Genomic DNA, 227100 nt, shown 5'->3' with positions numbered 1-227100 from the left:
CAACCAAAGTTCTGGAGAGCTGGACGCTTCTCTGCAGGAAAAGGAAGACATGACCTCAAGGCCTCAAATAGAAAATGGCAATTCACATCTAATTCTGCAAGCAGATTGAAAGTGCTGTGTGGAAGAAGAGTGAAATATCAATGATAAGGATTTGACACTCATTGGTTATCAATTATTGTTGATTAATAATAAAAATAATTTATGTTTTATAATTAATAAATGTGCAAGAATTAATCATGGCACTTAATAATATTAGGCATTATGTTAAATTTCATTGTTACTAGTTGCTAGCAATAATAGTAATACAGTATTATTAACTTTTTTTATTAGTTTGCTCTATATTATAATTATTTCTTAAGGTGAAAGGAGGAATACAGGGAGATGTTTTCTAAAGAGCAGTGAGAGGAATCATTTCTCTCTTATCTTAAGCACCAATCCACAACACTACGACAGGAGATTAAGACCCACTGCTTGCTCCTTCAGAGCAAAAGGAGTCAGTGGAAAGTTGATATTGGCATCTATCTATCTTGAGTGACAATGAAAGGGTGCACCTTCAGGGGTAAAGTCAGATCATAGCAGAGACACACTGGCGTTAGTGGCTGTAGAGACCAGCACAGGAGAGACATGTTTTATTGCAGCTGGGACACATGAAGGCATCCGTTTTCGCTGTTACAGATACATCACGGCATTTCTTCTCTCTGCACTTCTCCCAGTGGTCATTTCTCCCCTGGTCACTGCTGTGGATACACAACCAGGCTCTGCAGTCGTCTGCAAGCGATTCCCATATAGCACGGTTGAAGTTGCCAGCCTTCATGTCACATTTGCAGACATCTTTGTAACACAGAGTTGGTCTGCCAACAGGCCTAGTGCCTGAAGCCAGCTCTCTGTAGAGTCCTGCCATGTTCCATTCTGTGGACATGACTGAGCTAGGGTTGCTGAGGCAGAAGTGCAAGCACGCTGGGAATGTTTGCTTGGGAGAGCCTTTCTTTGTTTTAGGCTGTCCTGCCATGTGATGCCCACATGTGGGCACAGCTCATAGGGAAGGCATTGAGGCATCCCACCTGGGGGATGTAAGTTGCCCACGACTCACATCCACAAAGCAGGGTGCTCAACACACAAGCCTGGTAGACCTTCATCTTAGTATTGGTTGTTAAGCTCACATTCTCCCATACCCTTTTGGAGAGCTGAGCCATTGCTGCAGCTAAGGCATCATTCCCAGCACTGGTGTGGGGAGGGCTCAAGTGTGTGTGTGCAAATACATGTAGGTTTGACTGCATGTATGCGAAGCCCCTTCATGGATCACTGCCTTGCCGTGGCGAAGGGGCTTGAAGAACTCAGAGAAGCTATGAACTATGCCAAGCAGGGCACCCAAGATGGACAGGTCATAGTGGCGAGTTTTGACCAAACATGATCCACCTGGAGGAGGAACCGGCAAGCCACTCCAGTATCCCTGCCAAGAAAACTCCATGGACAAAGACAACAGGCATATAAAAGTTATGACGCTGGAAGATGAGCCCCTCAGGTCGGAAGGCGTCCAACATGCTACTGGGGAAGAGCAGAGGGCAAGTACAAGTAGATCCAGAGCTGATGAAGCGGCTGGGCTAAAGCCGAAGGGACATTCAGTTGCGGATATGCCTGGAAGCGAAAGGAAAGTCCAATGCTGTAAAGAAAAATATTGCATAGGAACCTGGAATGTAAGAACCATGAACCTGGGTAAGTTGGAGGTGGTCAAAAATGAGATGGCAAGAATAAACATTGACATCCTGGGCATCAGTGAACTAAAATGGACGGGAATGGGTGAATTCAGTTCGGATGACCATCATATCTACTACTGTGGGCAAGAAACCCGTAAAAGAAATGGAGTGGCCCTCATAGTCAACAAAAGAGTGGCGAAAGCTGTACTGGGATGCAATCTCAAAAATGATAGAATGATCTCGATACGAATCCAAGGCAGACCTTTTAACATCACAGTAATCCAAGTTTATTCACCAACCACTGGTGCTGGAGAAACTGAAATTGACCAATTCTATGAAGACTTACAACATCTTATAGAAGTGACACCAAAGAAGGATGTTCTTCTCATTATAGGGGATTGGAATGCTAAAGTAGGGAGTCAAGAGATAAAAGGAACAACTGGCAAGTTTGGCCTTGGAGATCAAAACGAAGCAGGGCAAAGGCTAATAGAGTTCTGTCAAGAGAACAAGCTGGTCATCACAAACACACTTTTCCAACAACACAAGAGACGACTCTACACATGGACATCACCAGATGGGCAGCATCGAAATCAGATTGATTATATTCTCTGCAGCCAAAGATGGAGAAGCTCTATACAGTCAGCAAAAACAAGACCTGGAGCTGACTGTGGCTCAGATCATCAGCTTCTTATAGCAAAATTCAAGCTTAAACTGAAGAAAGTAGGAAAAACCACTGGGCTGGTAAGATATAATCTAAATCAAATCCCTTATGAATACACAGTGGAAGTGAGGAACAGGTTTAAGGATTTAGATTTGGTGGACACAACATTATACAGGAGGCAGCAATGAAAACCATCCCAATGAAAAGGAAATGCAAGAAAGCAAAGTGGCTGTCCAATGAGGCCCTACAAATAGTGGGGGGGAGAAGGCAAGCAAAATGCGAGGGAGATAGTGAAAGATACAGGAAATTGAATGCAGATTTCCAAAGAATAGCAAGGAGAGACAAGAAGACCTTCTTAAACGAGCAATGCAAAGAAATAGAGGAAAGCAATAGAATGGGAAGAACCAGAGATCTGTTCAAGAAAATTGGAGATATGAAAGGAACATTTCGTTCAAAGATTACCATAATAAAGGACAAAAGTGGAAAGGACCTAACAGAAGCAGAAGACATCAAGAAGAGGTGGCAAGAATACACAGAGGAATTATACCAGAAAGAAATGGATGTCCCGTATACCCCAGGTAGTGTGGTTGCTGACCTTGAGCCAGACATCCTGGAAAGTGAAGTCAAATGGGCCTTAGAAAGCACTGCAAATAACAAGGCCAGTGGAAGTGATGGTATTCCAGCTGAACTATTTAAAATTTTAAAAGATGATGCTGTTAAGGTGCTACACTCAATATGCCAGCAAGTTTGGAAAACTCAGCAGTGGCCAGAAGATTGGAGAAGATCAGTCTACATCCCAATCCCAAAGAAGGGCAGTGCCAAAGAATGTGCCAACTACCACACAATTGCACTCATTTCACACGCTAGCAAGGTTATGCTTAAAATTCTACAAGGCAGGCTTAAGCAGTATGTGGACTGAGAACTCCCAGAAGTGCAAGCTGGATTTCAAAGGGGCAGAGGAACCAGAGACCAAATTGCAAACATGCGCTGGATTATGGAAAAAGCTAGAGAGTTCCAGAAAGACATCTACTTCTGCTTCATTGACTATGCAAAAGCCTTTGACTGTGTCGACCACGGCAAACTATGGCAAGTTCTTAAAGAAATGGAAGTGCCTGATCACCTCATCTGTCTCCTGAGAAATCTCTATGTGGGACAAGAAGCTACAGTTAGAACTGGATATGGAACAACTGATTGGTTCAAAATTGGGAAAGGAGTACGACAAGGCTGTATTTTGTCTCCCTGCTTATTTAACTTATATGCAGAATTCATCATGCGAAAGGCTGGGCTGGATGAATCCCTAGCCGGAATTAAGATTGCTGGAAGAAATATCAACAACCTCAGATATGCAGATGACACAACCTTGATGGCAGAAAGTGAGGAGGAATTAAAGAACCTTTTAATGAGGGTGAAAGAGGAGAGCGCAAAATATGGTCTGAAGCTCAACATCAAAAAAACGAAGATCATGGCCACTGGTCCCATCACCTCCTGGCAAATAGAAGGGGAAGAAATGGAGGCAGTGAGAGATTTTACTTTCTTGGGCTCCATGATCACTGCAGATGGTGACAGCAGCCACGAAATTAAAAGACGCCTGCTTCTTGGGAGAAGGGCAATGACAGGCCTAGCCAGCATCTTAAAAAGCAGAGACATCACCTTGCCAACAAAGGTTCGTATAGTTAAAGCTATGGTTTTCCCAGTAGTGATGTATGGAAGTGAGAGCTGGACCATAAAGAAGGCTGATCGCCGAAGAATTGATGCTTTTGAATTATGGTGCTGGAGGAGACTCTTGAGAGTCCCATGGACTGCAAGAAGATCAAACCTCTCCAACCTTAAGGAAATCAGCCCTGAGTGCTCACTGGAAGGACAGATTGTGAATCTGAGGCTCCAATACTTTGGTCGCCTCATGAGAAGAGAAGACTCCCTGGAAAAGACCCTGGTGTTGGGAAAGATGGAGGGCGCAAGGAGAAGGGGGCGACAGAGGACGAGATGGTTGGATAGTGTTTTCGAGGTTACCAGCATGAGTTTGACCAAACTGCGGGAGGCAGTGGAGGACAGATGTGCCGTGGGGACACGAAGAGTCGGACACGACTAAACAACTAAACAACAGCAACAAATGCGAAGCTGGGTGTCTGGTGGTTGTGTGCTGTATATCTGGCGAGTGTGTGGTTAACGTGCATGTGTCATGAGTATATTTCTGTGTGTGGTGTTTATGTCTAGTTTATGCATCTGTGAATACACTGGCACATGGCTCTCAGAGGGGTAGCTGACTGCTAGCTATGCCTGCTTTAGACCAAGTTCCCCAATAGCATTCCAAAACCTGTATAAAGCTCTAAGCAACGTGAGACCACCTTCACCAATGCTTCCCAGCAGAGCCCTACAGTTAGCAGGGGATGTTCTGCCTATGATCCTTTCAGCCAGCATTGAGGGCAGGGCAGTGAGGTGAGTCAGATTTATGGAACTCCTTCCTGAATATTATTCTGCTGTCCTCCACACTAACTTTATTCAGTCCAAAGTTACAGATATTATTTGGCCAGGATTTCAGGACTTGAGTTGATGTTGATTCTGGAGCACATATTTATTTGCAGACTGAGGTGGGAATAACGAGGCAAAATACAAGTAGCTTGATAGGAATAGGGCCACATTTTATTAATTGAGCAGGGCAGTGACATTCCAGGAAAAACTCTGTGAATTATCCCTGCCCTGCCCCTTAAGTTCCATCCATTCAAGTGAGTAGAGAGTCTTCAACATCCTGCTGCAAGACTCAGGAAGCGTCGGCCATCCTCAAAGGCAGTGGTGTCCAAACTTTTTTCAGAGAGGGCCAGATTTGATGAAGTGAAGGGCCATGGGGGCCAACCAAAGGGCCAACCAAAGTTGTTGACCTTTTTTTAGGATTCAAGTTGTTGAGCTTCTTTTAGGATTGAAGCTGTGAGTTTTTTTAGGATTTTACCCCAGGAAATAAACTGCCACAGGGGCCAGATTAAACTGACCAGTGGGCCAGATTAGGCCCCCCAAACAGACTTGGACATGCCTGCTCAAAGGTGTTTAAGGGTACTGAAATTATTCCTTACCTCTTAACCTTAACCTTCCATGTGAGCAATCAGCAGGGCTGGCCCACCCATGAGACAAGATCAGGCAACGGTCTCAGGCGGCAGGATCAACAGGGGCAGAAGAACTGTCCTCTAATAAATGCACTGCCTGTTGCTGCTGCAGTGGCAGCAGTGCTGAGATGTGCTCCTTGGAGGCCGAATGTGCTGCCTGGGTAGCAGCCCCTCTACCATAGCCTGTTCTTAGTGAACAGGAGGTGTTGCTGGTCTCCTCCTCCCTCTAGGAAGGAAATGGCCAATGCAGCCCTCCAAGGTCTCCTGGGCTCAGCTCCCATCTGATATGATTCAGAGCAAGCCCCTTTCCCCCTAATGATGGCCTCTGATTCCCACTTCAACTGTCAGATAAGGCTGATTGGATTCCAAATATAAATATTCACTCGCCCCTTCTTCCCCGATATGGACAACATTTTGTGGTTCATCTCAGCTGCCACTGGCGGAGCAAGAGGAGTGCAGGGGGAGCGCATAGCCCTGGCAGAGTGATCCTGGTGGGGTGCCTGCCCCCCCTGCACTGGGTGCCACGCCCCTGCAACGCACTCCAGCCACGCCCCCGCCTGCTCTCCACACACACACCCCGGTGCCGGAGCATACATGAAGCTCCGCCACTGTCAGCTGCCCAAATGTCTTGGGCCAGCCCTGCATATCCTCACAACTAAAAGATTTTTGAGGAAGTATTTGTGCTGCTTGCTTAAAACATTAAAGGTAAAGGTAAAGGGACCCCTGACCATTAGGTCCAGTCGTGACCGACTCTGGGATTGTGGTGCTCATCTCGCTTTACTGGCCGAGGGAGCCAGCGTACAGCTTCTGAGTCATGTGGCCAGCATGACTAAGCCGTTTCTGGCGACCCAGAGCAGCACATGGAAATGCCGTTTACCTTCCTGCTGAAGCGGTCCCTATTGATCTACTTGCACTTTTGACATGCTTTCGAACTGCTAGTTTGGCAGGAACAGGGACCGAGCAACGGGAGCTCACTCCATCGCAGGGATTCGAACCACTGACCTTCTGATCGGCAAGTCCTAGGTTCTGTGGTTTAACCCACAGTGCCACCCGCATCCCTGCTTAAAACATTACTTTTAACTAAAAAATCAAGATGGAACGGCATTCAGCACATTCTCCTATAGGGTTTCTTTTAGAGCAGGGGTGGCTAACTCAGGCCTTCCAGCTCTTATCAGCCTCAACCTGCCCTGCCAGTGGTCCAGGAGTAGTGCTCTAGCATGCCTGGAGTGCCGCAAATCCCCACCACAACTGTTATAAAGTGTTCAAAATGGTTCACATTCATTATTTTGCAATCCTTCACAGTATCTTTATAAGATAGTAAGTGTTGTTGTTTAGTCGTTTAGTCGTGTCCGACTCTTCGTGACCCCCTGGACCAGAGCACGCCAGGCCCTCCTGTCTCCCACTGCCTCCCGCAGTTTGGTCAAACTCATGCTGGTAGCTTCGAGAACACTGTCCCACCATCTCGTCCTCTGTCTTCCCCTTCTCCTTGTGCCCTCAATCAAAGCATCAATTCTTCAGCGATCAGCCTTCTTTATGGTCCAGCTCTCACTTCCATACATCACTACTGGGAAAACCATGGTTTTAACTATACGGACCTTTGTTGGCAAGGTGATGTCTCTGCTTTTTAAGATGCTGTCTAGGTTTGCTTCTAGATAGTAAGTATTAGCCCCATATTGCAGACTGGGAGCATCTGAGTCTGAAAAATAGTGCTTGCAGGGATTTTTTCAGCTGGAACTCAGTTCCAGCACCTCTCATGTGAGCACCATTGCCATTCTAAGAAAACGAGGGAGGCGTTCATAGTGAGTTCTGGCACCTCTTTCTATAGAAAAATAGCACTGGTGGCTTGCTTGTGGAAGGCTGGTCCTATTATTGGACAGAGTTATGCTTAAAAGGAGAGCAGGTTGGTAGTAGTCTGGGTATGCCAGCACCCAGGACCACGCGAAGGGTGGAGAGGGAGGGAAATGGATGGAGTACACATGCACATTCAACTGCCAAATGGCGCCTGCATCACCCAGAAGATCGCAGGCTCAGAAATAAGAAGAGTTGTTCCATTGTCTGGAGAGGTCACTTCGTGGTTTGCATGGAGGACAGTGATGGAAGCACTCAGCTGTATTGAACCAGCACTGGGGGTTTACATTTTGCACCCCTGGCAACCAGTCCTGTATGCCCCCCCCGTATGTTATTGCTGTCTTTTGCCTACGGGGGGGGGTCTGCTTCAGGTGCCAAAAGAACTTAACTAACCTTGGACTTTGGAGATAGGCACCATTTCCTGCTCTACCTCAGGCAGCAAAATATATTTGGCTCTGTGCCTGTGGTCCTAGTGAGTTCATGAGACTTCCTGACTTGTAGCACATTGCAAGGCTGCACCAGCTCTCCTTATTCAAAGTGGCTTTAAGAAAGGGCAAATGAACTCTACTTGAACTCTACACTGTTGCCCCAGTAAGGTCTAAAGCACTTGTGCATCAATCTAAAATCAACACAGAGCTTGCTTTTTATAGTCTGGTATAAACCTGAATGGGAAATACACAGAGTCAGACTCAACAGCTTGGAGAAATCTAAACAGAAGAAATTGATGCCTGTGACCATGTACATGAATACAAGACAAACAACAAGGACCTCTCAAAATGCTTAACAACTTCTCTGCCCCGCAGTTCTGCAGTTACAGAAAATCAGCACCAAAATAGTTGTAGTTACAGATAGGTAGCCGTGTTGGTCTGCCATAGTCAAAACAAAACAAAATTCCTTCCAGTAGCACCTTAAAGACCAACTAAGTTAGTTCTTGGTATGAGCTTTCGTGTGCATGCACACTTCTTCAGATACACTGAAACAGAAGTTTCCAGACCCTTCTATATAGTGAGAAGGTGGGGAGGGGTATTACTCAGAAGGGTAGTGGGAATGGGTGATTGGCAAATAGTTGTGTCATGCTAACCACGGAATGTGATCATTTCATATTCCATTTTTAAAAGGCCTCTGGTTACTGATGGCCTTAATATTTTGAAGTGGCATATCGCCTTTGACCTGGCCATTATACTTCAGCAAATTACTACTTTATTGCAGGACCTTTATTTCCTGCACGAATAAACCAGTGTTTGAATTCCTGCAGAAATTCATCAAGATTTTCAAAGTGAAATATGGGCTTTGAGTCTCTTCTGTGGGAGATTTTTGCTGTCAAAACTATGGATCTGTTTCGTAGATGGGACAGCGATAGTGAAAAGTAATCACACAAGGTAGACCAAAAGGTTGGATTCTTTTTTTTTTTTTAATTTTTAAATTTATTTATTAATACAACAAGGAAAAAAACACACAAAAAACACAAATACCAAATTACACACAAATTACAAAAATAACCATAGACACATAATTTTCTTGGCAAACAATAAACCATCTATTGGTCTTAACACTAAAGACCCAACTTCCCGTCTGTTCCATATTTCAAATTCATATTACTTATTGCCAATACACGTTTTTTTTCATAATTAAACTTATTTTCAATAAATCTAATTTCTTCTATCTACCTAGCAACTTTTACTGAAGTTCCTCGAATGCTGCAACAGAATTTAAACTACTATATTTATTTTTCAGATATTCTTTGAAAACCTCCCATTTAGAAACAAATTCCTGTTTTGATTTATTCTTTATTTTTTCTGATAAACCATCTAATTCGGCATATTCTGTCAGCTTTTGGATCCAATCTTGTATAGAGGGGATTTCATTACTCTTCCATTTTGCTGCGATCAAAACTCTTGCTGCCACCGTCGCATATAAAAAGATACCCTTCCTCTTTTGTGGAATATCCAAATCTGTTATTCCCAGGAGGTAGGCCTCTGGTTTTTTATTGAAAGAGATCTTTAGCATTTTTTGCAGTTCTGCATGTATACTCTCCCAGAATACCTGTATTTTCCTACATGTCCACCACATATGATAGAATGTTCCTAAGTCTCCGCATCTCCAACAATTACTTGACACATTTTTATACATTTTCGAAAATTTCCATGGTGTTAGATACCATCGATGTTGCATTTTTTGAAAGTTCTCTCTAATCGTGTAACAGTTTGTGAATTTCCAATTGATCTTCCATAAATTTTCCCATTGGGCCATGGTTATTGAATGGCCAAAATCCTGGGACCACCTCACCATTGCCACTGTTACCTCCTCTTCCTTGACTCGGGAAATATCTACTGAGAACCCCTTTTGTTTGTCAGATTTAAATTTTTCAAATAACTGTTGGTATTGGAACCAGTCTGAAATGTGTTCTCTTATTTCCTCAATTTTTTTTAATTTTATTTGGTTATCTTCATTTTTTAGAAGTATTTTATATGTTGGCCAGCTTTCCTGAGTATTTTTCCGTTTTACTGCTATGGCTTCTACTGGAGAAGTCCACCACGGGACTTTAGGCTCCATCAGGTCTTTATATTTTTCCCATACAGCAAAGAGTGACTTTCTTATTATATGGTTGGTAAAATTTTTATGAATTTTCGCTTTTCCATATATTAGGTAGGCGTGCCATCCCCAACGGTTGTCAAAACCTTCCAGGTCCAGGAGGTCCGGATCCTGCAACGTGCACCAATCTTTTAACCAGGTGAAACAGGCTGCCTCGTAGTAAAGTTTTAGATCGGGTACCCGATCAAAAGGTTGGATTCAAAGTCCCTACAGCTTAGTTCCTAAGCACATGTAGGTAATTTTAACTAGACTTCACAACTTCCTAGGATATCTCCCCACCACCCAAAACAGACACACCCTCCTTCAGTTGAGAGGCAATTTGGAGAAGAGGCAGGGTAAGGAAGAGGATGCTTCACCAGCCCATTGGCTGTCCACAGAATCAGTGCTTGGTTACTGTGCTGCCCCAAATCCTCCCGGTTGAGCTTCATGAGGTTCCAAGCACATGTTTGTGAGGATAAGCACACACTTTGTACCCAGTGCAGAGGAAGCAGTTAGACCTGAATTTATTTTTCTCCCATGAATTCTTCTCTGCAAATGTTGGAATTCAAATACTAAATATTGACTAGATGAATATTTGATATTTTTATTTTACATGCAGCAGCATTTCATTTCATTACCGTATTTTTCACCCCATAGGACGCACTTTTTCCCCTCCAAAAATGAAGGTGAAATGTGTGTGCGTCCTATGGGGCGAATGCAGGCTTTCGCTGAAGCCTGGAGAGCGAGAGGAATCGGTGCGCACCAACCCCTCTCGCTCTCCAGGCTTCAGGAAGCTATCTGCAAGCCTTGCAAGCCCGGCGGGAGTTCCCGTGGGCTCACAAGGCTTGCGGGCAGCAGCCTGCAGCCCCGGTGAGTGTCCGCAAGCCTTGCGCGCCCGACGGGAGGTCCCGCTGGGCGCGCGAGGCTTGGGGAGGCAGCCTGCAGCCCGAAGCACGCGGAGCCCTCCGGAGGGTGCCCCGTGCTTTGGGCAGGTGTGCGCAAGGCTTGGGGCGGCAGCCGCGGCTGGGGGTAGGGAAAATTTTTTTTTTTATTCATTTCCACCCCAAAAAACCGAGGTGCGTCCTATGGGCCGGTGCGCCCTATAGGACGAAAAATACGGACTTCCGGGTTGGCGCCATCGCCGAATGGCGGGCTCCCTCCGTGCTCCGGAGGGAGCCGGCTCGGCAGGGGTTGGGTCCTACCGCGCCGGCGACGCGGGGACCCTCAAAAACCATGGGCACGGGGCCCATGGACATGGTGACTCGGCTGGCACCTTTGCGCCCCTCCCCGGCCCGCGAAAGAGCCTTTTTAAAGGCTAAAGAACGGGCGCCAGGAGGAGGGGTGGTGCTTTGAGTCCTCCGCTCCCCCTGCCGAGCGAAGCCGCATGCCATTCGGTGGAGAGCGCTAGCTTCTTCTATTGAGAATTCGGACCCAAAAGAAGAACCCGTGAGTAATTGGAGTATGGACTAAAAAGAGGGATACATTTTTAAAATCTGGAGCGAACGGGGGAGGTGGAAAAAAGAAGTCAGCCCCCCCTTAATTGTAGAAGAGCCAAAACAAAGGACTTGACAACTAAGATCGAGAGTAACCTTATCTTGATGAATCTGCAACTTCGTGAGGGGAAAATATAAGATTGAGCTGGAGGAGAAAGGTGGAATTTGTATTAAAAAGTAACCCCCCCCCCCGGAATCCCTGGAGCGATTCGTGAAAATGCCTGGAGAAGAGCAACGGAGGTTTTGACAGCTGTCAAAGAGCTGTCAAAACGGAAGAACAAATTGGAGTCTTTGTTATGAGGACTTTGCCGGTTACATTTGTTATAAATTGGACATAAATTGTTTCAAATAAGGATCAACAAGCTATTTGGACTGGTGGATGTGATCTGGAGGGGAGCTCAGCTGCTGTGGTCCATCTAGAGGAGCTGAGGGATATTGCATGTGTTTTCGACAGGAAATTTGAATAGTTGAACAGAGTTTTTAATCTCCTGGGAAACTGCAGAAATCGAACATTATTTTGTCTACAGAGGCCTACACACCATAGGATACAATGGATTTATCTGTTGGAAAATGAAAGGGACATGACGCAACGTTTGGTTCCTGAATAACAAGCCTCTGCAGAGAAACTAGAAGCTTTTGGAAAAAGAACATTCCTGCGGGAGAACAGGGAAATAAACAAAGAAACAAGAACGAACTGGAGGTGGGAACATTTGGGATATCCAGATTTGACAAGCTTATGGAAATAAAATTGGAGTTTTTACTCCTGGATATAAAAATCTGGATAGAAGAAATGGGCCCCTTTTGGAGATAGACTCCTTCTATGATCGGACACTCGCAATTAAAAATGACTGGCAAAGAATCAGAGGGGTATGGGTTTAGTGAAATGTGGGAACTCCAGAAAGATACTAGAAATGGAGGGATATGGGGAAAGCAACAGGGAAAGGGGGGAGGGAAATTTGGAATCCAAAAGTTGTAAAATTATTATTTTTTCTATCTTTATTTTATATTTATCTGCATTATATTTGAAAAGGGGGACCTCGTGGAAGGGATTAGATCGATCTTAGGGGATGGGAACTTGGAAAAAAAAATTGGGTTATTGATGATGAGTGTAATTTGGGGATAAGAATTTGTTGAACTTAATTGTTTATTTGGAAGATTTGGAATACAAGAGGGGGTGGGGAGGGGAAGTCCTGATTATTGGAAAAAGTTTATAAATTGGATTTAATTTGTTTTAATTTGGAAAACCTTAATAAATATTATTTAAAATATATATATATATATAGGACGAAAAATACGGTATTTTATCTTTCTCTTAGAATCTTGGTCTTAATATTTAAAAGGTGATACTTGAGGGAATTTGATAGTTGTCATGCAACAGCATTTAATATTTGACAGCATGTGCTACTCAGCATGCAATAGTACTTAGTATCGATAGTATTTGTGACACCTCGTGGGGTTTCATTTTTTATATCTCAATATTAAAACAAGAAAAATATGTTAATAATTCTAAAGCACTGAAATTCCATATTTGAAGGGGAAATCACTTTCAAAATTCTACTTTGCAAATTCAAAATTATGCATTCAGAATTCAAGTGATGAAGTACAGCATTATGGTGATTTTAAAAATACAGTGGTACCTCTGTTTACGAACTTAATTCGTTCCAGAAGTCCATTCTTACCCTGAAACCGTTCAAAACCTGAGGTACCACTTTAGCCAATGGGGCCTCCCGCTGCCGCCCCGCTGCCACCACATGATTTCTGTTCTCATCCTGAAGCAAAGTTCTTAACCTGAGGTACTACTTCCGGGTTAGTGGAGTCTGTAACCCGAAGTGTTTGTAACCTGAGGTAGAACTGTAGTTAGAAACATTTGTTTCTGTGCTAATTATAATTAAGTCAAAACCCACAAGCTGAAGGCAGGGAAAGTTCTGTATTTCTGGAAAGAGTCATATTGTAAATATCTTTTAAAAGTAGGTAAGTTGGAGACTGTGACTAAACCTGATTTTTCTGATGATACATTTGCTGACTGTTAGTAGGATAATATTTTCATTTCATTGTGCTGAAAAGATAATTACTTTTTCAGGGTTTAAGAACTGAATGTGTTGATCCAAAGTTAATCTCTTTGTTTTACCATTTGAGTATTATATTAGAAATATAAATGTCAATGGGCTGATGTATCATAAGATGAAAAATATGTTATCTAAATTAAAGGAAATACTAAGAATCAGAAAATTTACTCCAGCTGTTGCGTACTCTTTCTTCATCATCGAATCAGCCACTGCCACTATAGCAGAACAGAAGACTTAAGAAATTTGCTAATAGGGACAGGCACCTAGAGCATCTCCCCCTCTGCCTATTGCTTGTTTCTTATAATGACCTGAAGTGAATGTTTTGTTTGTTGCACTGAAAAGGTTTATGATTATATACATGATGTTGCAGTAATGGGGTTGACACACCAGTAATAGAGTTGACATTTTACTGAAAGAAAGAAAAAAATGTAAGAGGGTTTTTCCTTAATATATCCCCAGCATCCCCATCATGCTGCCGACACAATAAACACTCATATAACAGTAAATGCTTCAGGAATGTGGTAGGAATAAAGAAATCAGTTGTATACTTGAACTCAGAAATCAAGGCAACAACTTCTTCACTATTAAATCACAGTAAATCTAATCCATGTCCCCTGGTCACACATGCTTAAAATGGAGAACTGCTGGGAGAAGCCAGGTGTCTCATCCTGTCTAGATGCTCCTAGATGCTATGCAAGGGCAACCTTATCATGAGGTGAAGCAGTCACCTTAAGTAGTGGGTTTTAGGAGGACATATTCATTTTAAAACAAATTAATAACTGGAACAAATGTGGTTCATTCACATATTTCATTTCTTGCAAAGGAATGAATGCCACAGTCATGAATGGATATGTTAATTGAACTGGATATGTTAATTTATTTCATTCAGAATTTGTTAGTTTTCAAAAAATGTTCCAGGCAGTCAGAGTAGGTCAGATAAAGGCTGCTGGGTAGATCCTGATTCCATGGGTCTCAACTATGAGAAGCATGGTGAATATGTATCTCAACTAGGGTTCTCTGTATAACAGGAGTGTCATTATTGCAGGTGGAGAGTCTGAGGAACTGAGAAAAATAGTAGTGTTTAGAGACAAAGTTCTAAGCCTAATAGACAAAATAAAAACTGACAAATCGCCAGGTTTGGATAGCACCCACCTAAGAGTTCTCAAAGAACTCAAATGTGAAATTCCTGATCTTCTAATAAAAATATGTAACATTCCTAAAATCAGGTTCTATACCTGAGGATTAGAAAATGGCCAATGAAACAACAATTTTTAAAAAGGGATCCTGTTTAGCTTAATGTCTGTCCCAGGAAAATTGGTGGAAAGTATGGTTAAAGATAAAATAACCAAGCATATTGAACAGGAGTCAGCAACCTTTTTAAGCCGTGGGCTGCTCCACCGTCCCTCAGACCATGTGGTGGGCCGGACTATATATATTTGGGGGGGGGGGTGAATGGATTCCTATGCCCCACAAATAACCCAAAGATGCATTTTAAATAAAAGCACACATTCTACTCATGTAAAAACACGCTGATTCCCGGACCATCCCCGGGCTGGATTTAGAAGGCGATTGGGCCGCATCCGGCCCCCGGGCCTTAGGTTGCCTACCCCTGATATTGAAGATTAAGCCTTGCTGAAGCAGAGCCAGCATGGCTTCTGCAAGGACAAGTCCTGTCTCATGAATCTAACAGAGCTGAGTGCGTTAACAAGCATATAGATAGAAGTGAGTTTGTTGGCATAGTGTACGTGGACATTCCAAAAGCTTTTAACAAAGTACCTCACCAAAGACTCCTGAGGAAGTTTAGTGGTCAAGGAATAAAGGGATGTCACCCTGTGGATCATGAACTGGTTATGTAACAGGAAGCAGAGAGTGATCATGTCTCTGAATAGAAGATAGAAAGTAGAGTCCTGGAAGAATTGGTATTGGGACCTGTGCATTTTAACTTGTTCATAGATTATCATTGAATAAGGGAATTCTACAGCTGGAAGGGATCCCCAGGGTTATCTAGTCCACCAATCTGCAATGAGGGAATCACAACTAAATAATTCCATCCTGACACCCAACCTCTATTTAAAAATCTCCAATGAAGGATAATCAACCACCACCTTCCAATGTAGTCCATTCCACTGTCAATCAGCTCTTTAAATTATTTAAATTATTTCAGTTATAAAGAAATAAAGTGCCACAAAGGGGGGAAGGGGGGAGTGGTGTTTTTAAGAAAGAAAATATATATATACAAAAATGCAGTGTAATATACTCCCATACATTCTTATATAAATTGATATGTTATTGTCCTAATACATATATAGATGTTAATAGCCTAGTACATTCTGTATAAACTCATTCTAAATGTTGTCATATTTATCCATACAAAGTCTACGTCTGTAAGTGGTATTCTCTAGAGCAGCAGAAAACAAGCTTGTGACAACCCTTCAGTTACTTGAAGATTGCTATCATATCATCTCTCAGTCTTGTTGGGATGTGATTAGCTGCTAAGAGGGGATATATTTAGGGTTGCCATACATCTGGAATTTCCTAGACATACCTGGAATACTGCTGTCTCTAGCAGTATCTGGGTGGAAATCGGCAAAAAATGTCAGGGAAAATATGAACATATGGCAGCCCATATCGGCAGTCCCGTTTTTGCCGATTTCCCCTAAAAATTGCCTTTTTGCGATTTTGCCCCCTTAAAGGAGCTCAACAACTTTGCCCCCTTAAAATAGCAAAGTGTTATCCCTTCGCAGCTTAAAGGGAAGCTTAGATAGCCTAGTTTTAGCCTTTTAGTATTAGTAATCCAGGATGTTTTAAGGCATGTATTTTCCTGGTATTTCCTCCTTTTCTCCACCTTAAAATAATAATCACATATAAATAGTCTTGTAAAAGGTAAAAAATAACATTTACGCACTCAGAATATGTCTTGAAGAATAACGGGTACAGTAGCTTGATGCAGGCAGGCTTATTTTTATTATTTTTATAATAATTTTTCTTACGTTTTCCATTTAACAATCCAATCATATAACATTAATTATTCCAAATTATACCAATACATATCATAAAGTCCAAATATTTTGCCAAATTATAATTTTTTGTTGGGGGTTCCCATGCTTCGAGTTCAGTAGGGTCCAATCATCTCATATTTCTGCTGCTTTTAGTGTTCACCAGTCCCATCTTTCAATCTTCTTGTTGTTATCCTTTTTCTTCTTAATAGCCTCTGAGTTGTTTCCACAGCGAGTTAAAGTAAGCAATATTATGCTTACTATATTATGGTGAACTTTGTAAGGCTCTCCCTTTTTTAAAAAAGCTGGTAAGTCTTTTGTTTGCAATAAATCCTCACACGCTGTTATTTATGCCGAATCCATCCAAAAGTCCTCCTCGGGTGGCAGACGCCATCTTTCTCAGTTCCGATGAAATAAAATCTAGGCGTTTGCTCATTAATTTCCCCAGACAAGTTGCACCATAAATTAGCCTTTCCAGAGAAGATTTGCCAAGAATACAAACATGATAACAAAGTAATGGCTCGCCTCCCCCATGACTATTAATCTCTGCAACATAGTCCGTCTCATAATGGCGGATCCTGATTAAAAACTGCGTCACAGGAGAGCCTTTTATTTTCTTTCCAGATATTTCAAAAAACAAAGGCTTTAGTTGATATTTTTATTTCCACACAGTTTATTTTACTTGCTATAGGTTGTATTGACGGTTCTTCTGGGGGGGCGGGTTGTTAGGTAATATCGTAATAAGAAAAGAAGAAGTTTTATCCCCCCCCCTTCTGTTCCATTTCAACATACCGTCTTAGATGTTGTTCTTTAATGTTATCTTCTTTCCAGTCCAATCCATCACTCTTAACTTCTCAGTGGCAGGCTTAATTAGCAGCTAATGTACCCTTTCCTTCGCTTGAAGCATATGCAATAACTCTTATATCCAATTTTTTTATCTTAAGAAATGCAACTTGGGTCGCTCTCAGAGACAGTGTCCAGGAGATCCGAGCTCACTCGAGGGCTTTCCGTCCACTGCCCTCACCCCCTCCTTCTTTCGAACTCGGGGGTGATTTATGGGCAACCGTGGACGAGGCTGCATCTTCCCTTCCCCGGGAAGAATTAGGGAGGCTGATTTACTCCCATCTCAGCCCCTTAATTACCTCTTGTGAGCTGGAGAGATGGTATTGTCAGCCATCTTCCAAGGTGCCCCTAGTGGAGCCCCGATGCAGGCAGACTTATAATGGTAATTAAGTTACTAAAATATACTAAGTAGCTTTAAACTGGATGTTCTTACATTGTAGGCATGGTAAAGAAGAGCAAAAAAAGAGGAAACCCAGGCAGGGGGGAGCAGATATAGACACACCCTCTTCCTGTCAGGGCACAAAAAGGAAGTGACGTCACAGACTTCTCTCTAGCAGGAAAGCTCTGTGAGCCTCAGCCCTTCCTGTGCCTCTCTGGCAAAACATGAATTGTTGGTTTGACTGCAATTTAAACAGTGTTTTTTTCTGGGGGGACGCAGGGGGACACATTTCCCTGAACATTTTGTGAATCTAAGTTTGGCCACATTGAGGGGCAGTATTTCAATATGAGTAGGACAATTTAAGAAAAGAAGCCCACTGAATTTAAATATCCCACAAGCCTCCTCTTCTTCAGATTAAACATAGCAGCCTCCTCAGTCATTTCCTCAGTAGAATATATTGATTTATTTATTTCTTTATTTGCCACCTTTTTCCTTCCAAGGAGCTCAAGGTGGTGTGCTGGCTCTCCCCCTCCCCATTTCATCCTCATGGCAACTCTGTGAGGTGGGTTAGGCTAAGAGATGGTGACTGGCCCAAAGTCACCCAGTGAACTTACTGCTTGAGTGGGGATTTGGAGCAACACAGAGCCATGCTTACGACCAGGACTGGAGGGGGAGGACTGAAAGAATGGTTTTAACAAGAGATTGTAATTGCCAATTTTAAAACATAAATATTTAAAGACCATCTTCTACCACAGGAGCCTGCAACCTATTAAGCTCTTCTGTGCAGCAAATGGAAACCACTATCCACAGGCCTAACTAAACCCATCAGACCTGCCCATTTGGCCAGCAAGGTCATCTCAGCCAAGCCATGCCCACCTGCCTCTCATGGACTGGTTGGATGCAGAGGACTGCTGGGAGAAACCAGCTGGAGAATCCCCAAGGAAAGAAGGTTCAGAGCCAGGAGACTAGTGGTGGGACAATGCTGAGTGGTCAGAGGGAGCAGACTGGCAAGCTTAAGAGGTAACAGGGCTTAGTGAGCGGGGGGAGTATGTGGCAGAGAGAAGACCAGAAACAGACACAGAAGCTGAAGCAGGGGAGGAGGGAGGCCAAGAGGCAGAGATGACTCAGGCTGGTGAAGAGTCATGGGTGTCTCCCACTTCTGCAGTGACAAGTTCCCCTCTCCCCTGGTCTCACAGAACCAAAAGAGGCATGAAAAGAGCAAAGGAGAGGTTGGCTTCAGGCAGGTACAGTTTCTGATTGGGGAAAACCCTGGAGCAGAGGGGACTTAGATGGCTGTAGGGAGGCAGATACTTTCAGTCTTGACAACTGATCCATGGGACAAGACATACTGGGGGTGAGCTGCTGTGCTCATTAGACCTGACACTTTGTCAAGTCTGTGCAGATTGTGTTCTTGCTAATAAAAATTAACTCCAACTTGCATGGTGTGATTTACTGCTGGCTTGCTTCTGACACGGCCCCACTTCTGATGCCATGCATAATGTCAGGTTTGCGGCAGATAAAGATGCAACTTTGCTGAAAAAAAGGTTTGCAAGCAACACCATACAGCTGATTTTCAAAGGTTTGGAAAGGACCGTTCCTTTGTGGTTTCTTTTCAAACTGTGTGGGCAAAGGATGATGGGTCACCTGGGGTCATTGTGACATCAGGTGACTGATGTTTGGATGGTGCTACCAAGCTGTCAAACTTAGCCATTTGGAGAGGTAAGGATCCAGTCCATTGGCTGGATGTAGCGCCACACTCCTGTTCTATGGAGATTTACTAAGGCATTTCAGCAACATCTAGTTGCATATGCTTGATACATTAGAGAGGACTTTCTCTGAGGCCATGCTCAGACTTATGACTTCCTGTCAATGGAAGCTGTTTCTTTGCTGATTATGTCCTTCCAGCATTGTACAATGACATTTTCTTTTCAGCAGACACTTGGCCTATCAAACCTTTAATTTTGTAGGATGTAACATAAGCAGTCAAATACAACATTTCCTGTTTACCTAGAGTGGACATGTAGGGGAATGTTGGTCCAGTCAATTGAACTTCCTTTTACACCTGGCATCCTTCCTTTGCATGTGACCAGGTGGTGGGCGTGACCCTTCCAGACCCCACAAAAGGTCCAGTCATGCAGCCACCTTCCTCTCTTTTGATGCCTTTTCTTCTCTTGGACTGCACTGCTGGCTCTCAGCCAGCAGCATGTGGGATGAACTCAAACCCTCTTCTAAGCTAAAGCCTGCCTTCAGGGATCCAACTGTGAACTGAATGTGAGTAAATTTCTTATTGTTACTTATGAACAAGACTGTTGTGTCTTTATTCTTTTAGGAGGGAATCAAAGGGGTCTTACCAGGAATAATAGAACTTAAGAGATTCTAATGAATCTGCAACTAGCTTTCTGCTGTGTAAAGAGGGGGATGTACTCTGCCGTATGAATAAACTCACTAGCATGAGTTAGGAAGGATAATATTCAGTCAATATATCCTCTCCTGCTACCCACAACATTCCCACAAATTTTAACCTAGAGTTTAGAGTGAGCAAATTATTGGCTATATTCACAAATGATTCTGAATTGTTAAAACAAAAAGAGATTGCAATGAGCTCCAAAGGGACCTCTCCAAACTGAGTGAATGAGCAGTAAAATGGAAAATGCAATTCAGTGTAAACAAGTACAAAGTGATGCATGTACAGGCAAGGGGGAAAAACTAAGTTAACATATAGGTCAGACTCATGGGGTCAAACTGGCAGTGGCTGACAAGGAATGACGGTGTTGTAGTGGATAGTTTGATGAAGATTAAGGTTAAGAACAGTTTCAGGTTAAGAACGGACCTCCGGAACAAATTAAGTACTTAACCCAAGGTACCACTGTATTGAAGACAGAAGTGCCTGGCGTGCTCTGGTCCATGGAGTCACGAAGAGTCGGACACGACTAAACAACGAAACAACAACAGCAACCGCTGTATCAATGTATTTTTTATGTTTTTTATTTATGAAATGCTTTCCCACTTTAAATGATTCCTAAAGCAGCCAGTATAAATTAGAAGTACTTGGGGCTACAGCTGAGTGGCAGGTGGCAGCCCTCCTGAGAAAGGCTGTCGTCACGTTTCTTTCCAATCCATGGCATCTGAACATACAAGGAACTAAAGTGAGAATCCTGGATGAACAGGGAACATAATGTATGGAAAACCCTATTCTACCCCAAATGTAATGATAAGTGTATATGAGTGGCTTCATTCAGTTTATAAATCTAGCCATGGAGTCAGACTCTCAGCTGCAGCTCATGTCTCTGATTATGCTCTCCAGATTATCACAGACGCAAAAAGAACAAAATGCGTTATCACAGTATTCATTAGCATGCTTTTATGTGTAAACTTTCAGTGGAAAGGTATTTATGAGGATTCCTGCCTCTGTATTTTGGGCAAGAAAAGAAAAGAAACCCTGAAATAATTAGGTCACAAGCATTGTTTTTTGATGTACTGTGAAACTGAATGGTTAAATATAATTGCTCTCCAACTGTAGGACATTTGTTTGTAGCTTGGCTTTTTACAGTTCCAACAATAGACAGAGTACTGTACATTTATCTTGTGAACATAATCAAAGCTATGAGCAACATATGAGAAAGATCATGCTACAGAGGTTTATGAATTAAATCATTTCAGAGGGTGAATTCATCCATCAATGCAAAATACAATATATGAAGATGGCCTAATAAGGTATTTTCTTTTGCGTTCAAGTTTGTTTGTTTGTTTGTTTGTTTTTATTTCAACAATTTCAACAATTTGTATACTGCTTTATCACAGTTGTCTGTAAGCAGTGTATAGGAGACCCAATGCAATAAGACTAAAAATGTGTTAAAACTAACAAACCAAAATTCAATTAAAAAGCTATTGGAACAGCCTCAGAGAAAATGCCAGTTCAAAGGAGCTCAAGACATCTGACAGGAAAGACCTTTTTGAAATGGCAAGATGGCGATTTCTCAAGATTCTGTTTTTCTATCCTTTGCATAGAGAGAGCTAATTAACTTTCTTTCAGGTTCCCAAATTTAAAGCAAAATGTGAACCGTAGAAATGTCATAATTAATTAGAAGTTTAACACTAGAATGAGCACCACACAATTGTTATATGAGTTGAAACAATGCAGAGAACAAACATGGCAGTTGTGCTAGCAGACGTTGTGCAACTGTCCTGGGTACTTTTTTAGGACAAGGGTGTTGTCTTTCAAACATCTGTATGCAGCTGTACATTGCTGAATACTGCAATTGTCACTCCTCCTCCTTCCCCTTGTTTATGAAAATGCAGAGATCAGGTTTTGAATTCACAAACACAGTTCATACAAAAAAGCTGATATTTTTTGTCCACAGAACATTTTTTCCTTGAAATTAGCTATGCTATTTGTCAAAATATCAGAAACTTGGCAGAATTCTTAAACTAACCTTTTTCGTTAGCTGCATTAACGAGCCAGTCTGTTGCTCCCCAGCTAGATAATAGTGAAAGAAAGCAGCTAATGATTAGTGAAACCGGTTTGTCATCTTGTCTATATGAGAATGAAAGAAATATTAATCCTGCACTGCAGGGGGTTGGACTAGATGACCCTTGGGATCCCTTCCAACTTTACTTTTCTATGATTCAGATGGGAGAGGTATAAATAATAAAATTAATATGATTATGATTATAGTTGGCCCCTAGCTGGCTATGCCCCACTGCTGCCAACCACCAACCACCATGCCTCTTCACCAAGGACTGGACTTTCCGCGGCAAGTCAAGGGAAGATAAAGGACCCTGGATGGTCAATTCCAGTGAAAGGCGACTATGGGATTGCAACGCTCATCTTGCTTTCAGGCTCAGGGAGCAGACAGCTTTCCAGGCCATGTGGCCAGCATGATTTAACCGCTTCTGGTGCAGCAGAACACTGTGTCGGAAACCAGAGTGCATGGAAACGCCGTTTCGAACTGCTAGGTTGGCAGGAGCTGGGACAGAGCGACGGGAGCTCACTCTGTTGCAGGAATTCAAACCACCAACCTTCTGATCAGCAAGCCCAAGAGGATCAGTGGTTTAGACCACAGCGCCACCCGCGTCCCTTTTTACTTTCCATGGTATCCTAGCCTCACCCATAGCAGCCAAGCCATCCCACAGTTTAAGCAAAATGCAGACCACAGCTGCCAAAATGAGGGCAGGGCAGCAAAAAGAGCCAGGCAGGTGTCTGGGGGCATGTCCAGAAGAACACGTATCATGAGGCATTAAGAATGATGCTTATCGATTCCCCTTTTTATGGCCATATAAGAAGACATGGAATTAGAATGCTTTGCAGGAATAATTTTGAAAGCTTGTACACATGAGTTCTGAAAGAGTTGAAGCTGTTTCTGTCCAGCCAGAACTATTGTAGAAATGCAGACTCAGTAGAATGGAAAGTGTATGCCCTGTGCATGACAGGTGTTACCCCTTAGAGATGTGTGGCCTTGAGAGGTGAGATCATGAGGCAGCTGCCGTCTCCTGACTCATCCCTTTGATCCTGATGGGAGGCTCTTAGGCAGGGGTCAGCAAAGTTCTTCAGCAGGGGGCCGGTCCACCGTCCCTCAGACCATGTGGTGGGCCGGACTATATTGGGGGGGGGGGGGATGAACGAATTCCTATGCCCCACAAATAACCCAAAGATGCATTTTAAATAAAAGCACACATTCTACTCATGTAAAAACATGCTGATTCCCAGACCGTCCGTGGGCTGTATTGAGAAGGTGATTGGGCCGGGTCCGGCCCCTGGGCCTTAGTTTGCCTACCCATGCTCTTAGGACTCAGGTGGGCATGAGCAATGCACCAGTTCGCTTGCTCAGCAGGATGCAGGCTATTAATGTGAGAGCTGGAAGCACTGAGCAGGAGACCCAGAGGAGAGATCCAGATTGGTGCTATGTGACAAAAGTTCCAGCTATCTGTGGGTCCAGACCCCGAGGGATAGCTCAGTCAGTAGAGCAAGAGGCTCTTAATCTCAAGGTCACGGGTTTGAGCCCCACAGAGGGCAAAAGATTCCTGTGTTGCAAAAGATTCCAGCATTGGAGGGGGTGGACTAGATGATCCTCATGGTCCCTTGCAACTCTGCAATTCTATGATCCAGCTGTTGTCATTCCTAGGAAGGAATTATTAGCAACTGGAGGGGCATAAGAATTACTATCTTGATAGTAGCCTTATGCTTTATTCTTGTTGTGCATTAATATGATCTAGCCTGGTAGCTTTATACTTGCTGCGCAACCAATAAAGCCCATAATCTTTGTCCATAAGAGTGTTAATTGCCTCCAAATCCAAAAGAGCCACTGTCTTTGGCAGAGCAGGTGAGAGGAGGAGGAGGAGGCAGGATTTCTGCACAAGTGCTGCTAAAGAAAGACCTATATTGGCTCCCAGTACATTTCCGAGCACAATTCAAAATGTTGGTGCTGACCTTTAAAGCCCTAAATGGCCTCGGCCCAATATACCTGAAGGAGCATCTCCACCTCCATCTTTCAGCCCAGACACTCAGGTCAACAATAATTGATAACCAATGAGTGTCAAATCCTTATCATTGATATTTCACTCTTCTTCCACACAGCACTTTCAATCTGCTTGCAGAATTAGATGTGAATTGCCATTTTCTATTTGAGGCCTTGAGGTCATGTCTTCCTTTTCCTGCAGAGAAGCGTCCAGCTCTCCAGAACTTTGGTTGTGTGGTTTTCGGCTTGAGTCATTGAGAAAGTTATGTGAGCCTGAGGCCCACCAAGTGTACTTCAGGCAGCTCCTGATACAGGGAAATTGAAAAAGCTGATAAAAGCATTGAGGACATCTGAAAAGGAATGTTAACTTGCTGAATAACTTTGAAAAGTGCTGTCAGAATTAAACCACTTCATCAAGGAAGAGCCCAGACACTGAGATCCAGTTCCAAGGGCCTTCTGGCAGTTCCCTCGCTGCGAGAAGCCAAGTCACAGGGAACCAGGCAGAGGGCCTTCTCGGTGGTGGCACCGTGTAGAACGCTCTCCCAGAAGATATCAAAGAGAAAAACAACTACCAGACTTTTAGAAGACATCTGAAGGCAGCCCTGTTTAGGGAAGCTTTTAATGTTTGACAGACTATTGTAATTTTAATATTTTGTTGGAAGCCACCCAGAGTGGCTGGGGAATAATAAATTGTTGTTGTTGTTATTGGCTTGAAGTACTACTGTATTTTTTGCTCTATAAGACTCACTTTCCCCCTCCTAAAAAGTAAGGGGAAATTTGTGTGCGTCTTATGAAGCGAATGCAGGCTGCGCAGCTATCCCAGAAGTCAGAACAGCAAGAGGGATTGCTGCTTTCACTGCACAGCGATCCCTCTTGCTGTTCTGGCTTCTGAGATTCAGAATATTTTTTTTCTTGTTTTCCTCCTCCAAAAACTAGGTGCGTCTTGTGGTCTGGTGCGTCTTATAGAGCGAAAAATACGGTAAATTAAGAAGTACAGATTCAGGAATATGCAAGGGGAAATATCTGTGACAATTAAGACCCATTCTATTCAGGAACTCATTTCACTCCTTTTGTTTTGCTATATACTGGATTAACCAGTATATAAACCCCAGCAAAAATAATAATGCAAAGTCCTACTTCTTACTGAGTGCCAATTAACCAGACAGGAAAATTTGCTATGGGAGGTGGAGTGGGGTAGTGTAACTGGTAGTGGTGGCAAAGCTGCTTCCTTCATAGACCACGTAGAAGAGTTGGAGGAAGGGATTGAGTCAGGATCATGTCCTGGAAGGAAAGCCCTTCTCTCTCTGCACTGTGGTCCCAGTCCTGATCATTGCTCTTCTCTTCAGCTGGTTTAGTGATACTTGGTTTGGAAATAAAGTATAAGGAAGTAGTTGCTACGTACACTGAACTATAGAAGTTTGTAAATTTGAAGAATTTGAATCCCTAAATTGTCAAAAAGCTTTCAGAATGCTGATGGCAGCTGAGCTGAACGGGGTGGGGAGGAGTAGAGGTATAAAGAAACTAAAATGAAGAAGGCTGAACAAAGGCCAAACTTCATGTGATGTTAACACAGAGGTTTGCCCTTGATTTTTCTTGCAGAAATAGCCAGTGCACGCGAGTATGAATTGGGACCCTGTTGCTATTGAGCAGCATCAAACTGGTGGTTGTGAAACCAACTCATAACATTTATTTGACACTTCAGAATACTCAAAGCAGTTCACACACATTACCTTAGTAAACCTTACTGAAACACAATAGGTTGCTGGGGTGTCACACAGTGTCTGTGTGTGTGTGTGTGTGTGTGTGCGCGCGCGCATTTGTGTGTGTGTGTGTGTGAGAGAGAGAGAGAGGGGGGGGGGTTCATGGTAGGTTGTTATCTGGCTCAATCTCAGCCGCTGTAGAGCCTCTACTCACAACAGACCCAGGCATTGGCTAGACACCTTCATTTACTCTCCCAGTAATTGACAGAAGGCTCTCCTGTGGGAGAATCTGCAGCCAAAACCACAGATGCATGATTTCTAGAGAACCATAAACGAGACTGTATGATGTCACAACCTCTAAACCTTTGTGGTAGGAAGGAGAACAATAGAAAACTTCATCTTCCTGTCACTGCACACTCTTCTTACCTGTGATGGGATAAAGTTGTCTGTGGTCTCCTCAAAGAAGCACACATCATTTTGAATTGAACTATAGACTGTGGAAGTGAAAAGGTAAGCCTGTCTCACATTCTGCCCCTCCCCAAGCTGCTTCTTTGTTTGTAGGTTTATATCGGCCTTGATCAGCTCTGACCTGTGCTGGCTTCCACCTAGTGATCACAATGAGAAAGAAATTCCTCTCCCATTAGTCCTTAGTTGGCTGGGTTCCTTTGTGGGTTGTTGTGGTGTTTTGTGTTGCTGTTTGGGGTTAAAGGCCGTTATTTATTTCAATGCAGAGATTATTCTGTAGAAAATACATCCATGGTGATGACCACATCAGTGCCATTTTTAGACCTACAGCTAAGGACCCGGTGAATTTTATTTGTTGTGCTCTGGTGCATCTGTAGAGCAGAGAAGAAAGAATCCAATTACTTTGTGACAATAGGTATCAAACTCCTTCTGAAAGAGTGAAGCCTTGAACATGTGAAACAAGTACCATGGAAGCCAAGTTATTTAACTTTTATTTTTTTATATAAAAGCATTGACTTTTTCATGGAGGCTTTTATTAAGGCCAACCTGTGGAGTCTGGACACTTTTGCTGTGTTCACAGCCATGGCTGTTGAAATAGCAGCCATCCTGTGTTTTGTTTTCTAATGTGTAATTACTGCATCAGGCCGAATAAAGGCATGTTTCAAGAAAACGACCTTCATCGTTGCTGCCAGGCTTTGTGTTGTATGTGTTGAGTTATACACTGCTCCATTCATCAACAACAATAATTCTGCCGCCTTGGGCTTGTTAGAGCGATATTTGTTAAGCTCAATAGCGTTGCCCAAAGAGCGTAGCATTTTTCTTTCAGCTTGTTATCATATTCAAGGTAGGGTAGTTTTCTGTGCATTAGGCCAAAGAAGAGCAGGTGCCTTAAATGTGGCAAAGACTTTGGGCACGATCCAGTGTGAAGTTCTCTGGTGCAAGCCATACTGAAATGAGTGGAATCTGTGCAAGTGGATTTGTGCAGCACTTCTGACATTGTCCCATTGTCATTCTTCTCAGCCACAGAGACTTGTGGAATGAGTGGAGGCAAGGAACAAGCCCAGGAGGGGAAGCTACTGGTACTGGTAACCTCAAGACTTGATTACTGTAATACGCTTTGTGTGGGGCTGCCCTTGAATATGACCCAGAAGCTGGAATAAGCTAATGGCAACGTGCTACTCCTCAATGCAGCCGAGGGAAGTGGTGGAACAGGAGGCAGCAGTGATCAAACAGGAGGGTGTAGGATTGTTGCCCGGAATTATTATTATTTGTCAGGGGCTCAGGAGCAGAGGCACAGGAAAGGGAGGAAACGGAGAGCGAGGGGGAGGAATCCGAAGGAAACGTAAGCGATGACAGTGGTCCGAGGTCTCTGAGTCTTTCCAGCGAATCGGAAGACTCACAGAAAGGGGCTCCCAGGGTCAGAGCAAGGGGGACACCCCAGGAAGAAGGGGCCAGAAGGGACTGAGAGAGCAGCAGCTGGAAATCGGGACCAGCTTCCCCACCAAAGAGCAGTAGGGGGGAGGAGTCCCAGGTATCGGGATCAGGCTGCTCACCGCCAGCGGGAGGAGATGAGTCAGGATTGGCCACGCCTCCATCGGAGAGCGAGGAAACGGTCAAGAGGAAGGTTGGAAGCTGGGCGCGCGCGCCAAGTTCAAATGTACAGGCGAGCGGCACAGTGGGTAGCCCGGATAGGGAGCCAGGTCCTAAAGCCCGCCGAAAGGAGGGACAGGAGTCAGGGGGGTCAGCGTCAGAAGAGTCCAGGAAGGAGGAGACACCGGGGGACAGAAGGACCCAGAGGAGAAAGGAGCAACGGAAAAGGTGGAGTAAGGCTAGAGTCTTAAACTGGTGTACAGGGGGTGGAGACTCAGACAGGGCTTCGCCGATCTAGCGTCTAGACGTAGGGCTGCACACTGCGGCTTGTAAATGGAAACTGAACCTCAATAAAGACTTTTGTACATTACTACCGGCTAGCGTTGGTCCTCTGTGAGCTGGGACCTGGAGGCAGCTCTGACATTATTATTATTATTATTATTATTATTATTATTATTATTAGTATTAGTATTATTATTATTAACATGTTCAAAATCACCTTTTTTCCTGAAGGTACTCAAGTCAGCTTATATATAAAAATGAGAACTGCTAAAAACATAGAAAAGGCGCATCATTAAAAAGCAATTAAATATTTTTAAAAGTAACATTATATGCATATGTAAAATCTATTAAAACCATAGCAATAATTGTAATAAATACTGTGCAGCACCAGCCCTTTTATTAAAAGCTGTCTGTTCCCAAAAGCCTGTTGGAGCAAGACGGTCTTCACCTGCCAGGAGAAAGACAAAAAGGATGGAGCCAGTCTAACTTCTCGAGGGAGAGAGTTCCCAAGTCTGGCAGCAGCCACTGAGAAGGACTCACCTCTGGCCCCACCTTTGCAGATGGGAGCGAACCTATCAGCTTCAATGGAGCACAGTCCTGAAAATCCAAGTTTTTGGAAAAAACACAAAGGTTTTATTGAAAGATTTTCATGAATAACAAAGCTACATATAGTGACTCTGTTTTCAGTTCACGGAGTCTTTTTTAGAGATCAGTTACATCTGGTGTGAGACATTGCTGCCATAGGCATTGTGAGTTTGGGGAGGAGAGAAAGAGGCAGGGGAGAGAAGGGAGTAGTGCCCTTTCCTTCTTTTGCATTGTGTACATGTGGAGTTTTGTGTCAGCATCACGCGAATAGGTTCATAATCTCTTCATGTATTGGTTTTCATTGGCAGTGTGGGAGGTTGGTGAGCAGACATGCCAAGTTGAGTGAGTTTCGTGAATGAACTTGCCACACCTTGTCTTTAAATTTTTTTAAAGAATATTTATTAAAGTTTTCAATAGTAATACAGAAAAAAGAAAGAAGAAGAAGAAGAAAATAACAAAAATACAAAAATAAAAATATTTAAAAACACATAAAGTTTCCATTACTTATTTTTCATTAACTTATTTCCCAGACCTCCTCATACCTCCCTTTTTTGTATTCCAATTCAAATTGTTAGTTCAGCAAATCCTTATCAATAAATTTTAACCTATTTCTAAACCTTTTTTTTTCTCCATATTCTCTTAAAGCATTACAGCTGGAAACCACTTAATTTGCCACACCTTGTCTTTAAAGCTTGGCAGGCAGGAAAACCCATTGGCTTCCGCCCAGTCCTGACCTTCTTGCCCTGCTCCTCAGTGCCTGAACTGTGACTCCTCAGCCCTGTATCTGCTGCTGAGTCTGTATCATTATCTGCTTAAAAAACAATCTTTTTCTTACTTCCTGGCTAAGAGCCTTTGTCTACTTGGGTTAGGCAAGAGCCAGGCAGGCAGGGCACATTCTCAGGTCAACAGCAACTGAAACTGATTCCATGCAACAGGACCAGATTTTATTTAAATTTTCATAAAATTACAGTAACATAAATAAAAGCATAATTTAAAAACTGATTATGGAAAAGAAATTAATCATTCAAAGGTCTGTCTAAATAATCAGTTTTAGGGAAACAGCTACAAGTAGGCAAGGATAATTCCCACAGAGCCTCTACTGGAGCCAGTGTGGTGTAGAGAGCGGTGGACTCATAATCTGGGGAACTGGGTTTGCATCTCCGCTCCTCCACATGCAGCTGCTGGATGACCTTGGGCTCGTCACACTTCTCTGAAGTCTCTCAGCCCCACTCACCTCACAGAGTGTTTGTTGTGGGGGAGGAAGGGAAAGGAGAATGTTAGCCGCTTTGAGACTCCAGAAGGGTAGTGAAACATGGGATATCAAGTCCAAACTCCTCCCCCCCTTCTTCTTCTTCTTCTTCTTCTTCTTCTTCTTCTTCTTCCTCTTCCTCTTCCTCTTCCTCTTCTTCTTCTGGCAGGGCCTGCTACACTGAAGTCTCATATCCTAAATCTCAGAGGCATGGGGAACCACCAGAAGTATAGTGGGATGTAATCCACTGAGAACAGTCAAATACAACATTCCTTGTTTTCCTAGAGTGGACACGCAAGGGGATGTTTGGATCAGCTAGTCAGAACTTCCTGTTCCTCCTGGCCTGGGGCATCCTTACTTGCATTAACTAATAGGTGGGTGTGACCTTTCCAGACCTGGTAAAAGGACAAGGCATGCTGCCACTCTCTCTCTTTTCCATCTTCTTTTTGTCCTGCGGACTTCGTGGAATGAAGCAGTCCCCAGGTCATCTCCCTTATGGGATAAACCTATTAGTATAAGTTTGTAACTTTAAGCCTTAAGCCTGCCTTCAGGGATAACACTGTGCCCTGTCTGATCATTAGTAAACTTCCTTTTTATTGCTTATGAACAAGACTGTGGTGTCTTTATTCTTTTAGGAGGGATTCAAGGGCTCTTACCAGGAAAATATTAGAACACATCTAAATCTGGACAAGCCAGATTGAATTGCGTATTGTCTTAAGAAACTCACACGAGTTTGCAACTAGTTTTCTGCTGTGTAAATGCACTCTGCTAAGTAAAGGAACTTGCTAGTGTTAGTTAGGAAGGATATTAATAAACAATATATCCTCTCCTGCCACCCTGAACATTCCCACAAGTATGCCATCAGATGATCTCAGTGGTCAAGGTAGAACATAAGGGATCAGACAGTCATAGAATCATAGAACGGTAGAGTTGGAAGGGACCCTGAGGGTCATCTAGTCCAACCCCCTACAATGCAGGAATCTTTTGTCTGTTGTGGACCTCAGGGTTTTGTGAATTAGCACAAGAACACAATTTGGCAAGCAGTACATCTCTTCAGGAACGTCTTCCAAAGTGGTTGGCGTCAGGGCAGAAAGGAGCAACCCTCTCTAATCCAACCCAATCAGCTCCGCCACCCCCATTTCTTCTTCCTCCTCCTCCTCCTGTTCCAGAGCCTGCCAATCCAACCCCAATAATGCTGTGCTGCATGGCTCACGGCCCTGCCCTAGAGTTCCAGGTGCCCTTATCTGAATTGTCTGTATTAGTTGGCTTTGATTTTAAATTTCACTTGTTTGCATAATCTCTATTATTTTTATTGTTTGGAAACCCACTCTGGGGTCTTTAGTGAAAAGCAGTCTCAAAATCCTGTAAACAACTAAATAAAAATCAGGAGCAATGAGAAGGGTTATAGTTTAGTGCAAAGCATCTCCTTTCCGCACTGAAGGTTCAGTCCCTGACATATCTACATGTGGTTGGGAGAGATTCTTTCTGAAAGCCTGGAGAGCCACAACCAGTCATTGTAGACATCACTGAGTAACACAGATCAATATTCTGATTGGTTAGAAGGCAGCTGGGATGGAAGGTGTGGAGAGGGGCAGCTCTCTTTACCTGTGTCCTCAGCTTGGAGGCCTTCATCCATGATGCTTCCTTGTTTAGACAGGGGTGGACGGGAGCAGTACTTTTACATTTAATTTAAGGATTGTGAAGGAGCAGGAACATACAAGAAGGGGGATTTCTTCAAGTTCCTCTGAAAAGTGAGCAAATTAGGGAACGGCCAGGAGGTTGCAGCATAATTGGTTACAGCTGCACCAAACCATTCACTTTTTAATAACAAAAATCAATAGAATGGCTATGCAAAATGCTTAGCTCATTTGAAAACTTGATTTTGTAAATTTCCCTGTATGAAGTATTTGCACAATGTATTACATTTGTTAAAGGAGATGGCAGGTGTCTTAGAGGGACATCATATTGTCACACTCCATCCCAATCTCCACAGCAGTGTGAGATTCCAGGGGTGGAGGCACTTAGCAGGCTCTGTTTTTCCTTTGGAAATGGGACTGTGGTTGGGGTTGCCATGTTTCAAACAGGGAATGTTGTTGTTTAGTCATTTAGTCGTGTCCGACTCTTCGTGACCCCCTGGACCAGAGCACGCCAGGCACTCCTGTCTTCCACTGCCTCCCGCAGTTTGGTCAGACTCATGTTTGTAGCTTTGAGAACACTGTCCAACCATCTCGTCCTCTGTCGTCCCCTTCTTCTTGTGCCCTCCATCTTTCCCAACATCAGGGTCTTTTCCAGGGAGTCTTCTCTTCTCATGAGGTGGCCAAAGTATTGGAGCCTCAGCTTGAGGATCTGTCCTTCCAGTGAGCACTCAGGGCTGATTTCCTTCAGAATGGAGAGGTTTGATCTTCTTGCAGTCCATGGGACTCTCAAGAGTCTCCTCCAGCACCAGAATTCAAAAGCATCAATTCTTCAGCGATCAGCCTTTATGGTCCCGCTCTCACTTCCATACAGTACATCACCATGGCTTTAACTATACGGACCTTTGTTGGCAAGGTGATGTCTCTGCTTTTTAAGATGCTGTCTAGGTTTGTCATGGTTTCTACATATATAGGACCTGAGCCTAGGATGGAGGGGTTCCCAGGATTACACTCCAGCCCCCATTCTGCTCTGCCCCCCTTTTCTCTAGCTTGTAAACTGCTTGCAGAACACAACTAATTTTCCTCTTGCTTACCCACTGTGATTCTGAAACTCCCCCCTCCCAAGACTGACATTGTATTTTGCTAACTACCCACAAGTCTTTGCCTCGCTGATGGCTTTCTTGATGGATCATAACCCTGTCCTTGTTTGCTTAACATCTCTGTCATTCTCAGACTGGCTTGGCAATTTTGACACTGCTAAATTCAGCCAAGCATTGATTAAATTCTAGCACTTACTAAATCTAAGCACAAACTCTGGTACCCAAAAACCTATAACAATATAGTGTGGGGAAATGACCTAGAAACCGCTATGGAGCAGAATGGCTGACAAAGCCTCTGCAGAAATAAATGCCTTGAAAGTTGTACAAAGGTGATACCTGCCTCCTTAGATCCTATGTAAAGTTCACAACAAAGGTAGCAGTCCTAACTGCACTTACCTGGGAGTAAACATAATTGAATTTAATAGGGCTTACTTCTAAGTAGACATTGTTGTCATTTTGTGTTGGGCAAAAGATTCCTGCATTGCAGGAGGATGGTCTAGATGACCCTCATAGTCCCTTCCAACTCTACAGTTCTATGGTTCTACATCCCACCTTTCTTCCAAAGAGCGCAAGGTGGTGTGCATACTTCTCCTCCTCCCCATTTTATCCTCACAACAACCCTGTGAGGTCGGTCAGGCTAAGGGACGGCAAGAGGCCCAAGGTCACCCAGTGAGCTTCATGGCTGAGTGGGGATTTGAACCACTACCCCATCCAGGCTGGCTGCAATTAGGATAGCACAGTTAGTCCAAGAGACAGGCAGCTGTATGAGGTGTCTGTGACATTTGGTAAAGATGAAATTGTGGCAAAATTATCCCATATAAACCCTAGTTTCTCTTACTATCTTTTTGTATGGGGTATACAAAAGATCTGATGCATAAGGAATCACTGACAATTTTATTTGTGGCCACTAGACCTCCAGTTGCTAGAACTGGAAAATATTTGTTTTTGAGAACTGATTCCACCAAGTGTGGGGAAATTAACTAAACAAGTGTGGCTGCACAGAGGATAAATGGCAGAATATAAAGGTAAAGGTATGGGCCAGTCATGCCCAACTCTAGGGTTGCGCACTCATCTCGCTCTAGAGGCTGTGAGCCGGCGCCATCCAAAGACACTTCTGGGTCACGTGGCCAGCGTGACGAAGCTGCTCTGGCGAGCCAGCACCAGCGCAGCACACGGAAACGCCGTTTACCTTCCCGCTATAAAGCGGTACCTATTTATCTACTTGCACTTTGACATGCTTTCGAACTGCTAGGTGGGCAGGACCTGGGACCGAACGACGGGAGCTCACCCCGCCGCGGGGATTCGAACCGCCGACCATACGATCAGCAAGTCCTAGGCACTGAGGTTTTATCCACAGCACCACCCGCGTCCCGCGGCAGAATATAATTTGTATGTTATCTGGTTTTGCTTTATTACATAAGTTAATAAAAGACTATGGCTGTCATGCTCTGAATATACATGGACAATTGTGGAAAGGTTTCCTAAAAACAAACAAACAAATATGCTTTTACAACACTAGCAATTACGCACTCCTGTGTTGTTTATATCATTGTGACAAAAATGGATGATGTTAACTGCCTCGACTTGTAACATTCAGCTTATTCTGTTTACCTGGGGGGGGGGGTGCAACATAGAAAATGAATGTTTTGTTTTGTTTCTTTTTTTAAAACAAAATTTATATATCACTCGATGGTAGTAAAGCCGCTAAGTGGTTTACAAGAAGTATTAAAATTATCAACAAAAAGGGTTAAAAACAATTTAAAACATAAAATAACAGTAAGAAAGATTAAAGCATGTCATCTAACAAGAGGGATCTGAATGATTTGGAACATGTATTTCTGCTACTGGCAGCCTCTGGCCAGATGACCCTTAACTCAAGCCACCCTTAACTGCTGATAAATTGGGTCATCTTTTGATTCCTGTCTTGTTTTGAGAGTGTGTGTTCTCAAGAGCCAATTATTTATCTTGTTTATGCACTGCAAATCTTGAACCCTCAAAGTTTGCTGTGCATAAATTGGATAAACAATTGGCTGCTTCCTTTCTTTTCCAATAGGACAAGGTGGGGAACACAAGGCCCGAGATTGCATCCCCCCCGGGGTCTCCCCAGGCCATGTACCCTCTCACCAGCCCTGCTCTGCATTCCCTCTTCTTTTGCTGGGCTGAAATGTCAACTAGATGACCCTTGAGGTTCCCTTCCAACTCTACAATTCCATGGTTCTATGATAATGTGCTCATCCATCCTGTTACTTAATGTAGATAGTACATTTCTTGTACATCCATTGATTCTCCAACTTCGATGTGACATTCTCCTCTAAATCATTTCCTTACCACATTTTATCCTTCGTCAATTCAGATTTCCCCATACCTTCTCCTTTTCAGAGTATCTCTTCAATGAGATGAGAAAGGCTTCCTAGGCTATAAGAATTCTCTCTCTCTCTCTCTCTCTCTCTCTCTCCTTCCTTCCTTCCTTCTGATTTAACTACCCTATATGTCTTCTTTTTCTTTGAAGAACCTATACACGCACTTTTCTTTCTGCATTAGCAGTATTCCCAAGGTACTCTTATTCCAGAGGACATCAAGTGGTTTGACTACTAGTGAAATTCTCCCTCTCCTGAATATTTTTACACGTGGGTGTGTCTGCCACTATTTTTGCATGCATCTGCATGCTCTTTATGCAACGGGGCTTTCAGTGTCATAGTGGAAGGTGCAGTTGGTTACTCTCTGTTTGTATGATAAAGTTTGTGAGATGTAACATAAGCAGTCAAATACGCTTCCAGTTTGCCCAGAGTGAACACGCAGGGGGGTGTTACTCCAGCCAGGATGACTTCCTGTCACACCTGGTCTGGAGCTTCCTCCTCCTGTGTGTGACCAGGTAGGTGGGTGTGACCCTGGAAGACCCCATAAAAGGGGCTGGTCACACAGCCACCTCCATCTTCTTCCTCCTGGTGCCATGCTCTCTTGATACTGATATATTTTGCTCTCAGCCAGCAGCACATGGGCTCATTCCCATATGGGATTAACTCAAAACCCTCTTCTGCAACTCTAAGCTAAAGCCTGCCTTCAGGGATCCAACTATGAACTGAATGTGAGTAAACGTCTTATTACTTTTCAAAGAAGATGGTTGTGTTTTTATTCTTTTTAGGAGGGATAAAAGGGGACTTGCCAGGAACAAAACCCAATCTGGACAAAGCCAGATTGGATTGCTTAAGTAAAGAGATTCAAACGAATCTACCAACTAGCTTCCTGCTATATCCTGGGGAATGTCGTTCTGCTGCTGACTCACAAGTGTGAGTGAGGAAGGATACTATTAAATCATTATATCCTCTCCTAGTATCTACAACATTCCCACAAAGTTCACCTACACTTTCCAGTAAGGAGGGGAAGAAACCCCCGGGGGAACTTGCCTTCCTATGAAAGCAATTGAATGCTGAAAGGATGGAGGAATGTGGCCCTGGAGGAGGAGGAGGAGGAGGAGGAGGAGGAGGAGGAGGAGGATGTAGGGTTTCCTATCATCATTTTCACTTGGAGTCCCCCATGGGCTATTTATGTTAGGATTATTCGTGCATATTTCCCATTTGCATCGCCACCCAAACAGGAGGCAACCTTTTGCCCGCTGGCTTCTACAGACTTCTGAGTGAAACAGCAGGCCAGCCTATACAAGAAGAAAAATAGAAAAACGAGCCTACAAATGTGAATTTCATGCATCCGGAGGCCTGAGCTTAGAGCCCTGGTTAGAGCCGCTCGGCGAGTCCTACCCCACGTCCCTGCCCCCAACCTCAGTAGCTCCCCCTGCCTGACGCCCCTGATTTCTCTGTGGATTTTCCGCCGCCGCCGCCGCGACAGGCCACGAAATCGGAACCTTCATCTCTTCTGCTTCCTTCACATCTCCGCGCCCGCCCGCCCGCCCAGACACCCACCCGCAACCGCTTCAGGTTGGGAGGATGGAGCCTCGGAACCCAAACACGTCTAGGCTAATAGTAGGTGCCTTTTCCCCTTTCAGAAACGTTTGCAACAGGAAGAATGGTGACTCAGGGACACCAGACGGGGCTCCCCAGAGCCAAGAGGGCAATTCCCTGGCGTAGATCAATGGCGCCCCATCCATCCCCGACTCAGGTCCCCACTTGTGGGCTTCCCGTAGGCAATGCTTGGTCTCTTCGGAAAGAAGTGGCCTGATCCTGCAGGACTCTTCTTCTCAGGCTCTTACTTTCTCCTAGACGTGTGGAGTTTTTGATCTTGAACCTGCGGGTGGGTATCGAGGTATCGCACTCCTTGTAGGAATGGACATGGCAGTCGCAGTTTCGTGCGCCTCTTCCAAACGGTGCCCTGGCGAACGAGGAGGCGACGTTTCACCGAGGTTTCCTCCTTCCCTCACACTCCAGTAACGTGGAAAGGCCAGCGATCTACAAACTCCTTTCTGGGTTACTTATGCTGAGAGTTACAACAGCGAGGTGTAAAGAGGTGACCCCAGTTTTCTTAAAACCCAGTAACCTATTGAGAGAGAGGCGGCTTACCGGCGTCCCATTCGAAAAAGCCAGTCCTAAACATTCCCAGCCAACAGTTCCAAATGTACCAGCAAGAGAAGCTACGTTGCTTCGGTCGGAATCGCAAAAAAACCAAAAGTCAACAGTTTTAACACCCATTAGTTTACATGCGAAAAACGCTTCGGGTTTATGGTGTTTGGCCAGGTTTCGATTAGGAAAGGCGACTGTTTGCAACAGCCGAAAATACTATAGGCCTTGAAATCATCTTCAAATTTTGAGCTCTATAAAGTAGCAGTAGAATGGACAGAAAACTGGCAAGATTAATCAGAAAGTTATATTGAGCGTTTGCTCCGGATAACTCTCTGGTGTGTTGCAATAAGCGTCCCAAAGCAGCGTGAACTTGTTTAAAGGGTTTTAGTGGATCTGAACAGTTTTAGAAACGCGACTGATAATTTTTATAACTATAGTGCGCTCTTGCTGGGACGGAAGTTCCATGGAACCTTTTGAGGTCTTCACGTATTTAAGACTGAGACTAACTCCTGCGAGGAGCAAGTCGTGAAAGATCCCCGTCTTTGTTGCCGATATCTTTATAAAGGCACCCAGAACAAGATTCACCCCTGAACAGCAGATCACGTAGAGTATAAACCTTTAATCTGAGTAGGGATTTCCTTGCGGGGTTCCCCCGATGTTTAAGGCACTCAAAATGCTTCCAAGGTGGATCTCATTTTCATTGCTGAAAGTACCGTAATTCATTGTTCCTCCATTCATTACCACATATACACCGCCCCACATATGTATAAAACATAAGCCCACCCCTAAACCTCTCGACCGAAATACAGGTTTTGTTAAAAGCACCACAAGTAACAAAACAAAACAACAAAAAAGCCACCACCCCACCACAACCCTTACATAAAATAAGATCATGCTGTAAAGGTCCGATACAGTCAACACCCAGCACTTTAAGAGCACGGCCCTGTGCGCGCCTGCTCTGAAGTTCCGTGGGACTTACACCCATGTACGTAGGACTAGGATTTGCAGCCTAAATTAAGTATTGATTTCAGTGGGAGAGGTTTAAGCAAGAGCTGAAGTCTCCCACTGAAATCGATGGGCCTCCAAAGTGCTGAACCTTGACTAGATTCCTGTGCCCCTTTGTTCCACAGGGGTCTCTGAAAGAGATGCCCGTGCTTTCAAGCAGCAGACAGGGACCCTCGCCTGAGCTGGCAGTGCCACTTCAGACTGCAGAAGATGACACGTGTGATGGCATGCTTCCCCCAAAAAGGACCCTTACTCCCAGGAAACAAGCGCGTCATCAAGGAAGTCAAGAGAGCATGATTTTCTATTGGTGTGGAGCCTGCCATCTGAAGTGACATCAGCCAGACATAGGTTGACATCTCCTGGCGCCCTTCTCCGAAGTAAGCTCAACAGCAAGCCTCTTCCAAGAGCGGGCAAAGAAAATTGGAGGAGGAGACTTGGCATCGGAGCCAAGAAAGCCATAGGCTAGTGACCTACTTGCCTGCTCCGGCTGCTGTTTGCTGCCCACTCGCCACTGCCCCCTTTGCACCAGCACTTGTCCAAAGTACCTCGATATCGCAGGTATTGTTAGCGTTGTGGCAGGCACAACTCCTTTGGGGATGCCCGCTCAGCACCACCCTTTGGTGTTATTGGGCCAAGACGCATGGAGAGTCACATAATAACGTATGCTATTGTGTTACACAGGTAAGTACTTCTGGGCGCGTGCAGAGTGTCAGTTCTTCACCCTGATGCCCACAGTGCCCACAACCTTATAGACGTCCAACTGCCAGCGGGCAGTCCACAGGGAGCAGAATTCCCCCTTCCCCTCTCCTTTCCCGAATGAAGCGCGCTCCGCATCGCCCTGACAAGAGTCGGTAGGCGTTTCATTTTCCTTCTTCAGCAAGCAACTTTGTAGCTCGTAGAGCTTCTGCCGTAGAGCCAGGACTAGACCTGATCGTCGCTCACTTTTTCTTACCGCCGCTAGACCTCGTCTCCACACACGTTTTCTCCCAGGCCAAAGAGTCGGTAGGCGTTTCATTTTCCTTCTTCAGCAAGCAACTTTGTAGCTCGTAGAGCTTCTGCCGTAGAGCCAGGACTAGACCTGATCGTCGCTCACTTTTTCTTACCGCCGCTAGACCTCGTCTCCACACACGTTTCTCCCAGGCCAAAGGCGATCGCTTTCAGGGCTGCTCCTAGAAAACGGGAGCACTGGCGGCTCTTCATCCTCACAGGGGTCGCTCCATCTTGATCAACGAGAAGTCGGCACCGTCTAGTCTCACCTCCCCAGCCAGCGTTCAGTCCTACTCAGAGGGGACGCGGAACTCTTCGAGGGCCACAGAGGTAGAGCGCCGGTCCTTCTCAAGCAAAAGAGTGAAGCCACACAGAGAGGGAGGAGGGGGTCGGTCTCTAGCGGGTTGTAAATGGAGGGCGCTTGTTTTTTACCTCTGCCTTTCTTCTAAAGATAAGAGCCGTCACCAAAACACTTGAAGGAGACCCAGCGCTAGAATCAGGCTCAGCCCTAGTTAGGAATCCGACGGTAGGGGACCCGACGGGTTCAGGTCTGGCACACGTTTAATATTCTGTCAACCCAGATTCTCCTCTCCGTGGTTACACCCCCCCACCCCCACCTGCTTTAGTAAATCCAGCTGCCAGGCGGATCTGGCTTCTAGCTTCCAGAGGAGAACGTGGTCTCTGCCCGAGAAGTCACGCTAAGGAGAAGCTGCTGTTCTTCATCATCCGGCTCCGACGTGACTCGGAACAAAAACACTCTCTCCCGAGGTATGCGTTTAGAATCGGATTCTTAGACGGACAGAGAACCGGGAAAGCTCCAATCCTCATCCTTAAACACAAGGCCGAAGCAAATCCGCTTTCGTTTCCACGGGGCACGCTTCCCAAACGGTGCCACTCTCTGGAGTCCGTGCTCCGACGGCACGCTCATTTTCACTCCATATCTTAGGCTGGACCGGAAAATTCAAGCAATGTTGTAGCAGAGAGCCGAAATCTATCCTTTCCTGGGTACCGGGGGGGGGGGGAGGGGAGTGCTGTTTTCTTTCTTTAGCCCAGTGAAGTAAGCGCTTGTGGCATGCAGTCCCCACACTGCAGTGTCCGCAGATTTCGTAGGCGCAATTTGTCCTGTACAGTACTTGGACATCCCTTTTCCTTGGACAAGACTTTCGATTTCTCGCTTTCTTTTCCCACTGCCCAATATTGAAGGAAGAGAACTGGAGGACGTCGAAGCTTGCTTCCAGTTAGGTGTTTCAAACAAGCCTCAATTCAAATCATATCCTACTTAGCAATTATAACGCGCTTTTCCATGCTCAAAGCGCTCCTCTTCTATTATCTCAGTCATCTTTACAACAACCCTGTAAGGCAGGAGAAACGTTCTCATCCACGCGCGCACGCTCAAGGTGTTGCTTTCAAGGGGGGGGGGGCATTTCCTCTTTCGCCAACTTTGCTGCCACAGTTTTGCTGGAGGGCGCAAAAGGGACCCAGTCCAAGAGCGGCTGGCGCTCTCAGGCGCCAGGCGGGTGTGCGCTGACTCCGCGGGCCGTGCCGAACGGGCCTGGAGCGCACCCCTCGAGCAGTCGGTACAGCAGCCTGAAGAGGCGTCCAGGGCAGAGGCGTGCCTGCCCACCCATCCATTTGGATGTCCTTTAGGATGGTGTCCAAGGCAGGCCTTGCTTGGCCCGGGCCTCGCAGGACTCGGCCTCCCCCAGCTTTTGGAGCAAGAAGTCGAGACGGCGTCGAGGGTTCTCCGCCTGGCTCTCTCGGGGGTTCCCAGTGAGCGGGGTCGGGGCCCCGAATAGTTGCTGGGGGAACCCTCCGAGTTGGGGTCCCTCTCCCTCTGAGGGCCTCGGGGAGGCGGGGTCCCCTGTGCCTAGCAGGGGCTCCCTTTGAGGAGCGTGGGGTGGGGGCTCCTTGTACGCGGGGAGTGGTTTCCTACCTTGGAGCAGCTGGAGGTGCCTCTCTAATTGGCGGGGGACCCCCCTCTCCACTGGTGGGGGCTCCAGCCGCAGAGGCAGCGAGTGGCTGCTGGGGGGGCAGCCTTCCTTGTGGCTCCGCCCCCGCCGGTGTCTGTCGTAAAGCGGGTGCCGCCGGACTAAAAGAAACCCCAGCTAGGAGGCGAGAGCTGCGGGAGGGCTGGCGCGCCGCCGCCGCCTCCTCCTGCTGCCGCCCCCTCCTCTCCTTGGCCGGGCTCCCGCGGCGGCGGGCGGCGGCGGCGGCGCTCAGCCCCCTTTTCGTCCGGACTGGGCAGCCGCGTCGGCCGGGCGAGCGCGCAGGGAGCCCAGGAGATTCGCCCGGCGAGCCATGTCGCTCAGCCCCAAGCACACGACGCCCTTCTCCGTCTCCGACATCCTCAGCCCCATGGACGAGACCTACAAGAAGTTCGGCGCCATGGACGGCAGCCTGGGCGCCCCCCTGGGCGTGGGCGCCGCCGCCTACCGGCAGCCCCAGAACGCAGCCCTGCCTCCGCCACCGCAGCAGCACCCCATGGGCGCCCACAACGCCGCCGCCGCCGCCTACCACTCCATGGCGCACGCCGGCGTCTCGCAGTTCGCCCACGGCCCCGTGGCCGGCTACTGCAACGGCGGGCTGGGCAACGTGGGCGACCTGGCACCTTATCCAGACAGCGTGCGCGGAAGCGCAGCCGCCTCGGGCTGGTACGGAGCCAACGCGGATCCCCGCTACCCCACGAGTAAGCGGGGAGGGGCTAGAAGGGAATAGGGCTGGTGGGGCTGGTGGGGCTGGGTACTCAGACTGCATTTTCTCTTCCAGCGCCCTTACCCCTAAATTTGGGGAGCTAATTGGAATTCCGCAGTGGGGAGGGAAAAAATACTTTGGACGTGCTCAGGGACACTCTTGACATCTCAGGGCGCATAAGAGTCCCAGCTCTTTGGGACTCAGTCGCCTTAAGCGCTTAATAAAGCTGAGCTCTCCATACTTGACGCTTTCGGCCCGGGGTCCCTTTCCCCGAGATTGCCCTCTGCTCTAACTGCCTCCTAACTCTCCCGTGTGTGTGTGTGCTCAGTTTCCAGGCTAATGGGCCCGTCGGGGGGCATGAACATGGCCGGCATGGGGGCTCTGTCGGGCATCGCAGAGGCTGCCAAGTCCCTGGCGCCCGGGCTGCACGCTGCGCCGCGGAGGAAGCGCCGGGTGCTCTTCTCGCAGGCGCAGGTGTACGAGCTGGAGCGGCGCTTCAAGCAGCAGAAGTACCTGTCGGCGCCCGAGCGGGAGCACCTGGCCAGCCTGATCCACCTCACGCCCACGCAGGTCAAGATCTGGTTCCAGAACCACCGCTACAAGATGAAGAGGCAAGCCAAGGACAAGGCCGCGCAGCAGCTCCAGCACCAGCCGCAGACGCAGACGCCTCCCGAGGGGCCCGGCCTGTGCCAGCAGCAGCCGCCGCAGCAGCAGCAGCAAGCCCAGGCGGCGTCTCCCAGGCGCGTGGCCGTGCCGGTTCTGGTCAAGGACGGCAAGCCCTGCCCGCACAGCGCCGCCGCCGCCGCCGCCGGTCAGTCTGCCGGACAAGCTCCCAGCGCCAGCGGGGCCGGGGGCAGCGCTGCCCAGCACCCCCAGCAGCAGCAGCAAGTGACCTCCCTGGGCCAGGCGCCGGACCTAGAAGAGATGTCCCCCAGCCCGCCTTCGCTGCACAGCCAAGTGGGCGCCCTGGCGCAGATGGACGCGGCGGCCGTCGAATATAACGGCGGCCTGGTCAACGCCAGCTTGCTCTATGGCCGGACATGGTAACAACCCCACAAACACCTACCCACCCCCGCACACACACCCCAAAATAAACCGAACCGCCCTGTTGCTCTTCCTCCCCCGACCCCCGCAAGAGATGCCGGCTCCCGGGACGCAGCGACCTTCTCCTGCGCTGGCGGGCTCCGACGGCAACCAAGTGGACTCGGTTGGCTTAGGGAGACAGGGGCAAGCTCTCTCTGCCGTCTAAGTTCTCCTCGGTTCCAGATCATCCTCAGGCCACTAGCCCAGGTATCTGCCTCCTTGCTGAAGACTACAGGGGGATTAAGGAACGATTTGTTAACGCGGAGTTGGGGATTATCCGCTGGGAGCAGGTTGTTCTCTGGCGTAATTTTGTCATCCGCTCCAGTGGTGGGCGGGAAAGCGGGGCAGAGAAGCCCCCCACCCCCAGCAAAGCTTGAGCTGAATATGTTCATCAAGACAGCTCCTGGGTGGTTCCAGAACTGGGCTGGATCGGTGTTTTGTACATATCCGATCAAGGCAACCGAGCAAGATCAACAATGAAGTGCAGCTTATCTCTGGAAAAAAGGGAAGAGATCCTGTTACTAACACTAATAATAATTTTATATGGGAGTCCCTTAAGTGCAATCTCGTTATTATTGATTGAGAGCTGATTGAATTGGAACTCGAGGTCGCCTATCAGCATGATCCGCCATTTTTACAAAAGGGAAGGCGCAAGTGTCGCCTGGACGGTGGCGGGGGAAGGGAGAGAGAGGAACCCTGACATTGGGGATACCCCGTCATAGGGGTAATTTCCAGTCCAACTTTTTGGACGCGGACGCGCAGGTTTAAACAGAAAGAAAAGTTTTTAATTATTGTTATTTACTATGTGTTCGAATGTATTATTGGCAAAACCTCATACAAACCCAGCCAGTGTAGAAAGAGCAGGCAAAACAAACGGCCGCCTCGTTTCATTGGAAGGTACATGAACAGATGAGAGAGATGCGCACCGCTCCCTGCCTAGTTCCCATAAAGGTCCAATTCCGTGAGAAGTTCTCCTGCGCAAACCCCACTGAAATCAATGCGAGCTGAGGAGGAGCACGAATAAACTTCCTTGAGGAACAACGTGCGCCTCACTGAATTGGAATCTCTACGTTGGCAAAATAGGGTTAGGACTGTATTAAGAGCTGAGCTCTTAAGAGGACCAAAAGTAGCAGTAAACATGGACGGGGCGGATAGAAACAGCAGAATTCCTCTGTCCATTAGACTGGGAGCAAAGGATGGAAATAAATCCACAGGCAGGAGAAGGTGGCCCTGAAACTGGAAACAAATTATGTTTGAAGGCTGAAACCCTCAGAAAAGTTTAAATTGCAGTGGGCTTTAAACAGTCTCGACCCAGTGTAGGATTGCGTCCAAAGTCATTTGTAGTCTCTGGCGTGGGCAGGAAAATCGCTTTTACATAATTTTGTAAGTCTGTTCTTTGGGCGGCGGGGGAGGGGGTTTATTCTGTTGTTTTAGTTGGCTGGCTGCTGTTTGCTGTTGTTTGCTGTTCTTAAAGAATGGGATTATTATTCCTTCCAACACGCTGGGTCTGAAATAGATCTGCCGTTCTCAAAACTAGCACGAGGTTTGTTCGTAACCATTTTTCCTCAAATGGTCATCAGAAGCAAAGAGATAATGTCCCACAAAGTCCTGCTTGGCGGAGGCCGTGTGTGTGACTTTTAAATAACTGGGTACAGTTTGAAAACCTCAGATTGAAAATAACACGAATAAAGTGAAGGCTGGATCGAAATCTGATCACAACCATGTCAGTGAGCCGATTCTGCCTACTTTACGCAAAGCAAGGGCATATCAGAAATTCATAAAACAGGATCCCCAAGAAGAGAGACGCTTGTGGTGCCGCGGTTGTTATAGGCCTATTGAAGGGAAGTTCCCGGTTTGCTGCTGCTTTTTAAAAAATTGATAACATAGGAGTTAATTTATATAATTTATGCCATTAGTTGGCTTTAAAGCGGGCACAAGTTCGCCTGCCAAAACCCCACTGGCAGGACCAGGAGCCACGCGAAACCAGGGAGTTCCCGGTTCACATTCGTGGAGATGGCGCGGGAGAACTTCCAGGAGGCTTTAAGGTCCCGCTTTACCGAGCTGAATGGGGCTTTGCTACCACCCAGCTCTAAGTGCTTCTGGCCGGTGCTGAATTGAAGTTTCTTCCGCGCAAAGAGTTATGTTTAGGATCTCAGAGCACAACCCAAGTCCTCTTGCCCAGCGCACAGAATTCCCCTCCCGCCCTGGAATGGCGCGATCCTATGCACGTCTACTCAGAAAGAAAAAAGACATTTCCTTGGGAGGAAGTCCGGTAGGACTTACTTCCCAGTAGACACGCGAAAGACCACGCTTTCAGTGCATTTTAGGTAATTATTTTGTAAACACGTTATTGGGCATGATGGATTTCCGTGTCTCCACAATTAAGATAAATTTGGGCATTTTCCATTGCTCTATTTTCTCCGTATTCCTCAAAGAGACATTTACTGCTAAGTTTAGGTGGGAAGTCAGTTCCATTAAAACAAATGGATAGTTCTTTTTGAAGTTAACCCTGGATCTTTGGAAATACAGTATGTGTCATTTAAAATAAAATCGGAACCAAGAGGACGCGATCTAACCAAAGCTAGGCTCTTGTTTAAGTCTTTTAAACGAGAAAGTTCAGGTTTAAATCTCTGTCTCTCCTTTCACACCAGTATGAAGTACCAGACTTGGGCTGGATCCTGTCCATTCGGAGCAAGTTAGACTGCGATGGAAAGCCCATTTGAATTTAGAGGGATTTAGGCTGCACTCGCCACTTACCTAAGCCACATTTAATTCAATGGCACTTTCTTTTATGTAAGCGCATGTTCTGCCGCACGTGGCATTTAAGGTGATTGCAGTCAATGGGACTTAAAAGTTAGTGGCTCTGAAATTACTTTAGCTGTATCAGGTTAGTCTTAGAGGGACTAAGACACCGTGTTGTGTTTAGAAGTCGGGTTAAAAGAAAAGCAAAGCAAAACCACGTTGTGAACGAACGTCTTAAGGCTGCAATCCTAAATACTAGGAAGTCAGTCCCATTGAACTCAGTGGGTCTTACTTGGGAACGCCAGTTAGAAAATGCATGGGGAAGAAAGAGAGAGGCTCAGACTGCAGAGAGACGAAATAGGCTTAGCATATTCTGTGGTGTTTGGTTGATGCGGGATTTTCGTCTTCTTCGCTGCTCCGGTCCCAGGCCCGGATTGCTACCTATAACAAATAGCACACCTCTTTCCGATTCAACTATAATAATTATGAGATGGCACAAATACCTGGGAGTAAGTCTGAACTTACTGGGACTTGCTTCCCAGGAAAAATGCACAGGATCGGACTGTAAGTACTTAAATCCAAGTATTTGGACTTAAAGGTAAAAGGATCGGGTTGCATGAAATGTTACAATCCCGCTGCACCGTCACTTCCCTCCCACCTCTTATTGTATTTACTATCCTAAATAAACGTTTGGACAAAACATACTTTAGCCATTTGCAGGCACCAGTTTTATTTTCCCTGTTATCTTGATTAGGATCACTTTATTTGGACCAATAAATATTCATTTTTAAGTTACTGTTCTTTGGGACTTAAAATACAATGACATCCAATTGTCTTAAAGTAAGAGAGGATAAGGCGGGAGCTGGGAAATATCAGCGACAAAGAACTTTTTGGAAAAGGAAAGTGTGCGAGATGGAGGCAGAAAAATAATTCCATAATTATTAGGGAACTGGTGAGTTATTCGCCTGTTTTTAAGATGTGCGCTTACTTACCTGTAAAACTAAATGCATTGCCTCGAAAGTCCATTGGACGTGGCAATACTCTCGAGTAAATGTGCATACTGTGACCCGACAATCCTATATGCACGTCCACTCAAAGGTAACATCCATTGAGTTAAGTGCGGCTTACTCCAAGCAAGTGGATATAGGATCGCAGCCAAAACCTGATTAAAATTACTAGCACGTACTCTCCCACCCACCAGAAATGTTCCTAGGATAGAAGCGGAAATGGGTAAAGCAATAAGTTTATGAGCAGCACTGGGGCTGTAAATACCTGGAAATCGTTCCCGCTGAAGCCAATGGGAGTTTATTCTAAGTGAACATCTGTCGGATTGGGCTGCACAAAACTCTAAAGCGAATATAGAAACCGAGACCGCGGGGAAATGATGTGTTTGGGCCCACGCGAGAGTTTTGTCTTTCGTGGTTTGATCTGGCACGGTTCATTTAGACACGCGAGCTAGGAATGTGCACTTCTGAACCGGACCACACGCGGTGATCGGGAAAAAGCTGTTGCTTGGGCAGGCCCTTCTTGCGGGAGGAAAGTGCGTGTGGACCAGGACATCGCCAGGCGCAAATATCTGTCTACCAAGGTGGAGAGCCTCAGGTGGTCTAACTTGTTCTGGGCTCTGAACTAGCGGGGCTGAGCCCAAAGAGTGAGAGTGACGGAGCAAGTGAAGAAGCGACATTGGCTTGGGCCACCCCGGAATGGTAAAGGATTCTCTTGGTATTTACAGCAATTCAGTTTAGAGACGAAGGGACTTCCCCCAAACTGCAAAGGCCTTTCCCGTGCGCCCAGGAGCTCCCCAGCTCGCCTAAACTTGAGGGTGACGACGCAGATACACGCGCTCCAACTCCCCTGGGACTTCTCCGGACTTGAAAGGAACAGGCGCTCGGCTCGGGCTCTCCTGGTCACTCCAGCGGAGCTGGCGCTGCAAAACTGCCCGGTGATTTGTGCCAAATTATTCGTAGGGTTATTATTCATTTCTTAACTCTTGTGTGGGATTAAAATCCAATCAGACCATTTTTGCAAGCCCTGTTCCACACCATAATAAAGTGGAGGAAAGGAGATGGCATTAATGGGCAGTTCTTTTTTAATGTGAATAAAGAGCCAGAGATAAATGGAAGGAAGGGGCCTGAATATCGGGTGTTTGCTCTCAACTTTTATCTCTAGAAAAAAATGTTTAATTTAATAATCTAAATAAATGAGTTTCTTAATTTGTCCTTCCACAAAGGCAGCAACAGTTTTCTTAGTCCCTGCACAAAGGCTGTGAAGGTTTTCCAGCGTGCGCAAGTCTGGGAAAGTTTCATTTTAAACCTAGAAATTCTGTGTGTGAATGCACACATATATTATTTAAAAATGTGTATCTCACCTGCAGTGGGTCAAGGAGAGCTCTTGGCTTGAAGCTGTAATGGGAAGCCTGAGAGATGTCTTTTGAATGCCTGACACCCTTGGCAAGGAAGGCACCAAGCAAGGAAACATCACTATTTAACTGCATGTCTAAAGCATACTAAGTTTAGCTTGGCAAGATTTGCTTAGGAATTGTGATGACTAAGCAACACTACTAAACTGAAAAGGGCATGTTGCTCTCTTCACCATAATGCATCAGAACATTTCTACTTGTTCCCTGTGCAGCTCCTAACAGCAGAATAAAACTATTTTTTAAAATAACAAATATTATAACCATTGCAAGTCTTTACTACTCTGCCCATCCATAGCTAAAGTATATATGCTAGCTACTGAAAGCAGTCTTTGCATGTGCCTGTATAAATATATTGTAAAAGGTTCCTGGTGCTAATTTGCCCTCCAACTTAAAACCCCTTTATGATTGAAAAGCCAAACTGGTTCTTTTGGGGGAGCAGCGAGGGTTTCTCCGTCTTCCTCGGCCCAGAGCAACCTTCCTTTCCATTCAGCTGCAACATTTTTCGGGCTGCTTGAAAGAAGGCTTCTCCTGCAATTAGTGCTGCCGAGATCCTTAAGGCGAAGAGAAACCAGGCAGACTTGGGTGAAGCTCATTATCTGAAGAGGTGGATAAGTGTCTTTGGTGCAGCCCGGCCAGGAAGGGGTCTTAAGTGGGAACAAAGAACCTCCCAAAGTTTCTCTGGTGCAGTGGAGGGCAAAGTCAGCTGGAGGAGCACTCTCCCTCTCCAGCCCCTGGAGTTGGGGGCCCTCGAGAGGCTCCCTCCTGCAGGCCTTTAATTGGCGGCCAAGACTGTCCAGGAGAGAGACCTGCATTTAACTCTGCAAAGAGGCACCTGCATGGGGGAGAAGGGGCTGGACGAACCGGCTCCTCCTGCTGCGACTCTGAAGGCAAAGAGGGATTATTTCATGGTCTCTTAGGGGAATTTCAACCTAGGGGTGTATGAGAACCACCATCCAGAACCATCCCTGCAAAAAACCCCTCTTTCCGGTGTACCAGGCTCTGTACAGAGGCAGAAATGACAGGGCCTTTCCCCACAATAACTGACACAAATTGATAGCAAAGATTCTTATGGCACCCTAAAGACAGACATGTTTGTTATAGCGCAAGTTCTTTTGCTGTGACAGGCTGACAGGCCTACCTTGCTGGGAGCGCAAAACAATCTATCAGATTGATAATAATTTTGAATTGGTATAGTCATTGGCTAGGGGCAAAGAAGCCAAAGAGAATAAATCAATCCTTTCCTGGATCATTCCTCTCTGTCCTGTTATTCAGAGCTCTAGAAATTTGGGGCTCTGTTCAACTACAAAGAACAGGTGTATCTTTGCTAGGGTCCTTCCGAAGGGAAAGGTGCTGGGAAAGAGTCGCAGGAAAGTGTCTATAAAGGCAGCAGCTTTTCTGAATGGCTGGCAAGGACATTTTCTAAGCAGGGAAAATTATAACTGCTTCACATGATTTGTTGAGCATAAACCTAAAATGTGAAGTGTGAACACAACCAACAAGCATTTGCAAACAGTTCCTCACACAGAAACACTCCTCAGAAAGCTACAATAAAAAATAATAATAAAATAATAATAATAATAATTTTACTATTTATACCCCGCCCATCTGGCTGGGTTTCCTCAGCCACTCTGGGCAGCTCCCAACATAGAATCAAACATTTAAAACTTCCCTAAACAGGGATGCCCTCAGCTGTCTTCTAAAAGTCAGATAGTTGTTTATTTCCTTGACATCTGATGGGAGGGCATTCCACAGGGCAGGCGCCACCATTGAGAAGGCCCTCTGCCTGGTTCTCTGTAACCTCACTTCTTGCAGCGAAGGAACTGCCAGAAGGCCCTCGGCGCTGGACCTGTGTCTGGGCAGAATTATGGAGGTGGAGGTATACTTCAGGTATACTGGGCCGAGGCCATTTAGGGCTTTAAAGGTCAGACCAACACTTTGAATTGTGCTTGGAAACGTATTGGGAGCCAATGAAGGTCTTTCATGACAGGTGTTATATGGTCTCAGCAGCCGCTCACAGTCATCAGTCTAGCTGCCACATTCTGGATTAGTTGTAGTTTCTGGGTCATTTTCAAAGGTAGCCCCATGTAGAGCGCATTGCAGTAGTCCAAGCGAGAGATAACCAGAGCATGCACCACTCTGGCAAGACAGTCCACGGGCAGGTAGGGTCTCAGCCTGCGTACCAGATGGAGCTGATAACAGCTGCCCTGGACACAGAATTGACCTGTGCCTCCATGGACAGCTGTGAGTCCAAAAATGACTCCCAGGCTTTGCACCTGGTCCTTCAGGGGCACAGTTGCTCCATTCAGGACCAGAGAGTCCTCCACACCTGCCTGCCCCACCCCCCCAAAACAGGACTTCTGTATTGTCAGGATGAGCTGCAGCTTTCAGTCAAATGTACACTTGTATCAAGCTCAGGTTTACTGCTGCAGGATGTGTCTGCGTATGTGAGATGGCTAATTTACACACACAAAAAAGGTTAAAAAAACCCACACAGGTGGCGCTGTGGTCTAAACCACTGAGCTTCTTTGGCTTGCTGATCGGAAGGTCAGCAGTTTGATTTGCGGCACTCCAGGCATGCTAGAGCACTACTCCTGGACCACTGGCAGGGCAGGTTGAGGCTGATAAGAGTTGGAAGGCCTGAGTTAGCCACCCCTGCTCTAAAAGAAACCCTAGAGGAGAATGTGCTGAATGCCGTTCCATCTTGATTTTTTAGTTAAAAGTAATGTTTTAAGCAGGGATGCGGGCGGCACTGTGGGTTAAACCACAGAACCTAGGACTTAGAATCATAGAATCATAGAGTTGGAAGAGACCACAAGGGCCATCGAGTCCAACCCCCTGCCAAGCAGGAAACACCACCAGAGCACTCCTGACATATGGTTGTCAAGCCTCTGCTTAAAGACCTCCAAAGAAGGAGACTCCACCACACTCCTTGGCAGCAAATTCCACTGTCGAACAGCTCTTACTGTCAGGAAGTTCTTCCTAATGTTTAGGTGGAATCCTCTTTCTTGTAGTTTGGATCCATTGCTCCGTGTCCGCTTCTCTGGAGCAGCAGAGAAGAAGATCTTGCTGATCAGAAGGTCGGTGGTTCGAATCCCCGCGATGGAGTGAGCTCCCATTGCTGTCCTAGCTCCTGCCAACCTAGCAGTTTGAAAGCATGCCAGTGCAAGTAAATAAACAGGTACCACTGCAGCAGGAAGGTAAACGACATTTCCGTGCGCTCTGGTTTCCATCACGGTGTCCCATTGCGCCAGAAGCGATTTATTTCTGCTGGCCACATGACCCAGAAAGCTGTCTGTGGGCAAATGCCAGCTCCTTCAGCCTGAAAGTGAAATGAGCGCTGAACCCCATAGTCGCATTTGACTGGACATAACTGTCCAGGGGTCCTTTACCTTTACCTACCTACACACACAGGCTTTCACTTTACTGTGGCACTCAGTGAACAATGAAGAAGCCCCCATGAATGCTCTGGTCTACCCCTCCATTCATGGGCAAACAATACGGCAACTCTCTCCCTGGCATGTCTAGCTGTCTCGGAGATCTGCCTGTTTCACAACTTGGTCCCTCACTTCCCACACCAGCTTTAATTTTTGTCCACTGCACTTTTTGGTCCTATCCTGCAAAAGGGAACAGGGCTCCTCCATGATCCATGACAAACAAAAATGCTGAAATTCTCTTCCACACAAGAATGCAGGCGGCTTGTTCTCTTTTCTAGCGGGGCCACCCTTCCTTCAAAAGAGGCCATGGGCTTGTTTCAAGCATTCCATCCCACATTCTGATCTACTGGAGGAGGAGGAGGAGGAGGAGGAGTGATACTGATATGATAGAGCAGACTATACTACTTCAGACTACAGATTGCTGGTACTCCCCTAAACAAATTCCATGCAAGTAAAAATACAAGGAAGACGGGAGCAAGCAATGGTAGTCCAGTTTGCGCCGTCATTCTGCTGCATGTCTGTTTATACCAAGTCTAACTTGAATTAGCTCATAGTAAACATATTGGATCCAGGTACGAGCATAAGCTAAAGATTAGCTAAAGTTTAGGCACAAAAAAACATGGGGTTATACCCAGTGTTATTCATACTCAAAGTAAACTCACTGAAATCAACTGACCTCAATCCATTGTTTTCAGTGTTTCTACTAAAGAGTACGACTAACATTAGATAATAAAACCATAGTTGAAAATGAAGTGAATTTCTTAACATTCCTGCTGAGGAACCAGAACCAATCCTCAAATCAATAGTGAAAAATACGCCTAATTTTAAAAGTAATAATTAATGGGGTGAGTGCCACGTCCATTACATTAGAGTGCAATCCTAAACTGAATTCTGAGTTGAAATGCCTAAATTCAATGCAGTTCACTCCCAAGTAAGCATATGCAAGATTGTAGCTTCAGTTTTTCAACAATAGATTATTAGTAGGTGAATATCTGAACACAATGTTGAAATGCATGGTGGCTCTCGCTGGTGGAAGCATTAGCATTAAAACCTCTTAGAAAGAGAGGAAATTGGCCGACGTACAGAGAATTATTAATAGAGGTGGGAAAAGGCTTAAAGCTGAAAGAATATGAGCAACTAAAGTTTTTTTTCAAAGTTGCTTACATCATAGACAATTAAATGAACAGTTTAAGGGAGACAATAAGAAAGGTTTCAGCTACACAGTGTCAAACTTTCAAAAAGAGATAATTGAGAGTGATACAAAATTACTCAAAAAATGTATCATCTCCTGTTATATGGGGAAACGCTGGAGGAAATGGTAAAGTCAGCACAAATAAAGTGGGCTCAGGATTTAGGTCACAATATACAACTTGAAAATTGGGGAAAGATGTGGAAGGTGAATTTAAAATTTACAGATTGTATTTTGTTGAAAGAGAATTATATGAAAATGATGTATAGATGGTATATTACACCAGAGAAAGTGGTAATAATGTATAAAAGGGATCTAAAATCTGTTGGAAATGTAAAGTAAAAGATGGTACATTTTAACATATGTGGTGGGAATACAAAAGGGTTAGAAATTATTGGGAAATGGTATATAATGAATTGAAAAAAAATGTTTAAAAAGACTTTTGTTAAGAAACCAGAAGCATTCCTTCTAGGAATTTTAGATCAAGATTAAAAAAAGAAAATTGGAAATCATTTATGTATGCAACAACAGCGGCAAGAATTGAATTAGCACAAGCTTGGAAGACAGAAGAAATACCAACGAAAGAACAATGGCATGGGAAACTTATGGAATATGCAGAACTGGCAAAATTAACAGATAAACTACATGAAAAGGATAACAAAGACTTTAAAAGAGAATGGGAACCATTTACAACAGGGGTAGGCAACCTAAGGCCCAGGGGCCGGATGTGGCCCAATCCCCTTCTAAATCCGGCCTGTGGACGGTCCGGGAAGCAGTGTGTTTTTACATGAGTAGAATGTATCCTTTTATTTAAAATGCATCTCTGGATTATTTGTGTGGCCTGCCTGGTGTTACATGAGTAGAATGTGCCCTTTTATTTAAAATGCATCTTTGGGTTATTTGTAGGGCATATCAATTTGTTCATTCCCCCCCCCCCCAAAATATAGACTGGCCCCCCACAAGGTCTGAGGGACAGTGGACCGGCCCCCTGCTGAAAAAGTTTCCTGACCCCTGATTTACAACATATATGAAGAGGCAGCATAAAAAATTGGACTCATTGGCAGGGTTTGAACAAACAAAACACAATTGTATATAACAAAAAGTAAGACTATATGTATTGGGAAAATTTTGGGAAACAACATGCAGGGTGGGTAATATGGACATAAAACAAAATGGGAATGTGATGGAAGTCCAGAGGAGGAGGGGGGAAATATGGAAAATTGTTAGAGAAATATTGTTAGAGGATGTATTCATGGAAAAACCAATAAATATTTTTTTTTAAAAAGAAAGAAATCCATTGCATTTTAGAGTGACATCTAGTGCACATTAAAGCTCTTATTTGTAGCATTAGTCCTCCAATGCCTCATTCACACATGCAATTCATCTGTAGATGTAGCAGCCATCAAGCGATGAACATACATGTGAACTAGTCCTGTCTTATCCTAGCTCTGGACATTTTATTATTATAAACTGTGACCTGTTCTGAATGCCTTGCCCAAAAGGAGGCATATAAACACAGAAAACAAATGAACAAGTTCCTAGAAAAAGAAAATCCCTGCATATAGGAAGATGACAATTCTATTAACGTTTTCTAAATTAAATGTTTTGGGACCCAATTCAGCTCCCCTTCCTGCCACGGCTGATGTGGGAGTTTCCTGCTGCAAACCTCCTGAGAGCAGAAAGCTGGGATTGCGCGAAAGTAGTATACACCTAGTGATGTGGTAAGGGGTGAACTATAGATTTTCCCTTTAGTGTACTGTATTTGTAGAAGAAGTGGGGAAAGCATTGCTAATTTATTTAATTTAATGGTTGGGTAAGTGCTTCAGGAGGAAGAGGCATTTATTTTAGACCATTCATTTTTAATATCTCAAAGTCAAGCTTTAAGAAGTTACTGAAGGAAAGAAGAGTGTTTTTCCCCCTCTTTCTCTGTCTCTCTCTCACACACTTTGCTTTAGTAGGCAGGCAGCATAAATGGGTCCTGTGGATGAAGTAGCATAGGAATGACTCAGCCAAACTTGAGAACTTCTAATTCTTCTCTAATAATATGAAACAAACTGCATAATAAAGATACATTGATGTTGTAAAAGATGAAACTTTTACTTCAAAACTTCACCAACTTTTTTAAAGGGACAAATACATCAACAATGAAGCACTTTAGAAGGAATGCTGACCAAAAGTCTTTAAAACATTGTACTTGTAGATAGCCTCTAAGCTAACTTCCACAATTAAAACACAATTTCTCTGTGTGTTTTCAATGCTATTCTTCATAGGACAAACCTTTTCCTAGCTGGGAACCAAAGGGATATTCTTATGTGAATACGAAAGGCATCAACAATGTAGTAATGCAATAAAAACCACACAGTAAAGACAGAACAGGACTCCTGCTTCATTAGACTTTTCACACAAGCAAAATAAGTGCTAATTTCACTTGTATTCTGCAGTACAGTTCGTAAAGTAACATATGTATCATATCAAATCTTATCAGTAAAAATGTACACAGTTTAAAAAGAAAGTTTATCACCTAGAAATTACTCAGATGATAAAGATGGGATTTAAAAAATGATTATTTTAAATGGTGGAAATGCCGAAAGCCTAATTCCAGTTGTATCTTCCAGAAGATGGTGGCAATGGGTAAGGCCTTCCATAACCCTGCAAAAGAGAAAGATAGTATTACTCTACTTTTCTCAGTCATAAGGTAGTACAAAACAGAAAGAAGAGATTACAAGAAAAGTGGTACAAGAAGAATAAAATGACATGCAAATGGAGGCACAATCCAGCCCAAAGTGAAGCAATTTTATGCCTCATCAAACCCAGAGAGAATTAAGGATGTGCTTATCTTTCTCTCTAAATCAGTAGGTCTTAACTTTGGCTTGGATCATAACCCTCAATTGCCACCAATCCTTGAACTCCATTATAGCTATTTTTATTACTATTAAAGTTGCCATTTTTTTTCTTTGAGTAAAACTGGACTTTAAAAGTATAAGGGGAACCTAAAACGGAAACTTGGTAAATTAACATTACAAAACATATTATGAAACATATTTACATGGAAGTTTAAGTTTAACATTAACCCTATTAAATTAACTGCTTGAGACTTGAACTGACCAGCTACTCTTGACCAGTAACATGAAATTATTGTTCACATTCTTTTATTTGCACTACATTATGCAGCCTGCAAAAGGGTCATTCAGCTATTTGAACAACAGAATACTAAGAGTTAATTCAAAAGTTGGCAATTGTAAAAGAGGACTGTTTTGCAAATATGTACAATATTTCAATAAAATACATTTTGACATAGGGTACAAAGTAGTAAATAACCTTATAGTTTCTCTGAAAGGGAACTTAGGGTACCTATTTCATGCTATGCTTAATAAACAGTACTTGCATCTATGCAAAGGGTTAGCAAAGAGGCCTGTGGCGAAAATCCGATCTCCAGACTTCTATCTGATGCCCCAACAACTGCTATTCCATAGGCAACCTAGTGCGTCTGTGGCAATCCTGTGACAGGTGAACAAAGCATTTGATGGGCTGCCCACAGATCTATTGGGAAGTGTTAGAGACAAAAAGGAATCCAATGCTGTCCTTGAGTATGGCAGGTATATTTTGGGGAAATTTTTACAAATGAAACCCAAACCTGAATCCAATTCTGGGGTCCTATTTAGGCTATCTTTTGAAAGTAATAATCAGCAACCAATCCTAAGATTTGCAACTTGCAAAGTGCCTTACAGAAAACTCTGCATTCTTCACTCCATCCCCATAGTTTGCAGCAGCTGCTAATGCCAACCAGAAACACATTTTCAGCTGTTCTGGTAACTAGAAGTGGCTGGCATGATGCTGTGAGACATGTCCAGATGTGGAGAACTTCAGTTTTTCATTTTCAATAGCCTTCCCCGATGAATGGCTTTTGAACAAGACCAGGATGTACATCCAAGTGATGGTTGTGTGAGTGTTTGGACAGCTCCACCCCCCTCGCAACTGTGGTAAGAAGCATCCACCAAATGCTCAGGACAGCTTATCAACAGTTTGATGCAATTTCAATAGAGCTTTCAGTATCAGGTGTTTAAGGTAAGAATTGCGAAAACACTTATACTCTCATGCAATCATCCCAGTAAAGGCACAAGTGCAGACCTGAGATATCAATGGATTACTGTGTTTTGGTGCCAGCAGTGAAATGTCAATGCATCAAGGGAACTTGAGGGGGTGGGCTGGGGAGAGAATCAAGATCTGGAATGCAAGATCTCTCTTTCAGATTGTGTGCAGTCTTATAAGAGGGATATCAGATTATCCAAAATTATGCCAGGTAAGAATTTATTTTTGAAAAAGGGACTATGCAGACCTACCACAGGGGAAAATTACACAGGAAACAAGTTTTTAAAGCAGAATGATAGCTGATCCTGGCATTAGAGAGAAGTGGACCCTCTTCAGAATGCTACCTGTTTCTGGCTGGCTGCCAGTTTAAAACTATTCAGTTGCTCTTGAAAGAGAACGTAAGGCTAAAATTTGATTCTTATATTATTTCAAAAGCTAAGATCAGTCCCAGAAGGTGGCTCAATAATTTCCACATTGTTTAGTTTAATGTTTTTACTTATCGTTTGCCTATATACACAGTTTTCAACTGGTTAGTATGCTGTATGCCTACTTATATTGACTGGATTCTTTATTGCATGTTAAAAAAGAAAAATTAGTAGCAAGATTTAATTCAGGCCTTGAGATAAAAATATCATTTTGATTTTAGGCAAAATACGTATGGCTAATAAAAGAAGTCAGAGATTCTTCAAAGGAAGGAGGAACCTGTGGCCCTCTTGTTGGACTTTAACTTCCACCAGACCCAGCCAACATGGCCAATAGTCAAGGAAGATGGGAGATAGTCCAGCAAGACATGGAGAGCAGGTCCTCCACCCAGGCCCAGACAAAAGCAGGGCCCTCATCACAGAAAGAGCATACGCACATCCACAACAAACTGCCCTACATGACCAAAGGAAGCAAGCTAAGTCCCACAAAGGCAAAAAAGGTCTGGAAAACAAGACAGAGCTCGTATCTAGCTGGCAAGGGCAGGAGCTGCTCCAGTTCCTCCTCACCATGGAGTGGCCACTTCTGAAAGAGCATGGAGGCAGCAAAAGGACCCTATCATCAAACATATTCTTCTGGTAATGACAATCCTTTGACATTTTGTGGTGGCACATATTTTCAGCATAGGATGTGTGAAAATTGTTACAAGTCTAGATATCAGCCACAGTCCAGATAAAATTATTCATCCTTATATCCCATTAAAATTAACAGGACAACATTAATTATAATGAGTCTTAACCAGTTAGATCCACAGAAAAACTCACTGGGTGTTCAAGTACCTTACTGTGAAACTGTACTCTTTGCTAAATGATTAATTTACAGGAAGCCACTGTTTTAGGCATGTCTGATATGTGCACATTGCGCAGAACCTGCAAGTGACCCAAAAACGTCACAAAAAGGGGCGGGGCAAAACGGAGGTGTGTGTTGTAGGGTTTTTCAATGATGTTTCAAATATACACAATTTCACTTAAACACCTAGTGCCTTGGAACACTCCTTGGGAGTTGCTTGTATTTACTATATCCCATACATTCAATGACTATACATATGATTTTTTCTTTAGCCAAAAAACATCCTGTTAGCTTTCAGGATTGAGATTACATTATACCCCACTTTCTTCTAGCTTGCTAGAGGATCACAAAGAACAACCACACAGCACTTTGTTACCTGTCTTCCCCTTTCCCTCCGATCATTGGGCCTTTGTGGGTAATTCATTGGTCCACCTGGGCGTTGGTACTGATTTTGTTGGTACGGTTGTCCTTGCGAATGAGGCATGCGGTTCCATGCAAGAAGCGGAGTGGCCCCTGAATTTCTGAAGAAAAAACATGTATATCATATGTACAAGTTTTCTTACCATCTGTCTAAAAGCTATAGTAAGTGGCGTTGGATATGGCACACCTCAGCTTATTTACAGAAATATTAAGCACCTCTTAAGAACCAAGCTTACTGTTATATTACAACAATGTTGCTTCTTTCCTGGTAGTGGAACATTAAACAAAAACTAAACTAAAAACAAAACTTTCTGTTTGTCTTTTCACTTCCGTATGCTCACTGGGAACAAACCTAAGGATTTAAAAATCTTTGTCAAATTCAGATTCAGGTTTTAAAGATGTCCTGAAAGAATATGGTCCTTTTGGTATTGCTGCCTCCCCAACCTGCCTCTTGCAGGGATTTGAAGGATAAAGGGGGAAAAAATCACGTCAGCAAAATGTAACATTATCTCAAGAGTAAACAAATGCCAGAGTGAGGCTTTATTTTGTGGACATCCAGGCTAATCTGGGAGTCCATTCTTTCTAGTTAATTGCAGGTTGCAAATGAATTCTTACTGCAGAGTAGTTTGAATCCAGGCTAAGGGCTTTAAGCGTTATCTCCCCCCATCCATTATTCTACTCAATATGTCAGAAGGTCTGATCAGGAGGAAACCTTTTCAAGTTCTATTGATGCCGTTTTCAATTGACCACAGTGACCTAGCAACGTAAGCACTAATTGGCATGGACCAACCAACATTTGGCATACTGTTTATATGGGAACACAAATGCAATGTCTTATTATCACCAAGAATGCCATCCCAGATTACCAACAAGTACTGTTTTAACTGTACCAGTATATAGCAAGAGGTCATATACACATGAATATATACAGGAAAATGTAGTTTGTTTTAGTTATAGTTAAGACCTAAGCTCTGTCACCCACAGGATTTCCTCTGTCTTAACAAAAATTTAAAATCCATTTGAAAACAGACACATTTGAGCAAAATGATGTATCATTAGCAGGACCAAATAAAATAAAATAGCTAAAAGGTATCATCTGGCTAGTTACAGGATCAATATCTTGGGGAAAGTACTGGAAATACCATTTCATGTACTTTGAGCAACAGTCATCAAGTGCCTAGTGTTGTTGTATAAGCCAGAGTTAACATTTCTCAAGAGTTCCTAGTGAAACTCTACCAAAGCTAGTAGGCTAGGATTCAAAGATGCACTTTTCTTGTTCTGCAAATCCAACAGAATTTTAGACTTGCTTCGCTTAAGCACCAGCAAACATCTATTGAAACTGCTGCTTTCATGGCTGCTACCTCCTATGAAGGTAGGAAGTCTATGTGAATGGAAGGCTATTCAGTAACTCCAGCCTCCCACCAATACATAGAAGTCAATTCCTAGGGGTTGTGGGAGCTTTGGCCCCCACAATAAAATATTTGAGGTGGCCAGGTCCCTGCAAAGTTCCCATTCCCATTCAAATAGTGTGTGAGCACTGTGTCATGTGATCAATTTTGTGGGGTGGGGCTTTCCTGGGCCCCCACAATATTTTATTCAAGTTGACACCCCTGCACCAATAAAGGTAAAGGTAAAGGGACCCCTGACCATTAGGTCCAGTCATGACCGACTCTGGGGTTGCGGCACTTGATCTCGCTTTATTGGCTGAGGGAGCCGGTGTACAGCTTCCGGGTCATGTGGCCAACATGACTAAGCCGCTTCTGGCGAACCAGAGCAGTGCACAGAAACGCTGTTTACCTTCCCGCCGGAGCGGTACCTATTTATCTACTTGCACTTTGACGTGCATTCGAACTGCTAGGTTGGCAGAAGCTGGGACCGAGCAACGGGAGCTCACCGCATTACGGGGATTCGAACCACCGACCTTCTGATTGGCAAGTCCTAGGCTCTGTGGTTTAACCCACAGCACCACCTACATCCCTCCTGCACCAATATCCACAGTAAAATAATAGGGCCCTTCTTCCCCTTGGGTTGCCACTTAGCAGAGGATAGCAGAGCACTACTTTTGACAACCAGCACTCTTCATAAGTCACTAATGTGGTGAGAAGTCAGGGATTCCTGGTTGTCCACTATGAAATGGCTTATACTCTGAGATGAACCTGGCTATATGTGTGGTTTTTCTGGTGCGTGAAAGATAAAAAAATGTTTTTCTGCAACATTCTATAAGAATGGAACAACTGCCCTACTGGATTAAAAAAAGATCCACCTAGCCTCAAATTCTGCTTCCAGCAGCAGCCAAGTAGATATTTTCAAGCACTTGAAGACAAAGCAAAATGGCGCTTGACCCCAATACCTAATTCTCACAGATGCAAGATTAAGCCATGAAAAGCTTCAACTTTCAAAATTAACCTAGCAAGTAAATCAGAAGTTGAAAAGCTGAAATCCTATCTTACAGACAGGGATCCGTTCATGCAAATTACTTTGCCTGAAACAAAGAACCACCAATGTCTATTTATACCCCAACTTTTATTCCATCATGGAACTCAAGGCAGAATATATGAGATTCTCAGGCAGCCTCCCCCCCCCCCCGTGATTGACCAGACTCAGACCTTCTGAACATGCCGTCCGAGTCACCTGATACCAACACAGCATTGTGTGAAATTGATAATACAAAGAAAAATCAAGCTTTTGCTTTCTTAGTCTCAGACAGCATCTCAGCGGTGGGGGGTAGAAATGTATTTCATCATACAACCTCACAGGTAGTCAGGTCCTATAATGAAATGAAATATCTGAAATGGGCCCAGCTGTTGTGACATTTGAGAATTATTTCCTCCTTGTAACAAGTGAAACAGTGGATGTATCTTCTAGCCCATCTTGATTAAACTTTGATAGGTCTGCCACAGTGAGATAAAATTGTTTCAGGGAGCCGATCAAGTTCATGATATAGCAAGCAGGTGGTCCTTTGAGAATACCACATTTACATAAATGGTTCTTAAAGGCGGGGTGGAGGCTTCTCCAAAATGAATGATATAGTCCTCCTTGACCTCGCCATTGTGGTGAGCCCATCTTAACTGAAAAGCAGACCAGAATACCGACACAGGTTGCAGACATTAACTGCCCACCGAGATTAACTGGGCAAGTGCCAGGGGTGGGAGAGAAGGCAGCACTCCAGCCTTTTTGTAAAATATTGCAGGAATCTTAAATGTGTAATCTCCTTTTAAAAAATCTGACCTGCCTTCCCATTTAACTTGGAACAAGAACGACTACAGCTAAGCAAACTGCTTGCTTTTGGTCTGAGTTAAATGCAGGGGGGCTCAGAAAGGTTTATTTACTCTTGACAGGGGGAGGGGTGTCATAATGAAAGCATAGCATATTATGCTGTACTTATGATTTAACTGATTTAATTTAATAGCAGTACAAAAATCGATGAAAGCACATTAATGAGTATTCTTGATTATGACTATAAAGAGACAAGTCACAATGTTCTTGAACTCTTTTTTTTAAAAAATGGCCTACAAATATAAGGAAAGTACTCTTGGAACTGTGATAGCAAAATTAGAAGGCGATTTACTCAATTTTTTGTTATTAGGTGTTCTCTTATAGCAAGGAACAATACATACAAAGAGAACATGTGTTCAATTTAGCAACTATTTTATTTGTATTATCTTATTTTGCTCTACAGATATAACAGAATTATTCACAGATACACTTTCCAAACCCCAGGATATCTGGTTTTAAGGGCATACAATCAGCTTCTCAATGAAGGGAAACACATATAAAACATCCCTTATTATCAAACCATGTCACATTCTCTCTGTTCCATGGTACTTATTGGACTGCAGATTCCTTAATCCTCCTCAGAGTCCCTCCTGCATTTAATTCAGTTCAGTCTTAAGTAGTTAAAGAAACTGTTTTCAGTGGCAACTAATAACTACTGACCTACAGTGACACTGGCCTACAATAGACTTGTCAGGCCTGAAAAAGCTGCACCAAAGAAACTGATTAGGACTTCAAGAGGTTTGTAGCAAGAATCAATGGCTGGTCTGTACTAATGCTGTGGTTCCTGCACAGTGATGATAAAAGTGGACCACCATTAGTTATGCCTCATTAAGCTCCACGACTCTCCTAAAAAGAAATTTGTTTAGCCTGTCCAAAACCTAATGCAATTTTAAGCTGTCTGTGTTGAAATTCATAGTGCTTCAAAGAGAGAGAGGCCAAAGAACCAAGAATGCTACAGCAGAAGCATCAACAGCAAAGTTAATTTTGAAGTTTCTGATTATTAAAGGAAAGGTCTTACAGAAACCATCCAAAGATGGCTTTAGAGAGATATTTAGAGAGATCTTTATAACAAAAATAACAGTTATAGAAATTCTAGGAGTTGGTTTCCATTGAGACACTAACGTATATAATTAAAAGGAATTTTTTAACAAATACCTGTCAAATCTTTGTGGTGGGTGCTGAAAGAGAGGTGTAGGACCTTGCCATGAGTCTTGGGGACCAATATCTGTGAAATTAAAGCAAAATAAAATATAAACACAGATGTAACATATCACAGTGAACCACAAACAGGTGTATTTTAAGACTTACTACAAAACAAGTAGTTTTAAATCCTTACACAGATAAGAATTCTAGAACGTTTAATTTTAAGAATTACAAAGAACACAGTGACAAAAAGTTAGTATTTAGCAAAAATTTTGGTAAAGGGAGAAAGCAAGCTGCCCCTCATATGATGTGTAAGAATGGCTTAATTTCAAAAATTCTATTGAAACACGCTTTGGCATGGCAGCTGTGAGGGGAGAATTAACCTCTTTATTGTTGTCACTGATCAGTTAAAAGGCATATTGCAAGTTAAATTTAACTCCAGTAATATTATTAAAATCTCAGGTGGCCTTCTGTGACATAGAGAAATGTGAGATAACTTTCAACTGCAAAACAAAAAAAGACCACTTTAATATATTATCTTTTTAAACCCTTCCCTCCCAAAGCCCAACAACTGCAGCCCCATCAATTAAAATTTGCCCCCATGAAAATAAACCAAATCATTAATTGATTGGCAATCTCATTCTTTTTACTCAGAAGATAGCAAGAAAGGCCAACCTCCAGGCATGTTTGTTACCCATCACCAAGCTTTCTAGATGAGGTGGCTATAAATCTGAGAAACTAAGTGCTTTTAGTATAATCTGTATTAGAACGCTACACACTAGGCTAAGGACACCAGGAACTGCAACCATCTGATGCTACTAAAAGACCACCCACTTACGTCTTTTCTTAGCTCAAAAGTACAACATACTACAAAGATGTACCAGCAACAACATCATTTAACAAGCCATGCAATTAAATGGCTTCTGTTCTTTTAAATAAATGGGCCAGTAAACAGAATGAAAGAAATATCTAATCAATAGATCCCTGGTGAGTTCAAAACACTTACATCATTTATCAATCAAAAGCTTCAGTTTCAGTGACATCTTTGATTATCCTCAATGATGTTTAAGTGCCACCTAATTATAACAGCTGGATTCAGAAGTTGTCCAGTGGATTTACTATGACAGGACAGTAATGTCCCTGATAATGGGTTAATATTCAAGAACACCAGGGGCTGGCAATAATTTACTGGGATGCCACACTGCCTTTGTGAATCCGAGCATTACAAAAGGCATGGCTGGAAGGAAACCTGAGCCCCTCTCCAGGCACATTCAGACTGGATGGCTTATACTTTAATGGTCTGACCTGAACAAAAACCTTTTATGGTAGCAGCTGAATGAACCGTGTACAGTGCAGGCATGTCTGATTGACACCAATGTAACTTTGCTGGTGGAAATCCAGCCTAATTTTCAACACTGGCAACTCCTGCTTTGGCTGCTGTTGGAGCAGAGTAATTCATAGAGGCCAGTGAACAAAGCTTTTTGCACTATGTTCCTAACTGGTCAGGCTAAATTAGGGACATCCCTATACCAACCTCAACATATAAATACATTTGTGGCCAGGATTTGAAGTCCTTACGGTTTGAGGTTCCTTATGCACTAACAATGTAAGATAGCACCATCATAAATTAATGAAACTAAGACAGTACAAATCTTGGATCTACTTTAGGAAGCAACTGCTATTGGCAGTTTAATCTAATTAACTAATGGTAGTTTAATCTTAAAAAACTCAAATATTCATGTGAGATGTACATATTAAATTCAAGTCTGTATCAAGTCTTATTAAATTATCTTAATATTGAACAGTCAGCCGGTTCTGAGAAATATAAAACTTTAATGGTTTATAAAGGATCTGGCAACCTTTCCTATACAAAACCATTTCACATATCTTTATTACATTTCTGGAAAACTAGCAAAAAGCATACTACATGGGCAGGGACCCAGCTCACTTCATCTCCTATTCCAATGGGCAGTGCTGGGATGGTATTTTTGAAGGGTCAAGGGAGAAGAAGCATTCTAGCCCCTCTCCATTCCATTATCCCCCACCACTTCTGCGTCACTCACAAAAAGAGGATAAAACTCAGGATTTCAAAAAGAATAACATAGAAGTGAAGTGCTAAATGAGAGTAAATAATAATCTGGATGCATTCTGATATCTGCTTTCATAATTGCTAAGAGCAGTTAGCTCAAAAACTACTGGTTTGGACACTTCTCTAACAGCGCTGACACTGTTACCCAAATATCTGTATAAACAGCAGAATTCCACACAAAGAGACAACACTGAAAATAGTTCTTCTTACTCAAGGTACACAGCACACACCTAAATACCGTAACAGAAAGAGTTGCAATGCCAAGTTTCTACCTTTCATCATGGCAATGTAAGAAAATAGGTAAGTGAGGAAACATAAAAACAAGAGGTTGACATTTCAAAAAGGTACAGAAAACGAGAGAAATGACAGTTCATATTTCATTGGTCTTGAAAATGCAAGCAATTCTTAGAACCAATGCAACGATTTAAGTTGCCCTCTCCAGTAGCAACTGAAGTGATAACTTATGTAATCAGCATGGCAATCAAAGCCAAGACTTCATGTTTACTGATTGAAAAATGCTCCCCGCTTTTTTCTTTTTGATTAGTGGAAAGTCAGCTAATTGACAAGTTTACTGACTGAAATGAAAATAATAAAATCAGACACTCTGACAGCAAAATCCAAGCCTGTATTCACATAGTACTAGCAGACTCCACTTGACTCCTGCAAGCTATCAGCATACAATTATTCATCAGCTGAAAATTGGCACATCAATGTGAAATCAGGGAACACCACTAACCCCCACAGCTAGCTCTGAGAGAGCTTAGATTGGATTGACTGTATTACCCTGCTATACTCTAATTTTCATTCACTTACAAAAAGATGTCCTGGAAAATAAAAAGCTTAGTATGCTAAGTTCACAAGTTAATGTTCTTAGAATATGATGAGATTTAAGGAAACAAAAGTGAAGTGGATTTGAATAATTTTATCACACAGATGGAGTAAGATCTTGACAAACCAATATATTGACAAATATCTTCACCCTTGTTTCTCAGACCAACACTCCTACCAAACGCAATAATACATGAACACATAATGATACTTATACAAGTGCTAACCAACCACATTGCTAGAAATCCTGGAGTCCTGGCAGACCTAGTATGTAAAACTATGGTTGAGTGGTCAGGAGCAGGCCACAAAATTGAATGATTTCTCCTCATCTCCCTTTAGCAGGGTCTTTCTCTTGCTGACCATGGTTGTGGAAGACCAGAAGCTCAAATTCAGAAATCATCTTCAAAACTGGGTATAAATGCAAGACCATAAACACTGGACAAAATCTCCCCTTTCTTTTTTCTCTACTACCAGTCAGCTGGTTTTAGTCGTTTTTGTACAGTGGTGCCTCGCAAGACGAAATTAATCCGTTCCACGAGTCTCTTGCGGTTTTTTCGACTTGCGAAGCACGGCTATTAGCGGCTTAGCGGCTATTAACGGCTTAGCGGCTTTAAGAAAAAGGAAACAAACTCGCAAGAACTCGCAAGACATTTCGTCTTGCAAAGCAAGCCCATAGGGAAAATCGTCTAGTGAAGCGACGCAAAAAACGAAAAACCCTTTCGTCTTGTGCGTTTTCCGTTTTGCGAGGCATTCATCTTGCGGGGCGGCACTGTATTTATTACTGAGGTTTGATATCATTGTAATATCATTCAAAAACATTTTTCCTGCAATGCAGAAGTGAATTTATATTTATTAAATTTCCTACATAAATTAAGGCACCTGTCTTGTTATTTATAAAAACTACCTAAATAGAGCAACCAAACTCAAACTCCTAGACATTTTTTGTATTTTCCCAAGTTTTCATGAGTAAGAAAAGGCATTTACAGTGGTACCTCTGGTTACGAACTTAATTCGTTCTAGAGGTCCATTCTTAACCTGAAACTGTTCTTAACCTGAGGTACCACTTTAGCTAATGGGGCTTCCCGCTGCTGTGCGATTTCTGTTCTCATCCTGGGGCAAAGTTTTTAACCCGAGGTACTACTTCCAGGTTAGCGGAGTCTGTAACCCGAAGTGTCTGTAACCCAAGGTGTTTGTAACCCGAGGTACCACTGTATAATGCTTTAGACACCCCATAACAGCACTCTAAAGTAGGCTTGTATGATTACCATCCTTGCTTTACAGAGGGGAGGGCCTGAGAAAGGGAGAGAGAGTCATTCCTAAGGCCACAAGTGGGTGTGTTCTTCTTATAAAATCTGTACTGAGGAATTCCTGAATCATCCTCTTAGCCACTCACTACACCAGTTCTCAACTTGTACTGTGAGGACATGTTCAAACAATGATAAAAAGATGTACGATTGTGAAGGCCCAGCAACAATGATGTAGGACTGTGAAGTTTCAGTAACAGGAAGGTTAACTTAAACATAAGTACTAGATGGCAATAGCAAACCAAGTATCATATGCTTCCAACTGGCCAAATGATTAAATAGAACCTTGAGTTCCATTTTTAAAAATTAAAATAGAAAGGGGGGGGGGAACTTACTTGAAAGCAATTTTGGAATCTGTTGTGGTCTTCCCAGCAGTGGTCTGTAAGTATTTCCCTGATTGTAAGCTCCAGGGGGAGCAATATTGCTGTAAACTCCACTTCCAGAATGTCCTCTGTTTCTTGACATTGCATGACTGTAATACGGAAGGGAAGAGAAATGAAGGTATCCAGGGAAAAAGGCATTACACACATGGCAACAGTGTTACATTTCACACCTGAACAATGGTAAATTCCTTCAACTCTAGGCAAGGCGAGACATTAATAGGTCGGCAAATCTTCTATGAATGATGGGATACACAGCCGACGTTAGGCACATCCACTGCTGTACAAAGCAAGAGTTGTGTGCCCAGGGCATCTGTACATACACTGACTGATTTCTTCAATTCTTTCTTCTCCAGAAACAGTCAGAAAGAACATTTAAGTTAGGTAAATGTAAGAAAAGGTAAAGGTAAAGGATCCCTGGATAGTTAAGTTCAGTCAAAGATGGCTATGGGGTGTGGCACTCATCTCACTTTCAGACCAAGGGAGCCGGCCTTTGTCCATAGATAGCTTTCTAGGTCATGTGGCCAGCAGGATTAAACCGCTTCTGGCGCAATGGGACACTGTGATGGAAGCCAGAGCACATGGAAACAGAATTTATCTTCCTACTGCAGTGGGACCAATTTTCTACTTGCACTGGTGTGCTTTCGAACTGCTAGGTTGGCAGAAGCTGGGACAGAGCAACGGGAGCTCACCACTGTCAAGCAGAACGCACATAACAACAACCCAGTAGCATTAACATCTGAAACAGTTCTCACTCTCTCTTCCATTGGCCCAACTTATAGAAAAACAGAATTGTAACATTTTAAAAAGTGGTGTCTCTTAGGTAATTTTTCAATTATGATCACAACTGGACAACTGAACCAGATTCCTCAGAAAGCTGGGTTTTTTTTCTCCCCTTGGCTTCTCCTAACAGTGCAGATCAGGGATTGCTTTGGGATGCTCAGACATCAGCCACTGTGGTTCTAAAGTTTGGTAGGCATTAAAAAGTCCCCTAGTCACTTGACATGGAAGGACACAATTTGTTCCAAGATAATACAAATATCAACAGTCTTTCGGAAGTTCACAGAACTTCCCCATCTGGAAACAAGACATTTAATTGCTGTCATTAGCAATTCCCTTAATCTAATTAAAATAAGAAGAATGTTGCATTTAACCTTAATCTACTCAACACTTAATATATGCCTGGTTCAGTTTATTATTGTTGTTGTTTATGAAATTTGTATGTTGCCCTTCATCTATAGATCTCAGAGGGGTTCACAACACAAAAATTCAAAATACATAATGAAAACAAAAAAAATAACAAACCAATAACCCCCTTCTCTCCACCACAAACATGTTTAAAAGGGTATCAGATGTTAATCAGCCAAAGGCCTGATTGAAAAGGAATGTTTTCACCTGGTGCCTAAAGGTGTATAATGAAGGCGTCAGGCAAACTTCCCTGGGGAGAGCATTCCACAAAACAGGGAGCCACTGCAGAGAAGGCCTGTTGCCACCCTCCAGACCTCTCATGGAGGCACACAAAGAAAGGCCTCAGATGATGATTTCAGAATAATGTTAAATTACTTCATATGGAGAAAGGTGGTCCTTGAGGTACTGTGGTCCTGAGCCGTTTAAGGCTTTATAGGACAAAACTAGCACTTGGAATTGGGCCTGGAAACTAATTGATAGCCAGTGCAGACAGGCCAAGGGTCAGTGTAATATGTACAAACCATCTTGCCCTGGTGAGCAGCTTGGTTTACAAACTGTCTTCAGAGGCAGCCCTCTGCAGTAATCTAACCTAGAGCTTACCAGAGTACAGACAACAGTAGCTGGCCCATCCCTGTCCAGATAGGGGCCAAACTGGGCCACCAGCCCAAGCTGATGGAAGGCATACTTCAGCAGATGCCAATGAGCCTCAAGCAACAGCCAAACATCCAGAGGAGTGTAACCCCATCAGGAGCAGGCCACCTCCCAGCCATCTGGTCTGAGGAACTGCCCACTCACAGGACCCTGAGCTTCAGCTTGTTGGCTCTCAGCCAGTTCATAACTGATGCAAGACAGCAGTCCAGCCCATCCACTGCCCCACTTTCAGAAGTAGAGCTGTGTGTCATCAGCATAATGCTGAAAGCGTATTCCAAACCTCTGGATAACCCCACTCAGCAATTTCAAGTAATGTTAAATAGCATAGTGGGTAGAGATGTTAAATTCTCAAGAATAATCATTTGGAGAATATTCTCCATTAATGAGAATATTAGAGAATTTTCATTTAAAATAGGAGAATATTCATTTTAATGCATTGGAAATGATATAATTAGTTGATATACATGTTTATTCATGAGTAGGCTTGTTCAGATGGCAACCAAAAACCGTACAGATACTTTTATTCAATGGGGCAATGCAGTGAATTCACATTCTTTGATTTGGTAAAGGGGAACTGACAATCAGAGGACTGCAGAAAACTAGTTACTGGCACTAAGTAAAAATGTAGAAACGCCAGCTGTTTAAATCAAGGCCACCTCACATGCTGTTTCATATAATTGTATAGGCCTAGGTACTTTAAGTGTATAAAGCATTAAAGCTACTTTCTGTAAAAAAATCACAATGTATGGCCAAGGGTATAGAACTGCTAAGAATAAGGTCACACCAAAATAGGGGAAAAGGCTATTACATATAGTTTGAAACACATATGAATTCAAATGTTCATCAAATTAGATGAATAGCATTTTTAAAACAAAAAACCCCCCAAACCCCAAAAATGTTTTCTGTAGCTCACATTTCAGAACTGCCAATGGTGAATAACACAATCCCCAGTAATGTAACTGGATCAAAAACAATCATTATTCATTACTTACACTGGCAATATCACAGCATGACTTATTATTTACTAGATTTTTTAAAAAAATTGGGTTGTAAAACTGGTTCTTACATTAGAATTTACAGTTTGTGGAGAATATTTTCCAGAGAATTTTCTAGCAGAGAATATTCTCACCTCACATCACTAATAGGGGATAAAATTGAACCCTGTGGAACCCCACACTGAAGGCTCCACAGGGCCAAAGAATCACCCTCTGGAAACTACCATCCAAGTAGGATCGGAACCACCGCAAAGTGGTGCCACCCACCCTTAACTCAGACAGCCACTCCAGAAGAATACCATGGTTGATGGTATTGAAAGCTGTTGAGAGGTTGAGGAGAATTAACAGGGACACATTTTCCCTGACTCTCTTCTGACAGATGTCATCATGCAGAACAACCAAATCAGTTTCTGTGCCAAAACCAAGGATGGTTTATTGAGTGGTTTCAGTTCCAGTTCCATGTCTTCCTCACTTAAAATTGAGTGCATAAAACTATATGAACAAAGGACATTAGATGAACAGTAGTTAAATCAGTTGCCTACCCCAAAGTTCTGAATGATGACTGGTCCAGGTGAACTTGCCTCCTGTCGCGGTTGAAGCCAAGCTGTGGCCTCCAAGGTCTGCCATCATTGTTAGTTTTCTCCCAGTCACCTGGCTTCAGAACTGGTGGAGGCTTTCTAAATAATAAGACAAGGAAGTTTAATCTAAGAGGCACTAGAGACACAGAGTTGCAAGACCTGAAGGCCATCAAGTACAATTCTCTGAAGCAAGACATAGGACCACCCACAAAATCAATCTCACCCATTCTACAGCGCTGCAAGTGGTTCAGAAGAACTGGTAAGGGTAAACAGAAGGGTTACTTACTTTGCTCCAGATAACACCTCTGCCTTAAAAATAAAGTCTTCTTGGAATTGTGGGTCTTTAAAGTTGATACTAAGAATGAAAATATTTGAAACAATTATGAAGAATTAACACATTGCCTGTTATGTGACATCAAAGTTGGTAACTTATTTTCTCTCTTCAGAATACAGCAAGGATCAGTAGAGAGCAACTCAGGCCCAAAGATGAAATAAGAGCTCACCAGGCCTCTCGATTAGATCTGTTTTGAAATGGCCACAGCCACTTGTCACTCACCTAATATCACAGGGTGTTATGGGAAGGACAGGAAAAGCCACTTACAGAGCGCTCTGAATTGTTCCTTTGCAACCCAGAGTTGCATTCAGTCATTTACGCCTGGCACTGAATACAAGAGCCACTGCTTTAAGGCAGGATGGGTTCCTCTTGAGAGCTCGGATTCTGCCCATATGACTTGCATTCAGTTCCAATTGTAAACTGGGGCTGTACAGGAGCAATTATGTGTACACTCTAAGCCAGGCTCCCCCAACCTGATTCCCACCCTTCCTGATGCTTTGGATTAAAATTCTCATCATCCCTGACCAATAGTCATACTGACTGGGGCTGATGAGAGTTGGAGTCCAACAACATCTGGTTGAGGAAGGCTTAAATTTGGTGCCAAGTGCAACCAGCACATCTTGGGGGCAGGATCATTTCCACCTGACATCATAATGGCCTGTCAAATGTGGTCTGTGAAAGGCTGGTCACTATTTGATAAGGCCAATCATGTGGTCCCCCAACACTTGTGTAGGCAAAATTTTCTCTTTTTCAGCCCTAGTCAGATGCATTTATTCATGCACTATGTGGATGACTTAGAAAAAGGAGTTAATTAAGACAGAGACCATCACTACTGCTAAAATAACAGCTGGGAGGGAAAGGGAAACCAGCAGTTATATTCATAATCTGAATAAAGTTTAGAATAAAAAATATTTGATCCATCATTCTAAGGAAGGGCTCGTATTTTCCAAGATTTAGCAGCTTAGTTGCCTTCAAGCCCACATAAGCAAGAGCCTGAGAAATGAGGAAACGTCTAACTTCATTAATTTGGTTCCCTCTCCCTTTCATATATCCCACTAGTCTCAAGAGGAGAAGCCAACCAGGAACTGGTGAACACCTCAACTATTGGGGACTTCACATCATGACCTAGAGGAAGTAATTTTGGGTGACTTCATTCATACACATTTTACCTTATTGCAGAATTCTGTGTCAGGTCACGCAGCATGGGCACAGGAGAGTGCAATGTCCTAATGGATATGGAAAAATGGAACAACTATTCATTTAGAAGAAAAACTCTCTTGGCTGTAGACAAAAATGGAAAATGTATCTGATGTAAGCAGGCAATGGTCACTTACCATATTTTTCGCCCTATAGGACGCACCGGCCCATAGGACGCACCTAGTTTTCAGGGGAGGGAAATCAAGGAAAAAAATATGACCCCCCCCCAAGCTCTGGGAGCAGAAGCCGTGCAGCCCCTTTAAAGAGCGCAGGGCTTCTGCGGGAGGTGGGGGAATTCCCCGACGCGCAACGCCTTCCCGCTGCCCCCCTAATCCTCTGGGGCTGGCGATGGGGGAAGCGCTGCTTTCCTCCACCGCCAGCCTCAAAGCCGGGTTAGAGAGTAGCGGGAAGGCATCGCAGGCCTTCCCACTGCCCCCCATCCTCTGGGGCTGGCAATGGGGGAAGTGCTACTTTCCCCCACCGCCAGCCTCAAAGAGCAGACTCCTGGCTTCAGCGGAAGCAACACGAAGCCTCCGGAGCACAGGCTTCGGAGGCTTCGCGTTGCTATCGCTGAAGCCAAGGAGCCTGCAATCGCCCCATAGGACACACACACATTTCCCCTTCATTTTTGGAGGGGGGAAAGTGTGTCTTATATGGCGAAAAATACAGTAATACCAAATGACATTTAGCTGACTGAAGGGATCAAATTCTTGACAAGAGAGCTGCACAAGTATTTTGCATGCTAAATATTTCTAAGACAAAAACCTCAAATAACAAGGCTTGAAATGGAAGACTAAAAGAAGCTAAGGCAATATGCTTTAATCCAAGCTAAATGGTAAAGAAATGGGAAGGGCAGCATATTAACATTTCAAAATGACCACACGTAATATGTCATCAAACAGTACAGAAAGTTGAATAATCAATACTGCACTAATAGAATACAATATAGCAAAATTTAATCAAAATTGATTGTCCATTTTCAAAACCAAAAACATTTTAAATTTTGCCATGCTTACATCAGCTCATGTTAACCATCCCTTTGGTGTCCATAGCACTTTTCAGTGTTTTCAGACTCACCTTTAATCCCATCCCTCCTACTTTCTGTTAGCCTTTTATTCTCTTATTCTTCACTCTAGCCAATTTCCTCTACCAGATCTCCCTCCTCCTTTTTAAAACTTTAGCAAACCATCTTCAATTGGGGCATGACCCATCTATGCGTGTCTGTTCAATAACTGAAAACTAGTGGCATGCATTAAGCAGCTTTTGATCTTCATTGTGAAGGAGGAAAATAAACTACAAACTAATTTTATTTTGTCTGAAGAACATTGAACAAGGAGGGATTCTTAATCAGCAAATAAACCCTGCTGTAAGTTATACTTACTCATCAGGAAGAACTGGATTGTCATTCCTGGCTAATTTTCCTTGAATACCATGACACAGTTCAGGGGGAAGGCCTACTGCCTATTGGGGAATAATAAAATCCTGATCAGATGAGCCAGACAAGAATGAATTAAATGTAATATCCATTAGAACAAATTTGACGCACCTCTTTTTCACCAGACTTGTACTGTTCGAGAATGAAGTCATGAAGTTGATGCTGTTTCCCAACAAAAAGAACATCACCACCAAGACTATTTCTTCTGACTGAAAAAAGAAGGGGGTGGTAATTCTTCATTAAGAGCAACCTAATTAAGGAGTAATACTTACAAAACAGGCTCATGTTGCTTACTACTGGCACCATAAACAAAAAAGTCCTCTCTAGATTTATCATTGATTTCACATTGTACAGGGATGTTTGCTTTGATGAGCATCCAAGTTTACTCTGAGTAATGGGGGAGAGGAGAGCATCCATTTGTTTTATACTAGTGCTTAATGTAACTGAACAACCTTCCATTGCTTTATCAGTGTACTAGTGTGGGACCACAATGAAGTTTCTGTCCATTTGGTACACGCTTAACCATTTGCTTACAAGGTGTCATGCACCATGGGGATCAAGCCAGGAACTCTAGGAGTCTGGCACCAGATGTCTTTCTGAAAGTATTTATACACTGCCCTCTCATAAAACAGGGAGCACAGCAATGCAAAAACCTGTAAATGTACAAACCAATGTAAAGCTGTAGAAAACAGTAATTAAAATGATGGGATACTCAATAAAAATTTAAACAACTGCATAGGCCTTTGGGCAAACAATAATAAATGAATGGGGAAAAAAACCTTTAACCAAAAAGGCTCTCAGAGTAACTTAGGAAAAATCAGTTCTGAGGATGCCCCCCCCCCTCGGGTTCTTCTTCTACATCATAATTTTATTAATTTCATTATTTGTACCCTGCCCATCTGACTGGGTTTGCCCCAGCCATTCTGTGCAGCATCCAACAGATATAAAAACATTAAAAAGCTTCCCTAATCAGGGCTGCCTTTAGATGACTTCTAAAAAGGCATGACACACAAGGAAGGAAGAATGAGAGGAAGGAAAAGCAAGCTCAAGCACAATTCTTGAATTTATAATCAATGTGAATGTGGTTCTGGTTGTCTTGCTCTATCATAACAGAGGCAGAAAGCAATAGTTCAACCCTTCTTAGCCTTTGGGTGGAGCATTTTGACATATTTGGTCAAAATAGGAGTCAGAATACTGCAAAAAGGGAGATTCAGCTTAAACTGTGAAACATCAGGACAAATGCAGAGGCTGCATGTTCATTCTATACAGGTTACTAAAGCTGAGCACTGAGGCTGAGAATGGTAACAGATCTTGGCACCTGAGATCAAAATAAAAGCAAACTGATTTATGGTGTGGAAAAGCAGATGCGGGTTTTATAGTAGGAAAAAGTAGCATTGCACAAAAGTACCAGTGCCAAAAGCCTTGGTACTCAGAAAGATTCTTTAATCCTGCAACTCTTACTTTCTTCAGGGGTGAGGTCAGGATACACCTCTGCTAGAGCAGCTCTCAGACGGCGTTCGTCAACAAAAGGCAACAGTGCAACACCTACAGAAAACAACTCATTAGAGTCCATATTTTCTTTTTAATAGTACAAAACGTAAGGTTACAAAATAGTACAAAAGGGTAGAAGAAACTTTGGCAAGATCAAGCCAAATTGTCCCCAAATCATAAAAAGATCCTTAATGGATCAGACCCTAGTCTTACCTAGTTCAACATCCTGTTCTTACAGTGGCTCACCAAATCAAGCCAAGCTAAGCTTATGGTTTAGCTCTCTCACTGAAATTAGTGAGACTTAATGGTACAGGCAACCTCCTGTTTACGCGGGGGGCCACGTTCCAAGGCATACATGAAATCATGTATATCTTCCTTATGGGCACAGTCACATTTCAACTCTCTTTAGTCAACAGAAATAAATGCTGCAAAAGTATAAAGCACAACCTAGTCAATAAGCACACTCTTTAAAATGAAGACTAGAAGATTTAAAATTAACTTTGGTTAGACTGTACCAACGAACTGTGTCAAAGTATACATGAATATATATAACTTTTCTTCAGTTCATTATGGTATCAGCTTTTAGTTTTTTGCTATTTCAGAACACTGAAGTTCTACATTCCAAGTTATAAAGGTTCTCAGAATCCTAATAAAATTACTGAAGAATGCAAGACCCCAAAATTTATTTTCAAGTATTTCTATCTGGCTTTCTGTTATAAAAGTAACTCAAAGCAGCTAAGTAATTAAAATACTCCAAAACAAAATATGCTACATGAATAATGAATTATATTTTGGTTAATTTCAAGCCAAAATAATGTTATCTGATAACAGACACATAAATCATTTTGGCAAGTGGTTGCAAACATGACTTACAGAATAAATTCTTTCTTGTTTTGTTGAAATGACTCCAAAGACATATTGATGAACAAGTATTAATTTTGTGATCTTAAATATTACCTTGCCAAGCATATTTCTTCCCATTCAAATCAATAGCAAAGTCTTCGGGGTAAAAATCAATTATACTTGATTCCTGTTTTTTCAAAAACAAGATCATTACAGTGATTCAGAGATTTGTACAGTTACAGATGAAGAATTAGATTAATCTTGCACAAGCTTAGAGATCCTATTTAGTTATTATTGCATTTACATCCCCCCTTTTCTCCAAGGAGTGCAGGTGGTACGCACAGACCATCCTGGTTTAATCCCAACAACCCCGTGAGGTAAATTAGGGTGAGAGGCAGTGAGGGATCCAAAGTCACCCAGTGAGCTTCATGGCCGAATGGGCGATTTGAACCCTGCTCTGCCAGGTCCTAGTCTGACACTCTAACCACTACACCACACTGACTCATCATCTTTTTTGATGAAGTGGTCTATAAAGTTTTCTGAATTAAAAATTATAATACATATAAGCTATTTCTTTTCTTCTTTTCAAACTCAGTACAGTGGTATCTTGGTTTACAAACTTAATCCGTTCTGGAAGTCCGTTCTTAAACCAAAGCGTTCTTAAACCAAGCCGTGCTTTCCCATAGAAAGTAATGGAAACGGATTCAATGTACTATACTATACTATGCTATAAAATAAATAAAACAGTAGATGATAAAAATGAAAAAGAATTTTTTTTCTTACCTGTACTAATGATAGTCACTGTTTGGATGGCGGGGGGGGGGGGGGCTTTTATCCATTTCCACAGTCACACAATCAATCAATCAGTCAATCAATCAGCAGTTGAACTGGGATCCACACAGATCCCCTCCCCCCATGCTGCTGCGGGAAATGCTCCCTAGAGTGCGCGCCTCCTGCAGCGGCATGGGGTGGGGGGGAGATGCGCACCTGCCAGCCAGCTGGCTCTTGTCTTGGGAAACCTTTCCATGCACCTCCATCTCCCAAGCAGCTTGGCAGCAAAAAAAATTTCCCCTGCCCGGCCGGGCTGTGAGAGGAAGGCGCTCTGCTCATGCAGGCCACCGTTCTGTGCACCTGGGAGTAAGCGCTGTGCAACTTCCCTCCGCCCAGCCAGCTGGACTCGCCTCCTCCTTGCCCTCCGACTACTGGGGCAGACGGCTAAGGCAGCTGCAAGCACGCCTCCGCATGGTTCCCGGGGAGCACCCATCGCCATTGTGCAAGCAGAGTGCCTTCCTCCCACAGCCCGGCCAGGCGGAGGGAAATTTTTCTTGCTGCCGAACTGCTTGGGAGACGGAGGTGCATGGAAAGCCGCACGGTTTCCCAAGACAAGAGCTAGCTGGCTGGCGGGCGCACAGCTTCGCTCCCTTGCTGCTACGGGAAACGTCGTGATGACCCCCTTCTCCACTGCCAGACAATGGTAGTGTAGCACTCAAAACGGAAGTGCACCTCCGCAGTATGTTCATATATCCCCCCCCCCCCGGAACACTCATTTCCGGGTTTGAAGTGGTTGCAACCCAAAAAGTTCATTGGCTAGGCTGTTCATAACCTGAGGTACCACTGTATGAAGAACAGGTCAAAATGAACAGTACTTTGTTGACAATTTTCAAGCTCTGGTGCAATAACCACTTCTAAAGTTTGAAATTTCAAACTGCAAGTTCTGGACATTTTCTAAATGTTAACACTTCAGACAGTAGCCCTAATCTCTCTTGCCAGTTGTAGTTCTCATTGCTTATCTTGGGTACATGCTCCACAATGTGGCTTGATCAGAATTGGGACAGCTGGAGGGGCCAATTGAGGTCATCCTATCTCAGTGTTTCTCAAACTTAGGTCTCCCAGCGGTTGTTGGACTACAACTCCCATCATCCCTAGCTGGCAGGACCAGTGGTTAGGGATGATGGGAGTTGCAGTACAACAGCTGGAGGCCCCAGATTGAGAAACACTGTCCTAGCTCTAACTGTTCCTCAGTTCACTACAGCTAGCAAAGAACAAATTGGGCTCCAACTGGAAGTGGTGTACCCTGGCCTCAAGTCAGTATGGTTTTCCAAGTTTCTGTCTCCAGTAAACAGAGTAAAACAGGCACATTATTCAGACAGATACTGAAGCTATTAATAGAATATCAAAACAAACATTTCAATTTTGAATAGATGAAAAGGTGAATAAACAAAAGCAAAATTCTTACCGGATCAGTCATAAGATTCCGCCAGGTTGGTGGGAGAAAGTTACCACTAGCTGCAGGAAAGACTCCCATAAGTTGTTCAAGAGGTCTGAACTGCCAAAAACAAAAGTCAACAGCAATAACTACTTTGATCACCCCCATAACAATATTAGTGACTTCCAAATAATTATAAAGATGAACAGTAATCTTACCGGTTTGGTTCCTTTTTCAAAGTCTGAGGGCATGTCTGCAATTCCTTCAAAATCTGAAGCAAATGGCGCATAATGGAATGGATAATACCATTTCCAGGAGGCACACCCCTAGTTTGCAAAATGTAAGAAGAAACCAAGTCACAGCTAGAAGACCCAGTAACTCTTCTGTAGGGAGACAGGCAAGACTGAAAGCCATCTGGTGACTAATTCAGATCAATTTCTAAAGCAACATATGTATTTGCCAAAATATTGATTTTTATTTTTTTTGGTACACCAACCTAAGATATGGGACCAATATACCAATTCAACAAATGAAACAGTGACCCCAAATCTCTTTTCCAGTGGCAATGTCATTTTACATTACTACTAACTCAGTTGCCACTGCTTTACATACTGAAAACTTCTTGCAATATACTGCAAAGATGGCATACCAAACTTACTCACTGAAGAAGAAATCAAGTGATTGTAACATCTATAATACAATTCACCAACGGTCAGCAGCATGGGGCAGAACATTTTCCATAACAAAAACATTTCAGTTTCTATAAAAGCATTGCTTCTCAAAATTTGCTTTTACTAATGGATACCATATTAATTAAACTCAACAGATTCAAAATTCTAATTATCATTTTTCAGGAGTGTGTCAAGGAAGCATATGCCTATACAATTATATCTATATGCCTGCAGCACAACTGTGTCTGTGAGGGGGTTATGTTCCAGAAATGGCAAAACTACATATACCCCAAACACCCTTGCACCAACACCCACCCTTGCTATCCAGGCTCTGGGAAGCTCTCACAGGGCCGTCTGAGTTCCGGCAAGAGCCTCCCTGAGCCTGTAAGCAAGACAGAGAGCTTAAAAGCTATTTCTGCACCAGGAAAACCCACTGCAAAAGGAGCTTTTAAGCTCGTTGCTTTGTGTGCAATTAATTTGTGGGACTTCAACTAGCTTGCTTTCAACCGTGCATATGATGCCATCATTTTGTGTGTGTGTATATATATATATATATATATATATATACACACACACACACAGAGTGCTTTGCTGCCCAGTTGAGAAAACCAGATCCAGCATGTGGCCTGTCACATGCCTTGGGTCAATGACATAGAATTGTAGAGTCTGAAGGGACCTTGAGGGTCATGTAGTCCAACCGCCTGAAATGCACGAATCTCAACTAAATTATACATGAGAGATGGTCACTCAACCTCTGCTTAAAAACCTCCAAAGGAGAGTCTCTCATCTCTCATGTGAGTCTGTTCCACTGTGGAACAGCTCTTACTATACAGAAGTTCTTCCTAATGTTTAGCCAACGTCTCCTCTATGCACATTCTAGCTTGTCAATATCCTTCTTAACTTGTGGTGCACAGTATTCCGGGTCTGGTCTGACCAGGGTTTAAATGAGCAGGACTCTGACTTCCTTTGATTGGGACACCAGACTTCTGTTGATAAAGCCTAGATTAGCATTAGCTTCATTTGCTGCTGCAGTACACTGCAGTCCAGGTTGTGGTTTTGAATAAGATCCTCCAGCTACAGTAAGGAGACTAGCAAAGATAGAAGAGGTAGAAGTCATCTAAAGAGCAAGAACAGCTGGCTTATAGGTTCTAGATAAAGCCAGGCTGAGTGCATTTCTGTGAATCCTTCAGTCAGTAAATAGTTCAGACTTTTCAAGCTCCCAGAATCCTGACTCACTGACTGTTGCAATTATAGCTGATAATAGTTTGCTTCCCGACAATCCTAATGCGCTTTTACTTTTTGCAGCTAGTTTGCCAGAAGACTGTTTTGTTGTCGGAGCCATTGTTGAGCAGAAGGCAAAAGCCAGACAGAAAACTAACAGAGGCAAAAAGGCTTTATTTATTTATTGTGGAATCAAAAGCACTACAGAGAGATAGCTGTAATAAGCTGAAGAAGAAGAAGAAGAAGAAGAAGAAGAAGAAGAAGAAGAAGAAGAAGAAGAAGAAAGGTAGGAACATTTTTTAAGAAGAGGAGATGCATACCAAAAGGAATAATGGGGAGAGGAACACAACTTCTATGCTGGAAAGGGTAGAAATGAACTGAGGAGCCACCAGCAGGAGAAAGGATAAAGGGGAAAAAAATCTAGACCACATCCTTGCTTTCTGGGTGGCTGGAAAAGGCACAACCCACAGTGGATGTCTCCCACACCAAACAAGAGGCAAGGTTGTGCAGGGAAGCAGGAGCCATGAGCCTCAGAAGAGGTTCAGCTCATTTATACTGCGTTAAACCATGGTTTAAAGTGATGTCCCCATGAAAACATAGAACATGTTCCTCTTATATTAAGGAAGTTTGAAGTTACAAAAAACAATGGCATTAGATGTGATTTGAGAAATCATACAGACAAAAGTAACACTAAGTGCTAATTCAAAGCAAACACCAACAACTTCCAAAACACATGCCTGGATCTAAACCAAATCTACTACCTCAACATAACCCTATGGCAAAGAGAAGGCCAGGGTGTGAGGGCATTTTATTTAAATGTGGTTAATGTCTACTGGCTTTAACTAATCCAGAAGTTTCTGAATCTGCACAACAGACCTGTTTTATTTATCTTTATAATAACTATCCTTCATTATCTATTGTTAAACATTTCTTCAGACTCCAATTGAATGAAACATTTCTGACTATTACACACACACAATAGCAGAGCATTATAATTGTCCCAAATCTTAATTTAAACTTTTCAATACTCTTCTGTATAAAGATAACATAATAATTGCACTCCCGACTGGTCATTCGTGGTATCAGGTTTTTACCAAAATAAAGTTGCTGTAAAACGTCATTACAACACTACACCATGATTTGCTTTATTAAGCTTTAAAGAGCTCAATATAGCTAACAGAATGAAACCATTACAATACTTTTTAAAAAAGAAAAAAAGATGGCTACTAAAATCAATTTCATGAAGACAGCTTCAAGCAAGTAATGAAAATGTCACAGGGTCTCCTCTGTGTCTAAATATCCAGATTTACAATGAAAACCTGCTCCGGTCTTTGCATACTCCTCTGTCAATTCTATACCAGCAATGATGCTAGATGTACCTCTAATTATGCCATTGCTGAGTCTTATTACATTATTTGGGAGACAAGCAAATGAAGTTTTTTGAAATTATATAAATTTTAATGAAAGATAGTAAGTACCTGATAATAGTACCGGAGAACCCAGCAAAGCCCTTCTACATAAGACTGTACAACCTTACGACGGAAATTTTTATCAGAGACATCAACATCAAATTTGTTCTTGTAGTAGCGCTGTTTCCAGCCAGCTTCCCATAACCTATACAACAATTCAAGCTTTGTTATTATTTTTGGTATAACATGACTTGAAATAACATACAATTCAATTTTTAAAATTGTTTTAATACAAGATTAAGTAGTATAACAGCATCACATGCCTTTCTTGACCCCTACCTTTCTCATGCTTTCCTTCCTTCCCCTCCTGTTAGCCAAACATATGAGTGCACATAGACTGGGATTCAAAGAGAGGCTTTTCGGGCCCCTCTTCCTTCTGCAGCCCCCTTCACTTCATCTAAGAAGCTTTTATAGAGGTTCACAGAAGTCCTTCTGGCACACAGTAGAAGAAACAGATTCAGCTGGAAGGGAAACCGCTCCTTCCCAGCCTGTGTCTCTGTACACACAGAGAGACGTGTGCCAAGCAGTTTCTTTGGATCTCAGGCACCAGGCCTTGCTCGACCGTGACATTTGAGTGGCAGGTGAAGAGCTTGGACAACTCATCATCTCTCAGCCTAAGCTACCACACAGTTTCGTTGTGAGCATGAAGTACAACTGTGTGCTACATGAAGGAAATAGGAGCTCCAAGTATTGCTTGTGGAACTAATATTCTTTCTCTTGGGAGCAGTTAACCTAACATGTATATTAAAATACATTTTCTGAATCCAACCCCCTCACCCTGTGAACAAGCACCAAAGAGTACACCAGTCCTCCAAAAAACTACAGGCTCCCCATTAAAAGCTATTATGGAGAATCCCCCAGCTTTTGGAAAGCATTTTAGAGGGGAGTTGCTGTAAGAGGTGTCCATATACAAGCAGCAGTGACTCTGTGCTACTTTGGATCCATGCCATAATTTCTGACATATTTAAGTGTACACGGAAGAATATATGAACTCATGAGGCTGTCTTATACAGAATCAAATCACTGGTCAACTTAGCCAAATACTGACTACCCTGACAGGCAGAGGCTTCCAGCTTGAGGCTTTTTAAACTGGAGCTGCTGGGTTTTTAGCCTGGAATTTGAGAGTAAAAAGTATATCCTTTAGCAATAATCCAATTCCCCAAAGGAGCTGAAGTAAAGCCTTAAGTAAAGAGATTTGGTTGTAGAACTTTAAGAGTTAAACAGTTTCATTTATGCTGTAAAACAATGACATTCTGCTCACAGCGGCTGAGCTGAATATTGAACCTCTAGCCAATCTGGTGCTGAGTCTCCAAGGGAGTAGTAGCTTTTAGGACGAAAACCTTCATGCATACTAATGGAGACACTTAAAATTTAACAGCTATAGCCTACACATCTCACTGGAATTTCCTGAGTATCCCAACCCTCCACATTAATTATTGGTGGATAAAAAGATCATGGAAAAGCATTAGAAGGTGCTATAGATAAAGGGTAAACAGTATTAATGAGGCGACATCCCTTTTGACAATTCACTAACAAAGTACCAAATGTATCACCTGATATTATCTTCAGGCTCAGGTTCACTGTCACTGTCCTCTACTTTCCGCTTAATTCCTCCTGCTGGAGATGGTGACCCATCCGAGGTGAAACTCGTATTAGGAGACGCTGAAGGAGTCTGGGGATGTAGTTGTCAGGCAGATAGTTGGGAAAAGGTTTCATTACACTTATAAAATTAATGGCTTTGTCATAAAGAAATAAAAAGAGAACCATCTATTTTATTGAGGTGCAGAAGCTGGGATCCAAAAGAATCATGCACAAGCTAGTTCCAGGCACCCAAGTGGCTTTACATTCCACGTAAAAAGCCACGGGGGGGGGGGGTCAAAAGCAGACTGTGATATGGCAGACAGGGGGAGTTGCTGTGTTTAAAAGAAGGAAAACATACCACTAGAGATCCTGCTCCCCCAACTCTACAGAGCTGAAGACTACTTTATGTGTTACAATTTTATTAGGTGCATCTATCAGTTAAAACCATTAAAAGTGCATATATGTTGTTTTAACTTCATGTAAACAGTGGAAATTTGTGCTGGAAAATGCCAGTTTTGGCTCCACACATATGGAGCAAACTTCCTTGTACATGAAACTGGGGTGTGTATGTGTATGTCTCAAGAGTTCATTAATTTGACTGATTGATTAAATTTCTATCCAGTCCTTCCTCTCAAAGGAACCCAGGACAGCAAACATCAAAACAATTAAAAAACAACAACACATTTAAAACATTTTAAAACTAATGTTTGCATACAAACATATGCACAGAGGCACATGGTAAGGAGACAAAGGCAATTCCTGGTCTCACCCTGGATTTAACCTCTAGGACCAAGGGCACAAAGGTAAAATTAGAAAATGGGGAGTAGGAAAAAGGAGGGATTTTTGGATGAAAGGTGGGGGAAAAGGAAATAAATGATATTTCAGAGTGCCAAAAACAATAAATATTAACAGTAGAAAACTACAATAAACAGAAACCAGAAGTATTGTGTTCTCTTTGGAATTCTCAGGCACCTCTTTCATACAATCATAAAATTGCAGAGTTGGAAGGGACCACAAGGTTCATTTCTTCTAACCCCCTGCAATCTCCGGAAATTTGTTTGTGCTAACAGGCCTGTTCAGATGCTTACAATGTTCTGAGTAATCAGCTATTTTAATAATTGTTCTGATGTTTTGTAAATAAATAATAAGGGTGTGACATGTATAGTGAAGTTCAAGAAGACAGTTGCTTACCTACAGCTATTTAAAAGAACTTGAAGTTGTGCTTAAAAGAGATTCACTTGCAGAAATAAAATTGAGCCACTAGTAAGCCACAGGTCTATAAACTCACTTCGTCATTACTTCTATGCTTGTGACAAAGTTCAGATCAATCACTTACAGTGCTCTGTCTGTCTTGCATTCTCATTTCAAAGGCTGCATGTCTTGGATTATTGATTGGTTGATGACTTCCTCTATTTCCCCTCCCCAAAGGTTGTGGGGTGAACTGGCCACCAGGCATAGAATGCTGTTCCCTCTAGATGAGCAGAAATGTTTATCATCATTTTCCAGGCAAGAATGAAATATTTCTTGAATGCTGAGACTCAGCAGAGGCTGCAATTATGTACACAAAAGCCTAGGGTTCCACTGATAAAATAAGTAAGTAGCAGTATACATTTTATCCAATGCTTCCACTTGGATTTAGATTGTCTTAGTAGATTGGTTAAAGTGCTTCAGTTTTGTCACTATGTTATCTCCATTACTAAAACAGTTGTAAAGAACAGAACAAGGGTTACAACTATGAAATAAGCTTAGAACCAAAATCTAAACACGTGCTAGCCATCTGTCAAAGACTGCATTTCCAAATCTAACCAGGAGAGTAACAGTACAATCCTAAGCATAAAAGGGGCTGCCGCCCCTGCTCACTTCACCCCAACACCCCGTCCCCCCCCCATAGGTTGCCAACCTCCCTCAGACCTCCTGGCCACTGAGGGAGCCTGAGGCTTCTTTCTCAGGAGCGGCAGAAGGAGCAAGGTGGGAGGAAACACAGCAGGATGCAAGGGAGGAAACACTTTCTCTCAGTCATTCTCTGCCTCCCTTCCAGCAGTGGCAAAAGTAGGGGAGTGGGAAATGAAGGGGCAAAAGATTTGGACTTTCCCTGTCACCAGTCCAGCGGCAAAGGAGAAAGGCAGTCATGCCGTAGTTCATCATGCCACCTGCCAGAAGCCAACCAAACTTCAGCATGGCAACATTCTTATATTTTTATGTATATAAGAAGACATTTAAGTCACGAACATCAGTGTTCCTAGACAATTCTGACAAGTTTCACATCAAATATGAGACCTGGCCATAAGCTGCTATTAATCCTAGTGGCATATGGGAGGAAGGTGGTGGCATTAAAGTAGAGATATGAGAGTGATGGGAAGACAAATCTACCGTAAAGACTACACTTAGAGGAGTTCAATTGACACCCTCTGCCTTGGGAGCAGTGGAAAACATGGTGTGTCAATTGTTGTATAAAAGTTACCAGAAAAAGTTTTGGGGGGAGGGTGAAGAAGTGTAAAAATGGCACAAGAAAAAAACATGATCTTTTTTATATTAAGTCTTTATTATTGCAATCCTATGGAAAGCCTCATTTAATTCAATGGGATTTACTTCTGAAAAACAGGCATAAGATTGTTCTGGATGCCTTGAATTTAGTCTAGCATCTAAGGAACCTATAGCTAAGGGGTTTATGTACCCAAGCAGCATTCCATGCTGCTCAGCAAGACACTTTCCTAACTGAAAGCAGGTCCAGACACAGTGTGTGAGATTTCGTACTAAGAGAGGGGGGGAAAGTCAAAGATCTTATGGGGGCAGATGCGTTCTTGGGCATGCACATAGATGTTATTTGGAGTCTAGATCATCTGCTGCAGATGAGATATAAATAATTGTTCAGATAGTTCTATGAGCCTAATGAAGCACTAAGCATGTTTCTCAAAGGCCCTCATGTTACGCGTCCAAGAGAAACTTCAATAGTAGTTTGTGATTTGGGATAGAATGGGTATTGCAAAAAGCTGCAACATTATTTATTTATTTAGAGCCTACATTTTAACTCAAAATGGTCAAGAAGTTGGCGTACATAAACAAATAACCATATTAGGGCTGTTTTTACCCTAACTAATATATTTGTCTGAAATCAGGATGCTGCAAGGAAAAACAACAGGGCTAGAAGCTCTATATTTACTTTCATCCTTTTTCTTTTATCCTTCTGCCTTCTTCTGAAATTTTCCTAAAATGAAGAATGAAGATATTAGAACTGTGTGCCATACAAATTACATGGAAAAAACCAAAAACATCAGAAATATTTATTAGGGTAATTTCTCGGGGGGGGGGATGCTCAAACAATTATTCATACTTGCCATATGCAGAACTCCCTACTTCCTGCTACAAAAAATGCTGTTTTTCTAAACAAAACTGGAATCCAACTAAAATACTCATTAAAATGTTTAGGAGTATCCATTTGTTTATTTAAATCTCCAGGTGCTTTCCTACCACATAACACACATAGACACTCCACACCCAATCAATCACAAAGCAGCGTGCAAGCTTTCATGTTTACTAGGTCTTCTACAGACTGGACGCTAAGCAAAAATCAAAAGGTGTGGAGGGAATGGGAAAACGTTGCTCAGCATAATGGAAGCTGAAGTTGAGGTCTGCTGTAAGACAGCTACCATTGCTTCTTTGTCCAAGAATGTCTTATGCAACATCCTGCCCAGCAACCATCTTTTTCTGCTTTTGCATTCCCCCCCCCCCCCACATTCAAGTGAAAGAAGTATTCTGTTCAACTCAAAGGTTTGCATACTTATTTATTATTTTTGTCGGTCCTAATGAAGTTATTGTTTGTTTTGCTGTCCTTACACACACACACTCTCTCTCTCTCTCTCTCTCTCTCTCTCTCTCTCTCTCTCTCTCTCTCATGAGCCAACATGGCTCCTGTTTCTTTTCATTTCCTCACAGAACTGACTTAAAAACATTAAACCAGCCATTCAAAAAATCTAATAAACCTCAGATACAACACACATTCATTGACAGCTTACAGAGGCAAACTATCCTCTAATGTCTCTGGTTAAAACATGTTTTTTTAATTTATTGCATACTAGAGTAACATGAAGATAATAGTAAGCCACACCCACTGTTTTCATTAATGTACTTAAATTAAACTATTCTCTATAAAACACAGATACACAATAAATGTCACAGGAACTCTTTTACCTCATCATCTTTTCGTTTCTTAAAAATATTATCTTCAACTTCTCCAACAGATAACATGATCATTTGAACTCTTTGCAAGTTGACATAGCCATTTTCTGTAAGGTATCCCTGTAAATTGTAAAACAGAACTGTAACTATCTTTCCTTCTCCTAAAGTTCCACGAGATTAAATTGGAATGGGCAGGTGAGATGGCTTACCCCAGTTTTGTGCACAACATTTTTATATATGTTCACTAGACGATCAATTGCTCCTTCCCTGTGAAACAAATATAAATGAATTCATTTAGCCATTTTACACGATGTTGTACACACACAGTCGGAACCAGCATTTAGTTACTAATCTGTGAACCAGTGCTGATCTCACAGAGTGCCTGCTGTCACTCCTTCCCATAATGAATATCACCGGCAACAAGGAAAACCCATGAATGCTTTCCTTCAGTGACAGAGAGAATCCCACCCTTACTCTCTGGGGCAAGCAGCACAAGTTCACTAGAAAACAGGTTTTAATTGGGCAGCGACCTAACTCATTAGAGTTGTTATAATTATCTTATGGGAAACTAGAAAGGGCAGGGGTCTGGAAAAAACCTCTAAACTCAACTTTAGGAGAAAGCACTTCTGAATCACCTGTACTATAAAGGCAAAACACCAAGAACCACTTGTACACATGACAGGGCAAGCTTGCTACTAAACTGGGAGTGAATGAGCCCAGCCTTCCCTTGTCTAAAACCATTCTTGCTCTGCTCCTATTGGCAGGAACCTCCAATCTCCAGACGTTTCCGGACTACAACTCCCATCACCCTTGGCCTGCTGAGGATGGTGGGAGTTGTAGTCCAACAACATCTGGGAACCCAAGGTTGAGAAGAGTTGCGTAAGAACAAGGCAACATTGTTACTTGACACATCTTGAAGACTCGGAATTGCTACATAACCACCAAGTTTTATTGTTACGAATCTTGGTATAACAGAGAATGGTCAATAGAATTGGCTGAGAAACTAACATGCCAGGTGAGAGCGGTAGAGGGCAAACACAATCCATATTCCTTTTATAATGTATGGCAAATGTTTACTGAATACATAAATTGTTCAGGCTGGCAAGAATCCACCCAGCACTCAAACGTGGGAAAACATGGAGTGAACTCTAGAGGAATCGAATGAAACTTTAAGACATGGCATGATAAAAGTTTGTAATTTGTTGTTTACTATTGTAACAATTGTTTTCTCAACAATTTTCTTCTCAACCATGAAAATAAATAAAAACAGTTTTGTTTTGTTTTTAAGGAAAACAGAGACAGCACACATACTCAGTTTGTGGTAAGGTTTGCCTTAAATCTAAAAGCTAAATGTTGTACACCAAAGAGGGCTTTAGGCTTTTGCTTTTCAAATATCAGCCCCACTCTATGCCACATAGCAAACCATTTTTGAAACTGAAGGAACTTTCAAAACAAGGTTATGGTATGCTATTGGTTCTGAAAATTAGGGGGAAATTGCACAGGAAGAGCCCAAAGTCTTTTGGACACCTAAACACGTTCTTATAACATTCATTGTACAACCTTTCACCACATCAAGTAACTTTGCATATAATGCTGCTTTCCATACCTGATCTCTAACGAAGGTAAATGAGGAAGAAAGTCATTTCCCACAAAGAAACACATGAAAACCCAGTCATCGATACTTCTTTCAACATCAAAAGTGAAAGGCAAACTGGCCATCGTTAGCTCTCTTTCCAAATACTAGAATTATTTAAGAGAGAGAGAGAGAAATGGAACACATTTCTACAGATGCTACTAGAAATAAAATGTTAGTGTGCAGTTACTTATACATAAAGTTCTATACCACTAAATCGAGGGAATTCTCAAAGTGGGGCACATAAACTGGCCTGACAGGCCATAAATGTCCCACTTCCGTTCCAAATGGATGTCTAAAGTGACTTAAGCATATTTTATTTATTACATTTTTGTACCACCCTCGATCCAAGGATCACAGGGCAGTTTACAGTATAAAAATTCAAAATACAAACTCTAATAACAGACAAAACAATAACACCCACCATCTCAAAGAATATGCAGAGTGTAAGGAGAAAGGCGACCCTTCAGGTAGGCTGGTTTGAAATTGCTTAGGGCACCTTAAATGTAGCCCAGTAGCATATTGGAAGCCAGTGCAAGTTCTTCAAAAGTGATGTCAATTGCTGTAAATAACCAGCATTCTGCAGCAGCTGCAGCCTCCAAACCAGCCTTAATCTTGGACTCACAAAAAATGCCTTGCAGTAATACAGCTTGAGGTTACCAGTGCCTAGACCACCATGGCTAAGCTATCAGAGAATATGGAATATGCTTGTCTCTTTCCTTCCATTACAGATTCAGGTAAGTAGCCATTTCCATCAAGCAAGCGCAATCTGTCTCTCCCACAGAATTAAGGTGAGACTCTAGCAAAGACACTCTTTCCCCACAAACTGGAATTCCTGCATAACTCTTCCTTGAAATTAAATAATGTCCTCCCCCAACAATTTCATCCTCCAAAACCCCCAATCCTGATTTATTCCAAATTCACCTCCAGCAGCTTGGCAAAATTAAAATTTTCTCCTTCCCTCTAAGTTGTTTGTCATGGCTAAAAAGGCTAGGAACATGATCTTTCCATGCCACAAAAAAGTCTACCCCAGATTTTTGTTTTTTTCCTTTGCTGCAGCTTACATCACAACCAGTTCATCTTTTTTGTTCCTTTATCAGCCTCTGAAGAACAAAATGTGGGGAGCCCTTGTGAAACTTCTGCAGTTCCCCCCTCCTTTCTGAAATGGAAAGTGGGGTGCGTGAAAGAGAGATGCCAGACGAAGAGAGCGAAGGCTGGGAACTGAGAAAGAGGTCTTTGCAGACAAGACTCTCTGGAGAAACAAGACACAAAAGCCTTGTATGGTAGCTGAACAAAGCTGACCAACAGAAGTAATGTCTCAAAATGCCAACCCAGTCGGAGGAATGAGAGAAGAGTAGGCAGGGCAGGATTAAATGTAAGACAATTCAGCAACAGCATGTCCTAAAACCACCTTTTGCTGCTTAACAGGGAAAATGCTGGTAGCTAACAAAAAACAAAGGGCAAGACACATGACTTCTCCTGGCCGATTGCCAGAATTAATTTTTTGGTTGCCATGGCAACTTGTGCCCATTGGCTTGGAAGTTAGTCCTGCTGTATTTAACAGGTCCAGAGACCCACTGTATAGGATCACAGCCTTAGTTCAAACACATCCAAATATTACTTACTTCTCTCAAAACACATAAGCGAATAAAGATAAATTCTTGTTCCGAACCAGGAGGACAATCTGCAAATTGATCGTGCTACAAAAGAGAAAAATGGTATACTATTTGTATGTAAGCTTTACTTTAGAGTACCTTCTCCCACAGTACAGGCCTAAGCATGTTTATTCAGAACTAAGTCCTGCTAAATTCACTAAGTTCTTTGCTCTAGAAAGGTGTGTTTCAGAATGCCACTTCAATAATAAATTAAGATTACAGAAAATTCCTGTGCATGCTTTATTCTCAGGTAAGAGTATCTGGGACTGTTTCTGAAATCAAGGGGATGAGATCTAAACTTGCAGTGCTGACTCTAATCTGTCATCCCATTCCCATTTTGCTGCACAATATTTAAATGCACTTTGGCATTTCTGCTGAATTGATTTGCCCCTCTCCACAAGTCCCATAATTTGTTAGACTACATTTATTTCAAGGAAATGAATCCTGCTTTGTGTTCCTTCCTTTACAAATAGTTGAGAATGGGTTTCAGTATGTCCTTGTTGCCAACCTGCAATGTTAGTCTGAGAGACAGAGATTACTCAAAGCCACACAATGACTTCATGGCTAAGGAAGGATCTGAACAGGAATCTCCTTCATTCAAACCTATCACTTCATTCTCTTGCACAACGCTCTGGCTCTTGAGAAAGTGAGCAAACTGTTCAACCTACCTCCCCTTGCTTTTCTTTCGGCAGACCCTGACAGTCCTTAACTTCATGTCCAAACTGGTTGCAAAGAGCACATGGCTTTGGTTTATTAGGCTTAAATTCTTCTCTAATTATAGTAAAGTTTGGTTCATGCGTAGCCAATCCCAACATAATTAGGTCAGCTATAAAAGAAATAAAGCAAAAATCAAATACTAAGTAAATAACTACAATAATGGCCAATGCAGATGATCCTTCAAACAAAACAAAGTTATGTCAATTAGCAGTATAACATTATTATTTTTCATAACAGAATATGTATACTGCTTAACTGTAAATTCCGGCACCAGACCCATTGGCAAACCATGCGCTACAAAGATGCTTGCAAACATGCTATGAAGGCTGGCAATATCAACCACACCATGTGAGAATCCCCAACAGATGACTGCAGTACCTGAAAACAGAGTCAGGTCATGCATCTACACCAGTGCCCAGAGGAGAAATGATTGCTGGGAGGAGCGCAGACAGAAGAAATGTCTTGGTGGATCTGCAGCAGCACAACTGGATGGTTTCTTCTGCCCCAGATGCAACAAAACATGTCTCTCCTGTATTGGTCTCTAGAGCCACAGCAGACGCTGTAACCTTCCAACAGTTTGACTTCACACCCAAAGGTGTACTCCTCCATTGTCTTCCAAAACAGACAGATGCCAACCAACTAATTGTAAATAAAAGCTCTAAGCAATTACAAATATGTTAATTATGTAGACATAAGTTTTTTAACAACCTTAGTAACCTCCAAAATACAACTGTAGACCCCAAGATGGCATTACCACATTTTACAAATGTGATTTACTCATACACAGTACTGACCCATACAAATCATTCTCTACTTAACTGCTAGAATAATTACTAATGGAAGAAAATTAAGAATTGGACTTACCATCAGCACCACACAAACAGTGATGAGTGTTTGGATCATGATTCGGTTGAGCTAAAGCAAAAAAGAAAGAAATGTTAGATACATTTTATTATTCTTAGGCAGAAGGAAATAATTACTGAAGACTCATTGCTGACCTCTAAGGCTGAATAAAATTACATATGCTGCCCTTGGCTCTTTTGGTAGGAAAGGGTAGTGTATAAAATAAATAAATAAATAAATAAATAAATAAATAAATAAATAAATAAATAGCAAAAGCACAATAGACAGTCAAGAGGTCAGAAAGGCAATACAGAAGTAGAAAGTTGATAAAACTGGCAGACCTAGTGGCATTTTCACCAGAATACTATTTATTTATAGTCGTACCTTGGATCTCAAATGCCTTGGTCCCAAACAATCGAAACCGAGAAGTGACTGTTTTGGTTTTCTAATGATTTTTGGAAGCCAAACATTCGGTACAGCTTCCGATTGGCTGCAGGATGCTCCTGCAGCCAATCAGAAGTCACACCTTGGTTTTCGAATGGTTCCAAGAGTCAAAGGGACTCCCGGAATGCATTCTCTTCAAGAACCAAGTTACAACTGTACCGCCCTTCATCTAAAGATCTCAGGGAGGTTTACAAGATAATATGAATACCTGTAGCTGCCAGGATATTTAATGATTGTTTGCCATTCAATCAGATTCCCAATTCATGAAGATTAAGCCCAAAGCCCAACTGGAGCAGGCCCTGGTGTTGTCTTTGCCAGTCTTCCTCACTCTCTCCTTCCTTCCCATTTTAAAGGTCAATATTTCATTCCAAGTTGCTCTATGTTTTTAATTCTAATACTGTACTGTATCTAATGTTCTAAAACCACTATAGTATTTATGATTCATAAAAAAACCCACCTCTCTTTACTGTTCTAAACACCTTTTTTCACATCTGTTTTGCTTATGAACATTTGCATAAAAATATTCAGAAAAAGTAGATCTATTCACATTGAACAGCCCACTTTTACTAATATCAGTAGATACAACTTTTACTGTAGAAACTGCAAAAAATACCTCTTTGCCTTCGTATGTAATCCATGATTTTGTGTTCACCTTCACCCGGAGCACTAGCATCAGATAAAATAACCTACAAACATCACCACAAAGAGGAAACATAAAAAGCGGAGTGAAACACTCAATACTTTGCAACACCATTAAAATTACTACTAATTTGTGTTATTTGGCACAGTGTTCCTGAAGACCTAGGACATTAAAAAAATAAATCAAAACTGGAAGCACATTGCACTCATGCACAAAGTTACACATCACTCTTCAAAACAACATTCACACATCCTCCTTACAACTGTGAGATGCCTCCTGCTCCCCCATTTTCCCCAGGCAGAAAGCCTTTCCAGGTGATTCTACCATGCCTATCAGCTATACAGCAGGCTGTATGAGGGGCGGAGGCACCAGCACATGGAACCTTCCCGCTTCAAGGCACTAGAGGGCTTCTTCACATAGCATACAGTTCAACTATCATCATAATCATCAAACCTTTTATTGGCATCAAACATCCAAAAGTTCAACTATGGAGTTCGCTCCACAAGATGTAGTGAAGGTCACTAACTTGGATGGCTTTAAGAGGCCATTAGCCTTTTCCTCCATGAATTTGTCTACTAGCCATGAGGACTATACACGACCTCCATGGTTGGAGACTCTATGCCTCTGAATAGCAGTAGCTGGGACTTGCAAGTGTGGAGAGTGCTGCTGTGCTCAGGTCCTGCTTGCAGGATTCCCACAGGAGTCTGCTAGTCACTGAGAGAACTAGACAGAGCTTTGGCCTGGTCCAGTCGGGCTCTTATGTTATTAGTAGTGAATTTTTCAAGGCACACCAGACCCTCTTACGGCACACAGGTATATTCGGGCACATGCCCCCCGCATCTTGCCTTGCCACACCACACATGAAAAGCTACTTTTTAAGCCAAGTGTGTTTCAAAGTTTATATGGTACAGGTGGGGTCAAAATGCCACTGGGCTCACACACTCCAAAAGTAACTATGGATCTTAGTCTATAACTGCTAAATGAGGAAGTGAACTAATGATAGGTTTTCAAAATTTCCACATCTGAGATAAAACAGCTAAACACCTTGGGAATGCCTAAACCATACCTGGATGTTAAACTGTTGGTTTATCTTCTTCAATTAAAACAACTATCTTCTGGAACTCATTTGCATCAGTCAAGAATAGTACAAGTTCCATTTATTGAACAATATGGGTAGGAAACTTACTGCCAAGTTTTTCCATCCTGGATCATTGTTTAAACGATCAGCAATATAATAGCGAAGGCATTTAGCAAGATTGTCCATAAACTCAGTCCCCTAAAGAACAGGGAAATAATAAAAAACAGGATAATAATACAAAATTTAGATTGTGATGGGCAGATTCCAGATGTGAGCCATCTTACTTTTTTAAAAATAAAAAAGCAGAGCACAAAAGTCCAGCAATTGAAGGGGCAAGCAAATGAAGCAAAATGAAAGCTTGGGGGCAGAGCCAGTTGCCCCCAATTACTACACTCTTTGAACCATATAGAGAGTGCTATGCCTAAACAAGTATAAATCCACAGCTGCATCAGGGGAGGCATACTAATGCCTAGTCATAGTCTTCCAATTAGTACAGTGGTACCTTGGTTGTCAAACGGCTTGGCTCCCGAACAAATCGGCTCCCGAACGCCACAAACCCGGAAGTGAGTGTTCCGGTTTGGGAACATTTTTCAGAAGCCAAACATCCGACGCAGCTTCCAATAGAGTGCAGAAAGCTCCTACAGCTAACTGGAAGTCACACCTTGGTTTTCAAATGGTTCTGGGAGTTGAACGGATTAAGTTCGACAACCAAGGTACCACTGTACTACAATTTTACAGGCAAAGAATTTCAAGACTAAGTGATTAACCTCAAGAACAGCCACAAAATTTACAACACAGTATTTTATTTTAAATATATATATATATATATATATATATATATATATATATATATATATATATATATATGCAGGTTTTGGTGTCCTCGGGTGTCTTCCCGTGTAAAAGTTGGGGTGTCTAGGCGACGTTTCGACGAGGTCTCACTCGTCATCTTCAGGCTGGTGCTTTCGGCTTCTTGTTACTGGAACAGGCTCTGTTCCAGTAACAAGAAGCCGAAAGCACCAGCCTGAAGATGACGAGTGAGACCTCGTCGAAACGTCGCCTAGACACCCCAACTTTTACACGGGAAGACACCCGAGGACACCAAAACCTGCATTCCTGTACCCGTGAAAATCTACGAAAGCAAATATATATATATATATATATATATATATGCAGGTTTTGGTGTCCTCGGGTGTCTTCCCGTGTAAAAGTTGGGGTGTCTAGGCGACGTTTCGACGAGGTCTCACTCGTCATCTTCAGGCTGGTGCTTTCGGCTTCTTGTTACTGGAACAGAGCAGGATCTCAGTGTTTGAGTTCCTATAAATACTGTTGAGGGGGTGTGGTGTATAGCCTCCAATGTTCTGGGCAGAGAGGAAGTTCCCAGGCTAGTGTGCCTTTTCTTCTTTTGTTCCTTAATTACTTGAGGGATATCTTGAGTGATTTCTTGAGTGATATCCTGAGTACCACTTAGGTGGGTCATTAGGTGTGGATTAGTTGCTAAAGTCTTTGTGTCTTGACCTCTTGAACTTTGTGAAGAGTTTTTCTGAGAAGATGGCTGTACTGCACTTAGTTGTGCTCTGGCTTGGCTTCGTGTATAGGGGCGAGCTGTGGTTTTGTGGCCTGTGTCAGCCAGATCTGTGTAGGGATTGCAGGGGGGTGCAGCATCCGGAGGTGCCACCATGGTTTGGCTACTGGATGGTGTCTGTAATTTATCTGTGGAGAGGGTCTGGGTTTGGGTCTGGTGTGGTTGATTGGTGATGGCGTTCTGTGTGCCTCTGGATCTGGTGTCAGTTTTTGTGGGGAGGGCTAATTTCCAGATGTCTGGCAAGCGGGATGTGTCGTCACGCTTGTTCATGTTGTGAGGGTGTTTCTCTATCTCGATGGCTTCCATGATTATTCTCTTGTGGTGATGTTCCATGTTAAAGAGCAATTTGGAATCTGCAAAATTAATTTCGTGTCCTGTTTCTTTCATGTGTTGGAAAAGAGAGGAAGTTTTTTCTTCTTTTTTGACGGCATTCTTGTGTTCTGCGATACGTGCATTTATTCGTCTGTTTGTTTGTCCAATGTACGTGGCTGGGCAGACTTTGCAGGGTATTTCATAGACCCCTTGGTTTTCCAACTGGATTTTATCCTTGGGGTTTCTGAGGATATTGGCTATTTTTTGGTTGGTGCAAAAGGCTGTTTTGATATTGTGTTTATGGAGGATTTTGCTAATTTTATCTGTAGTGCCCTTGATATAAGGAAGGAGGGCCATGCCATTGTTTTCTTCTGTGTCTTGGTTTTTGGGGGGTGTTTCTTTTTGGATTAGCTTCGTAACCCTGTTTTGCTGGTATCCATTGGCAATTAACACATTTGAGAGATTCAAATTACAGACACCATCCAGTAGCCAAACCATGGTGGCACCTCCGGATGCTGCACCCCCCTGCAATCCCTACACAGATCTGGCTGACACAGGCCACAAAACCACAGCTCGCCCCTATACACGAAGCCAAGCCAGAGCACAACTAAGTGCAGTACAGCCATCTTCTCAGAAAAACTCTTCACAAAGTTCAAGAGGTCAAGACACAAAGACTTTAGCAACTAATCCACACCTAATGACCCACCTAAGTGGTACTCAGGATATCACTCAAGAAATCACTCAAGATATCCCTCAAGTAATTAAGGAACAAAAGAAGAAAAGGCACACTAGCCTGGGAACTTCCTCTCTGCCCAGAACATTGGAGGCTATACACCACACCCCCTCAACAGTATTTATAGGAACTCAAACACTGAGATCCTGCTCTGTTCCAGTAACAAGAAGCCGAAAGCACCAGCCTGAAGATGACGAGTGAGACCTCGTCGAAACGTCGCCTAGACACCCCAACTTTTACACGGGAAGACACCCGAGGACACCAAAACCTGCATTCCTGTACCCGTGAAAATCTACGAAAGCATATATATATATATATATATATATATATATATATATATATATATATATATATATTATTATTATTATTATTATTACACAACTACAATCTGCATCTGCATTTATATATGTGGGGAACCTCCTGGTCACCAGTTCAAACCCCTTGGCAAGATAAGAGTGTCCCCAGCAGCCCTCTGAATGTAGAGGAAGGGAGAGAAAAAATGTGTCAGAACTAGAAAAGGGAAAACCCCCACTTTTATATTTATACTGGCTCTGGTCCTGCCCACTGCAGACAGCCCTTGAGAGATGAACCACTGCGGTGCAGAGAACACTCTCCTCAACAGGAAATTCCCCATGCCTCATTTATATTTTACATTTTTTCCACTAGGAAGCAAAGAGGTTCAGAAACATACAACTTGGCTAATGATTAGGTTAACATTTTATGTTTGAAGTTTACTAGGAAACCAAACTTGAAAGCCTTAGACCAAATCCATCACATAATGAGCTCTTCATCACTCAGGTCTTGCTTAGTGAAAAAAGGTTTATTTATCTTAAGCCTATGAGGATTTCTGTGCTGAACACACCTTCACACAAGGTTTCTGCATGAAACTAAACACTGGATTAGGGGTGGAAGAGATAACTCTGTTGTAGCCCAAGGTTTTTTGTATGGGAAGTTTCTGGCTGGAAATCCAAATAAGCCTAAAGTCATGTTCCAGCATCTAAGGGAACATAAGAACTGCAATGCAAAGTTCTGCACAACTAGCACAAAGGCTTGAAGAAGATTCTTAAGCATGTTTGATAGAATGCACTTAGAAAAAGCTCTCTGGTAAAAGAAGGTTCCCACTTACAGGAGGGTTTAAGTTTGTTCAGTTGAACACATTTAAAAACCCTCTTCAAATACCAAACCATTTCAAGGCAAATCTTGCATGCATGCCCATGCCTCCCTCTCTACAGCTTGCTTGTTAGGCAAATGCCAAAACATGGTGCAGGCTCTCTCTTTGACCTGCGGTATCAACAACAGATTACCCTATAGAACTGCCGAAACTCCCTGTATGTCACAGCCTCCCAAACCTGTGCTGACATTGGCAGGGCAATTCTTAATACGCCAACAAATTTAGATTTTTCCACATGGAAAAAAAACATGAATTTGAAAAAGCACCCCATCTTTGCTGCTGCCTTTCAGTTTCTCCTCACCATTCTTACAATGCAGCATTGTTTGGCAGCAGGAGATGCCAAAGCGAAGAATATTCTTCCTCTGTGAATGCCATCAAACAGTATTGTTTCATATAGAAAAAGCTGTTGGATCCTAGTCTATCCTTACACAGCTATTCTGAAGATAGGAGGAGGGAGGAAACCTACAGCCAGTCAGAAATTAGCCAAGAATCATGCAACAATACCATGATCAGTACTGTGACAACTTCCAAATTAGAATTATAAGAATACTTACTGGAGTAATGCAATTGCTATCAAATCTTTCTTTTATTTCTTCTGGAGGAAGATAGCCACCTTTAAAAGCAACATAATTTAACTAGTTTGAGACAGATAACTGCAGGAGGGAGGGGGACAAGACATACTCCCTCTGTTATTTTGAACATGTAATATCTCATTTCACTCAGTTATGGGAATCACAACTAGTTGTGATCAAAACCACAATTTTATACATATGTATAAACTCAGGCACAAGTCCCATGGCTCTTAGTGGAGCTTTCAGATCAGTTTGCATAGGGATGCATTTGTATTGTTATAAGTATAAATTATGAGAGATCAATAACAAAATCATGCAAATTTGCTTGACTTTTTATTTTGCATACTTTATTAAGCTCCTTCTAGTTACAAGGTGATGCAGACCATTGTAGCTCTATTCTCTACTAATGGTAATTTTAATTCAGCAACTCTTCAATTTTTACAATGCATTGCTAATACAATTTCAAGCACATCTGTACAACTATTGTAAACCTCCCACTGATCCTCAGATGAAGGGTGGTATAGAAATTTAATAAATGGAAAAAATAAGGGTTAGAAATGTGGTTTTAAATATGCTTAGATTTTTAGGAACCTGAATTCTGTGCTCAATTCCATACTGCACAGCTTTCCTACACTCCCAAGAAATCACAGAACACAAACAACTGCTAATGCAAAATTGAATACAAAACTAAGTGCATGTCAGTCTTTTCCCTAGGCCGGTCATGTGATATCTGTGATATGGAGCCTGTCGCAAGAGAAATACTTCAGAAGATGCAACTCTTCTTCAAGTTACCTGTTACTGAACTAAACTGAATAGGTAACAAATCTATATACCTTTCTCTAAAATTTCTTGTCTGATTCTCTGCTTCTCTTCTGCAGTCTCCACTCCTTCCTTTGATGCTCTAAATCTTCTAGATCTTTGCTGGTTCATTTTTGCACGGGGAGCCTAGAAGAATAGAATTACCATGACTAATCATTTCACCCTTTATACTTAATTTCTATACTGTATTAAATTTGAGAACCTTAGAATGATTCACGTAACGAGAGCTTACTTACTTTACGTATGCAATTGAGGAAGCCTTATCTGCTGGTAGCAAATTTTTTTTCCATTTATGTTTTAAAATACATACTCAAGAGCTTAAGCTAATGTTCAAAAGAGAAACTGCAATTGCGTTTATTATTTTATCTAAACATGGGGCGATTTCCATTACCCATGAGAAACTTTACAACAATTAAATATGCTTCCAGTTCAGTAATACAGCTGTGCCTCATTTTTTGCCACATATCCTGCAGCAGCTGCAACATTTCTTTGTCCTCACATTGGCTTCATTTTAGTGCAAGGTGAAAGCCTTTTTGTTTACCTGTGGAATGTAATCAACCTTCTTGCTGACAATTGCTACTTTATATATGTTGTTATGATGCAGTTAACACTGGTTTTTGTTACTGTTGTGCTATATACAGTTGCCTGTTCTTTCTTACTGCAGTGGAGTCTGGTAGCAGTGGTGGAGGGAGACAGCAACAGCAAAGGAAGCTTTGGGATAGGCAGGGACATTTTTGCCTTCTCCCCTTTGTCTACCAGCTGGAAAGACTGGTATGTGACAGAAACTAATTAATCATGTTTTTAAAAACTAACTAGAAACACATTGCTAAGTCCAGGACAGATGACTGGATCCAACTTTGGAAAATTAGTGCTCCATCATTTTCGAACTGATCTCAGAACAAGGAGGCTTCCTGACCAGTAACAGTTAATGGAAGTTAGCTAAAACATCCTGTGTGCAAGAACAGTTTCACAAGCTGCTGTCTACAGCTAAAGTGGTTGTTAAAACAATCTGGAATAGCCCCTGAGTAAATATACTTTTCATTCATTAATCCTTATCAGTTAAGGGATCCTGCACTGAGATATCATTAGTAACTTGTGAACATGAAAATAGGTGTTTGGGGTTGTTTCAGTTTTGCAATAAAAAACAGAAGGCTTATAATTTTACAAATTAATGTATTCTAGTTCAGATGTGTATATGCAATGCAAACTAATAGTGGGTATAACACATTATCATTTTAAGAAGAACAATCCCAACCCCTGATCTACTACCATTTCTGGAGCACGTCTGAACATAGCTGTCAACTTTTCCCTTTTTTAGAGGGAAATTCCCTTATTCCGAATAGGATTCCTCACAAGAAACAGGAAAAGTTGACAGCTATGCGTCTGAATGGAGCAGAAGTCAGTGGTGGAGTTCTGCTGACAAAGTGTGATGCAAACAGGGATGGAAGTTGCTGCCAGTTGCATTCCCACCAGCAGTAGCCAAGGGAAACTCCAAAATGGAGGCAGGGAGGGGTAAGGCTGGGCCAGCACAGGATTGGCTAGAACCTGTGCAGACCCAGCTGCTATCATGTAACAGTGACAGGTCTGATCTATGACCCTTTGCAGTACCAGCCTGAGACCTGGTGTGAGTGCCAGTGCTATAGCTATAGCTATAGCTCTGGCTGTGTCGTTCCATCGTGCCCTGTGGCTGTCACTCAGGGGTTAGGATTAAGGCCAAAATAAATGCAAAGACAAGATTAAGAAATAAAAAGGAGTTCTTCTTGAACAATAAGGTTATACATCATTCTAAAAGGACCTCCCTGAAGAATACCACTCTTGAGTTCAGACTGCACTCAGAGAGAAATTGAAGGGGAGTTGATAAACTCATCTTATCCTGCAATACCTTTCTAGACTGTGCATGTATGCCACAACACTAAGCACATGGGCTATAAGAAGATCAACAAACTGAGATCACATACCAGTGGCTTCCTTAAAGGTAAAGGGACCCCTGACCATTAGATCCAGTCGTGACCGACTCTGATATTGCAGCACTCATATCGCTTTATTGGCCGAGGGAGCCAGCGTACAGCTTCCGGGTCATGTGGCCAGAATGACTAAGCTGCTTCTGGCAAACCAGAGCAGTGCTCTGAAACACCGTTTACCTTCCCGCCGGAGCAGCTTCCTTAATGAACCTTAAATGAAGCCACCATTCACAATCTATCTTAGGTGGCATAAGTAATGTTCACACTCACAAAGTGTTAAAAATAAAATCATCTCATATATAAATGCAGTTACTTTAATTTTGACTCTGTTCACCAACTGGCAAAACAGATGCAGGAATGGAATTTAGTCATTGGGTCCAACAGCATTGTAAATAAAGTGGAAATTAAACTACAGCAGAAAATAGCACTTCAAATGATTCAGACACAATTTTTATCAACCCTGACCCAAATACATCAAGGGCAACCACTTAAGTACTTACCACTCCATCTATTGCCATGTAGAGAAGCCGCCTCGGTCTCACAATATTAAAAAGCCTGTCAATATACTCAAATATGGCCACCATCATTTCATCTTCATTTTTGGGTGCTGGTCTGCAATGTAAGACATTGTGTCAATATCCAAACAATGTTTAATACAAGCTACCAATTTAATGTACAAATGTGACTCACTTGTCCTCAGGATGTGTACAAGGGTGGATGATGCCATTCATATCCAAATACAGATTATCAAATTCCACTTCATTGGGGTTTGGTTTGCTGGAGTCAATGGGAATTTTGATACCATTACATTCTTTAGGCTGCAAACAATGAATAGCAAAAGATTTTTAGATGTATGCATCACAGTCAAATCTGAAAGAAAAACACAATCAAGGAAACATGGTGGAAATGGAAAGGAAATTTGAAAGGCAGGCTATGATTTATGAAAGGTAGCTAAGCCATCTCACCACATGCCTATGGGAATCTTTTAGCCAGCGTTAGAAACTCAGATACATAAGCTAGGTGCAAAATGGCTCCTTAAACCAAGGTTACAGTCACAAAAATAGAATGTCTAATATCCATTTTTTTTTTGCAAGATGGCTCTAAAGTCTTATTTTTCAAATGATGAAGTCACTGTGGTCGATTATCAGTTACACATATGGCTGGTTCAGATGACAACCTTGAGCTAGGTTAAGAACTTTGAAGTCCGGTTAGACTGGCAAAAATTTATTAAAATTGTAGTGATATCTGTTGGAGATGCAAAAACGGGGCAGGAACCTTTCTACACATGTGGTGGGAGTGCAAAGTGATAGTGGGATTCTGGGAAAATATTTATAACAAATTGAAAAAGATGTTTAGATTATCATTTGGGGGGAAAACCAGAATCCTTTCTCCTAGGCATCATGTCAGAGGAAATAAAAAGAACGGTCAGACCAATATTTATGTATGCGACTACGGCGGCAAGGTTATTAATTGCCAAAAATTGGAAAAGCAGCAGCATCCCAACTAAAACAGGCTGGCTATCTAAAATGATGAAATACTTCCATACTGCCGAATTAACAGGGAGGATAAGAGGAGATATGCTACAAAAAGTGAATAAGGAGTGGGCTATCTTTAAGGAATACATCAAAATCTATATGGAAAAAGTAGAATTTTTGACAGATACTGAGTGAATCCAGAAAATGATTAGAGTGAAAGGAGAGTAAAGTTAAGATGAAAGAAGAGATCAAAGAAACAATGAAATGTCTTTAAGCTAGTTGGAAAAATAAAGTAGCGTAACAAGAATGGCTGGAAGTCATGTCGGGAAATTCAAGCCCTTTTCAGGAGAAAGTGACAACAATCCCAGGCACCCGGCTTAATTCCCTGTTGACCTCCCTGGCTGCATTCCCCAGCAAGCGCAGGCAAGGTCTCGATAGGCGATTCTTCTCAAACGTGAGAAGAACACACCCCTCTTTCCTGCCCCCCCCCCCGGGCAGGGGAAAGAGATAGACAGAAACGTATTTACATGCCTTTATTTCTGTCTTTGCAGCGTTATAAAAAACATGACTGCTCTCTTCAAACTCCAGCAGTGTTGTGACAAACACTTCCTGTACATCCCGGACAGGAATAAACGGAAGAGCTCATATTTCACTCTGAGCTAATTCCGGTGCTTCGCACTGTGAATTGACTGTCCCTCTTTTTCCCACGGGCAGTCTCAACATTCCCATCATGTTTACTTTTCAAGCTAGGACTTTGCAGCAGCATTGCTTCATTATCGTAACAACTTTGTGGGTGTCCGTGTGGGGTAGGTGTGTAGGTATGTTGATATGTATAGCATAAGTAGGTATTATACAGAGTATTGTAGGTATGTTTTATGCTATGAAAATAAGGTAGTGTATTGCATATATGTATTGTGTAAATGTAAGCGTTTTATATGTTATAATAAATTAAACAAAAAAAAGGTTAAAAACTTTGAGAACTTAAAGAAGAAAAGTCATTTGATTCAGGGACAGTTCACATATATATTGGCCTATTCCTACCTCTTTTTCGTAATGGTGACACGGACCATTCACAACATAAGTATATTCTTCCTAACTGTGAGCAGCGCAGTGGGGTGGGGTAAGTGAAGACAAGCTACAGCAATTAACTATAATGTCATTCAGTGCTCCTGCTCAGGCTGCACAGAAAAAGCATTTTGGTTCTTGAAATTCATTCTGATAGTGCAGATAAAATATAACTGAGAGAATTCTACAGAATGTGGTCTTAGTGTGTGAAAACAGTCAAGATCCAAGGATCCCGATGATGCCAGGCACCTAAATCAAATTTCACTATCTATGCAACTAAGCATCTGAACTGTTCTTGTCAAGAACGCCAATTTGCCAGAGGCCAATTTAAATGTAGGCAATATTTTAAAAGGCTGAAGGTGTAAAAAGTCTTCAGGGGATTGTGCTGTGGGAGTCGAGTTAAGAGGACATAACTGAGTGTAAGCAAAGCCCTCATGTGTCATAATGCGGAATCCCAGGCCAACTGAGTATTAGGATAGACTCCCTCTACCATTTCTATGAAACTGAGCACATATGCTATGATCAGATTGTAAAGGAACACTACAGGCATAGTTTAGAGAGCCGTTCAAACATCACATTCTGCTTGCCCCTACAATTTAAAACTCTCAAGCTTGTTTTCTCCTGCTCCGGTGGATAGGACTCTAACAAATGGCTTCAAGTTACAAGGAAGTAGATTCTGGCTAATACCTCAGGAATAACTTTCAAACAGTAAGAGCTGTTTGACAGTGGAAAAGACTCCCAAGAGTGGTGGTGGGCTCTCCTTCCTTGGAGGTTCTAAAGCAGAGTTTGGATGGCTTTCTGCCATGTATGCTTTAGTTGAGATTCCTGCATTGCAGGGGGTGGACTTGATGACCCTCCGGGATCCCTTCCAACTCTACAATTCTATTATTTCACTACATATGTTGATGAAGATGGTCTTGGATTTCGTTTTGAGAATCCCAGAACAGCAGCATTGGGGGATCTCAATATTTATGCCAAGCTCACTTCAACTAGGGTGCTGCAAGACTTCATGGCCACCATGACAACTATAAGGCTGTCCCAAAATGTCATTGTCCCATACTTGTGGTAGTACACTCCCAATTTAAGGTCTCTCTTCTGAGCAAAAGGATGGTGGTGTGATAGTGAGAGTGGTGTTGTAAATAATGACTAGCAGTAACCAGGAATTCAGACAGGAGTATTTCTCAACTCTACTTGAAGATGCTAGAGCAGGGGTTGGCAACCTAAGGCCCATGGGCCACAAACCAGCGCAGCGTGGTGCGGGGACTCGCTTCTGCGACGCCGGAAATCGCGCCTGCACATGTGCAGATGCCGGAAATCGCAGGCCCTCCTGCGGAAATGGAAGGACCTCCGCTAGAGTTAACTGGCCCAGGTGAGGTAAACCTTGCCAACCCCTGTGCTAGAGGCTGAATCTGGGATCTTTCATATGCAAAGCAGACACTCTATCACTGGAACGCGCCCCCCCCCATCAAAAAGTCAACTATTCACTTGAAACAGTGGGATCAGATTCTTAAGGTGTAAACCCAGATCTACAGACGTATTATGCCTGCAGCCATCCAAGGCCCTGAAATTCTTCTGGAGACATCTGGCAGAGGGTGTATCTTAGCCACTTAGCAATGCTAGAAAGCCAAGCTCTGGGTAAGGTAATGCCTCTTTAAGTTCTTCTTCTAACTCTCAGCTATGCAATGGCTATTTAGGTGTTCAGACCTTTGTTCTTCTCTCCTAGGGATTCACACTGGAAGCTCTTCCCATTCTTCTGCATATGACTCAGCCTTAGCAACCTGGATATCTGCTACTTATTGCTTAGCGACTTTAATATTTATTACTTATTGCTTAAGACTCCCACCACAAATCAGTTTCCTCCAGACTTTGTTCAGAATCCCAAATGCTCACATTTTCCCCAAAGGAGCTTACGTGCATCTTAAATTACTGGTATTACATCTGCAATAAGCAACAAACAGAATGTGCAGGAACTAAATACTTGATCAAGAACAGAACCACCTTAAAAGTTAGCTAGCAAATAAAATTATACCAGATATTACTCTGGCCATTTACTTGAACATTTGCAAGTCCTTGTAGAAGAACTCTGTCAAATCATGCAACTGGAAACTTTTCACAACCAAAAGGAATTGTTCTTAAAAATAAAACACTTTGCAGGGGGCAGAGGCAATAATATATAGTACGAAGAAAAACAACAATATAGTTTATGTTTGCGGAATGTCCCCCAATTTTATAAAGCAGATAAGCAACTACCTGTCATTTTGTAAGTCTTTCATCTCTCAAGGATTGCAATCCCATATGCATTTATTGGAAGTAATGCAACAGAAAACACTAAGACCTATTCCAATGTATGTACAGTGGTACCTCGGGTTACATATGCTTCAGGTTATAGACTCCACTAACCCAGAAATATTACCTTGGGTTAAGAACTTTGCTTCAGGATGAGAACAGAAATTGTGGAGTCACACGGGATAGCATTTTGACTGATGTGCTGCCCACAGCGCTACCCAGGTGACTTATGATGCAGCGTGTGGGGCAGTTTTATTCAGCATCAGCAATTTTACCTGTGGGTCAGGCAGGGCGGCACTTTGAGTCTTGCACTACCTGCAGCACCATTTTTACTTGTGCTGTGGCACAGGGCGGCATTTTTACTCTCACACTACCCAGGTGATTCACATTGCGGCACATGGGAGGCAGGTATTTTACTCTTGAGTCTTAGGAACCATACATCGCCTCCATAGATCTAAAACTGGTCACAACTGGACCATGCCAAGTTGCAAAACGCACCTAGCACATGGAGAGTTTCAGACACTGCCTAGGACCACAAAGTTATTCACCACATGTAGGACACATATCATTATAGCTGATAGATACTAATCATGTTCTGGCATAAATCCAGCATGGCAAAGACACTCAAACTGCTTTCAGCAAAGAACTCAACAGAACAGCAGGGGGGGAAATCAGCAAGGAAAAGTTAGAAACTATAAGCAAAAGATTAAAGTTACTAAGACCAACATAGCTCCAGTCTCAAGTTCTCCAGAGAGCAAAGTACAAGATGTGTTGATTACTCTATTTATATTCCACCTTTCTCCCAATGCATGATGCAAATTGGCTTATAGCAAAAATTAAAACAGATACAACTAAAGCCATGCAATATAAACATTTTAAAAAGTAAAATAAGTAATCCTATTAAAAACAGTACTGAAAACACTTAAAACCATTTAAGAGTGTGCATGTACACACACAAATGCAACACACAAGCAAGTAGGGTTCAGAATTTCCTGGTTGCCAGGCACATTTCGCAACTGGGGATGGTTTGCTTGCAACCAATTTGAGATGTCTTGTTGCAGGTAATGCAACTGACATCTCCACCATCTAGGTGCCACAGTGTGAGTCAGCTGGCTGGCACTGCTGCACAACTTGAGAATAAAATTGCCACCGTATGTGCCAGCTGGCTGGCAAGTACAACATCCACCCTCAGAAGACCCTGCCACAATAGCCTGTTAGTGGCCAAAGACCGGGGGTGGGGGGAGCACTTGCCTGCCAGCAAAAGGAAGATTCTCTCTTTGATCCTCCTCAATCGTGTCTGCAGAGGTGGTGGGACCAAGAGAAAGACCTCCCCAAAAGACGTCAAAGTCTTAGCAGGCTCATATAGGAAGATATCATCCTTCAGATAGCCAGAACCCAAACCACATAGGGCTTTGTGGGTCATAACCAGCACTTATGATTTGTGCCCAGAAATAAGTAGAAAGCCAGTAAGCTGGTGTATCAAGGAATTTCCATTCTCCCTGTAACATTGCCTGGCTGTGAGTCATGAAGGCCACTCCCACCTGGCTTAGGGGGCGGAGCCCAGACTCACCCAGGTCTACTAAAGAGGATCCTGGTGAGACCGGAGGGACATCGCTATGCCTGAAAACAAATCCTAATTATTGGATTCTTTTGCCCCATCTTTTTGTGCCTGTCAAACAACCATGTCATGCTTATTGTAATATTTTATTCTCTTGCTAATTGTGCTGTTTTAAATGTGCATTTTATAATTGACTTCACTTAGCACCTTTTTTAATGTTTAAGTTTGTTTGTTTTTTGTTAACTTACTTTGTGTTAAATATGTATTCTGTAGTTGGCCACCTTTGTAGTGTTTTATTTTGAAATCTCTGAGATGGTATTTTGGTTTCCTGTTGATTATGTTGCTTTGAGTGTGTACTTTATATTTTATTTTCTTCAGAAATGTTTGATTCTGGATTGTTTTATTGATGTTTAATATGCTGTGAACCGCTTTGAGATTTTTCTTAAAAATATAAAGCTGTATGGAAATTTATAAATTAAATTAATTAACTGGATCCAGTGAGCAATCTGGCCATGTGAACAGACAGCTCCAGAGATGGATGCAGCTGATGCACTAGTTTTGAAAGTGCTAATGCACTTCTGGCTACTGCTAAAACCTGGGACCCTAGGCTCAGGGCTATTGTTGTTGTTAATTAAATCTGTATACCATCCTTTATTCAAAGATCATAGAGCAGTAACAACATAAAAATATACAATGAGAACACAAAATACATTTATAAACCCAATAACCCCCCTCCCACAAACATTTAAAGGACCACAGAATACTCAAAGGCCTGACTAAATGAAACATCTTCACGTGCCAGCTTGCCCAGGTCCTCAAGTCTTACCAAATGAAGCTCATCAAACACAACAGGACTAGACCAGGCACATCCAACTTCCAAGAGGCTGTGATCCACTCACATTATAAAAATACTGGCTGTGATCTACCCATTGTTATTGACGAGATCTACCATCTATCTACCACAGACATCCAGTGATCTACCAGTAACTCACAATCTACCAGTTGGACAATGCTCTGGACCAGTGTTAGAAATTCAGGTATATAAGCTAGGTGCCAAATGGCTACTTAAACCAAGGTCACAGTCACCAAAATGAAACATCCAGTTGCCATTTTTGGGCAAGACAGCTCTAAAGTCTTTTTTTTTTTCAAATGATGAACTGACTGTGATCAATTATCAGTTAAACATCTGGCTGGTTCAAATGACAACCTTGAGCTAGGTTAAGAACTCTGAGAACTTAAAGCAGAAAAGTCATTTGATTCAGGGACAGTTCACGTATATATTGGCCTATTCCTAACTCTTTTTCTTAATGGTGACACGGACCATTCATAACGTAAGTATATTCTTCCTAACTGTGAGCAGCGCAGTGGGGTAAGTGAAGACAAGCTACAATAATTAGCTATAATGTCATTAGGTTGCACAGAAAAAGCATTTTGGTTCTTGAAATTCATTCTGATAGTGCAGATAAAATATAAGCGACAGAATTCTACAGAATGTGGTCTTAGTGTGTGAAAACAGTCAAGATCCAAGGATCCCGACTTCCGGTCGGCGCCAGCGTTAATGGCGGTCCTTGCTTCGAGCTCCGAAGCAGGACTGCTCCGTGAGTTCGGGTCTGACCCGCTACAGCGAGCGGGGGACCCCTAAAATCACAGGCGCTGAAGCCTGTGAACAAGGAGATTCGGTGGGCACCTTTGCGCCCCCCGGTATCGCGAAAGAGCCTTTTTAAAGGCTCCGGAGCGGCATCGGGTGTGAGCGCGGTGCTGAGGATCACAACCCAGCTCACGGAGCGAAGCCGCGTCGCCATTGACGGAGAGCGCCGATCCCTTCCTGAAACTACCGATTGGAAACAACACCCGTGAGTAAGAACAATAAATAAAGGGAACGGGACTTTAAAATTTGAGAAGATTTGGCTGAAAACGGGAGAGGCAAAAAATAAGGAAGTCTGCCCCCCGGAGCTACATGATTGACTGAGCAACGAAAAGAGCAAGCTGTGTTTAAAGGGGACGTTTTTATGCTTTTTAAATTGGTTAAACTTGACATCGGAAGAGGACCTCCCCCCCCCCAACGAGCAGGAGAGGGGGGGAAGAAATTTGACTTAATTTTATCTGCTCAAGAAGGGAGACTTGAATGGGAAACCTTCCACTGCCGATACTCTGGCCAGGCTGCCGGGGAAGTGAGCGCCTGAAGTGAGCTGTCAAACTTAATTTGAGGATACAAAGTAAGATTTGTCTGACATAAAATAACGGGACTTTAGCGGACAAAGACTGTAACTTTTTAAACTGCAAAAAGTAGGGTTTGTATTTGGACTTTCGCTTTTGGAACTTTGCATGGCTATTTCTCTCCCTGTTTCTTTGTTACCGCATTGGATACAATGTACTCCCTCTAGAGGCTTAAAAGAGAGACTGTTGCATTGAGACATAAACAGTGGGATTTTCCAGCTGCAACTGTTCCTGTGGGAACGACCTTGAGATATGAGCGGCCCACTGGATGAAATATCAACAAGATCCAAGGCAAAACAGGCTCAGGCTCAAAAGAAAAGAGGCTCCTTGACAGGAGCAACAGCAACACAGGAAAGAACAACAACGGTATCAATGGATTCCATGACACAGGCTCTACTCAAGATAAATGAATCTCTAGAATCGCTTACTAGGCAATCTACAGAGAATTCCAAGAAACTGACGGAATTGACAACAAGATTGGATTTGAACACGACAATTATATCGACAAATACAGATTCTATAAATCGATTAATTCAGGAAAGTGCAGAGACGAGGAAAATAGCCGAAAACGCGAGGACCACGGCCGAGGAAACCAAAGGGAAATTTGTCCCTATTGCAAGGAAGGTACATGAGCATGATGAAGCCCTGGCCCTTATGGAACTTGAGAGGAAAGGCAAGAACTTGAAATTGAGACTGGTACCTGAGGAGGAGGAGGACAAGCTTGGGGAATTTCTTACAGATAAGTTTCAAGAATTTTGGAGTGAAGAGTTGGGAGAAGAGGAAGAGGAATTTACAATAACTACAGCCTTCCGGATTGGAAGAAAGCAAGGCAAGAAGCCAAGGGATTGTTTAATAACTTTTAGATCCAAGGAAGAGAGAGATAAAATATTGAACCTACATTTCCAGAGGGCATTGGTTATCAAAAATTCCCAAATACAGATCTTCAAAGATATTCCCAGATACTTTTTGGAGGTGAGAACACAATTTAAAGACCTAGTCGAAATATTAAAACAAAACAACATTCAATTCAGGTGGGAATTCCCACAAGGACTGTCCTTTAACTTCAAAGGGAAGAAAATTAAAATAAAAACAATTCAAGATAAAGAACACTTTTTGGAGAGAAACCTTGAGGACTTTCAGAAAGGAACTGTAGAGGGGGGAACACTGGATATTACCAACCTATCGTTTGGATTGAACCAAGCACCGACGGACGAGGAACAAGAACTTGGAGCAGTGGGTGGGAAAAGTACCCAATAATAAAAATGTCTCTGCAACTTCTGAGTTGGAACTGTAATGGTCTAAACCATCCCCGAAAAAGAGATCAAGTTTTTCATATATTAAAGAAAGAACAATTAGATATAATTTGCTTGCAAGAAACCCATATCGCCAGGATACACAGGAAACTTCTGATAAATAAGAGATTAGGACTGGAATTTGTTTCCTCGGACAAAGTTAAGAAAAGAGGGGTGGTGATTTATGCCAAGGAAAAATGGGAACCAAAAATGATCTTTAAAGATGATGAAGGAAGATACCTGGCAGTAGAAATTCAAATTCAAGGAGAAAAGATCTTAATTGTTGGAGTTTATGCACCCAATGAGGGGAAGGCAGAGTTTTTCAAGAAGTTGCATGAGACCTTAATGGACTTTATGGATCTTAAAATTATAATGATGGGAGATTTTAACGGAGTTGTCTCCACAAACATGGACAAGGCACAAAGAGAAGTAATATCCAAGGATGGGAGACTACCAAAGACCTTTTTCGAACTCACTGACACCATGGACTTGATCGACATCTGGAGAACTAGGAACCCTCTGGAAAGAGAGGGAACCTTCTTCTCGGAAGCAAAAATGAGCTGGACCAGAATTGATCAAATTTGGATTTCTAGCAGTCTGGCACCAAGAGTGAAGAAAACAGAAATCTGCACAAAAACCTGCTCCGACCATAATGCAGTCAAGATGGAAATGAAATTAACAACGGCTGGAACCTTCAGATGGAGAATGAATGACACCCTATTTAGAGATGAAGAAATCTATCATAAGGCCCAAAAAATATTGAAGGATTACTTTGAGATAAATTTGAGAACTGGGGTTGAAAAAAGAATAGTATGGGACGCAAGTAAGGCCGTGATGCGTGGATTCCTAATTCAGCAAAATTCTATAAAAAGGAAGAAACAAAATGAAAAGAAGGAAAAGATTTTGAACCAGATAAAGGAAGGAGAAAAGAAACTGAGATCTAAGCCGAAGTCTCATGAGATTTTAAGAGAAATAAAGTACCATCAGACCCAATATATGGAATTGATGAATCAGGAAATAGAATGGAAGATAAAGCAAATGAGACAAAGGACATTTGAATCGGCAGATAAATGTGGGAAACTGCTGTCATGGCAACTGAAAAAGAGGCAAAAGTTAAATACGGTGACATCCCTGGAAATAGATGGGAAAATTATCAACAAACCAAATGAAATAAGCAACTGTTTTCAAAGTTTCTTCAAAAAACTTTATGCACAAGGGCCTACAAATGAACAAGAAATAGAAGAATTCGTCAAAAAATATGGACTATCAAAGATTTCAGAACAAAATAAAAGGATTTTGAATGAAAAAATCACAGAACAAGAAATAGAGGGTGCCATCCAGAATACGAAATTGGGGAAATCACCAGGACCAGATGGTTTGACTGCAAAATACTACAAAGATCTTAAAGAATGGCTAATACAGCCATTGAAGGAAGTATGTAACCAGATATTAGAGGGGAAAAAGGCTCCTGAATCGTGGAAAGAAGCATTTATCTCACTTATACCGAAGACAGAAACTGAGAAACATCAAGTTAAAAACTACCGCCCTATATCACTCTTGAATGTGGATTACAAAATTTTTGCAGATGTTTTAGCAAAAAGATTTAAGAGAGTTTTGATGGAGGAGATTCATAAGAACCAAACAGGCTTTCTCCCAGGGAGACATATGTCAGAAAATGTGAGGAACATTATAGATATTTTAGAGATGCTAGAGGTGGACATTAATAGGAAGGCAGTTCTGATCTTTGTGGACGCGGAGAAGGCCTTTGACAACATTTCTTGGAAATTTATGAAAAAGAATCTCCATGGGATGGGGGTAGGCCAAGGGTTTGAAAACGGTATAGGTGCAATATATTCTGAACAAAGAGCGAAATTAATTGTGAACAATGTGGTAATGGATGAGATACCAATAGAGAAAGGTACACGACAGGGATGCCCTATATCCCCTTTACTGTTTATATCGGTCCTGGAGGTTTTATTAAACATGATTAGGAAGGACCAGCTGGTAAAAGGAATACAGGTCGGATCCAAACAATACAAGTTAAGGGCATTTGCAGATGATTTAGTGCTAACCTTGCAACAGCCAGAAGCTAGTACAAAAAGAGTTTTAGAATTAATGGAGATATTCGGCCAGGTCGCAGGATTTAAATTGAACAAACAGAAAACAAAGGTGCTGGAAAAAAATCTAACAAAAGAGGAGAAAGATAGGTTTCAAAGTGAAACTGGGTTGGAAATAGAAAAAAAGGTTAAGTACCTGGGGGTAAATCTGACATCAAAAAATGTGAACCTATTTAAAGACAACTATGAAAAATGTTGGACAGAAGTCAAGAAAGATTTAGACATATGGTCTAGGTTGAAACTTTCCTTGTTAGGCCGAATTGCTGTTATCAAGATGAATGTATTGCCAAGAATGTTGTTTTTATTTCAGACGTTACAGATTCTAGACAAAATGGACTGTTTCAAGAGGTGGCAGAAAGATATATCTAAATTTGTCTGGCAGGGCAAAAAGCCCAGAATAAAATTTAAGATTTTAACCGATGCAAAAGATAGAGGGGGCTTTGCACTGCCAGACTTAAGACTTTATTATGAATCAGCAGCCTTTTGCTGGTTGAAGCAATGGCTACTTCTTGAAGACACAGACATTCTTGATCTGGAAGGATATGACAATAGTTTTGGTTGGCATGCATATTTGTGGTATGACAAGCTAAAGGTGTATAAAAGTTTTAAGAACCATATTGTCAGGAAAGCATTGTATAATGTTTGGAATAGATATAAGGATTTATTGGAAAGTAAAACTCCTAGGTGGTTGTCACCAATGGAAGCGAAAGCAGTGAAAAAAATTAATATGGACTCTAATTGGCCTAAGTACTGTGAAATTTTAGAATATGATGGTGAAAGACTGAAGCTACAAAGTTTTGAGAAGCTAAAGCATAAAGTTCGAGACTGGTTACACTACCGTCAGATAAATGAGATGTTTAAGCAGGACAGGAAACTTGGTTTTCAGAAGGAGAGGTCAAAGTTAGAAACAGAATTGCTAGAATCCAATACTAAAAACTTATCTAAAATGTATAATTTGCTGCTGAAATGGAATACACAGGATGAAACAGTGAAATCAGCTATGATTAAATGGGCACAGGACATTGGTCATGACATTATGTTTGACGACTGGGAACAGTTATGGACCACCGGTGTTAAATTTACGGCATGTAATGCCCTGAAAGAGAATATAATGAAAATGATCTATAGGTGGTACATGACCCCAGTCAAACTTGCAAAGATTTACCATCTGCCCAATAATAAATGTTGGAAATGTAATGAGGCTGAAGGTACCTTCTACCATCTTTGGTGGACCTGCCCAAAGATTAAGGCCTACTGGGAAATGATCTATAATGAAATTAAGAAAGTCCTTAAGTGGACATTTGTAAAGAAACCGGAGGCTTTTCTCTTGGGCATGGTCGGCCAATTGGTATCAAAGAAGGATAAGACATTCTTCATGTATGCAACCACGGCAGCAAGAATCCTGTTGGCAAAGTATTGGAAGATGAAAGAATTACCTACTCTGGAAGAATGGCAATCGAAGGTGATGGAATATATGGGACTGGCAGAGATGACCGGCAGAATCCGTGACCAGAGGAAAGAGACAGTGGAAGAGGACTGGAGGAAATTTAAAACATATCTAAAAAATTACTGTAAAATTATGGACTGATAAGATGTTAAGGGGTAGGAAATAAAGAACTACAGCTGTAAATTTTAAACTTTAAGGAAATTCAAAAGGGGTTTAACTAAAGACTGATTGATGAGTTGCTCGAAAAATGGTAAAACAAGGATGTGGCGAAGGGAAGGCATGGGGAAGTCGATTTTTGTTGTTTGTTTTTGATGTTTGTGTTTGTTTTGTATTGTTATTAATATGTGTAAAAACTAATAAAAATATTTTATATAAAAAAAAAAAGATCCAAGGATCCCCTGGCACACATTTCCAGATCGAGATGATGCCAGGCGCCATTTTCACTTGGTCGCAAGTGGCAGATAGTCAGGTGTAAAATGTGCCTGGCTAATTTCGAACACTGCTCTGGACACGAATCGTGCTTCATCTGTTGTGACAGATGAGCCAAGATCCTGGTAAAAGAAAGTGATTTTTTCCTCAAAGTGCTCCACAAACAAGTCTCAGTGAGATACCACTTCCTTCAGGCCAGACCGTGAAAGGCCCCAAACTACCTGAAAAGCTCTGGCAGACGACACAATGAGGATGTAATGGAGGCAGCAAAGTATGCCTTTTTTGCTGCCTTCCGTGCCACTAGATATGCTTGATAATGAGCCCTCACAGTTTTCGATTGCATTTGACTGGAGTTTTCCTCCACTCCCATTCAAGCAACCTTCCAGCTTGTTGCCTCGCCCTAAGTTCTGGAGTATACCAAGGAGCCAAAGTGGGAGAGAGGGCTCAGGGGTGATCATGTATGGTACAAAAACCATAAATCAAAACCAAAAAAACTTATGTATTCAGTGCAGGGGGAACATTCAAAGCAACACAGGCTTGTTGGCCAGGATTGCAGTAATATGCTCAAACTATCTTGCCCCAGTGAGCAAGCTGGCCGCTGAATTCTGCACCAGCTGAAGTTTCCAAACCGTCTTCGGAGGCAGCCCCACATACAATGCATTGAAGTAACCGAAGCTAGAGGTTACCAGGGCACAGATGACAGCAGTTGGGTATCCCTGTCCAGATCGGGGCGAAGGTGGGCCGCCAGCAGAAGCTGAGGGAAGGCCCTCCTGAGCCGCAAGCAGCAGCCGAGGATCCGGAAGCCTCACAAGCTAGGTACCCGCTACTTCGGAGGGAGTGTAACCCCATCGAGGCCGCCACCTCCCCCCATCCCTCCTAGGGCCCCGGGGGGGCACAGGGCAAAGCCATCACGCGCGACGCATCTTCAGGCTCCAAAGGGCTGCACCGCCCCCGAGCTCCCAAGCGCGCTCCCGCCTGCGGAAGGGGCTGATCTCGGGCTAAGTTCTGAGCATCTGCGCCGCGGACCAGGAGAAGCCCGAGGGGGGGGTTGCGGGAGGCCTGGCCAGATGCTCCGCGGCCCCCGGCCCTCCCCGCCGCCCTCAGCCGGGGCCCGGGGTCTGACAAGGCCGCACAGCCAGGGCCCCGCCCGCCCGCCCGCCCGCCTCACCTTCTCCTCGACGCAGGACACGATGATGGCCGGGTACTTGCGGCTCAGCCAGCGGAAAAAAGCCGGAACCCCCATCGGACGCCTCTCGCGCTGCGCGCAGCCCGGCAACACCGCGAGGCAAGAGACCCGCGCAGGCTGAGGAGCGCTTCCGGGTCACCGGGTCAGAGCTGCCGTGATGCGGGCGGGGCGCCTTGAAATTTCTGCCCACGTGACCGGCGACCTCGCTTGACGCCTCCATCTTGGAACCTGGAGGGAGCATGCGCACAAAGAGAAAGCGAAGGTTCGGGCGCGCGGCCGTGGGCGCATGCGCGCTTCGAAGGGCTCGGGCGCCTGAATGCTTTGCCTGGCGCGCGCCTTCCCGGGAGCCGCGTGAGAGACTCTGGAGGGCAGGGGAGGCGCGGAGCTGGAAATGACATTCATTCCTATTTACTTGTATAACAATATCAGGGTAGTTGTGGGCTTAACAGACATGTAAAAAATCAGTTTATAATTTTAACATTATATATTTTATCAAAGGTTTTTTTCAGCTTCGAAACGGTATGTGGTAGTTGCATTATAGAAATTCGGATTTCCGTTGGAATTAATAACATGGATTAAGGTATTACATTATATTATTATTCACCCTTGCTTTTGAATATTTGCTTGGAACCCTTTAGCTTGTGCTATTGGACAACACAGGGAGATCTACGGAGCAATCTATAATTCAGCTGAATATATATTGGTTTTATTTGCAGATGATATTCTTCTGTTTATTTCTAAGCGTCATAATACTGTTCCCTGTGGCTAGCTCACTTGCTTAGAGTGTGGTGCTGATAACACCAAGGTTTGATCCCCACACCGTCATGGCAGGCGGTTGGACTAGATGACCCTCAGAATCCCTTCCAACTCTACAGTTCTGTTCTATTATTCCTGTGTTGATGCAAATGATAGATGCCTTTGGTAAAATATCAAGTTATCCATTTGTTGTTGTTTAGTTGTGTCCGACTCTTCGTGACCCCATGGACCAGAGCACGCCTGTCTTCCACTGCCTGTCTTCCACTGCCTCCCACAGTTTGGTCAAACTCATACTGGTAGCTTCGAGAACAGTGTCCAACCATCTCGTCCTCTGTCATCCCCTTCTCCTTGATCTTTCCCAACACCAGGGTCTTTTCCAGGGAGTCTTCTCTTCTCATGAGGTGGCCAAAGTCTTGGAGCCTCAGCTTCACGATCTGTCCTTCCAGTGAGCACTCAGGGCTGGTTTCCTTCAGAATGGAGAGGTTTGATCTTCTTGCAGTCCATGGGACTCTCACCATAACTCAAAAGCATCAATTCTTCGGCGATCAGCTTTCACTTCCATACATTACTACTGGGAAAACCATAACTTTAACTTTACGGACCTTTGTCGGCAAGGTGTTGTCTCTGCTTTTTGAGATGCTGTCTAGGTTTGTCATTGCTTTTCTCCCAAGAAGCAGGCGTCTTTTAATTTTGTGACTGCTGTCACCATCTCCAGTGATCATGGAACCCATGAAAGTAAAATCTCTCACTGCCTCCATTTCTTCCCCTTCTATTTGCCAGGAGGTGATGGGACCAGTGGCCATGATCTTAGTTTTTTTGATGTTGAGCTTCAGACCATATTTTGTGCTCCATTAGCCGGTACAAAAAGAAAATTGAAGCCAATAGGTGAAAATTTGCATACCTACATATTTAAAGGTAAAGGGACCCCTGACCATTAGGTCCAGTCGTGGCCGCCTCTGGAGTTGCAGCGCTCATCTCGCTTTATTGGCCGAGGGAGCCGGCGTACAGCTTCTAGGTCATGTGACCAGCATGACTAAGCCACTTCTGGCGAACCAGAGCAGCGCACGGAAACACTGTTTACCTTCCTGCCAGAGCAGTGCCTATTTATCTACTTGCACTTTGAGGTGCTTTCAAACTGCTAGGTTGGCAGGAGCAGGGACCGAGCAATGGGAGCTCACCCCGTTGCGGGGATTTGAACTGCTGACCTTCTGATCGGCAAGTCCTAGGCTCTGTGGTTTAACCCACAGCGCCACCTGCGTCCCTCACCCATACATTTAAGGAATAGCAATTCCACATTTGTTCCAAATCTGTTAAATATTTAGGTATGTCAATACCAAGAGCTATAACTCAGTTAATAACATATCTATTTAATTCATGACGTTTTTTAAATTAAAAACAACGGTCAAATAGATTCAGATATATTATGTGAAATGGCTGTCAGTGCCTCATATTTGTTTGTGATCAGTTTTTATACCAAGAACTAAATTATTGCTTCCTTCATACTTTCAAATTTGACATATTTTGCATTTGATACTAAAATGTGAGGTGTTATCTAGTCAGGAACAAGGTAAAATAACATTACACATAGTGGGTTGCCTGTATTTAAGATCTGATCCTTCTGCACAAGAAAACCAAGGCTGCAATCCAGTAGATGCCAACTTGGGCGTAAGCCCCATTGACACAAGGAGACTTCTGAGTATATATGTAGGCCTTTGCATGGTAAGTTAACTATACAATGAATTTTTTTAATGACTGCTTGGGTGTCAGCTACTTATTGTGTATTTTCAGCATTTGCAGAAAATAACATTGAGGTTGGAGGAAAGAAAAGCCAAAGCAGAAATCCAGCAGGTCTTCAGAACTATGGTTGTTCCAAGGACTAGAAGCAGGAAAGAAATGTGCACTATAAAGGAGGCCAAAACAGCCCCTCTTCAGCACCCCAGTCCAAAGAATTCACTCATCCTTCACAGTTCTGACCTCATTCATTTGCTAAAAATATTGAACTTTGGGAGCAGCCAGGCTGACTTCAAGGAAATCATTTAGTGGGGTGCCTGCACATTTTACTTTATAAATTTCCACCTGCGCCTTTATAAATCTGTTGATACCTGGGGGGGCGGGCGGAACACTACAGCTGGAGAAGCCATCTGCCATTATCTCTGCTTCCCTCCCTTGCACTTCTGTTCCTTCCTATGGAACAGTTTTATAATCTTTTTAACCATCTGCTTCTTGCCACACTTGGCCCATTTCCCAAGTGGAAAAGGACTACCTCTAGCAGAGCAGATGTAACTAGGGGGGAAGCTGGAAGGAGCGTGGAGGGAAACATCAGCAGAAAGTACCATGAGCTGTCATCACAGCCTACTGATATTCTGCATGTCTGATTGAGGGGGCCCAGGGCCATGGGGCTCACTAGAGGATGCCATTAGGATGCTGGGACTGCACAGAGGGCGCTGCATCACAGCCCAAGTAACTCCATGGCAACACAGTCATGTGCCTTCGTGCCATGCAAATCTTCCCATGCAGAGGTCACCTTCATCCCATCCTTGGTCCCAGGGGCCTCTGCCTAGCTTGACATTAATGGCAGCTGCCACACCAACTTGGCTCAGGACAGCACCACATTAGCAGTGCAGCAGAACCACAATGGTGCCAAGTACAGGTGTTGAGTGGCATGCTGCAAGGCTCTGTAGAAGAGAATCTGCACTGGGTGTGCTCTTGGCCCCACGCCCAGGCTGCCTGCTGCTGCTGCCAACTCAGTGAGCACCAAGCCTGGGCCAAGTGTTCAACCTTCAGCATGTTGGACAGTTCCCTGCCTTGACAAGGTGCCATGGGAGCTGTCCAGCATTTGAGAGTCAAGGCTGCTGGATGCTGTTGATGTCTGTAGCGATCTTCATTCCTCCCCCCTCCTCACCAAAGCCTTTTATTCTTGCTTTACAGCCCAGACCTACTATGAGGGAAATGTGCTGGCTATTTGAGAGGATTCACTGTTCAGCTTGGCTGGCTGGCAGTGAGAAGCAGCATTCCTTACTACCCCATACCATTTGTGAGAGAGTGTGGCCTTGCACTCAAGGTGAAAGGCAAAGGACAAGGGACTGGGCATATTGCTTCTAAAGTGGGGGGGGGGGGAGGCGCAGAAGTGTGATGGGTTGGACTGTGTACGAAGCTTTATAGAGTGGTACCTCGGTTTTTGAACAGCTTGGTTCTCGAACTACTTGGAACCCAAACACTTCAAAGCCAGAAATGAGTGTTCCGGTTTCCGAACTTTTTTCGGAAGCCGAATCTGCTCCGATTTGCGTACACATTTCTGTTCTGAGCCAGCGGCTTGGCTCCAGCAATGACTGCTGCCACTTCCTTCCCTTCCCTTCCCTCTGCTGGGAAGTGCCTATTTCCTGGGTATGAAGTGGAGTTGGGCAGCTCTTCGGAATGTAAGTGACTGGAGTAGGGAGACTTGGAAGCTGGCAACTCTCCCCCAGCGCGCAGAGAGACAGTGTTTGGGGGGGGGAGTGTATGGTGGGGGAACTATGCTGGGCAGGTTGACATTCCTGCCCCCTCGCCTTCCCCCCTCCCGTTCTAAGCCCGACCCCAAGCGAGGTCCAGGCGAGGCAGTGTGGGCACCACATTCTCGAGCGGGGGATCGGGGTGCTCACACTGTGGGCAGGCTCCAGCCCACCCGGCTCAGCATCCAGCAGCTAGGAGCGCAGCCAAGAGCAGCCGCCACTGCCTCCCTCCTCTTCATGCTCCAGTGCTGCTGCTGTGTCTGAGTGCCGCTAGTGCCCAAAGTCATGCTGCCCATAGGAAGATGCCGGAAAACATGCAGGGGGGGGGGAGGGCTGACTTGGGTGTGGGGAGAAAACTTTTGCCTCCCTTTCCTTCCTCCCCACTTAAACTCCCCCTCCCGCATCCAGTTGGCCACCTCCTTCCCCCCACACACCCCATGCTCTCGTCCCTTCCACTTAAACTCCTCCCTCCGCCTCGTCCCTCCAATGGCAATGGGTAGATCACTGCCAGTTTTTGATACTGGGTAGTAGATTGCAAGGTCCGTATGCTTCAAGCTATGGTTTTCCCAGTAGTGATGTATAGAAGTGAGAGCTGGACCATAAAGAAGGCTGATCGCCGAAGAATTCATGCTTTGATTGAGGGCACAAGGAGAAGGGGAAGACAGAGGATGAGATGGTGGGACGGTGTTCTCGAAGCTACTAGCATAAGTCTGACCAAACTGCGGGAGGCAGTGGAAAACAGGAGTGCCTGGCGTGCTCTGGTCCAGGGGGTCACGAAGAGTCGGAAACGACTAAACAACAACAAAAAGTAGATTGCAGCCTGATTTATGGCTTTCATTTTATGGTCTCAATAGATAGTAAAATTCATATTAAACTGCTGTTTTAGGGGTTGTTTTTAATTGTCTGGAACGGATTAATACATTTTGCATTACTTTCCATGGGAAAGCACGCCTTGGTTTTGGAATGCTTTGGTTTTGGAACAGACTTCCGGAAGGGATTAAGTTTGAGAACCAAGGTAGCACTGTAATTATTTAATGTCCACAGGAAGTCCTTCGGACCCATCCTGACTGCTATGGCTGCAGCTGATGAGCAGGCTACAGCCTTTCCTGATCCATATAAGTGGAGTAAGCCACAGAGTAAGCCATAAGTGACCGAAGAATACTACTAACTAGTTGCTAAGAATCCTAGGGTGGTTATTTGCATTCATTGCAGCGGCAGGGTGGGGGGAGCTGTTGAGGAGCAGCATCAGAAGTGGTTTGTTGATCACCTTATGCAAGAAGAAAATATTAGTGACTGGGCAACAGTTCTGGATCCCATTATGTATTCTTGAGGAGGTGGTGTGACATCATGTTCAGGGCAGTTGCAAGCAGCCCAATATTCCATTGAACAATACTTAACTATAGTCTTTATAGATTTCAGTATATGAAACAAAAATCACACAGTTCAATACGTTAAATGCAGTAATAAGAGTTTCTTTAAGTACATTGTCAAGAGTGCATTTTATTAGAACAAGACAAAGTAAATACAAAATAAAACATTATGTGGCTGAGTCACACATCTGAAACTTTGATTTCTGAAATAATATGGTTTATTCCTACATCCCAATGGAAAAAGACAAAATTGCGGGGGGGGGGGGGCATTAGGACAGAAATGAATAGAAATCTGGATCAGTACTGCAGCAGGGCATGGTTTCGGTCTGGATCACATACACCTTCCCATGACTGCTAATCACTTAAACATCACACAATTAGTAATTTTGTGAATAACAACAAATCTGTTTCCCCCCTAAATTTGGCCCAACTGCACATTATAGGTATGTGCATATAACTGTAGTCTGTTAGACTTTTTTTTAAGAAAACACCCCCTGCTTTTAGTGGAGCAATCAGCAACAAAGAGGGAAGGAAAACAGTACCCTACCCTCAGTTTTCCTGTTTCAAATTGATTTGTGTGCCCCCTGCCCAAGTTTTGTGAATTTCAAACAAGGAAAAGCATTACATTCACCTTGGTTCTAAATCACCCCCTAGGAAAAACTTCCTTTGAGCTTTTTAGAACATGTATGTGGGGGAAATGTTGGTCCTCAATCATAGAAGTCATCAAATTCATCTTTTTGTGAGGAATGCACTTGAGGACGCAGTGCTTCTTCAATCTCAGAGTTACTGTCATCAGAATCACCCCAGAAGGCTGCATTAGGAAAACAAAATATAGCATATAACAAATAAAAATGGCAATATCCGGTTTTCAACAGGCAACTGTCATGACACAGAGGAATGATGAGAACCACCACCTGGGGAACCCCCAAGGGAAGAAGGTGGTGGTGGGACAGAAGAAGAAGAAAGTGGTGGTGGGACAACGATAAGTGGTCAGAGTGAGAAGAGTAGGAAGAGGTGGTGTTGGAAGCTGAGGAGGTAACAGGGTTTAGTGAGATGGGCGAGTCTGTGGCAGAGAGAAGTCCAGAATCAGAAGCAGGAGTCCAGAAGCAGGAGAGTGAGATGAGGGAGGCCAAGACACAGAGATGAGTCAGGCGGGTGTCTCCCCCTCCTGCTGCAACAAGCTCCCTGCTGGTCTCCCAGAACCAGGAGAAGCATGAAAAGTGCAGAGGAGAGGTTGGCTTCACACAGGCACAGTCTCAGATTTCTTGGGGGAAACTCTGGTAATAATAACTGGTTTCATGAAACAGATTTTTGGTGCAGAAACTGTGGGATGGGGAGCTGCTTATAATCAATTGAAGAATAAATTATTTCATTTTCATTAACATTTTTCCAGTTGGGATCTGCTGGTATGGATGGCTTACACTCACAGAACTCTACCCTAACTCTAAATTCTTACTTCTATATGGTCTATTAAGGACTTTAAGTTATCTGTTAGTTTCTCAACATAGCTGTTGTTGGGTGACCCACAAAAATGCCATGCATACTTCTTGCCTTTCCAGCACGTTATGACTACTGGGGCAAAGAATATCCTACTATTCAGGTGCTGGTGTATCGTGTGTGTATCTATCCTATAGAACAAGAATGATCTTGGGCTGATGGGAAAGGGATATTGCTGTCATGGTGGAAATTTCTTCTGATGCCTGGTCAAATATCCCAGGAAACTAACCTTTCCCCAACCTGCTGCCCTCCAGATGTTTTCAACTACAGTTGTCATCAGCTTCAGCAAAAGTGGCCCATGATCAAGGATGACAGGAGTTTTAGTCTTATAGAATTAACTGCTACAAGTGATGATTGCCACTGGCTGCATTCAAAAGTGGGGGGTTTATATGCAGCTATTATCTATGATTTCTGTATACCAACCGCTCTGGGCAAACAAATGTTGGAGGGCTGTTGCCTTCAGGTCCTGCTTATAAACTTCTCAGATCACTGGCTGACTCCTGGTAGAAACAAGTTGCTGGATGGACTAGATGAAGCATTTGTTAAACCGTCTTGAATCTTCCCATGTTCTTACAAACCAAGGTGGAAGGCAACCCCAATTGTTTATGTTATTGCAAACTCTATACTTACCTTTGGATTTTATTGTTGATACCATTCCCCTTTGGTTTTCATCCCTATAAAAGATATTTTAAATGGGTTACGAAGTACATTGACATCAGTGCTTCTGTGACTATACCCAAACATACTTGGACACAGTTGTGAAACTGAACACAAACAGGGCAAGAACACATGGATCCTTTTAAGAGGAGTGGCCACCTTGAAAGCATCTTCATCATGTTCTGTACATATTTACCTTTTTCTATACAAGCATTAGCTCTGAAAAACTATTTCTGCAAGTTTTCAGCATGGTTCACTTTCAATGAAGGACAGAAACCATGAAGGATGTTTATTGGCTGCAGCTTGTAACATTAGCAACACATCTTCCTTCTTCAAACCCAGTATAGTTTTGCAATTGTTTGTGATTTAATAATACATAGATATCTAAACATATATTTGCCATAAATATATATAAAACAATAAAATACAAACACACCATGGGACACAAGCTGATAAATGCAAACTGAGAAGTCAGCTTCAAAGATCAGAAACAGGACTCACTAGTGGCAATATTAAAATGTTATGCATCTTCACTCTAATATCCATGGGAAGCCCAAACCTGTAAATAAGTTTTAAAACATATATTACACAGAAACTGCCTTCATTTTGTAGGAAGCAGATTTTCTCTGAAGGCTAGCTCCACTGTAAGTATAAAAAGGCTTCAAAATTTATTCACAGTTGCCAATTTATTATACTGAATGTCCTTGGCTAAAGATACCTGAGCTTTTAAAAAGTCAACAATCTGGATTCTAAAAGGTATTAGAATAAAATTTAATTTATCCACTATATTCTTATTCGCCAGCTTGAATATGTATTGCTAGGACTCAACAGTTGGGTTCCCATAGTCTCACCCCGTTCCTATGTAAATGATGTAGGCTTTCAGCTGCTTTTGATCTACCTTGATGCAAATACAGTCACCATTCTGTTCTGCTAAATGAATGCTCTCATATCTTGAGCATCACAGACCCTTTTGAATCTGCCAAACAAGCTGGAATCATTTTGATCTTTTGTGTGTTGCATGCATATTGTGCTGCTGTTGCTGTGAAATAATCTCATAAGGGGCAATGATGTTAGAGAATTAACTATTCTATTAAGAGTCTTGTGATAAAGGACCAAAAAAATGGACCTCCAATCTATTTTACTGTTGGAGATCTAATAGAGGAAAGATGGCGTTTTCTGACAAAACCTCCTTAAACTGGGAATACAAATATTATACATTTTCACTGCAGTCTAGTCACCAAACCTGCATCAAAAAATTATTAATCTGTAAATATCAAGTTTCAAATTCAAATTGCTTTGAAATGGAGGACAAACAAATTTGATCTTTCTCAGTAGCACTTCTTCACAGCATGTTCTAAGAAATTTTGTTTTAAAAGCTGAACTGGAGAATTCTCCTGACCTTCATGCATGACCCTCTCAAGCTGCTTCCCCTGATCTGTAGTGATTCACCCTTCCTACTGCAGCCCCCAGTGCAACACACTAGGCCTTCTCTGTGGAAAAGCTTTAATTAATAATGGAAGAGACAGACTGCAATGAAGGGAGAGGTGAGAATTAACAAAATTAAATTTAAAATTGGGAATTCTGTAAAGCCATATACGCTGATCTGACAAAGCCCCCCCCCCCCCACGGGTGTCAGCACAATGTAAAACCCCTGAATCTATGACTGGCAATCCATGCACAGACTCCTGGACCTATATGCTCACTGCCAAATGGATGGATAACATTGTCAACTCCACCACCACCAGTTGGGGGAATCTAATTCCAACTATTCTCTTCCCTGCTGCTTTTCTTCCACAAGGGATCAGTGCTGTGTTGACGTTTCCAGGACTACTTATCCTTTTGGTAGAGAGAGATCTTCCATGCATAGCTGTGTGTACTGAGCCTGTGGCTGAGGATGTCCGCAGAGGGAGGGGCAAATAGGTTTTTCCAAAATGTACAAGCACATTAAAAGTACAGTGGTACCTCAGGTTAAGTACTTAATTCGTTCCGGAGGTCTGTACTTAGCCTGAAACTGTTCTTAACCTGAAGCACCACTTTAGCTAATGGGGCCTCCTGCTGCCGCCACGCTGCCAGAGCACAACTTCTGTTCTCAACCTGAAGCATAGCTCTTAACCTGAAGTACTATTTCTGGGTTAGCAGAGTCTGTAACCTGAAGCGTATATAACCCGAGCGCAGCGCGAGTTCCCACCAAAGGAAGCCGAACTCGCGCTGCACTCCGAAGGCTTCAGGGATAGCCGCTTGAAGCCTCTGGAGCGCAGCGGAAGGTCCCGCTGTGCTCCGGAGGCTTCGGCTTCCTTTTGCTGAAGCCGGGAGAGCAAGACTCTCCTGGCTTCTGCAGAGAGGGAGAGCTGCGCAGCGCCCCTTCAGCCAAGCGGGAGGAGAAATGGAAGGGGCTCCATTTCTCCTGCCGCTTCGTTGAAGGGGCGCTGAGCAGAGAGGGGGAGAATTTTTTTCTTGTTTTCCCCCTCTAAAACAAGGTGCGTCCTATGATCGGGTGTGTTCTTTAGAGCGAAAAATACAGTAGTTGATGGAGAAAACAGGTGAGAAGCCTGCTAACAGCTAATGCTTACATTTAGAAACTAGCAAATACAATCAAGAACATCACAATCTGACACTGTGCTTGTTTCATAATTAAAGACAAATAATTTCTCCACAGAAAGAAGATGGGGAAAGGCAAATTAAAATTGAGAGAATAATATTGCAGAACAATATCTTCTAGGTGAGTTTACTCCAGATTTAATACAAAATGTATTTGTGAAGCACAATTCAAAGACTTTCTTTTTCACACATCTATCTTCAACTTTGATGAACCTAAGTCCAATTCCTCAGGGCTAAGTTGTTGCATAAGTCTTCTCCCTGCCTCCCACCCCCCAAAAAGCACTTCCAGGAAATTGAAATCTTGAAGGGAAAAGTGATGGGAGAAGCGGCTGCTTCACAAATAACCAGCAGGGAAAGAGTTAGGCAACTATTCTTATAGGTTCTCTGATCATAATTCTAATCTCCTGTGTGTTCTTTTTTTGTGGTGGGTGGAGAGAACCAGTGAGGAAAAGAAGCTGCAACTGCGCATCATGTGTACTTTATGTACCACCCTCCCCAAGCTGCCTTTCATGCTGCAAATTGTATCCCACCTTTTTCAAAGCAGTGTCTGAAGTAGTGCACCCATTTTGTGTAGCTTACACATCATTTCCTGCTCCCATGATCATTTCTATTGTGAGGTTAATTAATAGCCCCCCCCTTGTTTAAGTAGGGCAACATTTCTGCATTTTTGTCACCCTTTATTGACACTCTGCCTCCCCATCAACAAAACTCCTTTTTCTTTCCAGCTTTGGTCAGATGCTGGAAGTACCGGTAAGCTGCACTGGTCAGAAGTGCCTGAGGGCAAGGAGCTTCAGGAAGATAAGGGAAGGAATCATTCAGTACCCCTCAGCTGCACATCCCTTTTGCCATCATATTTTATTTGGTCCTCAGTATTCCAAGCAAGCCCTCCACATACAGTGTTAGGAACATGCTATCACAGATACTGCAACAAAACTCAAGTGGAAGAGGTGCAGTCTTGAAATATGTGGGGGTATGTGTGTGGAATCAGGAAGGCATACAGCATGGATGACTTCAACTGCCTTCAAAGCAGCATTTTCTTCCCTGTTTTTGTTGTATGTTTTCTTCTATTGACCATGATCGGGAAGAGGAAATAAACTACAGCTGCATATAGGACTTCCCAATTTATATTCTCTCTTTTTGTACAACAGCTTGTACAGAAGAATCAGTGGAGGACTGGGGGAGAGAGGCACAGAGGCCAAGAGAGGAGTGGGAGAAAGGGACTCGATTAGGGATAGGAATCTGTGCTTCTCCAGATGTTGCTGGAATACAACTCCCATAAACCCTGTCCACTGACCATGCCAGCTGAGGCTGATGAGAACAGTAGTCCAACAGTTTTCCTGTCTCCCTGTCCTTGGACAAGACAGATGAAGGAACTTCAAGAGATATGGTCAAAGAGATGAAACAGGAAGATACCCAAAGTAATTATTTGCATTAGTTAGCCAACAAAACAACAAACTTGGGGGGTAGGGGTGGAACCTCAGACATAATGCCTATTAACTTCCGGGGGGGGGGGATCATGGCAGATTAAGCATCTTTTGTCGGCTGCTGACGGAGATGATTACGTGCTGATTGATGATAGCCAGACATAAGTCTTGGCTATCAAATTCATTTTAGAGAAAAGAATTAGCAGGGAAATAACTTCTGATGCTCTGAAAAAGCAGTTTTCTGTGTCAAGAGACCAAGAAACTGTCAGCTCCTGGAAACAGAGTTAAGCAACTTACGAGCTGAGGAATCATCATCTCACCCAAAACCCACAAGATGGGCATGGGATCTGCAAAGGTTTCCTTTCTTAATTATTTCTGAGACAGTTATAATTTATAACTGAGAGAGATTTATCTGTCTGCCAGTGGAAATTTACATTTGGAGCATGAGCTACTTTCTGACTTCAATAAGAAGGGAAGTTGATCGTAAAAGGGCTGAAAGCAGAAAAAAGGCCTGCTTTAATGGTTTGAGTCAAGAAAGTTTTAAATGAATAAAAGGGTTCTGCATGTTATGATTTTTTTTATTGATGAAAATGTTACTTAGAAATCGAAAGTAACTCTGCCACTTGATACTTCCTCCATGGGAAAGGAATGTGTTTATTTTAGTAAGAGATAAGACTGTGAAAATCTTAAGGTGGAGACAGGTGATGTAATGAGACTGAATTATTAATAAGATCAAAAACAATCAGTATGGCAAATATACCTGTCAGGGAACTGTCATCGGAAAGAGAGTTGGTGCAGAGGCTCCAGCAGACTCGGAGAGACTCTGCAGCGGAGGAGGGAACCAGCAGGGGGAGAGCAGAAGCTCCGGCAAAAGGGGAGTCGGAGGAGGGAGGGCTCTGGGATACTTCTAGTGAGAATAGTGCAGAGGTAACAAGACCCCTGTTGGCAACTCCCACCCTTCGCCGGAAGCTGTCACGTAGAGAGTCACGAAGGCGCATGTCCGTGAAACAACTTTTATGTTGGCGTAAATTTCGTAGACGCCCACTGTCAGATTCTACCAGCGACTAACGGAGTCATGCCTTGGGAGGCTCCGTTAGTGCCTCGGTTTGGCTGAACTGCCAAACACCAGAGGGATCAAGCTTTTACGCACAAGCAGCTCATTATCCCATCACAGCAATCTGACAGTCTTTGTAAACTGCTTGTGCAAGCAGAGGGCATCATGAGCGAACCAGCCGGAACCGCAGGAGCTGGAGCGGGCGCAGGTCCAAGCCTGGAGGAAAGGTACAGAGCGATGGAGGTCCAGCTCGCGCTGCAAACGGCGAGGCTTGAGGAGAGGAGGGCTCAAGATGCGGATAAGGGGAAAACCGCCCCACTTGCCAGAAAGGTGCCTGGATTGGTGCAGAGATTTGGGGGGGATCCCAGGAACTATCTAGCCTTTAGAACGGAGATGCAATATGCTCTCAATCTACTGTTTGATGACTTCACCGATGAGAACTCTAGAGTGGCGTACGTAATTAGCCATCTAGAGGGAGGGGCGAGGGACTGGGTTCGACCCCTGATGGCAGCCAATAATGATATCTTAAAGGACACGAGGAAGTTTTTTCGCGCCATGGACTTGATGTTTTCCAGCGAGATTGAGCAGGGGGTGGTGCGGAGGCAGTTGATGGGGTGCAAACAGGGGAGCCGATCTGTACGTGAGTACTGGACTGAGTTCACTATGCTTATTCATAGACTGGGGTGGGATCTAGCAAGTGAACCTATTCAAATGTTATTTGAAGAAGGGCTCTCTCCGATCGTGAAAGATGAACTTTCCCGGGCGCCCAGGGCGGAGTCTATGGACCAGCTGACTAAATCTGCACTGTCCATAGGAGCGCGCCTAGAAGCAAGAGCTTTGGAAAGGCGGGAAGGAAAGGGGGAACGTTGGAAGGACTTCCGCATTCCAGAGATTCCGGAGCAGTCTTTCCCGCCCGCAGAGCCGATGGAACTGGGAACAGCGCGCGCGCGCGCAGTTTCAAACACCAGTGAAGGGCGGAAGAAGGAGGGAAAGAGTGCCAAGAGATGTTATCTCTGCCAACAGCCAGGGCACTTTGCCAGAGTTTGTCCGCAAAGGAAGGAATGGCAGGGCATGGCGGGAACTGTTGGGGGAAAGGAGGAAGGAGAAATAGAGGAGCAAGTAAAAGCCAACGCCTGGTTGCCAACATCAGGGCACAGCAGCCAGGCCAGGGAGTAGTGAATGTGCCCACGCCGGAACCTCCAAGACCAGCGCTTGTGATAGAGGTGTTGCTGGAACTGCCAAACGGACACCCACTAAAGATAAAAGCGCTATTGGATTCAGGCAGCTCCTGTAATTTCATGAGTAAGGAGTTTGCTGCTGAACACCAGATACAAACTCTCCCATTAAGTAAGCCTTTGCAAGTAACCACGATTGATGGGAGGGAACTGTTGGGGGGAGAAGTGAGCCAACAGACTGTACCAATGATTATGAGGGTGGCAAGACACACAGAACTGATAGCGTTTAATGTAGCCACCTTGGGAGGAGCTCCCATCATTCTGGGAATGAGCTGGCTGGCACTACACGATCCGCTAGTAGGCTGGCATCAGAGGGTTGTTTCCTTTGGTTCAGCACATTGCCTAGAACACTGCAAGGAGGGAGAGGGTCAGGCAGGGGCCAGAGCCACTCTAGCAGGGATGGAAGTGACTGACAAGGGGAAGGTGCCACCACAATACGCTGATTTGGTTGACGTCTTCAGTGAAAAGGAAGCAGATAAACTGCCCCCGCACAGACCCTTTGACTGTCAAATCACCTTACTCCCAGGAGCACAATTGCCAGTGGGCAAGCTGTATGCCATGTCAGACCGTGAGATGCAGGAGTTAAGGGAGTTCATTGACAAGAACCTCAAGCGAGGTTTCATCAGAGAGTCACGAGCGGTGGGGGGCAGCCCAGTGTTCTTTGTGGACAAAAAAAACACGGGCAAACCCAGGCTTGTGTGTGATTTCAGGGCCCTAAATGCTGTGTCAGAACCAGTGACTTTCCCTATGCCCAGAATTGATGACATTCTGACACGGGTGAGAAAAGGGAAGATTTTTACCAAGCTGGACCTTAGGGGGGCATATAACTTGATATGTGTGAGGAAGGGGGATGAGTGGAAAACCACTATGTTCACCCCCTTGGGGGCGTTTGAGTACTTAGTTATGCCTTTTGGATTACAAGCGGGCTCCGCCTGCTTTCAATCATTTATGAATCACGTCCTGGGGCCATTGCTCTACAAGAACTGCGTGGCGTTCTTAGATGACGTCCTGGTGTACTCAGAGAATGAGGAGCAGCATGTGCGAGATGTTAGAGAAGTACTGAGCAAACTGCGAGAAAATCGGCTGTGGGTGAAACTGGAGAAATGCCAGTTTCATAGCAGGGAGGTGGAATTCCTGGGGTACCGGTTGTCTGACAAGGGGTTGGCTATGGATCCCGGCAAGGTTCAAGCGGTACTGGAATGGAAAACACCAAAGACCAAGAAGGACGTGCAAAGGTTCCTGGGCTTCGGAAACTTCTATAGGAAGTTCATCAAGAACTTTGCCCATTTAACAGCGCCCATCACAGATTGTCTTAGCAGCAAGAAAAAATTTGCTTGGACGGAAGAAGCGCAAGGGGCATTCGAACGCTTAAAGGCAGCGTTTGCGTCGGAGGAGCAACTTTTGCACGTGGATCTACGGCAACCAATGCGAGTGGAGACGGACGCGTCAGACCGAGCGGTAGGGGCCGTGCTTCTCCAGCCGGGGAAAGATGCGTCTGAATGGAGACCGTGTGCATTCTTCTCGCGGAAGTTGAACAAATCCGAGAGGAACTACACAGTATACGACCGAGAACTGCTCGCCATTCATGAAGCATTCCGGAGATGGCGGCACTTGCTGATTGGGGCGCAGCACAAGGTTCAAGTCCGGACTGACCACAAAAATCTGGAGTACTGGAGAACAGCCCGAGTGCTGAACCAGAGACAAGTGAGATGGGCCCAGGAGTTCTCCAAATTCAATTTTGAGATTCGTTACGTGCCAGGGTCCGAGAACGTAAGGGCGGACGCTCTTTCCAGAAAGCCTGAGTACTTAGAGGGGGAGGGGGCGCTGGAAGCAAGGCACGTAATCCCTGAAGACCGCTGGGTGTGTGGGGCGGCTTTGGTGGGGCAGAAAGAACTGTTAGAGGGTACGGAGAACGACGAATACGCCCAAGAGAAACTCAGAGAACTCAGGAGGACAGCGGAGAACACAGGGGGGTTTGAAGAAAAGAGTGGGGCGTTGTATTACAAAGGGGCACTGTACATACCCGATGGGGAACTGAGGGGCAGAGTACTCAAGCAGTTGCATGATAGCCCCACAGCGGGGCATTTTGGACAGCACAAAACCATGTGGTTGGTTACCAGGGAATTTTGGTGGCCCAAGGTGAGGGAGGATGTACGGGAATATGTCAGGGGTTGCGACAGGTGCCAGCGAGCGAAAGGGGAGAGGGTGGCGCCAGCGGGGCTCTTACAACCCTTACCCACACCAGAAAGGCCATGGGAGGCAGTCTCCATAGATTTTATGACGGACCTGCCAAAATCCAAGGGCAAAACGGCGGTCATGGTAGTGGTAGATCTATTAACTAAGATGTGTCATTTTATAGCCTGTTCTCATGCGGTCACAGCGGAGGAAACCGCCAAGTTGTTCGTAGAGCATATTTTCCGGTTGCATGGCGCCCCCTTGAGGGTGGTCAGCGACAGAGGGAAACAGTTTACTTCCAGGTTCTGGAGGAAACTTATGAGCTTACTGCACGTGGAAATCAATTTCTCCACTGCCCGGCACCCGGAAACAAATGGGCAAGCGGAAAGGGCAAACGGGATTTTACAACAATACCTGAGGTGTTATGTAAAGGACCGAGAAAATGATTGGGTAGATAAGTTACCTCTGGCAGAATTTGCCTACAACAACGCTGAGAACGTGTCCACAGGGCTGAGTCCCTTTCTGGCAAATTATGGGTGTCATCCCAGGGCATTTCCAGGGGAAGGAGGGGAGAGGTGGAGTGTGCCAGCGGCGGAACATTTTGTTGAAGAGATGGAAGCCATCCACCGTCAGCTACAACTTAACTTAGAGAGAGCCAAGGAAGAATATAAAAAGCAAGCAGACAAAAATAGGAGGGAAGGTGAAACTATAAGGGTGGGAGACCGGGTGTGGCTATCCACCCAGGGACTACCTTTCAAGGGGGGTTGTAAGAAACTGAAACCCAAAAGATTGGGACCCTTTGAGGTCATACAGCAGGTGAACCCAGTAGCATTCAAACTCAGACTGCCCAGTCACATGAAATTGCACCCAGTATTTCATAGGTCATTACTGTCGCCGTACCGAGAGGGACATGAATGGGGGGGGGAGCGTGAGAGAGAGGTCTCCCGAACGCCCGTGATAGAAGAGAGAGAACGCGACATGAACGTGGCAGGAATCATTGATTCCAGGTGGAAGGGGGATCAGGTGGAATATCTGGTAGAATGGGAGGGGGAAGTAGAGTCGGAAAACACTTGGGTACCCGCTGAGGTAGTCAATGACGAGGTTCTAATAGAAACATTTCATCGGCGTTTCCCAAAAAAACCGCAACCCGTGGCACGATTTAGAAGGGAACACTTTGGGACCACTGATGAGGAAGGAGAGTTTGGAGGGTTCCCAGAGTCAGGGGTGGGTGAGGAAGCCGACTCCGACGAAGAAGAGGAAGACGGGGAGAGAGACGGTACGCCATGGTTAGAAGTGTTTGAATCCTCGGACGACGAGGAGAGTTCCTTTAGGGGCTTTCCGCCCTCACCGCCAGTGGGAGGGGACGCGGGGGGTGAAGGGGGCCCTGAGGGGGAGGTGGATGTCAGGGAACTGTCATCGGAAAGAGAGTTGGTGCAGAGGCTCCAGCAGACTCGGAGAGACTCTGCAGCGGAGGAGGGAACCAGCAGGGGGAGAGCAGAAGCTCCGGCAAAAGGGGAGTCGGAGGAGGGAGGGCTCTGGGATACTTCTAGTGAGAATAGTGCAGAGGTAACAAGACCCCCGTTGGCAACTCCCACCCTTCGCCGGAAGCTGTCACGTAGAGAGTCACGAAGGCGCATGTCCGTGAAACAACTTTTATGTTGGCGTAAATTTCGTAGACGCCCACTGTCAGATTCTACCAGCGACTAACGGAGTCATGCCTTGGGAGGCTCCGTTAGTGCCTCGGTTTGGCTGAACTGCCAAACACCAGAGGGATCAAGCTTTTACGCACAAGCAGCTCATTATCCCATCACAATACCTTTGGACATTCTGCTGACTGTTAGCATCCTTTAGCAAATGTTTGATGAGCAAATAAAATTAATTAGAACTAAGAATGATTAAATGGAAAATGGAAAATGGGGAATGCAAGTAAACCAGAGACGAATGAAATGGAAAGCAAAATCACACAGACACAGAGACTTTGGAGAATAATATGAATAAAAGATTGGCAGATCAGGAGGGTGAAATGGTGGAGTTGGCGGGAACAGATGGTGAAATGGAAAAGTCCTTCACAGAGGTGTTTGGAGGAATGAAACAGCCAAATGGTGGAGTTGTGATTCTGGAGGAGCGGAATGAGCCCTGGATTGAGAGATGGAGATGTGGAGAGACATCTTGATTTGGCATTGATAGAGCTGAGAGTGAAAGGGCTGGAAAGGGGTGGAGTGAACTCAGAGGAAAAAAACTACAAAATTTCTGGTGCTTTTCTTGGAAAAAGAATGGAAGAAGCATAAATGGAAGAGATAATTTTTTAGATAAGGATGGAAAACCACGGTAAACACAACTAGAAATGGGAATGGAAGATACAGAACTGGGTGCAAATTAATGGATACATAACAAGAAAAAACTATGGAATATCATTTTAATATATGAGCACAGTGAGACTCTTACATGGACAAAATAAGAAAGATTTATTATTGTTTAGTATAGAGGAATGGTTGTTGAAGTTATTGTAGGCAAAGCTGATATGCTTGATTAGAGAAAAACCATTGCTGACATTTGTTATACTACTAATAATTAGAGAACCACTTTTTTACTTTTTCTGTGAAAAAGGAAAATAAACAAATCTGAGACATCTGGGCCTGGAGACTGGGAAATTATTGCTTAACAGAAAGCAGAACAGTTGGATGTTATCCCAGAGTGAATGTTTTGAATAATTTATTTTATGTAGCTAACTGACAGAAAATCAGAAGTCCTTTTATTTATCTTTCTCCTTTCCCCCCTCTTCTTTTCTTTTTTTTTTTTTTAGTCTCCTCCCTTGGGGACCAAGGATTATACTCACATGAAGGTGATGGTTGGGTGGTGGAAGGGCCCTGAGTGAGAGGCAAGGAAGAGAAGATCTCCCAGGTGAGAGCTGGGAGGGTCCACTGCTTTCTGTGGGTGACAAGGGTTCAGAGCTACCTTTGGGAGTAAGTTCTGTGTTTTCTTCTCTCTCTTTCTTTCTCTGTTTTTGTTTTTTATTTAGATGTGTTTATTTTATCTTATTGTATTATGAAAAAGCTTTAATAAAATTGTATTTAAAAAAAGAAAGAAATGCCTAATGGGCATCATATATAAAATTAAACACAATATTTCAATAGGCACATTCCTAAGTTTTGGTGATATATCTGTGCACAAAATACTCCTTCCCCTATCCAAACAATTACAATAGGGAAGAATGAAATAAAGTGCCACAATGATTATACTGAACAATTTACATCTGGTTTAGAAAGAGACTAAGAATTAAAGCTGTTGAAATTTAGCAAAGAAAGAGTGACCCCCAATGGCCATTATGGTTGTCTGCAAAGAATGAGCCAAGGCGCTTATTAGAGGCACATTCATTGCATAGATGTCTTAAACATTACAATTTGAAGTCATTAACGCAAACAACCATCACTGATAACCAGTGATTTAGTCAAGAGAAAAACGTTTTTAAAATTAGCTTCTGTTTAAGGAGTAAATTTGAAAACCAACTTAATGGCTTACTTCTGGAATCCAACTTAAAGTCAACAGTGCACATTATTTTACAAGTGGAATATATCAGCATTTGGGTCCCTAATTTAGCTCTTTAACTATCAAATGTTGCAAAGCGAAGAAGCCAAAGGAAAAAGGCATTGCATCTAGCTTAAAACTGCAACAATAGAATGCTACTGACCTCCGCTGGCTGACTATATTGCTACAGAACTACAAAATGCCACACACATTGCACTGCAGCCATTTGGTTTAGAGATTAAAACACTAAGAAAACCCATTCTGCAAAATAATTATTTTGATTCCTTTGAGAATATATAATCCATCAATTAACAAATTCACACCTCAGTTTAAACGTATTTGTATCAAGCTGCAGAAATCTTGTGAGAAAGCGATTTTAAGCTAGGATACAAGGGGTAATATTTGCTGGAGAAGAGGAAGCTGCGGCATGCACCTCCAGACAAAAGGGAACAAGTGGCCTTCAATCGGAGAGCAGCTTCCTATTAAGACTCACTCCTTCGTACATTATGCCTTTCATCCCCACTCAACCACAAAATGATTTTGCTGTAGGGCACACAATGGTGGAAAAAGATTTACATTGAAAGAATCTTTAATAATAAACTGTTGCAGGTCTGCCTACTTCCCCCATGATTTATAATACAATAAACATTGGATTCTATTAAGTCTCATGCACCGAAGTTGCACTGAAAAAAGAAAAGCGAATATGAAAGCACTCAATTCTTCCCATCTCCAGTGCCATAATAGTGAGATGAGCATGGATAAATGTGCTAAGAGTATCTCTTTGCATCTTTTATAGCTTGTGTGTATTAATCTGTAAAGCTTATTAAGAAAGTCATTGCTATGCAAAGCAGCACCCAATCTCTTTCTCTTGCTTTTCAACAGAGTGCAGTCTTTAGCCAATAGGGCTCGCCCGCTGCCCCTCATTCTGCATTCATAACATGCAACATTTGCACAATGTATCTCTCAAAGACTACTGAATAGAAAGCCTTAATACTCATGTAAACAACTGCAAACCAATTACTTAATGAATCAGGCCCACGCATAATGAGGTGCCAGACAAAGAGCTATAAATGCATTTTTGCGCCCAAGCCTCTGCTTTAAAGTAAAATCCCTCAGCTGTAGTTTGGGCTTAACTAGCACATCATAATTATTGTCTGTAGGACATCAGAGGAAACCTTTTTTATTATTATTTAGGTCCATCAGGGTATTTTTCGAGGCCACTCATCAGCTCAGTGACTAAACACTGCGAGGGGGGGGGGAGTACCACAGTGGTACTAGACTGTTATGTTTATTTTCAAGTACTGAGTTTCGAGACCACTTGTAAAAGCAATAAAGCGCAAGAAGTGAGTACAATAAGTGGAATCCTTAGACATCAGCCTCTAAGAAATTTCATTGTGTCCCAACTGCAAATAAGCACCTGAGCAATTTCCCATTCTTTCACGCTTTATTCCTACATTGTGTTTGTAAACATATTTCTAAGATAGATGTCAAGTGTGAAGCTATAAGTGTTACTAACTGATTTGGTTTTGAAAAGTATTTTATTACCAAGTTATTGAGGAGGCTAAAATGCACACTATTCATTAAAAGAAACCCTAATAATTCAAACTGTACTAGAAATGGTATTTTCTCCTGAGATCAAAGATATAAAATCATATGATGCCATAAATGCTTCCCAAAAATCTTTCTGCAGAAATAATACTGATACTCCAGAGTCTGCACTGTATGAGCAGCATTTCAGAAATGCTAGAAACTGCTGACATATATCATAATGCAAAACATCCCTTCTTGAAAACGTTCGTGTTGTTTACACATTTGCTTGTTCTTTCTACACAAGAAATATTAATTGAAAACTATTTTAATTTTTTGGGCAACAGATATTACTTTTGCAGAATATCATTACCTCAAATAACAATTACCTTAGGAAAAGAAAATGTTAACAAATATACCTCAACAAATATATTTTAAAGGTACTACTTTCCAACCCCAACTCCTGAAAATCAGACATAAAATACATTTTCTATTACATTTTGTAATGTATTATAATGCTATTTATACATTATACTGGCCAACTACTTTTGTTCCAAGGCCAGTTCTTCTCAAATTCTAGGAACCTTAAAAGATAAAACAAAATGAATCTTCAAGGATATTTTAAAGCAGTGAAAAGCATTCTCACCCTATGTCTGCAAACATACACATATATATCAGGTATTATAAACGGGTGTTTCCAAGAAGGGAGAAACAAAGAGAACCAAGCAATGGAAGTGCTTTAACAAATAATCACGTAAGAATCTAAAGCCAATGTAAAATTCCACAATTGTTTACCATACTTCATTTGCTATTATCACTTGAATGCTAGTCATTTGAGTCATGCTAACAGAAAAAAGTAACAAAACATTACTTAAAGAACTGAAAAAAGATAAATTGCATTTCTTTAGAAAAAAACCCAAGGACATTAATTAAATGTTCTCAATTTGGAAATACAAAAGAAGAAAGTAACAAATAATCTAGTATCAAATACTTCTTTTACAAAGATACAAAAATATGTTTTGAGCTGAAGCTCATTTACATCTCCGCAACACCCAGAAGATGACACACCACTTTATTTCTTCAAGACTTTATGTTTTATGTCTGCCCTTTTCCTGACAACTTCCATTGTTTGGTCTCTAAGTAGTCCTACTGAGAGCAGCTGTACACGCTAATTTGTGGTTCACTGAGATGTCAATTGAGTCTTAAAATGAGAAAACAACAGCTGCAAAACAATACCTGGCTTTAATGCAAATATTTTGCAAGGTATACAAAATTTTAAGTTGTTGTAGTGAAACACAAATCTGAAACATAGGCCATCCATCAAAACATTCTTGCCAGTGCGTCATTAACTTTCTAGAGGCATTTATCACTAGGTTGAAACTATTCAGGAAGGAAAGCCTTTAATGACTTTACCTTGACAAAGGGCTTCTTCTTTCCGGAGATGAAGCACTGGGTTCTGAACTGGTTCCATTGCTTTTCTGTTCCTTTAAACTACTGCTGTCAATTTTCAAAGCTATAAGGGGGATAAATAGCAAAAAACTTTAATTAGTTTCTAGCAGAAGCTAGTGGAAACAGATACTACGGTATATAGGCAACAGAGGGAAATGTATTTTGTGTTATATATTTTGCAAAATAAGTAATAATTTTCCATGAACAACAAAAACATCTCTTTCATCAACTCATATCTCGAAACACCTTATAGGACATTTTTGGCTTCAGTTCCATCAAATTATTGCTACAAAACTACTGTATCACAATTTCAAACATCTGACAAGTTATACTGCCCTTGCACTGTATGCTTCCTGTCCTTCTGTTCAGTGCAGTTTGCTCTATCCATTCTGTTTGTAGTTCACAATTGTCTCCACCTCCTGGTCTTAATATGAACTTTCTTTTTTTTTACAATTCTGTGAATTTCTCAAGCTCACAATCACTCTCTTTAAAATAACTTTCAGGTGACAAGGCTAGGCACAAATATGCTACTAATCTGGGCTGTTAGTGTGGCATGTAAAAATGCACAGTCATTTGCTGAACTGCAACTCCCATCGCTGACCACCGAGTCCAACAACATCTGGAGGGTCAAAGGTTTCTCATTCCTATCTGGATCAGCACACAGGCAATAAGTGTTTGGGCCATCCTGAACCTGTTTCTGGATATAATTTTCGGGGGGGAGGGGAATTATAAATAATATCATTTATACAGAATTTTTCATAGGGCAGACAGATAATTAGGGGCCATCATGATGTTGTTGTTCCAACTATTGTAATATTAAACACTATTAAGCATCCAATGAGAAGACACCTGAAGATCATAAACCTAGGCAAATATCCCAGGAAGCAAGTCTCGCGCTACTCACTATGGAACAAACATTCAGAGAATCAGTTTATAGTAAACAAAATTTACCAAAATAATCAAAACACACAAACACACAAATCAAAATACAAATTAATGGAACAATGGGTTGGATCCAGAGTTGCAGTGAGTGGGAGTCCATGAACTCCATAGGTGGAAGCGGGGAAGCAGGTTTTCCAGATTCATCTATTGGCAAAATCTATTTGGTGTTTCGCAACTTTCTGACTAGTTGCAGGACCGTAGCCAGACCTAGCAAACGCAGATTCCACGGAAGCAATTGGCGACTTGGCTGCAGACAGTATAGATGAAGCAGGAATCAGGAACTTGTAGTTAGGTGTTTATTATATACCGTTGACTATTTACAGGAACAGAACACAAATCTTTAACTGGCTCTCTCTGACACGACTCACAACTCACAACTCCTACACTGACACACAGAACTCTGAACCTCTGAAATACTGAACTAACACATCCCAGTTAGTAGGCCATTAATTATCATTCCCTTGAGAGAGCTTGACCAATCAGGGAGCTGCCTCCATGTCTCTGTTATCACCAGGCAGACTTACTCCTTCACATGACCTTCTGGCTGTCTGCCAAACCTTAATTGACTCTGTGTGAGTAACTGCATGTACACAGTTTCCCAACATCATCTTCTCCCTCACCCTGCAGTCTTTACAAACCTCCTCTGGGGTGTTGGGAGACCCTTCAGAACAGAGTGGGGAGTGGTGTTGCAGTGTTAAATTTGAAAAGTGGGAGTCTCCAATGGATCAAACTCATTTCCATTCATAGAAGGACTCTTCCATTCATGAACTGGCAAGTCTAGATTCAACCCAATGGACAGAATAAATCTAAAATACTTTTTTCCACCCTTTTATTGTTTTGGTCTAATGCAAACATCTATACTCACATGGAAGTCTAGCTTTGCTTGTTCCATACAGCACAGCACAGCAGCACCCCCACCCCCACCCCGTATACATAAAATCATGCGTGGAATGGATTAATTTGTCATTGTCTGCTTGAGACCTTGAGATCCATTTCCAGGTTGATAAATACTGAGCTAGATGAAGCAGCTGGATTGATTCAGTATAGGGCAGCTTCACAGGTTTACCTAAATTTCTTCCCCACCTTTTTCCAAGGGCTCAAACAGTTAAGAAGAGTTTAAGGCTGCAATCCTAAATACAATTGTTAAGGTGTCAACTGTGTGGAACTTACTTCTGATTTAACAAGCATAGCATTGAGCTTCATAAAAAACAACCCTACAATACCAGAAGTACAGCCAAATAATGGTATATATAACGGTTGATACCCTACATTAGTGAGCAAACCCACTGAGAACTTAACTGAGGGCCACTGCCATCCATTGTAGAAAGGTGGGGCCTGCCTTCATGGGCGTAGCCAGGATTTATTGGGGGGGGGCAGGCCCAAGTTACCTGTGACGCAACTGGTCAGTTAGAAGGATTTCTATTTATTTACTCATTTTAGGGGGGCAGCTGTCCCCACTGCACCCCACTGGCCATGGGCGCAGCCAGGATTTTTGTTGGGGGGGGAGGACTTTTGTTGGGGGGCAGAATCAACGTCTCTGGTCAGTTAGTTAAGTATTTCTATAGTTTTACTTGATGGGAGGCAGCTGCCTCCCTGTCCCCCTTGGCTACGCCCATGCCTGCCTTGAACAAATTTCCATCCTCTTCTGAAGGCTGGTCTCAAGGAGGCTATCAGGAACATGTCAGCAATGACTCACAAGGTATCACTGAAGTTAACTCTTTATTCAAAGAAGCAAAACAGCTCAGGTCCAGTGAGCACAGCAACTTGTCCAGAGGCTAAAGGTCCCCACCTTCCCACCACTTTCTAAGGTTCCTCCTCCCCTGGTTCCTTCCCAAGCAACCAGAGGCGCCTTCATCTTGCCTGTCTTTCCTCTGCCCTCTTCATACCTCTTTGGGTTCTGGGAGACCGGGGGCGGGAGTGGGGGGGGGACTGGCTGCAGCAGGACAGGAAGGCTTCTTCACAGCTTGCCTCATTTCTGCCTCTTGACCCCCCTCCTCTCCAGCCTCTGCTTCTGCCTATGATTCTTGACTGCTCATTGCCAGACATTCTTCCTGCTCACTAATTCCTGGGACCTCTTCAGCTTCCAACACCTCCTCCCTCCAGTCTGCTCCCTCTGATCCCTCATCATCATCCCACCACCACTCCCCTGGCTCTGAGCCTTCTTTCCTTGGGGGTTCCCTAGCTGATGCCTCCCCTCCCTCCTCTGCATCAAGCCAGTCCATGATGGCTGGGCTTGCTTATACATATGTTCTGGGCTCAGCCAGGCAGAATTAGAAGTACAAGCTCTGGCGCAAGTGTCCTCAGTTTGGCCTGGTTTACAGTTTAAAATGCACAAGCGCTGTTGCATGCCCCTGCTCCTGACTGTGCCACATGGAGGAAGGTATAAGGCAGCAACAAGCCAGACCAGGGGTCAGCAAACTCAGACCTTGTGGGGGGCCAGACTATATTTTGAAGGGGGGGGAAGAACAAATTCCTATCCCCCACAAATAACCCAGAGATGCATTTTAAATAAAAGCACACATTCTACTCATGTAAAAACACGCTGATTCCTGGACCATCCGCGGGACGGATTTAGAATGTGATTGGGCCAGATCCGGCTCCCGGGCCTTAGTTTGCCTACCCATGAGCCAGACCTTGTCACTACATGGGAAACCACAAGCCGTAACCAACGTTCCTTATGGCTTACTGCTCCTGGTTTGGTTGGAAATAAACAAATCGGGTCCTATGTGACCCTGGGTTCACACAATAAATCAGATTCAGGCTTGTTCCTAGCTTTATTCTCCTGTGCCACACAACCAGAGACAGAGAAGGAGCAGGGCACTCATGCTTCAAATGTGGTTTAATATTACTTGTGAACCAGCTCAATAACTGAACAAGAGCTCTAGAGAGTGGAATTTGGTCCTGCCAATAAAAGATGGCAACCGTTAGCCACCAGAACATCTCTAAACATAGTCTCAGAAGCTCATGGCTCTCCTGTTGCTCTAACATGATAAGCAGGGAGGCAGCCCCAAAAATGTTTCTTCTTTCATATTGAAATGTGTCCTTCATGCCTTCAGATGCCTCTCATCCTTGGCATGGATCAGTTATTGAGATGCCAATATATATAATGGTATGGTGAGGACTGGAGTGTTCAATGTGGAACTCAGGCAATGACTGGTTTTAGTTGTTTAACGCTGCAGTTTCATTAGTACTGGAATTTGCAGTTGAACAAGATTAATGTTCAGGGGTGGTGCATCTCGTTCCGCTGCTTGAGAGTAAACAGGAAGTGCAACCTTGTCCTCCCACTGCCACCGCTCCCACCACCACCTACCTGTTCCTGCAACCACCACCTGCCTTGACACATCTGCTGCTGGCAAAGAGACGCCACCAGCGGTGCCTATTTCAGGCAAGTTCATGCCAATTTTGGGTGAAATCTTGCTTAAATTTGTGTGAGATCTTGTACGCTCCAAAAGATCTCACACAATTTCAGGTGAAATGTGATCTTGCTGAAAATTGGTGCCGCTGGCAGAAGTGGCAAGGCACCCAATGTGTGTGCCATCTGCAGGGGCGTCTGTCACCTGAGGCAGCAGCCTCACCCTGCCTAATGACTGGGCCAGCTCTGCTAATGTCATCTCAACGAGAAGATTCAGCTTATAATATCATAGTCATATGGATGGAAGAGATTTCATAAGCTAGAGATCTGATGAGGGTGGAAGGAGGAGCTCCATGTATCACTCTGAAGGTGGTGTCTAGCAGGAGGCTGATGGAGGCCTGTGGGGCTGGGCAGATGCAACCGCCACTCAATTCATTTCCTCAGCAAAGGAGGTTTGGGTTGTTCTGCCATTATAATGTCTTACTGCTCATTTTAGTATGCTGCTCTAGGAACCTTTTGGCTAAAAAGGGGGTTAAAGTGTTTCAAATCAATACAAGAACATAAGTCCAAATGCCATAAAGTGTTTGAGTAGAAACGTTAGGACTAAAATTTTGTCAAAGCTAAAGCCCCATTGATTTCAGTGGTGACAGCTAACTACATGCTTAGCTCCACTGGAATTGGGGGATCTAAAAATGCTGAACTTAGGCTAAATTCTGCCCCAGTTCAACAATATATTCTGAAGATAAGAAGATTACCTCATTCATCCAAGGGCAATTAATATATCTAGAACATATAGTACAGCATCCAAGATAACCCTATGGTACTAGGGGCTACGTCTGAACGTAGATTTTATTCCACTGAACCTAACATCTGAACCACTGTTACCTATCTTAACAGGCTCAAATGTGTGTTTGCTTTGCATATGGTCACAGTTTAACGATCCCAGTGTCTGTAATGTTTTCACTATTTTAAATTCATTTTTATGCCAGTTTTCTAAAGGAAAAGCAACAAAGGAACTGCAAAAATGTTAATGCAACAGGTGTGCCCCTGAGTCAGCCAGGCCTATGACTCACTTTCAGCTCAACAAACCACACTTAAAAAAGATCAGTTCAGCTTATCTTTACAATCATATAAATCTCCATCCCAGTTACTGCTTTGAGCAAACATTTCCCCAAACCCACTATCATCACTGATTTGACATATCTCATACAAGAAAGCATTTTACATCGTCCTAAGCATTAATCATTTGGTTATGTGTTGCTTCACTAATGATTAGGAAAGTAAAGTTATATGTTACTTTTCTGGGCGAAACCATGTGATTATTCTTTGTACCATGCAAAGACAGCCAACCTCCAATCATTACTTATATAGGCATTTGATGTTAAGAGATGCAAGCCTAGGTTCTACTGCTAAAAATTAGTATTTCAATCATTTGAATGCTCATGATCAAGAAGTCTCCTTTAAAACAGAGTTAATCAGCCTGAGCTCCCATAGAGCTCTAAAGTCTAAACTTTGGCATAAATAGTTTGAGAGCAAACAGAGTAGTGAACCTTAAAATAGGCAGACTATAAAAGTGGAGAAACCATGCGTTCTGCACAAAGTTCCTCAAAGCCATCCATGCAGGATTTTAATGGTACTTATTAAAGATTCTTACGGTAGTTCTATTTTTTAAAGGACATTTCTCTATCCAAAACAGTTGTTTAGGAACAGTTGGCTGCATTGGTTTTCTTTCCTTTTTTAAAAAAATAATTTTTATTAAAGATTTCTTCGTTTTCTACAGATTAGTTTCATCTGTTGCGAGACATTAGTGTTGCATGCTGTATAAGGCTAGAAAGAAAAAAGGCGGAGGGGGAGTGGTGAGTGGGGTGGCAATGCTTCTACTCTTCTACTGTATGTGTGGGGTTTTGTGTCAGCGTCACTTGTGTGGGTTCTCTTTCTGTTCGCTTGTTATATTTCCTTGGTGGGGAGAGAGGTTGGCGGTGGCCTAGCGTTTGGTTGGTTGTTTTTAGTGAGATTTGGTTGGGGGGGGCATAGCTGTCAACGCTTCCCATTTTTTTAAAGAGAAATTCCCTTATTCTGAATAGGATTTTCCCTTTAAAAATGGGAAAAGTTGACAGCTATGGTGAGGAGGTGGATTCTTGGATCAGGCTGCATTGGTTTTCTGATCCAGTGTTTCTAGATATTGCACTTTGTGGCATGTATGACTGATGAGCTTACTAATGTTTTATTATTCTGTCTCTTTTATAAGGCAGAAACCAATATTTGTATATTATTTGATTGGTCATGATATGTATTTTAGTAGACGTTTATATACCACCATCTTACAGCCCGATGTTCATCCAGCTGTACTTGGTAGTTTAGAATGTAAGCTAGTAAACACACTAATGCACAAGGAACAAGCTCCAATCCTAGACGCATACTTTCCTGGGAGTAAGCCCAAGTTAATTAGGTGGGGCTTACTTCTGAGCAGACACAGCATTTGTGCCACATGAACTGCAGCAGTGTGTCATTTTCCTTTTTTAAACTCAAGATTATGACTTACCATGTCAGGATTTATGTAAGAACCCTTAGAAGAAACTAAAGGGGGAAATAGTGAAGCAGTAGATAGAAGGGATGGGCAAAGGTCAAGGGAAAGAGGGCAAATACCCCAAGTAGTCATATGGAATTTCACTGGAATATTTAAGATCTTTAAATATTGTCAACTCAAAAGGTATATTCATATCTGTGCTTTGACCCATGTTTTATTAAGACTTCTTCATTAAGCATTACTTGGGGCTGAAAGCTGTTCATTTACTTCACCCATTAGTGAACTAGGGGTGGATGCAGCCTTCTAGTTATGTATAAGTTTCAGAATGAACTGGATCACCTTTATGCATATGCTCGTTAGATAGAATTGTAGAGCTTGAAAGGATTCTGAGAGTCCAGCTCCCTGCAATGAAGGATCATCCCTGGCAGATGACCATCCAACTTTTGCTTTAAAACCTCCAAGAAAGGAGAGTCCACCTTCTCTCATGGGAGTCTTTTCCACTGTTGAACAGCTCTCAATATCTTCACAAATGTTTTGCAGTGAATGGCTTGGGTCCAGGCTATTTAAAAGACTGCCTTCTCTCAATAAGACCATCACCAGAAAGCTGGGTCGGGAAGCCTTAACATCATTACCGCTCCCCAACATTTCCCCTTGGCTGCTACCAGGGCCTCCTTGGAGGAGAGATTAGGGAGGCAGCTATGCATATTCTAGCCTGGTATGTGAAGCTGCCTTATAGAGTCACAGTGTTGACTGGCAGGAGCTCTCCAGGGTTTCAGACAGGAGAGTTTCTCAGATATATTTGGAGCTTTTGGATGCAAAGCATGTGCTCAGCCACTAAGCTATAGGGACCTTTCCCTATTTAAATTTAGGCTGCTGTGGTGTCTTGGTGCAAGGAGACCAGGAATAGCTGTGTGGGTTGGGTTACGTTAATGCTGTTTTTGCATTTCATATGATTTTACTGCGAAACTGAATTTATGCTACAATTTGTTTATTGAAGACTTTTTTGTTTCTGTTATGTTGTGGGACAAATTGGTTTTTCAGATAAGATGTTGCATTTTAGCTTTATTGTGAGTCACTCTGGGCATGGGCAACTGTGGGAAAGTTAGATGCATGTTCATTTAAATATTTATATACTACTTCCCAGCAAATGTTTCCATAGCAGTGTACAACAGGAATATCAAAAAAATGTACATGCAGGCGATTCTTAACTTACACTAGGGTTATGTTCTGGGAATAGTGCCAAAGCCAAGACTGCATATAGTCAATACACACTGGGTTCAATGGCAGGTAGGACTGACACAGTCTTTTTCCTCAGACACACACACCCTTTCTATTTTTTAATTTTTTAGGCAAGTGCATAAAACTGAATGTGCAAGCTAAATGCACATATCTTGTGAGTTGCCAGTCCATAACTATCTAAAAAATAGATCTTAAAAACATCAAATTATGCAGATTCTGTATAGTATGTAATATAAAATGGCTGAGTTAATCTTGAAGGAAAGTACTCTTTAAAATATGTATTCAACAGCTACCAAATAACAAAAATGATAGGCACTTGCCTAAGTTCAATCTAGGCCTGATTCCACAAAGCTGCATCCACAACACTAAAAGCTGTCAGGCATAAAAACAAAACCCAACTCCAACACCAGCCTGCTCACTACGTAAGATCTGTTGCAAAGGCTCTTCTTTAACTCTCAACAATGTCCCAGGCAAGATGCTGTGTATAAGAGAACTTTATATCTAGTTAAAGAACTTCCTACCTCAGGAAATACATTTGGGTCCTTCTTTTTCTGTCTTCCATCAAGACCAAGATTTTTTATTATTCAGGAAGGCCATCCTGATTGTTTTAGCAGTAGTAGTGCTTGTTTTTAGAATGCTTGTGTTGTTATTTCTGTACTGCTTTAGGATTCTGGTTTTTATATTTTTGTAAGCCACCTCATGAGAAGAGAAGACTCCCTGGAAAAGACCCTGATGCTGGGAAAGATTGAGGGCACTAGGAGAAGGGGATGACAGAGGACGAGGTGGTTAGAAAGTGTTCTCGAAGCTGCATGAGGGAGGCAGTGGAAGACAGGAGTGCCTGGCATGCTCTGGTCCATGGGGTTACGAAGAGTCGGACACGACTAAACAAAAACAACAAAGCCACCTCAAGCACTGTGCACAGAGTGGGAGGATGGGATATTAATAATCTAATTTAAAATAATACAAAAATTAACATTTCTTAATATAGATGCAACACCAAGCAAGCTGAGTTAGAACCAAAACAACACACATATTTAAATAAGCATAATGCAGAACAGGGGAGGGGAGGGGAAAATCAGGCCCAGGGACCAAATGTGGCTCTTCAGGCCTCTCTGTCTAACCTATGGGACCTCCCCCAAGCCACACCCACTCCTCTCCCTCTTTCTCCAGACCACGTCCTTCCCTGGGACTTGCTCACATACCACCTCAGTGTTTTTGCCTGGCTGGAATATATCCCTGAATTCTGATGATGACTCTGGCTTGAGAGGGCGGAGCATAGAGAGGGGTGTGCAAGTATGTTTAGAATTTAGCCTACTGGACAAAGGGCAAACCTTACATTCAGTGCTCTGCCCAATAGCTCCTTCCACCACTGGCATGTGCCCTCACCCCACGGGATTGCCCATAAAAAAATATGGGCTGAAAAAATGTTCCCCCAGGAATCAAAAACAAAACCAAAAACTATGCAAAAGATTATGAAAGCTATATATAGAATTAAAAAGATGAAGAATGGTTAATTCTGTACTAGTCACTGACATCAAAATTCTTTCCAAAGTGTAGGACTCTACAGACCAGCCAAAGAATGTGCTATGCTCGGAAGTAGAAGGTGCCATCCAAAATATGCAACTAGGCAAGTCTCCAGGACCGGATGGGCTGACTTCCAGATACTATAGATCTTTGAAGGAGTGGTTATTACAACCCTTGAAGGAAGTCTGCAATTAAATTTTGGAAGGGAAAAGGGCACCAGAGACGTGGAAAGAGGCGTATATCACACTTATACCGAAAACAGAGACTGAAAAGACTCAACTTAAGAACTACCGCCCCATATCGTTATTAAATGTGGATTACAAAATTTTTGCTGACATTTTGGCCAAGAGATTGAAAAAAGTATTGATGGAAGAGATTCACAAGGACCAAGCGGGCTTTCTCCCGGGAAGACATTTGTCTGACAACTTGAGGAACATAATTGACATTTTGGAAAAGCTAGAAGTGAATATAAACACTAAAGCAGTTCTGATATTTGTAGATGCGGAGAAAGCTTTTGACAACATCTCTTGGAGTTTTATGAAAAAGAACCTACAGGGGATGGGGGTAGGCCAAGGTTTTGAAAATGGTATAGGTGCAATATACTCTGAACAAAAGACCAAACTAATTGTAAATAATGTGGTTACGGAAGAATTCAAGATAGAAAAAGGGACACGACAGGGGTGCCCAATTTCCCCATTGCTTTTTATTTCGGTCCTGGAGGTTTTGCTGAACATGATTAGAAGGGACCGGCTGGTTGAAAGAAGAAGAAGACATAATAGAAATAGGAAAATATCTAGAAAATAACAGAATAACATCTATAACGGAGGAAGAGAAAATCCAACTGAATAAGTGCATAACAGTAGATGAAGTTCAGGAAGCAATAAAGAGAACGAAACTGGGGAAAGCACCAGGTCCAGATGGATTATCGGCCAAATACTATAAAGTCCTCGAAGAATACTTAGCCCCGGTGTTATGTGAGGTAATGAATAATATTCTACAAGGAGGGAAGATACCGGACTCCTGGAAAGATGCTCACATAACGCTGATACCTAAAGCGGACTCAGACAAATTAAACATAAAAAATTGCAGACAGATATCACTTCTTAACAACGATTACAAAATATTCGCTGAGATAATGGCAAACAGACTTAAGAATTATCTAAAAAATGCAATACATACGGATCAAGCTGGATTCCTTCCTAATAGACAATTAAAAGACAATGTTAAGGCATATAATAAATACCATTGAATACTTGGAAAAGAAGAATGAAATTCCTGCAGCATTGATTTTTATCGATGCAGAAAAAGCATTTGATAATGTATCATGGCGATTCCTATTAAAGTGTTTGGAGACAGCAGGGATAGAAGGTGCTTTCATGGAGGGAATCAAAGCAATTTATTCAAATCAAAGAGCCAAACTGATTATTAATAACAACTTATCTGACACATTCGAAATTTCAAAGGGTACGAGAGAAGGATGCCCCTTGTCACTGCTTCTTTTCATAATGGTGTTGGAAGTAATTGCAAATAAGATAAGGAAAACATCTGAGATACGAGGAATTAGAATTGGGGTGAAAGAATTCAAACTGAAAGCATACGCGGATGACCTGGTAATATCAGCTGAGGACCCGATACAGCGTACTGACAAAGTTTTGGCACTTCTAGAGGAATTTGGGAAAGTAGCGGGCTTCAAGTTGAATAAAATCAAAACTAAAATGATGGTTAAGAATATGGGAGAAGATTTAAGGAGGCAGCTAGAACTCCAATCGGGAATCAAAGAAGCAAAAAAGATAAAATATCTAGGAGTGTGGCTAACGATGAAAAATATAAACTTAATGGCTGATAACTATACAAACACCTGGAAGGAAATCCAAAAGGAACTAGATACTTGGAATAGGATAAAACTCTCCTGGTCAGGCAGAATGGCTGCAACCAAGATGTGTATATTACCGAAACTTCTATTTTTATTCCAAAATGTCCCAGTGATTAGAGGAAGTGCAATATTTAAAAATTGGCAAAAAAATTCTCTCTAAATTTATATGGCAAGGTAAAAGACCGAGAATTAGATTTAAACTGCTAACGGACAGAAAAGACAGAGCAGGATTCTCGGTCCCAAATCTGAGACTGTATTATGAAGCCTGGTGCCTTTGTTGGCTTAGAGAATGGGTCACTTTAAAAAACACAGATCTGCTAGATTTAGAAGGCTTCGATTTAAGATTTGGTTGGCATGCTTATCTCTGGCAGAATAAGGAAAAGGTGCATAAAGGCTTCTCAAACCACATTATCAGAGGAACATTGTTAGAAGCGTGGGAAAAGAACAAAAAACTACTGGAAAAAAATACCCCCTGGTGGCTATCCCCTATCGACATATTAACCACCAAAAAAACAAATATGGAAGGTGAGAGATTGACCTATGAAGACCTCCTGGAAAGATCGGAAAGAGGATGGAAAATTAGATCTTATGAAGAGTTAAAAAGCAGATTAACAGGTTGGCTGCAGTATCATCAAATTAATGCCTTATGGAAGGAAGATAAAAAGATTGGAATGAATGAGAAAAAATCAAAGTTCCAGGTAAAGATAATAGAAAGTAAAACTAAACTGCTATCTAAAATGTGTAATCAGCTATTAGAGTGGGACACCAAGGGCGAAGACGTTAAGGAGGTTATGGTAAAATGGGCAATAGACATTGGATATAATTTGGATTTTGAAAAAATTATATAATTATATAATGTTTCAATATGCAACTGTAGCTGCCAGGATTCTGTTAGCACAAAATTGGAAAACCCCAAATACCCCGACCGTTAAAGATTGGCAAATTAAATTATTTGAGTATATGGATCTGGCAAAAATGACGCAGAAAAGGTTCAATGACAGCAAAAAGGTTCAAGGTTTATCGACAATTGGTCTAAATTCATAACATATATGGAAACAAATTCTAGAGATATAAAAATCACAGTAGGTTTAATATAACCCTTGCGATGTGTTTACGCTAAAAAATGAAAAACTGCAGAATGGATTTAAAATTCACATAACCCAAAACCGAGATGGAGGGAAGTCAAACGTTATTTATTGTTAATTAATGTTTGTTTTTTGGTTGGCTTAGGTGTTTTGATTTGGTTGATGTTTTCTTTTCTTTTCTTTTCTTTTTTGGTATGTGTTGGCTATTTTTCTTTTTCTTTCTTTGCTGTTGTTTGGTTATAGAAAACGAATAAAAAGAAGTTTGAAAAGAAGGGACCGGCTGGTTAAAGGTATACAGGTCGGAGCTAAACAGTACAAATTAAGAGCATTCGCAGATGACTTAGTATTGACGTTACAGGAGCCAGAATCTAGTACTAAAAGGGCTTTAGAACTAATTCATGAATTTGGTCAAGTGGCAGGATTTAAATTGAACAAGTTGAAAACTAAGGTTTTAGAGAAAAATTTAACATCAATTGAAAGAGAGAGGTTTCAGAATGAGACGGGTTTGACCGTGGTTAAGAAAGTGAAATACCTGGGGATAAATATGACAGCTAAAAATGGGAACTTATTTAAAGATAACTATGAAAAATGCTGGATGGAAGTGAAAAAAGCTTTAAAAATCTGGTCAAATTTAAAGCTTTCCTTGTTGGGTCGAATTGCAGCTATAAAAATGAATGAATTGCCTAGAATGTTGTTTTTGTTTCAAACGTTACAAATTGTGGACAAGATGGATTGTTTCAAGAAGTGGCAGAAAGATATTTCTAGATTTGTCTGGCAGGGCAAGAAGCCCAGAATAAAATTCAAGATATTAACTGATGTAAAGGAAAGGGGTGGATTTGCCCTGCCAGACTTTAAACTTTATTATGAATCAGCAGCATTCTGCTGGTTGAAAGACTGGCTGCTTCTTGAGAACACAGACATTTTGGACTTAGAAGGTTTTAACAATGTTTTTGGATGGCATGCATATTTGTGGTACGACAAGGTTAAAGCACATAAAGCGTTTAAAAACCATATTGTCAGGAAAGCATTGTTTAATGTTTGGATAAGATATAAGGATTTACTGGAAAATAAAACCCCAAGGTGGTTGTCACCAATGGAAGCAAAAGCTCAGAAAAAGCTCAATATGGAGGCCAAATGGCCAAAATATTGGGAAATTTTGGAACAAGAAGGAGATAGGTTGAAACTGCAGAGTTTTGAGAAATTAAAAAACAAAGTGCGAGATTGGCTTCATTATTACCAGATAATGGAGGCATATAATTTGGACAAGAAAATTGGCTTCCAGGTGGAAAAATCAAAATTAGAAACAGAGCTGTTAGAACCTAAAACTAAGATTTTGTCAAAGATGTATAACTTGCTGTTGAAATGGAACACTCAGGATGAAACGGTGAAATCTGCTATGATTAAATGGGCACAAGATGTTGGACATAACATTATGTTTGCTGACTGGGAACAGTTATGGACCACAGGTATGAAGTTTACGGCATGTAATGCCTTAAGAGAGAATATTATGAAAATGATATATAGGTGGTACATGACCCCAGTCAAGCTTGCAAAAATTTATCATTTGCCCGATAATAAATGTTGGAAATGCAAAGAAAATGAAGGTAAATTCTTTCACCTTTGGTGGACGTGCCCAAGGATTAAGGCTTTCTGGGAAATTATTTATAATGAAATGAAAAAGGTATTTAAATATACCTTCCTGAAGAAACCAGAGGCCTTTCTCCTGGGCATGGTCGGCCAATTGGTGCCAAAGAAGGATAGAACTTTCTTTATGTATGCTACAACAGCAGCAAGAATACTCATTGCAAAGTACTGGAAGACACAGGATCTACCCACTCTGGAAGAATGGCAGATGAAGGTGATGGACTATATGGAACTGGCAGAAATGACTGGCAGAATCCGAGACCAGGGAGAAGAGTCGGCAGAAGAAGATTGGATGAAATTTAAAGACTATTTACAGAAATATTGCAAAATTAATGAATGTTAGAATGATGTCGGATAGAAACTAAGTGGTTTCCAGCTGTAATGCTTTAAGAGAATATGGAAGAAAAAAAAAGGTTTAGAAATAGGTTAAAATTTATTGATAAGGATTTGCTGAACTAACAATTTGAATTGGAATACAAAAAAGGGAGGTATGAGGAGGTCTGGGAAATAAGTTAATGGAAAATAAGTAATGGAAACTGTGTTTTTAATTATTTTCATTTTTGTATTTTTGTTATTTTTTCTTTTTTCTTTTTGATTTTTATTGTATTACTATTGAAAACTTTAATAAATATTCTTTTTTAAAAAAAGAATGTGCTAGGCTCTGCTATCGTCTTCTGAAGGTTAATTTGTGAACACCATCTCTACAAGAATCTGTAAGCCAAACATGCACCAAACCAAAGCAGGGACATATTAGCTAGCAGTGAATCTCATTTTCTTACCCACGGTTCCCCTACTCCAGAGCTTTCCAAACTTTTCATGTTAGTGACACACTGTTTAGACATGCACCATTTCACGGCACAGTAATTCAGTTTTACTAGTAAACCAAAAGTTAAACTAACCCCTTTCCAGCCTCAGGAGGAGTGTGCGAGACACAGTTTGGAAAGCTCTGCACTACACTGTTTCCATCAAAATCTAGTTACACACATTTCATTCCAAAACAGTAAAGCACAGTTATTGGACACTAGGTGGTGCTGCAGTTGAAGTGGATGCAAGCTTCTTGGCTTCCTAAAACAATCTAAAGGAAATCCCTACTCATCACCCCCTTAAAAGCTACACTCAGCTACCAGAAGCCCAGCATCCTATTCTTGTTAACATCTAAAAAGCTCAAATACCATAAGGTCTCCCTTACCGCTATAGTTTCCCCCCAGATAATTACAAGCAACCTAAGTTTCCGGCAAATTCTTGTGCTAGAAGAAAAACTGAGTCAAACCTAAAGCTCTAGCCACATGGCAATAAGCTATGTCACATGCACATTTGGACACATACAGACAAATAATGCCTTGTGTTAACCCTCTCCAGCCTCTGAAGTTTTAAATCACTAGCACAGATCAGAATTGGAGCTTTACCAATAATAAGCATGCATGGAAAAGAATTAAACCACTTCTTAACCACACTGATTTCAAGTACTATGTTGCCTGGGCGGAGATGAAGAGAAGGGTATCATTAAGGGGCAGCTGGTCTGCATTAAGTGATTGCTCCCTTAAATGGCAGGAGAAATATCAAGCCACCAGATCTTTCAAATACTTTACATTGCAAAAGACAACTTAAGCCACCTTGCTGAATAATAATCAAATGGTAAAGAGAGATGAAAAATTCTACTTTCCCTACGTGGAAAATCATTTGAAAACATGCACTTAATGATATCAGTGCACATTCAAGAGTGGCAGACTCTCACTTCCCTAAAAAGCCTCCTTGAAGGTCAGGAGCCTTCCAAAGTAGTAGCACCCTATGACTCAAGAGAGGGGGACACTGGAAAGAAAAGTCAGTCTTGGTCTCTGTCTTTGTTTCAGTCTCTCTCTCTCTCTCTCTCTCTCTCACACACACACACACACACACACACACATGTACCTACATGCATATGCAGAGATGTACACACAGAAGCACTTTGCACACACGAACCTCCCTGAATCCTAGTCTATGCTGGGAATATGGTATGAAAACAAAGCTATTAATATCCCAAATTTCTATTTCAACATGCAAGTTTTTTCTATTGTTGCACGTAAGTTTAGATTCCCTAATTTAAAATCTTATCATCATTATGAAATCAAGATTATGAAAAATGAGAACTCTATTATGTGGTTAGCTGAAAATTGCCCTTTCATCCTTTTTCAATATTGCTGTACGATCTAATCTCAAAAAGAGGAATGACAATATATCAAACTTAAGCACACCATTCTCTGTTATCTCAAATCTCCTAAATTCCAAGTATTCCTTCAAATAGCTGTTTCCACAAGACACTTAAATCAGTTTTTGCATGCCCAGCACCTGTAATTCAGAAGAAATGTAGTCTACACCACAATATAGAAGTGGCTTGCCAGGTGACTATCTTCCTGGCAGGTGAGTCACTGTTGCTTACCAAGAGGGCGAAGATGAGAGGAAGCAATGCAAACAGGAGCACTGGGCTGGCTCTGCTGGCACATCTGCATTAGACTGACCTCCCCTCCCCTCCCTCTCTTGGTAGTAAAAGTGACCCATCTGCTAGGAAGCTAAGGCAACAGCTCTGCCATTAGACAGAGAAACACAATTGCAGAATTCTCCAGTCCATGATGAACTGGCAAAGCAGCACTGAATACTGATGCAGCTGGCAGGAGAGAAGATAACCAGGTGACATGGTTGATGATGCCCTTCCTTTCGGTATTGCTTGTCCTGGATTTCCTGCCTCATCTACCACTTCTCCCCCCTCACCCCCAGACCAGAAAAGGGAAAATGATAGCAGACCCAGGGGGAAGCCCAGTTGGCACAAGAGCTCACATTTGTCTGCCAGGAGGCTTTCTTGTCAACTGTCTCCTAAAGAGGGTCTCTCAGGAGAAGGGAAAATATTCAGCTGAGAACAGCAAGCCAGCAGATGGAAAGGAAGGGCCTGGCAGTGAGAATAGAAGCCTCTCAGATTCTTCTGGGCTCTTGTTGGGACAATAGCTCCCTACTGAACTCCAAGTCCTGCTCCAGCTGCTTCTAGCTCAGCTGCTGCTCCAGCCCTGGGTGCTGGTCACAGATAGGCATAAGTGTGGCTGAATCAGACCCATGGTCTACAGGTTTTTTCTTGCGCTGAAGTAGTTTATGCAAACAAAACGCATAACATTTGAAGTAATCCCAACAATATGAGCCTACACCAATGGTCGCTGTCTGCAATTATCATTTTTGGTTGTCCCTCTTTCTTTGAAGCTAGTCTCTACAGGCTCTCTGTCGGCACAGACCATTTTTAAAACAAGGAAAAAACACACAGAGTCAGCACTGGATATATTTGGAGTTAATAAAAAAAAGGAGGTGAAAGGAGCTGCCATCTCATCATGTCACTTCCCTGCTTAATGTAATAGCGTGCTAAGCATTTCCCTCTTTTAATTTTAGGCAATAATTATTATAATTATTATTAATAATTATTATAATTAATTTTAAAATTCCACTGTTATCCTATCTATTGCTGGTTTGGAGTTAGGGCTAGTTTCTCCTCCCTAGAATACTGACTGATATGCAGAAAGCAGCCCATCTGAATTACTGAGGGCAAAAGAAGTAAGGGCAACAATTCTTAAATAAAAATACTTTCAACCCAACTGCAGAGAAGTTTCAACAACAGTGAACAGATGTACCTGGAAGTGAGATCCACAGGTATAGGGTGGTATACTACTACTACTACTACTACTAGTAATAGGGAAGTTACAGAAGCCCTAATTTCTCCCATGGAAAAACCCAGCAGCAAGGAAGCATAAGGCAGAGCTGGGGTTTCTGTGCTGAGTTAAGCCTCCAGAGGGTCCCAGCCCGTGTGTGTGCACAAATGTGCATGAGTGTGTGTGCCAAGCTGGATCTTTGACCCGGGTGAAATAAAACCTACACTAGTGACCAAAACTGTGGAAACCTTTGGGGGGGGGAGTGTATTTCCAAGGTTTGATGGCACATAACACCACTTTTTTTTTTTTTTTAGTAATACCTTAAAATTATATATTAATGGAAAGATAATTTAATGAAGAACGTAATGTAGTGACTTTTATGAAGGATTATTTATTACAACAGCAGTCATTAAGAAGAAATGTGAAACACATAGAAAAAATGAGATATACAAAAATTCTTGTGCCAGTTAATACTAGTTGGGTAACCTTTAGCTTTAATTAAGGTCTTACAACTCCTTCCCATGGAGTAAATAAAGTTTATTTTAGTTCTACAGCTGTAATAATGTGAAACCAAGATTGAATTATTGTCTCTATTAATTGGGCTTTACTGCTGGGTTGCTTCTGACTAACAAGTTTCTTTAGTCAGCGCCATAGATTTTTGATTGGGTTAAGGTCTGGGCTATGTATTTTTAGGCATTTATATTCCCATTGGGATGCGGGTGGCGCTGTGGTTTAAACCACTGTGCCGCTTGGACTTGCAGATCGGAAGGTCACGGTTCGAGGCCCTGCGACAGGGTGAGCTCCTGCTCTTGCCAACCTAGCACTTCAAAAGCACGCAGTGAAAGTAGATAAATAGGTACTACTCTGGCAGGAAGGTAAACGGCGTTTCCGTGCGCTGCTCTGGTTTCGCCAGAAGCGGATGAGTCATGCTGGTCACACGACCCAGAAAAACTGTCTGCGGAAGTGGACAAATGCCGGCTCCCTCAGCCTGTAAAGCGAGATGAGCGCCACAACCCCAGAGTCGTTCGTGACTGGACTTAACTGTCAGGGGTCCATTTACCTTTTATTCCCATCAATGACACAAATTCTGCCCACACCTTTTGCTGTCATACAGCCCCAGATCATAACACTAACTGGGTGTTTCACAGTAGGTGTAATGGTAGGATGTAAATCTTCTCTGATTCTTCTCCTCACATATTTCCTGCCATATATATATCAGTGTAAGCGCTTTCACATTAAAAATCCAAAACAGCTATTTAACATAGCATGCTTCTTTTATGTTGTATGCACACGCATGCACGCACCCCCCCAGTATCTATATTTTCAATTAAGGTGCTTATTCTTTGTATAAGAGAGGAAGTTCTACATTTATTTACAAGAAATGGATATCTGTCAAGGATGCTAATGTGTACACTATCCACAAATCAAAACTGCCACGATATCTTGGATATTCTTTAAAAACAAACATAATTAGCTGCCAAAAAAAGAGGTCTTAACAGGTCCTGATGAGACCTTATTGCAAAATATTTTTAAATTATCAGTATGCCTTTGTAACTGAGGCACAAACCCAGCTTTTTGTCTGGCACAATTTTTCCTCCCTTCTCTTATTCTAATGATACACATTCAATTACTACAGAAAAGAAAAGAGTCAAATCAGAAACATCTGTAGTTTGCCATCTAATTACTGATTCTTCCCCATGGAGACTGACCTTTGTAACACCGATACCAAGACCTGAAAGGCTAAAATAACAGGATATTCACAAGGTTTAAACGTATAACATGATTACAAGGAATTAAAATAGGCACTGTTATTTTCCATCTTGGTTTATGTTAACATAAGCGTGGACTTTATGATCTTGCGTTTAATCTCTGTGCTCAGTATGTAGTAGCTGAATTTACTCACTATTAGGGGAATTCACAAGCTGCTGAAATGCAATGTTTTGATTATATAATAAAGTCAAACCCCGCATTTGAGGCTATTATGCAGCCATGACTTTTACCTGTAATAGGAATCTTTTCCACCAGGCTTTCTTCCTTGCTCTCATCTTCACACCAGCTTGTGCCTTCTGTATGTGAACACACACAATAATGAAGCACATTTCAAAGTCACAGTGATCAGACCAGTTTGTTTTCTTTTTAAGCCCTATTCCCTTTCTTTTAAGCCCCACTTTTGTTATGTCTTGTTTATTGATCTAAAATGTCTATTACAGTTCTTTACAAAAGGACCCTACTGTGAACTTTAGCCAAATATGCTGCTGCTGCTGCTGTATCTCTGTGCAAGTGCCAAAGAAACTGGCAAAATACCTTGAATAGTTTAGGTCATGAGACTTTTTTTCTTTTTAATTGTGATTACTTCACCATTTTGGCTATTAACCCATTTTCAATATTTGATATACATAAAACAAATGTACCCAGAAAATTAGTTTGAATCATAGCTCCTCTCTTTTATCAATAAAAATCTAGGAAGGCAACCTAAACAGCATTGCTTATGTTTGCCGTGTAAAGGCATCTGGGTCCTAATTGCTCATCTTTTCTGGGCTTTGATGCAAGGACACACTGAGTCACCATCTCCCGCTCCTAAATCAAATTACTTCCTTTAGCAAAACAAATTCATCTAACATTCATTTAATTATTATTTTTAAGCCAATACATGTTTTTCTCAGTATGAAGCTTCTTCTAAAAGGGGGGGAGGGATCTGCCTATGCTTCCTTTGCACTAATAAGCATGTTCCTAATACTGTATATATGTTCTTCAATGTTTTGTAGAGAAATGCATTTTACAATCTATAGGTGTTTCCTTGTCATAACATGTTTTAACGAGTTTATACATGATTCCATTTCTAATTTACACCAGAAACAGAACACATGATTTTCCGAAACACAGAAATTACTACTGTAGATAAGCCACAAACAAAAACACCTTACTCAAAGATAAGTTCAAATATACTTCTCTATTCACTTCATATAGCTTCAGAGGAACTGGAGCTGCCTTGGTATAGCTTCATACACCTAATCCTGCATTTATGAGCAGGGCAGCACACGAGGACTCTTACACGTCCACAGTGGGGAGTGGGGAAAATATATCCTGCAGTTTTCACTATTGCATATCCTGAGGTATTATACTATGATATAATGTGTTGTGTTATATTATGTTAGACTAAGAATGAGCCTTAACAAAAATTACCCTTTTCCCTTTCAACATTATTACCAAGCCGTTGTTCATATCTTCCTTGCTTTATTGTGTTATTGTTTGTTTGCAAATCACAAGATGTTTTATCGCTGCAAGCAAGTGAGCTGTTTTCATATTCTACTGAAAAGCTTTCTTTCAATAATGATGTAGCCTACAGAAACAGAAATAAAACTGTATGATTATAACAATAACCATAAGTACATTACTATTCCTTTTTGTAACCCGTTAGACAGGAAAATGTTTAAAAACTGCTGTTGTCACAATATTTAGCAGCATTATAACAGTAAATAGAACAAGAAATAACATGTTTAAAAGAAAAAGAACAGCTTAATCTCATTCAGGTTTTGCGTTAATATATACACTAGTTAATGTGTCTCATACACAATTTATTGTATTGTTGCTTCATAGGCATTCTGGAAAACCAAACTTCTACTGTCACCAATCTGTTTCTTCAAGGTATATTTTGGAAAGAACAAAAGAAAATGAAACAAGAACTGACCAGGTCACGTTGCTCGTGGCTCTCCAAAGTCAATATGGTACTAAGCATGTCTTTCACTTCTTGTTCGAATAAAACATTGTACTTCTTCAACAATAAAATATGTTCACTTAAACGTTTCCATGTCTTAGCAAAACAAGGTGTCAATTCAGACCTAGGGAAAGAAAAAAGCAAATATGGTAGACAAAACAGCACATACCAATAAAGATGTAAGACTGTCAATCTTCACTGTTAGCCAAATAATGAAATACAAATTTATTTAATAAAAACACCATTAACTTATTTTCTGAAATTCTTATTTGCTCAAAGAAACACTAAGAGAAAAATTGAAATTACATGTATTTTAACTCATCCCAAGCAAAACTTAAAATTAAGGTCTGTATAATTAGTATCTAAATTTTAGTGGTCAGTATAGCATAGGTAGTAGCAGAGATTGTAGAGTTGGACCAAGGAGACTATAGTCCATATTCACATGTCCATGTAGCTCACATCCTAAGCTATCTCACCCATATGCTCAAATGTGGGCGAGATAGCTTAGGCTGTCTGAAGTGTGGGGGCAGGACCAGTGATTCAGCCCCCCGCCCTGCAACTGGTGTGAGGGATAATGCCTGAATATGGCTTACACATCATTGTTTAAGACTCAAGATTATGAATTGCTTGAGTAACTGTTTCTAGATCCCTATCTCAGAGTTACAGCCCTGTCATCTACAAGCATTGGTGAAAAGCAGACCTCTTCAACTTGAATAAAAATTAAAAGATAAAAAGCAAGAATAACATGGAACTACACACAAGACTAAAACAAGCAAGCAACACAAGAGGAGTCCTGCTTTCCCATCCCTCTGCAGCACTCCTCTGAGGATCCAGAGCCATTCACCCCTCTGGGCCTGGCACATAGCATCAGTTTGCTTCATGAACCCTAAGCAATTATAGACAAGGCATAAGCTTTACATATAAAACACAAACAATTGTTCAGTATGTCCTTCAAAGCTGCAACCCTACACACACTTACCTGGATGTAAGTTCCACTGAACACAAGAGTAGACACGCTTCGGATTATGCTGCAAAACAGGGGTGGCTAACCTGTGGCCCTTCGTGTCTTGTCACCTGATCTACAGCAGGGCTAACACGTGGCCTCTTAGATGCTGTTGAACTCCAACTCTCACCAGCCCGTCCCCATGGCTGATAGGCAGGGATGATGGGAGCTGAAGTCTAGGAATATCTGGAGAGCCACAGGTTAGCCATCTCAGCTGTAAAATCTTTAAACACTACATTTTGAATGGTTAAATCATACACATGATATTTCAGGTATATGAAGTTCCTCCCTATAAATTCTCTTATTTCAATAGCATGACCAAAAATAATGTGAATTGTGTAAGTCTTAACAACGATCATACCTATCATGCTTTTCATCCAGCGTCCCACTTTTGTATTTAAGCGTTTTCTCTGGTAGAAGGCATCTATCAATTGTAAATTTCAATAATCTCTCAAGATGATGAAGGACAAGTGCTTCACATACCTCAAGGGCTTCTGGTTTTAAGCTGCCAATTTCATTACAGACGCTATAAAACAATAACAGGTGCTTAATGAAGTATTTGCTTAAACCCATTAATTATAAGCACCATTCTTATCCATGAAATCTATAACAGTTCCCACAGCAAATGGCTTCAATATAGACTGTAAACAGCAAAGTTAGAAGATATTGAATATCATCTAGAACAGGGGTGCCCAAACATTTTTCAAAGAGGGCCAGATTTGACGGAAATGAACATGCATGAGGGCCGACCAAAGTTGAGCTTTTTTTTAGGATTGAAGAGCTTTTTGGGGGATGTCCCCCCAAGGTTTATTGACCTTTTTAAAGGATTTGACAGCAATAAATGAATGAACTGCCACAGGGGCCTGATAAAACCGGCCGGAGGGCCGAAATGGGCCCCAAAGTAGACTTTGGATATGCCTGCCTTAAGAACTAGCACAAAATAATCCATATATAAAGCAAAGTACTTGTTGCTTCTTGTTATGTGTTACACACACACACACACACACACACACACACAAACAAACAACACAGTACTTGTTGGTTCTAGCTCCTGAAAGCTCTATCTTAAAAGACCTCCAACCCCTTTGCCACCATCTATTTCCCGAATTCTTCCGTTGTCCCCCCTGTTGTTGTCTTTTTATAATATAGCATTCATCAAGAATACAAACAACAAGTAATGGATACCGGTCACCAGCTACAAAGCGAAATGAGGTGGAAAATAATAGCAGCATGCTAAAATTGTACTTTGGCTTCAGGATCAGTGCTACAAACTTTTCTGTTTGTTTTTTTGGGGGGGAGGAAAGCTGCACCCTACTTTGCTAAATTCCAACTTATCCGACATATTTTTTCCACCCTCTCTCATATCTATATCTAGAATCATAGAATCATAGAGTTGGAAGAGACCACAAGGGCCATCGAGTCCACCCCCCTGCCAAGCAGGAAACACCATCAGAGCACTCCTGACATATGGTTGTCAAGCCTCTGCTTAAAGACCTCCAAAGAAGGAGACTCCACCACACTCCTTGGCAGCAAATTCCACTGTCGAACAGCTCTTACTGTCAGGAAGTTCTTCCTAATGTTTAGGTGGATCCATTGCTCTGTGTCCGCTTCTCTGGAGCAGCAGAAAACAACCTTTCTCCCTCCTCTATGTGACATCCTTTTATATATTTGAACATGGCTATCATATCACCCCTTAGCCTCCTCTTCTCCAGGCTAAACATGCCCAGCTCCCTTAGCCGTTCCTCATAAGGCATCGTTTCCAGGCCTTTGACCATTTTGGTTGCCCTCCTCTGGACACGTTCCAGTTTCTCAGTGTCCTTCTTGAACTGTGGTGCCCAGAACTGGACACACACTGGGGGGGGGACCGTGCGCTTTCCAAATATCACGAGATAAAAGCGACGGCCTCGCGGGAAACTGCCGAGACAACAAATCCCTAGACTGGCGGCCGGCGGCGGCTACACGGGTCACATGACGAGGTCTGGCGGGCCGGATTCGGCCCGCGGGCCTTGTATTTGACACCCGTTATCTAGAACAACCTCCTCAGTTGTGAGAGCCAGTGTGGTGTAGTGGTTAAGAGCAGTAGTCTTGTAATCTGGTGAACCGGGTTCGCGTCTCCGCTCCTCCACATGCAGCTGCTGGGTGACCTTGGGCCAGTCACACTTCTTTGAGGTCTCTCAGCCCCACTCACCTCACAGAGTGTTTGTTGTGGGGGAGGAAGGGAAAGGAGAATGTTAGCCGCCTTGAGACTCCTTAGGGTAGTGATAAAGGAGGATATCAAATCCAAACTCTTCTTTTTCTTCTGTGATACAGTCATACCTCAGGTTACAGATGCTTTGGGTTGAGCACTGCACCGAACCCAAAAGTGCCGGAATGGGTTACTTCCGGATTTCAGTGCTTGCGCATGTGCAGAAGCGCCAAATCACGATCCGCACGTGCACAGACGCATGGGTCGCGGGTTGCGAACACTGCAGGTTGCTAACATGCCTCCCACACGGATCACGATCGCAACCCGATCATCCACTGTACTTTTATTACCCTAAAAGTTATTTCCCTGAAAGTTAGTGTTCTCCCCTTCTGATGCCAAAAGAATAACCACAACTAAAGTCGTGATTCTCAATTCCTTTCCCTCACTGCGAGAAGTGAGGTTACAGGGAACCAGAAAGAGGGCCTTCTCGGCAGTGGCGTCCGCCCCGTGGAATGCCTTCCCATCAGATGTCAGGGAAATAAACAACTATCTGACTTTTAGAAGACATCTGAAGGCAGTCCTGTTTAGGGAAGTTTTTAATGTTTGGCCTTTTATTGTGTTTTTAATATCCTGTTGGAAGCTGCCCAGAGTGGCTGGGGAGGCCTGGCCAGGTGGGTGGGGTATAAGTAATAAATGAAAATGATGGTGATGTGGTGATTCAGCAGAGTAACTCCCCCAGTCAAGTCTCCTTTGAGGACGTATATAGTGGGACATTTGGAAAGGATGATTCTTTCTTTTATTTCAGGGCTTGAACCCACAGAGGGTTTTGAACTGGAGTTCAAGGGAAATTAGGAGACTAGTCAGTCATTTCCAACAGTGTACTCCTTTCAAGAGCAAAACACACATACAGTTATTGCACTTATTTTGGCATGGAATGGAGAAACACAGCCTGCAGGGGCCTGAACTGGAGTCTGCCCAATGAGACAGTGTCCAGGTATAACCATCATATCACTAACCTGAACCAGAGTCATGAATGTTTAGTTTTACTGTGCATTTCAACTAATTTTGAACATTCATGTCTCTGAAGCAACCCAATTATCTGTGCCACACATGGATTCTCTCAAGCAGACTGCTCATGTATGGTGATCACTAACACTTCTTTGTAGTGATTTGTAAGCCACTCTAGGAACCTTTTTTAGCTGAAGAGTGGGATAAACAAATAAACTCACTGTTCCTAAAGGCAAGCAGAAGGCAAGCACAAACTACACCTACCTTAAAAGTATATGTAACAGGATGCAATGGGCCCTGAAGTATAGGGGAAACTTTCTAAAGGGCAGGAGAGGCGGGAAAATCAGAATACAGAAATGGCAGGGTGAAGGGAGAACACACACACTTCCTGTTCTGAATCATCACGACCTCTTTGATAGCTTATTTGCAGGCAAGATTTAAAATGTGATGAGACGTGCATTAGAAACCCCAGGCAGTGGGAGAGCTACTTGGGAAGATTTGCAACATGGAAATGGCAGGTTGAAAAAGATCTAAAACCTCCTCCTATCCCTAATTCCCACAGGAAATGGTGTTTTCATATTTTAATTGGGATGCTGTTATATGCATTTAGATTAACTTTTAGTTTGGGATTCAGACACAGTACTTGAGTTTAGTGCAGGGCAGTTCAGTGTGATAGTGAATGCAATTCACAGCCAGCAAGAGAAGTTGCCGCCGAGCTCGATCCAGAAATCTCTATAGAGGTCAGAGAGTATCACACAACCTGCTATGAACTGTTAGTGAAAAGAGGCTTCCTTACTGATATAGCTGGTCCCCTTTTAGTTCTCTCTTTAGGCTAGAAGACACATGAATCAGGGACTACATTTAGCCTTCCTTAAGTATTTTATTGAGCCAAGAGTGTTTGCAAAAGGTAGTTTCAGCTTCTAGTAATATCAGAGAATAATTTTCCCATGGGTGTCTGGGTTGTTCCTCCCACTTACTCCAGAAGGCAGAACCTATACAAATCAGACAACTGTTATCCCTGTTTGGGACACAGCATCCATCTCCCTGTTTCTGTCCAGCCTCATCAACAGGCTCAGGCAATGCTGTTCTATAGTTGATTCCCCCCTACCCCTGTTATTTTTCTCAAATTGTTCATTTCTCCCTCATCTTATGTCCTTTCTCCTTATAGCTCTGCCCTTTTACTGTTCTCTAATCAACACATAAGCAAAGCCTGAGACTTATGGGAAGAGTCTAGTTATGAGAGTATGTCTTTGGACCCTCACACAGGGGATACCCAGTTCTCTTTCAGGACTGTTCTGAGGACCATTCAGAGAGGCATTGCTAGGGCTTAGAACTATTAGTGCCACAAACTGGGGGGCGGGGAAGTATACTCAGAGTGGCAGGACTGTTCCCCTCCTGAGGGTGTACTGCAGACGGTGAGTGAGCTAAACTCAAAGTCATCCAAGCCAAGTGAGACTGTTTCAATGAAATCCTACATGCTGCCTAAGAAAAACCTGAAGAAAGCCCTCACGAATGCTCCTGTGGCAGTAGTAGTGTCTGGGACAGTAGTATCCAGTAGTGGAAATGAGGTTTTAAAACACCGTAAAAGTGATAAATTTTGCTTAAGTCCTATGAGGCATTTGCTCCAGCTGTCAGGAGTGCAGCTTTTATTTTAATATTTGTCAGGCCTTCTCTCCTTTAGATGAAGAAACTACACAGAGAGGTCCCAAAACCAATCTTAAGATCAAACAGGATATTAAGAAGCTAACTGAGACTGATGCCTTTATAGTGGATGTTGGTTTAAGACTCTTTGCAGTTTACTCCCAGGTTCCTGGCTGGATTAATCCAAGATTAATCTGCCGACCACTCCATTTAAAAGGGGGCAAGCTATTTGGCAAGGCTCTTGAGGAGGATAAAAATAAGGTGATCCAAAGAAGAAAAAAGCAGATTGGGAATAGTTCCTCTCATCTCTTTAGGCAGTGGTTTTAGGGCCAAGAAGGCAGAGAATCAGAGCAGACCCAGATCCCAGCCCAGCGAACAGTGGTCCCAACATCAGTGTGAAGCTGTATTACATCCTGAACCTGTGGGAGAGACACTCTCTCACACACAGGGCGCAACAGGTATATGTCCTGGCTTCTGGAGTAATCAGGAGGAAGAACTCAGGTAGGTCCAATGTTTCTTTTTGCTACTGACTAAGCCAGGGGTTATCAACCTGGTCCCTACTGCCCACTAGTGGGCATTTCAAGATTCTAGATGGGAGGTAGGGAGTTCTACGGCACAGTCCTCCTTCCATTGAGCCCTAGTGGGTAATAAGGAAATTTTACCATCAAGAAAGATGCATTAGTGCGCGGTAAGTATAAAAAGGTTGACTACCCCTGGACTAAGTCATGCATGTGGGAAAAACACAGTCCACTTTGCTGGCTAGCACATGAAGAATAAGGGTTAGAGCTGGGTGTGTCCCCTCTGCAAAAACAGTCCTGTAAATTCTTTTTTCAGATTCAGATGCATTAATGCTTGTTTTGTTTTGCTCACACCCCTCAGGGAGCAAACTCCAAAAGAACTCTGCATGGGCAGTGACACTGCCAGTAGCCAAAGAATCAGGAGAAGAAGAGAGGAAGAGAAAATTTAGTTGTATTGCTCATCTTAAATAGTAAAGGTCACTCAATATGCCTCAGGCCCCCCAACTGAGGGGCAGGGTGGGGGTGCCACACACAGTCCCCACCCCCACCCTGCTCCAGCTTAAAAACAACAACTAAGACTCTTACCCACCCCCAAACAACAAACAAAAAGAAAACCAAACAAAGCCACTTTGCATACTCTGAAACAGCTGTGTATAAAGTTCCAAGCACTTAATTCTCTTTTATATGTACCCCAACATACATGGCTGCTGCCAACTTTGTGATGGCCTCCCTTTTCCCTACAAGAGCTATGTGGCTGCTCCCCAAAAGAGCATGCTTAGCACACAAAGCAAATATCATTGTTAAGAGTTTCCACCTTTACATTCTTCTTTTCTGCAGACTTGACCAGGCTGAGATCCACCCAAGGAAACCTTTCCCACTTATTAAATTCAACCACAGTTACCAAAACAAGCAAGCTACACAGACAACAGATCAGTCTCGTGGACTGAACTGGAAACTAAATCAGTGACCTTATCCTGCTCAACCCAAATGCATTTGTAGTTCTGGGAGGGGACCTCAACACCAGATTGGGCCCTAATGACCACATTCTCTTGCACAGCACAAATGTCCTCCTCTCAGCCTTGAAGCCGATGGATTCCTCCTCACCCGCTGCTCAAAAGATCAGAAATCAAACTCTGCAGGCTCTGCTTGTCTCAAACAGCATTTAGGCTAAAGCTCTACATTTTACATGGTGCCCTTGAAAGCGACTACCCAGCTGAATTCACCTACCTATCTGGCTCTGGAATGAGTGCTATGGGCTATATAACTGTTTCTAGGGACCTCCTTCCTTATGTTAAGACCCTAGAAGTTATGCCTAAATTTGGCAGTGATCACTTCCCAATTCTCCTTCAGCTAAAAGCCTTCACTCAAGAGATACCTGTACATACTGAGGACTGCTACCAGCCCTTCCTAATGCCAGCAGGAAGAACTTACCATCAACCCAAGTGGACTCCTCATCTAAGCCAAATGATAACTGAACTACTGGCCCCAGGTCGCCTGCAGTGCCCTGATATCTGCTGAGTCTCCTGATGCACTCTTGGAGAACTATAACACCCTTATGCAAGAGCTCCACCAGCTCCTAAGCTGGAATAATAGCACACGCTTGAGACAACAGCAGCACCACTCCAAGCCATGCTTTGACAAGGACTGTGCTAATGCCAAAAAAGTTCTTGCTGCCACTTACAAGGCTTATGTATCCAAGAGCAAACCAACAAAGCAATGGCCCAACCATGGTGGACTGTCACATCCCCCCAGGGACCTGGGAGGCTCATTTTCAGGAACTCTACACGGACGCCTCTGCTAAAAGTGGAGACTCTAGTCAAGCTATAGAGAATCTGCCTATGTGGGCACCAGTGATGGTGACAAGAGATTAGACCTGATTCCTCCAGAGGCCATTAAAAACAATATGGACTTCTGGGCCTCTATTCTGGCCTCACTCTTCACCTGCATTGACTCCCATGGCTGAGCCCCCAAAAACTGGGGGCTTGTAATCATTGCCCCCATATATAAAAAAGGAAAAAGGGATGATACTGCAAACTACAGACCGATTAGAAGAAGAAGAGTTTGGATTTGATATCCCGCCTTCTCCTATCTCCTTCAGGAGTCTCAAAGCGGCTAGCATTCTCCTTTCCCTTCCTCCCCCACAACAAACACTCTGTAAGGTGAGTGGGGCTGAGAGACTTCAAAGAAGTGTGACTGGCCCAAGGTCACCCAGCAGCTGCATGTGGAGGAGCAGAGACGCGAACCCGGTTCCCCAGATTACGAGACTACCGCTCTTAACCACTACCCCACACTGGTGTAACAAACTTTACACAAGACACCTAACAATGGAAATTCCACAACTAGATGGAACAAAAAATATACTTTGAGAGGAGCAAGCTGGTTTTAGGGAAGGCCGATCCACTATTGACCAATGCCTAGTACTCCATCATCTCATTGAGAAGTACGCCTCCCACAACACAACCTCCCTTTATGCTGCTTTTATAGATTTCAAAGCAGCATTTGATTCCATACCCAGAGCTAAACTGTGGAAAAAACTGGAGGCCACCTCAATAGATAGACATCTACTCCATCTAATTTGTATGCTACATGAAGGGACCTCATTTAATGTAAAATGTAACCCCTGGGGCCATCTCACCAATGCCACTGGAACCAAGAAAGGTGTCAAGCAAGGCTGCATATGGCCCCCACTCTTATTTAATTTCTACATCAACTCAATGGTAAGCCACCTCCATAGCACAAACTTTCACTTCCCAAAACTTGCTGGAAGACACATCCCTGTTCTGTTCTATGCAGACAATGCAGCAATATTTTCAAGAACACCTATTGGCCTCAAAAGAGCACTGAGAGCACTAACACAGTATTGCAAGGAGGACCAGCTAGAACTCAACTATCAGAAAACTAAAATAATGGCATTTGCCAAAAGGTCTATGAGCCGCTCCTGGAGCATAGATGGCTATAAGATTGAGCAGGTCTCCTGTTTCAAATATCTGGGGGTAGTTTTTCATTCTGCTGGCAGTAGGAAAACTCATGGAGACTATGTTGCTGTTATTGCTCAGAAGAACGCATCTTCAATCCTTAATTTTTTTAAAACAAGAGGTGGCCACTATATACCTGCAGCACTCAAATTATTTGAAGCCAAGCCAATAGCTCAACTTCTCTATGGCTGGGCCTCTTCTCCAATTTTGTATGACTAGAAAAGTGTTTGGATTTGATATCCCGCTTTATCACTACCCTAAGTAGTCTCAAAGCGGCTCACAATCTCCTTTCCCTTCCTCCCCCACAACAAACACTCTGAGGATGAGTGGGGCTGAGAGACTTCAGAGAAGTGTGACAAGCCCAAGTTCACCCAACAGCTGCATGTGGAGGAGCGGGGAATCAAACCAGTTCACCAGATTACGAGTCCACTGCTCTTAACCACTACACCACACTGGCTCTCACTACACTAGAACCTGTACAATCCAAATTTCTAAAATCAGTCCTTCAAGTCCCAAAATGTGTCTTTAATGTCACTCTGAGACTAGACAAGCTTCACAAAAGTGGAGGCTAGAGTGTGGGTGACTATACTCAACTATTGGCTCAGACTATCTCTATTTCCCCTTGGCCTTGCCCCACTAACTATGAGTGATGATTTTCAATCCACATGGAAACAGGCAGTGGCAACTAAAATCTCATCCCTGGGCTTCTCTCCAGGTCTTCTACTCAGCATGGGATATGATCAGGCCAAACCACTCATTAAGCAATGTGTAGCAGACACACAGCCAATTGGATCTAGCCAGTACCCCAACTTTTATTGCCAATGAATCCATCAGATACTCTGCCTTCCCCATGGCACATCTAACTAAAGTCCCTAAGCATCGGAGGGCCTTTACCCTGGCACGATGTCACGCCAGGAAGATTGCTTACTCCGAGAGACAATGCCCCTGTAATTCTGGACAAACAGAAACAATAGCGCATGTGCTTCTCCAGTGCCTGTATTACAGAGGCATTTGTATTAGCCTCATCTACCCACTCATCTCCCCATAAGGACCCAGGGTGCACAGGGCAATTCTATACCTCCCTGCTGCTTTCAGATACCAACCCTGCTACAACATACAAGTTGCCAGGTTCTGCATAGCAGTGCTCAAAATTTGTCGAATGATGACCTGTGCCACAAACTAGATTTAATGAACACTCATATTGGAGTGCTTTGTAAATTGATAGCCATAGTCTTTTATATAGTAACCTTTTATGCTCTTCCAGAGCCGATTAATGCTCCTAACCCTTCTTTTAGCTTGTTATAGTTTTAATATATATACCTTCTGTTTTAATAATTTCAGCTTTCCAAAACGTTTTACAGATTTTTAAATGATTGTACCCCGCCCTACTTATGCTGGTGTATGACCGTAATAAAGATTTGATTTGATACATAGACAAACACTATTACTGTCTCCCAATTAAAAGAAAATAATATTTGAACCTTATAAGGGTCTCCAGCTCTACTGTATTCACAGCTTTCCTCTGGTATAACATCAGGTGTTCCTGATCTGCTGTGGCCACAAACTGCTCTATGAATGTCAAGACATGAGCAAATCCTTCAAATGTCAAAGATTTTCTGCAGAAATAAACAAATGCTATTACAACCTATTAAAATATTCACATATAAAACCAAAATGGGCACACAACTGTAAATGGAGAGGGAGTCATATTTGCTTATTCATGTGTATGACGTATTTGCATATAAAGAAGAAGGTGGGATCTTCCACTTAAAATCAGGTGAATCTTCCTCCTCCTCCTTTGGTATAATAAAACAGAACAGTCTCCATTTTCCACTTTATACATGAATGGGGTGTACACAAATCTGTCATATCTAATTTTTCACATAAATAAAAAGATTTTGAAAACTTCATGAAACAATATGAACACTTTAAAAAATAATAATTACAATATGCACTGTGTGCTCATGGTAATGAATATGTTGTATAAAATGACAATGGGATAACTTATTCTATCTTCCATATATTCATATTTTTGAATGGAGCTAGCACTTTTGATCAAGAGCAGGAAAGTTGGAATGGATCACTTCATTTCTAGCACACACCCCCAATCTTCTACAGTACCTTTAGATTCATGTGTGCATGAGGACTGGCCCAGCTCTTGTTTCTAAACTATAGGGCATTATCATGTTGTGAGCTTCCAGCCCATGAAGCAGAGCACAGGCAGACACACAGTGTCACGATGTCATCATGCACACTGGGTATCCCCACCTAAGAACATAAGGTAGCCATACGGGATCAGACCAAAAGTTGATCTAGGGCAGGATCCTGTTTTCCTAGTAGGCAACAAAATGCCTGTGGGGCGCCCACAAACAGGACCTAGACATTAAAGCAGTCTTCCTGAACCTTGAGGTGATTTAGACTACAATTCCCATCAGCCCTCAGGTTCCTGTATCTGACAGCAAACACTGTCCTGATTTTATTATTAGAAATTGTGATCCTTTTAGAATTGTAGAAGTGTAGAGTTGGAAGGGACCCCAAGGGTCATCTAGCCCAACCCCCTGCAATGCAGGAATCTCAATTAAAGCATACATGGCAGATGGCCATCCAACCTCTGCTTAAAAACCTCCAAGGAAGGAGAGCTCTCAATCTCCCAAGGGAGAAGGTTACACTGTCGAACAGCTCAAACAGTTTTTCCTGAGGTTTAAGTCAGAATCTCCTTTCTTGTATCTTGAAGCCATTGATTCGAGTCCTAACCTCCAGAGCTATAATACATTGGTGTATTGCTTTGTCTTTAAAAATAGAAAACTTACCTCATGTTCAGAGCAGGCACTGAATACATCTCAAATGTAAGTTTTAACAATGAGGCAGTGAGCTGCAAATGATAGCTCAAACAACTTAGCATTTAGCCCTTTCTAATTTAACAGTACCCAAGCATGATTGTATTTTTATAAATTTTACACCTATATAAATGGACAAAGCTAGTGGTTCCCTACAGGTATAAAATATTACTGGAGAGATTGGAGTAAGTGATACCTCTATAATGATGCAAATTGAAGTTTAAGCTTTTTAACAATGGGGAATTGCTAATCCTTTTACAGAGGTGTAAATAGCTATTCAGGTTTTTATTTCTGACTGCCTGTTTTGTTTCCACATTCAACAGCAGAACTCCACAAAGCAAAACACACAGCTAGCCTATAAACTGTTCAACAACAGCAGCAGCAACAACATTCATTAGCCTTATCAAGGTTTTTGAAAAATCTATAACTTTAATATATATTGCAAATCACACACATGAAATTGTAAAATATTCTCCCAAATTGCTAAACTCTACTGCAATGCAATTCCACAACAGTGACTAAGAACAGTGGAAAATGAAGATGGTGCGGGAGTGACGTTTTCAAGTTTAGACTTAACACACATTGAGGCAGTGAGAACACACAGGCAGTTCAACAGGGCTTTTCATTGCACTGAAGTCTTACAAAATCTCTATTTCAACTAGCTCGCTCCCTATTGTGCTCCTCCCTCTGGGTGGTCTTTCCAGGGTGCCACTTGAAGGGAATACATTAATAAAAAGGAGGGGAAGGAAGGGACACATAAATAAAGAAAAGCAAAATGGATGACATGATGCAGCAGGCTATGGATCAGGGGTCAGCAAACAAGGGGTCTTTCTCTTTTACAGGTTGCTTCCTGGAAACAGTCTGATTAAGCTGACAGCTTGAATTATGTGTTACATTTTGTAATGCACAATCCATCTGTGCTAAGTCCTCTTGAATGCAGCTGAAGCAGCACAAGCAAAAGGTCTCTGCCTTGTTCCTTCTTAAACATGAGCTTGAAATACTCATTATCTTCCTAAGTGCTAAATCCGAGAGGCTGAAGTTTTTAAGGCTCTAAATGAAGCACAGGTTAGTTATGGGAACTGGCAAAGTGCTGGACAAGACTTTCATTTAAGAGTTTGACAATACTGACATGTAGCAAATTTCACAACTCCCTGAACTATCAAATTTCTTTCTGATTTCCTATGGTGGATGGTGGAGACCTTAAGTATCAATAATAGAAACAGATTGATAACTACCAGACGGCACTATTTAGACATCTTGTAGGAAGCTCAGAGCACAAAACTTCCATTTGTGATTGGGGGAGGTTGGAAATCTGGATGTACTGTTATGTACTAAAACAAATGGTGAAACATAAAAGAAATGTGCTGTGAATAAAGCTTAAAATCATTTTATTTATTTTTTGGGGAAGGGGAGCTAGTCTAGGGCTCAAATACAAAGTGAATCCATTATCTGTAGCAACATACCACTTGAACTGAACACAGAATCCTCACTTACAATAAAGGCTGATTATGTCATTTTCTTCACAAAGAGGTTATTTTCAAATAAGATACAAATTATGCTATGTGTAAAGATGACTAATTACATTTACCATATTTTTCCATGTATAGGACGCCCCCTATTTTTGGGGACCCCAAATTAAGAAAATGGGAGGAAATTGCCCTGACTTGTTGAAATTTTAGGAGGGGAGAATTGCCCAGAGGCTAACAGCCCCACGCGTCTAACAGGCCGCCTATCAGCTGTTCCTTTGCCGGCAATCGCTGAGCTTTGGGGGGGGGGTGCAGATATGAGCTGGGGGGGGGGCAGAGTGGTGAAGCTTTTTTTCCAATTACTTTTACCACTTCTCGCCTTTCCCGTGGAGCCTGCGTACAGTATTCTGCTTGCCACCTCCCACTCTGCCCACCCTACTGCTGGGAGGGAGGCTGTAGGAAGTCCGTTTTTGCCGTGTGGTGTCTTCGTGCGGCTCCAGTAGTGCGGCCGCCCTACTGCTGGGAGGGAGGCTGTAGGAAGTCCGTTTTTGCCGTGTGGTGTCTTCGTGCAGTTCTATTTGTGCGCGGGCAGAGCAACGTTACACAGGAGGAGCGCAAGGCGCGATGTTTTGTTGAAGTTAAAGGTGCAGACGGAGGATATTACTTCAATCGCCATGCTCCTCCTGTGCAACGTTGTGCTGCCCGCGCACAAATAGAACCGCACAAAGACTATGATGCATCACAAATACAATTGGAAATTCCTCAGTTTTAGCACTTAGTCAGAAAATGAGCATTTCTGGTTGCTTAAGAAGAAACAAGACAGAGTTCAGACAGTTATATTGTGGTAACACTTGCAGGGGGACTAGGCAGGATGGAAAAGGCATGTAGAGTGACCAGAACTAAGCAAGAAAGCTTGAAGCTACTTGGAGACCAAAACCAAAGGAGAGAATCTGTCTGTTGCCCAGAAAAGGGTAACATAATAGTTTCAGCCACATCTCTGCAACCTTGAATGACTTGCCACAAGGGGCAGTGAAACAACAGATCATTTTCTCTCAATAGTACCATGTTTGCTGGAAGCGTAAAACTGTGACATCAAGCACAGTTTTATTGCTGGAAGTGAACAAGGTTTAGGGGGAGGTTAAACAGCTTGAGGATCAGTGAGAAAGAAGGCAAAGTGGCAAAACCTTCCAATGATGTCGTGCACACCTGCGCTAAAATATCATTAGAAAAAATGTTCCAAATGGTGTTTCAACTGAAAGGAATGAAGAAATCAATGGCTTGGTTTTACCTTATTGTGAGACTAGCAGATGAGCCTCCACTTGAACTATAATGACATAATGCTTGTGAACATGGATGTTCTTCCTCATTATATGGTGTGCTGCAGCCTAAATCCTGTAGTTTTAATGGTTTCCCTTCTTCATCCTCTTCAGTGAAAGAAACAGTAAGGTCACTACTTCCACCTGAACTTTCACCTTCTTTCTCCTGTGCATTTTTGTCCAGCATCAGACTATCCTCAGGATCTGTAACAGAAACTTAACATTAAAAATAATTACAAATAAAAATAAATTACAATGAAAATATTAATTCAAATTTGATAATAGTTGTATATATCTTTCAGTTAAAAATACATCCCCAAACATAGGTCATAACTGGCTACTTAAAAAATGTTAAATCCTGCGTTTTCAAAAAAGAAAAGGTTGAAAGCAATATATAGTAAAATACATAAATATACTGTAATGTCAAAGCCATTCAAAATCTTCATCACCAACTGCAAAAGTAAATGATAAAAACAAACCATCTCACAGTCTGTCTAAAGAAGAAAGTTTTAGAAATATATACAATTTTTAAAAACTGTACTGAAAAACTCAATCAATGGAAAAGTAGAGACCAAAGGAGATTGTCTTCTGTTTGTCTGCTGGAGTCAATTCCACCAGCATATTTCACCGATGATTAGTTTTCCTATAGAACTATCAAATAAGACCACAAGGCCTCTTGTATACTTTATACTTCTTATGTTAGCCACTTTGAGTTTTTCTTTCAAAAAAGATAGGCTATAAATATGAACAAATAACGAGGAATATGTATTCAGAATTGAAGCTAGATATCTCTACTACAGAAACTAATGAAGAAGAAACTACAATCAAGAACCTACAGAGAGAGAGAGAAATCAGTTATAGCACTGAAAAGTTCAATGAAAATCCAATTTAAAAATCATGGAATAAGCAGACAGACAAAAACAAGTCTGACTTCCATTCCTGAACAGCAAGATCAACAGTAGTGGAACTGGGTGTTTAGAGAGGCCAGGTAACTGTGCACTCCTGCTGAATGCCCCTTGAAAGGACTGTCAAGTTAAATTCTTTTCCACTACAGTACTGTGTTCCTCAGAAAGTAATGAAGACAACAGGACAAATATTTCCATTCAAGAACATGAAAGAGATCTAGAAAGCTGCACCCAAAAAGTAAATAAAGGACATAGGTCTCTTGCATGGACTCTCACTATAGTAGCTCAGGCAGTAAACAAAACTTAATGCAAGCAATAAATAGCCCTCAATGCGTCCCTGCCATTGTTAGTATATAAAAATGCAGTTCCTTTGAATCTGCAGATAATGCAGTGATGGATACCATTGTAAAAATCCAACTAGGCAGGAGGAGAGCTATTTCCATTACACACATCATCACTATACCTGGGAATTTTGCTCTCGAGTGCTCATTTCCAGAAACAAGCTGCTCAGGGCGACACACCAATAAGATCGGCCGTTTAGATCCTTGTTCATTTCGTACAGAGTACTCATGTGTCAGTATTTCTTCCAACGATTTGCAGGAACTGTCACTTTTTAAATCGGTGGTTCTGTTCTCTGGACTTAATCTTCCATGTAACAGGGAGTTAAGTTCAGGAGACATTTTGCTTTCCACAAAATTACTACTGCAATTATTTGTCTTGCTTTCTACTGTTAAACAGCAAGTTCTTTCATTCTCATATGATACACTGGATGTGACTGGCGTTTCCTTGCCCATCAGCAGATATGTCTTTCCATCTATTTTGTCAGACTTATTTGAGCGCTGTAGATCACTATTAGTTCGTACTACACAGCTGTCTGTCACATAACTGCTCTGTGATGGTTGTCTATGTGAATGTGGGTCAGAAATTGAAAAGCTCTTTGTGAGCTCAGAAGATTTCGGCGGCACACTGAAATCTTCAACGCTTGAGACAGCTGACATTTGGCGTCCCATAAAGATTGTTGCTGTATGATACAGTCCCCTTGACATGGCTGTCCTGCTGTTAATTCCTGTCTGTCTTACTTCTGGCACCATCTGAAAAACACAGTTTGAAACCAGAGTAATTTTTGTTGTTGCGGATGGGGATTTTAAAATGAACAAGGTGTTATCCATTTAAAATATATGCGCACACCTGCAAGGCTCTCTTATAGGCACAATCAAACCAGATGGTCTCTTATGTAAACCCCGCTGAAATGAGTTGGAGAGCACAAGAAAACATCCCAGTGAATTGTATCCCACTCTTTTCTAAATGCAAGTACTGTGTACAGTTCTACACATTGCCAAGTACTTTGAATCTTGGATCTTCTACATGCAAAGTGGCTGCTCTACCATTTGGCTGACAGTTTTGACCATATTCTCAACCGTGTTACAAATAGTTAATTGGTCACACTAAAGTAAGAAGGAACAATGGTGACAGAATATCAGAAAACTTGCATTTGTATATGCAGGTTTTTCTCCCCCCCCCAAAACAGGCAAGCTGGCAATCACCTGCTCACCAAGAACAAGGATTAACTATTTCCAAGAGAGAACCAGATAGACAAAGTCAAGTATGTAAGTGTGGTGGTTATGGGCAGAGAAAACTAGAGCCAACTGCAGGCATGGCTCTCTGAATCTTTTTGAACCAAAGTTGTTGCGTCTTTGAGCACATTCAGTAGATTCTGAAGTAGAGGCTTTGAGGTCAGGACAAAGGACTTATGGGATGGGCACAACTAGTTAATTCAATTGAAATAAACAGAATCTGTACAGTTCTATTCATTTCAATGGGACCTATGCAGAACTTCCAGTGAATTATACCCACCATCTACCACTATACAGATAACTACAGTACTGGCAGATATATATCTGTTCCCTAGTTCTGAGTCACAAAGGCAGTCAAGTAATACATGACCTTCTGCAACATTCTGAAACCAAGGTTCTGCTTTCAGGTTTACTACTGGGAGGATGGCCCGGCACAATTTCATTTATATGAAAATGCACAACATGGCATAATCCACCAACCCATGGCCCAATGGCTACTAAGAAGTCCATCAAGGCCCTTCCGGTAAGCAGTCCATCAAAAGGATAGGCAAAGATAGTATGATTCCCAACCCACTGGGCTAGAGGACTCTCAGCTGTAGAGAGTTGACATCACCCTCGCAGCACATGCTCCATGTGAACTGTCAGTTGTTCTCTGGGTTGTTCTGGCTATTTTGATATTGTTTGTGGAATTAATAGGGGAAATGCTGATGTTTTTACTTTCCCACATCTTTTACAAAGTTATATTATTTGCAAGAATTTTCCAGTTAACTTGCAACCTCTGGCACCCCTAGAAAAATTGCTCCTGGGAATCAGGGATTCTCCAGAATAGGGAAATGCAGCTTGGAAGTGGAATCACCATCTGCAGTCCAGGGCTCATTCCACTTGCACATGGGCCAGCTTGGCTCTCAGCCACTTCTATATAGAAACATCACTGTTGTTCCTTGTCATTTTTGTGCTGCTGGATTTTTTTAAATGGATTTGATACTCTTAACTCTGGGTGTATATTGGGCCTTCTTAGGGGTTATGTTTGTTTTCTGTTTTCTTACTTACTTATCAAACCTTTATTAGGCATTATGCGAATAAAACCATAGAAGAGAAAATAACATATAAAAGCCTTAAAATATATATAAAAGGGCAGCAGTTGGCTACATACATATATATATATATACATATAGAATCAATGGTTTTCTTTGTTAACCTGCTCCTTTTCTGTTTTCATTACTATTTAGTAGCTGCCTTTACTCCCTTTGGATAAATAGGTGGGACAGAATTTTTAAAAATAAAATAAATGAACACCTTATGACTGCAGTACTATAGTGCCCCAAATTATAAACTGTTGTTATAGTTGCCTGTTTATTTTTTAATTTACTTTCAGAAGGTAAGTAAAGAAATGAAGAGGTACCCACTGCAATAATTTATGATATGGGGTACTAAAGTACCATGGTATTATAAGGGTTCTAGTAGTTCTGATATACAGATATTCATGTAAGTAGGGCTGCAATGAAATGTAGATTTATTTAAGATCAAAAACTTCAAGGACAAATATTTTAAAAACAACACAGTAAATTAGCATTTCAGAACTCTATCACTATCGCTTCCTAAATATCTGAACATTGTAGAAGGCATACTTATATAGGTCAAGGCTGGTGAGGCTCATTGCTCCATGTATATTTTAAGAAGGGTCTAAATTCAAGGTTTTTCCATCTTTTTAATCTACTGTGAAGCAAAAACATCTATAAACTCAGATTAACGTCTGCTAACTCAATGAAGAAAGAAAAATGAAAACCTTCCTGATACTATTAAACACACACACAAAAAAACACAAAATAGTGTTGCCTCTGTTTCTTTCCTGATAAGAGTCTTAAATACCAAACAGTTAAATGCATAATAACATTTACTGGCAGCAAGACAGCCTGCTTAGCTGATACATAAAGCAGGTAAAAGGAGAAAAAGTTAATTTCTTGGCTGAATGATTCCATCGGTAGCTATAGGGCAAACTAGAAAGTCTTTTAGCAAAGTAGCAGTTGATTCTTCTATCAATCTGCAGCACACATACTCTTCCAAGGAATGCATTAAATATGAAAATCATATCCTGTTATCATCTGTTTCCAGCTTTCAGCCCAGTAAGCTTTCCTTAATGAATGCTGTAGCCTAAGGGACAAGCATGCTGTTGGCTTTTCTGAATAATGGAGTGATGCTACCCATTTTGGCTTATTACAATATCGACTAGCTGAGGGGGTTTCACACATAGTCACAAGTGACTACTCTTGCCAGCATGCTCCAAGTTATTACAAGATGTTTTTAGACATTTCATCTAAAAGAGCTTTCCTGCTTTTAGGGAAGAAAAACAGCTCTGGTCTTGAACTGTATCATTTATATGGAGATAGGAGGAGGGATTAGAAGGCTGCACTACTGCAGATATATAGCAGAATATATTTGAGTATTTCTCGTCAGGCTTTGTCTGTGACTGTTGTTGTTGTTTTTCTTCTTTTTTGGCGTCTTTTGGAAGGGAAAAGTCAAAATGTACAAAATTATAAATGCTAATTTATTTTGGGGGGCTTAAATTTAAATATTTGGCATACATGGTGTGTGTGTGTTAGTATTTTTAAATTTCACAATGAACATTTGTTTCTTTTCCAGCACTATGGCACGATTTAAACTGCATGGCGGAAGTAATTACACAAGAGGTTTGCAAAATATATCTTTTACCTGAATAAAATAAAAGCCTCTAAGAGCTCCCCAATTAATAGACTACAGATCTGTTCCAGCCAGAGCTACTTCCCAGTCCCATTAATTTCAGAGGGAGAGACTTAAACATGCCTTTTTAACTCCGCCATTGAAATGAATTTAGATGACAACCCAGCTACACTGATGGCTCGTGGGGGCAGTATTTGGTTGGTGCATAGTTGCCTCTCTGCCAACGTCTGTGGAAAAGAGAGCCACCAGCTGGGTGGCTCTGCCGCAACAGAGGCCTCAGCATCACCCAGTTGGTAGCTAGCAAAATAGCTTTCAAACAGGAAAGGGTACTGGTGGCTTTGGACTTGCTGGAGTCAAAGCATAGAAAACGCATTCAGGGGGAAAAATTATTTTAAATGGCTCCCTTTGCCTTCTGCTCTGGTCACACAAGGAGGCAATGCTTGGGATGCAGTGATGGGCCCATTGCTCTGCTCCATCCCACTTGTCCCCAGTCCCAGTTTGGATTGCTTTGCCCAAAGTGTTTAGTTCTGGTTAGATATACCTTTTAGAACATTTTTACATACCTGGAGTTTCATAACATCACTCTTATTGCTTTTTGAAATATTTTTTCTCTCAGGAATCTGCTCTCTCTTAAATCCTCCTTCATACTCTGCCTAATATATAAAAAGGCATCATAAATTAAGATTAAATAGTCTGCATATTGATCCAGGCTGGGATCCAGGCAAACTTAGGTATGCTCTACTGATTTCATTGAGGAAAGGTAAAACATATAGCTTTCCACTGCAATCAGATTGTAATAAATATACAGTAGGCAGTGAAACAAATATTAAACATATATTAAGCATTCTGAACAGAATTCTCAAAACATTACTTATTTACCCTAGCAGCTTACCTGATTAAAGTTTTAATGTAGTTGAAACATTTTATCTATTTACTGTTGTATTTGTCTGATGATAAACTGCACCAATATGAAATCTGAACTGGATGAAAGGCATGTTTTAAAATGTAAAACCTTCGGCAGAATCCGTGACCAGAGGAAAGAGACAGTGGAGGAGGATTGGAGAAAATTTAAAATATATCTTAAAAATTATTGTAAAATCGTGGACTGATAAGATGTTAAGGGGAAAGAAACAAAGAATTACAGCTGTAAATGTTAATCTTAAGTAAATCTAAAAGAGACTTGATTAAAAAATTGACTGAAGGGTTGCTAAAAAAGAAAATGGTAAAATAAGGATGCGGTGAAAGGGAGGTATGGGGAAGTCAAATTTTGTTGTATGTTTTTGATATATGTGTTTTGTTTTGTATTGTCTTTTGTATGTTAAGAAAACTAATAAAAATTATTATAAAAAAAAAATGTAAAACCTTTACGTATGACACTTCATTCAATTCAAAATACAAATGAACTGACAATGCATTTGAACACATTGCAATATTACTGTATTATCTTGTAACTCATTTTGTAACATTTGTTGTTATACTATCTTTGTAGTCTACCATAGATACACAACTCAAATGGCACAAGAGTTCTGTGTTCCAGGTGGCATATATGGAAAAAGCTAGTATTGTAAAGTTTGTATGACAAAAAGAAAATAATGGTAACTCTGATATCGAAATAAATCCCAACAAAAAGTGAGTGCTGATGGAAGAGAAACCAAAATGGAAAGATAATGTGGTTAAACTCCAAAACAGCACAGTTCAATCTGTCAAACAAGCTTCTCATAAAGACCACAACAGGGTCAGCATCCACTGAAGCTATTCCGGAAAGCTTCAATAGCCAGTAAAAATAAAAATCACATACTACTCAAGAAAAAGCAACATCATAAGAAATTGTAATAAAATGCTGGGAGGTGTTTCCTCTACTGTATTCTTTTGGATCCAGTTACATGGGTCAAGGAACCAAAACACCATATATTTAGCAAATAGGAACATGAGCACAAAGCCTCAATAGTATATAAAGAGTATTCAAGGTTCTCTGTGCCCTCAACCCTCCCTCATTTCCAAAGCTATAAGGCCACTTTGGTTCACCGCTTTACTTATACAGCAGGTCTGCATTTTTCACACAGCAAGCAAATTATTCTAAAAAAGGTTTTAGGGCTGATTTATATCAAAGTGTGGGTACACCCAATCTGTTTTCATCAAAATCATTTATAGTTATTAAAGTACAGTATATAATACCTTCAGCCTCTGAAGGCACTCTGATCTTGAAGCAAACTTCTGAATTTGAGCTTCAATGCAATCAAATTCCTTCAACAGGTTTTGGTTTCGGAGCAAAGACTTTTTCTGACGCTCACATATTTCTTCTAGGTATTTTTTTAACTTCCTGTATTTCATTTTAGTTCTACACAAGGAATGGGAAACAAAAAGAGAAACAGTTCCATGTCGTGTATATGAGCTTATTCTTGGAAGAGAAATATCTACCTAGGATTCTGACAGGAACCCTGCCAAAAGCCATCATGCATAGAAAAATCCACGAGGGAAGAATTCCAATACAATATTTACATTTTGCTCCTTTTCATTTTAAACACTCATATCAATTTCCTCAACAAAATGTCCAAAGCTACAATTATGAAATTAAAGTTCCTATTTTAAAAGTAAAGGACTGATCCACTTCAAGTGGAGTAGCCAGAGGATTTATAAAGGGCTCCGTACAACCCTTTCCGTTCCATTCCCCTTTCCTTCCACGTACTCATGTGCATGGGAAGTGCAAGCTGCCTTTACAGAGACTGAGAGACCCATGTATGCCTTCCATAGCCCCATGTAGTCCTCCATCTCTGTGCCATTCAAATTCTGCTGCTCCAAGAAACAGGTACAGTGGTACCTCGGGTTAAGAACTTAATCCGTTCTGGAAGTCCGTTCTTAAACCAAGGCATGCTTTCCCATAGAAAGTAATGGAAAACGGATTAATCCGTTCCAGACAATGGAAAGCAACCCCTAAAACAGCAAGTAGACATGAAACTTACTATCTAACAAGGCCATTGATTCATAAAAAGAAAGCAATAGACCAGGCTGCAATCTACTACCCAGTACAGTGGTGCCCCGCAAGACGAATGCCTCGCAAGACGAAAAACCCGCAAGACGAAAGGGTTTTTCGGTTTTTGCGACGCTTCGCTAGACGATTTTCCCTATGGGCTTGCATCGCAAGACGAAAGCCCATAGGGAAATCTCGGGGACCTTTTTTTAAATGCTGGCGGTGGGGAGCAAAGCCTTTCCCCCCCCTCCGGACTTCAGACGAGGTCCAGGAAGGCCGGCGGGGGCGAAAGGCTTTGCTCCCCACCGCCAGCATTTTAAAAGCGGTCTGGGATAGCAGGGAAGCGCTTCCCGCTATCCCGGACGGCTTTTGAAGGCAGGCAGGGGGGGCAAAGACTTTTGCCCCCCGCCCGCCTTGGGAAGAGGTCCAGGACTGTCCGGGGCGATTTAAAAGCCCCCGGACGGCTTTTGAAGCCTCCCCCCGCCGCCTGGCATCGGGACGATGCCCCGAAGCCGGGCGGCGGGGGGAGGCTTTCCCGCCCCGCCGCCCGGCATCGTCCCGATGCCAGGCGGCGGGGCGAGAAAGCCTCCCCCCGCCGCCCGGCATCGGAACGATGTCCCGAAGCTGGGCGGTGGGGCGGGAAAGCCTCCCCCCGCCGCCCGGCTTCGGGGCATCGTCCCGATGCCGGGCGGCGGGGTGAGAAAGCCTCCCCCCGCCGCCCGGCATCGGAACGATGTCCCGAAGCCGAGCGGCGGGGCGAGAAAGCCTCCCCCCGCCGCCCGGCATCGGAACGATGTCCCGAAGCTGGGCGGCGGGGCGGGAAAGCCTCCCCCCGCCGCCCGGCTTCGGGGCATCGTCCCGATGCCGGGCGGCGGGGCGAGAAAGCCTCCCCCCGCCGCCCGTCATCGGAACGATGTCCCGAAGCTGGGCGGCGGGGCGGGAAAGCCTCCCCCCGCCGCCCGGCTTCGGGGCATCGTCCCGATGCCGGGCGGCGGGGTGAGAAAGCCTCCCCCCGCCGCCCGGCATCGGAACGATGTCCCGAAGCCGAGCGGCGGGGCGAGAAAGCCTCCCCCCGCCGCCCGGCATCGGAACGATGTCCCGAAGCTGGGCGGCGGGGCGGGAAAGCCTCCCCCCGCCGCCCGGCTTCGGGGCATCGTCCCGATGCCGGGCGGCGGGGCGAGAAAGCCTCCCCCCGCCGCCCGGCATCGGAACGATGTCCCGAAGCTGGGCGGCGGGGCGGGAAAGCCTCCCCCCACCGCCCGGCTTCGGGGCATCGTCCTGATGCCGGGCGGCGGGGCGAGAAAGCCTCCCCCGCCGCCCGGCTTCGGGGCATCGTCCCGATGCCGGGCGGCGGGGCGAGAAAGCCTCCCCCCGCCGCCCGGCATCGGAACGATGTCCCGAAGCCGAGCGGCGGGGCGAGAAAGCCTCCCCCCGCCGCCCGGCATCGGAACGATGTCCCGAAGCCGGGCGGCGGGGCGGGAAAGCCTCCCCCCGCCGCCCGGCATCGGGGCATCGGGCGGCGGGGCGGGAAAGCCTCCCCCCGCCGCCCGGCTTCGGGGCATCGTCCCAATGCCGGGCGGCGGGGCGAGAAAGCCTCCCCCCGCCGCCCGGCATCGGAACGATGTCCCGAAGCCGGGCGGCGGGGCCGCGAAGCCTGGGCGCGCTGGCAACTCTCCGCAAGGAGCGCTCCCGCTGCTTGCGGAGAGGTCCGCGAAGCCTGTCCTGGACCTCTTCTGAAGGCAGGCGGGGGGCAAAAGTCTTTGTCCCCCCTGCCTGCCTTCCCAGGGGCTTTTAAATCGCCCCGGACAGCGGAGAAGTCCTCCGCTGTCCCGGGCGATTTTAAAATGCCGCCCGCCAGAAGAGGTCGGGGGAAGGCGGTTTCCATAGGAACGCATTAATTGATTTTCAATGCATTCCTATGGAAAACCGTGCATCGCAAGACGAAAAACTCGCAAGATGAAGAGACTTGCGGAACGAATTAATTTCGTCTTGCGAGGCACCACTGTATAAAAACCCTTACTGCAGCAGCGGCGCCAGCATCCTGCCCACACAGTCCTGTGCCCTGTGAGGGAATGCCATGGCAGTCACTTCTGGGGCCGAGCCGCTGGGCGTTGCTCTGGGGCCCGGAGCAGCGGCTGCGAGGGCGACACCCAGTACCGGGGGAGGGGTAGTTGCTGCAGCAGCACAGCCTTCGATGCTGCTGTGATGGTGGCAGCAGAGGGACAAGATGCCAACGTCCCCCTTCTGTGCTTCATTGCCGGGGAGCAGCAGTGACATCCCTGCTTGGCATGGCAGGGCAACGTTCCCCTTCTCCGCTTCAACCCTTAGCCCAGATCCTTGAGGAATGGCATCTTGTTCTGTAGGACGGCAGCTCCAGGAAGGGCTGGGAGGGAGGGAGAGGGAGCCCATTCCTTGCCTGAAACCCCGGGGGGCCACTGCTGGTCCACGTCGGCAACAGTGTGCTTGGTGGAGCCGCCAGGCCGACTCATGAGGAGGTCCCTGAAGGCAGCACACCTCGGGAGAGAAGGAGGCCCAAGGCGAACCGATACTCTCCACTCCTCGGGGAGGGAGGTGCGTGCAAAGCAAAAGGAAACTCAACCCGCATCAGGCTCACCGCCAGGGACTCCCCTCCCTGCACCCTCCCGTCTCTATCTGCTGTGGGATCCTAAGGACAAGTGATGCCCTCCTGCCTCGCCCGAATAATCACCCTGGCCGCCGCGTGTCCCTCTCCAAGTCCCAACAGGGGTCTCTCCAAAGCACGCTTTGGCGCACAGCAGCTGGCGTCTCTTGTGCGTCTCTCTCTCCCTCTGTCTTCCCAGGCGCTGGGTCCCTCTGCTGCCGCCATCACTGCAGCATCAACATCCCCCTTCTCCGCTTCTGCCACGGCCGGCGCTGAGTGACAGAAGGCCGTGCTGACAAAACGGAAGTGCACCCCCAAACGGAGTACATTCATATACAGTGGTGCCTCGCAAGACAAAATTAATTCGTTCCGCGAGTCTTTTCGTCTTGCGATGTTTTTTGTCTTGCGAAGCACGGTCCGTCGCAACTGCGCCTCTTCAAGCGGCTTTAGGAAAAAAGTGAACAAACTCGCAAGACGTTTTCGTCTTGCGAAGCAAGCCCATAGGGAAATTCGTCTTGCGAAGCGACGCAAAAACCGAAAAACCCTTTTGTCTTGCGCGTTTGTCGTTTTGCGAGGCATTCGTCTTGCGGGGCACCACTGTACCAAAAAATTAAAATTTTTTAAAAATACACCACCAGGTTTGAAGTGTTCATAATCCAGAAAGTTCGTTAACTAGGCTGTTCATAACCCGAGATACCACTGTACCTTGATGGTGCACAAAGGGTGTTTCAAATCACTCTTTAATTCAAATCAATTAAAGTGAAGATCCACCCTCCCCGGGGTGCATGCAAAACTATTCCTCCCAAGACCACTTTATCCCTGGGGTAATCTGTCAGCAGCAGCATACCCAAAAAGTGGGCGGGGCAGAGCCGCCTCTCTCCCTCTCCCTCCAGTTTGCATGGCACTGAAAGCCAAAGGACAGTGTGGGCTCCCAGAGAGCAGCTTGCAGCTGTTTTGCTCCTCGATCCTTTCTGCTTCTGTACTTCCAAGGTCTGAAAGCAGGCTCATGGTTAAATTGTCTTGGCTACAGCTTGTAGCTAGCGTATATACACAGGTATACGTTCAGGGCATTTTTTCAGTTGAAACTCTGCAAAAACCCAGTTCCGACACCTCTCACGTGGGTGCCATTGCCATTATAAGAGAACAAAGGAGGTGTTCATGATGAGTTCCAGCGTCTCATTTTCTAGAAAAATAGCACTGTATATATTGAACCCAGATATCACAGCAAATCAATTTGCCCTTCCCCCCAAACTTGCCCTTTCTAGATCCTCTGGCTTCAATTAATTTATTCCTTTTTGTGCCTATTTTATACCTCCTTCAGTAATTCACAAAATCACTGCAGCAACAATTCTATCAATCCCTTTTCTCTCTCTCTCTCTCTCTGTATTCATTCCAAGTAGGGAAGTGAGGGAACTGGGCAGCTGGCTGTCATTCACCACGAAAGGAAGATGGGCAGGCCCTGGGGTATGGGCAGGGACCAGGCAGGGTTTTCTTCTGCTGCCTCTAGCGAGGTGAGGTTCCTTTGGCACTTCCAGCATTACAGCAGAACAAGCGGAGGCAAAAAGGAAGACAGAACAGGGAAATGCCAGCCAGAGGGCCCCAATGCAAAAAGCAAGAGGATGCAGTATCAACCCTTTGCTGACAGATGCTAATAATAATAATAATAATAATAATAATAATAATAATAATAATTTATTTATACCCCGCCCATCTGGCTGAGCCTCCCCAGCCACTCTCGGCGGCTCCCAATCAAGTGTTAAAAACAATACAGCGTTAAATATTAAAAACTTCCCTGAACATTCCCTGAACAATCAGCATTGTTATGTGAGTATTAATTTTAACCAATTATAAAGTTTTTCAAATATAAAATTATAATAAATTAGAATTTCCAAAAATTGTAATTAGAAGAATTAGTTGTGAATCAACCAAGTTTTACTTGTATAAACCACTTCACAAGCTGAAGTCATCAGAAATTGAGAAAAAAATACAAGCTCTAAAAGCAATAAAACCATTTCAACAGACGTACAATTAATATTCGATAAATGACTGAGTCACACTTCAGGAAAAGCTTGCTTAAACAAAAACATCTTAGGTACCCACCCAGACATCAGTTGGTAACTGATTACAGAGGGCTAGAGCTACAACACTCAAACTCTGGTTTCTGGTACAAACTAAATGCACATGTGGTACTCTCAGCAGAGCCCCATCTGAAGAGTGCAGTTGCCAGGCAGAGAGATATGGGGGGAAAGAGGGAACCTGGTCCCAAGCTGATTTTAAATACTAAAAGCACAATCTTGGATGGGCCTGGTAGTATACTGGCAGCCAGTGCAGCTCCCTCAGCAGAGGCACGATATCGTGCCAATACTATGTAGTCACAGATCCATTAAAATAAATTAACAATAAAACAATAAAACAATGCAAAATCTGCTTAAGCAGACTTACGTGCGGGTATCACATCTGGTGTATTCAAGCATTTTTCTTTCCAACTCCAACCTCTTTGTTTCACTAAAAGTACAGAGTGATGAAGTTATTGTACAAATTGTACACTACAAAACACTTTGGAGTAAAGAAAAGGAAGATATTTTACAGGTTTCAGAAGAGCTAGACACCCAAGGAACATTATTTTTTCACTGTGAATTCCAAGCCATCAAGAATCATCATCATCATTAATCAAACTGCTTTGATCCTAATCTATCTGAGGTAGCAGCTATCACCGGAACAACTTGCCTCTTCTGGAGGTAGATACAGGATTACTAACTCTTGGAAAGCACACCTTGAAATGATGTAGGAAATCAGTCATTTGTAACATCTGGCCACATGGCAGGAGGAATAACATCATCTACTGCTTACAAGGATGCAGAAACAGACATATGGTTAAAGTACTCCCTACTACTTCCCATGCATGTACCACACATAGGATTCTAGCAGAGCCTCCATCCTATTCTCCTCCTCTTACAAAATATCATTAACACACTGAAAGTAGATACTGGCTGTGGCTCACTAACGATGTGGCATAGTGGTAAAAGTGCTTGACTAGAACCTGGGAGACCAAGGTTCAAATCCCCACCTAGCCACAAAGGTTCACTTTGGGCCAGTCACCATCTCTCAGCCTAGCTTCCCTGACGGGGTTGTTGTGAGGATGAAATTAGGAGGGGAGAGAAGTGTGTAGTCCACCTTGACCTCCTTGGAGGAGAATAGGATATAAATAAATGTAAACAACAACAACGGTACACTTGGTGGTAAATCTGGGTTCATTCATGTTAATGCTGTTTTTAATTATAATCTCCTTTGAGCTTCAGAAAAGTAGAATGTAAATATGACAACATTAGAAATACTAAGAAATAAATTAAAAACATGTTGAGGGTGTCTCCCCATCTGCTGTCATGGTTAATAGCAGTAAATATACACTTATCAAATAAAACCCACCTCAACACTTGTCTTAGGACAAACACTTTTAAACAAGTATTTCACTGTTCTTAGATGTGAAGATTGGAACTAGTAGATTCCTGACAACCTTGTAGAACACTGCTTTCTATAAACCTGAAAAATCTACCTCCCTTGAAGGTTTCTGTGAAGCAATTGGTTCAATTGCTTCTTTGATCTTTAAATATGGATGTATTTTCTTCGATATATTCAACCAGTGGTGCTCTCAGCATATTTAAAGGTGACCCTTCCCCAAACATCTCAAAGAAATCATACGGTAATCTATTAGAGCAATTCTGCCCATAAATTATATCCAATATGTAGGAACAGCATCACTCCAAAAAACCCCTGCATTGGCAAACTATAACGTTATGTTAGTGGAAAAATACTAAACCCATCTAGTAATACCCTTGCCCCAATTAGAAGCCACTGGTAAGATAACTTTTATATCATCAAGACAGCCAGCAAAAGAGGAAAACTAGGGAGAGTTTGGAGCATCATTAGGGATAAACAGGCCATTGCTAGAATCCTAGTTCAATCAGTGATCCTGCTGTCCCCTCCCAACACAGGTGCAATGTTATACCTGCAAAAGAGATGACATAAGTTTAAGTATTCTCATTAGAGTAAATGCAGAGTCCTGAATTACCTTCCACCCTTCCTCTTTGAAATCCTACAAAAGGTAGGATTTCAACGAACCCTGCAGCCAATCACAGCACACCACAAGGTTATAAAACCACCCATGGAACATAAATGCAATACAAAGGCACACAACATAGCGCTACAAATCTCTGCTCCCATATCTAGTGTGCTATGAGCACACAGTGAGGGCTCTGATAATGGGAACTTCAGTGATGTGGCCTTTTGCACGCTCAACAGCTAGGGAGAACAAAAAGAAAGGACAGGAAGATTAATTTAAAAAAACCTACCACCCAGTTTCATATCTCCCATTCTTAGGTATCTGGGATCATGCAGTCATGTTGCCATGGCAGCTGGGATGCAAACCCATCTTCTCTCATGAGAAGCCAAGAAACTCTCATGAGATTGTACTAGTTGCAGCATTACATATGGCAAGTGTGGGCAGGATGCTAAGGAGGCAGCTTAGGTCCCTATGCTGGGAGATGAGACTGAGCAGGAGGAAGAGAGGACATGTTAACATTCTCTTCTCCATTTCTGAGGCCAAGGGAAGAAAACTCCCAGAGGATAGTCACTATTTAACTCATTTATCTATATTTAAAAGGGTATGTTAAACATGACAATTCCATAACTTTACAACCATTCCTCAGGAATGATTATATAATGTACATGAACATATTTAGAGAAACAGTATTTATAAATTCTAAAATAAATCCAAACCAAAAGTCAACTTATGGTATTCCTGTGCAGGTCAAACAAAAACCAAAGCTAAAATTCTTATATAGTCTCAGACTGCAAGTGAAAGCATAAACGAAACTAAAATAGTTATCAGTTTTGATTTTACTTGCAGCACACAAGGACTCTGGAATAGTCTCATTTCTTTTATGATCAGGGAAGGTGGAAGTGTTTATATATCATCATATATATATAGGATTAGGATTATATATTAGGATTATATAAAATATGTAGGATGCAATCCTAACCCCAGATCTGATGGGATAAACAAGTTAGGATGTGGCAGATCTCCAACTCAGATGGGCTATGCAGAGGAAAGCCTTCAGCTAGGGTTCAGTGGGCTGAGCTGAGACCAGGGAACTTACATCACCATAAGCTCTGAAAAGTGGGCATTCTGCAGGAGTGGCAAGGGCAGGAGTGGGCAGAGTAGAATTATGTTAGATCCTAATCCTGAGAACAGTTGCTTGTTCTTCTGTACAGAGCCATTTGGCTTTGCTTGTAGAGGCAATGTACCATATCCATGGAATCAAGGGAGGTGTCTGAATGTTACTCGAGTTCCTGCTTTGAGATAAGAAGCATTGACAATTTTAAGTTGGCACAGATTTAGGCTTCCCATGCTTAGGATTGTTCCCATAGTTACTATCCAAGTCACAATCATGTCTCATTGGTGGGCGGTGGGGTGGGGAAGACACCAATAACTAGTGCTTGACTGCATCATAAGGAAGCCACTGAAGGCAGGAAGAAAGATGGTAGATGTAAATAATAGGGCTGGACGAAACCTCATTCTCAACATTGTGATATACCAGCAGCTAAATATCGCGGATATGCTGATATATCACGATGCCTGGAATGTATCTCAGCTACTTCTGCTGGAGAAAGTTTATTGTTGACATAATTGGAGAACCCCCTTTCTACTTTTAGTATGGAAAATGAATGAAATTGAGACATCTGGGTCTGAAAATTGGGAAAATATCAGTTAGCAGGAGGAAACTCAGTGTCATCCTAGAGTAAAAACTGAATAATCTTTTTATATAAAGCTGACAGACGGAGAATCCTTTTTATTTCTCTTTCTTTTCCTCTTTCATTCTTTTATCTTCCCTATTCTCTTTCTTTTTTCCTTTCTTTCCTTTTTTATTGGGGGGTGTGGGGTGTCCCCTACTCTGGGTCAGTGTTGGGATTATACACACATGAAGACAATGGCTGCCTGACGGCACAAAAGGAAGAGCTCCCAGAGCAGGAGACTCGAGAAGAAAAGGAAGCTCCTAGGTGAGAGCTGGCAAGTCTATCTCCTCCTGCGTGAGACAAGGGTTAAGGTCTACCCTGGAGAGGGGACTTTTCATTTTCCCCCTCCTTCTTTCTTTTCATTTAGTTTGTTTCTTGTATTGTATTATGAAAATGCTTAAATATTTTTTGTATGAGTAAATATTACAGACGGTATGTAGAAATACTTAACGGCATGTCAAAAGTTTCCTGGGTATTTTTTAAAAAAACAGCAAAATAAACATGCTAAATCAGATCAATCTCCAGGCTTCAGAAAACGTTCCATCACAAATTAGCCTAATTTGTACAGGAACATTTTCCAGAAAACTCACACCTGTACATTCTGGGCCAACCTTAGCTTCTGAAGCTACTTCAAAAGGTAGCTCCAAATATACAACTCTGTTCACTAAGATTAGGCTGGCACCACCTGTAATGGGTTTTAGGCACCAGCGGGTGGCACTGTGGGTTAAACCACAGAGCCTAGGTTTGCGGTTCGACCCACTGCCCACCTAGCAGTTTGAAAGCATGTCAAAGTGCAAGTAAAGAGGTACCGCTCTGGCGGGAAGGTAAACGGTGTTTCCATGCGCTGCTCTGGTTCGCCAGAAGCGGCTTAGTCCTGCTGGCCACAGGACCCAGAAGCTGTACGCCGGCTCCCTCAGCCAATGAAGCAAGATGAGCGCCACAACCCCAGAGTCGTCCGCAAGGGGTCCCTTTACCTTTAAGCCTTCTCTTGAAGCTGGCCCATATATTACTCCTCTGGATTTATGCAAACATAAATGTAGTATGTTTTCTGTATTTATTTGTTTTATTTTGTATTAGTTTCACATTTTCTATACCAGATATATTTATACAGTTATGCAGCATAAAAAGATGAATGAGTAAAGAAATAAAGCATATTACTGTAATCCAATTTTGTAACTAAAGCCACGTGTTACCATAGCCAGGTCTGATTTCCTCAGGAATTAGCCCAGCGGTGTTCCAATCTAAACTGGACAAAGCCACCCCATCATTCAGATGTAAAGCTCCTAAACTACAAAGCTGATTTTTCAAGGGGAATGAAATTCCATCCAAAACTGGATCTCAATTCCAGAGTTCCCCTCCCACCTGAGGAACATATCTCTCACATGTGGATTCAGCTTCCCAGCCTACTATCATCTCCAGACACTGGTTCAGAACCCCAAAGGTTTCCTAAATATAAGAGCAGCTTGTCATATTGATCACAGCATACTTCAAACCTTGACTGACCTCTCCACGTTTATGTTTATGTTAAGTAACACGGGGAGAGACTCAATCCAAACGACCCCAACAGCTTACTTTCCTTCTATTCCAGTAGCTTATTTTCTTTTTATTCCACCCCAACTAATCAACTCAGCATTAAGAAGCATAAAATGGGTAGCAGTGAGAAGACAAAGATAACTGGCGTTCAAGCAGATACTGGTAATCAACAAATGAAGAGGGTTGTGGGGTGGCTGGGCTGAAAGGGGCAGGGCAAGATGAAACATACCCTGTGGCATGAATGGATTGAACAGTTATATCAGCTTATTTATCAGATTGGTCAAGGTGCCGGTCAGACTGACTAGAAGCCAGTCTGCAGTATTTCAGATACATGGCCACGAGTGTATGGCCACACCATACATCCATACCATACCATACCATACCATACCAAACCAATCACCTTTAAAGCACATAGTTCCCTTCCGCAGAATCTTGGGAACTGTAAGTTGTTAAGAATGCTGGGAATTGTAGCTCAGGATTTGGGGGGGGGGGGCAGGGGGCGGAGCAATGTGCTTTAAATGTATGGTGTCAATATGACCTAAGTCGTATTGCCACTGAGCACAAACAGGAAAAAGAGACACTGTCCCTAACAGCAACTAATAAACAAAAAAAGTAAGTCAAGGCTATATTATAAGTTACCCATATAACTATATTAAAAACATTAATAACATATTTCAACATCACCAAAACAATAAAAGCAAGTTGTACAAAGACTCTCTGTTCAAGAGCTAAAATTTCAAAGCCAATAGTTTTCTAAGCCTACTGCTGTTAAAGCCCTCAACATTGGCATCACTATAGACTAAAATCCAAATTGCCAAAAGCATTCTGACCTTATGGCATTCTCCAGCGGCCTGGATGCAAATTATAGCAATCTGACTCCTCCAGCATTCTCAAAGGGTTCAGGTTTGCAGTCATTCACAATGGCACTTAGATAAGAAGCTTTATAAAGGATATGTGTAAAACTTTATACCGCAGATCTTTTTATCCTTGAACTCTCTAGATACACATGGATCTGGCAGCCCCTATTCAGGTAATCTTAATTCATGTCTGTAGCAGGACAAAGGGTCCACATGTTGAACAGGAAGGTATGCAACTGAGCGGGGCGGGGTGGGGTAAGCAAGTTGGGCTGAACGCAATTGCAATGCTCCCCACAATCAGGAACCCTGCAATTGCCTCTCTGCCCTTGCACAAATTTAAGAATACATGGACTACAATTTATGTGATTAAGTGTACATTCTTGAAATCTCCATCTTTCACATTTATACCACCTTTGTATGCTTTCTTGTTAACAGTAAGATGATCTATTAGTAAATATTACTGTCAATTGGTAATAAGTTAAAAAAAATATTCATTTTAAAACTTTACCTTTCAAATGGAGAGTCTATGGACAACTTTTTTGCTATTTGATTTAAATTAATGTATATATGTATGCATGGATATTGTATCATAATGCTGTAGTCCAGATGTATTTTTCACATCTGCTGCTGGGCATGTATAAGCTCTCAATGACATTCCACAAACATTAGCCCTGACTGGCACAGCAGGACTGGAGGATCAGTCTGTCAATCACAATGTGAAGAATACAGAGACCCATAATTTTTAACCTGATTGTTGATCTCTCCTACTTCAAGAGTGGAATTTCCATCTCCCAGTAATAGGCAAGAAATTACATTATTACATTGCTCAATGAAAGCATTTTAATTTTCCTTATGAGTAACCTACCTGCTTTATCTCCCTATTCATGGTGCCTGTTTGACCCTGTTAAGAATAAATTCAGTCACAGTTGCTATGCATTTGCTATATTCCCATTTGCTGCAATGACAGAATGAAGTGAATCTCTTCTGACCCCCCTTATTTTCTAATTAATTTTTAAACATACTGTACTCTTATATGAAGTAAGTTTCATATGCAGTAATGTATACGCTCAAGTGCTCATCCTCCATGCACTTAACTGCTAGTCACCTTGAGGTAGACCTAGCTAGGTTTGGACACGTGCCCATAGAATGCGTGAATGGGTCAATCTGAGCTTAGCCCCAAAGAGAGGGAAGGATATGAGTGGTTCAAGTCTCACTCATGTCTTCCTTGGAAAGGAAGGGGCATGGAAGTAGGAACAAGGCAACCGCTTGAGTAAGACTTGAACGTGCCCAGGGTGGATGATATAAAATATATACCATGGTATAAGATTACCCAGGTACACTGAGGAGGTTATCCTGGTGAGTATGGTATCTCCTGGATGTTGCTGGTGGAAATTTGGAATATGTTTAACAGGAGATTTACAGCACCAGAAGAAATCTTTTGACTACTCAGAAGAAAGCTCCAGGTAAACTGGCAACCAAGTCTAGATGCAAGTTTAAAACCATCCCTTTAACAGAATTTTCTTGCACTGTTTTTACTGTTAGACAGTGGCAGTAACTTGAATACATGAGCATTATTTAAGAATAGGATATTCAGAACCTCAATATTCCATAACTGTATCTATCCACTTAGCTATTAATATTCAACATTCATTGACATGAATCTGACAACCTATGTCAACAAACAGGCATCACCAAAATGGTTAAGAAAAAACTGTATTACTATTTTTTAAACACATGTGCCAATATCATGCCAGTTCAATAATTACACTTCAGGCAGCTACACTATTGTAGTGAGGGGGTCAGACCACCTCAGCGGCATTGGGGAGGGTGGGAACTGGATGAACCAGACTCAAAGCTCCCTCACACAGCACCAACCAGCTGACCTCCAGTCTTTTCATCTGAGGAGAGTTGCTACTCCCCCTCCGCCAGAGCAACTGAAGCCACTCGGGTAGTGGCGGCAGCAGTGCGCTCCTTTCTTGCCCAGCCTGCCTGGCTCTGCCATCTGCATCACAGCTCCTGCTCACTTTGCTGCAATAAGTAGTGGTCCTTGGCTTGGAAAAGCTCCATTCTGGGGCAAGAGGGGAAGCATGCTGAGGGAGGGAGATGGCGCAGGTGAGTGAGGGGAGGGCTGTGAGGGGCAGGGGCGGCACCTTGCTTCAGCCTGCTGCCAGCTTTACAGGGCACGGCAAAAGGATCTGCCTTGCTTTCCATGCCATGACCACAAACGTTGAGCGAGCCCTTCAGGTGGCGGCTAAATTCCAAGAAGAGTGATGGAAGCACATGCACACCCAGCGCAACACACCCGCTGCCTCAGGCAGTGCCTGCCTCCTTCGGCTGTTGCCACCCGTCAGGGCTCCACAAAAGCTGGGCAGGTTCCGGCAAACAAGAGGGAGAGGGAGAGCACCACTAGGTATGTGACTCCTGCCACCAGGCCCTTCTTTGAAGTTGTTTTATCCTGGAGATAAGCTGCAACCTGAGAGGCTGCAGCAAGAGACAGCCATCCAGGCTCGTCCAGAAAAATAAACAAAAGGAAGGTGGCAGGGATATGCATGCAGAGAGAGGGGGGGGGAGGCACCAGCAATATGCAGTAGAATGCTATCCATTATATTTTATCTGCACAATTAGAATGAATTTCAGGAACCAAAAAGTTTTATAGAAAAATACAACTTTCGAGCTGTCTGGCCCCAAAATGGCAGCTAGGTATTCCATTTTTGCAACTATAATCCTGGTTTAAGGAGCCATTTGGTGCCTAGCTCATATACATGAGTTTCTAACACTGGTAGGAAACTTTTTCACATGGTGGTGCATTCAAAAATATGACTCTCACACCTGGAGTGATTCAGTCCAGAATTCTATCACTTTATTCCATCTCATTCAGCATAATGTATAGAACAGCTCTAAGACCTAGCCACCATAACTCAGGTAAGCACATGAACACGCACCCCAGAATGAGATGGCAGAATCAGTAAGTGTAAGACTTAACCTGGTGAGCTTCTGCTTTTGAGCACTCCAGAAAACACACAAAAATCGCTACACGTTTAAAAAACAACAACTCCCCTGCACACCAGACTGTAAGACAGCCGTGTGTGTGTGTGTGTGTGTGTGTGTGTAAGTTTTCTGCTTCCAGGGAGGATTGTTTGGGCAGCAGGAGCAGGACATTGAAATGAAGTGTCCCAGGGTCACTATCATTAGGCCAACCAGGCTGCTGCCTGCAGAAGAGACCTCAGAGGACCACAGTTTCATACAATTAGCTGTTGCTATATCTTATAGATTCCTGATAATATTTTATTTTTTATATTTTGAACGCAGTTTCTTGAAGCTCAAGCTTTAAAAAACTTACAATGTTGCGGGCTTGGCAACTATGTCAATTGCACATGCCCAAGCACTAGCACTTGACCTGAAGGAAAACTTGTAAAGAGAAAATGAGATGTTGATGTGCCAGGAAATGAAACTTCTGAGAGACTTAAACTTTAACATTGCAATCTGCAAGCTTATTCAAAATGATTTGTGGATGCAAGCATTTTCTTTTGTATTTGAGAAGGGCGATAAAATACAGTTGCATTACTTAGTTTTGCCATTTAAAAGAAACTGAGCTGTTTAAAGTTTTGCGGCTTTTTGTTTTTCCTACAAAGCATCTGTTTTTGAAAACTGAAGCTAGCAATTTTATTGGGGGGGGGCGTGTGCCTGCAAGTGGCTAGCTTTGCCTATGGCACGAAATAGCCTGGCACCAGCGCTTTTGTAGCCTCTGTACACTCTGTCCTGCTGCGGATGTGGGCCAAGCAAGCCTGTACCTCTTGTGGCAGCTGCCACGGACTGCTGTCCCGGTGACATTGCACAGGAAAACACATTTGAATAGTTGATATTTAAATAAAGTATTGGCATAGCCAGAGGGGCAGCTGCCTGCCCCCCATCAATAAATAAAAATACTTAACTAAATGTAGAAATTGCAGAACTATTTAGACATACTGTATTTTTCGGAGCACTTGGGGTGAAAAGAAAGTAATTTAAAACAACGGTTGCTGAGACATTTCATTGCCCCACAGAGGGGGGTGACAGGTGGGCGTCCTGCTAAAATAAAGCCCGGCTGCGCCCAGGAAGTAAAGTATTTAAATAAAAAGGTCACGCGCGATCCCCTCGGGAGCTCCGCGCAAACTCCGCCCCTTCGGCCCCAAGATCCCCCACAGGAGCCCGGGGCGGGGAAGGCGGCTCCGCCCGAGGGGAGCTCCGGCTGGACCCCGGGGCAGCCCGGGCGAGGGCGGGGGGCGACCTCACCTGTCCCGGAGACTCTCCCGAAGGCGGCGGAGCTGCCCTCCGCAGGCGGGCGCGGGAGGGCCGGGGGTCCCACGGACGCGGCCGGCCATGGGGCGAGCGCGGCAAAGGGACCCGTCAGCCGCGTTTGTTGGGGGCGTCTCCTGCGAGACGAGGCCGCGCTCCCGAGGTGCACCGCGGCCAGCCCCGCCTCCTCCCGCAGCCAGCCAGTCGCGGCCAGGCCGAGAAGAGGCCCCGCCCCTGCTCTGTCTTCGGATGGCGGGGGGGGGAGGGGCGTCCCGGCTGGTCCTGACTCGGAAGGGAGCCCCGCGGGGGGGCGCCGGGCAGGTGAGCACAGTGGGACCTCGGGTTACAGGCGCTTCAGGTTACAGAGTCCGCTAGCCCAGAAGTAGGACCTCGGGTTAAGAACTTTGCTTCAGGATGAGAACAGAAATCGCGCGGCGGCAGCAGGAGGCCCCATTAGCCGAAGTGGTGTTTCAGGTTAAGAACAGTTTCAGGTTAAGAACGGACCTCCGGAACGAATTAAGTTCTTAACCCGAGGTACCACTGTATTTGTAATTACTTGATGGGGGCAACTGCCCCCCTGCTCCGCCCCTGGTTGCGGCCTGCTTCTGTGTGCAGTTACTCAGAAGTAAGCCCTGCCGAGTCCAGTTGGACTACCTCCGTAGTAAGTGCAGAGCAGAGCTCCTGCGTAAGTTTCATACCGGATAAAATCAACTGGATTTCTTCTTGCTTTTCAAGTGCTTCAATTGGATTGCTTAACCTTGGATTTGCAAGCGTGCTGCCGGATCACGTGCCTTGTTTCCCGCGAGTAAGTCACCTCGAAAGGGGTTTGGTCCCAGGTAGGTGTGTGTCAAGGGACATTCCTTCCTATTTGGTGTGAACAGTTTGTGCCATGAAATCTTTGCTTGGTGTATTTCAGAGCTGTTGTTTTGTGGAGGTCGCAGGATTTGCCCACAGTGCCTCCAAAATAAAATCGTGTTAGGAGAGGAACCAAATGGAGTTCAAACTCAGTGTCCAAACACCTTGGACTAAATGCCCCTCAGGGGTCCCTTCCAACTCTGCAGTTCTAATTCTGTGAAGTGGCTTGAACTAATTTATTATCACTGCAAACCTGCATTGCGTAGCAGGATTCTACTGTCAGCACACTTCTGCGGTTTGTTCTTTTTTATTACTGTGCTTTAAGGGTTTTGTCCAATGTTAGTTCCACTCAAAGTAGGCCCGCTGGAATTAATAGACATGACTAAATTTGGTTCATTAATTTTGGTGGGTCTATTCTGAGAAAACAATTAGATATAACCCTTACCATGAAGTAGTACAATAAAATGGCTTATTGAACAATGTCCTCAATCCATCTATCTCTCAAAACTATAGACCCTTCTTGTGTGAAATCACTTTCCAGTTCACCAAATCCTGTTGCACAATACAAGGCAACAGCTACTGCAGAGAGCTATCTACATAAAGGCTGAGCAAATGCACATGAGATTATATACTAAGGAGCAGTAATCAAAAAACCACAAGTACTTAGTCATATTGACAATCCTTTGGATACATCCTTGGTCAGCTGTTGAGTGAAGATAACCTAAGCAGATAGGAGCAGTAGCCAACTACTGCCTGTTTCCACTACTATACCTTGATGATAATGTTCTCTGAATTGTGGTATAATTGAGATCTAAAAATAAATTGGGATCTGTATGATTAATATTTGTGTTTGTTTTCTTTTAGTTTGGGATAGGAATGGGGATAGGGAGGGAAACAGAAGTAGAACAAAATATGTTTAAGAGAACTTTATTTTGGGATAAGGGAAGTAACAGCACCATGAGAATGTTGGTAAGTATAATGCATTTAATATTTGTAGTGGATCCTTTTATTTACTTAATCTGCACTCAGAATCAATACTTAGATTATGTACCCCGGGGACACAAAGATGGGTTTACCATGAAGCCACAGGACAGGAAGAAAGCTGGGAAACCAGCAAGACAATGGAGTGAATTCCCCACATTTTCCACATGTCTACTTTAGCCTAATAGATTCAGCATCAAGTTTAGTCCAGCAGGAAAGGAGAAAAAATCTAGCATTCTCTGCTTCTTCATGGGAAAATCATAACTGTCTACTGGATGTCTTTCTGCTTTTCCTTTGGAAAGGGGCACCTGTTGTAATGCCTCTGTCTAGAGAGACAGGAATGAAGTTAAATTACTGGAGAAGCACAGTGACTGCAAGGACTGGTAACTCATAACTGCTGCCTGCTGCATTGTTTTTTCTGCATTAGCAGCAGCAAGGTGACCTCTCCAGGGTGGAAGCCTGGTCAGTGTGTATAGAGGTCCTGGGCTACCCAGGTGACAAGAACCCCCTCGGTGCCTTGCTGGTGTCGTCCAAAGGAAAGCAGAGCAATGCATTTGGCACCAGCTTAGCTACGGGACTTGCCAGAAGGAGGCGTGCAAGGCACCATCCAGCTGTTTTAGCGACTCCACTCTGGATTTGTGTATGGTTTATTCTTTAGCCTTAGCCAATGGTGTCCCACAAGGCAGTGGGTGCAGATTTTTGCTCAGGGTTTACTCCTTTCTCATAAATGAGCATAGCTGCAAGGCAGTGGGGAATTAGGATCAGAGTTTTCCTTCTCTTAGATGGGCTCCCTTCCCAGATTGATGAGCCCCATCTGCCCCTCATTTCCCTCTACAGCACATGCAGAAACTGCCATTTTGCTCCATTGGACCCACTATTGCTCTCGTCCACTCAATCTGCTGAAGCCTGTCCTCGCATGCAGGGGAAGTCCCTAATTCATTGAGTTTTTGAGACCCATCAGCTTGCCAGTCGAAGCTGTTTCCCGGGGTATGGTTGCTGTCACATGCTGACAGCCTAGGAGCCACAGGTGAGAGCTGAGTGTAGGGTGGGAACCGAAGATGGACAAACTAAGCCAGAAGGAGCACAACACGCCCCACACCAGAGATACTACCCAACCCCAAACCTCCTGTTTGTATTCAGACAGAAAAGACCTGCTTCTGCCTTGATTTCCACAGTAAAAAAATCCATTGCTCCTATGCAGGAGTTTCTTCTTGGAGCCTACCAAACTACAGAATACAGACTTAGCTATTCTTTGAGCATTTCTTTACAAATAACAGCTTACATATGTTCTGATTGATACACTGTCTACAGAATTCCCCACAACAAGCTCCCAGTTGTTTTTTATACTTGTCTGTTTTTTCACATTGCTTGCCTTTTTTGTCCTGGCATATAATTTATTGCAGCTTCTAATTGCTTTACAAGGGAAATATAAGGTTCAGGTCTAAACAAGGAGTACAGAGTAGATAACCACGCAGTTAGATATCATTATCTTTATTCCAAAGTCCAGACTGGACTTTTAAGTATCAATGCTGATATTCAGTAACTATGATGTGCTGTTTATCCATGCTGCTGAAGCAAATTGTGGACGTGCACTTCAATCTAGTTTCTCAATGAGAAGTATTAACCTGCTTATCAATACCCAGTACTACTATCAAGTACAATATTGGTGTGGAAAACCTGCTTTGCCTTGAAATATCAATTTGATATATCTTTGTGAGAGAGAGGAATGTGATGTTCATTTCACTTATTGGTTTTGGTATTTTCATGCCACCGTTATGTCAAAGCACTCACAGTAGTTTACATTTTATAAGAACAGTTAATAATCTTAAGAGATATAATTTTAAAAGGAATCGAGATGAAACAGGAAGATCAGCAAATCCAAGTGGCAACTCTTTCTTACCTAACACAACACAGTACTGTTACATAAGGACCAGGTGGAAGCTTGCTGTGGGAATTATTCTAGGAGGGGAGGAGCTAAATGACAGTTTGTCCGAGCCAAGAACATGAAGGGGGTCTCAGTGTCGCCCTTCTCTTTTAAGGCTCAGCCAGCTTCCCCAGCGGAACTTGCTGATGGATTAACAGACTCAGTTTCTCCAGTCTGTTTGTCTTCTGCTCTCCTGCTGTCTGCTGCCTTGGAAATAGATCCCTTGAGGCAACCACCTCTCCTTGCCTTGCTTTGGGGTTGCATCAATGCAAAATGAACTTTTTAAAGTAGGAGCAGTAAAACAACAGACTATATGCAAGTGGCAGGGAAGGGGGGGAAATCTGAAAATGATGTTCTCTGTTGTATCAAGACTCCTTTGCTTCTGGTAAATTGCACCAATTCTGTTACTCTGCAGTTTTGCAAATCATGGATTTGCATAAATTCAACTGTAATCTATATATTTTAAAATGAAATTGTGTTTCTTTATTTGATTTAACTATGCAGTCTTATGCACCATTTGGCATACATATAAATGCATTTTATTTACCATCCCCCTTTAAACTGGTAGCACTTGTCCTGATGTAAAAGACATACAGCAAATTTACATAATGCCCATATAAGACCTTTTTTTTTAATGAAAAGTCTTAAATTAAGAGTGCTATAAATATATTAGTAATCAAAGAGCAAATAATACCAGTGAACATATCTCTGCAGAGCAGTTGTTGAGATCCATTTCTTACTGTCAGTGTCAGTGCATGGCACACACTCCTAATTAACATGTTGAATTTAATGTTTAAATTTTAATAAATTTATATGCAATGAAACGCTTTCATTCAGGCCTACAGTTCCTTGAAATGAATAATTGCTTTTCTCTGATGTACAAATATATTGTTTTGTTGAAAAAAATAGGCATTTTTGCATACTGCAGTATCAGTCAAATGAGCTCTGACAGTTCTCAGTTCAAAAGAAGCTTGTGCTAAAAGTGTTAAAACTTGAATAACAAGATTGTATTGGTTTAAATCTTCAGATGTTTTGTAAGAATCTTAGGGCTGGGCCAAAGGAATCTCTCAATGAAGAGGTCATCATCCATTTTAGAATAAGTTTGCACATGCTGCTTAGGAACCAAAGATGGTTCATGTTCAGGAACTCTTACTGAAGTGTGTAGAACCTAGATATAATCAAGCTACCAACAGCTGCTCAAATACCTATGTTTTCAGAGTCATTTCTTCACTGCACATGGAGGCCTGGATCCTTCGTGTTGCTAGAATAATTCTATCCATTGTATTTGTACCTTGCTCTTCCTCCAGGGAGATTAGGAACATAAAGTCATCACATTTTATCTTCAGAACCACCTTGTTTTGAGGGACAGTAATTTGCCCAAAATCTCCAGATTGGCTAGGGATTTGAATCCAGATCGCACAGGCCACATTTCAACATGCTAGCCAATACACCACATTGACTGTTCTTGGGTTTGTAGGCAGATGAGAACTTACTTATATGTTGCTACCACAGTTGCACTGCATTGCTTGCAAGGCAACATTTTAAGAAAATTTGGTGGTTCCTGCCCAAAAAAAAGATTTGAGTAAGTAGAGAAAGCTAATATTGCCTGAGATGAGAGCTGTGATTGACTTTGTCCCACGTAAATTTGGAGAATTTGTCCAGGAGAAACAACTCAGAATTTTTGTGGGAAGGAAGGGTGGTTATATAAGATTAGTGAAATTTCTCAGGGTATTCCAAGTTGGTGTGTGTGTGAAATCGATTGACTGCCTTGGTCTTTTTTGTGCCTTGGAGAATACCAAACATAACTGTTTGGGGAAGAATCTAAAGCCAAAGGAAACATTTCTGTCACCTGAAGGTGGCCTGAATTTTGAGGGTTATATGGAGAACTCAAAAGCTTGTTCCCTATATTTGACATTTTAATTGCTCTTAATAGGTATATTTGCCAAACTCCAGATTTTGAAGCTTTTTCTTATGGACCAACATATCTTTCTTTGTTTTTATTCTTTCAGTATCTTCAAATCCAACACTTCTTAACAATGGCAAGCAAGATGAATAAGAACTTATTAAATTCAGTTTTCATAGTTTAAAGAAAAAGGCAGTTTCTAGATCACATACTACTTGGGAGAGATTGCACTAGAATTAAGTCCTATATTAAGTCCTATACAGTGGTACCTCAGGTTAAGTACTTAATTCGTTCCGGAGGTCCGTACTTAACCTGAAACTGTTCTTAACCTGAAGCACCACTTTAGCTAATGGACCTCTTCCTGCTGCCGCGCCGCTGGAGCCCGATTTCTGTTCTTATCCTGAAGCAAAGTTCTTAACCTGAAGCACTATTTCTGGGTTAGCGGAGTCTGTAACCTGAAGCATATGTAACCTGAAGCGTATGTAATCTGAGGTACCACTGTACAGTGCAATCCTTTGTAGGCCTACGCAGAAATACATACTACTTTGTTTCCTCAGACTCCGTCCCAGGAAAGTGTGTATACAGTTGCAATCTTACCACTCTTCCCCAGAAGTAATCCCCACTGAGCTGGTGGAACTTGCTTCTGGGTAAACTTGCAGAGGATTGTGCTGTAAACAATCTAAGACAATGGAGGGGGAGTTCTACACTTCATGTCTCACCATCTCAAAGCAGTATTTTCTTTGCATCACAATGGCACCTGATACCTTGGAAGTTAAACAGTATTAATGGAATGATTGAACACAGCTGTTAGTACTGTAATGAGATTTCATGCATCTGTGGAGAGAATATAAAAGCTAAGAAGTCTGTGGGAAATATCCTTGAAATCATCAGAGCACTACTAGGATTTTTATTCCAAAGATTCTTCTGGCCTGTTATTACACGAAGGATTGTGTAGTCAGGGAGGGGAGTGAGAATCAAGATGTAGTCTTAAATCTCTAGCAGCAGTCAAGCTACTATATACAAAATATTGAAATGCAAGCATAATACAATTAGAAATTCTTAAAACTACTATTAATTGGTAAAATTAACTTTATGTAAAGGACAGGAGATTCCTGGAAAAGTAAAATAGTGAGTGTTTCCTTGTTGTAGATAATATGAAGCGGAGATGTATGAGAGCAGAATGTATAAAGAATTTGTGACTTCATATGAATTATGATGTCACATATTCTGTACTTTAAATATTATAAATCATTAATTTTTAATATATTTATGATATTGCTATACAGACAGGCAGATAGATACTAGATATAGGAAGGGCACTTCTAGATCAGACCAAAAGCCTACACAGCCCAGCTCTGTTCTCACACTGGCTATCCAAATGCCTGTGGAAGTCCACAAGCGAGGCACAGATGCAGTAGCGCACTCCCACTCATGTTCTCAGCAACAGGTATTCTGAGGCATATTATGAGAAGGAATCCCCTGTTTGAAGCAAATGGAATAGGAGCAAGCAGTTAAAACCTCTTGTGCACGATCCCTTCCTCAGTTCAGTTCTTCCTCCTGTGGCTGCTTTTAGCTCCTAGAAAACCTTGATTTTGGATCTCCTGTTTTATTTCTAGTTTGACTCAGTATTCAGATCCAGTGGGCTGAATTGGTGCATAACAAGTTATATGAATGAAAAAAGCCACTTCAGGTGACAAATTGTGCACATCACAAAGTGGAGGCAAACAGTCAGTGCTTTCACACTCTGATTAGTCATTTCCTAGTTTGTTGCTGAGAAACCATAATTTACTGTTCATCCAAATCCGCAAACTTATGTTTGCCCTCCAAACCAGAATTTCAGACCAGTTTAATAGTTTAAAGGGAGAATGTAAACCATAGTTTGCTTTCCCCCAAATGTCACAGCAAACTATGGTTTTCCACAAACTACAGCATAACTAATCAAAGCACATGAGCACAAGGCTTGTTCTCATAACACCAAACCATGGTTTAGCATTACATAAACTGACCTTCTACTTGAATTATGTCCTATATCTACATATAGCTACAAAAAAATTAATATATTTTAATCTACATCTGAGTAAGAAAGTTACATGGCATTTTGTTTGATTCCACCATCACCCTGCCCCCAAAATTAATTTCTCTGCTGACAGAAATGAGATGAGCTATTATACGAAAGGTTGATTTACAAAAGGAAAAAAAAGAAACCCCACCCTCAAACTCCCCCCCCAAAAAAACAGATTTGACTTTTCTGATTAATGGATCCTTTCTATAGTAGGATAATACATTTTCTATGGAATGCTCTAGTACAGTAAGACAAAGAGGGCTATGAATAATAGTCAATATGATAACAGCATCGATAAATTACCGCACATAGGACAGGATTATCCTGTAAAATGTGAAGTGTTTCAAGTTAAATTTGTTTATGATATCTATAATTATCTGCCACTTGGATACCCTTCTCAGCAGGTTGAACAAGTACACAAAGCTTAACAGAGTTTGAAATAAAAGAAGCGTTTGGTCTACCCTTGGGTTGTTCCATTGTTGATGTAAAAGAGAGCAGCTGCTAGGCAGCCAGGAAGTGGAGTGACGGTGTGTAGAGTAACTGATAGCTTCCTGCTACCAGCCAGTTGAATTGCCACCTTGTTTTTCCCCACCCCAACCCATTCCACTTGCTGGCTGGAACCCAAAAGCCTATTCAGTTTCCCAACTGTAGCTTTCAGGTTGACACTACTGCATCATGGGCTTCTACCTTGTTTAAAGCTGCTGCAAACATTCCCCACAAGAGGTAGGCCAACAGAGGGTGGTGGGTAAATGATTGAAACATCTGCTGACCATTGTTTTGAGCTTTGCCAAAGACAAAGAAACCTCAGTCCCGAATGCCCCACTTCCAGAGTGCAGAAAATTGGCAGTGCTTACTAGAAGATGCAGAATTAAAGGTCTGCAGAGACACTTCCTCCTCTGTGCATTACATCATTAAATATACAGTGGTGCCCCGCAAGACAAATGCCTCGCAAGATGAAAAACCCTCTAGACGAAAGGGTTTCCCGTTTTTCGATGCGCTTCACAAGACGAATTTCCCTATGGGCTTGCTTTGCAAGACGATAACGTCTTGCGATTTTTTTCGCCCCCCCCCCTTTTTCTAAGCCGCTAAACCGCTAATAGCCTTTTAGCCGCTAAGCCACTAAGCCTTTAATAGCCACTAAACCGCTAATAGCGCTAAGCCGCTAAGACGCTAATAGGGTTGCTTCGCAAGACGAAAAAACCGCTAGACGAAGAGACTCGCGGAACGGATTATTTTAGTCTTGCGAGGCACCACTGTATCTTTGATCAATCTTGATCAGTTGCAATGCTTTCCACTCACCTTGCCTTCTGATCAGAGGCAAAGTGGTAACTGTTGGTGAATCAATTTATGTTTGCAACTTGATAACCCAACAAACAGCTAACATGAGGTGCAATCTAATAAAAAGGTAAGGATTTTTAGGTTAAACTGATCTTGTGGGAAGAGCTAAGCATCAATGAAGGCACAATATTAGGCTAACTAATGTTACCAGTTAATCAGCTGTTCCTATTGAAATAAATCTAAAACTGATTTAATTTTGGCTGGATTATGTTCCAGGTGTACCATTTTTAAAAGTATGTGAATTATGCTGCTCAGCACTCCCACTCCAATGTTTTAGACTTATGCCAACACTGAAACATAAACTTCCTGATCTACCTTATGCATGAAAATTATAACTGCTTTTTTAGAAAGTTACTTAAGTTCAACATTAAATTATAAGCGTCTACTGATAGCAGACATTGCATAGTACGGGGGGGGGGACAGCTTAATAATGTATTTTTCCTTTATATGGGTGTAATCCCATTGGTGGCCTTGTGTTCATGGAGTGATCCAGTGGGTGCTTCCACTAATGGAAAAGGAGGGAAGAAGTATTTGCCAGCTTCATCGCCTCCCAGAAATGGGCTCCAGAGAATTGAGGGACCTTCCAGAACAAGGTTGAAGGCAGTGGGGGAGGGCTATAATGGGGAGGGTAAATTCACAAATATTGGTTCCATCCTATAATAGGTGTTCATAATTTGCATTTCCTTGTCTAGGGAAAAGGAAGGTGTGGATTCAGTAACAGCTGTATCATACTTTCTTGGTCTTTCCTAGTTTGACCTTGTGTGCTCTTTAGCAGTCAGGAGCCCCTTGGCTGATTTTCCAGAGGATGATCCAAAACAGAGTTAGAAAAGTAATCCCTTGGAGGGCTGCTAAAAGTGAGAAAAGTCTCTCTTATCAAGGTATTTAATAGAACTTCCCAGCTGCAAAAGCCTTTGGAAGTGGGATTCAGCAGCTCTCATTTAAGCTCTGATCAACTTTATTTTGGATTATTGTAACATGTTATGGTTGCCTTTTAAAATGGTCTAAATGCTTCTACCAGTGCAGAATGCCAAGACCCAGCTGTTATCAGGAGCTCCAATAGGGAGATCATGTTGCCCCATTTTGACTGTTAGCTTCTAGGCCCAATTAAAGTTCCAATATTGACCCTACACAGCTTCCTTGAAGAAGAGGCCTGCTCCATTAACTATTTCTCCTTCCGTCTTCCAGGCAATCTAAATGGCCCTATTCTGTATGATTTCCTTCCTTTTGTGAATGTCACAACAGCTTGCATGTCACAACATTTACAGTTAACTCATACACCATCCTTGGAAACTGCCAGTCACAATGACTGACTAGCAATGCTTCTCCCCACCAGACATGCATGAAAAGCACCAACAGTGCCAAAATAAACCTGCAATATCAGGAACACTGGCTGACAATGTTACCCAACCTATTAACTCTATTTCACACAGAACGGACAAGCAGGCTGCCTGGAAAAACAAATGTGCACATGAATAGGAAGAATTTAGTTGAGGAAGAAAGCCCCAAGTTACCTAAGTCAACAGAAGGAAATTTCATGCAGTGGAGGAGATGACTGAGAACCAGATTTGATAGAGTATTTTAGATTGTATCAGGAGAGCCAAACCTGGTGAGGCTGAAGTCTTAATGTTATGGGAGGAGCAAGATAAATTAGCAGTGTCTATTATCTAGGAAAATCCCACAGATGCCCAAATTATTCACACAAAGGAAAGAAAAACAGCTGCTCAGATGCTTCAGAACTTGGAAAAGGCATTTGGATTTACAAGCAAGCACTCACATCATGAGAGATTCATTTAGGGCATGAATCCAAGAAGGACTGTAAAAATCATGAAACACAGTTCCTGACCATTATTGAAAAGATATAAATTTCCTAATACAAAATGGATGAGGAATGCAAATTGGTTATTTCCTGGGGTCACTAGGACGCAAATTTGTTATTTTTATAGCTCACATGGCTATAACATTCCAGACTTACCACTTGGTGATGCAGTTCGACACCTAAGAGGAAAACGTGAAGAGGAGCGAACACTCTTGAATCAGGAATGGAAGTGACACAATTTATGTGTCCCAATCCCAGAAGAGAGTTAAGGCCATATCCAGAAAAGTTGTTTGCTACAGTTTCTACAAAGAGGGATACCTAGCCAAATTTTATAAAGCACAAAAGTCAAAGAAATTCCCTGAAAACAAGCAACCAAGACAAAATAAGGGGAACAAGAGACGAATCTAACTGCAATCAGTAGATGGTAATATCCAAATTGCAGAGCACAAAACCATAAAGGTATGTGGCACAGGTTCATGAACCTTAAATTGCAAGCTAAGCAATGAACTGAGAGAGAATACTGTGCAGCAGGTCCTGTATGTCCCACAATTGAAATATGTCATGCTTAGTGTGTCTGCTTTGGACTGAAAAGGTTTTGATAGGCTGTTTAAATATGGGAAGTGCCAGATTTCTTTACCTCGCAGGGGGTCGACCTGGCTTGTGTGACGGAGACCTGGGTGCGCAAAGGGGAAACTGTAACCTTACGAGAGATGGCACCCCCAGGTTTCTCCGTCCTCCACCAGTCACGGACTGTGGGCCGGGGGGGAGGGGTGGCATTATTAATCCGGGAAGATTGTTCTTTCAGGGCTCTACCATCGCCTTCAATCCCCGGCATTGAATGTGTTGGCCTAGTGTGGGGCTCCGAGGTGAGCTTGGCTGTCTGGCTGGTGTACCGGCCACCTAGCGCACCAGCAGCCACCCTGTCGGGCCTACTGGAGGTGGTGGCCGGCTGGGCCTTGGAGTTCCCTAACCTATTGGTATTGGGGGACTTCAACATCCATGCTGATGCCACTCCCTCCTCACAGGCTCTGGACCTGGTGTCTTCCATGGCAACACTAGGGCTCTCCCAGTTTGTTTCGGGCCCCACACATCAAGCAGGCCACACACTGGATTTGATCTTTGGCGCCGGTATAGATGTGATCATGTCTCCTTCGATGAAGATGCCATGGTCTGATCACTACGCTCTGAAAGCCAGGATTGACTTTCCACTCCCACCCTGCTTAGGTGGCGAGCCGATTTGGGCTCACCCGCAGAGGCTGATGGACCCTGATAGATTCCGTCAAGCCTTGCGGGACCTTACTCCCCCTGGCGACTCATTGACTGAGCTTGTTGAGGGCTGGAATATCCAGCTCCTGGCAGCCATCAATGAGATCGCACCTAAGCGCCCTCTGCGACCCCGCAGAAACCAGGCTCCCTGGTTTACCGAGGAGCTCCGGAAAATGAAGCGGGACCTCAGACAGCTAGAGCGAGTATGGCAGGGTGCCCGTGACGGAGCCTCAAGAACATCTTATAGGGTTTTTATGAAAACCTATGAGATGGCAGTGAAGGCCGCTAAGAAGTCTTACTTCTCAGCCTCCATTGCATCCGCTAGCTCTCGCCCGGCACAATTATTTAGTATAATTAGGTCTTTAACGTCCCTTGAAGGACAGCCAAATTTAAATAACAATCTGACACACAGCTGTGAGGCATTTGCGAGCTTTTTTGCAGGGAAGGTCCTGTTGTTCCGCCATGACCTCCCTGCCAATTTGGATACAATAAAGGAACTGGAGGCCCCTCGACTGTCCTCTGGTCCAGTATTGGACCACTTTGACCGGATATCCCCAGCCGATGTGGACAGACTCCTCCGAGCTGGAAAGCCCACCACCTTTCCTCTTGACCCATGCCCGTCTTGGCTGATTAGAGCGTGTCCAGATGAGGTGCGGGCCCCCCTGGGGGATATCATCAATCTGTCCCTTGGCACCGGGATATTCCCAGGGGAACTGAAGGAGGCAGTGGTGCGCCCGCTCTTAAAGAAAACATTGTTAGATCCCTTAGATCTATCCAATTACCGCCCGGTTTCGAATCTTCCATTCCTGGGTAAGGTGGTTGAGGGAGTGGTTGCTGAACAGCTTGGTAGGTTTCTGGATGAAACATTGGCTCTGGATCCATTCCAGTCCGGCTTCCGCACTGGTCATGGGACCGAGACGGCTCTGGTTGCCCTAACGGATGATCTCCGCAGGCAGCTGGATCGAGGCAGTCCGGGGCTGCAGAACTGTCAGCAGCCTTTGACATGGTCGATCACGAACTCCTGGACCACCGCCTTGCCGACCTGGGGATCCAGGGCACAGTCCTTCAATGGCTGCGCTCGTTTCTCTCTGGTCAGGGACAGAGGGTGGCGCTTGGGGGGAATTGTCATCGCGCCACTCCTTGGTGTGTGGAATACCTCAGGGTGCGATATTCTCCCCGATGCTTTTTAACATCTTTATGTGCCCCCTCGCCCAGCTTGTCCGGAGTTTTGGGCTGGGTTGCCATCAGTATGGCGATGACGCCCAACTATCTGTTGATGGATGGCCATCCTGACTCGGCCCCAGGCACACTGACCAGATGTTTGGAAGCTGTGGCTGGATGGTTACGTGGGAGCCGGTTGAAGTTAAATCCTTTGAAGACAGAGGTCCTCTGGCAGGGACGGGACGATATGGGATTGAGGGGGCAACTCCCATCTCTTGCGGGGGTGCAATTAGTGCCAGCACCGTCCGTTAAGAGTTTGGGTGTAATCTTCGATACCTCCCTCTCTATGAAGGCGCAGATTACAGCTATAACAAAGGCGGCATTTTTTCATCTCTGCCAAGCTAAGCAGTTGGCTCCTTATCTCTCTCGCCCTGACCTAGCCACTGTGATCCATGCAACGGTCACCTCCAGACTGGATTATTGTAACTCGCTCTACGTGGGGCTGCCCTTGAGACTGGCCCAGAAACTCCAGCGGGTGCAGAATGCCGTGGCGAGACTCCTTATGGGGTCTTCGCTGCGAGATCACATTCATCCAGTACTATACCAGCTGCACTGGCTCCCGCTGGAGTACAGGATCAGGTTTAAGGTGCTGGTTTTAACCTTTAAAGCCCTATACGGCCTAAGACCCTCGTACCTACGGGACCGCCTCTCCTGGTATGCCCCACAGAGGAACCTACAGTCTGCAAATAAAAACATCCTGAAGGTCCCAGGCCACAGAGAGGTTAGACTGGCCTCAACTAGAGCCAGGGCTTTCTCGGCTGCAGCTCCAATCTGGTGGAACGCTCTGTCACAAGAGACTAGGGCCCTGCGGGACCTGACATCTTTCTGCAGGGCCTGCAAGACAGAGTTGTTCCACCAGGCCTTTGGTCAGGGCACAGCCTGATTCCCTCCTCTGCCAACCTGCATAGAATTTTGCTTAACGGTTGCCATTAATTTTTATAATGAAATGTTTTTAGAATGTTGGATTATTTGATTGTTTGATTATTTGATTGTTGTTAGCCGCCCTGAGCCCGGCTTCGGCTGGGGAGGGCGGGATATAAATAAAATTTATTATTATTATTATTATTATTATTATTATTATTATTATTATAAGGAAAATCTCATGAAAATGCAGTTTAGGTGGTATTTTACGCTATCAAAGCTATCTAAGATGTATAAAAATATCCTGAGCACATGCTGGCGGTATGGAGATACAGAAGGAAATATGTACCACATGTGGTGGCTCTGTATAAAAATTAAAGAATTCTGGAATATCGTAAATGATGAACTGAAAAGAATGATGCAAGTATCTTTTCCAAAAAAGCCTGAGGCCTTCCTTCTAGGTATCTTAGATAAAGAAATACCAAAAGGGCTTAAGGAAATTTTTCTATATGGCACTGCGGCTGCAAGGACCCTGGTTGCAATGAATTGGAAGGGGGAAAGGGTTCCTTCCAAATCAGAGTGTTTAAACAAACTTCTAGAATATGTTGAAATGGCACAAATGGCAAGAGAGGCAATTCAAATCAATGCTTTATTCAGAAACGGGACATGTTTAAAAAATATTTACAGAACTATAATCAGGGTGTGGCAACTATGGCAGCATTTGAATGATCTCTATAAACAATACAGTGTTTGGAGTAAAATTAGAGAAAAGGATTAGTGAAAAAGATGTAAGGTGTATGATAAATTTGATTGAATTATGAAATCTACAAATGTTTTGCAGAAGAGGTAAACGCATTGGGTGTTGACGGGAAGTCATGTATAAAGATAAAAAATACAGAATAACAGAATAGAAGATGATTGCTATTTTGGCCTATTTAAAAGCTTTTACTGTTTTTTCTTGTGTGTTTTTTTCTGTTCTTTTTTCTCAAGTTGTAATGCACACTTTATGTTATGTTTATTTTTGAGCTTAATCAATAAAGCACATTTATTCCCCAAAAATTTAAACACTGAACAGAACTCATATGCAAAGAGAAGGTTTAGGTCTCTTTGGAAATGACAAGATGCATCCTGGATGATGCCTTCCCAAGTACATGTGGGGAGATGCCGTAGCCACTGCTGTGTATCTGCAAAACTGACTGCCAATCAAGGGAGTTACACACACCTTTTGAACTTTGGCATGGAAGAATACCTAACTTGTCACATATAAGTATATTTGGCAGTATTGCTTATGTTTTTGTACACAAAGAGAGCAGGCACAACCCAGACTCCAGGGTAGAACAAGGAATTATGGTAGGATATGCTTCTGGGGGCAAAAATGATAAAAGTTATGGACTTAAAAAGAGGAAAGGTCAGCGTAAGATGTGGTTCATTTTGATGAGCACAGCAAAGCTGATAAAAGAGGAACTGTGATAGATTATTCTCAGCAGTCAGTGAAAGAAACACAAGACCCTTTGTACTTTTCACAATACGTAGCAGTCCAGATCTAGCTTTTACTTTCATACCTTCTAGCACAGATGACGAACAGAAAGAAGCAGCAGAAGACCAGACTCCAAATAGCACCACTAGAGGGGATGAGATACTACCACTGGAGGGTGAATATGAGGATGTTGATGCAGTTCCAGAACCAGAGGTCTGACAGACTCAACTGAAGTGTTCCACCTCTGCGACTATCCTGCATTGCAGGGTTGGTGCAGCCCCTAGAACCTTCCACCTGGGAAGAGATAGAGGAAATGCCCGTCGCTGAAGCTCCTCTGTGGAAAGATCCTATGCCGGAGGAGTTTGATGCACTGCACCAGAACCAGACCTGGACCCTCGCCACGCTGCCTCCTGGGAAGAAGGCAATTGGAAGTAAGTGGGCACTCCAGATAAAGCAGGGGGCAGAAGGCAAAGTTCAGTGCTGCAAAGCAAGGCTTGTGGGGAAAGACTTCCTTCCAAAGTATGGAAAGGACTGATGAAACTTTTGCTCCAGTATTCAGATACACTACTTTAGAACACCTTTAGAGATTTACATGAAGCAGCCGAATGGTTTTGTCAAACCAAATAAATCTAATTTAGCAGCTATTGGATGAGAAGTTGCATAGCATGTTCATACAGTTCGCACAGTTCACACACAAGGTCACACAGACAAGTGTTTGTACACAAAACACAAAAATGGACAATGTCCTTATGTTCTATCATTTGTGGATGACCTGACCATTGCAACTAAGAGTGAGTGAGATTAAGTAGTAAAGGATGTGGCAAAGGATGTGTCAATCAGAGAATCAGGAAAAGTCTCCTACTACCTAGGGGTCTAAATTGAAAGAGGAGGATCAGAGGGTGGATCCGATCTTCCAAGCCAAAAACAACAAGTTGTTGAATTGCTTGGCAGCCTGAAGCTGTAACCATACCTATGGCCTCTGATTTTCTAAAGAGCCAATATGAATCTAAACACTTAACTGACAGCAATCAGTACAGGTCAGTGATAGGAAAACTTTTGTACAGTGGTACCTCGGTTTCCTAACATCTTAGTTCCTGAACAACTCAGAACCCAAACGCTGCAAACCCGGAAGAAGGTGTTCCAGTTTTCGAACTTTGCCCAGGTAGCCGAATGTGCTCCTGAGCTTCCATTTTTACTGTTGCACAGCAAATTTGAGTCCCCCACATAGTAATTAAGGCTCTCGTTTTGCCCTTAAGCAGAAAAATTAAGTACACCCCATCATAAATAAGACTTTTTCTGTCCTGTTTTTACCCTTAAGCAGCAAATTTATGGTCCCCCCCCCATTGTAAATAAGGCTTTCCCCCTCTCATTTTACCCTTGCACAACAATTTTTTTTAAAAAAAACCATCATAATGAAGGCTTCCCCCTCTCATTATACCCCTTAAGCAGCAAATTTAAGTCTCTCCCCCCCGCAATCATAATTAAAGCCTTCCATTTCTGATTGTAGTGTTCTGAGGTGATATTTGGTCTTTTGTTTTTGCTAATTTTTATGTTTTTGTGTGCCTTTTTTATTTTTGTGTCTGTGGCTTGTTTTTCGTTTTATGATTGATTGATTGATTGATTGTGTGACTGTAGAAATGGATAAAAGCCCCCTATCCAAACAATTACTATCGGTGCAGGTAAGAAAAAAAATTATTTTAATTTTTATCATCTACAATACTGTCTTATTTATTTTATAGTGCAGAACATTGATTATTGCTTTCATTTTGTGGATCAATGGTCTTGTTAGTAAAATTCATGTTGCTGTTTTAGGGGTTTTTAAAAGTATGGAACAGATTAATCCGTTTTGCATTACTTTTTATGGGAAAGTGCTCCTTGGTTTTGGAACGCTTTGGTTTTGGAACGGACTTCCAGAACGAATTAAGTTTTAGAACCAAGGGACCACTGTAATTGACCACAACAAGTAGAGCAGATATTGCAAAACGCAAGAAAGCTATCAAAAGAGTTGTGCATATATCTGATGGGAACAAAGAACTGCAAACTTAAGCTGGCAGCAGACAGTAATCTTGAACTGGTAGGTTACTTGGACGCTGATGGACTGGGGACACTAAACACTATAAGTAAATAGGTAAATATGTTATTTGGAAATGGTTCCATTTCTTGGGACAGTTATAAACAAAATTGTGTAGCTTTATCTTCTACAGAATCTGAGTATGTAGCTGCTACTGAGGCATGCAAAGAGCTGGCCTAGCTCAACCAACTGGTGTAGGAGAGGCCCATTCAGCTGATGGGGGATAACCAGAACTGTTTGAAGCTAACACAGATCAAGATGTTCCATACAACAACCAAGCATATTGGAGTGAAGTACCACTTTGTGTGTGAGGGGATGCAAGATGGACTTGTCGAGTTGACCTATTTGCCATACCAAAGAGATGACAGATGATATTCTCAGCAAACCTCTACACAGAGACAGCTTTGAGAACCTTCAAATCATGATGGGACTCTGGGTGGCTTAATAAAAAATTGTACATTCAATTGTTCTATTTGTCTGAGAAGGGGTTTGTGGGAGATTTGCATCCAAAACTAACAGTGCATACTTTGGGTGATAACTTCATCTAGGGTCTAACAACCACAGAGCTACAAATTTAGTAATAATAATGATGATGATGATGATGATGATTATTATTATTTATACCCCGGCCGAGACCGGGCTCAGGGTGGCTAACACCAAATATATAATACATTAAAAACACAAAATCAAACGATTAATTCAAAATACAATTCGAGTCACATTTAAAATCAAATTAAAATTAAGTGGGAACCCACAAATCATAACTGTAGGGGTAAGGAATTAAAAGTTCAAATTTCTAGACAATTGGATTCAGACCATAGAATGTAATTGGTAGAAAGGGGTCTGTGTGATGTCTTTTCCCATGGTGGGAAGGGTTAAAGGTATATTAGCCTCCCTCCTCATTCTTCCCAGGATGTGAGACAGGCCAGACATATGTCTGTGCTCCATCTGAGCCTGGACTCCATTTTAGAAGCTAATTTTGTATTTTGTAACTTAGAAGTAGTTTTTAACTGCCTTATTTTGGTTGCTGCTACAGCTCAAATCAAGTGAAGTACTTTATGTAAGTAAATACTTTTAATGTTTATTTTACAGTCTGTTGACTGATTTATTAAGAGGGTAAGAATGCTAAACAGCCTAGCTCCCAGAGTTTCCACTTAATGCTGCAAAGGATGGTGATCTAAACTCTGCTAGCCAAGTGTTTTAATTCTGAACGCTAAGCCAATCGCTTTGAATGTTTCACTCACAGACATGAGTAACAGGAAGGATTGTTGCATTGGCACCGTCTTGCGAGACAATGGAGTTTGCCCCTGGGGGTGAAGTCAAACCACTGTGTTAGCAGCACCAAAGTGACCTCACCAGAGTATAAGCCTGAGCAGTGCGTGTGGAGGTCCTGGGTGACCAGACAAGACCGCCCCCTTTTTGGCCTTGCTGATATGGTCCAAAGAAAAGCAGAGCAATAAGTTTGGCACCAGCTACAGGAGTTGCTATGGGACGCAGGTGGCGCTGTGGGTTAAACCACAGATCCTAGGACTTGTCGATCAGAAGGCCGGCGGTTCGAATCCCCGCAACGGGGTGAGTTTCTGTTGCTCGGTCCCTGCTCCTGCCAACCTAGCAGTTCGAAAGCACGCCAAAGTGCAAGTAGATAAATAGGTACCGCTGTGGCGGGAAGGTAAATGGCGTTTCTGTGCGCTACTCTGGTTCGCCAGAAGTGGCTTAGTCATGCTGGCCACGTGACCCAGAAGCTGTACGCCAGCTCCCTCGGCCAATAAAGCAAGATGAGCGCCGCAACCCCAGAGTCAGCCACGACTGGACCTAATGGTTAGGGGTCCCTTTACCTTTTCCTTACAGGAGTTGCTGGAAGGAGGTTCCACACCAGATTTGTATAGGGTTTTACTCCTTAGCCTTTTCTTTTCCAGAAGATATCCTGCAGGGCAGTGGAGGATTAGGATCAGAGTTTTCTTCTAGATGGGCTACCTTTCCCTCTACAGCATGGGCAGAAACCACCTTCTTAGCTGTTGGACCCACAACATGAAACTATAGGTCAATGGAACCTGACTGGCTCAGCATACAAGAAATGGCAGGTTTGATGCTGACTACTGGTTCCTAGGGGGAAGGGTTGGGAAGGAGCCACACACATCCTTACCAGTCATAGAACATGGAATGGCTGGCAAATGGACTACAGTGGTACCTCGAGTTACATACACTTCAGGTTACATACGCTTCAAGTTACAGACTCCACTAACCCAAAAATAGTACCTCAGGTTAAAAACTTTGCTTCAGGATGAGAACAGAAATCGTGCTCTGGCAGTGCGGCAGCAGCGAGAGGCTCCATTAGCTAAAGTGGTGCTTCAGGTTAAGAACAGTTTCAGGTTAAGAACGGACCTCCGGAATGAATTAAGTACTTAACCCGAAGTACCACTGTAATGACCTCACTCCAGTAATTTCCTACTTTATTTAGGTAAATTCCTCCATCCAAAAACCTGTGTTTTCTTTCACCTTAAAAATCAGCAACACCTAACCAATGTTTTTGATTCCAGCAACACCTCACTGGTGAATCTGCTGTCATGCCTTGAGCGTCATTGTGTTATTGCATAGCAACATTATTGCTTGGTTGATCATTCCCTCCCTCCTTTAAAATAAAAACCCCGCTCGTTTTCTTTCTCACATATTTAATTCAATTTTTTCTGTGATCATTATTTTCACCTTTTCAGAGTTTCAGTTCAGATTTATCATGACAACAGTTACCATGAGGGGAGTCAAAAGGAGTGTGAGCTCTTGGGGCCTAACCAGTCATCTTTTCCAGTGTTCATGGCTTGCAGTAGGCAAAAAGAAATTCCGACCTTCCATCCTAAGGCTGGTGGATTGGTAGTGTCATGGTAGAATGCCCATTGCCTGCTGCTCACATTGTGTGTCCAATGTGTTGGTCACATCTGAGTTGAGAAAGAAGATGGACAGCCTGTCTGCTAACTTGACAGGAACAGAGATAATATGGAAACAGAGCTTTTATTGAATATTGTTGGTTGTAGAGTGAATTCTGGCAGCATCACGTAAGTATAGGGTTAACAATCCTGCATCTTTTGAAAGCTACTTGATTGACAGAGGAGATACAGCTTCTGCTGTCACTGCATCCCCATGCTGAGAACACCGGCACCTGTTTCTTTTCTGTCTGCACTTTTGAACAGCACTTGAGCTCTATTAAGGGGAAAGGTGGCAACCCTATAGAAACGACTAGCTTCCCATTGGTTACTGCTTGTCAGTATCTTTTGTGACCTTCAAAGCAACAAGTGGGGAACATCCTGGAAGTACTGGGTGGCTGTCTGTGGAGAGATAAGGGATAATAGAGCACAACAGTCAGCAGCTACTACAAGTGGTACCTATGACTGGGTGTGCATTAGAGGTGTAAGTGAATCACTGAGAAAGAGTGTGGCCACCTTCATAAGCAGAGTGCATTACAAAAAAGAAAAAAGGATTGAAATCTTCAGCCTAAATTCAGCAGATGTTTTGATTCTCCCTAAAATATCACTGGGACATTTGAATGCTTATTTTTGGCTGTTCATTTTCACCTACCTACCCATAACTTTAATTGGCATGTGTTAGTCTGCAAGATAAATGATACTTTCCAAGAACAAACTTGGAGACTCACTTACAGGTTGGAAGAGCCCAACTGAATATTGTTGAATAAACATCATTAATGCCTCCCTCTTTTGAATTGAAAGTAAGCTTTCCAAAATTCTAATCTAACACTAGTGCAGTAGGAATAGGAAGAAGATATATAAGAAATTATTAATATTTTTCATTTTGATAGAGATGCATTTCAAGTTTTAAGCAATAGGCTGGTCTCATAGCAATCCTCCTAATGGGTGGGACTCTGAGAAGAGGGTACAGAATTGCCTAAGGAGGCCTAATGAGGGCATGGCTGAAATGGGATTGGTTTTGACTGTTTTTAGATATGTTGCTCACTACATTTAGCGACTGCACAATTTTGTTTGGATGTTTCACTGTGTCCAGACTTGTCATGGATGTCCTGCAGTCATTACAATTCCAAGGAAAGGGTTGCTGTTGCCTGCACAACCCTCCTCTGGTGAACCTTGTTCACATCGAATTCCAAACAGGCATTATAGGAAGTGTTGTACACTGTTTCTGCAATTTTAATAGAGGAAAGATTAATTAAATATTAATTCAGTTTTTAAAAGGAAATGAACAAACTAAGTATCAACTTCAAGCTTTGCACCACCACTTTCTCCAAACGCAGACGTATCTGCAATATGGGATAACAGTCCCATTTACATGTCAAAGTTGTTCAAGGACCTCTGGAATGTGTGTGAACTGTTTTGGACTTACACAAGAGCTCTAAATAAATGTCTAGTATTGTTATTGTTACTAGGGCTATAATTGAAACATTTATACAAATCCATACACTGGATAGAGTTTGTGGTGGTGTTCCCCTGCCCCCACAAAAACATCAACAAATTCAAAGGCGCCTGTGAGGAAAGTGGCAAATAGAGGATCCCTAATTTACTAGTTGTAAAGGATGTCACTCTTAAGTTCTTAAGAAGTCAACAATAATTTCAGTATGGGACACTGAAGAAGAACGGGAAGGAGCCCACCCTGTTTTGTGTATTAAAATTTAACAACGGTATGATTAACTCGCTGATAATTTTAACTCCAATCATAATTCAGTTGCAAGCAGATGGAGATCTTGGATCTGTCCTTTTTGGAAAGCGAGAAACTCCCGTGTCTTCCAGAGGGGCACATCTGGACTGGGTGGGGGGCACTCTGCATGGATTATGCTTTGGGGTACCTTCTGGTTGGTGAGACCCCCTTAGCCAATCTTGCCTGCCAGTGCAAAGAGTGGGGGGACCTGGGGCTGTAGCCTTCGAGAGGTTGTGCATGGGCACGAAAGGGAGGAAGGCAGGCAGCGTTGCGACCGAGCCTGAGGCTATTCTGGGCATCTCCGAGTTTTCCACCCAAGGGTTGCACTGAGACATCCAGCCCCTGAAATGCACCGTCTGAACATCCCTGGAAAAGCAGCGCCAGGACCCCTAGAAGAGTTCCGAAGTACGTGTCTGCGTCTGTGAAGAGGAGAGAAGAGGTTCAAGATTGCGATTGGTTGTGGGGAAGGATGAGCTATTTCAAATATTTATTGTTGCTCTTTTTGTTTCACGGCTGGGCCTTTTGCGGTGTAATATGTGGAGAGAAGACAGGTCCCTGCTCCCAGCAGCTTACAATCTAACTTTCGGCAGACTTGAGAGGGCGGAGAGGCAAAGATAACAGCGGGTGGTTATGCGCAAACGCGAGCTCTCTTTGGTTCTCTTTGGACTAAGGAGTTAAGCCAAAGACTCCACAAGAGAGGTAGGTACGCGGCCTCTCCCTCTTTTTGCATGCTGTCACCGGCGGAGATTGTCCCCGGAGAGGGGACATAGACTTTTGCCCCCTCCCTCTCCTTCCCGGTCTCCGCTCCCGCCGGGGTCGCCCTAGAGGGCCGCTATCGTGTTGCCAAAGAGATCGCCAGTGTGGTCTCCAATATCAGGTCAATCTCTGGCTGACTTTCTGCGGAGATCTTTCCTATACAGACCTCGTATCTGTATATTAACGAGTGCATGCGTACTCCAGTGAATCGTTGTTAATTCCTTTTCCTTTCTCCTTTTCTTAAATATGTCAGTAAATATACATTTTCTTTAAAAGCGGAAGAAAGCTGCTCCGGGGCAGAAACGTGGAAAGTTAAATTTGCAGCTTTTGCCTTCCGCAGGTAAAGCCGATTCCATCTCTTCCCGCTTTGGTGCCCATTCTTTTCAGGCACTATTGGACACGGAAAAAGGCTCACGGTTTAATCCTTCCTGTCAAAATTATGTTTACTGGGGAGGGCGGGGAGTGAAAGCTAGCCTTTAGTCCGTTGATAGTGCTGGGTTTCTGTTAGACGGGTGACTAAATTGCTTAGAGTGCCAGATCTCTCCGTCTCCCCATCTCCATCACACCTTAAAATCTACTTTGCTGGGCTGAGGTTACTCGTTCAGGTGTTAGTGGATTCAGGTAGGTCTCCTTTGCTTTTTGGAGCTTCTCTGTATTGGTTTGTTTGCTTCTCTCTGGACTGCTGCTTCTTTTTTTTAAGTATAGTAATACCATGACGGCGACTTAAGCCCTGTTAAAAGCGCCGCGCACATTGGCAGGACAATAAGAAGGAATAAGGAAATCAGCCAATCCAGTGAAACAAAGCACCTCGGGAGTAAACCGATACGTACCAATCCTAAACCACTTCGTGGAATTTAAGCCCATTTTATTGAGTGTGTCGATATGCTCCCATGTAAATAAGCGTGTGCTTCGGCTCCAAGCCTTATTTCAATTGCAGCAATATTTCCATTTTCTGCGTGCTGCTTTTAATGCAGGCAGTCAGCGCTGTGGATCGGTCTGAGAGCGAGCAGTTCGCCTCCATTTGGAAGAGCTGCGTTTAAGAAATTAATATCCTGCGGGCAAAGGCATTACCCACCTTTTCATTACGCACATACTCCACAGTTTGCACTTTCTTTCCCTTTTATTGGTATCGAAAATCCCAGTGAAAATCAATTAAAAACTAATTTCAAGTTCCTTTGTTTGCGATCAGGTATTAAAAAATAAAAAGGTAGAACAATAAGCAACAAGCAATTCTTTGTCGAATGATGCTCAGGAGGACAAAATAATTTATTCCAGCGGGCTTTGTGCTTATGCACTGTAAGTAAATTCCGTTAAAATCAGAGGAGGGGGTTGCTTCCAAGTATTGGGGGGAAGGTATGAAACCTGAGACAAGAGAACAATTAGTGTTGCACTTGTACCAGAAAGCTGCCATTCCTGAACCTAAAGAGATATAAAAACCGGGTGGGGGGGGCATCCCAGCGCCCTTAAAGGAAAGGCGAATCGGTGGTGGGATCGTGCCACTAGATGCAGTCCTTTACTTTTCAGTTGTTAGCATCCTGGTGTGGAATTCTAATAGGAAAATAGACAGAAGTGACGCAAAAATATATGCACGTAAATCTAAGGCCAGCACCCGGCGGGAATGTCTCCTGCACAACCCCCAATGGAACTAATGACCTGTAAAACGCAAAAGCAGCTCCCATTTGTTTGAATGGAGCTGGCACAGGAAGACTTCCCCTGCTTAGACAGTTCACCAACTTATTACACTGATCACTGGGATTTTGAAAAGCATAATTTATTTAGCGAATTTATGTACCCACCCACATAACGCCCTTAAGGATATTAAGAATATATTGTATATCAGGGGTTTTGTTTTGGTTAAAAATACACAAACCAAACACCCTGATATTACTTGGAAGAGAGCAATTATGTTACACTGAATGTCAGAAATGCAGCGTCCCTTGACCACATGGGAACGCCGACAATTTTGGTGGTCCCTTTTTGTACATTTCGAAAAGGAGGACACAGACACAGATTAATGCTCTCCTTCAACTAACGTAACTGTCAGCAGTCACCGGTGTTACGCTTAAAAACCGAGATTTGGATGTAAGGATTTTCGGACATTTACAAACAAAGAGGAAGAGCATCAACACTGCAATATAAATAGTGTAAAATACACACGCGATCCACAAGCCTATATACTCATAAAGAGAAACATTGTGCATATTTTCCCAAACATGCGTGCACATTCAGATCACTCAAAATATTCCGAAGTATGCCGGAACTACTACAATGAAGTGGTTTCCATGGGGGAAAAGAAACGGGCAATTCTGCCCAAAGAAGAGGAAAGTCCTCAAAAGTTCAGACTTTTTAAAAGCAAAACAAAACCCAATTATTCTGTAATTCGCCCTGTTAAGTATACTGACAGGATGTATGAGCAGCTTTAGGAAAAAATTGCGAATTAAGAGTAGTAATAAAAACTAACGGGTCGCTGAAATAGTGGACAGCTCCTCGCCAATCGCCTTGGTCCGCTGCTCTCCATAGTCCAGATTTTAAAGTGCCGCCTGCAGGAGAAAATAATTAGAACAGTCTGATCTGTACTGTATTCTAATCAAAGCGGAAAAGATGCGTCTACAGACCACGATGCAACCGGATTGTCACTGAAGTTGTAAATAAATATACCCCCCAAAAAAGCAAGGCAAAAGTGAAAGAAGTAACCAGTGTGAAAGTATGTGCCAAGTATCTCTACTTGCGAAAGCCCTGGTCCGAGCAATGTTACTTTAATAGTTTACTTGTAATACATTTAGAATTATTGAATTATTTAACTGCACTTTATAAATTCATCTGAGTGTTGTGCGTGCCTCTTGGGGGAGGAGGAGGGGGGGCTGCATTATCAGGAGAGAAAAACGAAATAAATGAGATGTCGGCTACAGGAGCAAGATAATAAAAAGGGTGGAGTAGTGTGTGAAGCAAATAATATAAAAGTAATCTACCTTCAACTTTCTCCAACCCGGAAGCACAAATTATGCACTGCTTTAAGAAAGGCCGCTAAAGAGTATCAGGATGAGCCCGGTTTGCGGCGTCCTAAGGCGGCTGCCCGCCCGGCCAGCGCCTTCTCTTCGCCGGCTGCGGAGCAACGCGGCCTCCGAGGCGGGCCGGGGAAGGAGCCCCGGGGGCGCCCGGCGGGGGGAGAAGGCCGGGACTCCCGCGGCGCCGCCGCCGAGGCCAAGATGGGGGATCATGGCAAGAGCACCGGGAGACAAGGACCCCTCTCAGAGTCCTCCCTTCTCCGCACAGACACTGTTATTTCAGAAATAGGATCATTTGATTTCCTATTGCCCTAAATAAGCCCCAGCCGCCTCCAAGGGCCAGCTTCCCCCTCGCGTCTCCGAAAGGCGGCCCGGCGCCGGCGGGGGAGCGGGGGAGCGGGCGGGCGGCGGGCTCCGGGGCCGCGCCGGGAGGGGAAGGGGCGCGGGGCCGGGCTGTCGCCGGGCGGCTTCGCGGCCAGGAAAGCGCCGTCCGGCTGCCGCGCGTCTCCTCTCCCTTCTTCCCTCCCGGCAGCTTCCTCGCCGCGCTTCGCCTCCGTCTCAGCCCCGGATTCCCCAGGCGAGCAGCGGCGCCGAGCTGCCTGGGCGCGCGGACTCGCCCTCCGGGGTCCTGAGACGCCCGTCCTGGGCCCGACCCGGCTGAGGAAGCGGGCCCGGGATGGGCCGCCCGAAATGCAGGCCTGGCCCGAACGTGGGAGGGCAATCTCGGGGGGACGGGAAGCCCGTGAGGGGCGCCCCCCCCGGAATGCCGAGGCCCATCGACGACGGAGGACCCCTCGAATATGTTCCTGGGGCCGAGAGGTGGCGACGCCGTTGCAGCAGAGCAGCCGCCTGGTGGCAGCCAGAAGACGATCCCGCGGCAGCTGCTGCCGAAATGCTTTGCTTCGGTTTCCGGGGCCACAAGACCCTTTGCTGTGTTTGTCCTGAACATAAGGAAAACCCATGGAATGAAATCTATTTCTTAATTGGCAGGTTTGAGATTAGAGCCTTCGGAGTACTTAGATTTGATCACGCACGTTTCTTACATCCACTGGGCTGGATCCAGCCAAAAATAAGGATTTTTAAATCAGTGAGACTTATTTCTTAGAAAAACTACAATTCTATGCGCACTTGAATCCAACTGAGTCCAAGAGGACTTGCTTTTGTGTAAACATGCGCAGGATTGTGCTGCACTTATGTTCAGGATCGCAGTTGTTTAACCCCCCGCCCCAGTTAATTAACAACTGTCTAACCAAAGGCGAAAATCTGTAAGTACTTTATTTCTGCTACGCCAAGCTTGCCTTTGGAAGCAGTCGCAGCTCAGCTTGGATGGGAATAAATCTCAACTACCCAGAGAGAAACTGGATTGACTTTCTCTTCCTCCCTGGCTTTCTTCCTTTCACCTCTTTTCGTCACCTGCAGCAGGCCTGTTCCCACCGAGCCGCCTCTTCTTCTTTGGCAGGAAGCGTGTCTTCCACAAAGTGTGTCCGTAGGAGACTGCGGAGGCCAGTTCTGGATCCCCCCGTCCTTCCACAGCGGGAAGAGAGGTTTCTGGGCTAGAGTTGCTGGTGGCGAGCGTGCCTTCTTCC

General features: G+C 43.0%; 3 protein-coding genes and 2 long non-coding RNA genes across 16 annotated transcripts; 3 read left to right on the top strand and 2 right to left on the bottom strand.

Annotated features, from left to right (window-relative positions):
• Nucleotides 1-23698: 23698 nt before the first annotated feature.
• Nucleotides 23699-199480, bottom strand: KIZ (kizuna centrosomal protein). Of its 9 annotated transcripts, none has more exons than XM_081917799.1 (15): nucleotides 199323-199464; nucleotides 195916-195951; nucleotides 189310-189372; nucleotides 183455-183617; nucleotides 181843-181932; nucleotides 177472-178099; nucleotides 176076-176319; nucleotides 171966-172100; nucleotides 162519-162683; nucleotides 161128-161278; nucleotides 160623-160779; nucleotides 159440-159505; nucleotides 139556-139655; nucleotides 124578-124621; nucleotides 122561-123261 (listed from the first exon to the last, which is right to left on the bottom strand). In XM_081917799.1, the coding sequence occupies exons 3-15, from the start codon at nucleotides 189339-189341 to the stop codon at nucleotides 123158-123160; spliced, it is 2079 nt and encodes a 692-aa protein (XP_081773925.1). In that variant the 5' UTR covers nucleotides 189342-189372; nucleotides 195916-195951; nucleotides 199323-199464; the 3' UTR covers nucleotides 122561-123157. The 9 variants fall into 9 exon arrangements, with proteins under 9 accessions (XP_081773921.1, XP_081773925.1, XP_081773919.1 ...); XM_081917797.1 differs by lacking the exon at nucleotides 195916-195951 and adding an exon at nucleotides 126004-126094 and having other exon boundaries at nucleotides 123192-123261; nucleotides 199323-199480; XM_081917795.1 differs by lacking the exons at nucleotides 122561-123261; nucleotides 195916-195951 and adding an exon at nucleotides 23699-23714 and having other exon boundaries at nucleotides 124496-124621; nucleotides 199323-199480.
• On the top strand, nucleotides 41454-43744 carry NKX2-4 (NK2 homeobox 4). Its single transcript, XM_081918478.1, has 2 exons — nucleotides 41454-41895; nucleotides 42229-43744. The coding sequence occupies exons 1-2, from the start codon at nucleotides 41508-41510 to the stop codon at nucleotides 42945-42947; spliced, it is 1107 nt and encodes a 368-aa protein (XP_081774604.1). The 5' UTR covers nucleotides 41454-41507; the 3' UTR covers nucleotides 42948-43744.
• XRN2 (5'-3' exoribonuclease 2) lies at nucleotides 54840-116957 on the bottom strand. The gene is made up of 30 exons (XM_081917755.1): nucleotides 116819-116957; nucleotides 102455-102582; nucleotides 102265-102376; nucleotides 99818-99929; nucleotides 98967-99025; nucleotides 94720-94809; nucleotides 93507-93579; nucleotides 92471-92521; nucleotides 91558-91715; nucleotides 90860-90934; nucleotides 89208-89341; nucleotides 87811-87868; nucleotides 87614-87721; nucleotides 86586-86630; nucleotides 84762-84896; nucleotides 83398-83516; nucleotides 81854-81989; nucleotides 78702-78809; nucleotides 78514-78603; nucleotides 76392-76464; nucleotides 75405-75488; nucleotides 74055-74152; nucleotides 73890-73969; nucleotides 72481-72537; nucleotides 71264-71332; nucleotides 70942-71076; nucleotides 67521-67657; nucleotides 62977-63046; nucleotides 58502-58646; nucleotides 54840-55416 (listed from the first exon to the last, which is right to left on the bottom strand). The coding sequence occupies exons 1-30, from the start codon at nucleotides 116891-116893 to the stop codon at nucleotides 55360-55362; spliced, it is 2871 nt and encodes a 956-aa protein (XP_081773881.1). The 5' UTR covers nucleotides 116894-116957; the 3' UTR covers nucleotides 54840-55359.
• On the top strand, nucleotides 99038-106095 carry LOC309373634. The gene is made up of 3 exons (XR_014170114.1): nucleotides 99038-99800; nucleotides 100468-100574; nucleotides 106028-106095. It is a non-coding gene; the product is annotated as an uncharacterized lncRNA (long non-coding RNA).
• A 346-nt stretch (nucleotides 199481-199826) lies between the features above and the next one.
• On the top strand, nucleotides 199827-218184 carry LOC309373606. 4 transcript variants are annotated; one of them, XR_014170080.1, is made up of 3 exons: nucleotides 199827-200161; nucleotides 201045-201145; nucleotides 215122-218184. It is a non-coding gene; the product is annotated as an uncharacterized lncRNA (long non-coding RNA). The 4 variants fall into 4 exon arrangements; XR_014170081.1 differs by having other exon boundaries at nucleotides 201045-201149; nucleotides 215127-218184; XR_014170082.1 differs by having other exon boundaries at nucleotides 199831-200161; nucleotides 201045-201149.
• Nucleotides 218185-227100: the final 8916 nt, after the last annotated feature.

Source organism: Podarcis melisellensis (assembly GCF_964234715.1).
Source record: "Podarcis melisellensis genome assembly, chromosome: 7".
In the NCBI taxonomy this organism is placed as follows: Eukaryota; Metazoa; Chordata; class Lepidosauria; order Squamata; family Lacertidae; genus Podarcis; species Podarcis melisellensis.
This window is presented reverse-complemented; position numbering and strand designations above follow the sequence as displayed.

Bases quoted from the DNA above. Each gene is read 5' to 3' on its own strand.
- NKX2-4 (XM_081918478.1), top strand. From the start codon at position 41,508: ATGTCGCTCAGCCCCAAGCACACGACGCCCTTCTCCGTCTCCGACATC. The intron at 41,896-42,228 runs GTAAGCGGGGAG...GTGTGTGCTCAG, and splicing joins GGATCCCCGCTACCCCACGA to TTTCCAGGCTAATGGGCCCG.
- XRN2 (XM_081917755.1), bottom strand. From the start codon at position 116,893: ATGGGGGTTCCGGCTTTTTTCCGCTGGCTGAGCCGCAAGTACCCGGCC. The intron at 94,810-98,966 runs GTAAGTATTCTT...CCTGTTCTTTAG, and splicing joins ATAGCAATTGCATTACTCCA to GGGACTGAGTTTATGGACAA. The intron at 67,658-70,941 runs GTAGGCAACTGA...TCCGTATTACAG, and splicing joins TCATCATTCAGAACTTTGGG to TCATGCAATGTCAAGAAACA.
- KIZ (XM_081917793.1), bottom strand. From the start codon at position 199,411: ATGGCCGGCCGCGTCCGTGGGACCCCCGGCCCTCCCGCGCCCGCCTGC. The intron at 189,373-199,322 runs GTGAGGTCGCCC...CTGTACTTTTAG, and splicing joins CGGGAGAGTCTCCGGGACAG to TGAAACAAAGAGGTTGGAGT. The intron at 183,618-189,309 runs GTAAGTCTGCTT...TTCCTTGTGTAG, and splicing joins ACCAGATGTGATACCCGCAC to AACTAAAATGAAATACAGGA.